A 254,235-nucleotide genomic window follows, 5' to 3' on the forward strand; every position below is an offset into this window, starting at 1 on the left:
CAGTGGTGAAGTGTATACAAAATCCCCCCCCCCCCCACGTCCACGCCTACAGCAGACCCGAAGCCCCAACCAAAACATATACCAGTTTCCCTGCCCACAAAAAGAGTGTGGAGCTCACCAAGACTAAACCAGATTGAGCGGGGCACATGGCCCTCACCATCGGCCATGGTGGAGGGTCTGAAGGTCTCACTCCAGGACAGAGGGATGGCTGGGTGCCACAAGAAAATAGTTCAACGTAGTCGCCTGCCCATTGCATCCAGCAAGCACACGGAGGGGGGACAATGATGGCAAGAGTGTCCAAGTTTCCACTGAGAAGGGTCAAGGAGTAAACAGGCCCCAAACCTGCACAGTAGTAAATAAAAAATAGTGCTCCCGCACAAATGGACGCTCTCTGGCCAATGCTTAAAACCTTGGTCACGGAAGAGGTCGAAAGTTCGCTGTCGATACACGGTATAATAATAATAATAATTTTTATTTAGGTAAGGTACATACATAAAGAGATTTTACAAAGTTTGTTGGGTTAATAGATAGAGCTAGTACATACAATGCCTAAAGCCACTATTACGCAAAGCGTTTCGGGCAGTATCAAGTACACCACAGAGACTCAAAAGACATAAAGAGATTTTACAAAGTTTGTTGGGTTAATAGATAGAGCTAGTACATACAATGCCTAAAGCCACTATTACGCAAAGCGTTTCGGGCAGTATCAAGTACACCACAGAGACTCAAAAGACAATTGAGCACAAGTTCAAGAAATGTGGAAAAAAACAATATCCTCACCTTCAAGAATGAAGGGCAGAAGACACTCTCCCAAAAACCAGGTAAAATCCAGTACTCTTGACAGCGAACTTGATGAGTCAATTTCAAGTACGCCAAGATCCTCAACTCCAGTTTCAACTTCCATGGCGTGTTCATCAGACTCCATGGATTCCTCTGTAATATCAGCAAGTTCCAACAACCTAGAGGACTAAAGATCCTGCAATGAAAAGCGCAAGGGCTGCGCACAAAATTGTAACACTTGCAATGAATAGCAGCAACCAAAGGCATAGACATCATCCTGATACTACAGGAGAACTTGCTTCGAGCCGGATTAGAACCTAAAATCTCAGGCTATCGAGGCTTCTTCCTTCCATGGATCAATGGACAAACCAGGGGATATGCCATCTATGTAAAATGTGACCTGATCTCCAAGTCCATAACCAGCCCACCCGATTGTGGAGCAGGGACACGGGTAATGGGAGTATCCATTGAGCAAAGACACGATAAACTTGAAGTGTTTAACGTTTACAGGTCTCCACATGCTGAAATGGATCTCTCAGTGTTCATTGGATACGCTACTACATCAAACACAATAATTTGTGGTGATTTAATGCCCATCATTGATTAGCACTGGGTTCGAACACAACAAATGAGGCCAGCTGTTATAAATTTACAAGCTGTTATTGGGGTCTTGAGTATTATGGAAAAGGGCCAGCAGCTGGAATTAAGATGTATCAGGGTAGTGGCACAATTAGGCCCGGCCCCCAAGGAACATAGGTTCCTGTTTATGCTTTAAGGTTTTAGAACAGATCTGTCATCTGGGATACAATCAACTACGCCACTACAACAGGAGTAATGAATACACCTCAAAAACTAACTTATTTATTAAACCCTCTTAACAACCCCCCTCATATACATTAAATAACAATAACAATAATTACTTTACAACACTATCTTACTTTAAAAGCCTTGGTCCACATAGGCAGGATACAAGGTTTTACAATGAGGACAAGCTAGGGTAAAGTCTACTAGTGAAGAATTTGAAAGTTTGAGGCAGCTTAGGGTAGTGAGCCCACGTGGTACCCTAACACAACAACCTGTCCTCTTAAAAAGAACGTCGCTTTTGGCCGTTTGCCCGTATGGCCGAATTTGGACGTAATTTGAAAATAAAAAAAAAATGAAAATAAATTTGGGATTTTTTTTTCAACAACAGTAAGTTAAGGGTCCTCTGAGAGGTTAGGTGGGCAGGAAATTCTTATAAAGTTTCAAAACGGTATGAAAAACGTTAATTTAAAGTGTCCTCTTATAACCTCTGCGCGTTCGCCGGATGACTCAAATAGAAAACGGAACAGAACGTCACTTTTGTGAGTCGATTTCATTTCAAATTACGTCCAAATTTGGCCATAGCGCGCATACCAGCCAAAAGTGACGTTCTTTTTAAGAGGACGGGTTGAATACAACACAACACTCAGGGATACCCAAAACACTGGCTTATACTACACAATATCTACACAAGTCTTACAATTCCTGCAGTTAGCATGGTTACACATAAAGGTACTTAACTTTGTAGTTACAGTAACATAAGGTAAGGGAAAGGGAGAAGGAGGAGAATCAAGGCAGAGTCCCACAGGGAGATCTTTACACCACACAGTCTGAACAGAGAAGAAGGAATCAGCGTCCAGCCGCCGAGCTCCCGAGTTGTTGTGGTTGCCGGGAAGAGCCTAACTGATCGTGCAGCTTACACACATTACAAATTTTCACCGACGTACAATATTGTTTACTTTACTCGTTCTAAGGATACTTAATAATTACTTCACTGTTATACTTAATCCACAACAAGCTCAAGAGTCTGAATGCTCTGTGCGAACAAGATTCCTCTTACAAGCTGTTATTGTTATTGGGGCAAGGAAGATAGGAACGCACATCGACAAGTGCACCAAATAATGAAATGTAAATTATTTATAGCTCAATTTGACCTCTGGTTTCCACTGAGGAACCCAGGGTCGTAACACCAGCACTCACATTGCACATCTACTAGACCAGCTTCCAGAAATCCAAACCCTGAACAAGAATGAACCCACCCACATCCAAGGTGGTAGATTAGATCTTACCTTCGTTTCAGCCTCCTTAAAAGATGCAGCAACATGGGCAGTTGAGCCCACACTCACAAGCGACCACTATGGGGGGGCCAAATTAACTTTAAGTCAGATCTACTCACCCCACCTCCGCCTCCATCTGGAGCCTGGAACTTTGCTTTAGCAAACTGGAACCGATTTCAAAACTTCATTTTAGAATAGCATAGAAACTATTATGTTCTCGAAGACATTAATGAGGCAGAACAAGATTTTGTCAAAGCAACTCAAAATTCAGCCAACCACTCCATCCCACTGAAAAATCTGTCCACCAGACACCACAAAGATCACTGGTACTATTGCACACGTGCCAAAGAACTCTGCCATTGACTCAACAGCACAAGGAAGCTATACAAAAGGCAGCCAAATGAGCGCAACAGGACCTTACTTTGTGAGGTCAAGGAATATGTGCATCGAGAGACTAGGCTAATAAATGAACAAAAGTGGCAGAGAGGTGTGTTCATCTGAATGAACACACCTCTCTCGGAGAGATGTGGCAGCAAATCCACCGGGCCAAAGGAAATAAAACACCTAAAGCTCCACACCCTAAGGATCCGCTTCAGGAAGCCGAAGTATTGGCAACCAAGTTGGCAGAAAGGGCAGCCAGCAATCAGCTTCCACCAGATGTATTAACAGTGTAGACAGGACTAGAGGAAGAAAGGCGGCACAGAATCCTTACAGCATGTGCAGAAGTCTCTGACATTAATGCCCCTTTCACACGTGATGAGCTCAATCAGGCTAAGAAAAACTCCAAGGTTACATCCCCCAGAGACGACAAAATAACCTATAAAAATTATTAGAAACCTCGGCGCAGAGGGAGACGCTGCATACCTATGGTTAATTAATTTAGCCTGGACTTCTCAAACTAGGCCTTCTGCTTGGAATAGAGCAGACATAGTGCCGATCCCAAAACCCAAACATCCAGCTAATCCCAGGCCCATCTCTCTCCAAAGCTGTGTAGCCAAGATGGCTGACAGAATGGCACTCAAAAGACTTGAGTGGAAAATGCCTAAACGGCACCATGATATGTATGCCTACAGAAGAGGGGTTGGCACAGTTAAATTTATTACAACTCTGTTAGCCCACTTTAATGACAGTCCAGGAATGCTGATATTCTTGGACCTCGAGAAAGCCTTTGAATTGGCTAAGGCAACCTGCTCTACTGGACCAAAAACTGTCTCAAACAGAGAAGCAAGAGTAAAACTTCATGGCAGAGTCTCTGAATATAAAAGATTTGAAAATGGTACAACGCATGAAGGTATTCTCAGCCCCCTTCTCTTCAACTGTTTAATGGAAAGAATAATGAGGTTGAAACTCCCACATCACTGCAGACTGCTAAACTACGCGGACGAATTTATCATCATCATAAAAGGAAGGGATGAGGCACGCCTTGCACCCAAATGCTTAGACTGCATCAGTAAAGAGGCAAAACAGATTGGTATCAAACTCAACCCCACAAAGACAAAAGCCATGCCCATAAAAATAGCGAACCTCAATATCCAACTCACAGTACAGGGTCAACCAATTGAATGGGTGGACACTTATCAGTATCTAGGAATAATCCTGGACCCTCACATGAATTTTAATGCTGAGGTCACTTACTTAAGAGAGAGAACTGCGGCCCAGACGGCAATCCTCAGATCGCTAACCTCGCTCTCTGGAGGAGTCAATCTGCAAATCCTTCACACATAATATGTACAGGCAGTCAGATCAGTGATCGACTATGCCGCACCTGCACTCACAAGTCTATCACACCAACAGTGGAAAAAGCTTGAAGTTGCCCAAAACAATGCTATGAGAGATACCCTGGGAGCCCCGATTTGGACCAGGCTTGAATCTCTAAGAGTGGAAACGGGTTTGGCCTCTCTCCAAGAAAGAATATCACAAAGAACAGCTACAATTATCAGTAAGATAATTATTATTTCCCCCTGATCCAGTCCCAGGACAGCAGGCCTTGGTGGTTGAACTTAGTTAAAACAACGGAAACTCTTGGGCTGCCTGAGCGGGAAATGTTCTAAACAGACATGATCTGTTAAAAAAGCATGATCCTTGATAGAGGGAGTGATCAAGAACTCCCAGACAACACTTCTTCCCCACCGTGAGAGGAGTCTACCTTCAAAACAGTAATAGAAAGTCTTTTGATGAAAAAGGCTGCCTATGATCCAACAATCCAAATTCACATCATAGAGAAGCAAATGTGCAACATTGCAGTAGCAGGAGCCACACACACACATCTTCTCAGACAGATCGGTTGACACAGAATATGAGAGTGCTCGCGCTGCTCTTTGCACGGCCATCGTACAGACATATTGGAGACTGGGAGGACTAGTATCATCAACCCAAACTGAGCTGCTTGCATACAACAGGCATTCGCATATGAGATTGCACAAAACACTTAAAATGCAATCACACACAAAGACTCAAAAGCTGCACTTCAAATATTAGGAAAAAAAGCAATGGAAAGACAACGTGGATATAATTAACACCATTTTGTATCTTAGAGCAGTTGCTAAAGGCAAAACACTTAACACCACCCTAAACTGGATCCCATCTGTTACGATATCAACACCATCGCCGGAATGGGGGCGTAGCGATTTCGGCGGCATCTATGGATCTGCACTCCTACTCCCAAGTATTAGGCGAGACACAAACAACGCCATCTGTTGGCGGTGGTGTGGCGTTGGTGAAAGGCTGCTGTTTCATACCTCAGTTAGGAGGCGAGGTCGATGATGATGACCTCTGGTGGGTGGCGTAAAGATATCAATGTCATCTAGGTTGTGAAAGCAATTACAGTTTCAATTCTCCAGGTGAAGGGTGTTATCCAAAGGTCACCCAGTATATTGTCTGTCTAGCTAATAACGTTTTATGTTGACACAGGTGACGAAAGGAGGTGAATGTACTGAGGAGGGCAGTTCACCTTGGGCAGTCCAGAACTTTTGACTTCGTCCTGTGAGAGGACAAAGTGGTCACCGTCAGTAGTAGCAGTGTGTTAGCAGCTGGATTTATGCACTGTTGTATGTGTCGCGAGCCTGTCTAATAATGCTCGAGAATAGCACAGAACCCAGTCAGTTTCCCGACTCCAAGCAGGAGGCCTAGATAGTGATGGTTAATGAAAGATGGGACCGCCTACCTGCAGTATATTTACAGATCGCGCACACAATAAAAAGAAGTAATCAACAGACAAGTTAGTACACCACGTGGCTCGCTCTGAAGGAACAGAGGCACGGGTAAGAATTAACTAAGAATTAAAATACGAGTTCCACACACTGGAACGGACAATGAAATAGGCTTACACACATACACTAAAATATACACAATAATAAAAGCTTATCCTGCTTTCACAAACAGAAAAACACTTAACCTAATAGCCACATGGCTTCCATAGAGGTTCAATTCACCATCCTCGACCTTGCACTGCACGCAAATGAGAGAGAAGCATTGATTGATTGATGAAGATTAAGCCACCCAAAAGGTGGCTCGGGCATGAATAGCCCGAAAGTGGTAGCCCTTTTGAGCCATTACCAGTATCGAGAGCTGATACTGGAGATCTGTGGAGGTGCGACTGCACCCTGCGTGACGGGAGATGTCTCCCGTGAGAGAAGCATGATGATGATGAAGATTAAACCACCCAAGAGGTGGCACGGGCATGAATAGCCCGTAAGTGGTACAATTTTTTTTCTCAGTATTCTGAGTTTGCATTTAACCATCAAGCTGTTATCGCGGGGAAGGATACTGCTTCACAGTCTTTATGAGGGTGTCCAGCTGCTGAACACCTTTGTTGACCAGGAGAGTGGCTGTGTTGATGGCTTCAGGGTGGCCACTGCATGATTCAGGAACTCTTAAAGCTCTTCTAAGGTCACTGGTTGCTTCACATTCCAGAAGATAGTGAAGTAATGGCTTTTCTGTGACAGTTTGGCAGAAAATGCACTCTCTCTGCCGGGGTTCACCAATCTCCCAGTTGCATCTGTAACCTAGACGCAGTCTATATAACCTAACTGCTATTTCCCTGTGGATTCCTTTTGGGATATTTAACCTTTCTAATTTGGTTGCCTGAAGATACCATGTTGCAGATGGCGAACCTTCAGCTATTCTCTGGTGCAGGTAGGCTTTGTTGAGATGTGAGAGTTTTTTGGTGATGATGTTTTTTATGTTCTCTAGGCTGGGTTGAATTGTTTTATGTATCACTGGATGACGAGTTGCCAATTTAGCAATTTCATCAGCTTTTTCATTTAATGGGATTCCAATATGGGATGGGATCCAGTTTAAAGTTATGTTGAGTCCTTTGCCTTTAGCGACTGCTCCAAGATACAAAATGGTGGTAATTATTTCCACATTATCTTTCCACTGTTTTTGTCCTAGTATTTGAAGTGCAGCTTTTGAGTCTGTGTGTATGATTGCATTTTGAGTGTTTTGTGAAATCACATATGCGAATGCCTGTTGTATGGCAAACAGCTCAGTTTGGGTTGATGATACTAGTCCTCCCAGTCTCCAATATGCCTGTACGCTGGCCGTGCAAAGAGCAGCGCCAGCACTCTCATATTCTGTGTCCACCGATCCGTCTGTGAAGATGTGGGTGGCTCCTGCTACTGCTATGCTATACATTTGCTCTTCTATTATGCGCCTTAGGATTGTCGGATCATAGGCAGCCTTTTTCATTGGGAGACTTTCTATTACTATTTTGAAAGTAGGCTCTTCCCACGGCGCGGAAGGAGTGTAATTTGGGTGTGGATGATCACCCTCTCTATCAAGAATCATGTTTTTTAAATGTAGTCTGTTTAGGACTTTTCCTGCTCTTGCAACCCAAGAGTTTCCATTGTTTTGGCCTAGTCCAACCACCAAGGCCTGCCGTACTAGGATTGGATCAGAAGAAATAATTATCTTACTGACAATTGTAGCTTTGTGATATTCTTTCTTGTAGAGAGGGCAAACCCATCTCCAGTCTAAGAGTTTCAAGCCTGGTCCACATGGGGGCTCCCAGTGCTGCTCTCATAGCATTGTTTTGGGCACCTTCAAGCTTTTTCCACTGCTGGTGTGATAGATTTGTGAGTGCAGGTGCGGCATAATCGATCACTGATCTGACTGCCTGTACATAGTATGTGCGAAGGACTTGCAGATTGGCTCCTCCAGAAAGGGAGGTTAGCGACCTGAGAATTGCCGTCCGGGCCGCAGTTCGCTCTCTCAAGTAAGTGACCTCAGCATTAAAATTCATGTGTGTGTCCAGGATGATTCCTAGATACTGATAGGTGTCGACCCATTCAATTGGTTGACCCTGTACTGTGAGTTGGATGTTGGGCTTCGCTATTTTTATGGGTATGGCCTTTGACTTTGAGGGGTAGAGTTTGATCCCAATCTGTTTTGCCTCTTTACTGATGCAGTCTAAGCATTTGGATGCAAGGCGCGCCGCATCCGTTCCTTTTATGATGATGACAAAGTCGTCCGCTTAGTTTAGCAGCCTGCAGTGATGTGGGAGTTTCAACCTCATTATTCTTTCCATTAAACAGTTGAAGAGAAGAGGGCTGAGAATACCTCCTTGCGGTGTACCATTTTCATGTCTTTTGTACTCAGAGACTGTGCCATGAAGTTTTACTCTTGCTTCTCTGTTTATGAGTCAGTTTTTGGTCCAGGAGAGCAGGTTGCCTCTGACCTCTTTGTCAATGAGGCAGCAGAGAATAGCTGGGGCGCTAGCCAGTTCAAAGGCTTTTTCGAGGTCCAGGAATATCAGCATTCCTGGTCTGTCATTCAAGTGGGCTAACAGAGTTGTAATACATTCCACTGTGCCAACCCCTCTTCTATAGGCATACATATCATGGTGCAGTTTAGGCATTTTCCACTCAAGTCTGCTGAGTGCCATTCTGTCAGCCGTCTTGGCTGCACAGCTTTGGAGAGAGATGGGCCTGGGATTAGTTGGATCTTTGGGTTTTGGGATCGGCACTATGTCTGCTCTATTCAAAGCAAACGGTCTAGTTTGAGAAGTCCAGGCTAAATTAATTAACCTTAGGTATGCAGCGTCTCCCTCTGGGCCGAGGTTTCTAATCATTTTATAGGTTATTTTGTCGGCTCCAGGGGATGTATCCTTGGAGTTTTTCTTAGCCCGATTGAGCTCATCCAGTGTGAAAGGGGGCATTAGTGTCAGAGACTTCTTCACATGCTGTAAGGATTCTGTGCCACCTTTCTTCCTCTAGTCCGGTCTGTACTGCTAATACATCTGGTGGAAGTTGATTGCTGGCTGCTCTCTCTGCAAACCTGGTTGCCAGTACTTCGGCTTCCTGTTGAGGATCCTTGGGGTGTGGAGCTTTAGGTGTTTTATTCCCTTTGGCCCGGTGAATTTGCTGCCACATCTCTCCGAGAGAGGTGTGTTCATTCAGGTGTGAACACCATTCCAGCCACTTTTGTTCTTTTATTTGTCTGGTCTCTCGATGTACATGTTCCTTGACCTCACAAAGTAAGATCCTGTTGCGGTCACTTGGCTGCTTTTTGTATAGCTTTCTTGTTCTGTTGCGTCTATGGTTGAGTTCTTTGACACGTTTGCAATAGTACCAATGATCTTTATGGTGTCCGGTGGACTGTTTTTTCAGTGGGATTGAGTGGTTGGCTGCACTTTGAATCGCTTTGACAAATTCTTGTTCTGCCTGATTAATGTCTTCGGGAAGATCATAGTTTCTTTGCCACTCTGAAATAAGGTTTTGAAATCGGTCCCAGTAAAGCTAAAGCAAAGTTCCAGGCTTCAGATGGAGGCGGAGGTGGGGTGGGTAAGTCTAACTGAAGATCAATTTGGACCCCATAGTGGTCGCTTGTGAGTGTGGGCTCAACTGACCATGTTGCTGCATCTCTTAGGGAGGCTGAAACGAAGGTTAGGTCTAATCTGCCTCCTTGGATGTGGGTAGGTTCATTCTTGTTTAGGATTTGTATTTCTGGAAGCTGGTCTAGAAGGTGTGAAATGTGTATGCCGGCTTCATTTGTTCTGTTCGAGCCCAGTGCCAATCGATGATAGGCATTAAAATCTCCACAAATGATTGTGTTTGTTGTTGTCGCGTGTCCAAATAACACAGAGAGATCAATTTCGGCTTGTGGAGACCTGTACACATTAAACACTTCAAGTTTGTCGTGTCTTAGCTCAATGGTAACTCCCATTACCTCTGTCCCTGCTCCACAATTGGGTGGGCTGGTTATGGACTTGGAGATCAGGTCACATTTTACATAGATTGCACATCCCCTGGATTGCCCATTGATCCATGGAAGGAAGAAGCCTCGATAGCCTGAGATTTTAGGTTCTAATCCAGCTCGAAGCAAGCTCTCCTGTAGTATCAGGATGTCTATGCCCTGGGTTGCTGCTATTCATTGCAAGTGTTGCAATTTAGTGCGCAGTCCTTGCGCATTCCATTGCAGGATCTTTAGTCCTCTAGGTTCTTGGAATTTGCTGATAATTCCGTGGTATCCATGGAGTCTGATGAACACGCCATGGAAGTTGCAATTGGTGTATAGGTTCTTAGTGGACCTGAAATTGACTCATCAATGTCGCTTTCTGACGAGCTGAACTCTATCTGTTTTTTATGGGGGTGTCTCCTGCCCTGCTGTCTTGACGGTGTGGATATTACATCTTCGAATTTCTTGAGCTTGTGCTCAATTGTCTTCCGAGTCCCTGTGGTTTGCTTGATTCCATGTGATGACAGCAGACTTTCGATCAACTCAGTGACCAAAGTTTTGAGCATTGGCCAGAGAGCGTCCAGTTCAGTGGGAGCACCATTTAATGCTGTGCAGGTTTGGGGCCTAGTAGCTTTTAGACCCTTCTCGGTGGTAACTTTGACACTAAAATTGCTACTTCTATTGGCCCCAGTGTGCTTGCTGGATGAAATGGGAGGCCGACTGCTTTGAACATGATTCTTGTGTCCTCCATTTTTTTTTGTCCTGTACTGTCTTCTCACCCTTCACCATGGCCGATGGTGAAGGGCCGTGTGCCCCCTCTTCCTGAATGGGTAGATCCCACGCGGGTTTAGTGGGCATGGGAGCTGGTATTCGTTTTGGTGGAGGTTTCGGCTCCGCTGTAGGCGTGGTGGGGTTCGTTTGAAGCCTTTTGAGCCTTTCAAGTTCCAGGCATGATGTGCCTTGGAACAATTTGGGCATTTTGCCTGAACAGGGTGGTTTGCCTTGAATTTATCAATACATGTTTTTGTATCATGGGGCTGGCTGCAGACTCCGCACCTCACTGGGCGTTGGCAGCCATCTTTGTGATGCTCAAATCTCTGACATCTAAAGCATCTTAAGGGTTCTGGGGTGTAAGGCCTGTGTTGGAACACTCCCCAGATTCCAAGGTCAAGTTTCTCCGGGATCCGTCCTCTTACTGTGAGAAGGACTTGTCGAGTTTCCTGTTTTGTGGTTCGTACTTGGCATCTCTCTGCTGACACCACATAGTTCAGCTTTTCGAGATGGCCAAGGGCCATATGCAAGGGATAGTGGAGGACAATGATTTTACTTATTTTATCCTCTGGTTTCAGTTCCTCACATTTTGCGTATTTTTTTAGAATCGTAGCGGCCGACTCGTCTTTAGGCCTCAGAATGTATTCTCCTCTGAGATTAGGTTTTGCTCTGATCTGGAGCTGGGGGTACTCTTTTTCCAGGTCCACTACAGTAGCGTAGGAAGACTTACCTTCCGTGTGCTGCACTTTGAAGATTGAAAGCGTAGATCTAGTCTGAGGCGCTGGGAGAGCTGGAGAAGCTGGAGAGATTAATGGGCGATGGGTCGTCATGGAGTGGCTTGTCCTGTTCGCCTTATTCACGTGATGCCACTCGCAGTCACTTTCGGAACTATCATCCATTATCGATGGTCTTTTCCTACACTGAGCAGCATTGCTGGATCGATTATATTTCAATTGGAATTCCATGATGAAATTCAAATGATCACTTGTGGAGTGGTCTGGTGAAGGTGATGCTCTGTGCTACTGGAGACAAAGTCAGCGTGGAGTTGGAGTAGTGGCTGCTGGCCTAAGCCTTTGTATGTGTGTGGTGTGTGGAGAAGCATGGGTGTTCCATCCTTTATTAATTATAGTCTTATTAGTCATATTAATTAGTCTTATTAATTATACAGTCATAACTGAACTATTTATAGTTAATAATCATTAGCTTAAATTTGCCTATGTTTATTATTCAACTTTTTCTTTGATTTCATTTATTACCTAGGTTGCCTAGCCTCGCCATGCTCCCTTACTCCATTGTACCCCTGTAAGCCCCTTGTAAGCTACCTCATTTTTTTCTTTTGTTGTTCATTTTGTGTTTGTTTTGTACAGTATTGTTTATAAATTTTTCCCCCTTTTATAGCTTAATTCTACTTTGTAATTTGCCATTCCTGCATTGTTTTCCTGCAATCAGCTTTTTTATGCAGACAAGTATAGACCCAGAACCAAACCTCTTATCTACTATCTATGACAATCATCACTTTAATGATCTAAATTGCAGATATTTTGCAGCACATGATGTAAACAATGTATTAACTCATAATCACAATATCTCTGTAATCAACTTGAACGTTAGATCCCTAGGTAAACACTTCGATGATGTTAGTGCCTTGATTGAAACTATTAACAACAATTTCTCTTTTATTATACTTACTGAAACATGGTTGAAAGAGGATACTACTCAACTCTTTAACATGCCTAATTACTCGGCAATTCACAACTGTCGTCAACTTCAGAGAGGTGGTGGCACTGCTCTTTACTACCACCAAGAACTAACATGCTTAAAAGAAATTAGAACTAGAGACTGCTGTGGGGAGTATATCTTCGCCAGCTTCAGAGTCAAGGGTGCCGAGTCTGTCCTGTCTGTGGGTGCAGTCTATAGAATTCCTAACACTGATGTATCCGAATTCAACTCAAACCTTAGAAATCTAATACTCGATAACAGACTGAACAAAAACCATCTAATAATCGCAGGGGACTTTAATATTGACCTCTGTGAGCCTGAACATCCTACTGCTGTTAGCTTCCTCAACTGTATGAATTCCTGCTTCCTCATACCCTTAATCACTAGACCTACTAGAATCACTGATAGCACTGCCACGACTCTAGATCATATCTGGACAAACATAACCTCTCCGCTTACTTCAGGTATAATCACCGATAGCACTACAGACCATTACCCCACATTTCTCTTAACTAACATTAGCAAACCACCACTAGAGTCAAGGGAGTTAAGTTTTAGGCTGCACAATGAAACTGCTATAGACAATTTTGTAACTGCTGCTGATAATGTCAACTGGGAGTCCGAGTTAGGTAACATAGGGGACATTAACCTAGCAGTACAATCTTTTCTTCAAAAAACTCTTAGCCTTTATAACACCCACTGTCCTATGCTTACAAAACAAATCACAACCAAAAGGCTTAACAATCCCTGGCTTACAAAGGGAATACTTAAATCCATTAATAAAAAACATGACCTTGAGAAGAAGTATAGGTAAGGAATTGTCTCCAAAGAATTCTCAAAGAATTACTCATTATTGCTATCTAAGATAATTAGACGAGCCAAAACTAAATACTACGAAGATAAATTTACCCAAATAAAGAGCAACATTAAAAAAACTTGGAGCACAATTTCACAAATATTGGGATCAAAGAAGACTTTAAATAACAAACCAACACTCCTGTCCAATAACGATGGTCAGCTTTCAGCCTCAGATTCTGCTATTGAGTTCAATAGGTTCTTCTCTTCCATTGGGTCATCCCTTGCAAATGATATTCCATCTTCCAGTACTGACGTTAAGGACTATCTCACAGGTAACTATCCACAGTCTCTGTACCTAAAGCCTAATAATTCCACTGACGTCAATGAGATAATCCTTTCTTTTAAAACCAAGTCTAGTGCCCTTGAGGAGATACCAACTTTAATTTACAAAAAAGCCTCCAGATCTTTAGCCCCTGCTATTGTATTGCTCTTCAACAAGTCACTTGAACTCCAAACCTTTCCAGATGTTCTAAAAAAAGCGAGAGTGACGCCTGTCCACAAATGTGGTGATCCCACAGATGTTAACAACTACAGACCTATATCAATCCTCCCAAAAATTTGTCAAAAATTTTTGACAATCCTTGTCAAAAATTTTTGAAAAACTAATCTATAAGCAGCTTTACTCTTATCTAGCCAAACACAATATACTTAGCCCTTGCCAATATGGCTTCAGACCCAAAAAAAGCACTAACGATGCACATATTAGTATGCTTAACTCGATTCATACAGCTCTTGATAAAAATGAGTTCCCTGTTGGGTTATTTGTGGACCTGCGTAAAGCTTTTGACACTGTCAACCACCAAAACCTTCTTCTTAAACTACATCATTATGGAGTCAGAGGACACTCCCTGCAATACCTCAAATCCTACCTTACTGACAGGCTCCAGTATGTTTCTGTGAATAATTCAATTTCTCCCACCCTACCCATCAACATTGGTGTTCCTCAGGGTAGCATACTTGGCCCTCTCCTCTTTCTCATCTACATTAATGACCTTCCAAATGCCTCCCAACACCTAAAACCAATTCTATTTGCTGACGACACAACCTTCATTTACTCCAGTCCTGACCCCCTTGCTCTAAATGCCACAGTAAATACTGAGCTAAATAAAGTCCATCTTTGGCTAACTGCCAACAAACTCACCCTTAACATTGACAAAACTTTCTATATTCTGTTTGGCAATAAATCCTCTAATCAAATAAATCTCAAAATAAACAATACCCAAATTTGTAACAAATTAGATGGCAAATTCCTTGGCATTCTCATTGACCACAAACTGAATTTCCAGGGCCACATTCTAAATATATCAAAATAAGTTTCAAAAACTGTTGACATTCTTTCTAAGATCAGATATTATGTACCCCGCCCTGCCCTGGTGACTCTCTATTACTCCCTCGTCTATCCATATCTCAACTATGGTATTTGTGCTTGGGGTTCTACTACCCAAAATCATTTACGTCCTCTAATTACTCAACACAAAGCTGCTATTAGGACAATATCCAACTCTGGCCCCAGACATCACTCGGTACCCCTACTCAAATCTCTGAATATGTTAGACATTAAGTCACTGCACATTCTCTCATGTGTATTATACATATATAAAACGCTAAACTGTAATGCCAATCCTGACCTCAAAAGCTTCATAGAAGGCTGTAACAGAACTCATGAGCACCACACCAGAAGTATATACAGTTTTGATATTCCTAGAGTACGACTTAATCAAACTAGAAATGCTCTACAAATCAAGGGACCCAGATTGTGGAATGACCTTCCCAACCATGTTAAAGACTGTACCTCTCTCAACCAGTTTAAGATAAAAACGAAGCTATACCTAATAAATTCCCTGTAACCTATCTTACCCCACTAATGTCATCCAATGTCTGTTTTTTTTTTTTTTTTTTTAAGAGCGCTGTTTGTCGACAGAATTGTATTTGTGCTGCTTTTTCAGCTATGTTTTCATTCCATGTTTTCATTTTACTCTTTATGCTCAATTAGTATTAAGCTTTAGTCATTTAAGTTTTTTATGCCCGAAACGCTTTGCGTAATAGTAGCTTTAGGCATTGTATGTACTAGCCCTAACTATTAATCCATCACTCTTTGTAAAATCTCTTTTATGTATGTACCTTACCTAAATAAACATTTTGATTTGATTTTTATGGGCAAGGTCACTGCATTCGAGCATGCAATGTGTTCGGACGTGGTCTAATTAATAATTACCCTACTAGTCCATCTTCTGAATCATTTGCCTAGAACTGTTAAGCAGATCTAAGGTTGTAATTTATTTAGGAATCATTTAACACAATGGCTATTAACAATAGCCTATTTGCACATATAATTTAACACATAAGACATTCCACAGGAACCGTGGTGGCCTGGTACAAACTAGGTTGGCAGATGTATGATAAAGCATCAGTTATATTATCTATGTTAGAAACTACAAACCAACTCGCACAATGATTAGCAAAATTAATTCCTAATTACATACAATGGTTTTCTTCACTGAAGCTACTAGGTAAATCATAAACTTTATAATTAATCTGAAGGGTGACAGCATGGTCGCAACCGCCATGTTAGAAGCTGAGCTATCTACATTATTCGTATTACATCCTATTAGTCAAACTTGCGCTGGGAAGCTCAACCTAGTTGGCCTTAATCCGCCAATAAGTATTAACAATCCAACTGGATTCCTGGTAACATCTCTCAGGTTCCAGTAATTCCATATTACTATTAATTAGTGCTTCCCATGTTCTTAGACTTGGTAAACCCAATTCCAACCTCAGGTCATTGCGCTTAAGCCGCTACAATACATATAACATATAAGTTTACATATAACTACACTACACCTATTCTAATACATGAATGCATTTAGGTTGTTCCTACCCACAAGGAATATAGGATAAGATACTACAATAAGGCAATGCTTAACATCTTATTTCCTCTTAATTCCTACTTCAACTTATAATAGACAGTTACGAGTTCGTTATTCTTTTAACTGAGACAAACGGATTCATAACGGTATAGACCGACGTACCCGGGATTTGGCCAAGAAGAGTTACGAGGCAACAGTAGTGGCCGTCTGCTGAGAAGTGCTGCTAATGTGTTGCTAGAGACTTCTGCCAGGGTATTAGCTACCCCCAGTCAGCGTGTTGCCAAAACCCTCTGCAAGTGTGTTTCTTTAGAGTGGATGTGGGGTATAGGGACATCGTGATGATAAGGTGGGTGAACCAGCCCATGTTGAGGAAGGTGAACTCGCCAGTGATTGCCATTGAGTGTGTGGACGACGTGTACCTGGAAATAGTGGACTTGCCAGGATTTGATGAACAGTACCGATCTATAGAGTATCCTGAGTGAAAGCGACACAGTTAAAATATGTATAGTAATTCTTAGAGATATAATATAAATATATATATATATATATATATATATATATATATATATATATATATATATATATATATATATATATATATATATATATATATATATATGTCGTACCTAGTAGCCAGAACGCACTTCTCAGCCTACTATGCAAGGCCCGATTTGCCTAATAAGCCAAGTTTTCCTGAATTAATATATTATCTCTAATTTTTTTCTTATGAAATGATAAAGCTACCCATTTCATTATGTGTGAGGTCAATTTTTTTTATTGGAGTTAAAATTAACGTAGATATATGACCGAACCTAACCAACCCTACCTAACCTAACCTAACCTATCTTTATAGGTTAGGTTAGGTTAGGTAGCCGAAAAAGTTACGTTAGGTTAGGTTAGGTAGGTTAGGTAGTCGAAAAAACATTAATTCATGAAAACTTGGCTTATTAGGCAAATCGGGCCTTGCATAGTAGGCTGAGAAGTGCGTTCTGGCTACTAGGTACGACATATATATATATATATATATATATATATATATATATATATATATATATATATATATATATATATATATATATATTTATATATATATATATATATATATATATATATATATATATATGTATATATATATATATATATATATATATATATATATATATATATATATATGTATATATATATATATATATATATATATATATATATATATATATATATATATATATATATATATATATATATATATATATATATATATATATTGGTGAAGGTGTAAGTGTGAATAGTTTATCCCAAATTATTCTTTGCAGTACTACTTGCCACAGCTAGTTCTTGAAAACTTACCATCAACTTGGGGTAGGATCAAGAAGAAGAGGTTATCAAACACACCAACAGAAAGCATCTGGATACTGGCCCAAGCCGACCCTAACACCATCCCATGTTGGAATACCATTAAATGAGAATCCCATTATCCGATGAAATTGCTAAATTGGCCTCTCGTCATCCAATGATACATAAAACAATCAAACAAAGCCTCAACAAAGCCCATCTACACCAGAGAGTAGCAAAAGGTTCGCCCTCTGCAGTATGGTATCTTCAGGCCACCAAGTTAGAAAGATTAAATATCCCAAAAAGCATCCACAGGAAAACAGCAGTTCGGTTATATAGACTACGTCTAGGTTTAAAGATGCAACTGGGAGATTGGTGAACCCCGATAGAGAGAATGCATCTTCTGCCAAACAGACACAGAAAAGTCACTACTTCACTGTCTCCTGGAATATGAAGCAACCAACGACCTTAGAAGAGATTTAAAAAGCTCCAAAAAGTATTATAGAATGATTATATTTGAAACTTGTGGTTGTAGGAACTTATTGAAAATGTGCGATATTCACTGAAAAATAATTAAATCTCCCTTTCTATTTAGGCTGCAGGAGTGAAGCTTGGAACAATTGCAGCCCTTTTCATATACAACTAGTCAAAAAAGATTTGTTGACAATGAACAAAGTTTAAAAAACTAACTGATAGCCACTTAATCAATATATAAATAAAAATTTAAATGTTCGTTTGTTCAAAATCCCTAATCTCCGAAAATTCTTCACCGATTGCTTTGAAATTTTCACGCAATGTTCCATTCGCATCCGAGCAGGTTTTTGTGTACATACTATATTGATGTCACGTCTGTGACAGAAAAAAAACATGCTTTTTTGAAAAACTGTGTTTTTCATGAGAGAGAAATCTTCGAAACCTCTATACCGATTGCTTTGAAATTTTGACACGACATTGCATTCTAATTGGCGCGTGTTTTTTATATATCTACTATATACATGCCTTACCTGTGACAGGAGAAAACATGTTTTTTTTTAAAACAGCGCCATCTGTTGGACGTAAGAGCAACACTTGCTGTAATCTCCCTAATTTCTTACCAGATTGCTTTGAAATTTTGACACAACGTTCCATTCAAATAGGCACGTCTTTTATATACCTACTACATAGATGCCACCTCTGTGACAGGTAACATGCGTTTTTTAAAAACAGCGCCATCTAGTGCACATAATAGCAACATACACTGTATACTAAATATGTCACAAATTCCACTTCAATGTTTCCGATTGCAATTATAAATTATATTTTCATACATTTTGATTTATTGAATTATTTTGTGTGAATTGTGTTGGAATTGAGATGTGTTGTTTACCATACTATTCATTTCGTGAGTATAGGTTATTTTTATATTTTTCATATATTCATTTCATTTTTTAACTGATTTTCTTATATTTCAGTGATGGGAACATTAGATCACTTGATGTTCCCAATTTTCTGATGGGAACATCAGACCACTTGGGAAGGCATCGGACGAGGGAGTGGGGAATGGTGGGGATGACGAGGGGACATGGGAGGGAGTAATGGTGGGGAAGGACGAAGGATGGGGGAGTTTAGGATGGTGGGGACGAGGGGATGGGGGAATGGAGAATGATGGGGAGGACAAAGGGACAGGGGAGTGGGGGCATAGTGGGAAGGAAGAGGGGATGGTGGAGTTAGGGAATAAATGGGAGGCCGAGGAGACAGGTGAGGGAGGAATAGTGGGTAGTACTGGGGGACAGGGAAAGTTGCTGTGGCTCAGCAACGCATGAGCCACAGCAACGCGTGGCCGGGTACTGCTAGTCATTAATATATTGCTGTAAAATGTAATTGTGTGTGAACTTGAAGGCTGAAAGTTAAGGTAGTTGTGAGCAGAGAGCGCTAAGCCACTACGGCTATATAGAACTTGGAAGCGATATGGGGACAATGTGTTGGGATATCAGGACTGTATGTTGGGATAAATGGACTGTATGTTGGGATATCAGGACTGTATGTTGGGATAAATGGATTGAATGTTGGGATATCAGTACTGTATGTTGGCATAACTGGACTGTATGCTGGGATATAAGGAGGAATTTGGATGTGAGAACACGTTGCTGGGATATTAGGACAGGGTTAATGGACATGAGGACAATGAGCTGGGATATGACTGATGGAACGAAGAGTGTTCAACCACTTGCACCTTCCCTTACCGTCAAGGATGAAAGTTAATTAAACAACAATAACTTCAAAATTAGCTCCTTGGACGAGGAATAACACTACTAAGTTTTAAAATAAACTTATTAAATAACTACGACGATAAATTTCACGGAAATGTGAAAATACAAAAAATATAAACATTCACACAGCTTCACAGACACTCTTGTCAGGTTTTTTTTGACCAATGATTTTACGTATTGTGTCTGAGCCTCCAAAATATGACCACAGGGAGGGGAGGACCTATCATATCTTAGCCTCCAAAATAGGACCACAGGGAGGGTGGGACCTGTTAGATTTTAGCCTTCAGAATAGGACCACATGGAGGGGGGACCTATCATATCTTAGCCTCCAAAATAGGACCACAGGGAGGGGGGACCTGTCATATCTTAGCCTCCAAAATAGGACCACAGGGAGGGGGGACCTATCATGTCTTAGCCTCCAAAATAGGACCACAGGGAGGGGGGACCTGTCATATCTTAGCCTTCAAAATAGGACCACAGGAGGGGAGAACTGTCATATCTTAGCCTTCAAAATAGGACCACAGGGAGGGGAGGACCTATCATATCTTAGCCTCCAAAATAGAACCACAGGGAAGAGGGGGGATCTATTATACCTTAGCCTCCAAAATAGGACCACAGGGAGGGGGGACCTATCATATCTTAGCCTCCAAAATAGGACCACAGGAAGGTGGGACCTATCATATCTTAGCCTTCAAAATAGGACCACAGGAGGGGAGAACTGTCATATCTTAGCCTTCAAAATAGGACCACAGGGAGGGGAGGACCTATCATATCTTAGCCTCCAAAATAGAACCACAGGGAGGGGGGACCTATCATATCTTAGCCTCCAAAAAAGGATCACAGGAAGGAGGGGACCCATCATACCTTAGCCTCTAAAATAGAACCACGGGGGCGTGGGACCTATCATATCTTAACCTCCAAAATAGGACCACAGGGAGGGGGGACCTATCATATCTTAGCCTCCAAAATAAGACCACAGGGAGGGGGGGGACCTATCATATCTTAGCCTCCAAAATAGGACCACAGGGAGGGGGGGGGGACCACTCATATCTTAGCCTCCACGGTCAGGTTAACACAGCCAGCATAACTACTGGGACTCTGGACGTCCATGTTATGGATCATGGACAAGACCCCCCACTTAAGTGTTAAGAGGGATCTTAACCTTCAGCATCACTGGAGCACATAGCCTGGCCAAATATCAATAAATGTTTTAGGGGAGTGAAAGGCTAGCAAAAAATATTCCAGTTTACTGGGCATAAATCCACATAACATTAAAAAAATAACCATCTACTAACTCACACAAAAATACTTTTTTCAGCTTCTCAACAACTGGGCATGATCAACCAAAAAGGTCTGGAAACTGCATACAATCAGCACTAGCTGACACCAGGCTGTATCCTGGCACAGTTGGACACTATTGCCTATATGCTACTAATACCAATAGAGGGTGGAGGTGTCACAACCAGTGACAAATGAGGTATGAGGAAACAATATCATATACAGCAACAATAACATTACTTAATTTCCTGAGAATAAATCACCTCACTAAGACTCAAGCTCATATTCAGACATAACTCGATCAAGAACTTCTAAGTCAATATTATTAACTAATACAGATCATAATACATTACCTCCCAGCAAACATTTTCACGTTTTCAAAACGTGCAAAAAACGACATTCCACTGTTTTCAGCACGTTTGTAATTACCTTTAAAAAACGTATTTTGAGAATTGTAAAAACGACCTAAGAACGTGAATTGGAAACGTTAAAAATTTTTTTTTATAATCTTTCAATTACCCAGATTAAAACGTTTTGAGCAAAAGTTTTTAATACTTTAATCAGCATTAATTAATTCATTGTTGGAATATATATTAGGGTATAATCTTAATTTTTTCATTCAGATCTGAAATAGAAAGGGACAGACATCTTACAAATAAATTACAAATATGGTACAAAATGAGAGAATTAAAATATTATATTTATTCACTTAAAAATGCAGTAATACAACAAAAATATGTAATAGCTCAAAAATAAGTATAAATATAAGTAAAAATCTATATATGGAATGTGAACAAAATTGAATGTAGCACCAATTATCTATCTGTTATCTTTATCTATCGAAAGAAAGAAGGAGAAAGAAAGAAAAAAAGGAAGAAAACAAAAGAAAACAAAGAGAGAAAGAAAGAGAAAAAAGTAAGAAAATGAAAGAAAGAGAAAAAAGTAGGGAAAAGAAAGAGAGAGAAAGAGAAAAGTAAGAAATAAAGATAGAAAGAAGGAAAGATAAATAAAAATAAAGAGAGAAAGAAAAAGACAAAGAGAGAAAGAAAGAGAGATAAAGAAAAAGAAAAAAAGGAAGATAGAAAGAGAAAGAAACAGAAAGACAAAGAGAGAAAGAGAAAGGAGAAAAGAAAGACAAAGAAGGAGAAAGATTATGGTTATAAATAAGAGCTGCCTCATATGGACCAATAGGCCTTCTGCAGTTACCTTTGTTCTTATGAACGAAAGAGAAAGTGAGAAAAAATCAAGAAAAAGAAAGAGAAAGAAAGAAAGATAAAGAAAGAGAAAGAAAGAAAGAGAAAAAGTAAGAGAAATACAAAGAGAGAGAGAAAGAGAAAAAGGAAGAAATAAAGGGAACGAGAGAAAGAAAACAAGAAAGAAATAAAGAAAAAGAGAGAAATAAAGAAAAAAAAGAAAGAAAAAGATTGAGAAAGAAACAAAAACAAGGAGAAAGAAAAAAGAAAGACAAAGAAAGAGAGAGAAAGATTATGGTTATAAATAGGAGCTGCCTCGTATGGGCCAATAGGTCTTCTGCAGTTACCTTTGTTCTTATGTTCTTATGAAAGAAAAAGAGAAAGAAAGAAAGAGAAAAAGAAAGAAAGAAAGAAAAGGAGGAAAAGAAAGAAATAAAGAGAAAGAGAAAGAAAAAGAAGAAGGAAAGAGAAAGAATGAAAGAAAGAGAAAGACAAAGAGAGAGAAAGAAAAAAGAAAGATAAAGAGAAAGACAAAGACAAAGAGAGAGAAAGAAAAAGGAAAGATAAAGAGAAAGAGAACGAGAGAAAGAACTAAATTAAGGCAGGGGGAGAAGACAGAACAGAAACAACAGAGAAGAGAAAAGGGAGGAGAGAGAGATGATAGAAGAGAGAAGATTGAAGAGAAGGGGAAGAGAAATACAAGAAAAGAGAAGAAAAAGATACAAGAAAAATATACAAGAGAAAAATGAAGTGAATACTACAAAAGTAAAAAGTGAAGGAAGAGAGAGAAGCTAGAAGAGACAAGAAAGGAGAGGTGTTGGAAGAGAGGAGGAAAGAAGAGAGATAAGAAGAGACCGGAAAATAGGAGAGGAATGAAACGGAAGAAATTAGAAAAAAGGGACAGAGGAGAAAATAATGAGGCCAGAGAAGACCATATAACAAGAGAGTGTGAGGATAAAGAAACGCAGATCATTTTACTTCTAATAGACTTCCAGGGCATCATCTTGCCCATCTCATCTGCAGTAACTTGAAAGGGAGTTTCGGCAATTGCAAGTTTTCCCTGAAAAGATATTAACATATAAATTAATATTTAATTATTTGTTTATAAAAATTACACACACCAGTTTATATAAATTACAAATAAATTACACACGATCCCTGCTAAGGTACCAGGGATTAATCCCCGATGATAATGGATATATAATATATGTATACGAATATATATATAAAGTATATGTATGTCGTACCTAGTAGCCAAAACGCACTTCTCAGCCTACTATGCAAGGCCCGATTTGCCTAATAAGCCAAGTTTTCCTAAATTAATATATTTTCTCTAACTTTTTTCTTATGAAATGATAAAGCTACCCATTTCATTATGTATGAGGTCAATTTTTTTTATTGGAGTTCAAATTAACGTAGATATATGACCGAACCTAACCTATCTTAATAGGTTAGGTTAAGTAGCCGAAAAAGTTAGGTTAGGTTAAGTTAGGTAGGTTAGGTAGTCGAAAAAAAACATTAATTCATGAAAACTTGGCTTATTAGGCAAATCGGGCCTTGCATAGTAGGCTGAGAAGTGCGTTCTGGCTACTAGGTACGACACACACACACACATATATATATATATATATATATATATATATATATATATATATATATATATATATATATATGTATATATATATACATATATATATATATATATATATATATATATATATATATATATATATATATATATATATATATATATATATATATGTCGTACCTAGTAGCCAGAACGCACTTCTCAGCCTATGATGCAAGGCCCAATTTGCCTAATAAGCCAAGTTTTCATGAATTAATTGTTTTTCGACTACCTAACCTACCTAACCTAACCTAACTTAACTTTTTAGGCTACCTAACCCAACCTAACCTATAGAGATAGGTTAGGTTAGGTTAGGTGGGGTTGGTTAGGTTCGGTCATATATCTACGTTAATTTTAACTCCAATAAAAAAAATTGACATCATACATAATGAAATGGGTAGGTTTATCATTCCATACTAAAAAAATTAGAGAAAATATATTATTTCAGGAAAACTGTGCTTATTAGGCAAATCGGGCTTTGCATAGTAGGCCGAGAAGTGCATTCTGGCTATTAGGTACGACATATATATATATATATATATATACATATATATATATATGTCGTACCTAGTAGCCAGAACTCACTTCTCAGCCTACTATTCAAGGCCCGATTTGCCTAATAAGCCAAGTTTTCCTGAATTAATATATTTACTATAATTTTTTTCTTATGAAATGATAAAGCAACCCTTTTCTCTATGTATGAGGTCAATTTTTTTTTATTGGAGTTAAAATTAACGTAGATATATGACCGAACCTAACCAACCCTACCTAACCTAACCTAACCTATATTTATAGGTAAGGTTAGGTTAGGTAGCCAAAAAAAGCTAGGTTAGGTTAGGTTAGGTAGGTTAGGTAGACGAAAAAACATTAATTCATGAAAACTTGGCTTATTAGGCAAATCGGGCCTTGAATAGTAGGCTGAGAAGTGCGTTCTGGCTATTAGGTACGACATATATATATATATATATATATATATATATATATATATATATATGTATATATATATATATATATGTATATATATATATATATATATATATATATATATATATATGAATGAAAACTCACACCCCAGAAGTGACTCGAACCCTCATTGACTCGGGGTGTGAGTTTTCATTCGCATATAGTCCTGGGGACCATTCAGGCTTGTTCGCATATATATATATATATATATATATATATATATATATGTATATATATATATATATATATATATATATATATATATATATATATATATATATATATATATATATATATATGTCGTACCTAATAGCCAGAACGCACTCCTCAGCCTAGTATGCAAGTCCCAATTTGCCTAATAAGCCAAGTTTTCCTGAATTAATATATTTTTTTTAATTTTTTTCTTATGGAATGATAAAGCTACCCATTTCATTACGTATGAAGTCAATTTTTTTTATTGGAGTTAAAATTAACGTAGATATATGACCGAACCTAACCAACCCTACCTAACCTAACCTAACCTATCTTTATAGGTTAGGTTAGGTTAGGTTGCCGAAAAAGTTAGGTTAGGTTAGGTTAGGTAGGTTAGGTAGTCGAAAAATAATTAATTCATGAAAACTTGGCTAATTAGGCAAATCGGGCCTTGCAAAGTAGGCAGAGAAGTGCGTTCTGGCTACTAGGTACGACATATATATATATATATATATATATATATATATATATATATATATATATATATATATATATATATATATATATATATATATATATATATATACATATATATATATATATATATATATATATATATATATATATATATATATATATACTCTATATATATAGAGTATATATATATATATATATATACAATATAATATATATATATATATATATATATATATATATATATATATATATATATATATATATATTAGTATATTTTGGTAGCAGTCTTTCCTGTAGACATATATTATTAAATATGACCGAAAAAGTAAGATTAATAATTCTAACACGAATTTTCTCAATCTTTCGTACATTACGCTTCACTGTTGGAGGTAAATCAAAAATCAATTCTCCAAAATTCATTTTTATTTCTAGTCTGACGCGACACGGGCGCGTTTCGTAAAACTTATTACATTTTCAAAGACTTTAGTTCACAAATACACAACTGATTAGAACTTACGTATCTCCAATTTTATATCTACATTTGAGTGAGGTGGGAGGGGTGATGTGGCATTAACACAAGAGGGGATATTAATAGGGTATTAAAAGTATCAACACAAGACAGAACACAAACAATGGGTATTGAATAGAAGTGTTTGTAGAAAGCCTATTGGTCCATATTTCTTGATGCTTCTATATTGGAGCGGAGTCTTGAGGTGGGTAGAATATAGTTGTGCAATAATTGGCTGTTGATTGCTGGTGTTGACTTCTTGATGTGTAGTGCCTCGCAAACGTCAAGCCGCCTGCTATCGCTGTATCTATCGATGATTTCTGTGTTGTTTACTAGGATTTCTCTGGCGATGGTTTGGTTGTGGGAAGAGATTATATGTTCCTTAATGGAGCCCTGTTGCTTATGCATCGTTAAACGCCTAGAAAGAGATGTTGTTGTCTTGCCTATATACTGGGTTTTTTGGAGCTTACAGTCCCCAAGTGGGCATTTGAAGGCATAGACGACGTTAGTCTCTTTTAAAGCGTTCTGTTTTGTGCTATGGAAAGTAGAGTTGGAAATTCTGTTGGACGACATATTCGACCTCGAGACACAAAAGAAGGTCACTACCAAAGATACCGTACAAGCAGAACTTATTGCAGAAGGAGGAAAGAATCGAGGCAACTACAGAAGCACCATACTGTCCCCCGAGCTTAAAGCGGCAGCTAAAAGCCTTCGTGAGAACAAGGAGATAGTTGTCAGGAGAGGTGACAAGTCGCCAATATATGTCATTCTTAAAAAAGACGAATATCTGGCGAAAATGAACATCATACTCTCTGACCAAACTAAGTTCCAAAGGGTAACGAAGGACACTACAGCCGAATTAAAAGCAAAGGTCAACAAACTGATCGAAACTGTAAACGCCAAGAAATCCGGACTCCACCTGCCAAAGATCATTGGGGAATATAAACCTGGATATGCGTATGGAAATGTCAAGACGCACAAGCCTGGAAACCCACTTCGGCCAATCATTAGCCAGATACCCACACCCACGTACAGACTGGCGAAGCGACTCAACGGCCTGCTGACTCCTTATGTTCCTTGCGCCTTCAGCCTGAAGTCTCCAAAGGAATTTGTTGACTTACTGCGGGGCACACGGGCCACAGGGATAAGAGCCTCGTTGGACGTAGAATCGCTGTTTACCAACGTACCTGTGGACGAGACAATCGGAATGATAGCCGACAGAGTGTATCGTGATCCAGCCTGTACTCCTCTTGACATTCCAGAAAATATTCTGAGGAAACTACTCCAAGCTTGTACTAAAGAGGCACCCTTCTTGAGCCCGGATGGGCACATGTATAAGCAAGTAGATGGGGTCGCCATGGGTTCTCCCCTAGGTGTCCTGTTTGCAAACTTCTACATGGGTACCATCGAGCAAAAAGTCTTAGTCGACATGAACTTGAAACCGGCCATATACTGCAGGTATGTTGACGACATTTTTACACAGGTACCTGATGTCAGACATCTGCAGGAGCTGAAGGAGGCATTTGAGCAGAGTTCCGTGCTGCGTTTCACTTACGAGATGGAAAAGGATGGGAAGCTGCCCTTTCTAGATGTAACAGTCATGGAAAAGGGCGGAGGTTTCCACACTGCAGTCTACACTAAGGAAACAAACATAGGAATGTGCCTAAATGCCAACAGCGACTGCCCTGACAGGTACAAGAGGAGTGTTGTTAACGCATATGTCGACCGTGTTCTCAGCCACAGCTCAGAATGGAAGCAAGTCGACGAAGAACTCTGTAGGGTAAGGCAGGTCCTAGTCAATAACGGCTTCTCCATGGTTTCATCGAAGACATCATAAGAAGGAAAGTGAAAAGCCATGCAACCTCTGAAGAGACAACTAACACAACACCTATACCCCCTATTAGACTATTTTACAGGAACTTCTTTTCCACAGCTCATAAAACGGAGGAAAGGGTCCTGAAAGATATTGTTAATAGAAACGTTATCCCTACAGACAAAAATCAGAGGATACAACTGACGATTTACTATAAAACCAGAAAAACGGCCAGCCTTCTCATGAGAAACTCTCCAGACACAAAACAGAACGCTTTAAAAGAGACTAACGTCGTCTATGCCTTCAAATGCCCACTTGGGGACTGTAAGCTCCAAAAAACCCAGTATATAGGCAAGACAACAACATCTCTTTCTAGGCGTTTAACGATGCATAAGCAACAGGGCTCCATTAAGGAACATATAATCTCTTCCCACAACCAAACCATCGCCAGAGAAATCCTAGTAAACAACACAGAAATCATCGATAGATACAGCGATAGCAGGCGGCTTGACGTTTGCGAGGCACTACACATCAAGAAGTCAACACCAGCAATCAACAGCCAATTATTGCACAACTATATTCTACCCACCTCAAGACTCCGCTCCAATATAGAAGCATCAAGAAATATGGACCAATAGGCTTTCTACAAACACTTCTATTCAATACCCATTGTTTGTGTTCTGTCTTGTGTTGATACTTTTAATACCCTATTAATATCCCCTCTTGTTCTGTCTTGTGTTAATGCCACATCACCCCTCCCACCTCACTCAAATGTAGATATAAAATCGAAGATACGTAAGTTCTAATCAGTTGTGTATTTGTGAACTAAAGTCTTTGAAAATGTAATAAGTTTTACGAAACGCGCCCGTGTCGCGTCAGACTAGAAATAAAAATGAATTTTGGAGAATTGATTTTTGATTTACCTCCAACAGTGAAGCGTAATGTACGAAAGATTGAGAAAATTCGTGTTAGAATTATTAATCTTACTTTTTCGGTCATATTTAATAATATATATATATATATATATATATATATATATATATATATATATATATATATATATATATATATATATATATATATATAACTGAAAACTCACACCCCAGAAGTGACTCGAACCCATACTCCCACAACTGGTATGTACAGGGACGCCTTAATCCGCTTGACCATCACGACCGGACAATAAGGAAGTGATAGCCGAGGCTATTTGAACCACTTCCCCGCCGGCACTCGGATGGTAATCTTGGGCATAGCATTTTTATCAAATCACCTCATTCTTTGGGGCACACGTGAGGAACACAAATGCAAACAAGCCTGAATGGTCCCCAGGACTATATACAACTGAAAACTCACACCCCAGAAGTGACTCGAACCCATACTCCCACAACTGGTATGTACAGGGACGCCTTAATCCGCTTGACCATCACGACCGGACTTATTGTCCGGTCGTGATGGTCAAGCGGATTAAGGCGTCCCTGTACATACCAGTTGTGGGAGTATGGGTTCGAGTCACTTCTGGGGTGTGAGTTTTCAGTTGTATATAGTCCTGGGGACCATTCAGGCTTGTTTGCATATATATATATATATATATATATATATATATATCGTACCTAGTAGCCAGAACGCACTTCTGTGTGTACTGTGTGTACGGAGGGCTGTAGTAGTGGTGCAGGTACTGTCTGTATGAAGGATGTTGTAGTGGGGCTGATACTGTATGTCTGTACTGAGGGCTGTTGTAACGGGGAAGGTACTCTCTGTACGGAGTGCTGTTGTTGCGAGGCTGGTACTGTCTGTACGGAGGGCTGTTGTAGTTAGGATGGTACTGTCTATCTGTACGGAGGGCTGTTGTAACGGGGAAGGTACTCTCTGTACGGAGGGCGGTTGTAGCTGTGCTGGTACTGTCTGTCTGTACGGAGGGCTGTTGTAGCGGGGCTCTTACTGTCTGTATAGAGGGCTGTAGAAGCGTAGCTGGTACTGTCTGTCTGTACGGAGGGCTGTTATTGTAAGTTTTTACAGAGGGCTGTTGTAGCGGGACTGGTACTGTCTGTACGCAGGGCTGGTACTTATTGTACAGAGAGCTGTTGTAGCGGGGCTGGTAAAGTCAGTCTGTACAGAGGGCTGTTGTAGCGAGGGTGGTACTGTCCGTCTGTATGGAGAACTGTTGCAGCTGGGCTTGTATTGTCTGTTTATACGTAGGGCTGTTGTAGCTGGGCTGGTACTGTCTGTTTGTACGGAGGGCTGTTGTAGCGGGGCTGGTACTGTCTGTCTGTACTTAAAGCTGTTGTAGCGGGGCAGGTACTGTCTGTCTGTACGAAGGGCTGTTATAGCGCAGTTGGTACTGTCTGTCTGTCTGTCTGTCTGTCTGTCTGTCTGTACGGAGAACTGTTGGAGAAAGCCTGGTACTGTCCGTCTGTACGGAATGCTGTTGTAGCGGAGCTGGTACTGTCTGTACGGAGGGTTGCTGTAGCAGGATTGGTACTGTCTGTCAGTATGGAGGGCTGTAGTAGCGAGGCTAGTACTGTCTGTCTGTATGGAGGACTGTTGTAGCTGGGCTAGTACTGTCTGTCTGTACGGAAGGAAGTTGTAGCTGGGCTGGTACTGTCTGTCTGTCTGTATGGAGGACTGTTGTAGCTGGGTTGGTATTGTCTGGCTGTACAGAGAGCTGATGTAGCAAAGCTGGTACAGTTTGTCTGTTCAGAGGGCTGTTATAGCGGGGTTGGTACTTTCTGTTTGTAAGGAAGGCTATTGTAGCTGGGCTGGTACTGTCTGTATGGAGGTCTGTTATAGCGAGGCTGGTACTGTCTGTCTGTACGGAGTACTGTCGGTGTGAGCCTGGAACTGTCCGTCTGTACGGACGGCTCTTGTAGCGTGGTTGGTACTGTTTGTCAGTAGCAGGGCTGGTACTGTCTGTATGGAGGGCTGTTGTAGCTGGGCTGATACTGTCTGTATGGAGGGCTGTTGTAGCTGGGCTGATACTGAATGTCTGTACGGAAGGCTGTTGTAGCTGAGTTGGTACTTATGTCTGTACGGAGGACTGATGTACTAACACAGGACTGTTGTAGTAACGAAGGACTACTGTAATAATGCAGGACTGCTGAAATGACACAGGACTGCAGTAGTGATCCAGGACTGTTCTAGTGACGCAAAACTGTTGTAGTGACGCAAAATTGCTGTAGTGACACAAGACTGTTGTAGTGACGCAAAACTGCTGTAGTGACGCAGGACTTGTAGTGACGCAGAACTTTTGTAGTGACGCAGGACTGCTGTAGTGATGCAGGACTGCTGTAGTGACCCAGGACTGCTGTAGTAATGCAGGACTCCTGTAGTGACAAAGGACTGATGTAGTGACCCAGGACTGCTGTAGTGACCCAGGACTGCTGTAGTGACGCAAGACTGCTGTAGAGATGCAGGACTGCTGTAGTGACGCAAGACTGCTGTAGTGACGCAGGACTGTATTAGTGACGCAAAACAGCTGTAGTGACGATGGACTGATGTAGTGACGCAGGACTGATGTAGTGACGCAAGACTGCTGTAGTGACACAGGACTGCTGTAGTGACACAGGACTGCTGTAGTGATGTAGGACTGCTATAGTGACGCAGGACTGCTGTAGTGATGTAGGACTGCTATAGTGACGCAGGACTGTTGTAGTGACGCAGGACTGATGTAGTGATGCAAACCTGCTGTAGTGGCACAGGAGTACTGTAGTGATGCAGGAATGCTGTAGTGATGCAGGACTGCTGTAGTGATGCAGGACTGTTGTAGTGACGCAGCACTGCTGTAGTGATGTAGGACTGCTGTAGTGACGAAGGACTGCTTTAGTGACGCAGGATTGCTATAGTGACGCGGAACTGTTGCAGTGACGCAACACTGCTGTAGTGACGCAGGAATGCTGTAGTGACGCAGGACTGCTGTAGTGATGCAGGACTGTCGTAGTGACGCAGGACTGCTCAAGTGACGCAGGACTGCTCAAGTGACGCAGGACTGATGTAATAACGTAGGACTGCTGTAGTGATGCAGGACTGCTGTAGTGACGCAGGACTGCTGTAGTGATGCAGGACTGCTGTAGTGACGCAGGGCTGCTGTAGTGATGCAGGACTGCTGTAGTGATGCAGGACTGCTGTAGTGATGCAGGACTGCTGTAGTGATGCAGGACTGATGTAATAACGTAGGACTGCTGTAGTGATGCAGGACTGCTGTAGTGATGCAGGACTGCTGTAGTGATGCAGGACTGCTGTAGTGACGCAGGACTGCTGTAGTGATGCAGGACTGCTGTAGTGATGCAGGACTGTTGTAGTGACGCAGGACTGCTGTAGTGACGCAGGACTGCTGTAGTGATGCAGGACTGCTGTAGTGATGCAGGACTGCTGTAGTGATGCAGGACTGCTGTAATGACACAGGACTGCTGTAGTGATGCAGGACTGCTGTAGTGATGCAGGACTGCTGTAGTGATGCAGGACTGCTGTAGTGATGCAGGACTGCTGTAGTGATGCAGGACTGCTGTAGTGATGCAGGACTGCTGTAGTGATGCAGGACTGCTGTAGTGATGCAGGACTGCTGTAGTGATGCAGGACTGCTGTAGTGATGCAGGACTGCTGTAGTGATGCAGGACTGCTGTAGTGATGCAGGACTGCTGTAGTGATGCAGGACTGCTGTAGTGATGCAGGACTGCTGTAGTGATGCAGGACTGCTGTAGTGACGCAGGACTGCTGTAGTGATGCAGGACTGCTGTAGTGATGCAGCACGGCTGTAGTGATGCAGGACTGCTGTAGTGATGCAGGACTGCTGTAGTGATGCAGGACTGCTGTAATGACACAGTACTGTTATAATGACACAGGACTGAATAGTGTTGCCGGACTGCTGTAGTGAAGCAAGACTGTTTTACGACTAAGGACTGCTGTAGGGACGCAGGACTGCTGTGGTGACGCAGGACTTCTGTAGTGACGCAGGACTGCTGTGGTGACGCAAAACTGCTGTAGTGACGCAGGAATGCTGAAGTGATGCAGGACTGCAGTAGTGACGCAGGCTGCTGTAGTGGCGAAGGACTGCTGTATTAACACAGGACTGCTGTTGTGACGCAGGACACCTGTAGTGACGCGGGAATGCTGTAGTGACCCAGGACTGCTGTAGTGACCCAGGACTGCTGTAGTGACCCAGGACTGCTGTAGTGACCCAGGACTGCTGTAGTGACCCAGGACTGCTGTAGTGACACAGGACTGCTGTAGTGACCCAGGACTGCTGTAGTGACCCAGGACTGCTGTAGTGACCCAGGACTGCTGTAGTGACCCAGGACTGCTGTAGTGACCCAGGACTGCTGTAGTGACACAGGACTGCTGTAGTGACCCAGGACTGCTGTAGTGACCCAGGACTGCTGTAGTGACCCAGGACTGCTGTAGTGACCCAGGACTGCTGTAGTGACACAGGACTGCTGTAGTGACCCAGGACTGCTGTAGTGACCCAGGACTGCTGTAGTGACCCAGGACTGCTGTAGTGACCCAGGACTGCTGTAGTGACCCAGGACTGCTGTAGTGACCCAGGACTGCTGTAGTGACCCAGGACTGCTGTAGTGACCCAGGACTGCTGTAGTGACCCAGGACTGCTGTAGTGACCCAGGACTGCTGTAGTGACACAGGACTGCTGTAGTGACCCAGGACTGCTGTAGTGACCCAGGACTGCTGTAGTGACCCAGGACTGCTGTAGTGACCCAGGACTGCTGTAGTGACCCAGGACTGCTGTAGTGATGCAGCACGGCTGTAGTGACCCAGGACTGCTGTAGTGACACAGGACTGCTGTAGTGACCCAGGACTGCTGTAGTGACACAGGACTGCTGTAGTGATGCAGCACGGCTGTAGTGACGCAGGACGCAGGTGTTGACCACCTGCTGGTCCCCACAGGAGTGTTGACCACCAGCTGGTCCCCACGGGAATGTTGACCACCAGCTGGGCCCCACGAGTGTGTTGGCCACCAGCTGGGACCCCAGGGGAGTGTTGCCCTCCAGCTGGACCTCCACAAAAGTGTTGACCACCAGCTGGGCCCCGCGGAAGTGTTGACCAAGAACTGGGCCCCCACGGGAGAGTTGATCAATAGCTTGGCCCCCACGGAAGTGTTGACCACCAGATTGGTCCCAAAGGAGTGTTGACCACCTGTTGGTCCCCCACGGGACTTTTGATCACCACCTGGGCCACACGGTAGTATTAACCACCAGCTGGGCCTCACGGTAGTGTTAACCACTAGCTGGGCCCGACGGAAGTGTTGACCACGAGCTGGGGCCCCCACAGTTGTGTTGACCACCAGCTGGGACCCCCACCGGGAGTGTTGACCACCTGCTGGCCCCACGGGAGTATTGACCACCAGCTGGGCTGGTGGTCCGTGATAACACTTCCGGGCCGACACCAGAGTGTTGACCACCAGCTGGACTCCACGGAACTGTTGACCACCAGCTGGACTCCACGGAAGTGTTGACCACAAGCTGGGCCCACGGGAGTGTTGACCACAAGCTGGGCCCACGGGAGTGTTGACCACCAGCTGGACCCCACGGAAGTGTTGACCACAAGCTGGACCCCACGGAAGTGATGACCACAAGCTGGGCCCACGGGAGTGTTGACCACGAGCTGAGCCCCCACGGGTGTGTTGACCACCAGCTGGGCCCCACAAGAATGTTGGCCACCAGCTGGGCCCCACGGGAATGTTGACCACCAGCTGGGCCCCACGGGAATGTTGGCCACCAGCTGGGCCCCACGAGAGTGTTGACCACCAGCTGGGCCCCACGGGAGTGTTAACCACCAGCAGGGCCCCCACGGAAGTGTTGACCACCAGCTGGGCCCCACAAGAATGTTGGCCACCAGCTGGGCCCCACGGGAATGTTGACCACCAGCTGGGCCCCACGGGAATGTTGGCCACCAGCTGGGCCCCACGAGAGTGTTGACCACCAGCTGGGCCCCACGGGAGTGTTAACCACCAGCAGGGCCCCCACGGAAGTTTTGGCCACCAGCTGGGCCCCCACGGAAGTGTTGACCACCAGCTGGGGCCCACAAGAGTGTTGACCACCAGCTGGGCCCCACAAGAGTGTTGACCACCAGCTGGGCCCCACGAGAGTGTTGACCACCAACTGGGCCCAACAGCAGTGTTGACCACCAACTGGGTCCCACGGGAGTGTTGACCACCAGCTGGGCCCCCACGGAAGTGTTGGCCACCAGCTGGGCCCCCACGGAAGTGTTGACCACCAGCTGGGCCTCACAAGAGTGTTGACCACCAGCTGGGCCCCACAAGAGTGTTGACCACCAGCTGGGCCCCACAAGAGTGTTGACCACCAGCTGGGCCCCACAAGAATGTTGGCCACCAGCTGGGCCCCACGGAAGTGTTGGCCACCAGCTGGGCCCCACGAGAATGTTGACCACCAGCTGGGCCCCACGAGAGTGTTGACCACCAGCTGGGCCCCACGGGAATGTTGGCCACCAGCTGGGCCCCACGAGAGTGTTGACCACCAGCTGGGCCTCACGGGAGTGTTAACCACCAGCTGGGCCCCCACGGAAATGTTGACCACCAGCTGGGCCCCGACGGAAGTGTTGACCACCAGCTGGGCCCCCACGGAAGTGTTGACCACCAGCTGGGCCCCACGGGAGTGTTGACCACTAGCTGGGCCCCACGAGAGTGTTGACCACCAGCTGGGCCCCACAAGAGTGTTGACCACCAGCTGGACCCCCACGGAAGTGTTGACCACCAGCTGGGCCCCACGGGAGTGTTGACCACCAGCTGGGCCCCACGAGAGTGTTGACCACCAGCTGGGCCCCACGAGAGTGTTGACCACCAGCTGGGCCCCACGGAAAGTGTTAACCACCAGCTGGGCCCCACGGGAGTGTTGACCACCAGCTGGGCCCCCACGGAAGTGTTGACCACCAGCTGGGCCCCACGGAAAGTGTTAACCACCAGCTGGGCCCCACGGAAAGTGTTAACCACCAGCTGGGCCCCACGGGAGTGTTGACCACCAGCTGGGCCCCCACGGAAGTGTTGACCACCAGCTGGGCCCCACAAGAGTGTTGACCACCAGCTGGGTCCCACGAGAGTGTTGACCATCAACTGGGCCCAACAGGAGTGTTGACCACCAACTGGGTCCCACGGGAGTGTTGACCACCAGCTGGGCCCCACGGAGAGTGTTAACCACCAGCTGGGCCCCACAGGAGTGTTGACCACCAGCTGGGCCCCACGAAAAGTGTTGACCACCAGCTGGGCCCCACGAAAAGTGTTGACCACCAGCTGGGCCCCACGGCAGTGTTGACCACCAGCTGGGCCCCACGAAAAGTGTTAACCACCAGCTGGGCCCCACGAGAGTGTTGACCACCAGCTGGGCCCCACGAGAGTGTTAGCCACCAGCTGGGCCCCACGGGAGTGTTAACCACCAGCTGGGCCCCACGGGAGTGTTAACCACCAGCTGGGCCCCACGGAAAGTGTTGACCACCAGCTGGGCCCCCACTGGAGTGTTGACCACCAGCTGGGCCCCACGGGAGTGTTAACCACCAGCTGGGCCCCACGGGAGTGTTGACCACCAGCTGGGCCCCACGGGAGTGTTGGCCACCAGCTGGGCCCCACGGGAGTGTTGACCACCAGCTGGGCCCCACGGGAGTGTTAACCACCAGCTGGGCCCCACGGAAAGTGTTGACCACCAGCTGGGCCCCCACTGGAGTGTTGACCACCAGCTGGGCCCCACGGGAGTGTTAACCACCTGCTCGGCCCCTACGGGAGTGTTAACCACCAGCTGGGCCCCCACTGGAGTGTTGACCACCAGCTGGGCCCCACGGAAGTGTTAACCACCTGCTGGGCCCCTACGGGAGTGTTAACCACCAGCTGGGCCCCCACTGGAGTGTTGACCACCAGCTGGGCCCCACGGGAGTGTTAACCACCAGCTGGGCCCTCACGGAAGTGTTAACCATCAGTTGGGGACCAAGGGAGTGCTGACCACCAGCTGGGCCCCCACGGTAAAGTTAACCACCAGCTGGGCCCCCACGGAAGTGTTAACCATCAGCTGAGCCCCACGGGAGTGTTGACCACCAGCTGGGCCCCACGGGAGTGTTGACCACCAGCTGGGCCCCCACTGGAGTGTTAACCACCAGCTGGGCCCCCACTGGAGTGTTAACCACCAGCTGGGCCCCACGGAAAGTGTTGACCACCAGCTGGGCCCCCACTGGAGTGTTGACCACCAGCTGGGCCCCACGGAAAGTGTTGACCACCAGCTGGGCTCCCTCGGGAATGTTAACCACCACCTGGGCCCCACGGGAGTGTTGACCACCACCTGGGCCCCACAGGAGTGTTGACCACCAGCTGGGCCCCACGGGAGTGTTGACCACCAGCTGGGCCCCACGAAAAGTGTCAACCACCAGCTGGGCCCCACGAGAGTGTTGACCACCAGCTGGGCCCCACGAGAGGGTTAACCACCAGCTGGGCCCCACGGGAGTGTTGACCACCAGCTGGGCCCCACGGGAGTGTTAACCACCAGCTGGGCCCCCACGGAAGTGTTAACCATCAGCTGAGCCCCACGGGAGTGTTGACCACCAGCTGGGCCCCACGGGAGTGTTGACCACCAGCTGGGCCCCCACTGGAGTGTTAACCACCAGCTGGGCCCCCACTGGAGTGTTAACCACCAGCTGGGCCCCACGGAAAGTGTTGACCACCAGCTGGGCCCCCACTGGAGTGTTGACCACCAGCTGGGCCCCACGGAAAGTGTTGACCACCAGCTGGGCTCCCTCGGGAATGTTAACCACCACCTGGGCCCCACGGGAGTGTTGACCACCACCTGGGCCCCACAGGAGTGTTGACTACCAGCTGGGCCCCACGGGAGTGTTGACCACCAGCTGGGCCCCACGAAAAGTGTTAACCACCAGCTGGGCCCCACGAGAGTGTTGACCACCAGCTGGGCCCCACGGGAGTGTTAACCACCAGCTGGGCCCCACGGGAGTGTTGACCACCAGCTGGGCCCCACGGGAGTGTTAACCACCAGCTGGGCCCCACGGGAGTGTTAATTACCAGCTGGGCCCCACGGAAAGTGTTGACCACCAGCTGGGCCCCCACTGGAGTGTTGACCACCAGCTGGGCCCCACGGGAGTGTTAACCACCAGCTGGGCCCCACGGGAGTGTTGACCACCAGCTGGGCCCCACGGGAGTGTTGGCCACCAGCTGGGCCCCACGGGAGTGTTGACCACCAGCTGGGCCCCACGGGAGTGTTAACCACCAGCTGGGCCCCACGGAAAGTGTTGACCACCAGCTGGGCCCCCACTGGAGTGTTGACCACCAGCTGGGCCCCACGGGAGTGTTAACCACCTGCTGGGCCCCTACGGGAGTGTTAACCACCAGCTGGGCCCCCACTGGAGTGTTGACCACCAGCTGGGCCCCACGGAAGTGTTAACCACCTACTGGGCCCCTACGGGAGTGTTAACCACCAGCTGGGCCCCCACTGGAGTGTTGACCACCAGCTGAGCCCCACGGGAGTGTTAACCACCTGCTGGGCCCCTACGGGAGTGTTAACCACCAGCTGGGCCCTCACGGAAGTGTTAAATATCAGTTGGGCCCCAAGGGAGTGTTGACCACCAGCTGGGCCCCCACGGTAGTGTTAACCACCAGCTGGGCCCCCACGGAAGTGTTAACCATCAGCTGAGCCCCACGGGAGTGTTGACCACCAGCTGGGCCCCACGGGAGTGTTGACCACCAGCTGGGCCCCCACTGAAGTGTTAACCACCAGCTGGGCCCCCACTGGAGTGTTAACCACCAGCTGGGCCCCACGGAAAGTGTTGACCACCAGCTGGGCCCCCACTGGAGTGTTGACCACCAGCTGGGCCCCACGGAAAGTGTTGACCACCAGCTGGGCTCCCTCGGGAATGTTAACCACCACCTGGGCCCCACGGGAGTGTTGACCACCACCTGGGCCCCACAGGAGTGTTGACCACCAGCTGGGCCCCACGGGAGTGTTGACCACCAGCTGGGCCCCACGAAAAGTGTTAACCACCAGCTGGGCCCCACGAGAGTGTTGACCACCAGCTGGGCCCCACGAGAGTGTTAACCACCAGCTGGGCCCCACGGGAGTGTTGACCACCAGCTGGGCCCCACGGGAGTGTTAACCACCAGCTGGGCCCCCACGGAAGTGTTAACCATCAGCTGAGCCCCACGGGAGTGTTGACCACCAGCTGGGCCCCACGGGAGTGTTGACCACCAGCTGGGCCCCCACTGGAGTGTTAACCACCAGCTGGGCCCCCACTGGAGTGTTGACTACCAGCTGGGCCCCACGGAAAGTGTTGACCACCAGCTGGGCTCCCTCGGGAATGTTAACCACCACCTGGGCCCCACGGGAGTGTTGACCACCACCTGGGCCCCACAGGAGTGTTGACCACCAGCTGGGCCCCACGGGAGTGTTGACCACCAGCTGGGCCCCACGAAAAGTGTTAACCACCAGCTGGGCCCCACGAGAGTGTTGACCACCAGCTGGGCCCCACGGGAGTGTTAACCACCAGCTGGGCCCCACGGGAGTGTTGACCACCAGCTGGGCCCCACGGGAGTGTTAACCACCAGCTGGGCCCCACGGGAGTGTTAACCACCAGCTGGGCCCTACGGAAAGTGTTGACCACCAGCTGGGCCCCCACTGGAGTGTTGACCACCAGCTGGGCCTCACGGGAGTGTTAACCACCAGCTGGGCCCCACGGGAGTGTTGACCACCAGCTGGGCCCCACGGGAGTGTTGACCACCAGCTGGGCCCCACGGGAGTGTTAACCACCAGCTGGGCCCCACGGAAAGTGTTGACCACCAGCTGGGTCCCCACTGGAGTGTTGACCACCAGCTGGGCCCCACGGGAGTGTTAACCACCAGCTGGGCCCCACAGGAGTGTTAACCACCAGCTGGGCCCCACGGAAAGTGTTGACCACCAGCTGGGTCCCCACTGGAGTGTTGACCACCAGCTGGGCCCCACGGGAGTGTTAACCACCTGCTGGGCCCCTACGGGAGTGTTAACCACCAGCTGGGCCCCCACTGGAGTGTTGACCACCAGCTGGGCCCCACGGAAGTGTTAACCACCTGCTGGGCCCCTACGGGAGTGTTAACCACCAGCTGGGCCCCCACTGGAGTGTTGACCACCAGCTGGGCCCCACGGGAGTGTTAACCACCTGCTGGGCCCCTACGGGAGTGTTAACCACCAGCTGGGCCCTCACGGAAGTGTTAACCATCAGTTGGGCCCCAAGGAAGTGTTGACCACCAGCTGGGCCCCCACGGTAGTGTTAACCACCAGCTGGGCCCCCACGGAAGTGTTAACCATCAGCTGAGCCCCACGGGAGTGTTGACCACCAGCTGGGCCCCACGGGAGTGTTGACCACCAGCTGGGCCCCCACTGGAGTGTTAACCACCAGCTGGGCCCCCACTGGAGTGTTAACCACCAGCTGGGCCCCACGGAAAGTGTTGACCACCAGCTGGGCCCCCACTGGAGTGTTGACCACCAGCTGGGCCCCACGGAAAGTGTTGACCACCAGCTGGGCTCCCTCGGGAATGTTAACCACCACCTGGGCCCCACGGGAGTGTTGACCACCACCTGGGCCCCACAGGAGTGTTGACCACGCCCTGGGCCCCACAGGAGTGTTGACCACGCCCTGGGCCCCACAGGAGTGTTGACCACCTAACTCTTGTAAACATTCTTAAATACAAATATATTCCGAGCTCATGGACCACTAAATTTAAACAAATAATAAATAAATTATCCTAAATGGTACCGGCTAATAAGCCTACAAGTATTTTATTTGTACAAATTCACTAGCAGCTCCAGTCTCTCCTCTAATTATCAGTTAATGAACGCCGTAAGTTGTTACAAGGACAGAGCTAACATAAGAATTCTATACTTTAGTATAGAAGCAACACGTATTCCCATGACGTTCTAGCAGGCACTTAAGTCAAGCCATTGTGTCAGCGCAGAGGCCGTAGCTATTCTGGGTTTCCAACCCTATATGTGATTCAGGGCTGCCAATCCTACATATGATTCAGGACCGCCAACCCTACATGTAATTCACCCAAAACAATCATATACATATAACTGGCCATTCAAGCCACTTATTAATAAATAAATAATAATAAATATGTTTATTCAGGTAAGGTACATACTTACATACAAGTGATGTTACATTAATGGATTGATATATAGATAGAGCTAGTACATACAATGCCTAAAGCCACTATTACGCAATGCGTTTCGGGCAAGAAAAACTATTAATAACTATTATTAACTAATACATCAATTAAGATACACAGTGAAACACAATAATTGTTGACAATGACTTTCTATACTAAACAAAAATAGAAACAAGCAATGGTAAAGGGAGTATATATATATACAAATCTTCAATGGACAAGAAAATTAAGATTAAATAGCTTTATCAGATGATAACATTTGATACAAGCATCATAAAAAGATATGTACATGTTGACACTACAAAATGACAAACCAACATAATGAGCAATGTACATGACAGCCTTAAAATAACAGTTCACAAGCTGTACAAGCTATAAAATAACAGGACAAGCTAGTTGAACATAAAGCTGAGAGTGGCAGAGAAGCGGTACGAGAATGACATTGTATGCGAGGCTATGTCCGAGCTAAACCTGTTTTTGCTCATAATTTACACAACGTTTCGAACCTACAAGGTTCATTCTCAATTGAAGAGTGACGAAGCATGAGGAAACATCTGCTTTATAACACATGAGCGAGACATATGTGTCGGCGCGGTCCGTGATTTTACCACCAGTATCCCTGGATATTTAAGGTGCAGAGACCTAAACATAGTTTTGAACCCAGGCAGTGTACAGCAACGCTTGATCAGCAATTCCTAGTGAGTTATTATTGCGTTAGATAAGATAAATAAAAAGATCGATGCCTTGTGGCAACATCAGTGCCACCAGTGGGGGAAATCACCCCACCTGCCCCCGAACCCCTGGTAACGACTTCATAATGGTCCATGATGGACCGAAACATCGTTGTTTCTTAATTTTCTGATGTACGTAAACTATTGGTAAAACCTTGTTGTGGCACCAAGTGGGCCTCCAGACTCCCAGTGGACTTGGTAGAGATCTGATTGAATAGCTTGTCATATCATGGCCGAGTGGGCTAAGGCTAGCGTCTGGGAGTCGCTAGGATACTGGTTCAAATACCTGCATTGCTCCAAATGATTTTCTTAGTACTAAACATTATGTATATTCAGCCCATCTCCCCTAAGGTTTCAAAAAGTCAAGAAAACGGTTAACTTAAAGTGTTCTCTCCTAACCTAACAGACCAAAGGTAACAAAATAGAAAACGGGACAGTATGTCACTTTCGCGAGCCACTTCCATTTTCTAGTACAACAATTTTAGGCCTTAGTAACCCATACGAGCGAAAAGGGACGTTCTTTTTAAGAGGACAGGTTGGTATATTATGCTATATACATTACAACATGATACAGTGGTTAATTAATAAGTGCACAAGCTATATACTGTATTAAACACTAAAGGTGTGAAGCTTAACCCAGAATTAAATTTATAGGAATTTTCATGTATCTGTAATATAACTCATGGTCACCACACGAGAAACAAATATATCTTTGATATTCCTAGAGTGAGACTCAACTAAAGCAGAAATGCTAAGCATATCAAGGGTCCCAAAATGTGGAATGACCTCTTAAACGTTGTTAATTAAATGACACAAAAATATTTACTTAATATCATGTAATTATTATCATATAATCAATTCATCTAACTAATTTCACTGACATTTTTCCTCATAATAAGTTATTTGTGATAATCTTATCTTAAATTATTTTATTAATAATTATTTCCTTTTCTTCATTGTCATCTATTTTTTTAATTTCATTTATAAAGTGTTTACTCGTGTCCTTAATTATCGTTGTTTAGTTTGTGGACTTTTCTGGACTTGCTTAAATTTAGATTTTGAGTGAGAAGTAAATGTTGCCTTTCAATGTTCGATGTGTTTAAGTACATATTAATGAGAAATATTGTTAAAATGTACTAATAATATATATAATAAAAAAATAAATTTTCATATTTATTTATTTTTTTTAATTAAAAAATTATATAATAAAAAATAAAAAAATAATAAAAAAAATGTAATTAACATTTCTCAACTAATAGAATATGAAGCACAAGAATAATCCTCTGTGTTGAACACATGGTAAGTGTTCATGTGAACTCATGAGTGGACTCATGTCTTTAATGACCCTTGTTTAGTTGTAAGTGTTTACTCATGTACTTAATGACCCTTTTTTAGTTGTAAGTGTTTCATGTCTGAAACATGAAACATCACACCCCGGCAGTCGCCCCTCAAGTCCCCTCACGACGACAACGGGCCAGAAAGGGAAGAGGAATGGACAGGGTTAGAGGTCTGTTAAACATATAGTTCAGTGGTTTATTGAACATCAACCACAGAAAGTGATTCATTGATTGAAACCGCAGAAAGAAAGCCTAGGAGTGTTCCAGAGGTGCCTTGTCATGAAGCAGTGTTCATAGGACGATTTGCTTTTGATGAATCACAGTATAACTGCCAAGAATGCAAAGTTGCTGAAGAACTTGCATAAGTGCTTCAGGAGACCTGGCTTAGCTCTCTGGGGTATTTTCTCAATACTTGTGGCAGACGAGGCTAGGATTCAACAAGCATTTATGCAACTACTTAGGAACTTTTAAATCTTTTCTCAATCTTAGGCAGCTTTCTTACATTTGCTAAACTGTTAATGAGCTCCGAAACACTAAGAGGTATATAATTAATATAATATGGTTGAATATATAATAGGCAGACATCAGAAAACGAAGAAACTACGACGTTTCGGTCCGTCCTGGACCATTATCAAGTCGTGTAATCATTTTCTGATGTGTGGTTTGGATATCAAAGATGTATAGGCTCGTAAGTGGTTGCATAAATGCTGGTTAAATCCTGGCCGTTTTCGTGAGGCAAATTAAACACGCGTGGCAGGCCGCTTTTATGGAACAATTCTTAACACTTCCTGTGGAGAAGCTTCATGATGGTTATGGCATCATCTCTACATTTGAGAGCCGAGCTGGTACTCTCATTGGATTTCAAGATATACTTCTTCAGAAAGCCCAGAGAGTTGCGGAGGTGGCGGCCTCTTGGGTGAGGGTACATTACAGCGGTGTCTACAACAAGGTCATGAATCAGTTTCAATCGTAGAAGGTCGTGGTTTAGGGAGTGGCCCACGAGAATGGTTTTGCTCCCGAACAAAGACAACAGCTTGGATTGTACATCTTGAAGGTTCGTCGTAACACCTTGGAATTGTGTGGCAGTGAGTCCAGAGTGCTCCGTGTTGTAGTCTACGATGTTCTCAGGTTTCACAAGCGTCTCATAAACCACTTGGTAGTCAGCGTTGACCACAGAGATTGCCCCCACTTCCGTTCCCTCTGTGGTGTAGATCATCTCACAGTCCAAGGCATAAATGGATTTTTCATCACTATCACTTTGCTGAGTGTGGCAAAATCCAGTAAGATTATCAAGATCTATATCTGCTGTTACGTGCTGGGATGCTATCTTGCAGGGGGCGGCATTACTCTTTTGGTGACAACAGCGATAGAGCTTAACGGGGCCAAAATGTCTGCCAAAATGGTATCGACACACACTGGCGATCAGTGGACGTCCTTCATCATCAACACGGTACACTGTATTGCACCGAATACATTTGCGTGTGTCAGCTGTCGGGATGAGAGGGTATAGGGAAACCACATTGCTTATCCGAGCCTTACCGCTTCCCTGGGGATGAGGCCGTGGATAGCTGTATCTAGAAAGGCCCGCTTCAGACAGCTTCAGTCGTAATGCGCGGTCATATAGTGTTCTATCTTGTGCCGCCATATCTCTCTTCACTCCCTCGGATGTTCTTCACCTGAAATAAAGTTAATTACATTGATTTAATGTTTATGATAATGTAACAGTGCAAGTGTTTTGCACTCTTTCAGGTATAATTGTGGGTTGTAATTGTGGGTGTGTATGTGTGTGTTGCGTGTTAGTCGAGAGTGTGGTGGTAGTGGGTTAGGCAGAGGAATTGACTAGCTACAATCTGCTGACATGGTAGTACTTTGGTTGGTAAGGATCAGTTTTGTCTGTCTCAGTCCTTATTTGGGACATGAGGAATAGTACAACGCCCCCCCCCCCCCCAATTGGGGCGTGGCAAGGAGCGGATGTATTTGCCTTGTCTGGCAGTTTAGAGAGAGAGTCAGAGGGAAGCTCTTTCATAAGGCAGCTCTCTCATCAGCCAGCCTCTCCTGCAATCTTCACCCTAGGCGGGTGCCAGTCACTCACTAGGGTGCATCCATCTGAGTTGTGAGGTAAGAGCGTCAGTATTGCTTGTTTTGACCAGGAGTGTCTTAATGGTGACGAGTGTAGTCTAAACCAAGAAGCCAATGTATGGTTGAGGATGGGTGGATTGGTGGATTTCTTGGGTTGATTAATTCAATGTTAAATAGTAACTTGACTATTAAAGACTAGAGATCAATCAAATAATTCAATCAAATAAAGATGGTAAAGTGAGGGTCGTGAGGGAGGAGGGAGAGAGTGCGTGAACGTGTGGCCAGAGTCAGTGTGGCGCGTGCCAGCACCTCTCCAGCCTGTGGATTATTTAAGAATTTATTCAGTAACTAACTGTACCCGCCACGCATTGCTGTGGCTCAGTCTGGTTAAATGGAAAGGAAAGAAAAGAGAAAGCGCACGTTTCAAATATGTTTAATTTCACAATGCTTGTGGGTATACAATATGTTTTGTTGTTCCATTGTCTGTGGAGATATAGAGATTGTCTGGTTTGCTGACTCTAGAACACGCAACATATAATTGTCCTTATGAGAAGCATTCCGTGTCTAGATCTAAACTGCACAATTCAAAAGATTGGCCCTGAGCTTTGTTGATGGTGATTTCAAATGCCAATCGAATTGGAAATTACAATATCTTAAATTTAAATAGCATATCTGTTGGAATCATAGGAATGCAAGGAATGAGGACATCTTCACCTTTGAAAGGTCCTGTCAAGATTGTGGCTTCTACGACGTTGCTGATTAATTTTTTTACTGCAAGGAACATGGTGTTGCAAAGCTTAAGCTGATTGATATTTCGCAACATGATAATTGGCACGCATATTTTCAATTGCCACACGTGTGATGATCCCTGGCAGATCGAGTGAATTAAAAAATTCTGTTGGATAACTAACCACTTCATCTGCTTTCTCAACAGTGTCGACGGACTTTTATCGAGGAATTACAGGTAATGTTTGCCTGAAATCTCCTGCAAGCAATATTAATGCGTTCTCAAATGGTCTGATGTTTCCACGCAAATCTTGCAATGATCTATCAGGAGCCTCAAGCGATTTTTTTGTGGGCCATTGTGCATTCATCCCAAATGATAAGTTTACATTTCTGCAATACATTTCCCATGCCGGATGCTTTGGAAATGTTGCACCTGGGAGTTTCAATGAATCAATGGCAACTTCAATGCCGAAGTAGCAGTTCTTCCACCTGGTAACAATGTCGCAGCTATTCTGGAAGATGCAAGAGCTAAGGTTATGCCATTTTGGGATCGAAATGCTGCCAGAATCAATCTAATTAGGAAGGATTTACAGTTCCTCCTGGCGCATCTAAGAAGATTTCTCTAAACCTGCTATTGACAGTTTAAATTATTTGACTGTAAATGCCTTTTCGCTCAAGCGTTAGCTTAGGAATATTTGATTGCACATATGACAACAGATTACTCATGTTGTAATTTTGTTCACGACACAATTCTACATCAAATGAAGCAGCAGTAGATCGATTCGGTGATGGCATTTCCAATTGATTTAGAACTTTGTTCACGAATTCTAAGCACAAATCTTCATTCATTACCAATGCTTTGTTTGTAGATTTCTGCTGTGAAATCCATGTTCATATTTGATTTTTCCTTCATATTCGACGGATAATATCTTCAGCCATGTGTGATTTATATTTCTCCCATAACTCTGTTAGAGATGAAGGAGAGCAGGCGGTCAATATGATTGCAAACAGTGCATAAATTTGATTTGGATGTGACGTGATGGACGCATCATTAATGCATACATCCCAGTGTCGGTCGTTCTCCAATAAATTCCGAACTTGACATGCACTACGGAAAGTGGTATGTGTTACGCCGTTGACAAATCTCAGTGGCCAGAAAGACGTTGGACCGGGCACATTTACCAACAGCATGTGAAGAAAGAAGCATTCATCTTGACTGGGATGCACGGTGTACAGTCTGCCTATCGTAATTTATTTGAGTATGCCAAGTTGTCCGTCGACTTGGTCTCCTCGCTTGCGTCATTCAAATGATTTTCTACTGGCAATCAATGTGTAATACATATGCACTTCTGAATACAGCAGTGTTTTCGCAAACGCGTCATTTTGACATAAAGTGAAGAAAGCAGTTAACATTGTAGCCGGTGAATTCATAGCTGTTTGTTGTACATTTGCAGCTGTGAAATAAACGTGTTGTTCATTTTCTTGTTTTCAAAACCAAACCAAAAAAACTAACGAAATATTTCAATACAAACGGAGATCAATCGACACAGCTCAATTTCACCACCAATTGCACTAAAAATAAAAAGAACAGTTAAAAAAACTAAATGAAAAAATGAAAAAAAAAAAATAAGTTATACCCACGATGTAACGGGAGCCCAAACCTTTAACCTCACTACTGATTAAAAGCTGGTCGTTATTGAAAAAAGTTAAAGAAAATATATACAGAAACCGGAGTTCTGCAGAGTAACCTAGAGTACAATCACTCGAGATCCAAACGTTTGACCATTCTGATATCACGAACTCAAGAGATATTGTCTCCTCCAGATTAAACTGCAACTCTGAATATTTGCCGCCACCACCTGCTAAGCCTGAGTAAATCTCTCAATTGATGGAAAGCAGGATACCATCAATTAAGCGTCCCGTGAAATTCTATCCCCAATGAAATGAAAAGGAGGGCTAAGCTTTACGTTAATGTAGAGAGTAGAGCAAAGGGATTATCTTTATTAATTAAGTAAATATTTATTGGTTTGCATGAGAAGACTAGGTGTGGACATTTGTCTTGCATTCAAAAATAATGTGAAAATAAAACAGAAAGGAGAATACCACTAAACCAAAATAAATTCTATAATTATTTATTAAATCAAAATTTGGCATCCAATTAATATTTAACAAATTCCCTGACTATAGCCCTATTTAATGGAGGCACTGAAAATCCTATAGCAATAGCAAAGTGGATTCCTACCATATACCAAACTCAAGAAAAACAGATACCTTAATACCACGGCCTGGCCTGATGTTCGCCGGCTTTGGGAGGGGTCTTGTCTCCACTGGAAGTTCAGATTACACTGAATAATCCTCGTTCTACCAATTGTTGTTACAGATTCAGCTACTCGGAACAAGTTCCAAGTAGCACGGGCTATGGTGAGCCCGTAACTTACCTCGCACAGGAGCGGGGCAAGTAGCACAGGTTATGGTGAGCCCGTAGTGGACCTACCTGGCACAAGAACGGTGCATGTAACACTAAACATGTTGTTGTTGTTTCAGATTTAGCTACTCAGGACGAAGTGTCCATGTAGCACGGGCTATGGCGAGCCCGTAGTTGACTTTGGTTATACATGCTAACCTTTTTCCTGTGATATTTGGGTCTAAGTTTAAAATGGAGGAAGGGGATTTCTCCTTTTTCCCTGCTTATTTATCGCTTTTGTTTTAGTGCACTGGTTTTAATCTTATTAATATTATCTTGGTGGCGGATGTAGATGCAGAATGCTCACTAATGAGTCCCATTCCTCAACGGCTTTTCTAATCATTGTAGTCGCGGTGGAATGTGCATCTAATGCAGCTGCTGTCGTTGGATCAATGTTGAGTTTGATGCGCAGGGCTTCAGTAGCTTCACATTCCAGTAAGTAGTGCAATAGTGGCGCTCTGCTTCTGTTTCACAGATGAGACACTCTTTAACTATTGGGTTCATTACCTCCCAGCAGCACTTGTAACCAAGTCTGAGTCTGTGTATGGCTACTGTAATGTGTGGATATCTTTTTGCCAGGCTTGAAAGAGGAGTAACCAGTGGCTTGTTCGTACCATATCGCAGTGGATCTTCTTACCGCTACTTTGGCTCTGTGGCGACTTTTGATAGTTGAGAATATTTTCTTCTTGATTTGCTCCTTTATCTGTGAGAAACTTGGAGGTATTTGAACCTGTACAACAGGTAGAGCAGTGGCAGTTTTTGCTAGTGAGTCTGCCGATTCATTACTATCTATGCCAAACACTAAACATGTTGTTGTTATAGATTCAGCTACTCGGAATAAGTTCCAAGTAGCACGGGCTATGGTGAGCCCGTAACTTACCTGGCACAGGAGCGGTGCTGACACTAAACAGTTTATCCGTCTTACTTATATTCGCATTTGAGTGAGGTGATATGGTGCAACAGTTCTGGATGAAGTGAAATACAAGACAGAACACGAAACTATGGGTATTAGTTGGATATGAGAGCATAAGAATAGAAGTAACTGCAGAGGGCCTATTGGTCCATACTTCCCTCTTGATGCTTCTATATTGGTTCGGAGTCTTGAAGTGGGTAGAATATAGTTGTGCATTAATTGGCTGTTGATTGCTGGTGTTTGACATATATATATATATATATATATATATATATATATATATATATATATATATATATATATATATATATATATATATATATATATATATATATATATATATATATATATATATATATATATATATATATGTCGTACCTAGTAGCCAGAACGCACTTCTCAGCCTACTATGCAAGGCCCGATTTGCCTAATAAGCCAAGTTTTCATGAATTAATATATTTTCTCTAATTTATTTTCTTATGAAATGATAAAGCTACCCATTTCATTGTGTATGAGGTCAATTTTTTTTTATTGGAGTTAAAATTAACGTAGATATATGACCGAACCTAACCAACCCTACCTAACCTAACCTATCTTAATAGGTTAGGTTAGGTTAGGTGGCCGAAAAAGTTAGGTTAGGTTAGGTTAGGTAGGTTAGGTAGTCGAAAAACAATTAATTCATGAAAACTTGGCTTATTAGGCAAATCGGGCCTTGCATAGTAGGCTGAGAAGTGCGTTCTGGCTACTAGGTACGACGTATATATATATATATATATATATATATGCGAACAAGCCTGAATGGTCCCCAGGACATATGCAACTGAAAACTCACACCCCAGAAGTGACTCGAACCCATACTCCCAGAAGCATCGCAACTGGTATGTACAAGACGCCTTAATCCACTTGACCATCACGACCGGACATAATGAGGTGATAGCCGAGGCTATATGAACCACCCCACCGCCGGCACTCGGATAGTTATCTTGGGCATAGCATTTTACCAAATCACCTCATTCTTTGGGGCACACGTGAGGAACACAAATGCGAACAAGCCAGAATGGTCCCCAGGACATATGCAACTGAAAACTCACACCCCAGAAGTGACTCGAACCCATACTCCCAGAAGCATCGCAACTGGTATGTACAAGACGCCTTAATCCACTTGACCATCACGACCGGACATAATGAGGTGATAGCCGAGGCTATATGAACCACCCCACCGCCGGCACTCGGATAGTTATCTTGGGCATAGCATTTTACCAAATCACCTCATTCTTTGGGGCACACGTGAGGAACACAAATGCGAACAAGCCAGAATGGTCCCCAGGACATATGCAACTGAAAACTCACACCCCAGAAGTGACTCGAACCCATACTCCCAGAAGCATCGCAACTGGTATGTACAAGACGCCTTAATCCACTTGACCATCACGACCGGACATAATGAGGTGATAGCCGAGGCTATATGAACCACCCCACCGCCGGCACTCGGATAGTTATCTTGGGCATAGCATTTTACCAAATCACCTCATTCTTTGGGGCACACGTGAGGAACACAAATGCGAACAAGCCTGAATGGTCCCCAGGACATATGCAACTGAAAACTCACACCCCAGAAGTGACTCGAACCCATACTCCCAGAAGCATCGCAACTGGTATGTACAAGACGCCTTAATCCACTTGACCATCACGACCGGACATAATGAGGTGATAGCCGAGGCTATATGAACCACCCCACCGCCGGCACTCGGATAGTTATCTTGGGCATAGCATTTTACCAAATCACCTCATTCTTTGGGGCACACGTGAGGAACACAAATGCGAACAAGCCTGAATGGTCCCCAGGACATATGCAACTGAAAACTCACACCCCAGAAGTGACTCGAACCCATACTCCCAGAAGCATCGCAACTGGTATGTACAAGACGCCTTAATCCACTTGACCATCACGACCGGACATAATGAGGTGATAGCCGAGGCTATATGAACCACCCCACCGCCGGCACTCGGATAGTTATCTTGGGCATAGCATTTTACCAAATCACCTCATTCTTTGGGGCACACGTGAGGAACACAAATGCGAACAAGCCTGAATGGTCCCCAGGACATATGCAACTGAAAACTCACACCCCAGAAGTGACTCGAACCCATACTCCCAGAAGCATCGCAACTGGTATGTACAAGACGCCTTAATCCACTTGACCATCACGACCGGACATAATGAGGTGATAGCCGAGGCTATATGAACCACCCCACCGCCGGCACTCGGATAGTTATCTTGGGCATAGCATTTTACCAAATCACCTCATTCTTTGGGGCACACGTGAGGAACACAAATGCGAACAAGCCTGAATGGTCCCCAGGACATATGCAACTGAAAACTCACACCCCAGAAGTGACTCGAACCCATACTCCCAGAAGCATCGCAACTGGTATGTACAAGACGCCTTAATCCACTTGACCATCACGACCGGACATAATGAGGTGATAGCCGAGGCTATATGAACCACCCCACCGCCGGCACTCGGATAGTTATCTTGGGCATAGCATTTTACCAAATCACCTCATTCTTTGGGGCACACGTGAGGAACACAAATGCGAACAAGCCTGAATGGTCCCCAGGACATATGCAACTGAAAACTCACACCCCAGAAGTGACTCGACTTTTTGTGTGACTTTTTCAGTTGCATATGTCCTGGGGACCATTCAGGCTTGTTCGCATTTGTGTTCCTCACGTGTGCCCCAAAGAATGAGGTGATTTGGTAAAATGCTATGCCCAAGATAACTATCCGAGTGCCGGCGGTGGGGTGGTTCATATAGCCTCGGCTATCACCTCATTATGTCCGGTCGTGATGGTCAAGTGGATTAAGGCGTCTTGTACATACCAGTTGCGATGCTTCTGGGAGTATGGGTTCGAGTCACTTCTGGGGTGTGAGTTTTCAGTTGCATATGTCCTGGGGACCATTCAGGCTTGTTCGCATTTGTGTTCCTCACGTGTGCCCCAAAGAATGAGGTGATTTGGTAAAATGCTATGCCCAAGATAACTATCCGAGTGCCGGCGGTGGGGTGGTTCATATAGCCTCGGCTATCACCTCATTATGTCCGGTCGTGATGGTCAAGTGGATTAAGGCGTCTTGTACATACCAGTTGCGATGCTTCTGGGAGTATGGGTTCGAGTCACTTCTGGGGTGTGAGTTTTCAGTTGCATATGTCCTGGGGACCATTCAGGCTTGTTCGCATTTGTGTTCCTCACGTGTGCCCCAAAGAATGAGGTGATTTGGTAAAATGCTATGCCCAAGATAACTATCCGAGTGCCGGCGGTGGGGTGGTTCATATAGCCTCGGCTATCACCTCATTATGTCCGGTCGTGATGGTCAAGTGGATTAAGGCGTCTTGTACATACCAGTTGCGATGCTTCTGGGAGTATGGGTTCGAGTCACTTCTGGGGTGTGAGTTTTCAGTTGCATATGTCCTGGGGACCATTCAGGCTTGTTCGCATTTGTGTTCCTCACGTGTGCCCCAAAGAATGAGGTGATTTGGTAAAATGCTATGCCCAAGATAACTATCCGAGTGCCGGCGGTGGGGTGGTTCATATAGCCTCGGCTATCACCTCATTATGTCCGGTCGTGATGGTCAAGTGGATTAAGGCGTCTTGTACATACCAGTTGCGATGCTTCTGGGAGTATGGGTTCGAGTCACTTCTGGGGTGTGAGTTTTCAGTTGCATATGTCCTGGGGACCATTCAGGCTTGTTCGCATTTGTGTTCCTCACGTGTGCCCCAAAGAATGAGGTGATTTGGTAAAATGCTATGCCCAAGATAACTATCCGAGTGCCGGCGGTGGGGTGGTTCATATAGCCTCGGCTATCACCTCATTATGTCCGGTCGTGATGGTCAAGTGGATTAAGGCGTCTTGTACATACCAGTTGCGATGCTTCTGGGAGTATGGGTTCGAGTCACTTCTGGGGTGTGAGTTTTCAGTTGCATATGTCCTGGGGACCATTCAGGCTTGTTCGCATTTGTGTTCCTCACGTGTGCCCCAAAGAATGAGGTGATTTGGTAAAATGCTATGCCCAAGATAACTATCCGAGTGCCGGCGGTGGGGTGGTTCATATAGCCTCGGCTATCACCTCATTATGTCCGGTCGTGATGGTCAAGTGGATTAAGGCGTCTTGTACATACCAGTTGCGATGCTTCTGGGAGTATGGGTTCGAGTCACTTCTGGGGTGTGAGTTTTCAGTTGCATATGTCCTGGGGACCATTCAGGCTTGTTCGCATTTGTGTTCCTCACGTGTGCCCCAAAGAATGAGGTGATTTGGTAAAATGCTATGCCCAAGATAACTATCCGAGTGCCGGCGGTGGGGTGGTTCATATAGCCTCGGCTATCACCTCATTATGTCCGGTCGTGATGGTCAAGTGGATTAAGGCGTCTTGTACATACCAGTTGCGATGCTTCTGGGAGTATGGGTTCGAGTCACTTCTGGGGTGTTAGTTTTCAGTTATATATATATATATATATATATATATATATATATATATATATATATATATATATATATATATATATATATATATATACATATATATATATATATACATATATATATATATATATATATATATATATATATATATATATATATATATATATATATATATATATATATATATGTCGTACCTAGTAGCCAGAACGCACTTCTCAGCCTACTATGCAAGGCCCGATTTGCCTAATAAGCCAAGTTTTCATGAATTAATTGTTTTTCGACTACCTAACCTACCTAACCTAACCTAACCTAACTTTTTCGGCTACCTAACCTATAAAGATAGGTTAGGTTAGGTTAGTTAGGGTTGGTTAGGTTCGGTCATATATCTACGTTAATTTTAACTCCAATAAAACAAAATTGACCTCATACATAATGAAATAAGTAGCTTTATCATTTCATAAGAAAAAAAGTAGAGAAAATATATTAATTCAGGAAAACTTGGCTTATTAGGCAAATCGGGCCTTGCATAGTAGGCTGAGAAGTGCGTTCTGGCTACTAGGTACGACATATATATATATATATATATATATATATATATATATATATATATATATATATATATATATATATATATATATATATATATATATATATATATATATGTCGTACCTAGTAGCCAGAACGCACTTCTCAGCTTACTATGCAAGGCCAAATTTGCCTAATAAGCCAAGTTCTCCTGAATTATTATATTTTCTCTAATTTTTTTCTTATGAAATGATAAAGCTACCCATTTCATTATGTATGAGGTCATTTTTTTTTATTGGAGTTAAAATTAACGTAGATATATGACCAAACCTAACCAACCCTACCTAACCTAACCTAACCTATCTTTATAGGTTAGGTTAAGTTAGGTACCCGAAAAAGTTAGGTTAGGTTAGGTTAGGTAGGTTAGGTAGTCGAAAAACAATTAATTCATGAAAACTTGGCTTATTAGGCAAATCGGGCCTTGCATATTAGGCTGAGAAGTGCGTTCTGGCTACTAGGTACGACATATATATATATATATATATATATATATATATATATATATATATATATGTATATATATATATATATATATATATATATATATATATATATATACATATATATATATATATATATATATATATATATATATATATATATATATATACATATATATATATATATATATATATATATATATATATATATTATATATATATATATATATATATATGTCGTACCTAGTAGCCAGAACGCACTTCTCAGCCTACTATGCAAGGCCCAATTTGCCTAATAAGCCAAGTTTTCATGAATTAATTGTTTTTCGACTACCTAACCTACCTAACCTAACCTAACCTAACTTTTTCGGCTACCTAACCTAACCTAATCCATAAAGATAGGTTAGGTTAGGTTAGGTAGGGTTGGTTAGGTTCGGTCATATATCTACGTTAATTTTTAATACAATAAAAAAAAATTGACGTCATACATAATGAAATGGGTAGCTTTATCATTTCATAAGAAAAAAATTAGAGAAAATATATTAATTCAGGAAAACTTGGCTTATTAGGCAAATCGGGCCTTGCATAGTAGGCCAAAAAGTGCGTTCTGGCTACTAGGTACGACATACATATATATATTTATATATATTATATATATATATATATATATATATATTATATATATATATATATATATATATATATATATATATATATATTATATATATATATATATTATATATATATATATATATATATATATATATATATATATATATTATATATATATATATATATATATATATATATATATATATATATATTGAAATAATTGATTGAAAATAAAGAAAATCACTCGGCCTATTAGGCAAATCGGGTCTTGCATAGTAGGCCGAGAAGTGCATTCTGGCTACTAGGTACGACATATATATATATGTCGTACCTAGTAGCCAGAACGCACTTCTCAGCCTACTATGCAGGGCCCGATTTGCCTAATAAGCCAAGTTTTCCTGAATTAATATATTTTCTCAAATTTTTTTCTTATCAAATGATAAAGCTACCCATTTCATTATGTATGAGGTCAATTTTTGTTTAATGGAGTTAAAATTAACGTAGATATATGACCGAACCTAACCAACCCTACCTAACCTAACTTAACCTATCTTTATAGGTTAGGTTAGGTTAGGTTAGGTAGCCGAAAAAGTTAGGTTAGGTTAGGTTAGGTAGTCGAAAAACAATTAATTCATGAAAACTTGGCTTATTAGGCAAATTGGGCCTTGCATAGTAGGCTGAGAAGTGCGTTCTGGCTAGGTACGACATATATATATATATATATATATATATATATATATATATATATATATATATATATATATATATATATATATATATATATATATATATGTCGTACCTAGTAGCCAGAACTCACTTCTCAGCCTACTATTCAAGGCCCGATTTGCCTAATAAGCCAAGTTTTCCTGAATTAATATATTTACTATAATTTTTTTCTTATGAAATGATAAAGCAACCCTTTTCTCTATGTATGATGTCAATTTCTTTTTATTGGAGTTAAAATTAACGTAGATATATGACCGAACCTAACCAACCCTACCTAACCTAACCTAACCTATATTTATAGGTAAGGTTAGGTTAGGTAGCCAAAAAAAGCTAGGTTAGGTTAGGTTAGGTAGGTTAGGTAGACGAAAAAACATTAATTCATGAAAACTTGGCTTATTAGGCAAATCGGGCCTTGAATAGTAGGCTGAGAAGTGCGTTCTGGCTATTAGGTACGACATATATATATATATATATATATATATATATATATATATATATATATATATATATATATATATATATATATATATATATATATATATGTCGTACCTAGTAGCCAGAACGCACTTCTCAGTCTACTATGCAAGGCCCGATTTGCCTAATAAGCCAAGTTTTCATGAATTAATTGTTTTTCGACTACCTAACCTACCTAACCTAACCTATCCTAACTTTTTAGGCTACCTAACATAACCTAACCTTTTAAAGATAGGTTAGGTTAGGTAAGGTAGGGTTGGTTAGGTTCGGTCATATATCTACATTAATTTTAACTCGAATAGAAAAAAATTGACCTCATACATAATGAAATGGGTTGCTTAATCATTTCATAAGAAAAAAATTAGAGAAAATATATTTATTCAGGAAAACTTGGCTTGTTAGGCAAATCGGGCCATGCATAGTAGGCTGAGAAGTGCATTCTGGCTACTAGGTACGACATATATATATATATATATATATATATATATATATATATATATATATATATATATATATATATATATATATATATATATATATATATATATATATATATATGTCGTACCTAGTAGCCAGAACGCACTTCTCAGCCTACTATGCAAGGCCCGATTTGCCTAATAAGCCAAGTTTTCCTGAATTAATATATTTTCTCTAATTTTTTTCTTATGAAATGATAAAGCTACCCATTTCATTATGTATGAGGTCAATTTTTTTAATGGAGTTAAAATTAACGTAGAAATATGACCGAACCTAACCAACCCTACCTAACCTAACCTAACCTATCTTTATAGGTTAGGTTCGGTTAGGTAGCAGAAAAAGTTAGGTTAGGTTAGGTTAGGTTGGTTAGGTAGTCGAAAAAACATTAATTCATGAAAACTTGGCTTATTAGGCAAATCGGGCCTTGCATAGTAGGCTGATAATTAAGTGCGTTCTGGCTACTAGGTACGACATATATATATATATATATATATATATATATATATATATATATATATATATATATATATATATATATATATATATATATATATATATATATATATGTCGTACCTAGTAGCCAGAACGCACTTCTCAGCCTACTATGCAAGGCCCGATTTGCTTAATAAGCCAAGTTTTCATGAATTAATGTTTTTTCGACTACCTAACCTACCTAACCTAACTTTTTCGGCTACCTAACCTAACCTTTAACCTAAAGATAGGTTAGGTTAGGTTAGGTAGGGTTGGTTAGGTTCGGTCATATATCTATTTTTATTTTATTTATTTATTTATTTATTTATTTATTTATTTATTTATATACAAGAAGGTACATTGGGTTTGTGAGAATACATAGCATAGTACAGTAATTGCACTCTTGTAAAGCCACTAGTACGCGCAGCGTTTCGGGCAGGTCCTTAATCTAACAGATAATTTTAAGTAGGTAAATTCTATCACAATTAATAAAATGATAACATATACATTGCAAGAAAAAAAATGAGATGAGAGAGATTAGTAACTATATTAAAGCACATTGGTATATTAAAGCTCTGATTGATTACATTGACAGCTTGATTGGTAATTTAAACAAGATTAATAGACACCATACAACAGATTGACAGTACATATAAGAAGACAGCAATGATCGCAATGATAAAGATGTTCAGATTGGGTACATAAAGATTGGAAGATTTGGTAGCAATAGATACAGTGCAGTTTTAAAGCAAAAGGTAAAAAACTATGAAGATGAAATTAGGTACTTTTTAGTATTGTTTTTGAATGATGCAAAAGTTGGACAGCTTTTCAATTCAATAGGGAGTGAGTTCCATAGACTGGGCCCCTTTATTTGCATAGAGTGTTTGCACAAATTAAGTTTGACTCTGGGGATATCAAAGAGATATTTATTTCTGGTGTGGTGATAATGGGTCCTATTACATCTGTCCAGGGAGAGTTTCAGAGCAGGATTTGCATTTAAGAACAGGGTTTTGTAAATGTAGTTGACACAAGAGAATTTGTGGAGTGAGATTATATTTAGCATGTTTAGGGAGTTAAACAAGGAGGCTGAGTGTTGTCTGAAAGCAGAATTTGTTATTATTCTGATAGCAGATTTTTGCTGGGTAATGATGGACTTGAGGTGGTTTGCAGTGGTTGAACCCCATGCACAGATACCATAATTAAGATAGGGATAGATTAGTGCATAATATAGAGAGATGAGAGCAGAGCTAGGTACATAATATCTGATTTTGGAGAGTATACCAACTGTTTTAGAGACTTTCTTAGTTATGTGTTGTATGTGGGTACTGAAGTTAAGTCTCTTGTCTAGGAATAGGCCAAGAAACTTTCCATCATTTTTATTGCTAATGTTTACATTGTCTATCTGAAGCTGAATTGCATTTGTAGATTTGCTTCCAAATAAGATGTAGTAGGTCTTTTCTATGTTAAGTGTTAGTTTGTTGGTTGACATCCATAAGTGGACTTTCTTTAGTTCATTATTAACAACATTATTTAGTGTATGTGGGTTGGGGTTAGAGTAGATGAGGGTAGTATCATCAGCAAACAAAATAGGTTTCAGAATGTTAGAGACGTTAGGCAGATCATTGATGTAAATAAGAAATAAGAGAGGTCCCAAAATGCTGCCATGTGGCACTCCAACAGTTATTGGTAGAGTGGGAGAGGTTATATTATTGATGGCTACACATTGGTGTCTATCACTAAGATAGGATTGGATACAGTCCAGTGTATGCAGGCCTCGAATTCCATAATGAAGGAGTTTACGTAAGAGGTAATTGTGATTAACAGTATCAAAGGCCTTTCTCAGGTCAATGAAGAGTCCAATCGGAAACTCATTTTTGTCAAGGGCTGAGTAAATTATATCAAGGAGACTAATAATTGCATCGTTGGTACTCTTTTGGGAGCGGAAGCCAAACTGACAGAGGCTAAGAATGTCGAATTTTACGAGGTAGGAGTAAAGCTGTTTGTAGAAAATTTTTTCAAATATTTTTGATAGTATGGGTAGGTTTGATATTGGTCTATAATTGTTTATGTCTGCCGGATTACCTCCTTTATGAACTGGTGTTACTCTTGCTTTTTTAAGGATATCAGGGAAGGTATGACACTCAAGGGATTTGTAGAACAGCAGAGCTATAGGTGGGGCAATTATCTACGTTAATTTTAACTCCAATAAAAAAAATTGACCTCATACATAATGAAATAGGTAGCTTTATCATTTCATAAGAAAAAAATTGAGAAAATATATTAATTCATGAAAACTTGGCTTATTAGGCAAATCGGGCCTTGCATAGTAGGCCGAGAAGTGCGTTCTGGCTACTAGGTACGACATATATATATTTATATATATATATATATATATATATATATATATATATATATATATATATATATATATATATATATATATATATATATATATATACACACACACACACACACACACACACACACACACACGCGCGCGCACACAAGAGTTCTCAAATCCTTGAACATCCACCTGCACGCATAGCGTTTCGGGCAAGTCCTTAATCATAATTTTCCCCTGAATACGACCCGCTAAATCGTGTAACAACCAGGTACCCATTCACTGCTGGATGAGCAGCTGCTACAGTTAAGGATTGGCGCCCAGTCAATCCTCCCCGGCCAGAATACGAACCCAGGCCAAAGGGCTCGCAAAGCGCCAAGCGAGTGTTTTACCACTACGCCACGGGGACTGCTGTTAAGGAATCCATCCTTAACCGTTGGAACTATCTACAACCATGAGGACCATCCACAACCATGAGGACCATCCACAACCATGAGGACCATCCACAACCATGAGGACCATCCACAACTATGAGGACCATCCACAACCATGAGGACCATCCACAACTATGAGGACCATCCACAACCATGAGGACCATCCACAACCATGAGGACCATCCACAACCATGAGGACCATCCATAACTATGAGGGACCATTAATAACTATGAGAACACTATAACCTGGGAACCATCCACAATTATTGGGAACCATCCACAATTATTGGGAATCATCCACAATTATTGGGAACCATCCACAATTATTGGGAATCATCCACAATTATTGGGAACCATCCACAATTATTGGGAAGCATCCACAATTATTGGGAACCATCCACAATTATTGGGAAGCATCAACAATTATTGGGACCATCCACAGTCTTAGTGACCATCGATAACCAAAGGAACCATATATAACTGGGACCATCCATAACCATGTATGGTTTTGGAAGGGAAGCGCCCTTCGCCATTGCGACTAACCATACCAAAGGTTATCTATAACCATGGGGGACCATCCATAGTCATGAGTAACACCTATAACCATAGGGGCAATACACAGCCATAGGAGACCTTCCAACACAATGGGGACCAACAATAACCAAGGGAAAATACATTAGCACTGAAATCTCCCATAATCATTGGGGGGGGGGGGGGGGGTTCCCATACATAACCATGGATACCACCCATCCTATTGATACGATAAATACCATTTGAATTATCCATAAACATGGGACCATCCATAACCATATGAGTTCTATACCATATAGGGACCATCCATAAACGAACATGTGAGTTCTATAACCATGGGGACCATCCATAAACAAGTGTTTTATAACCATGGGGACCATCCCTAACCATGTGAGTTTATTACAATGGTAACCATCCATAAACATGTGAGTTCTATAACCATGGGAACCATTCATAAACATGTGAGTTCTATAACCTTGGTAACCATCCATAAACATGTGAGTTCTATAACCATGGGGACCATCCATAAACATGTGAGTTCTATAACCATAGTAACCATCCATAAACATACGAGTTCTATAACCATGGGGGACAATCCATAACTATGTGAGTTCTATAATCATGGGAACCATCCATAAACATGTGAGTTCTATAATCATGGGAACCATCCATAAACATGTGAGTTCTATAACCATGGGAACCATCGATCATATATAACCAGATTTCCATATCCATTGGAAACCTATAACCTAAGCGACCATCCACAAATATTGAACACTAACCAACAACCTTGAGGGACCATCATGATCTTGAGGACCATCAATAACCATGGAAACCAACCATAGGTATTGGTACCATCAATGAGGACCATCCATAACCATGGGGACCATCCATAACCATGAGAACCATCCATAACCATGAGAACCATCCATAACCATGAGGACCATCCATAACCATGAGGACCATCCATAACCATGAGGACCATCCATAACCATGAGGACCATCCATAACCATGAGGACCATCCATAACCATGAGAACCATCCATAACCATGAGGACCATCCATAACCATGAGAACCATCCATAACCATGAGAACCATCCATAACCATGAGGACCATCCATAACCATGAGGACCATCCATAACCATGAGGACCATCCATAACCATGAGGAGCATCCATAACCATGAGGACCATCCATAACCATGAGGACCATCCATAACCAAGAAAACCATACATAACTATGAGGACAATGCGTAATCATGGGGACCATGCATCCATAATCATGGGGACTATTATATCCACGGGAACCATCCATAATCATAGAAAACCAACTATGATCATGGGAAACCAGCTATAACCACGGGGAACCATCCATAACATTGGGTAACCATCCATAAGCATGGGGAACCATCCATAATCATGGGGAACCATCCATAACCATAGGTATCATTCATAACCAAGGGAACAATTCATAATTATAATAATTAACCATAATTACTATAAATACTTACCATAATTATCAAAAGCAGGCACCAAAGCGAGCAATATCAAACTTATTATTTTTATTTATATACAGGACCATTCATAACCATGGGGCACCATCCATAATCACGGTTACCATCCAACGTCACGTAACTGTTAATAGTGACCGTTACGTCAATTTCAGCCATGTAAAGACGACACTCATTTGTGATATTTAAGAAAATGTTAAAACTTACTGTAGTCTGGCAGCTGTAGTGACAAATGACGCAGGACTCCTGTAGTGACGCAGGATTTCTGTAGTGACGCAGGATTGCTGTAGTGACGCAGGATTGCTGTAGTGACGCAGGACTACTATAGTTACGTAGCGCTGCTATAGTGAAGGAGTACAGTGTACAGAGAGGACCAGACTGGTACTGACGAACAGCTAGAGCGCGGAGAGGCAAGACAGCGTACGCGTCCACCACCCGTACCTCTACGGTACACTGACGTGTACACCTTTCAGGTTTCCTGCCTGAACGTATTGCTGCATTTATGTTCCGCCCCTATGGGAGTTGGGGGCCAGATGGGCCCCGCCACTATGAATATGTTATCCACCAGTTCTTGGGCCCCACCACTATAGGACTACCCCATCCATGGGGGGAGGGCAACCCATCCATAGGTAAGAGGGAGGGACCTCCCATTCATAAAGGGCAAAGGACACCCCATTCACAGAGGGGGGAGGACACCCCATTCATAAAGGGGGGAGGACACCCCATTCATAAAGGGGGGGGGACACCTCATCCATACATATCAACTAATCTGATACGTCATTTTTTTTAGAGTCAATCTGTAAAATATGCAACGTATTAGTAAAAATTAAAGCACCATAATTAATTATCAAAAGTTGGCACCAAAGCGAGCAATATCAAAGGTATTTTATTTATTTATTTAAACATGAAGGTACATTTGAGGTTAAGAGAGTTAGTTTAGTTCATTTATTAGGCACCCCATACCTATCTTGTGGGCGGTAGTGGAAAGGGTTACAGAGGCACATAATGGGCTCAGGGACTGAACCCAACAATTCATTTAGCTAAGCAAGTTACAATCTTGATGAGCTAGTTACAAAATTCAATATGAGTCATCACATCAACAATGGGTTCGAGATCGAAAACAATCAAATAGTCGATTGGGAATTAACTTTGTCATCCTACGCTGGACATGTTCAAGTGAATTTATATCCATTCTAAAGTACGGCGACCAAAACTGAACTGCATAATCTAAATGGGGCCTAACCTTATAGCAAGACATAGCTGAAGAACACCACCAGGTTTCTTGTTACTAACGTTTCGATTAATAAATCCCAGTGTCCTATTTGCCTTATTACGAACATTCATGCATTGATCTTTTGGTTTTAAATTCTTACTAATCATAACTCCCAGATCCCTTTCGCAATTCGACTTCGCAATCTCAACACCATCTAGCTCGTATCTTGTAATTCTATCATCTTTACCTAGCCTCAAAACTTTACATTTATCAGCATTAAGAGAGTACATAGTAATGATGATGATTTTACATTCTTGTAAAACCACTAGCACGCATAGCGTCTCGGGCAAAACAGGATCATTTTATCTATATAAAAGAGTTCACACATTCTTGTGAAGCCACTAGCACGCATAGCGTTTCGTTCAAGTTCTAAATCATAATTTTCCCCTGAATACGACCCGCCAAATCGTGTAACAACTAGGTACCCATTCACTGCTGGATGAGCAGCTGCTACAGTTAAGGATTGGCGCCCAGTCAATCCTCCCCGGCCAGGATACGAACCCAGGCCAAAGGGCTCGCAAAGCGCCAATTAAGCGAGTGTTTTACCACTACGCCACGGGGACTGCTGTTAAGGAATCCATCCTTAATCATTGGAACTATCTATAACCATGAGGACCATCCACAACTATGAGGACCATCCACAACCATGAGGACCACCCAGAACCATGAGGACCATCCACAACCATGAGGACCATCCACAACCATGAGGACTATCCACAACCATGAGGACCACCCAGAACCATGAGGACCATCCACAACCATGAGGACCATCCACAACTATGAGGACCATCCACAACCATGAGGACCACCCACAACCACGAGGACCATCCACAACTATGAGGACCATCCACAACCATGAGGACCATCCACAACTATGAGGACCATCCACAACTATGAGGACCATCCACAACCATGAGGACCATCCACAACTATGAGGACCATCCACAACCATGAGGACCATCCACAACTATGAGGACCATCCACAACCATGAGGACCATCCACAACCATGAGGACCATCCACAACCATAAGGACCATCCACAACCATGAGGACCATCCATAACTATGAGGGACCATTAATAACTATGAGAACACTATAACCTGGGAACCATCCACAATTATTGGGAACCATCCACAATTATTGGGAACCATCAACAATTATTGGGACCATGCACAGCCTTAGTGACCATCGATAACCAAAGGAACCATATATAACTGGGAGCATCCATAACCATGTATGGTTATGGAAGGGAAGCGCCCTTCGCCATTGCGACTAACCATACCAAAGGTTATCTATAACCATGGGGGACCATCCATAGTCATGAGTAACACTTATAACCATAGGGGCAATACACAGCCATAGGAGACCTTCCAACACAATGGGGACCAACAATAACCAAGGGAAAACACATTAGCACTGAAATCTCCCATAATCATTGGGGGGGGGGGGGGGGGGGGGGTTCCATACATAACCATGGATACCACCCATCCTATTGATACCATAAATACCATTTGAATTATCCATAAACATGGGACCATCCAAAACCATGTGAGTTCTATACCATATCTTGAGGTTATCTTGAGATGATTTCGGGGCTTTTTAGTGTCCCCGCGGCCCGGTCCTCGACCAGGCCTCCACCCCCAGGAAGCAGCCAGTGACAGCTGACTAACACCCAGGTACCTATTTTACTGCTAGGTAACAGAGGCATAGGGTGAAAGAAACTCTGCCCATTGTTTCTCGCCGGCGCCCGGGATCGAACCCAGGACCACAGGATCACAAGTCCCGCGTGCTGTCCGCTCGGCCGACCGGCTCCCGCAACCATAGGGACCATCCATAAACATATGAGTTTTATAACCATGGGGACCATCCATAAACATATGAGTTTTATAACCATGGGGACCATCCATAAACATGTGAGTTTTATGACCATGGTAACCAGTTCTATAACCATGGTAACCATCCATAAACATGTGAGTTCTATAACCATGGGAACCATTCATAAACATGTGAGTTCTATAACCATGGGGACCATCCATAAACATATGAGTTTTATAACCATGGGGACCATCCATAAACATGTGAGTTCTATAACCATGGTAACCAGTTCTATAACCATGGTAACCATCCATAAACATGTGAGTTCTATAACCATGGGAACCATTCATAAACATGTGAGTTCTATAACCATGGGGGACCATCCATAAACATGTGAGTTCTATAACCATGGTAACCATCCATAAACATGTGAGTTCTATAACCATGAGGACCATCCATAAACATGTGAGTTCTATAACCATGGTAACCATCCATAAACATGTGAGTTCTATAACCATGGTAACCATCCATAAACATGTGAGTTCTATAACCATGGGGACCATTCATAAACATGTGAGTTCCATAACCCATGGTAACCATCCATAAACATGTGAGTTCTATAACCATGGTAACCATCCATAAACATGAGTTCTATAACCATGGTAACCATCCATAAACATGTGAGTTCTATAACCATGGGGGACCATCCATAAACATGTGAGTTCCATAACCCATGGTAACCATCCATAAACATGTGAGTTCTATAACCATGGTAACCATCCATAAACATGAGTTCTATAACCATGGTAACCATCCATAAACATGTGAGTTCTATAACCATGGGGGACCATCCATAAACATGAGTTCTATAACCATGGGAACCATCCATAAACAAACATGTGAGTTCTATAACCATGGTAACCATCCATAAACATGTGAGTTCTATAACCATGGGACCATCCATAAACATGTGAGTTCTATAACCATGGTAACTATCCATAAACATGTGAGTTCTATAACCATGGGGGACCATCCATAACCATGTGAGTTCTATAACCATGGGGACCATCCATAACCATGTGAGTTCTATAACCATGGTAACCATCCATAAACATGTGAGTTCTATAACCATGGGGACCATCCATAAACATGTGAGTTCTATAACCATGGGGACCATCCATAAACATGTGAGTTCTATAACCATGGGGGACCATCCATAACCATGTGAGTTCTATAACCATGGGGACCATCCATAACCATGTGAGTTCTATAACCATGGTAACCATCCATAAACATGTGAGTTCTATAACCATGGGGACCATCCATAAACATGTGAGTTCTATAACCATGGGGACCATCCATAAACATGTGAGTTCTATAACCACAGGGAACCATCCATAATCATAGAAAACCAACTATGATCATGGGGAAACCACCTATAACCATAGAGAAACATCCAGAACCATGGCTATCATCCATAACCACTTGGAACTATCCAAAACCATGGGCAACCATTCATAAGCATGGGGAACCATCAATAACCATGGGGAACCATCCATACCCATGGGTACCATTCATAACCAAGGGAACAATTCATAATTATAATAATTAACCATAATTACTATAAATACTTACCATAATTATCAAAAGCAGGCACCAAAGCGAGCAATATCAAAGGAATTATATATTTATATACAGGGCCATTCATAACCATGGGGCACCATCCATAATCACGGTTACCATCCAACACGTAACTGTTAATAGTGACCGTTACGTCAATTTCAGCCATGTAAAGACAACACTCATTTGTAATATTTAAGAAAATGTTAAAACTTACTGTAGTCTGGCAGCTGTAGTGACAAATAATGCAGGACTCCTGTAGTGATGCAGGATTGCTGTAGTGACGCAGGACAACTATAGTGATGTAGGGCTGCTATAGTGAAGGAGTACAGTGTATAGAAAGGACAGACTAGTACTGACGGACAGCCAGAGCCCAGACAGGCAAGACAGCGTACACGTCCACTACCTGTACCACTACTGTACACTGAGGTGGACACCTTTCAGGTTTCCTTCCATATCGCTGTAGTTATGTCCCGCCCCTACGGGAGTTGGGGGCCAGATGGACCCCGCCACTTTGAATATGTTACCCACCAGTTCTTGGGCCTCTCATTACCGGAATACCCCATTCATGGGGAAGGACACCCTATCCTTAGGGAGGACAACCCATCCTATGGGTGGAGGGAGGACCCCCCCATTCATATAGGGGGAAGGACATCTCATCCATACATATTAACTAATCTGGTACGTTAATTTTTTTTTTAGTCAATCTGTAAAATATGCAACGTATTAGTAAAAATTAAAGCACCATAATTAATTATCAAAAGTAGGCACCAAAGCGTGCAATATCAAAGGTATTTTATTTATTTATATACAAGAGTTCATACATTCTTTTGTAGCCACCAGCACGTACTGTATAGCGTTTCGGGCAAGTCCTTAATACTAATTTTTCCTTGGAATACGACCCGCCAAATTGTTTAACAACCAGGTGATAGTCGTCCACTGCTCGGTGAACAGAGGCTACAGTTAAGGATTGGCACCTAGTTAATCCTCCTTGCCAGAAGGGATTCGCCAAGGATTCGATCGAGTAACATTAGGAAAACAAGACACGATCATCCTGAAAATCTGGACATTCCATAAGGAGGTTCAGGACTAAGCGAGACAATACAGTTTGGACAGAAAGGTGGATGGCGGCGCTCCATTATGCACGTCCAAGAGTTAAACGTGTTTAGCCAACACGTAACCTAGCCAAAGCCATTTCACTATTTCAGTGGTAGGAGTAAGGCCAATGGTATGTTACCTTTGAGAGTGCTCAGTTTCTTAGCCCTAAACACGACAGGAGCGCTGGCGACACAAAAGCAACTGAGGAAGGACATCTTAGGAAAGTATCCAAAATTTGCAGGTGCAGGGCAGCGCTCCCTGCATCTATCCAAAATTTGCTTACTGATACAGATTGTAACACCGTAAAGGTGTTTTGTTTAGTGTGTGTTTAATATATACACAGAATACATGAGTACATGACAAGTTCTGAAAGGCGCCAGGCTGGCGGCCCCTAGGAATTAAGAAACTTGACACCTCAAGTCGACCTGAGGTCAGCTCGTGCAAATTTCACCTTTCCTCTGCTAATCTGATAATTGTAGCCTGATAGCCGGGTAGGTCCGTCAAACAAGCCGACGTTTAAGGAGTGGCTTGGTAGAGGGCCTAAGGCTATCTACTTGTGGGCGGAGTTAGCTAGTTGGTCCCCAAATACTCGGGGAGCTGTAGATTCGACAGGAATAAGCGAGAGGACAACAGAGACAGCACAGCAGAGCAGGGCAGAAGACAGCCGCCGAGATAGGCTGTCGGGGGGAGGGGGTGACTCTGCCTGTGAACTGCAGACCATCCCCCCCTCTATATTCAACTTAGGTTCAGTCCTCAGTGAGTGAACGTTATGGTGACTTAGTCGTGTTTACTAGTGTTGTGTGATTTCTAGGGGCAGACAGCTGTAGTGACTCTCAAAGTTCTGTGTGGTGGCTCACATTGTTTATCTGAACGTAATGAACCTTCAGTTCGATTACTTGAATTCTGATATTTATCAATGCTAAATAAATACTTGATTCAGTTACTTTTAATTTGATTTTAATTGTGTTCCCGAGATCTTGGAATTTCTGATATTTGGCAAACTAGAATGTAGAGTACTCTTGAGTTATGGACTAAAAGAATCTTGCCTGGAACATGATTCCAGTTGACACATGCTAATAACATCTTTTGATACAGACAGGTTCCATTCCTTGTCTTGTATGTACTGTCTAGAATGGATGGTGGCAGCACTTTACTTTTCTATTTCTACTTATCTACCCTTCTACCTCCTACTCCCTCTGCCTCTCCCTCTTCTTTCTGAGGTTGGAAGAAAACGTGCTCAGATTGGGGACTTGTTTATTTTATAATGGTAAATAATATATAATAAATTAATAAATTAATAAATAATAACTTAATTATTATATAATAAATAATAATAATAACAAATAGTATAATGATAAGCAATTATTTTTAATGAATCAAATAGCTAATTAGGGTGAATGATAAATAATTATTGCCTAGTGCATAACAATAAAGTATTAAAGAATAATTATAATGAATAATCCTTATAATGATAAAGTATTAAATCAATTACAATTAATAACTACATCTATAGGTAGTAAATGTAAGTTGCTTTAATTTAATTACACTAATTACAATTCATGGGAATATTTCTTAGCTATCTGCAGGCTTATCACTTTGGGGGTTCCGGCGGAGCACCCCCAATCCCGCGAGGGCCAGCGGCGCGGAACCCCCAACCCCGAAGGGCGAATGCAGCGGCTGGCCGCTGTAACTAGGAACGTGACTACTCGTGCAGTGGCTGTAACCTTGCCTGTGACAGGTTTCCCTGACTGAAAAAGTTACCAAACCGGGTCTACTAGACAGATGCTACAAGTGAAACTGCTTCTTTGCTGAAGCCAACGTGAGGTGCCATATGGGCATAGAGGCATGAGCCCACCAACTAGACCTTGCAAGGCAAGTGTGCCTCGCCAACCTTTAACTAGGGATATGATCACTTGTTCCTGTGACAGCAACCGTGCCCGCATCCCAGGAGAGGGCAATGAAAACCACCAGGTTCCTCCCGACTGACAAAGGGACCAAACCCGATCTACTAGGCAGTTAAACTGTTTACAGTTAAAGTTAAACTAGCTGTTCTACTAGGCAGTTAACATACTACAAGTTAAACAGCGTCCTTGGTGAGGCCAACGGGCATCATCGCGACGATCCAGAGCGTAGAGGGCAAGGGGTCCCCCCCTCCCCCGTGCAATGTCCTTGTGAGGTGATCGTACAGCAGGGGAAAGTACACCCAAGTAGGGGCGCTGTGCACGATGTCGTAAAACTGTTCATTGCTGGAGCCTGCCCTCACAGGGACCAAGCCTGAAAGGCTGGCCCCAGGGCGGGTGTGGGAAGCAGGAAGCCGCCTTCACCGAGGCCGACTCCCCAGGGTCGACCCTGTGTCCGTTGTTGTCGCTGCGGCCTGCCCCCCAGCAGTGAGGGTGGTGTCGACCTCATGGGTGCAGTAGTCTGCCCTCGGCTCCATTCCTTTTCCTTGCTCATCAGTGGTGTACCTTGTGCGCCTTCCGTAGTCGGTTCTGGAAGTATTAAGGCAGTAAGGGTGGGCAGAAACGGGCATGCAGTATGAACGTGACGCAGAAGTTAATCCAGGGGGAGGGATCTAGCAAGTAATAATTCATTTCAAAATAATCCAATAGAGTAATATAAAACAATAGAACATCCCAACATAATCAATATTTATATGACCAATATGTATATAATATCAAATCAACATATAAATCAAATCATAAATCAAATATAAGAAACAGGTCTTAAGGCATAACTGCAACATCCTTGCGTCCAGAGTGACACGAACACAAATTATAAGGATGGTAACCGAGTCCGTTACAGTGATCTCCATTGTATGTTGGCCCTTCGAAAGCATGTTAGAGCTGGATAGTTATCCTAAGAAACTGCCTTAAGAGGCGTAAATGAGTTCAGTCTTGGAGTGTCAATGAGCATTCTGCGAGCAGCAGTACCCCAAGAACTTCAAGATCTGGAGATCTGAGGCAAAGTGAAATGGACACCAGGAAGGCTAGGGATCCATAAATGTGAAATAATTAATGTAATTAATATAGTAATATAACAGAAATAAGGACAAAAATAGTAAACCCACTCCCAGACCCATAATAAATTAATACGGACGAGATGGGAATAATAAAATGACTGAGTACTATAAATTAGTATAGCAACTAATGAATATATACATATATATATATTTATAAGCAATAAATAGTACCTTACAAATATAACGAAGTTTTCACTAAGAAAATGTAAAAGAGAGACATAAGCACTAGAAGGATAGGGAAAAGCACAAAATACTCCTTCCAAAGTACTAGGTTGCAGGACCATTAGCCCGCTAACAGGGCGGGCCCGCCCAGCTAAGGGCTCCACAGGGGTCCCGGCTAAGGGCGTAATGGACTGGCCCAGCTAATGGGCCTAGTACGGGGCCGACCAAGGGCATGGCGAAAAAATGCCAGAGAAAACGATAACAAGTAAAGCAGAGGGAGGGTAGAAGGCAGGCGACTAGAACCCGGACCTAATAATAAAGAACTTAAATAAGTAATAGTATGATACAGTAGGAACAACATTCATGGCGTTAGGCGAGGCCAGAAGCCAAAAGGAGAATTGGCACGAGATCATTAACACTAAAAGTGACTATAACTAACATCAATAGCAAATAGTAACGAGTGGAGGATAACCCAGCCAACTCCACCGATGCAACCAAAGACCATACGCCAAGTAGGCTTAAAACAATAATATAGTAGCAGAAAGAACCCAGAATAACTCAAAATACAAATAAAAGCAGGTTAACCGTAATAATATGAGCAGTATTAATAATACCTTTTTTTTTTTTTTTTCCCCCACCGAGGGCTGTCATTGATAAATCCAATACGTGAACATTAAATTTGTTAAATAATAAATTTAAAGCATCACCTAACAGGTGCAAACTGGAAATGACAAGAGTAAGGTCAAGAACAACATAGAAATCACTGTATAAATAGATAAATAAGTAAATGTCCCACACTGGGGAGGAGGAAGTAAGCAGGGAAGCCCTAACCTTAACAAACCAACAATAACGTAGCATGCACAACACGAACACTAGTGGTCAACAAGGGCAAAATAAGGGCTTAACAAACAACAGTTGCCAAATGTAAACTGTAAAATCCTGCCTCTGAACATCAGCAGCTGGAACACCTGCAGCTGGACATTGGCAACTGGTGCATCAACATCTGCCAAAGATAAATAAATAGTGGCAACTGGCCACCAGGGAAAACTTCAGTTATAAGTAGAAGTCCAACTGCAAGACAATTAGGGACCATACAGAACCTGGGAGCCAACAGGGGAGTGGAGAGTATCTTCGGCCGCTGCCGAAGATACAAAATTAGCGGCAACGAGCCAAGGGGAAAACTGCAGCAGTAAGGGAAGTGCGACTGCAAAACAGATCGTGCTCAAAATAATGCTGGAATATAACTCTTAGAGAAAACGGGATTAATGCATGAAGCTGAAATAAATTACAATCAAATACAATAAACTGAAAGGAGTGCTAATAGGCACAACGTCGGCTGGAACGATTCAGCTGGAACGATTCAGCTGGAACTTCGGGGGCTGGCACGTCGGTAGCTGGAGCCTTGGGAGCTGGAACGCAGTAGGATGGGCATTATCAGTTGGGACCGCTTCAACTGGAACATCAGGAACAACTTCAGCCGTAGCATGGGAGCTGGTCCAACAACCGCTGGAACGCCAGCAGCTGGACCATGTTCCACCTGAACAGCAGCAAGCTGGGACAGCAACAGCTGTACCCACAGCAGCTAGAATACCGACTGCCGGGAATGTCGGCAGCCAGAACACCAACAGCTGCAGCAGCTGGACACCAAAATTGAGCAACAACGTAGGAAGAGAGTGGCGGCTCGGACACTAGGGCACACGGCTGGACCAGCTGCAACAGACCCAACCGAGCACGGTCGCTAGAACACAGTGACACGTCGCGGGAAGAACGTTGGCCGGACATCAACCCCTGAACGAAGGCAGCTAAGACGTCAGTGGCTGTGAAAACCTTCCGGGCTACACCGGGCAGACAAAACGTCTGGGGAAACCAGCGGCCTGGGAGGCCGCAGTATCTTCCGGGCTACACCGGGCAGACAACACGTCTGGATATACCAGCGACCTGGAAGGCCGCATATTTATATGACCAATATAAATATGATACCTGAATAACATCGCCGGCTTAACTCATCACAGGAAGAACGTCGGCTGGACATCGACCCCAGAACGCAGACAGCGAAGACGGCAGCGGCTCTGACAACCTTTCTGGCTACATTGGGCAGACAAAACGTCTGGATAAACCAGCGACCTGGGAAGCCGCGGTATCTTTCGGGCTAGACCGGGCAGACAACATGTCTGGATTACCAGCAGCCTGGGAGGCCACAGTGACATCCGTGCTACACCGGGCAGACAACATGTCTGGAGAAACCAGCAGCCGGGAGGCTGCAGATTTTTTCGGGCTACACCGGGCAGACAAAACGACTGGAAACGTTTACTGGTACTGGTAAACGAAATTGGTACTGTCTAGCTGTCAGAACTTAATAACTTAATGACAAAGTCAAGAAAACAAGTATAAAGGTAAAACGGTAAGTAAAATAACATGCACTTAGGCAATGCATAACTAGCAATAAATTGCTGATGGAACTAATCATAATACGAGTCCAAGATAAACTTAAAGGGAGAGGCATGAGGCCCGAACACAGCGTCTAGTACATCCTAGCTGACTCTACTTAACTTAAAGGTGAAGCATAAGTTAAACAAACATAATTGTAAACCAGTAAAGTAAAAACATGCAGCAAGAGCGATGAAAATGCGGGAAATTTGCTGAGGAAACTAAACGTAAATGCAGGGCCAGAATAAACTTAAAGCAAGAGGCAAGGGGCCCGGTCCCTGCAACTATCACATCCTAGCTGACTTTACATAATAACTTAAAGGCAATAAGCAAAAGTTAAACAAACATAAATATAAAACCAGCAAAAGAAAACATGCAGCTTGACACTGCATAAAATTCATTAATAAATTAAGGAAACTTATGGAAAATACAAGTCCATGAAAACTTAAAGCTAGGGGCCAGAGGCCTGTGACACAGCAGCTAGCATAACCTAGCTGACTTTACCTAATAACTTAAAAGCAATAAGCAAAAGTTAAACAAACATAATTGTAAACCAGTAATAAATAAATACACATGCAGCAAGACGCTGCATAATTTGCGGGAATAATTAGCTGATGTAACTAAACGTAAATGCAGGGCCAGTAACCTTAAAGCAAGAGGCAAGGGGGGTGGGGGCCATACTCTGCGCCTATCACAGCCTAGCCGAGTTACTTAATAACTTAATGGCAAACAATAGTTAAACAATCACAATTGCAAAACCAGTAAGCGTAAATAACATGCAGCTTGACCTGCATAAATTGCAGTAAAAAATTAAGGTAAATTAATGGTACGCAATACCAAGATAATCTTAAAGTCAAAGGCATGAGGCTTGTAACTCAGGAACTAGCACAACCTAGGTTACTTTACTTAATAAATAACTCAATACAAGAAGCAAGAGTTTTAATAAGTTAATAAAACATGCACGAGGGCAATGCATAAATTGTAATAATAAATTGCAGAGAGAAACAAAAGGTAGTTGCAAGCCCAAGAAAGGTAACAGCAAGAGGCTTGGACCCGCATCACGGGTCGAAGATAAATAAATTGCGGATAAATAAATTGCGAGGCATAACACATTGTAACTGAAGGACAATAATATAAAAATTTATATAGCCAGCGTTTAGAGTAGAGTAAAACAACAGCACTAAATAGGAGCTGGCTTGAGCATTAAATGTCCTGAAACAACAATAACAGCACTACCCAATATATAAACATAGGCATGGGGCAAAAGCAAAGGTAAAATTACAGTAAATATTGTAGCGTGACGAAGCACGCCATGTCTAACAGTCAGACTGTAAAGAAGCCCTTATATAAAGAACATAAATAATAATTAACGGCACAACAGAAGTCGCCCAAGCAGCAGACCTCACGTCGACTGGGTGAGGGAGCTTAAGGTACAGGGCTGAGCAGATGGGGGAGGTGGGGGGGGGGTGGACAGGCCTCCTCCCAATTGTGCTTCAAATAACAGCCACCTACTGGAGAAAAACCAGTGCCCCATAACACCGAGGGTCACCTCCCCCTCTAGGTCCACTGCACCTGCATTTGGTCGCCAAGGCTGAACCAACAGGCGTGCTTCAGGGGTGCGCCAGGTGCGCCACGGAGGGACCATGGCGCGCCAACACAGACACAAACACTGTACCTTAAATGTTGAGAAGGGCAGGACGCCCCTGACGGGTCGCTCTGAGTCGTTGTCGATAGGAACTGGTGTAGGGTCCATGCTGGGGGAACAGTTGAGCAGGCTAAACTTCTGTGTTTACGACTCACTGAGCAGCAGTGAGCAGCGTTTTGTAAGTGAGCAGCTGCTTGCTTGACGGGAAAAGGGCCACACAGTCTGCACGCCGAGCTTTATAACCTCGGGCCGTTGCGCGCGCAGCTTGGGCGGTTAAAGTCACTTCCAGACATACGTTTTCTCTTCCCTCAGAAAACCCACCGTTTTTGGGAAAAACAGTGTTCTTTTCCTTTCACCTGACGTCCCTCCTTACTCCTCCCTCACTAATTACTTCATTATCCATTTCTTCCCTTTCGGTTCTCTTATACGTTTGTGGCAGTGAAATGTTCTAGAGTTTCTCTCTAGAGTTGCGGGTAGCTGGTCAAGTTACAATGCCTTGTGGATGTAGCACCTAGGTAATCAAATACCTAGGTTACAAGGTGCTGACCTAGAGAGGTTGCAGCAAGAACTCTGGGGGAATTCTAGAATAGTTAACTGGGGGCGGGATAATGGACTAAAGAGCGCTATCCCCCCCCGTTACAACATGACTAAGCTGCCGCCCAGTTGGGTGGGTGTGGAGCAAGACTAGTAACCGTGTGACTCACCATAGATGTAATGTGTCTTGCATAGTGACCGTTTTGAGCCTCTTGTTGAATCCCTTGATACAAAAGATTATCAATGTGTATATGTGTTCGTGTAAATGATTGTATATATAACATCAAGAACCGAGTAACTAGCTTCAAAAGATTGTTACTTGCTTAGCTAAATGAATTTGGGTTGTACCTGAACCGATTATGTGCCTTTATAACCCTTTCCACCACCACCTACAGGATGGGTACGGGGTGCATAAGAGAAATTGAATTGGATAGCAAAATTGAAATACAAGATAGTGCACAGTTCAGCTGTGAAGATGCTAGCCTCCAGAGGTAGCCGGTAATTATCAAAAGAAGGCACCAAGCCGGGAAGAATATGTAGACAGAATATCACGCACCATCAAATGTGCGGGATATTCATAGGGCATTAAATATCACTAAGGACGCCAATTTGAGAACAAAAACTCATAAGCTGAACGATATCAAAAGTATCATTCACCAAGAATACTATCGATGGACAAGTGACCACGAGGGACGGTACTTCTAGGACATGCAAGACATGCATGTCCTAGAAGTACCGACATTCAACAAAAATATGCACAACTGTAAGAGGGACAGTGCAGTTTGGACAAAAAAGGGCAGGGGTGGCGCTCCATTAAGTGCCCAAGAGTTAAAAGTGTATTTCCAATACATAACCTCGCAAGAGTAGTTCCCACCGCCCGTTACAGTGTAAATGCAAAAAAAAAAAAAAAAAAACTGAGCCTATATTCTTAGGACTAGTCAAGTACATGTGTACTATATTAGGCTCAAGATTGCATATTTAGCCCTAGGTAGAGTTATGAAAGTTCTAGCCAATCCATACAAAATGCAAACTATTGTAGAACACAGGGCTCATTTCATACATGCTGTGCTAGACACTGTAACGTTCATATTGGTTGTAGATTCCACAAGTGTATACTGTAGTTGCAGGACAATACACATTTCATGCAGTTTACTTTAGTCCCAGATTATTTCTGACTTAAGCTGTAGTGGCCTTAACCCTCTGGAGATTGGTAGACCCATATACTTTTGCAACCTTTCTAAGTTACCCTAAATTATAGTTTGCTCAGATACTCAAATGTTTTTTTCAGAAAATTGCTTACTAATTGTTTAAATTTTTTTTTAACTTTTTTTAATCATATCTAAGCAACTAGTTACTTCACTAGCACAAAAAATACCTTAAAATTGTTTTAAATGAAATTACATGAATTCTTACAACAATGATTTGAAAAGGGGGCAATACAGCCAGTCACTTCCAACTGAAGTCTTTGATACAGCAAGTGCAATTTCAGCGAGGTTAAACAAGCAAAGACTAGTACCTTCCAATGGAAATAATTATTCAAAGATGGTGCCAAGCCAGAGACTACGTAGTTGTTCCAATTTTAAGTTTCCTTAGACATATCAGAAGCCATGTCACTCCTTGACAGGCAGGATATGGAGATTATATTCTATAAATGCATGTTCGTCAGGTTTAGGTCTACTTAACACTTTATGCGGATCAGGACATTACCTGGAGTCCTGTTTGCCTAACCGCTTCCGCAATGTGGACATAAAATGTCCTCAAAAAAATATTTGTATAAAATTCAATTTTAATCCGATTTACTTTGGGTTTGTTTCAAACTGTGCGCCATGAGGTTCTCTTTCTCACCACTAGGCTGCATGGTACAATAAGTTCATGAAACGTGTGGACCACTTCGATCAAATGGTATTACCATTTTACCAGGAAAACTCACAAGTGGATCAAAAAGATAACGTTTTATTTCCTGCAAATGGCATTGCATAATGCCTTTGTTTTGTACAAAATACAACACAACTGATCAAAAAAAGCTAACATTGCTACAGTTCCACGAAGTGGCAATTTGGGCCCTATTGCGCTGGGACCCGGAAGATTGGCCTCAAACAGCAACAGTATCTCAACACTTGCGGCACGCTCCAGACATAAATGATGACACAGGTTCTGCCTATGCTGACACCATGCAAACTCCCGGACCATCTGGTGTGAGGCAGCCTTTGTTCACTTCAACACCTCAAGCTGAAGCAGCAACCGAATCGGAACCCGAGATGTCTGGCACACTGCCATTTGACGAGACGGTTTTGTCAGATGACTGACTCTGACTCAAATGTTGAACCTCCAGCGATTCAGTTGATTCTGAAAATCGCATGAACTACAAACTGAAACAAGTATTTTGATACCAGAATGAACACGGTATCACATAAACTGCCGTAAGTAGACTCGAACCTTCATAGATTTTTTTTGGGTGTAGCGTGTGTCTGCATGAGTGTCCCAAACGGGTTGCAGGTGGGTGACTTTAGCCGTTTATACTGGTAATGCTTCCCCCATATCATGTATTATATGCATATGTCTGTTTAGGGAATTTTATTCCGATCAATGTACAACCAAAAATAACTGTGTGCAACAAGTATAAACTTGACAAACATAACAACAGTAAACACATTTTGTGTGTGTTTGACGCTCACTGATATGTTCCAGCGTTGTTTTATATTTGGCGCTATTCTATCTTACGCTTTGTTGATCTTTTTTACCTACGGGCTCATAGAACATTCTATTGCGAACACATTGGCACAAAAATGAATGACGTACATAGAATAATAATGTCAGCACAGTGAAATAAGTATAAACTTTCAAAGCGCCGTATCACACATGTGTCGTCGCGTCACCGATACCGGGTAACAGTTCCGCCACTTCCCACACTCTTGCAGGTGGGCGGCGACCATTATTCTACGTTTATATTCATATCACCGTGTTGGGAATTTCATTGAGAGTCCATTGATACCAAAATTAACGCTGTAGGACAAGTGTGGAGGTGATAACAATCCCAAGAGTAAAAACATTTTGTTGCTGTTGGGCGCTCACGGCGAGTCATCTACGTAGTTATTTGGTGCTGGTATCCCTATACCTTTCGTGACCTTTTTTACTGATGTTCTTGTAGAGAATTTTATTGCGAACACGTTGGTACCAAGATGAAATACGTAGCTCGAGAACTAAGGTCAGGAGAGTAAAAAGAGTATACACATTTTTTTTTTGTCGCTTAAGAGACAAAAACGCCGCGCGCATATACCAATTTTTTTTTTAACCTTAGCCGGGCGAGTGAAAGTGTTAATTAGCGTTCAACTTACTTTTTGCTGGAAAATGCGAACATTGTAAACTATCCTGCAACCAAATTAATCAGCCTGAAAACATTCAGGCCTGATAACCTCACGTTCAGCCTACCACAAGGTTGATCGTATCAATTGCACCAGAGCATATGCTCAAGGAGTATACACATTCTGTACACACATTCAACATGTTCAGAGGGTTCAGAAAATATTACAATGTTTTCAATGTAAAAAATTACAAAGAATTTAATTTCTCAATTCGAGGAATCTAAGTTTCATACTATAACATGAAACCCAGAAACAAAATTTAGTCAATTGAGGAATATAAAAATAAGAATGCTTACATCTTTTATTGCAGTATTTCAACATTTGTTGAATATTGACATTCTATCACTTTGGAAAAGGCTGCATGATATCTTATCACACTAGAACAGCTTACCTGGAAAGAGAGACCTGTTTTAACATTACAAGTTACTCAAAAATTAGTTTTGAACAAGAATGCTTATCAGATGGCCATTCTTGCTTTCTCCAAAACAATTACAGGAAAGGACTGAACAATCATCACTTTTTAAGTTTTATACAGGCAATGTTGGATCCTTCCATACTGCTTGCTTCTTATCCACTTGCAAAACCAATATTTAAATCAATATTATGTCTTCCTAGACTATGCAGCTTCAGGGGGCTGGTGAGCATAACCATAGAAATTGCTTCAGTTCTTGCATTTATGCCAGATTTCAAGGCTCATTTCTCTGCACTAAATACCAGCATGATTATGAAAGGGAGTGCAATAAAATATCAAGCTACATATTCACAAGGTGCTGAAATATCCACCCAGCCTCCTAGAACTCTCAGTAACTATTTGGTAGTAAATACCAACATAAAGTTGACTTATTATCAAACTAAGAAAGTGGAAACTTTTGAATTGCTACAATGCAAGACCCAACCCTAACTCTCCCAGCAATCCTAATATTTATGTTATCTTAGGCCATATATAATACACAGGTTGTTATATTAGGAATATTTAAGTGCAGTTTTTAAGCCTTTTTTTCTGGTCAATAAATGTACATAAGGTAGTTTAGTCTATGTACCAATAGACCAACGAGGTCTACATATTACTATTTTTGACCAAACGGTTCTTTTCAAGTACAATTATATTAGAATGGGATGAAATTAGCAAAGAGGTAAAATTTTAATACAACCAACCCTAGGTAATTATTGTCTGTTGTATTATTTTACAAGAAATTGCATTAACCATAATTAACCAACCTGAATTTTTTTTATTATTGGGCTGCACAATTAGCTTCAACTTTAAAATAACTGAATTTGGCTAAATTTGATTTTGGAATTTTGGTTTAGGCAACAGTTTGGGGGACAAGAGGTGTATTAGTCAAAAAGTTGCCACCCCCCCTTCTACCATAAATTAATTGGGAAAAATTGTTGTAAATGATGTTGACACAATCTTAAAATTTGTACCCATGGCCATATGTATAAACTAACTATACACCACAGCCCCTGAGCATTTTAAATTTAACATATTAACAGCCTACCAATTAGGAGGTCAGTTGAGCTGGGAGTAAGAAACTCGTGAAGTTTGACTCCAGACACTTCGGACAGTCACGCCAACACCACAACAGCTGCCTATCTGGAAAAAACATACCTGTTAACATAACACTACACTAAAATTTATTTGATAAAAGAATCATCAGATGGCCGTTCTTATTTTCTTCAAAAGGTATACAGAACAGGTCTGTGAACAATCATCACTTGTGTAATCAATACCAATGGCTCCCAATCAGTGAGTTGCAAATCCCTCAAGAGGGAAAGTGGGAAGTGTGGACTGTAGAGCATTAGAAAACAGGATCATACCACAGATTTATGACATCTATTTACAAATTAGTCTCAACACAGTTCCACTGCAATGCAATAGTTTAGACACGTTCAACCCTATTGCAGTACACAATGTTCCTGAACTATTTAGGCATCTAGTGCTATTGCATTTAAATATTTCAACAAGTCTTCAAAGATTGCACATTTACTACACAATACTGAACAAATTGGGACCACTTACCTCGAGCCCTAAACTAGTGTAGTTCCAGTTGGGGACTTGCAGCATCTAACAGCTCATTCCTGGAAAACGTGATTATATAAGACACTGTATAAAGTAAAGACATTTTACTCAAATGTTATAACCATTCAGAATATATTGAACATCACACTCTCAGACATATGCCTGCCTATATTCATCAAAAACAAAAGGGAAAAAAAATTTTTTTTACATCTATAAAACCATATAGATTACCCGCCACCATACAGTTCAGCACAACAATATAATCCAGATACATTAAGCACTTGTCAGGTGCATAAGTCCAAATTGGCACAAACAATGCTATACTTTTAACCTAGTCTAGTTCACTTTGCAAAATGTGCTCATACTAAATAGCAAGTGTAAAAACCTTAGAACATTCTTCGACATTTAACATTTAGTTCAAAATTTAGCATTTAAATTTTTTTACTTTAACTACGGGCTCTTATCAGAATAATGTTAACAAGTTATCACCTTCACGGAAGTGATGCTGTCACCATAAACTGCAACACTCTTTTACCACGACCTGCAAAAGACGTGTGAAAACGCTAGGTGCCAGACGCAGGTCGAATGGAAGGCAACGAAAATGGGTACCTTGATGCCCCATAACAAAACTGAGCCAGTCCCTGAACCCTGAAGAAAGCAGGACATGCCAATACCTGCTTGATACCTGCTTCATGGGGTTCTGGGAGTTCTTCTACTTCCCCAAGCCCAGCCCGTGGCCAGGCTTGACTTGTGAGAGTTTGGTCCACTAGGCTGTTGCTTACAGCGGCCTGCAGGCCCACATATCTACCACAGCCCACTTGGTCCGGCACTCCTTGGAGGAAACTATCTAGTTTCCTCTTGAAGATATCCACGGTTGTTCCAGTAATATTTCTTATGCTCGCTGGGAGGATGTTGAATAACCGTGGACCTCTGATGTTTATACAGTTCTCTCTAATTGTGCCTATGGTACCCCTGCTCTTCACTGGTTCTATTCTGCATTTTCTTCCATATCGTTCACTCCAGTATCTTGTTATTTTACGGTGTAGATTTGGGACCTGGCCCTCCAGTATTTTCCACGTGTATATTATTTAGATGCTGTATTGTGTCTATGTATGCCGTATATGTTCTCTGTACTCCCTCTATTTCAGCAATCTCTCCTGCTCTGAATGGGGAAGTGAGAACTGAGCAGTACTCAAGACAATAGCACAAGTGATTTGAATAGTACAACCATTGTAATGGGATCCCAGGATTTGAAAGTTCTCGTAATAAATCCTATCATTTTCTGGCTGCAGCAATTTCTGCTTGGTTATGCTCCCTAAGCATTAGGTCGCCAGACATCATTATTCCCAAATCCTTTACATGTTGCTTTCCTACTATGGGCAAATTTGACTGTTTTGCACCCTGTATTATGTTTAACCCCTTAACTGCGCGGACTCCAAATATGACACCACCCCCCCAGTGCGCAGGCAATAAATTCTCTGGATTTTTTTTTTTTTAAAGTGTCAAAAACCCTTCCCTTAGTATGTTTATATTAACAGAAGGTCGGAATTGTAAGTACTTCGGCTGCTATGGGGTCCATAAGTTCGCGCGTGACGACATCATTCCCTGGTCGTCCGTGGCGTACGCCCCCGGGGCCGGTAGGGTGCCTGCTGCAGGATGCACGAGTTGCTGCGAATATATTTTTGTTCATTTTCTGCGCACAGTTTCAAATACATTTTATTTGCTTTTACGTGCCAATCCTATGTATAATGAACACGTACACTATATTATGGCAGTAGAACATCCATACTGTTCGAAGACACTGTGTTATGTGCATGACATGTGTACACATATCTGGCACATATTTCCATTTTATCATGCTAATTTATGTATATATATAGTCTATTTACACATTATACACTATCACACACTATATACATTCACCAGCAACACACTCAGAACTCTGAGTGTCAGCTGCCACACCCTCACTCCTCCAACATCCAGTCTCTCCCCCTCACTCCTCCATCATCTTATTTGCCAACATTTCTCCTCCTACCATACTGTTAGTGTTAGTATTACACTATTTACACATGTTATGTATACCTATCTACATGTTTTATTCGCCAGAACTATGCAAGTAAGCCGGTATTGTGTCCAAACTTTACAGTGGCCACCATACACTACATGAGAAATCCAACCCGTTCTCACACAAGCCAGCACATATATGACTTAATGCTTAAAGTCAATATGTTGAATGTGATTTAGTACATATGTGATATATTCCCAGTTACCTTTTTACCAAGGCCCAAACTCTTCCTCACGTTCGAATTTACGTCTCACAGTACCCGTCCATCAACGTAGATAGCAGAATAGTCGTGATTGGTTCAATTATAATGAAAATTGTAGTTTTCAGGTCCCACATGGGTTGTGAAATTTACCTTTTATTGTCCATGCTCTTATAATATTACAGATCAGCTATATCCTATTGAAGGCTCGTAGTTTTGTTTTGGGAAATATTAGTTGTTCTTAGTCAATTATAATAAGCACTATAAATTATTACATAGAATAACAGTGCTTCACCAATCAATATTTTATACCATAGTTTGTGCTTTAAAAATCTTTAACGAATGTTTTGTAGGAACGCTAACAGAAAACGATGTTACGTTGGAATGTTTATGGGGTAAACTACTTCAAACAGCATGGTATGGTGTCTACTATACCAAATATTGAATGGGTATAGGGTCCAATACCACCTGTTAGGTGGGTAAGGGGTCCAATACCACCCGCAGGATGGGTATGGGGGTCACATCCACCCACAGGATGGGTATGGGGTTTAATACCATCCACAGGATGAGTATGGCGTCCACTATCACCCACAGGATGGGTATGGGGCTCCAACCACCCACAGAATAAGTATGGGATCCAATAACACCCACTGGATGTGTATGGCGTCCATTGCCGCCCACAGGATTAGTATATAGGCTCCACTACTGCCCACAGGGTCGGTAGAGGGTCCACTACCGCCCACAGGGTTGGTAGGGGGTCAACTGCCGCCCACAGGGTCGGTAGGGGGTTCACTACCGCCCACAGGGTCGGTATGGGGTCCACTGCCACCCACAGGGTCGGTATGGGGTCCACTGCCACCCACAGGGTCGGCATGGGGTCCACGACCGCCCACAGGGTCGGTAGGGCGTCCACTACCGTCCAAGGGTCGGTAGGGGTCCACTACCGCCCACAGGGTTGGTAGGGGGTCCACTGCCGCCCACAGGGTTGGTAGGGGGGGTCCACTGCCGCCCACAGGGTCGATATGGGGTCCACAGGGTCGGTAGGGGGTCCACTACCGCCCACAGGGTCGGAAGGGCGTCCACAAGAAACTTTCTAAGCCAGCACATCAAAGAACCGACAAGAATGAGAGGAGAAGATGAACCAGCAATGCTTGATTTGATATTTACCCTAAATGAGTGGGATATAAGGGAAGTTAAGATGGAAGCGCCCTTGGGAATGAGTGACCACAGTGTATTGAACTTTGAGTACCTGGTAGAGCTAGGACTTATCTCCCCCCAAAAAGAACTAGGAATCAAAAGGCTGGCATACCGAAAGGGGAATTATGAACAGATGAGAAGTTTCCTAAGTGAAATACCTTGGGACACAGACCTCAGAGATAAGTCTGTACAGGGTATGATGGACTATGTTACCCAAAAGTGTCAGGAGGCAGTAAACAGGTTCATCCCGGCCCAAAGGGAAAAATCCGAGAAGCAACAGAAGAATCCATGGTATAATAGGGCATGTATGGAAGTGAAGAAACTGAACAAAAGGGCGTGGAGGAACTTCCGGAATAACAGAACACCAGAAAGCAGAGAGAGATACCAGAGAACCAGGAATGAGTATGTCAGGGTGAGAAGAGAAGCAGAGAAAAGTTTTGAAAATGATATAGCAAACAAAGCCAAGACCGAACCAAAGCTACTCCACAGTCACATCAGAAGGAAAACAACAGTGAAAGAACAGGTATTGAAACTTCGAACAGGCGAGGACAGGTATACAGAGAATGACAGAGAGGTGTGTGAAGAACTCAACAAGAGGTTCCAGGAGGTCTTCACAATAGAACAAGGTGAGGTCACTGTGCTAGGAGAAAGGGAGGTAAACCAGGAGGCCTTGGAAGAGTTCGAAATTACGAGAGAGGAGGTCAAGAGACACCTGCTGGATCTGGATGTTAGAAAGGCTGTTGGTCCAGATGGGATCTCACCATGGGTACTGAGTGTGCAGAGGCACTTTGCTTGCCACTCTCCATAGTGTATAGTAAGTCACTGGAGACGGGAGACCTACCAGAAATATGGAAGACGGCGAATGTGGTCCCAATATACAAAAAGGGCGACAGGCAAGAGGCACTGAACTACAGGCCAGTGTCCTTGACTTGTATACCATGCAAGGTGACGGAGAAGATCGTGAGAAAAAACCTGGTAACACATCTGGAGAGAAGGGACTTCGTGACAAATCGCCAACATGGGTTCAGGGAGGGTAAATCTTGCCTTACAGGCTTGATAGAATTCTACGATCAGGTGACAAAGATTAAGCAAGAAAGAAAGGGCTGGGCGGACTGCATTTTCTTGGATTGTCGGAAAGCCTTTGACACAGTACCGCATAAGAGGCTGGTACATAAGCTGGAGAGACAGGCAGATGTAGCTGGTAAGGTGCTCCAGTGGATAAGGGAGTATCTAAGCAATAGGAAGCAGAGAGTTACGGTGAGGGGTGAGACCTCCGATTGGTGTGAAGTCACCAGTGGAGTCCCACAGGGCTCTGTACTCGGTCCTATCTTGTTTCTGATATATGTAAATGATCTCCCGGAGGGTATCGATTCATTTCTCTCAATGTTTGCGGACGATACTAAAATTATGAGAAGGATTAAAACAGAAGAGGACTGTTTGAGGCTTCAAGAAGACCTAGACAAGCTGAAGGAATGGTCGAACAAATGGTTGTTAAGAGTTTAACCCAACCAAATGTAATGTAATGAAGATAGGTGTAGGGAGCAGGAGGCCAGATACAAGGTATCATCTGGGAGAGGGAATTCTTCAGGAGTCAGAGAAGGAAAAAGACTTGGGGGTTGATATCATGCCAGACCTGTCTCCTGCAGCACATATCAAGCGGATAACATCAGCGGCATATGCCAAGCTGGCCAACATACGAACAGCATTCAGAAACTTGTGTAAAGAATCATTCAGAACTTTGTATACCACATATGTCAGGCCAATCCTGGAGTATGCAGCCCCAGCATGGAGTCCATATCTAGACAAGGATAAGACTAATCTGGAAAAGGTTCAAAAATTTGCCACCAGACTAGTACCCGAGCTGAGAGGTATGAGCTACGAGGAGAGACTACGGGAATTAAACCTCACTTTGCTGGAGGACAGAAGAGTTAGGGGGGACATGATCACCACATTCAAGATTCTGAAGGGAATTGATAGGGTAGATAAAGACAGTCTATTTAACACAAGGGGAACACACACAAGGGGACACAGGTGGAAACTGAGTGCCCAAATGAGCCACAGAGATATTAGAAAGAACTTTTTTAGTGTCAGAGTGGTTGACAAATGGAATGCATTAGGAAGCAATGTGGTGGAGGCCGACTCCATACACAGTTTCAAGTGTAGATATGATAGAGCCCGATAGGCTCAGGAATCTGTACACCTGTTGATTGACGGTTGAGAGGCGGGACCAAAGAGCCAGAGCTCAACCCCCGCAAACACAACTAGGTGAGTACAACTAGGTGAGTACAGGGTCGGTAGGGGTCCACTACCGCCCACAGGGTTGGAATGGAAGGGAGTCCACTGCCGCCCACAGGGTCGGCAGGGGGTCCACTACCGCCCACAGGGTTGCTATGAAGTCAACTACCGCCCATAGTGTTTGCATAGTGTCCACTACCGCCCATAGTGTTTGTATAGTGTCCACTACCGCTCATAGTGTTATTATGGGGTCCACTACCCCTCATACTGTCGGTATGGGGGTCCATTACTACCCACAGGGTGTGTCTAGGGTCTATTTTTTTCTGTATAGCGGAGGTGGCAATACTGCTTTTCCAATCCCATTTGTTGTTCAGTGTAAAATATTTGTTGCTCGACTTGCAACAATTTATATAATATATATATATATATATATATATATATATATATATATATATATATATATATATATATATATATATATATATGTCGTACCTAGTAGCCAGGACGCACTTCTCGGCCTACTATGCAAGGCCCGATTTGCCTAATAAGCCAAGTTTTCCAGAATTAATATATTTTCTCAATTTTTTTTCTGTTGAAATGATAAAGCTACCCATTTCATTATGTATGAGGTCAATTTTTTTTTATTGGAGTTAAAATTAACGTAGATATATGACCGAACCTAACCAACCCTACCTAACCTAACCTAACCTATCTTTATAGGTTAGGTTAGGTTAGGTAGCCGAAAAAGTTAGGTTAGGTTAAGTTAGGTAGGTTAGGTAGTCGAAAAACAATTAATTCATGAAAACTTGGCTTATTAGGCAAATCGGGCCTTGCATAGTAGGCTGAGAAGTGCGTTCTGGCTACTAGGTACGACATATATATATATATATATATATATATATATATATATATATGTCGTACCTAGTAGCCAGAACGCACTTCTCAGCCTACTATGCAAGGCCCAATTTGCCTAATAAGCCAAGTTTTCATGAATTAATTGTTTTTCGACTACCTAACCTACCTAACCTAACTTTTTCGGCTACCTAACCTAACCTAACCTATTAAGATAGGTTAGGTTAGGTTAGGTAGGGTTTGTTAGGTTCGGTCATATTTCTACGTTAATTTTAACTCCAATAAAAAAAAATTACGTCATACATAATGAAATGGGCAGCTTTATCATTTCATAAGAAAAAAATTAGAGAAAATATATTAATTCAGGAAAACTTGGCTTATTAGGCAAATCGGGCCTTGCATTGTAGGCTGAGAAGTGCGTTCTGGCTACTAGGTACGACATATATATATATATATTTATATATATATATATATATATATATATATATATATATATATATATATATATATATTATATATATATATATATAGTATTATACCTTTGCAATAATGTACCAATGTGTGTATTTTCATAACCCATTTTAAATACTTGAAAAATATATAACTACATAGTGAATGCAAGTCAATGTATATTTATATATTTATTTATTTATATACAAGAAGGTACATTGGGTTAGAGAGATTACATAGCATAGTATTTGCAATCTTGTAAAGCCACTAGTACGCGCAGGGTTTTGGGCAGGTCCTTAATCAAACAGATAATTTTAAGTAGGTAAATTCTAGCAGAATTAATAAAATGATAACAGATACATTGCAAGAAAAAAAAATGAGATGAGAGAATAGTAAGTATATTAAAGCTCATTCGTTTATTAAAGCTCTGGTTGATTACATTGACAACTTGATTGGTAATTTAAACAAGATTAACAGACACCGTACAGCTGATTGATAGCACATATAAGAAGACAGCAATGATCACGATGGTAAAGATGTTCGGATTGGGTACATAAAGATAGGGAGATTGGGTAGCAATAGATACAGTGCAATTTTAAAGCAACAAGCTAAAAAAAACTATGCAGATGAGATAAGGTACTTTTTAGTTTTGTTTTTGAATGACGCAAAAGTTGGACAGCTTTTCAATTCATTAGGGAGCGAGTTCCATAGACTGGGTCCGTTTATTTGCATAGAGTGTTTACACAGATTATGTTTGACTTTGGGGATATCAAAGAGATATTTATTTCTGGTGTGGTGATAATGGGTCCTATTACATCTGTCCAAGGTAAGTTTCAGAGCAGGATTTGCTTTTAAGAACAGGGTTTTGTAAATGTAATTGACACAAGAAAATTTGTGGAGTGAGATTATGTATAGCATGTTAAGGGAGTTAAACAAGGGGGCTGAGTGTTGTCTGAAAGTAGAATTTGTTATTATTTTGATAGCAGATTTTTGCTCGATGATGATGGACTTGAGGTGGTTTGCAGTGGTTGAACCCCCATGCACAGATACCATAATTAAGATAGGGATAGATTAGTGCACAATATAGAGAGATGAGAGCAGAGGTAGGTACATAATATCTGATTTTGGAGAGTATCCCAACTCTTTTAGAGACTTTCTTAGTTATGTGTTGTATGTGGGTGCTGAAGTTGAGTCTCTTGTCTAGGAATAGGCCAAGAAACTTTCCATCATTTTTATTGCTAATGTTTACATTATCTATCTGAAGCTGAATTGCATTTGTAGATTTGCTTCCAAATAAAATGTAGTAGATCTTTACTATGTTAAGTGTTAGTTTATTGGTTGACATCCATAAGTGGACTTTTTTTAGTTCATTATTAACAACATCATTTAGTGTATGTGGGTTGGGGTTAGAGTAGATGAGGGTAGTGTTGTTCCGAACCATAATGGAAACTGGCCCAACTATGGGATGGGTTAACCCAAGTATCGCGTTTTCAAAAGGGTCGCCCATGTTGGAAAAGACGAACGCCGAAAGAATATTGTTGAAAACATCTTGATGACTTATTAAACCAAAATTATTTATTAGTCAGAAGAAAGACAAAAATGCGATCTATATGTAAAACTTCTACCAGACAAATATTTTAAGTAAAACTGATGATATTTGTAGTTTTATAAAAGGGGCAGTTTTCATTGCTCGTCGAGCTCGAAAACCGCAGAATTTATTTATTTACTTATTTATTTATTTATGCATATACAAGAAGGTACATTGGGAATGTGAGGATACATAATATGGTAATTACAGTCTTGTAAAGTCACTAGTACGCGAAGCGTTTCGGGCAGGAAATCTCAGAACCATGCCTATTTCACGCAGATTCCTTAACCCTTAACATGCTCGGGGTCTAATATCCTGCTATCCACACAGGCGCATGTCATTTTGAAAAAAAAAAATTTTTTTTTTTTTTTGCTAATCTGTTAAGTTCTGTTCACTGATCACGGGAAAAATAAAAAAAAAACTCTATTGTACTTACTTTTGTTGCAATAGAGCCGAGAAGCTCGGTGATGACGTCACAATCTGCATGTTCGCTCATGCAGTACACGCCCGGGAGATGTTGCGCGCGGTCCTCAAACAGCCAGAGTTGCCACAAATATATTTTCGCGCTATTTATTTACAATGTCTAAGCGCATTTTATCTAATTTTTTTTCACTAATTGTGTTTCAAATACTGTTTGAACATATTTTGTATCAATAATTGTTGCATATTTGAGTATACACAGGCGCACACAAATGTTTTCAATTACGGCAATATAATATGTCATTACAGTCTATTATATTGTATGTTCTGCTTATATTTGTATATATTTACACACACGCACACGCTATCTGCTTATATGTTTACATATTTACACACTCGCACACGCTATACACACTTTGAAGCACACTTAGAAGATTTCTAGACTGTGGTAGTCATTGAAGCAGTCGACAGCACATAATGGGATACCACACGTTTCACACCATGTTTGCACAAGCTTCCGTTTCTTGTCTCTACGTGTCGTTGTTTTACACACCAAGCAATCACGTTGGGCTATTGCACGCTTCACACCAGGTGGCAAATACTTAAGTTTGTGTGCTAGGAAGCCTTCAGTGTGAGCGAGGCGTGGAGTACCAGCATGCTGCAACAGTGGGTTTATGATGGGCCGCTGAATACCTGGGACATCTTTTGCAAACTTTCCTAATAACTGTATTGCAGCATCAAATACAAAGTCACGGAAAGTGGGTTTACGTCCAGTTCTCACAAGGTACATGTTGAAACAGTTCAGCATGCTCATGTCCACAAGATGGAAGAACACTTTTTTCGTCCACCTACATGTCTTCCGCACACACTCTGCAGTGCCAATCATCATGTCTGATTTATCAATCAACCGCATGTTGATATTATAGTCTAAAACACAGTCTGGCTTATATAGTGGTGCGTTTGTTTTATGGCTCACTTTCCCACTGTTCACCATTGTTCCATCATGAATTGTTGTCAACAAGTTCACCTCTCTTTTGTCTTTCCACCGAACTGACAGAATGTTATCACTTTTCCTTCTCTGACACTCACCAACTGCAATGTCGTTGTCAAACACAGGCATTTCCCTTCGTTGTGGCTTTACTGTACCAACCAATCCGGTTCAATTTTCTAGCAAGAACCGAGCTAGCAAGGGACTTGTATAGTAATTATCTGTGTATAAAATGTGTCCCTTGTTCATCCACGGAGCCATGATGGTCTTCACTACACTCCCCGAGAATCCATGTTCGTCGTTACCGGGAATGTCTACATCACTAGCCGAGTACAGAATCATGTGTAACACGTATCCTGTCTCACAATCACAAAGAACAAAAAATTTCAGGCCAAATCGGTTTCGTTTTGAGGGAATGTACTGTTTGAATGGAACACGTCCCTTGAAAAGTATGAGATTCATCAACCACCAGCTTCTGTGCTGGTACGTAAAAATCTCTGAATTTTCCAATAACATCGTTCATGTAGTGCCTCACTCGCCACAGTCTATCATCAGGTGTTCGGTCCTGAACACTTCCAAAATGTAGACACCTGAGGAGTATCTGAAACCTGTCTCGTGACATATATTTCCCGAATAAAGGTGTTGGTATTGTCTTGTCCTTGCTCCAATAGTCATTTATTGCATGTTTGTGACAGTGCTTCATCAACAAACAGAGTGCCAAAAACACATACATTTCCGCCACTGTGGTATTTTTCCAACGCTGCAGTCGTGAAAATTCTGTGATTTCCCTCTCAATCAGGTAAGCAGCATGCAGGTTCGTTTGGTGTACAATGTATTCCATGAGTGGTTCATCATAGAATGCTGTAAAATATTCCATCTCAGCCATGTCCTCACCTTGATTAGGGAAAAGGTTTGTAATCCCTACATCTTTATCGTCAAAGTGAGGAATATTAGGAATAAAATCGTCACCATCACTCCACTCAAGTACACCAGGCGTCCTGCGAGATGCAGAGGAAAGACGGCGAGGAAGCGATGCATACCGGCGACCAGGAGCTGAATACCGTCTGCGAGAAGCACGGCGGCTACGTGCACGTGAGGTGGGTGCACGTGAACACGAGGGTCTTGGTCCCTCATGTGGTGCCATGCGGTGGCGCTTGGCCGGGCGAGATGCTGCTGACGTGACAATTTCTCGCCCAGTTACACCACTGGTACCAGCCAGAGGCTCAATAAAACTTTGATCTGAGTCACTAAACCCAGAAAAGGAGTCACCTCCCTCTGACTCGTCACCCTCAAACAGAAAATATCCACAGGAACTGTGAGGTCGTGGTAGAATTGGGGTAGAAAATGGGCGAGGAGGCATGGGAGAGCGTATAGGCCTCGCCATGGCATGGCGGTCATTCTCACTTTCACTGCTGCTGCTGCTATCACCCGACAACTGTGTATAATCCTCATCGTTGTCTGAATCGTCAAACACACTTTCTTCACCTTCAGAGAATAATTCGTGGGCTATTTGCTCTGGGGTGAGGGACTGAGTGGTGCGTGCCCGTGAGGCGTTTGACCGTGCGCTCGCCATGGTGACTCTCGCTAAACTGAGGCCTCCCATGCCATCGAATCGTGAGCTGGATTTTTTTTCAAAATGGCCGCTGTTTACTAGAGCCCCTGGGCAGCGTATGGGACCCCCAGCTACACCGCGGGCCATTCAAATCGTGCGCGGTACCCATACACTTCATATGAAGTGAAGCGCAGTTGACTGGTAAAACGATTTACACTTCATATGAAGTGATGCGCACTTTAAGGGTTAATAAATGTAAGAGTTTTATATGTCACAAGATACTGTAGATATAATTATAAGCTTCATTCTAAATACCTTACCATGGGCATATTTAGATTTAAAGCAAAGATACGTGTACTTTTATAATAGCCGAGCTCCGACCCCGGACAGATTGATCGACCGAGCAACTCTCTCTCAGAACCATGTTTATTTCACATGAATTCGTTAATAAACATATATGTTTTATATGTCTCAAGAAAGGCAGACATATAAGTTTCACTTTAAACACTTTACCATAGACATATTTAAAGTTCTAATGAAGGTACATGTATTTTAAAAATTATGGAGCTCCCACCCCGTACAGACTGAACGTCAGAGCAACTCTCTCTCAGATCAATGTTTATTTCACGTAAATTCGTTAATAAACACAAATGTTTTATATGTCTTAAGCAAGATAGAAATAAGAGCTTCATTTTAAATACATTACAATTGACATATTTATAGCTCAAGTGAAGATACATATGTTTTTATAGTAGCGCTCAGTAGCTTATCGGGCATGGAGTGCAGACGCCTACGCACTTGCCGATATATTGTATAATTAACAAAGATACGCTAATAAAGCCTAAAATCTTATATGCCTCCTGAAAGACCGAGATATGAACATTATTATGATTGCACCAAATGAAATATATCATGTTCGATAACAAAGATATATCAATTTTAAATTACGTTACGACTCTTGCTCGGGCGAGAGAGATGGGGCGACTCTCGCCCCATCTATTGGAGATTCTGTCCACTAAAGACCCAAAGCTACTCAAACCCTCCTAGCATTATTTAAGTAATGAAGTAATATGGTATATTTACTCACTATAATGTGGGTGCTGAATGCATAACATGAGAAAACATATATTTACTCCAAACTAATATAATTTCATTATGAAATAAGTAAATAAGTAGCATCAAAGGAAGTCGACGGTCCAAGCGTCAATGTTGTGGAACGACTTATCCAAGATATATAGTTGTTTGGAAAGTGTTTGTTGCCGCACTTCTCTGCAAAAATTATCACAAATAACATAACTAGCCAGAAAATATTTAACATTTATTAAAAAATATATGTTTGGAAGTTAAATCGACTTCATAGGACAATAGTTTTGCTATATATACTCGTTATTCATTGACATGCGTTCGCTACTTGAACTACTATGTACTGTACTTATGTAAAATCTCCCATGTCTCTTCGCTCATCTCACCGAACCATACAGGCTCTGTGATATATTGTTAAATTAATTGAGATTCACAAATAAAGCTTATAATTGTATATGTTATCAAAAAGGCAGAGCTTAGTTTAGTTCATTTATTATGCACCCCATACCCATCCTATGAGCGATAGTGGAGTGTTACAGAGGCACACAATGGGCTCAGGGACTGAGCCCCACAATTCAAATAGCCAAGCAGGTTATAATCTTGATAAGGTAGTTACAAAAGTCAATGCACATTGTCACATCAACAATGGGCTCGAGACCGACCACAAGTACAGTTTATAATTTAAGCAACTGACATATATGGAGGGCTAGTGTCACAATTGATATGTTTATCCTACACATAACTCCCTCTTCCCCATCCAATGGGCAGCGGTGAATAGGTTACAATCAAGTCGTTTTTTGCGTTTTATTCAGAGATTAGATCTTATTGGGTGAGGAAAGATATTCATATTTTAAAGAAGGCTTCTTGGCTGATGCTCTCCATTGAAGGAAAATATACAACCTTCTGAAAATCAATGTTAGTTTGATCTAGATATTGTAATTAACGAAATTATTTGTCATCAGAAAGGTACAAATATAGGCTACATTTAAAATCCTTCGTCATAAATATAACTGAAATGAAAACGAAGATATATGCGTTTTGATAGTTACTTGATGGCTAGCTCTGAGAGACTGAAGCCCTGCACACCAACCAATTATATAATTAGTTTCCATATATTTTAATTAATCTTAAAAATCTATATGTCAGAAGAAAGGAAGATGTAGTCGTTAATGTGACAACATTTAAAAATATATATCTCTTAAGTTAAATAAATAATACCACCTTATCGCCGGTGTCTGGACACATGAAAACTACCTAGGTATCAGTATCCAGCCAGGCGGGGATCACAGGCTGCACAATACTGATAAATTATGTAATGCACTACTTGTGGTCGATCTCGAACCCATTTATGATGTGACGACTTATAGTGAATTTTGTAACTAGCTCATCAAGATTGTTACTTGCTTAGTTAAATGAATTGTGGGGTTCGGTCCATTCATTTTCTTTCTTTATTATGCACCCCATAATACCCATCCCGTGGGCGGTGGTGTAAAGGATTACAGAGGCACATAATCGGTTCAGGAACTGAACCCTCTAGTTCGTCTAGCTAAGCTGCCCCAGACATCACTCGGTACTCCTACTCAAATCTCTGAATATGTTAGACATTAAGTCACTGCACATTCTCTCATGTTTATTATACATATATAAAACGCTAAACTGTAATGCCAATCCCGACCTCAAAAGCTTCATAGAAGGTTGTAACAGAACCCATGAGCACCACACCAGAAATAAATACAGTTTTGATATTCCTAGAGTACGACTTAATCAAACTGGAAATGCTCTACAAATCAAGGAACCCAGAATGTGGAATGACCTTCCCAACCATGTTAACCCTTAAAGTGCGCATCACGTCATATGACGTGCTGGACGTTGTTCCAGTCAACTGCGCATCACGTCATATGATGTGTTGGAGTACTACGCAAGATTTAAGCAGCCCGCGGATACACGGGGTTCACCACACCTTCATCAGGGATCTTGTAAACAGACGCCATTTTAAAAAAAAATCGTGGGCCAAACTCCCGGGTGTTATTGGCCTCAGTATTGAGTGAGCAACCAAGCCTGACGCACGCAGCATGAGCTAACAGCACTGCTGTTCAGCTTGTGACCACAGCATCGCCTAAAAATGCCAAATTATACTTGTTCATGCTATTATGTAGCGATGATATTATTACAGAAGACCCCTGACTGTGATAAAACTGACCAGGGTTCTGATAATAGCAGGATTGTGGTGATATTTAGCGCTGTGCGCCATGGAGGGAGGAGTAATGCTGTGGGAGGGAGGGTGGTGGCGATGTCTTCTGACTGTGTGTGGCCACCTTTTATTGACTGCACTCAGCATACCAGCTTAGTTTTTTTTTTTTATTTTTTTTTTAATTTTTACATGCAAACATGCTTATAAGTACAATAAAAGGAAACAGTTACATCATAAAACCGAACAAAAAGACAAAGCACAAATGGGCAAAACTAAGGAACAAAAGTACTAAACACAATAACGCCGGCCGGAAGGGCCGATCACAAAACAACAATACACTGTAATTACAAACAGAATACAATAATTAAGTGAAACACAGCAGAATACAAAACAGAAATAACACACCAAAACCTGAAACATACAGAACAAGGCTACCAGCACCGCAAACACACACAGAGGGGCACCAACATAAAAACAAATAAGTAAATAATAAATAACTAACAATACAACAACATAATTATACAATAAACAAAAGGAAAAGCTCAACGGCAAAACTCGACAAAAAGCATAAACCCAGACCAGGTCACGTCAACAGCCTAAAGGGCACTCAACACCACACAAACAAGCGCACAAACAGCATCATACAGCCATAGAACCACAAAGCATAACATAAGCACATGACACCCACAACCAGACACACACAAACCAAACCCCGGACCGCACAGGAACCGGACACAAACACACAAGCCACACAAAAAAACCCACAACCACAAACCGGAGCACGCAGGAACCGGGAAACAAACCCGCCCCACCCACTCACACACACCCGACCCGCACCCCACACCCATGCACACTAATGGAAACAACCCACAACACACAAAGGAATCACGAGTGAGGAACACATCCCTCAGAGACAAGACCATACGTCTCCGCAGCCCAGGGATACCGTCGCTTGTAGGCCTCCCAAATCATATATTCCCTGTCGGTAGGGGGACAATCCCCCTGCCGCCGCGGGCCCTTCATAAACTCGGGAACCACCAGATCAGGTGGAAACGGCCACTCCTTAAGCTCACTGACGCAAGTCGCATAACGAGGCTGGGGAGCGCAACCCATGTCCTTCGAGGTAGCAGACGACACCGCTGAAGCGTACGAGGGCTGCCGAGACGGCCGCGTCGCCGTACACACAGGAGCAGGGGACAATTGACGAGATGGCAACTCCACCGAGACCGCAGGAGACACTGAAGAGACGGCCGGAGACGGAAGAGGCGTCGAGACCGCAGCCGATGTAATGGGGACCGAGGAAGGGGTTACAGAACCCCCAGAACGAGCAGTCTTTTTCAACACCATCACCAGGCCACCGTGCTCACCACGAATCTCGGCAGGGGGAACCACCCCCCATGAAGAACCGGAGCCATCCGATGCAGGCGACGCACCCGAAGCAGGAACCTCAGTCACCATATCTGCAGTGGAGTCCGAAACACTGGCACGGGCATCCTCAGGCAAATGCACCTCCGCCGTCACCGTAGTACGCAACATAACCGGAGCCACCCCTCTGTCGCCAGCAGATTCACAAGCGACGAAGTCGCCAACATCAGTCCATGCTGAAGACGAACGCCGAGAACGCTTAGGCTCGGGCCGCACATCATCCGATCCGGAGGCAGACTCTGAGACACGCGCAACACAAGCAGGGTGAACCGATGCACGTTGCAGAACGGCAGCATCCTCAACCACATGGGGCACCAGGCCAGGCACAGGAGGAAGCGCCGGATCCACCCCAACACCCAGCACAGTCGGAACAGACGGCGAGGGTGCAGGGACAGGGTCAGACGCAGCAGAGGACAAACTGGAAGACGGGGGAATCGAGCAGCAGGCAGTCTGAAGAACCCCAGGGACACAAGTCGGCGCAGGACTATCACCCTGCGACGCCACCACCTCTTCAGGAGAGGCGACAACAACAGGGGGCGCACCAGGCGGCGCAATAGGCGACACAGGGGGCACATCTGGGGCTGAAGAGACGGCCACATCCACTGAATCCTCCTCCACAGGAAGCGGCGGAAAATCCACCTCACTGAAGAGGTTCACGGGTGCAACGGCAGGCGCAGAACAGTCAGCAGCCTGATGGTCCAAGAGGCCACAACGATAACACGTCCGAGGCTGGCGGGCATAAAATACCCGAACGTTGTAGCCCATAAGCCGCACAGAGGACGGAATATCTTCCCGGAGCCTCATGCCCAGGGTGCGAATGTTGGTCCTCACACCCTTAAGTGGACTGGAAGACACCACGTTCACCCGCACACTAATCACTGCGCCATACCGGCCGAAGTACCGCCGTAGCAGACTTTCTGGAAACTCCAACGGAGCCCCATGCACACTGACGTACGTGAGGGCACCACTCCGATCAGATAGGGACACAGTGCCCGCACCATCCGGCAGGGGAAACGTTCGCCCCTCGTAACGACGGAGAAACTCGCGATATACCAATTCCTCGGAAAATTTCAATATCGCTCGACGAGCCGTCACCAGCTCGACACCATAAATGTCGATCACAGGGACATGAAGCACCTCACACACCAGCGCTATCTCTGGGTACCCAGCCCGGCCGGAAAATTCGAGGCCCACAGACTGAGCTCGCAGGACAGGGGGGAGGGGGACCCCCATCGTTAACTCCACGTCAGCACAGGTAGGCAGAGACACACCCACCCTCAACCGGCCAAATTGGTAAACACCACCAACAGCCGGAGCGCCGATTCACCACGTCCTTCCCCTACCGAAGCTAGGGCTAGACTCTTCGCCATGGAGGGAGGAGTAATGCTGTGGGAGGGAGGGTGATGGCGATGTCTTCTGACTGTGTGTGGCCACCTTTTATTGACTGCACTCAGCATACCAGCTCAGTGGTTCACTATGGTGAACACAAATGTAGATACTTATATATAACGTGTGTATAGAGGGTATAAACAGCAAGAAAAGGTTTGGAGCCGCCATTTTGGTGAGGGCGGTGGCGTCGTCTGCACGACGCCATCGTGCAGACGACGGTGTTGTTTACTGGTTACCACGATGGTCTTTGGGCACCATACCAGTTTATTTGTACAAGTATGGTGAATAAAACAGGTAGATATTTATATATAATGTGTATATAGCGTAATAACACCACACAGTATTGTTGGAGGAGAAATATTAGTGCGTCTGGCCTTGAGGGCGGCCGCCAATCAGCTGACTGTGTGAGTAGCCACATCTTTGTGTCTTTACTCACCATACAAGCTTAGATGTACAGTTATGGTGAACAAAACATGTAGATACTTATATATAACGTCTGTATATAGTGAATTATAGCAAAAACATTATTGTGGGAGGAGAATGTGGGTGAGTCAGATGACTGGAGAGAGGGCGGGAGTGGCTGGCTGGTAAACGGCGGTCACTCCTCGTTACTTTTTGACTCATAATAGCTACTTAGTGGTTTGTTATAGTGAACAAAACATGCAGATACTTATATATAACCTGTGTTTATAATGTAATAACCGACAAAGTATTTGTTCACTGATTGATGAACATAATTGAATCAACAATATGCACACCATATTTTTGAGTAGAGCAATGATTCACTCATTTTATTATATAAATATATCAAACTACACACTATTGAATAATATTACAGCAAAAAAAGTATGAAAAATCAATCAGAGACATTGAAATAATTCGGTAATTATCTCTCTGTGGCAACTCTGGCCTGACAGCTTGCGAGCAACAGACAGCCTGGGACGCACGCTGAGTCAGCGCCTATAATTTGCCAGACTTCCCCGCCCTATAGCGGGCAATATATGCCACTTACGATTTTTTTATTATTTTTCCCGTGATCAGTGAACACAAATTAACAGGTTAGGAAAAAAAAATAATTTTTTTTTTTTTCAAAATGACATGCGCCTGTGGGGATGACAGGATATTAAACCCCGAGCATGTTAAGGGTTAACATGCTCGGGGTTTAATATCCTGTCATCCCCACAGGCGCATGTCATTTTGAAAAAAAAATAAATTATTTTTTTTTGCTAATCTGTTAAGTTCTGTTCACTGATCACGGGAAAAAAAAAAAAAAAAATTCTATTGTACTTTTGTTGCAATAAAGCCGAGAAGCTCTGTGATGACGTCACAATCTGCATGTTCGCTCATGCAGTACACGCCCGGGAGGTGTTGCGCGCGGTCCTCAAACAGCCAGAGTTGCCACAAATATATTTTCGCGCTATTTATTTACAATGTCTAAGCGCATTTTATCTAATTTTTTTTCACTAATTGTGTTTCAAATACTGTTTGAACATATTTTGTATCAATAATTGTTGCATATTTGAGTATACACAGGCGCACACAAATGTTTTCAATTACGGCAATATGTCATTACAGTCTATTATATTGTATGTTCTGCTTATATTTGTATACATTTACACACACGCACACGCTATCTGCTTATATGTTTACATATTTACACACTCGCACACGCTATACACACTTTGAAGCACACTTAGAAGATTTCTAGACTGTGGTAGTCATTGAAGCAGTCGACAGCACATAATGGAATACCACACGTTTCACACCATGTTTGCACAAGCTTCCGTTTCTTGTCTCTACGTGTCGTTGTTTTACACACCAAGCAATCACGTTGGGCTATTGCACGCTTCACACCAGGTGGCAAATACTTAAGTTTGTGTGCTAGGAAGCCTTCAGTGTGAGCGAGGCGTGGAGTACCAGCATGCTGCAACAGTGGGTTTATGATGGGCCGCTGAATACCTGGGACATCTTTTGCAAACTTTCCTAATAACTGTATTGCAGCATCAAATACAAAGTCACGGAAAGTGGGCTTACGTCCAGTTCTCACAAGGTACATGTTGAAACAGTTCAGCATGCTCATGTCCACAAGATGGAAGAACACTTTTTTCGTCCACCTACATGTCTTCCGCACACACTCTGCAGTGCCAATCATCATGTCTGATTTATCAATCAACCGCATGTTGATATTATACAGTATCCACTCAATTTAACGGCCTCTTTTATACCGATCTGCCGGTATTAACGACCGGTTTGGGAGCCCAGTATCTAGAGCCTGCTATACCGGTCTGCGGTCGATATTACCGACAGTCGGTATTGGGTTTGTTGTGGCATCAGCGTCCCCTCACATGGCGACCAGGCCGCCACCGACCTGGATCGTCCAGAGTCATATATTACATCTTAATTTTCTTTTAAAATGATTCACTTTAATGAAGAAAATTGTAAATTATTATTAATAAAATATTTTGAAACAGTTTTTATTAAGCAAAAGTCTTTGTTTTCTTATTAAATACCTTTTATAGTATGTATAGGCACTAGGTATTTTTTTTCCCACGGACCTAGTATGTACTCCGCCGGGCCATGTGTTCCCATTGTTTACCGTGAACTCGCGCGGCTAGCTTCAATTGTGAAGGATATTACTGTACTGTAATTGTGATCTTTTTAATTTACAAAATGCCAAAAGTTACCCAAAGGAAGCGCCTGACGGTTGCACAGAAGCTGGAGTTAATTAAGAAACTTGATAAAGGATATTCTCATGCACGAGCAGCAGCAGAGTTTAACATCGGGAAAAGTACAGTAAGTGACATCAAGAAACAGGATACTCTATTAAAATATGTGAGCACAACAGAGTAATTACCTAAGTGTAATTACCTAAGTGTAGTTACAGGATGAGAGCTACGCTCGTGGTGTCCCGTCTTCCCAGCACTCTTTGTCATATAACGCTTTGAAACTACCGACGGTCTTGGCCTCCACCACCTTCTCACTTAACTTGTTCCAACCGTCTACCACTCTATTTGCGAAGGTGAATTTTCTTATATTTCTTCGGCATCTGTGTTTAGCTAGTTTAAATCTATGACCTCTTGTTCTTGAAGTGCCAGGTCTCAGGAATCCTTCCCTGTCGATTTTATCAATTCCTGTTACTATTTTGTACGTAGTGATCATATCACCTCTTTTTCTTCTGTCTTCTAGTTTTGGCATGTTTAATGCTTCCAACCTCTCCTCGTAGCTCTTGCCCTTCAGTTCTGGGAGCCACTTCGTAGCATGTCTTTGCACCTTTTCCAGCTTGTTGATGTGCTTCTTAAGATATGGGCACCACACAACAACTGCATATTCTAGCTTTGGCCTAACAAAAGTCATGAACAATTTCTTTAGTATATCGCCATCCATGTATTTAAATGCAATTCTGAAGTTAGAAAGCATCGCATAGGCTCCTTGCACAATATTCTTTATGTGGTCCTCAGGTGATAGTTTTCTATCTAGAACCACCCCTAGATCTTTTTCTTTATCAGAATTCTTTAAAGATTTCTCACATAATATATAGGTTGTATGGGGTCTATGTTCTCCTATTCCACATTCCATAACATGACATTTATTAACATTAAATTCCATTTGCCAGGTGGTGCTCCATATACTTATTTTGTCCAGGTCTTCTTGAAGGGCATGACAATCATCTAAATTTCTTATCCTTCCTATTATCTTAGCATCATCAGCAAACATGTTCATATAATTCTGTATACCAACTGGTAGATCATTTATGTACACAATAAACATCACTGGTGCAAGAACTGAACCCTGTGGTACTCCACTTGTGACATTTCTCCATTCCGATACATTGCCTCTGATTACTGCCCTCATTTTTCTATCAGTCAGAAAATTTTTCATCCATGATAGAAGCTTACCTGTCACCCCTCCAATATTTTCCAGTTTCCAGAACAACCTCTTATGTGGAACTCTGTCGAAAGCCTTTTTTAGGTCCAGATAGATGCAGTCAACCCAGCCATCTCTTTCCTGTAATATCTCTGTGGCCCGATCATAGAAACTGAGTAAATTCGATACACAGGATCTTCCTGATCGAAAACCATACTGTCTGTCTGATATTATATCATTTCTCTCCAGGTGTTCTACCCATTTAGTTTTGATTAGCTTTTCCAATACTTTCACTATTACACTTGTCAATGATACAGGTCTATAATTGAGGGGGTCTTCCCTGCTGCCACTTTTGTAGATTGGAACTATGTTAGCCTGTTTCCACACGTCTGCTACGATTCCTGTACACAGGGATGCCTGAAAGATCAGGTGAAGTGGAATGCTGAGCTCAGATGCACATTCTCTCAGAACCCATGGTGAAACGCCATCTGGGCCAGCTGCTTTGTTCCTCCCGAGCTCCTTTAGCATATTTTCCACTTCATCTCTAGACACCTCTATCCGCTCTATGTTGTTCTCTGGAATTCTTATTGTGTCTGGTTCTCTGAAGATTTCATTTTGTACAAACACACTTTGGAACTTTTCATTTAATGTTTCACACATTTCCTTTTCATTTTCCGTGAATCTGTTTCCCATTTTCAACCTCTGGATATTATCCTTTACCTGCAATTTGTTGTTTATGAATTTGTAGAATAGGCCCGGTTCTGTTTTACTTTTATCTGCTATCCCTTTTTCAAAATTTCTTTCTGCCTCTCTCCTTACTGCTGTATAGTTGTTTCTCGCATCTTTGTATCGCTGGTATGTTTGGGAGTTTGGCCTCTTCCTATACTGATTCCATTTTTGTGTCTTTTGGTCTCTTGCCCTCTCACAATTTCTGTCGAACCAATCCTGTTTTCTGGTCCTGCATCTCTGTTTTGGTATGAATGTTTGTGTGCCTTCCTCGTATAGTTTTAAAAATTTGGCATACATTTCATTTACTTCCCTGCCTAGCAACAATTCTGTCCAATTACACTCATTAAAAAAATTTCGAAGTTCCCCATAGTTGCCTCTCTTTAAATCGAGTTTATCAACTGTTTCAATGTCCCCATTTTCTTCTAGATGATATCTTAAAGCATATTTAATGTCTAACAGGACGTGATCACTCTTTCCCAAGGGAGGAAGGTACTGGATGTCAAAAATCTCTTCTTCTTTCCTGGTGAATACTAGATCCAGTACTGACGGTACATCTCCTTCCCTCATTCTTGTGGCTTGCTTTATGTGTTGATACAAGAATGTCTCCAGAATGAGGTTCACAAATCTGCATGTCCAAAAGTCCTCCGTTCTTGCTTCATAGGCCTCCCAGTCTATTGCTCTAAAGTTGAAGTCCCCCAGTATCAACAGTCGTGATTTATCTTTATCTGCTTGTACAATAATATCTCTCATGACCATTATGAGGCCCTCTCGTTTGTCATCCAGTTCTTCCTTTGTCCACGTGTTGCTTGCTGGTGGGCTGTAGGTATTTACAATTATCAGGTTATCATCCTGATTCCAGACCTGCAATGCCATTATGTCAATATCTCGAGGGTTTTCAAATATTAACTCTTTTACCTTCAGGTGTTTTTTCACCAGTACAGCCACTCCTCCTCCCTTCCTAGTTTTCCTGTCACGTCTCCAAACTGAGTAGCCTCTTGGGAATATGACTTCATTTATTATATTTCCTTCAAGTTTCGTTTCTGATAATGCAACAATATCTGGGACCCTAAGCTGGATTATATCTTGCAACTCCAAAGTTTTTGACCTCACTCCATCTATGTTGGTATATACAATTTTCAGGAACATGTTCCCTTTTCCTTTGCTTTTTACTCCCCCTTCCACTACTGATCTTGTTGCTTTGTTTTTATGTACCATTTCACAAGCTTTCCAGTCCCTGTCACTTTGTAAAAAAAAAAGAATTTCTGTCTTCTTCATTTCTATCCCCATTTAGACGTTTTGCCTCAATTAAGTTCATTTTCAGCTTTTCTCTGTCTTCCTTGGAGAGGTCTTGTCTTATTGACCAAAATTTGCCAACCTCATCACTCTGCAGTTTCCTGGCATTTCTTAGCACTTCCATCATGTTTTTCACACCATTAAACGTCACCCGTAAGGGGCGGTTCTTTTCTTTCTCATATTTTCCTATTCTTCTAAAATCACTGAGTGTGCTACTTCTGGTGCTGCATGTGCGAGAAAAACAGTAAAGTCTGGTCAGTATCCACAATTGGATGCTGCAGTGTATAAGTGGTTTATTCAGCACCGCACAATTGGCATGGCAATAAGATTTGAAGAGCTTAAAGTTGCAGCAAGTAAACTTGCCATTCAATTAGGTATAAAAGATTTCAGTGCAAGTGACGGGTGGGTTGGAAGATTTAAGGCTCGGCATAACATTTCAAACACCAAAAAAATTTCTGGTGAGGCGTCAAGTGCTGATCCCACTAATGTTGATTCATTCAAGGCTAAATTAAACGAGTACATTGTCAGTAATAATTTAAGCAAATATCAAGTATATAATGCTGACGAGACTGGGTTTATGTGGCGAGCTGTACCAAGTACATCCTTAACCAGTAGGATGCAGGAAAATATTCCTGGACGAAAGATAAGCAAGGAACGGCTCTCAGTCTTGCTCTGTGCTAATGCTGATGCCTCTCACAGGACAAAATGTGCCGTGGTAGGCAAGTCTAAAAATCCTCGAGCCTTAAAAAATATAATGCAGGCATTACCTGTAATATATTACAATTCTAAGAAATCATGGTTTAATCAAATAATATTTACGGACTGGTTTGAAAACCACTTTTGCAAAGAAGTCAGAGAATTCCAGATCAACAAATGTGGAATAAAGGCCAGTGAGGTTAAGGCATTGTTGCTGCTAGATAATGCCCCTGCTCATCCCATTAGCAAGTTAATTTCAAGGGATGGCAGAATAAAATGCATGGCACTTCCACCAAACACAACATCCTTGATCCAGCCCATGGACCAAGGTGTTATCCTTGCTGCTAAACGTATGTACCAAACAGCAATGCTTGAAGATGTTTTAGTTGTTTTACCTAGCGAGGAAGATGAATTGACAGGAAAGGATACAAGGGCTCAAAGAACACTAGAAAATCTAAAAAAGTACACAATCAGGGAAGCAATATTCCACTGGGCTAGGCTTTGGAATAAAGTGAAAGAAACCACACTAACAAATTCATGGAAGAAACTGTTAACAGAGAGGCCTAGATGTGAAGCAGCAGTATCTGATAGTGAATTCGAAGGTTTTGAAAATGAAGCCAATGATTTTGAAGGGTTTGAAGAAACGATCCGAACAATGTTGCTCCAAGCTGGTCAGGGTGTACAAGTGAATGATATCAATGAATGGTTAGAAAATGATTACGATCCTGGTTATGAATTGTTAACTGAAGAACAGATTGCGCAAAGTGTTCTCGGAAATGACTCTGATGACTCTGATGATGACTCAGACGATGTTGGTGAGGCTCTGCCTAGAGGTGTCGGATATCAGAAAAGATTGGAACAAGTTGAGGAACTCATTGAATATTCAATAAAAAGTAAACATGAGGTTATTGGAAATTTTTATTACACCTTACAGCCTTAAAGCAATGTCTCAAAACGTTAGCCAGAGAAAATCAGATTCAGACAAAAATAGATAAATTCATGATTTCAACGGTTCGTGAAAAATCTTCGTCGACAAGCGATGCTGCACCCGTCGATGCTGAATTACCATCGACAAGTCGTGGAGCATCCGCCAGCAATGAATGCTCTACAAGCCATGCTGCACCCGCCGATGCTGAATTCCCATCGACAAGTCGTGGAACATCCGCCAGCAATGAATGCTCTACAAGCCATGTTGCACCCGCCGATGCTGAATTCCCACCAAGTCGTGACAAGTCATCCACTAACGATATAAAATATGATTGAAAGGCATATAAATTAGTGTAAAAAGTGTTGATAGAGTACAGTATTGTAAGTGTTAATGATTAATTAAGCCTAGACAAAAAGATACTGTACAGTGTAAATATACAGTAGAAATAATTGTCAATAGTGAAGTAGAATTAGAACTCATGTGAATTAGTAATAAGGCTAGCTGTTGTGTGAAGTGAGTGCCTGAAAATAATTGTACATATAAAACAAGCGCTGCAGAGGATGACGTAATCATCACAGCTTCGTAATCTTCAGCTTCATTAAAAGTAAGTCAATTTACAAATTTTATTATAGTATTACAAGATATTAATTGTTTTTTTTCAACAAAAGCTACATATTAGTCTCTGCAAATGTATATTCTATCGTCAGCAGAGAAAAGGTGAGCTCAAAATATTTCGTCTTGGCTAGCTCTCAGTGACAAGGCTCGATCGCCATTGTTATGGCATGGCCGCCACAGCCTGTGTTGTAACATTAAAAGTAAGTCAATTTACCAATTTTATTATAGTATTACAAGATATTAGTTTTTTTTTTTCAACAAAAGCTACATATTAGTCTCTGCAAATGTATATTCTATCGTCAGCAGAGAAAAGGTGAGCTCAAAATATTTCGTCTTGGCTAGCTCTCAGTGACAAGGCTCGATCGCCATTGTTATGGCATGGCCGCCACAGCCTGTGTCGTAACATTAAAAATACATTACCTGCACTGTTCAGGGTAAATCAAAACACATCTCTAAAATTTTATTAAGACAATATTAACTCACTGATTGATACATGAAATATTTTTCAATACAAAGGAATGAATCAATTTTTTCCCACCCATCTGGACTTGATCAGAGTGTGTTCACACATCATCCATGCAGCAGCCAGCAACTGGCTTAATCGTCGGCCGTGCACTAAATTGGAATGCAATTACACAATGAACTTTATTTAATTTTAGTTATACAGCATAAAATATATCCTACCTGAATGTTACTTGAAAAATTACCCGACCCGACTTAACGTCGGAAATAACGGAGCTCCGTAAATAACGACTTGGGCTCAGCCCCATATAGGCTGTTAAATTGAGTGGATACTGTAGTCTAAAACACAGTCTGGCTTATATAGTGGTGCGTTTGTTTTATGGCTCACTTTCCCACTGTTCACCATTGTTCCATCATGAATTGTTGTCAACAAGTTCACCTCTCTTTTGTCTTTCCACCGAACTGACAGAATGTTATCACTTTTCCTTCTCTGACACTCACCAACTGCAATGTCGTTGTCAAACACAGGCATTTCCCTTCGTTGTGGCTTTACTGTACCAACCAATCCGGTTCTATTTTCTAGCAAGAACCGAGCTAGCAAGGGACTTGTATAGTAATTATCTGTGTATAAAATGTGTCCCTTGTTCATCCACGGAGCCATGATGGTCTTCACTACACTCCCCGAGAATCCATGTTCGTCGTTACCGGGAATGTCTACATCACTAGCCGAGTACAGAATCATGTGTAACACGTATCCTGTCTCACAATCACAAAGAACAAAAAATTTCAGGCCAAATCGGTTTCGTTTTGAGGGAATGTACTGTTTGAATGGAACACGTCCCTTGAAAAGTATGAGAGATTCATCAACCACCAGCTTCTGTGCTGGTACGTAAAAATCTCTGAATTTTCCAATAACATCGTTCATGTAGTGCCTCACTCGCCACAGTCTATCATCAGGTGTTCGGTCCTGAACACTTCCAAAATGTAGACACCTGAGGAGTATCTGAAACCTGTCTCGTGACATATATTTCCCGAATAAAGGTGTTGGTATTGTCTTGTCCTTGCTCCAATAGTCATTTATTGCATGTTTGTGACAGTGCTTCATCAACAAACAGAGTGCCAAAAACACATACATTTCCGCCACTGTGGTATTTTTCCAACGCTGCAGTCGTGAAAATTCTGTGATTTCCCTCTCAATCAGGTAAGCAGCATGCAGGTTCGTTTGGTGTACAATGTATTCCATGAGTGGTTCATCATAGAATGCTGTAAAATATTCCATCTCAGCCATGTCCTCACCTTGATTAGGGAAAAGGTTTGTAATCCCTACATCTTTATCGTCAAAGTGAGGAATATTAGGAATAAAATCGTCACCATCACTCCACTCAAGTATACCAGGCGTCCTGCGAGATGCAGAGGAAAGACGGCGAGGAAGCGATGCATACCGGCGACCAGGAGCTGAATACCGTCTGCGAGAAGCACGGCGGCTACGTGCACGTGAGGTGGGTGCACGTGAGGTGGATGCACGTGAACACGAGGGTCTTGGTCCCTCATGTGGTGCCATGCGGTGGCGCTTGGCCGGGCGAGATGCTGCTGACGCGACAATTTCTCGCCCAGTTACACCACTGGTACCAGCCACAGGCTCAATAAAACTTTGATCTGAGTCACTAAACCCAGAAAAGGAGTCACCTCCCTCTGACTCGTCACCCTCAAACAGAAAATATCCACAGGAACTGTGAGGTCGTGGTAGAATTGGGGTAGAAACTGGGCGAGGAGGCATCGGTGAGCGTATAGGCCTCGCCATGGCATGGCGGTCATTCTCACTTTCACTGCTGCTGCTACTATCACCCGACAACTGTGTATAATCCTCATCGTTGTCTGAATCGTCAAACACACTTTCTTCACCTTCAGAGAATAATTCGTGGGCTATTTGCTCTGGGGTGAGGGACTGAGTGGTGCGTGCCCGTGAGGCGTTTGACCGTGCGCTCGGCATGGTGACTCTCGCTAAACTTAGGCCTCCCATGCCTTCGGATCGTGAGCGGGAATTTTTTTCAAAATGGCCGCTGTTTACTAGAGCCCCTGGGCAGCGTATGGGACCCCCAGCTACATCGCGGGCCATTCAAATCGTGCGCGGTACCCATACACTTCATATGAAGTGAAGCGCAGTTGACTGGTAAAACGATTTACACTTCATATGAAGTGATGCGCACTTTAAGGGTTAAGGGTTAAAGACTGTACCTCTCTCAACCAGCTTAAGATAAAAACGAAGCTATACCTAATAAATTCCCTGTAACCTACCTTACCCCTTAGTTTAGTCTGTAACCCCCTTACCTTGTCTTAGTTTACTGTGCCCCCCATATTCATCACGTCACTCAAGGGGTCCGTGTAATTACCCAAAGCTAATTACCCCCGAGGACCAGGCCTCCTCTGGTTTGTAGTTTGGTCCACCAGGCTGTTTGACGCAGCTGTCATTTACACATGTTACATTTATATGTGGATAACTAATCAATCATTGACTTTAACATTAGTAGCCCAACGTCTATAAGGATGATGAGTTGATTTATGAGTGCAGTCAAAACTAACTAGCCTAATTTGCTACTTTTTTATTTATTTATTTTATTTATATATACAAGAGTTCTTACATTATTGTAAAGTCACTACCACACATAGCGTTTCGGGCATGTCTTTAATCCTAATTTTGACCCTGGAATACAACCTTCCAAACCGTGTACCCATTCACTGCTGGGTGAACAGAGCTAGGCTACTGTTAGGATTGGCACCTGGTCAATTCTCCCCGGTAGATACTGTACAAACGAGTGCTTTACCACTATGCCACGGGGACTGCTTTTTTAACCCAATCTGGCAGCAGGACTCGAGAGAGACAGACCATCCAGATGTGCTGCTTCTAAACAGCACATACATAATCACTAAAAAACTTCTCTAAATATCTTTCCGGCAGAATAATTCAAATAAAAATCGTTTAATAACTTGAATTTTTTTTATTAAGCTCTTGGTGGTAAAGCGTTTGAACCTAAGAATTGTCTCAGTCATTCTCTGTTTTATTGTTAATAAACATATATTAAACTCAAACCAAACAAATCACCAGATGAAGTATTTGCCAGATGTGCTTAAGAATGTTAGTAATAAAACACTTGGTGTTATTCTTCACCTATATCTTTTTCTGGTTAATCCCTATTTACATTATGCAGTTCAGGTTTCGTCGCCATACTATAGTTTTTAGTTAAGTTAATTTATCACATAATGGGTTCAGGGACTGAACACACAATTTATTGATCTAAGCAAGTTACAATCTTGAGGAGCTAGCCACAAAATTCATAACACATTGTCACATCAACAACATTGGTTCGAGATCGACCACAAGTACAGTTTCTAAATTAAGTAAATGCCATATGTGGAGAGCTAGTGTCACAATTGATATGTTTGTCCTGCACATTTCCACAGTAGTTTGCTTGGGTTCTTTTAATTATCTTAGATATCAACTTGCTATATCATTGAAGAGAACCTCCTAGGTACTATACTGTATATATGCTGGTAAGAAGTATAATAATCCTGAGAAATTGTGTAAATTATGTTGTACGAGTGCTTCCAGTTAAGTAACATAGTTCATTTGTGTGAACTATGCACCCCCCCTCCCCCATTGTAAATATTTTTGGGTTTCAGACCATACGGCCGCGGTTTACCCTCGCCACGGTCAAGGGTAAGAACACCGGATGTATACCCCCAGTATTACAAGTAAACATTAACAATAACAATTATGGAAAGTTCCTTCACCTATACATAGACAAGAGACTGAACTTCAGCACCCACATACAACACATAAGGGGATGCTCTGAGAGAGAGGGAGAGTAAAAATATCCACTGAGGTCTGATTAAGTCCTTTTGGGGACCTTAATCATTAGGACGTCCAATGATTAACGCAAAGTGAAGCGTATTCAGATGGTATATTGACAACATTCAGCATATCTCATAATGACCTAGTAGTACTTGGTGCACAAATACCTTTTCCAAAGGAATCGCAAAACATAATTAAACACAACTGTACCGTACAGTGTTACATATTTATTTCAGTTTGAAAAATTTTTAACATTAAAGGATAAATCCTTTAATTGGATGGACACAGCCAGCCTCTTCCGCTTGAACATTCCGCCACGGAGGATAGAGCTTCCAACGCTTACAGTGGCAAATATGGGCAGATGATCAGACGCTATATCTGGCACTATTGACGAGGCACACACAGTGTGGGAGACGTTGACACCGAGACATAGATCAAGAATACCTCCGTAGCTATGCGTCGGTTCAAGGTCACCCACAATCTGTGCATCATCGTGACTACCTAATAGTGACAACAGTTGGTTGCCGTTACGATTACTGAACTGCGAATTACCAATATTCCTATGCCTAGCGTTATAATCACCTATAATGATGGTAGGCACAGTCTGAATACAGATAGGAAGGTCAGCATAATTAAAGTTACAAGGAGTTGATTATTTAGTACATAGTTGTTTTTCTCTTAAATTGGATGATAGAGGGGGAGTCTTTAACGTGATTGGGAATACATACATATACATACATGCATGCGTACATACATGCATGCGTACATACATACATACATGCATACATGCATACATACAGACATGCATGCATATATACATGCATACATACATACACGTCCAGTCAGCATACAGCTATTTCGGGACAAAATCCAATACAGTTTATATTGGTGAGACGCCACTGTGATGAGGAGTTTAAATATCACTGGAACTGTAGGTTAATGTGTGACATAGGTGAGGTTAGATGAAGCATCTACAAGCATCAGCTGATGGAGTGTTGTGGAGGCTGGTGGTACTATGCCCAGATGTTGGAGGGTGGATTTGACCCCTCCCACCCTCCCTTCCCCCCACATTGACCGCAGAACGTCTAAGGTTACTTTCCACTCTCGCTTACCAAGGGTATAACCCCCCCCCCAACACACACACATGCATCAGATTCTTAATTTACAATATTTATGATTTACCAATTTGTTACTTCACTGACTCTCAATTTCACAATATTGTATAAACTTTGATGAATCGCTCGTCTATGGGTCATCCAATAATGTTAGCAGACTTCTAGATGTTACCACTGCTAGGTTTAGGCTCAGCTACAAGTACCTCTGGGAATTTGTAACATCTGATGACTATTTAGATTTGACTAAATGTAAACTCTGTCAGCACAAGGAAATGAAGCGGTGGAAACCGACCACGCCCCCCAACATAGCAAGTGCAGGCAAAACCGACCAAAGGAGATGCCAGGAAAACGACTGGGGAGAGGCAGGATGAAAGAGCAGAAGCACAAAACCCCAGGAAAACAACCAGGCAGGGACAGAAAAACCCCACGCACATGAGAGGGGCCAACCAGGGACCCGAAGACCACAAAAAACAACAAGCAAACCCCCATACGCAAATCTTAGGCACAAAACAGCAGCAAAGTGCCACACCACAACCGGACACAGGAACAAGGACACGCTACCGCAAAACACGGTATCAATGCACACGTGCAGTAGCAGCAACAGGCACCACCGCAACATGCAACCTGTAAATAGCAACTCGCTTCTGCAAAGGCAGAGAACGAAGCAGGCAGACCCCAAACAGGGCCAACGTAGACACGACAGAACCCAGCAGGCCCAGAAACCTGTACAACAGGCGACCCAAAAAGCTCATTTACACCCCAAGCCCGGCGCGAGGCCGGGCTAGACTGGCCAGAGGGTGGCCCACCAGGCAGCTGCTTGGAACGGCCCGCAGGCCCACATACCCCCCACAACCAGGATGGGCCGGAACTTCTAGTCGAAAACAGGCTAGTGTGCCCCGGAAGTCCACGGATGTACCAGCAATAAGGCTTATGCTTGCAAGTAGGTCGTGTAACAACTGCAGACCTCTGATGCTTATACAGTGTTCCCCAATTGTGCCTATAGCACCACTGCACTCCACTGGTACTATCCCGCAAGTTCTACCAGATAGGCGGGACCCAAGACCAAGAGCTCAAACCCTGCAAGCACAGCCAGGAGCCTTACCAGGTGAGTACAGAACCAACACCACAACCCCCATGTTGGAAATTTCCAACACTAATAAACTACTATTGTATTATAATAAATCATTATTATTATATACTAACTACAGTAGTTACTAAATTTACTAACGGTAGTGTCAACATAAACTAACCATAGCATCTGCGTATTAATGCTAGAATTCTCATGAAATAGAGCAGCAACATTGCGTCAGATGTCTAGTTAGACATTTATTACCAATGGGTTAGAGAATTGAATGTGGTTCTCTAAAATCATCAATATTCTGTGTAATAATTAACTCACGGATAATATAACTCCCAATAATCTAAAATCGAGAGTTATTAACTAAATTGTTCTGTAGTAACATTTCCTTCTGTCACGCACGAATGTCATGGAGAGAGATAAAATCTTCTCCATTTCTCGTTTAACACCATAAAACGAGAATACGATAATATTTAAATCCCTATAATTGCAACCCAGTCCTCATTAACGTATTTCATCCATAATCGCGCGGAAAAGAATTATTCGTGATTAATAATTTCTGTGGTGAATGCGAGAGACAGCTGGTGTGAGAGGAGGGTCCTGGCGTGAAGAGTGGCGAGACACGTGGTGATTGGGAGTTATCGGCAAGAATTACTCTGATACCCAACTAATAGTTGATAATTATTCTTCCACGTGCGCTATAGTGCCCAGCCAGCCAATAACGCGTCTACAATTAAAGCCAAAACCCACAAATTCATGTACACAGCAGTGAACGTCTGGGACTGGCAGACGCGATACCGGCAGACTTCAGTATTCAACACGCTCACGTTAAGTATAGGTTTCTTTCTTGATGCATCATCTAAGATTGTATATTTGTGAGTAGTCTGTCGTTATATAGTGAGAAGACCCAATATCCAATGTTAGTACCAATTCAGCATTTCTTCTGTTTCATGAATATTGAGATTAAACGTAGCCTATTCAAATGCTACTTAATCTTCTTTAATTTTCAGTGTGTATGTGAGGAGACATCGAGTTGTTACTCTTCATTCGCGTTATTCACCTCTAGTTCCTTCCATGTGGAGATCCTGTGAACATGAGGACGAATGACGAAAACGATGTTATAGAAATCGTCTTAAAGCTAAGACCTTTTTTCGTACAAATTTAATTCATCTGATTTGATTCTTATATAATTTTGTAGGATCATTATATTGAATAGATTATTACCAGAAATGATGATTGGTAATTCATGTGTTTACTTTGACTGTTGCTCAGTAATTTAAAAATCATTAATATTCACAATTTGAGTTCACATATTTGAATCTATAGTAGTTTAGATTTATAATATAATTTACTCAGTAATGAACTGGTGGCGAACCACACTAGTTCCTAGACGTATATGAAGTTCTAGCAATACCCCCCCAATGTAGGTGTTTGAGGCTCTGACTTTAATTAATTAATCATACAGTCCATTCATTATTTCAAGTGATTATCCTTTTAACAATTATCCATAGACACTGGTTCTCTAGTGTTATTCTAATGATCACTTTTATTAGTTTTCCCTCTTTTCTCAAAAGTGGGTGGTCCTTCGTTTATTAAATCTAATAAGTAAATAATTGAATAATTGAGTCAAGCCCCAGATATCCCACACTCCACACCTCATAACACGAAAAAAGGTGGGTCCTCTGAATGACTCTAGCATGGGTTGGACATGCACATGAGTGGGACAGGAAGGGTTGAAAAAGGGACAGTCACTGGTGTGCAAACGGTCTCAGTCGTACAAAAATATACCTAAATAAAGACAGGTATATAAACAACACCGCATTCAGCACCCGGCCATAAGATGCCAGACCGCAGAAACTCACCTGGCGAATGGTAAAACGAATGTGACACGACTCAACCGTGCCCAGAAGAGCGAGAGGCGAAGCACTTGAGCAAAAAAGGCGCAAAACACCAGCACTGAAACACACCGCCCAGACCAAAACAAACTCCACGGCGCATGTGCATGACACGCTAGCCGAACCGCACAACCCTCTCTGCGGGAAGGCGCCAACCAGGACTACTGCACTAGAAAAGTAGCTAAAAGAGGAAGCAGGAACAATAAAACCGGCCAATGAAGCAAAGACAGAGCCCAAAAAGGTACCCAACCGGGCCACAAGCAGCCCAGCAAGGCTACAAGTAGCACAACAGGGCTACAAGTAGCACAACAGGGCTACAAGTAGCTCAACAGGGCTACAAGTAGCTCAACAGGGCTACAAGTAGCTCAACAGGGCTACAAGTAGCCCAACCAGCCCACAAGTAGCCCAACCAGCCCACAAGTAGCCCAACCAGCCCACAAGTAGCCCAACCGGGCCAAAAGTAGCCCAAACTGGGCCACTGGCCACAAGCAGCCCAACCGGGCTACAAGTAACCCAAAACGGCGACAAGGACGAGGAGCCGACAGACATTCCAATAACGCGGGAAGTAGCGAAAACCGTCCCGAACCCTCGAGAACACAGAAGCCAACACTAGTCCCGAAGGCACACAAAGGCGCAGGCGTACCCAAGACCAGAAGTCACGTAGAACCCCAAGAACAGGGAAACATGACGAAAACACCGTCCCCAAAAAAGGGTGGGAGGAAACATCCACCCACAGGACGGAACCAAATGACTCAAAGGCCAAGGAACCGAGCCCGGGGAGGGGCCGACCCCCAACAGCACGTACGGCGAGTGGCGAGGAAAGACCCCACTCCGCGTAACCACAAGCCCCGCCTAGAGGGGAATAAAAACCCCCACGGGGTCCTACGGGGCCAAGGCCCCCCAAGTTAGCCCCTACCCAGCCCCGGGAACCTACACAACAGGCCCCAGGGCCGAGCCGTCCCCCCAAAGCCCCGGTCGTACCAGAAAACCGGGACAGCTGTAACAAACTAGGCTGTTGTAAGAATTATCCAGAGTGGTTTATCGACAAAAGAGAATGGGTAGCTGAGCCGCATGGTGACCTGACCCCCAGGGGAATTCGCGGTGGAAATAACCAACGCTTTGTTCATAGCTGCGTATAATGAATCATCCTATAGTATTCAGTAATTTAGAGAAAATTAGCCTTTATTCATTTTGCATTAAAATTGTATTGTATAATAGTACTGGAAACAATATCAAGAGTATTCTAATTATTGAGTTTAAGTCACCATCAGTGACGTCACGAATCAGATCTAACTTTTAAGGCGGAGTGACCGGCGGTCATAGGTCAGCAGGGTTGACATGTCTAATATTTCTCAAAGTTTTAATACCATTTTTGTGATCGGGAACAGCTTTGCCGTTAGATGTTTGTGTAATCTAATTAAAGTAAAATAATTCAACCAGTCTGGATCAATTCAGTATAAACAGAGTTTAATTGTTATAACTTAACCTTGCTAAAGTAACTGGGTAAGCGATGCGGAACAATACAATGTTCAAGTCTGGGGTAGACCAGACAAGAGAGAGATCAGTGTGGAAACGGGAGCAGCTGGGATAAGAGGTCAAACATCTTACCTCTCCCCAAGACCAGCCAAAACATCTAGCTGGTCGCCCAAGGTATAGTTGCTATTGTTAATTATAGAAATAGTCTTCTCATTTGCCACTCAGGTCAAGTAGGGAGTGTTAAAGTGATAGGGAGTGAACATATTTAGATTTTGTTTTAGTTTTCTTTTAATAAATTAAATTTGTTATTAATTTGCATTTTATTGTTTCCATGTGTTTTATGTGTATACTTGTCCTGGTCACGTGGTCCACACGAGGCAGAGTTGCATTGGGCGCCGATTCTAACACCGAATCGGAATTATCATTACCGTGTAATTTATTCCACACTCAAGGTCATCGTTTATAGTGGGGATCAAGCCCCTAGGTTGATTAATTAGCGTGATCGATCCAGACCTCGATCATTGCTCTTGTATTACTGGTCTGGTGGTGGCAGCAGAGGTGACTCTAGGGTTTTGTTCAGAGCTTAGGTCACGTCATACGGGGTGTAGAATCCTAAGTCGGTCAATCGTCTTAGGACCACGTGGCGTGGAGTTGGCTTTGGTAAAAGTTTTGGAGTCCCTTGGTAGAGAATAATAAGTAAGAATACGGGTAGAGGGAGTAGAAAGAAGGAAGAAAAGAGAGAGGAACCCAAACCCGTGTTACAATGGTGCACAGCGGTGGTTTCAACAATTTTGTTTGAAATTGTTGAAAGGCTCACGCATCTAGCCGTTCGAACACGTGCGCGGATGCTAAGGAGACAGCCGCGGGCCAGGATTAACAGTGCGCCCCACAACAGTGCGGTTGAGTGGGGATTGGCGAATCTTGGGTCATGCGGGATGATATGATTAAGGTTAGTTAGTAAGATTAGGCTGTTAAAATTAGTTTTATTGAAAAGGAGACCGCTCCGAGTTGATTGGACTGGGTACCATACTCGACCCATTGCAATTAATTCAGAGGTGTTGGGAGCCGCCATACTCTCAACAGCAGTTCCTTGAGGGCTGTCGGGGGCGGATATATCTGTGGGACGCCAGTAGATAGTCCGAGGGCGTTATTAGACGACCCAAAACGCTAGGAAAAACGTAATCCGTGAAGGGCGTTGCGGCCTCCGAGGGACGGACTAGTAACCTACCTAGCAGCGATTCAACAACTAAGTGATCGCACACTTAGTGGAGGTTGAGTCGTCCCTAGTCATAATTGTTGCTGAAAGCTGCGTGTCGCTCTGTTGGAACCTAGAGGGTGTGGCCCCTAGGCTAGGTGTGGTACGGCGAGCCGGTAGGAACAATTATAAGATTAAGTCGAGTGCATTTTTTAATTAAGTATACTTAAATTTATAAAGTAATTTCCGTTTATTTGCGTTGTTCTAGATTAATTTTTTTCCCTTACATTCAATCCCCGGTTAAAATTTTTCCCAAGTGTTTAGCGTTTTCTTGCATATTGGGCTAAGTGCGTACGTTAAGTTTTGTTATTCCCTGTCCTATTAGTCTAAGTCAGAGGCGTTGTTAATCCTCTGGACTTAGGGCTATATGTCGGTCACGATAGATAAGTGAAGGAGTTTAAGGGATAATAAGTTGCGTGTAAATGCTTAATAGAGTCCGTGGTATATTTCTAAGTATTTTGGGATAAGTTTTCGGCTAAGTCAATGTCGGAAAGTCGTTAACAGTAATTAATTTGTATTCGTGGGTCACGTGTATGTTCTGGGTGTCATTAGGATTCCCCAGTCGATGCGTGTGATATTTTCTAGTTGTTACCAGTAAGACGGTAAAATTGTGTTTGTAGACTTAGAATTCTGTTTTCAGTAGAAACGTAGGTGGAAAATTTTCTAAGTCCAGCTTGGGCTAGAATCTGACTTTTTGGCGGAAATTCTAATTTTCAGGTTCGTGTATATCCTAGGGTCAGTATTACTCTCTAGTGCGCGCAAGGGACGTAATTCTGTTCGTAAGGCATTAAACAGTGATAATTACATTTTTGCCGAATTAAAGTATTTTTTTCGAGAAAATCGTGTTGTAATTTTGTCAGAGTCCATGGGAGGTGAAAATCTCGGATTTTGACGAAAAATCGAATTAGTGAGTGTTGAAACCGCCCGATGTGTCAGTATTGTTCTGTATACAACGTCAGTATTAAATAATAACGTATTTATATCTGGGAACGAGAAACCCAAATTTTTGTGAATTAAAGGAGTTTTGTGATATTTGGGGTGATAGAAATTTTTTTCCCTCAGAGTCAGAAAAATTGGCAGAGTCCAGCAATTGAGTAAAAACGCAGTTTTTGATAAAAATTCAATTTTTGGTAAGCATATATAGGTCCTGGGTGTCTATATTAATCGCTAGAGCGGTTTATTAACGTAAAACTAGTTATTTTTCCTTCAGAACAAAAATTTTGATTTTTCAGCGTTTAAGCGGAAAAGCGCGGGACTTAGTTTTTTTCAGCGCGGCTGGTCCCGCTCCATCAGTCATCAGGGGCCACGCTGCTCACTTCAAGCTCGTTTAGTATTCAAGTACAGTAAATATTCTTTATTAATCCATCACGAGTGCTGCGCGTTAGTTGCGTTATCATTTAATTTGTTTTATATAAATTAGATTCTTTAATTTTTTTTAACGTAAAGGACTTAGGTTTCAGCAATAGAACTGCGGGATATTTCACGGTCAGACACGAGTGCGGGGCAGACACTCATTCATTGGATTCACTTCAGCGATTCTCTCGATAAATCGTTGTATTTCCTATTTTGGGAATTTAGTAGTTTTCTCTTAGAAAAGAGTTGTGATTTTTTTTTTGTGTGAGATCACGGTTGTAGTGAGTCCGGGTCGAGGGTGTACTAAAGGGTAGTTTAGAAGAGACGTGGCACACCAGGAATCACAGAAAATGTTTAACCCAGATAATGACCAGTCAGTAGGGACCAGTGGGAATGGGAGTGTAGAGGATAGAACCTCTTCCGACACCACTGGGGATCGCTCAGGTAGCTCAACTGGCACCACAGGTGGGGTCAGTGGGACTGAAGCGACGAGTTCACGGGTTCTGCATGGGACTGGGCAGTCGAGGGTATCTTTCCATCCCAGTAGCGATACTATTATTGACATGAGTGGGGAGTCTTGCGAGGAGTCGTCCCATGAGTGGGGAGAGCCGTCTTGGGTTCCCCCACAAAGAACATCGACGCCATGCCAGCAGGGCAGACAGGGGGCCTCAGTTAGTATGGCAGGACGTCCCACTTCGCTCGGTAGAGAACAGCAACCCGTTCAACGGGAACATGAACAACCACACCAACAGCAGGAACTACCCAACATAACACCAATACCACAGCACCCACAACACCTAGGTACACCTCATCCGTCACTACAACAACCCCAACCCCACCTCCCATACCTACCCCATCCTCAATTCCCATACCAACCCCATCCTCAGTTCCCATACCAACCCTTCCCCCAACCCCAGGCCACTCCATACCCATTCCAACCCCAGGCCACCCCATACCCATACCCATTCCAACCCCAGGCCACCCCATACCCATTCCAACCCCAGGCCACCCCATACCCATACCCATACCCATTCCAACCCCAGGCCACCCCATACCCATTCCAACCCCAGGCCACCCCATACCCACCCCAACCTCAATCCACACCCCAACCCGAGGCCACCCACACCATACCTCAGCCTCAACCCCAACCTCAATCCACACCCCAACCCGAGGCCACCCACACCATACCTCAGCCTCAACCCCAACCTCAATCCACACCCCAACCCGAGGCCACCCACACCATACACCAGCCTCAACCCCAACCTCAATCCACACCCCAACCCGAGGCCACCCACACCACACCTCAGCCTCAACCCCAACCTCAATCCACACCCCAACCCGAGGCCACCCACACCATACCTCAGGCCAAACCCCAACCTCAACCCAGTCCCCAACCCCGGGACCCACCCACTGCCAGTAGCTCCGCGTCACATACAGAGGGACTTGTGAGTCTGATTCCCAAGTTGACTCTGCCGACACTCAGAGGTAGGGAGTTGTCGCTCATTAAGGTGGAACGCAACCGCCAGGTGGAAGACTGGCTTTGTGAAATTGGTTCGATGCTGGAAGCTGTCCCGGGGGATAGATCGAAAATTGCTCTCGCTATGGGGGCTTGCGTGCACGTAGCCGGTCCACTGGCGGGATTTACAGAGTTTCAGCACCTGACATCTTGGCCTCAGTTTGTCCAAGCGATTAGGGACAGATTCAAAGACAGGGTTTCGGAGGATGAGGCTTACTTTTATCTCGAGTCACTTAAGAGGGATGACCGAAGCACTGTCAAGGATTTCGGGTCAATATTAAAGAGAAGGGTTGACGACCTCACTAAGGAACTGGGGTTCGATTCGAGTCAGGCAGAGCAATTCGCTAAAGAGTTGTTCTGCAAAACGTTACCTTCCGATATGGGGCCATTGTTCCTTGCGGGGAGAGCGGGTGTGAGTTATGAAGACCTAGTCCAACAGGCCGCCACAGCCCTAGACAGGCAGACGCGCGCAGGGACATCGGGCACTCAGTTGTCGCCATACGTAGAGGCGGTAAGTAAAGGCGAGGGAGCCAAGCCGAGTCACTGTGGCGCGGGTTCATCAAGCAGGAGGCAGCCCTCAGCGGCAAGTTCGAGCCACCCTGCGCGGGGTAACAACAGGGATCCGCGTAGGTGTTACTCCTGCGGGATGCGTGGGCACATACAGAGGGACTGTAAAGTCACTATTACGAGAGCATGAAAGCAGTCTCCTAGTGATGGTAGGCCTACTTTTGAGGTGAAAGTGGAAGGTGTGAGATTGACAGCTTTTGTTGATACAGGAAGCCAGGCAACGGTAATTAAAAAGTCAGCCTTCAGCAATTTTAAGTATGCACGTCTTCAACGTTGCGCAAAGACATTAACAGCAGTCAATGGGGAAAAGATTGAGATCGTAGGTCAAGGTACTGTTAATTTTGAGATTGATGGGGAATTGCAGCCTCACACATGTACGATCGTAGAGAACCTTGATTTTCCTGGTCACATCTTAATGGGAACTGATTTTCTGTCGCGATTTAATTATTCCTTGTCTGCTCAAAAAGGGGCTAGGAACTGCAGGTTGCAGTTGGGACAGACTTCCTACCCAGTGGAGATGATCGACCATCCCCCAGTTGTAGCTTCAATTAAGAGGAAGCTGAAATATAATGCGCACTATCCAAAATTGATTTTTAAGTCTCTTCCAGACACAGTTAAGAGGTCATGCGCATTGCATGCATTGACCAAACAGAGTTGCCCACCACATTCTGTTAAATTTATTAAAGTAGCCGTGGGACGTCACATACAACCAGGTACCACCCTTCAGGTGGCTGGGAGATGTGATAGTTTATTAATTCCTCATCACTTAGTTGTAGTGCTCGATAAAGGTGCACTCATTCCAGTTGTCAATCTTTCACATAAGACTTTTCGCTTCAGGGCAGGTGATAGGGTATCTCAGGGAACCATGGTGGAGGACACAGAAATCTTTCACCATGAGTCAGCTGAGACGCCAGCCGTCACTGCACAATGTAGTGCACTGAATATGTTGAATACTAAAACACCATCCAAAGTACAATACGAGACGAGAAATGTTGCACAGAATGTAGAGGAAGTGGAAAAATTAATTTCAGCACTTGATTTGCAACATGTTGCACAGGCGGATAGGAAGGCACTGAGAGGAGTTTTACGAAAATTCCCGAAATTGTTTGCGACAGAGGATGACCAGATTGGTCTCCTTGATAAGATCGAGCACACCATTCCAACTGGTGACCATTTGCCTGTGTACACAAGACAGTGGAGGTTGCCGGAACAGGCAAAGAACATTATCAGGGAGGAGTGCCAGAAAATGTTGAGACAGGGCGTGATAGAGCCTAGTACGTCACCGTGGCTCTCTCCTGTTGTGCTAGTTCGGAAACCGGACGGTAGTTATCGTTTCTGTGTTGACTACCGGAAGGTGAACGAACTAACTAAGGGTGATGTGTATCCGTTGCCCCGAATACAGGAGATAATAGATCAATTTGGTGCTGCTAAGTATTTCTCAACTCTTGACGCAAAATCGGCGTATTGGGCGATTCCGGTGGCAGAACAAGATAGGGAAAAAACAGCATTCTCGGATGGTAGGCACACTTATCAATTCCGTAGGATGCCGTTTGGTTTGAAGACAGCGCCTTCGTCGTTTCAGAGGGCCATCAACTTTATCCTTAGTCCGGTACTGGATAGGCATTCTTTAGCGTACCTGGATGATGTTGTGATATATTCCAGGACGTTTGAGGAACACCTACAGGACTTGACTGAGACTTTGAAGTTGTTAGATCAGGCAGGTTTCAGGCTGAATGTTCAGAAGTGCACCCTGGCGGCTCAGAAATTCAAATTTCTGGGGTTCCAGGTGTGCCCAGACGGTATCCGACCTGACCCAGATTCTTGCCGCGCCATTGCTGACATGCCTACTCCAAGGACAGCAAAGGACGTGCGTAGGTTTCTGGGGGCGGCCGGATATTTTCGTCGTCACATTGAAGGTTTCGCTGGCATTTCAGCACCCCTGACTGATCTGACAAAGAAAAATGCGAAGTTTGTGTGGAAATCAGAACATGACGAGGCCTATCGCAAACTGAAAGACCAACTAATCACGACACCGGTATTGGCTATTCCTGATTTTGAGAAAGAGTGGGAAGTGCACACTGACGCCAGCGGTATTGCTATTGGCGGGTGCTTAATTCAGCGAGACGCAGATAATTTACCCCATCCAGTAGCCTATTTCAGTAGGAAGGTCAAAGGACCTGAAGTTCGTTATTCAGCTACGGATCGGGAGGCACTGGCAGTAGTAGAATCAGTTAGGTATTTCGAGCCTTACCTATTTCAGCGGCATTTTGTAATCTACACAGACCATCGAGCGTTAACACACATATTTAAAAAGCGAACAAAATGCCCACGAATGTCACGCTGGTCTCACGAACTTTCGGCCCACTCATTCCAGATCTTGTACAAGCCTGGTCCAGCACATGTTGTGCCAGATACGCTAAGTAGAAATATAGCGGCAATGCAGATTAATGAAAATATTGAAACCATTCCATCAGATAAAATGAGAGAATACCAGATGAACGAGCCTAGATGGAAAGAGATTATTGAGTATTTAGAGGGAGGAAAATACCCGAAAAAGAAAAAGAATTTACCTATTCATGATTTTGAAATGAAACAGGGCGTCCTGTATTATGTTAATAGCCAGAATGATAGGGCAGTATTTCAGCTAGTTATTCCGGACGCGTTGCGGTCATCAGCGTTAAAGCTTGCGCATGCTTCAAAAATTGCAGGGCATCCGGGGATCTTTAAAACGCACTTAAAAGCAAAGTCTCTATTTTATTTTCCAGGATTACTTTCTGAGGTAATCAATTTCGTGAAGTCGTGCCCTCGTTGCCAGAGGAGAAAAGGTACCCTTAAGGTACAAGCCCCACTTCAGGAATTTCCTGAAATTCGTGAACCGTTAGATCGTGTGGGGGCCGATCTGATTGATTTACACCACAGTCATGCAGGTAACAGATACGTGTTGGTGCTAGTTGACCATCTGTCTAGATACACTACACTAGTTGCATTACCTCAGAAGGATTCTCGTACGGTTGCAGATGCGTTCTTGCGTAGGTTCGTTACTGTATTCGGACCTCCTAAAGTTTTAGTCTCTGACCGGGGTCAAGAATTCAATGGGAATATATTTAGAGAAGTTTGTAAGATTTTAGAGACAACTTCGGCTTTTACAACGGCCTACCACCCACAAGCAAACGGAATGACGGAACGGACTAATCGTTCAGTCAAGGATATGCTTGCAATCCTTGCTGAACATGATGCAAACACCTGGGATGAACACCTACCCTATGTTCAGTTCGCCTTGAATACTGCCATCCACCAATCAATTAACACCCAACCACTTCATTTGTTTACTGGTAATTCATGCAATTTCCCGTCAGGTCTGCTTAACAGACATAATGTTGCATACGGGGAGGACTACCCTTCAGAGGTCCTTGGAAAAATGAGAAATGCATGGAATATTGCAGCTGAAGCGTCCAAGAAGGCACGGACTCGGTATGCTCATTTTTATGACAAGAAAGTGCGCCCTCTTGAGTTGAAGGAAGGAAGCCTCGTATTGAGAGTGAATGAGGCTGCGCCCGCCAATCAGAGCAGGAAACTAGCTCCGAGGTGGCGAGGACCATATAGAGTAATTAAAAGGGCGGGGCCGGTTAATCTTGTTATAAAAGGAGTGTTCGAGGACCAGGTGGAAAGGACAATTCACGTGAATAAATTGAAACATTATCATGCTAGAGAGGAATTAGAACTGCCTTCAGCGGGTCTAGTTCCTGACTCAGCAGTGCTGACTCATGGCTTCACAGACGAGTCAGAAGATGAGGATGACCCTCTGTCATCGCTCATCAGTAGTCAGGTGCAGTCTCGCCACCCTATGGTGACGAGATCTCGCGCTATACAGTAAAGTAACTTCCTTGGTTAGTATAATTTAGTATTCATTAGATTTTTCCTGTAAAGGCAATGAGATGTACTATGTCTATACTTGACTCAGGTAGCAACTTTTACCGTGCTCTGGGGTTCCACCTCCACCAAACCCAGAGTATATCTATGCTTCCGCTGTGTTGTGTCTGTCTGTTCCCAGGTCTGATTGGTACACCGACCCAGTTGTTCCAGCCATACGTGAACCCTTGTCTGTAAAGACCGAGGGGGGAGGCACGTTACACAAAGCCCTCCCCCCACCAGACCCAGTAACCCATACATCAGTTACTTTGGGGATGAGTGACTGTCCAAGAGTCACCCGGCCGACGCCTCACGTCACTAACGAGGTTGTCAGGGCCAGCGAGCTGTCCACATTATAGCAGTCACCGGAGGTGCCATACAACGCCGGGGTAGCTGTCTCGAGATCACCACTACCCACCTGCTGCGTCATCAAGACTGCAGCCATTCCAGCAGTGTTGGAGGAGAGGTCAAGAAATGGAAAGCACGTAGCAGTACTCAAGAATTTCGCCGGAAGATTAATGATTACGTCATCTGAAGTAACAAGAAAGCAGAACTAAGGCGGTCACAGGTGGAAGGCACGGTTTCCCTACAGAGTACCGGGACTCGCCAATAGAAGGTCGCAAAATTGTCTCCTTTGGCCTAAAGTCGGCGGTACGAGGGTATACACAGTTGGTGTTTACGGCGTAGTAACCTGGTGACATCAAGAAACGCCTGAGATGACGTGAGCAATGATGGAAGACGAGATTCACCTGTTCTGCAAACAAGCAACCCGCCTCTACGACCTTCTGACACCACTCCTGCTAAGAGACACCGTTGGTACATCCAGTCCTGCTCTGCTGTGGTCATCTGCGACAAGTTTAACATCAAGACTACCGTGTGAACTGTGATTAATACGAAGGCGTGTGGACTGTCGAGAGCAAGATTAATGGCCGAAGTAACAGTATTCTACAGCTGTCACTTGGCACTCCGCTCTACTACACTCTGTCGTCATTCAAGAGTACCGGATGGGAGTACAAGAGGACCAGGTATTGATGTCTACACATGAGAAGAAGCAAGATCGACACCGTCATCGTCAGCGACTACATTCAGCATCCAGCAGCATCGATTTTTTTTTTTCTCGTTTACTCAATATGAACAATTGATACAAAACAACAAAGTTGGCTCTGAACATCTGTGTAAAGAACATCTGGACACTTTTGTTTAAATGTTGAAAAACAGAGTTAGAATCACAATACTTTATAAATGTTGAAAAACAGATTTAAAATAATAATTCTAGTATAATATATGAATTTTACTCTATAAATTGGTCAGTAATCAAAATCGAAGCCCCTGTGTAATTGTCTCAGCCCAGAACAAACGGTTATGGAAAATTATGTTGTGTGCTATTTTTTTCAGAATGTTTGAACACAGGAGAGGCGGACCAATATAAACATTGACACTTCTAGTGAGTGAGAACACTTGGCTGTACAGTCAGCTGAAACCTGTGATATAGTATAGGAATTTTTTTTATATTTTTAGATACTTGTAATAAACGTTAGGTGTGTTCCTTAACATGTCAAGGTTGACATTGATGGGGAGTGGGTAGTACACGGATGTGAACTTGATAGTTCCGTAGTACGCTCCCGGATGACAAAGTTCAGTCTGAACTTATAACTTTAATGTTTGTTTGAGCACGGTGTGGCCGGCTCTAGAGGACACATGGACTTGGCTAGTGAAGAGCCAAGAGAGTTTAATAGCTAGTCTTTGATGATAGAGTAGGGCCATGTTATTTAGCTATGTCAGTAAGGATAGGATGTATGTTTCTTGATGTTAGAGGATTGCTGTCAGTTGACAGCTGAGAAATTTATGAAATATGAACATGTTCATTATGATGTTGGACTATTATTTGTCAAATTTTATTAGTTAGGTTAGCTTTTGTTTGTGGCATGAGTTGAATTGTGGGTTTGGATACTAAACCTCGTGAATTTTAACAAATTAACAAGGTTTACTAAGTGCTTGTGCGGGGGGGTTGTAACAAACTAGGCTGTTGTAAGAATTATCCAGAGTGGTTTATCGACAAAAGAGAATGGGTAGCTGAGCCGCATGGTGACCTGACCCCCAGGGGAATTCGCGGTGGAAATAACCAACGCTTTGTTCATAGCTGCGTATAATGAATCATCCTATAGTATTCAGTAATTTAGAGAAAATTAGCCTTTATTCATTTTGCATTAAAATTGTATTGTATAATAGTACTGGAAACAATATCAAGAGTATTCTAATTATTGAGTTTAAGTCACCATCAGTGACGTCACGAATCAGATCTAACTTTTAAGGCGGAGTGACCGGCGGTCATAGGTCAGCAGGGTTGACATGTCTAATATTTCTCAAAGTTTTAATAACCATTTTTGTGATCGGGAACAGCTTTGCCGTTAGATGTTTGTGTAATCTAATTAAAGTAAAATAATTCAACCAGTCTGGATCAATTCAGTATAAACAGAGTTTAATTGTTATAACTTAACCTTGCTAAAGTAACTGGGTAAGCGATGCGGAACAATACAATGTTCAAGTCTGGGGTAGACCAGACAAGAGAGAGATCAGTGTGGAAACGGGAGCAGCTGGGATAAGAGGTCAAACATCTTACCTCTCCCCAAGACCAGCCAAAACATCTAGCTGGTCGCCCAAGGTATAGTTGCTATTGTTAATTATAGAAATAGTCTTCTCATTTGCCACTCAGGTCAAGTAGGGAGTGTTAAAGTGATAGGGAGTGAACATATTTAGATTTTGTTTTAGTTTTCTTTTAATAAATTAAATTTGTTATTAATTTGCATTTTATTGTTTCCATGTGTTTTATGTGTATACTTGTCCTGGTCACGTGGTCCACACGAGGCAGAGTTGCATTGGGCGCCGATTCTAACACCGAATCGGAATTATCATTACCGTGTAATTTATTCCACACTCAAGGTCATCGTTTATAGTGGGGATCAAGCCCCTAGGTTGATTAATTAGCGTGATCGATCCAGACCTCGATCATTGCTCTTGTATTACTGGTCTGGTGGTGGCAGCAGAGGTGACTCTAGGGTTTTGTTCAGAGCTTAGGTCACGTCATACGGGGTGTAGAATCCTAAGTCGGTCAATCGTCTTAGGACCACGTGGCGTGGAGTTGGCTTTGTTAAAAGTCTTGGAGTCCCTTGGTTTAGAAATAAAAGTAAGAATACGGGTAGAGGGCAAAGAAAGAAGGAAGTAGAGAGAGGAACCCTAACCCGTGTTACAATGGTGCACAGCGGTGGTTTCAACAATTTTGTTTGACATTGTTGAAAGGCTCACGCGTCTAGCCGTTCGAACACGTGCGCGGATGCTAAGGAGACAGCCGCGGGCCAGGATTAGCAGTGCGCCCCACAAGTGCGTTTGAGTGGGGATTGGCGAATCTTGGGTCATGCGGGCTGATATGATTAAGGTTTAGTTAGTAAGATTAGGCTGTTAAACTAGATTTATTGAAAAGGAGACCGCTCCGAGTTGATTGGACTGGGTACCATACTCGACCCATTGCAATTAATTCAGAGGTGTTGGGAGCCACCATACTCTCAACAGCAGTTCCTTGAGGGCTGTCGGGGGCGGATATATCTGTGGGACGCCAGTAGATAGTCCGAGGGCGTTATTAGACGACCCAAAACGCTAGGAAAAACGTAATCCGTGAAGGGCGTTGCGGCCTCCGAGGGACGGACTAGTAACCTACCTAGCAGCGATTCAACAACTAAGTGATCGCACACTTAGTGGAGGTTGAGTCGTCCCTAGTCATAATTGTTGCTGAAAGCTGCGTGTCGCTCTGTTGGAACCTAGAGGGTGTGGCCCCTAGGCTAGGTGTGGTACGGCGAGCCGGTAGGAACAATTATAAGATTAAGTCGAGTGCATTTTTGAATTAAGTATACTTAAATTTATAAAGTAATTTCCGTTATTTGCGTTGTTCTAGATTAATTTTTTTCCCCTAAATTCAATCCCCGGTTAAAAAAATTTTCCAAGTGTTTAGCGTTTTCTTGCATATTAGGCTAAGTGCGTACGTTAAGTTTTGCTATTCCCTGTTGTATTAGTCTAAGTCAGAGGCGTTGTTAATCCTCTGGACTTAGGGCTATATGTCGGTCACTATAGTAAGTGAAGGGTTTAAGGGATAATAAGTTGCGTGTAAATGCTTAATAGAGTCCGTGGTATATTTCTAAGTATTTTGGGATAAGTTTTCGGCTAAGTCAATGTCGGAAACTCGTTAACTGTAATTAATTTGTATTCGTGGGTCACGTGTATGATCTGGGTATCATTAGGATTCTCCAGTCGATGCGTGTGATATTTTCTAGTTTTTACCAGTAAGACGGTAGAATTGTGTTTTAGACTTAGAATTCTGTTTTCAGTAGCAACGTAGGTGGAAAATTTTCTAAGTCCAGCTTGGGCTAGAATCTGACTTTTTGGCGGAAATTCTAATTTTCATGTTTCGTGTATATTCTAGGGTCAGTATTACTCTCTAGTGCGCGCAAGGGACGTAATTCTGTTCGTAAAGCATTAAACAGTGATAATTACATTTTTGCCGAATTTAGTTATTTTTCGAGAAAATCGTGTTGTAATTTTGTCAGAGTCCATTTGAGGTGAAAATCTCTGATTTTGACGAAAATTCGAATTAATGAGTGTTGAAACCGCTCGAAGTGTCAGTATTGTTCTGTATACAACGTCAGTAGTAAATAATAACGTATTTATATCTGGAAACGAGAAACCCAAATTTTTGTGAATTACAGGAGTTTTGTGATATTTGGGGTGATAGAATTTTTTTTCCCTCGGAGTCAGGAAAATTGGCAGAGTCCAGCAATTGAGTAAAAACGCAGTTTTTGATTAAAATTCAATTTTTAGTAAGCATTTATAGGTCCTGGGTGTCTATATTAATCGCTAGAGCGGTTTATTAACGTAAAACTAGTTATTTTCCTTCAGAACAAAAATTTTGATTTTTCAGCGTTTAAGCGAAAAAGCGCGGGACTTTGTTTTTTTCAGCGCAGCTGGTCCCGCTCCACCAGTCATCAGTGGCCACGCTGCTCACTTCAAGCGCGTTTAGTATTCAAGTACAGTAAATATTCTTTATTAATCCATCACGAGTGCTGCGCGTTAGTTGCGTTATCATTTAAATTGTTTTATATAAATTAGATTCCTTAATTTTTTTAACGTAAAGGACTTAGGTTTCAGCAATAGAACTGCGGGATATTTCACGGTCAGACACGAGTGCGGGGCAGACACTCATTCATTGGATTCACTTCAGCGATTCTCTCGATAAATCGGTGTATTTCCTATTTTGGGAATTTAGTAGTTTTCTCTTAGAAAAGAGTTGCGATTTTTTTTATTTTTATTTGTGTAAGATCACGGTTGTAGTGAGTCCGGGTCGAGGGTGTACTAAAGGGTAGTTTAGAAGAGACGTGGCACACCAGGAATCACAGAAAATGTTTAACCTAGATAATGACCAGTCAGTAGGGACCAGTGGGAATGGGAGTGTAGAGGACAGTACCTCTTCCGACACCACTGGGGACCGCTCAGGTAGCTCAACTGGCACCACAGGTGGGGTCAGTGGAACTGAAGCGACGAGTTCACGGGTTCTGCATGGGACTGGGCAGTCGAGGGTATCTTTCCATCCCTGGAGAGATACTATTATTGACATGAGTGGGGAGTCTTGCGAGGAGTCGTCCCATGAGTGGGGAGAGCCGTCTTGGGTTCCCCCACAAATAACATCGACGCCATGCCAGCAGGGCAGACATGGGGCCTCAGTTAGTATGGCAGGACGTCCCACTTCGCTCGGTAGAGAACAGCAACCTGTTCAACGGGAACATGAACAACCACACCAACAGCAGGAACTACCCAACATAACACCAATACCACAGCACCCACAACACCTCATCCGTCACTACAACAACCCCAACCCCATCCTCAGTTCCCATACCAACCCTTCCCCCAACCCCAGGCCACTCCATACCCATTCCAACCCCAGGCCACCCCATACCCATACCCATTCCAACCCCAGGCCACCCCATACCCATTCCAACCCCAGGCCACCCCATACCCATACCCATTCCAACCCCAGGCCACCCCATACCCATACCCATACCCATTCCAGCCCCAGGCCACCCCATACCCACCCCAACCTCAATCCACACCCCAGCCTGAGGTCACCCACACCATACCTCAACCCCAACCTCCACCCACACCCCAACCCGAGGCCACCCACACCATACCTCAACCCCAACCCCAGGCCGCCACAGCCTTAGACAGGCAGATGCGCACGGAGACGCCGGGCACTCAGTTGTCGCCATACGTAGAGGCGTTAAGTAAAGGCGAGGGAGCCAAGCCGAGGAACTGTGGCGCGGGTTCATCAGGCGGGAAGCAGCCCTCAGCTGCAAGTTCGAGCCACCCTGCGCGGGGTACCAACAGAGATCCGCGGAGGTGTTACTCCTGCTGGAAGCGCGGGCATATACAGAGGGATTGCGAAGTCACTCCTACGAAAGCATGAAAGCAGGCTCCTAGTGATGGTAGGCCTACTTTTGAGGTGAAAGTGGAAGGTGTGAGATTGACAGCTTTTGTTGATACAGGAAGCCAGGCGACGGTAATTAAAAAGTCAGCCTTCAGCAATTTTAAGTATGCACGTCTTCAACGTTGCGCAAAGACATTAACAGCAGTCAATGGGGAAAAGATTGAGATCGTAGGTCAAGGTACAGTTAATTTTGAGATTGATGGGGCATTGCAGCCTCACACATGTACGATCGTAGAGAACCTTGATTTTCCTGGTCACATCTTAATGGGAACTGATTTTCTGTCGCGATTTGATTATTCCTTGTCTGCTCAAAAAGGGGCTAGGAACTGCAGGTTGCAGTTGGGACAGACTTCCTACCCAGTGGAGATGATCGACCATCCCCCAGTTGTAGCTTCAATTAAGAGGAAGCTGAAATATAATGCGCACTATCCAAAATTGATTTTTAAGTCTCTTCCAGACACAGTTAAGAGGTCATGTGCCTTGCATGCATTGACCAAACAGAGTTGCCCACCACATTCTGTTAAATTTATTAAAGTAGCCGTGGGACGTCACATACAACCAGGTACCACCCTTCAGGTGGCTGGGAGATGTGATAGTTTATTAATTCCTCATCACTTAGTTGTAGTGCTCGATAAAGGTGCACTCATTCCAGTTGTCAATCTTTCACATAAGACTTTTCGCTTCAGGGCAGGTGATAGGGTATCTCAGGGAACCATGGTGGAGGACACAGAAATCTTTCACCATGAGTCAGCTGAGACGCCAGCCGTCACTGCACAATGTAGTGCACTGAATATGTTGAATACTAAAACACCATCCAAAGTACCATCCAGTGGTTGAACCCCCATGCACAGATACCATAATTAAGATAGGGATAGATTAGTGCACAATATAGAGAGATGAGAGCAGAGGTAGGTACATAATATCTGATTTTGGAGAGTATCCCAACTCTTTTAGAGACTTTCTTAGTTATGTGTTGTATGTGGGTGCTGAAGTTGAGTCTCTTGTCTAGGAATAGGCCAAGAAACTTTCCATCATTTTTATTGCTAATGTTTACATTATCTATCTGAAGCTGAATTGCATTTGTAGATTTGCTTCCAAATAAAATGTAGTAGATCTTTACTATGTTAAGTGTTAGTTTATTGGTTGACATCCATAAGTGGACTTTTTTTAGTTCATTATTAACAACATCATTTAGTGTATGTGGGTTGGGGTTAGAGTAGATGAGGGTAGTGTTGTTCCGAACCATAATGGAAACTGGCCCAACTATGGGATGGGTTAACCCAAGTATCGCGTTTTCAAAAGGGTCGCCCATGTTGGAAAAGACGAACGCCGAAAGAATATTGTTGAAAACATCTTGATGACTTATTAAACCAAAATTATTTATTAGTCAGAAGAAAGACAAAAATGCGATCTATATGTAAAACTTCTACCAGACAAATATTTTAAGTAAAACTGATGATATTTGTAGTTTTATAAAAGGGGCAGTTTTCATTGCTCGTCGAGCTCGAAAACCGCAGAATTTATTTATTTACTTATTTATTTATTTATGCATATACAAGAAGGTACATTGGGAATGTGAGGATACATAATATGGTAATTACAGTCTTGTAAAGCCACTAGTACGCGAAGCGTTTCGGGCAGGAAATCTCAGAACCATGCCTATTTCACGCAGATTCCTTAACCCTTAACATGCTCGGGGTCTAATATCCTGCTATCCACACAGGCGCATGTCATTTTGAAAAAAAAAAAAATTTTTTTTTTTTTGCTAATCTGTTAAGTTCTGTTCACTGATCACGGGAAAAATAAAAAAAAAATTCTATTGTACTTACTTTTGTTGCAATAGAGCCGAGAAGCTCGGTGATGACGTCACAATCTGCATGTTCGCTCATGCAGTACACGCCCGGGAGATGTTGCGCGCGGTCCTCAAACAGCCAGAGTTGCCACAAATATATTTTCGCGCTATTTATTTACAATGTCTAAGCGCATTTTATCTAATTTTTTTTCACTAATTGTGTTTCAAATACTGTTTGAACATATTTTGTATCAATAATTGTTGCATATTTGAGTATACACAGGCGCACACAAATGTTTTCAATTACGGCAATATAATATGTCATTACAGTCTATTATATTGTATGTTCTGCTTATATTTGTATATATTTACACACACGCACACGCTATCTGCTTATATGTTTACATATTTACACACTCGCACACGCTATACACACTTTGAAGCACACTTAGAAGATTTCTAGACTGTGGTAGTCATTGAAGCAGTCGACAGCACATAATGGGATACCACACGTTTCACACCATGTTTGCACAAGCTTCCGTTTCTTGTCTCTACGTGTCGTTGTTTTACACACCAAGCAATCACGTTGGGCTATTGCACGCTTCACACCAGGTGGCAAATACTTAAGTTTGTGTGCTAGGAAGCCTTCAGTGTGAGCGAGGCGTGGAGTACCAGCATGCTGCAACAGTGGGTTTATGATGGGCCGCTGAATACCTGGGACATCTTTTGCAAACTTTCCTAATAACTGTATTGCAGCATCAAATACAAAGTCACGGAAAGTGGGTTTACGTCCAGTTCTCACAAGGTACATGTTGAAACAGTTCAGCATGCTCATGTCCACAAGATGGAAGAACACTTTTTTCGTCCACCTACATGTCTTCCGCACACACTCTGCAGTGCCAATCATCATGTCTGATTTATCAATCAACCGCATGTTGATATTATAGTCTAAAACACAGTCTGGCTTATATAGTGGTGCGTTTGTTTTATGGCTCACTTTCCCACTGTTCACCATTGTTCCATCATGAATTGTTGTCAACAAGTTCACCTCTCTTTTGTCTTTCCACCGAACTGACAGAATGTTATCACTTTTCCTTCTCTGACACTCACCAACTGCAATGTCGTTGTCAAACACAGGCATTTCCCTTCGTTGTGGCTTTACTGTACCAACCAATCCGGTTCTATTTTCTAGCAAGAACCGAGCTAGCAAGGGACTTGTATAGTAATTATCTGTGTATAAAATGTGTCCCTTGTTCATCCACGGAGCCATGATGGTCTTCACTACACTCCCCGAGAATCCATGTTCGTCGTTACCGGGAATGTCTACATCACTAGCCGAGTACAGAATCATGTGTAACACGTATCCTGTCTCACAATCACAAAGAACAAAAAATTTCAGGCCAAATCGGTTTCGTTTTGAGGGAATGTACTGTTTGAATGGAACACGTCCCTTGAAAAGTATGAGATTCATCAACCACCAGCTTCTGTGCTGGTACGTAAAAATCTCTGAATTTTCCAATAACATCGTTCATGTAGTGCCTCACTCGCCACAGTCTATCATCAGGTGTTCGGTCCTGAACACTTCCAAAATGTAGACACCTGAGGAGTATCTGAAACCTGTCTCGTGACATATATTTCCCGAATAAAGGTGTTGGTATTGTCTTGTCCTTGCTCCAATAGTCATTTATTGCATGTTTGTGACAGTGCTTCATCAACAAACAGAGTGCCAAAAACACATACATTTCCGCCACTGTGGTATTTTTCCAACGCTGCAGTCGTGAAAATTCTGTGATTTCCCTCTCAATCAGGTAAGCAGCATGCAGGTTCGTTTGGTGTACAATGTATTCCATGAGTGGTTCATCATAGAATGCTGTAAAATATTCCATCTCAGCCATGTCCTCACCTTGATTAGGGAAAAGGTTTGTAATCCCTACATCTTTATCGTCAAAGTGAGGAATATTAGGAATAAAATCGTCACCATCACTCCACTCAAGTACACCAGGCGTCCTGCGAGATGCAGAGGAAAGACGGCGAGGAAGCGATGCATACCGGCGACCAGGAGCTGAATACCGTCTGCGAGAAGCACGGCGGCTACGTGCACGTGAGGTGGGTGCACGTGAACACGAGGGTCTTGGTCCCTCATGTGGTGCCATGCGGTGGCGCTTGGCCGGGCGAGATGCTGCTGACGCGACAATTTCTCGCCCAGTTACACCACTGGTACCAGCCAGAGGCTCAATAAAACTTTGATCTGAGTCACTAAACCCAGAAAAGGAGTCACCTCCCTCTGACTCGTCACCCTCAAACAGAAAATATCCACAGGAACTGTGAGGTCGTGGTAGAATTGGGGTAGAAAATGGGCGAGGAGGCATGGGAGAGCGTATAGGCCTCGCCATGGCATGGCGGTCATTCTCACTTTCACTGCTGCTGCTGCTATCACCCGACAACTGTGTATAATCCTCATCGTTGTCTGAATCGTCAAACACACTTTCTTCACCTTCAGAGAATAATTCGTGGGCTATTTGCTCTGGGGTGAGGGACTGAGTGGTGCGTGCCCGTGAGGCGTTTGACCGTGCGCTCGCCATGGTGACTCTCGCTAAACTGAGGCCTCCCATGCCATCGAATCGTGAGCTGGATTTTTTTTCAAAATGGCCGCTGTTTACTAGAGCCCCTGGGCAGCGTATGGGACCCCCAGCTACACCGCGGGCCATTCAAATCGTGCGCGGTACCCATACACTTCATATGAAGTGAAGCGCAGTTGACTGGTAAAACGATTTACACTTCATATGAAGTGATGCGCACTTTAAGGGTTAATAAATGTAAGAGTTTTATATGTCACAAGATACTGTAGATATAATTATAAGCTTCATTCTAAATACCTTACCATGGGCATATTTAGATTTAAAGCAAAGATACGTGTACTTTTATAATAGCCGAGCTCCGACCCCGGACAGATTGATCGACCGAGCAACTCTCTCTCAGAACCATGTTTATTTCACATGAATTCGTTAATAAACATATATGTTTTATATGTCTCAAGAAAGGCAGACATATAAGTTTCACTTTAAACACTTTACCATAGACATATTTAAAGTTCTAATGAAGGTACATGTATTTTAAAAATTATGGAGCTCCCACCCCTTACAGACTGAACGTCAGAGCAACTCTCTCTCAGATCAATGTTTATTTCACGTAAATTCGTTAATAAACACAAATGTTTTATATGTCTTAAGCAAGATAGAAATAAGAGCTTCATTTTAAATACATTACAATTGACATATTTATAGCTCAAGTGAAGATACATATGTTTTTATAGTAGCGCTCAGTAGCTTATCGGGCATGGAGTGCAGACGCCTACGCACTTGCCGATATATTGTATAATTAACAAAGATACGCTAATAAAGCCTAAAATCTTATATGCCTCCTGAAAGACCGAGATATGAACATTATTATGATTGCACCAAATGAAATATATCATGTTCGATAACAAAGATATATCAATTTTAAATTACGTTACGACTCTTGCTCGGGCGAGAGAGATGGGGCGACTCTCGCCCCATCTATTGGAGATTCTGTCCACTAAAGACCCAAAGCTACTCAAACCCTCCTAGCATTATTTAAGTAATGAAGTAATATGGTATATTTACTCACTATAATGTGGGTGCTGAATGCATAACATGAGAAAACATATATTTACTCCAAACTAATATAATTTCATTATGAAATAAGTAAATAAGTAGCATCAAAGGAAGTCGACGGTCCAAGCGTCAATGTTGTGGAACGACTTATCCAAGATATATAGTTGTTTGGAAAGTGTTTGTTGCCGCACTTCTCTGCAAAAATTATCACAAATAACATAACTAGCCAGAAAATATTTAACATTTATTAAAAAATATATGTTTGGAAGTTAAATCGACTTCATAGGACAATAGTTTTGCTATATATACTCGTTATTCATTGACATGCGTTCGCTACTTGAACTACTATGTACTGTACTTATGTAAAATCTCCCATGTCTCTTCGCTCATCTCACCGAACCATACAGGCTCTGTGATATATTGTTAAATTAATTGAGATTCACAAATAAAGCTTATAATTGTATATGTTATCAAAAAGGCAGAGCTTAGTTTAGTTCATTTATTATGCACCCCATACCCATCCTATGAGCGATAGTGGAGTGTTACAGAGGCACACAATGGGCTCAGGGACTGAGCCCCACAATTCAAATAGCCAAGCAGGTTATAATCTTGATAAGGTAGTTACAAAAGTCAATGCACATTGTCACATCAACAATGGGCTCGAGACCGACCACAAGTACAGTTTATAATTTAAGCAACTGACATATATGGAGGGCTAGTGTCACAATTGATATGTTTATCCTACACATAACTCCCTCTTCCCCATCCAATGGGCAGCGGTGAATAGGTTACAATCAAGTCGTTTTTTGCGTTTTATTCAGAGATTAGATCTTATTGGGTGAGGAAAGATATTCATATTTTAAAGAAGGCTTCTTGGCTGATGCTCTCCATTGAAGGAAAATATACAACCTTCTGAAAATCAATGTTAGTTTGATCTAGATATTGTAATTAACGAAATTATTTGTCATCAGAAAGGTACAAATATAGGCTACATTTAAAATCCTTCGTCATAAATATAACTGAAATGAAAACGAAGATATATGCGTTTTGATAGTTACTTGATGGCTAGCTCTGAGAGACTGAAGCCCTGCACACCAACCAATTATATAATTAGTTTCCATATATTTTAATTAATCTTAAAAATCTATATGTCAGAAGAAAGGAAGATGTAGTCGTTAATGTGACAACATTTAAAAATATATATCTCTTAAGTTAAATAAATAATACCACCTTATCGCCGGTGTCTGGACACATGAAAACTACCTAGGTATCAGTATCCAGCCAGGCGGGGATCACAGGCTGCACAATACTGATAAATTATGTAATGCACTACTTGTGGTCGATCTCGAACCCATTTATGATGTGACGACTTATAGTGAATTTTGTAACTAGCTCATCAAGATTGTTACTTGCTTAGTTAAATGAATTGTGGGGTTCGGTCCATTCATTTTCTTTCTTTATTATGCACCCCATAATACCCATCCCGTGGGCGGTGGTGTAAAGGATTACAGAGGCACATAATCGGTTCAGGAACTGAACCCTCTAGTTCGTCTAGCTAAGCTGCCCCAGACATCACTCGGTACTCCTACTCAAATCTCTGAATATGTTAGACATTAAGTCACTGCACATTCTCTCATGTTTATTATACATATATAAAACGCTAAACTGTAATGCCAATCCCGACCTCAAAAGCTTCATAGAAGGTTGTAACAGAACCCATGAGCACCACACCAGAAATAAATACAGTTTTGATATTCCTAGAGTACGACTTAATCAAACTGGAAATGCTCTACAAATCAAGGAACCCAGAATGTGGAATGACCTTCCCAACCATGTTAACCCTTAAAGTGCGCATCACGTCATATGACGTGCTGGACGTTGTTCCAGTCAACTGCGCATCACGTCATATGATGTGTTGGAGTACTACGCAAGATTTAAGCAGCCCGCGGATACACGGGGTTCACCACACCTTCATCAGGGATCTTGTAAACAGACGCCATTTTAAAAAAAAATCGTGGGCCAAACTCCCGGGTGTTATTGGCCTCAGTATTGAGTGAGCAACCAAGCCTGACGCACGCAGCATGAGCTAACAGCACTGCTGTTCAGCTTGTGACCACAGCATCGCCTAAAAATGCCAAATTATACTTGTTCATGCTATTATGTAGCGATGATATTATTACAGAAGACCCCTGACTGTGATAAAACTGACCAGGGTTCTGATAATAGCAGGATTGTGGTGATATTTAGCGCTGTGCGCCATGGAGGGAGGAGTAATGCTGTGGGAGGGAGGGTGGTGGCGATGTCTTCTGACTGTGTGTGGCCACCTTTTATTGACTGCACTCAGCATACCAGCTTAGTTTTTTTTTTTTATTTTTTTTTTTAATTTTTACATGCAAACATGCTTATAAGTACAATAAAAGGAAACAGTTACATCATAAAACCGAACAAAAAGACAAAGCACAAATGGGCAAAACTAAGGAACAAAAGTACTAAACACAATAACGCCGGCCGGAAGGGCCGATCACAAAACAACAATACACTGTAATTACAAACAGAATACAATAATTAAGTGAAACACAGCAGAATACAAAACAGAAATAACACACCAAAACCTGAAACATACAGAACAAGGCTACCAGCACCGCAAACACACACAGAGGGGCACCAACATAAAAACAAATAAGTAAATAATAAATAACTAACAATACAACAACATAATTATACAATAAACAAAAGGAAAAGCTCAACGGCAAAACTCGACAAAAAGCATAAACCCAGACCAGGTCACGTCAACAGCCTAAAGGGCACTCAACACCACACAAACAAGCGCACAAACAGCATCATACAGCCATAGAACCACAAAGCATAACATAAGCACATGACACCCACAACCAGACACACACAAACCAAACCCCGGACCGCACAGGAACCGGACACAAACACACAAGCCACACAAAAAAACCCACAACCACAAACCGGAGCACGCAGGAACCGGGAAACAAACCCGCCCCACCCACTCACACACACCCGACCCGCACCCCACACCCATGCACACTAATGGAAACAACCCACAACACACAAAGGAATCACGAGTGAGGAACACATCCCTCAGAGACAAGACCATACGTCTCCGCAGCCCAGGGATACCGTCGCTTGTAGGCCTCCCAAATCATATATTCCCTGTCGGTAGGGGGACAATCCCCCTGCCGCCGCGGGCCCTTCATAAACTCGGGAACCACCAGATCAGGTGGAAACGGCCACTCCTTAAGCTCACTGACGCAAGTCGCATAACGAGGCTGGGGAGCGCAACCCATGTCCTTCGAGGTAGCAGACGACACCGCTGAAGCGTACGAGGGCTGCCGAGACGGCCGCGTCGCCGTACACACAGGAGCAGGGGACAATTGACGAGATGGCAACTCCACCGAGACCGCAGGAGACACTGAAGAGACGGCCGGAGACGGAAGAGGCGTCGAGACCGCAGCCGATGTAATGGGGACCGAGGAAGGGGTTACAGAACCCCCAGAACGAGCAGTCTTTTTCAACACCATCACCAGGCCACCGTGCTCACCACGAATCTCGGCAGGGGGAACCACCCCCCATGAAGAACCGGAGCCATCCGATGCAGGCGACGCACCCGAAGCAGGAACCTCAGTCACCATATCTGCAGTGGAGTCCGAAACACTGGCACGGGCATCCTCAGGCAAATGCACCTCCGCCGTCACCGTAGTACGCAACATAACCGGAGCCACCCCTCTGTCGCCAGCAGATTCACAAGCGACGAAGTCGCCAACATCAGTCCATGCTGAAGACGAACGCCGAGAACGCTTAGGCTCGGGCCGCACATCATCCGATCCGGAGGCAGACTCTGAGACACGCGCAACACAAGCAGGGTGAACCGATGCACGTTGCAGAACGGCAGCATCCTCAACCACATGGGGCACCAGGCCAGGCACAGGAGGAAGCGCCGGATCCACCCCAACACCCAGCACAGTCGGAACAGACGGCGAGGGTGCAGGGACAGGGTCAGACGCAGCAGAGGACAAACTGGAAGACGGGGGAATCGAGCAGCAGGCAGTCTGAAGAACCCCAGGGACACAAGTCGGCGCAGGACTATCACCCTGCGACGCCACCACCTCTTCAGGAGAGGCGACAACAACAGGGGGCGCACCAGGCGGCGCAATAGGCGACACAGGGGGCACATCTGGGGCTGAAGAGACGGCCACATCCACTGAATCCTCCTCCACAGGAAGCGGCGGAAAATCCACCTCACTGAAGAGGTTCACGGGTGCAACGGCAGGCGCAGAACAGTCAGCAGCCTGATGGTCCAAGAGGCCACAACGATAACACGTCCGAGGCTGGCGGGCATAAAATACCCGAACGTTGTAGCCCATAAGCCGCACAGAGGACGGAATATCTTCCCGGAGCCTCATGCCCAGGGTGCGAATGTTGGTCCTCACACCCTTAAGTGGACTGGAAGACACCACGTTCACCCGCACACTAATCACTGCGCCATACCGGCCGAAGTACCGCCGTAGCAGACTTTCTGGAAACTCCAACGGAGCCCCATGCACACTGACGTACGTGAGGGCACCACTCCGATCAGATAGGGACACAGTGCCCGCACCATCCGGCAGGGGAAACGTTCGCCCCTCGTAACGACGGAGAAACTCGCGATATACCAATTCCTCGGAAAATTTCAATATCGCTCGACGAGCCGTCACCAGCTCGACACCATAAATGTCGATCACAGGGACATGAAGCACCTCACACACCAGCGCTATCTCTGGGTACCCAGCCCGGCCGGAAAATTCGAGGCCCACAGACTGAGCTCGCAGGACAGGGGGGAGGGGGACCCCCATCGTTAACTCCACGTCAGCACAGGTAGGCAGAGACACACCCACCCTCAACCGGCCAAATTGGTAAACACCACCAACAGCCGGAGCGCCGATTCACCACGTCCTTCCCCTACCGAAGCTAGGGCTAGACTCTTCGCCATGGAGGGAGGAGTAATGCTGTGGGAGGGAGGGTGATGGCGATGTCTTCTGACTGTGTGTGGCCACCTTTTATTGACTGCACTCAGCATACCAGCTCAGTGGTTCACTATGGTGAACACAAATGTAGATACTTATATATAACGTGTGTATAGAGGGTATAAACAGCAAGAAAAGGTTTGGAGCCGCCATTTTGGTGAGGGCGGTGGCGTCGTCTGCACGACGCCATCGTGCAGACGACGGTGTTGTTTACTGGTTACCACGATGGTCTTTGGGCACCATACCAGTTTATTTGTACAAGTATGGTGAATAAAACAGGTAGATATTTATATATAATGTGTATATAGCGTAATAACACCACACAGTATTGTTGGAGGAGAAATATTAGTGCGTCTGGCCTTGAGGGCGGCCGCCAATCAGCTGACTGTGTGAGTAGCCACATCTTTGTGTCTTTACTCACCATACAAGCTTAGATGTACAGTTATGGTGAACAAAACATGTAGATACTTATATATAACGTCTGTATATAGTGAATTATAGCAAAAACATTATTGTGGGAGGAGAATGTGGGTGAGTCAGATGACTGGAGAGAGGGCGGGAGTGGCTGGCTGGTAAACGGCGGTCACTCCTCGTTACTTTTTGACTCATAATAGCTACTTAGTGGTTTGTTATAGTGAACAAAACATGCAGATACTTATATATAACCTGTGTTTATAATGTAATAACCGACAAAGTATTTGTTCACTGATTGATGAACATAATTGAATCAACAATATGCACACCATATTTTTGAGTAGAGCAATGATTCACTCATTTTATTATATAAATATATCAAACTACACACTATTGAATAATATTACAGCAAAAAAAGTATGAAAAATCAATCAGAGACATTGAAATAATTCGGTAATTATCTCTCTGTGGCAACTCTGGCCTGACAGCTTGCGAGCAACAGACAGCCTGGGACGCACGCTGAGTCAGCGCCTATAATTTGCCAGACTTCCCCGCCCTATAGCGGGCAATATATGCCACTTACGATTTTTTTATTATTTTTCCCGTGATCAGTGAACACAAATTAACAGGTTAGGAAAAAAAAATAATTTTTTTTTTTTTCAAAATGACATGCGCCTGTGGGGATGACAGGATATTAAACCCCGAGCATGTTAAGGGTTAACATGCTCGGGGTTTAATATCCTGTCATCCCCACAGGCGCATGTCATTTTGAAAAAAAAATAAATTATTTTTTTTTGCTAATCTGTTAAGTTCTGTTCACTGATCACGGGAAAAAAAAAAAAAAAAATTCTATTGTACTTTTGTTGCAATAAAGCCGAGAAGCTCTGTGATGACGTCACAATCTGCATGTTCGCTCATGCAGTACACGCCCGGGAGGTGTTGCGCGCGGTCCTCAAACAGCCAGAGTTGCCACAAATATATTTTCGCGCTATTTATTTACAATGTCTAAGCGCATTTTATCTAATTTTTTTTCACTAATTGTGTTTCAAATACTGTTTGAACATATTTTGTATCAATAATTGTTGCATATTTGAGTATACACAGGCGCACACAAATGTTTTCAATTACGGCAATATGTCATTACAGTCTATTATATTGTATGTTCTGCTTATATTTGTATACATTTACACACACGCACACGCTATCTGCTTATATGTTTACATATTTACACACTCGCACACGCTATACACACTTTGAAGCACACTTAGAAGATTTCTAGACTGTGGTAGTCATTGAAGCAGTCGACAGCACATAATGGAATACCACACGTTTCACACCATGTTTGCACAAGCTTCCGTTTCTTGTCTCTACGTGTCGTTGTTTTACACACCAAGCAATCACGTTGGGCTATTGCACGCTTCACACCAGGTGGCAAATACTTAAGTTTGTGTGCTAGGAAGCCTTCAGTGTGAGCGAGGCGTGGAGTACCAGCATGCTGCAACAGTGGGTTTATGATGGGCCGCTGAATACCTGGGACATCTTTTGCAAACTTTCCTAATAACTGTATTGCAGCATCAAATACAAAGTCACGGAAAGTGGGCTTACGTCCAGTTCTCACAAGGTACATGTTGAAACAGTTCAGCATGCTCATGTCCACAAGATGGAAGAACACTTTTTTCGTCCACCTACATGTCTTCCGCACACACTCTGCAGTGCCAATCATCATGTCTGATTTATCAATCAACCGCATGTTGATATTATACAGTATCCACTCAATTTAACGGCCTCTTTTATACCGATCTGCCGGTATTAACGACCGGTTTGGGAGCCCAGTATCTAGAGCCTGCTATACCGGTCTGCGGTCGATATTACCGACAGTCGGTATTGGGTTTGTTGTGGCATCAGCGTCCCCTCACATGGCGACCAGGCCGCCACCGACCTGGATCGTCCAGAGTCATATATTACATCTTAATTTTCTTTTAAAATGATTCACTTTAATGAAGAAAATTGTAAATTATTATTAATAAAATATTTTGAAACAGTTTTTATTAAGCAAAAGTCTTTGTTTTCTTATTAAATACCTTTTATAGTATGTATAGGCACTAGGTATTTTTTTTCCCACGGACCTAGTATGTACTCCGCCGGGCCATGTGTTCCCATTGTTTACCGTGAACTCGCGCGGCTAGCTTCAATTGTGAAGGATATTACTGTACTGTAATTGTGATCTTTTTAATTTACAAAATGCCAAAAGTTACCCAAAGGAAGCGCCTGACGGTTGCACAGAAGCTGGAGTTAATTAAGAAACTTGATAAAGGATATTCTCATGCACGAGCAGCAGCAGAGTTTAACATCGGGAAAAGTACAGTAAGTGACATCAAGAAACAGGATACTCTATTAAAATATGTGAGCACAACAGAGTAATTACCTAAGTGTAATTACCTAAGTGTAGTTACAGGATGAGAGCTACGCTCGTGGTGTCCCGTCTTCCCAGCACTCTTTGTCATATAACGCTTTGAAACTACTGACGGTCTTGGCCTCCACCACCTTCTCACTTAACTTGTTCCAACCGTCTACCACTCTATTTGCGAAGGTGAATTTTCTTATATTTCTTCGGCATCTGTGTTTAGCTAGTTTAAATCTATGACCTCTTGTTCTTGAAGTGCCAGGTCTCAGGAATCCTTCCCTGTCGATTTTATCAATTCCTGTTACTATTTTGTACGTAGTGATCATATCACCTCTTTTTCTTCTGTCTTCTAGTTTTGGCATGTTTAATGCTTCCAACCTCTCCTCGTAGCTCTTGCCCTTCAGTTCTGGGAGCCACTTCGTAGCATGTCTTTGCACCTTTTCCAGCTTGTTGATGTGCTTCTTAAGATATGGGCACCACACAACAACTGCATATTCTAGCTTTGGCCTAACAAAAGTCATGAACAATTTCTTTAGTATATCGCCATCCATGTATTTAAATGCAATTCTGAAGTTAGAAAGCATCGCATAGGCTCCTTGCACAATATTCTTTATGTGGTCCTCAGGTGATAGTTTTCTATCTAGAACCACCCCTAGATCTTTTTCTTTATCAGAATTCTTTAAAGATTTCTCACATAATATATAGGTTGTATGGGGTCTATGTTCTCCTATTCCACATTCCATAACATGACATTTATTAACATTAAATTCCATTTGCCAGGTGGTGCTCCATATACTTATTTTGTCCAGGTCTTCTTGAAGGGCATGACAATCATCTAAATTTCTTATCCTTCCTATTATCTTAGCATCATCAGCAAACATGTTCATATAATTCTGTATACCAACTGGTAGATCATTTATGTACACAATAAACATCACTGGTGCAAGAACTGAACCCTGTGGTACTCCACTTGTGACATTTCTCCATTCCGATACATTGCCTCTGATTACTGCCCTCATTTTTCTATCAGTCAGAAAATTTTTCATCCATGATAGAAGCTTACCTGTCACCCCTCCAATATTTTCCAGTTTCCAGAACAACCTCTTATGTGGAACTCTGTCGAAAGCCTTTTTTAGGTCCAGATAGATGCAGTCAACCCAGCCATCTCTTTCCTGTAATATCTCTGTGGCCCGATCATAGAAACTGAGTAAATTCGATACACAGGATCTTCCTGATCGAAAACCATACTGTCTGTCTGATATTATATCATTTCTCTCCAGGTGTTCTACCCATTTAGTTTTGATTAGCTTTTCCAATACTTTCACTATTACACTTGTCAATGATACAGGTCTATAATTGAGGGGGTCTTCCCTGCTGCCACTTTTGTAGATTGGAACTATGTTAGCCTGTTTCCACACGTCTGCTACGATTCCTGTACACAGGGATGCCTGAAAGATCAGGTGAAGTGGAATGCTGAGCTCAGATGCACATTCTCTCAGAACCCATGGTGAAACGCCATCTGGGCCAGCTGCTTTGTTCCTCCCGAGCTCCTTTAGCATATTTTCCACTTCATCTCTAGACACCTCTATCCGCTCTATGTTGTTCTCTGGAATTCTTATTGTGTCTGGTTCTCTGAAGATTTCATTTTGTACAAACACACTTTGGAACTTTTCATTTAATGTTTCACACATTTCCTTTTCATTTTCCGTGAATCTGTTTCCCATTTTCAACCTCTGGATATTATCCTTTACCTGCAATTTGTTGTTTATGAATTTGTAGAATAGGCCCGGTTCTGTTTTACTTTTATCTGCTATCCCTTTTTCAAAATTTCTTTCTGCCTCTCTCCTTACTGCTGTATAGTTGTTTCTCGCATCTTTGTATCGCTGGTATGTTTGGGAGTTTGGCCTCTTCCTATACTGATTCCATTTTTGTGTCTTTTGGTCTCTTGCCCTCTCACAATTTCTGTCGAACCAATCCTGTTTTCTGGTCCTGCATCTCTGTTTTGGTATGAATGTTTGTGTGCCTTCCTCGTATAGTTTTAAAAATTTGGCATACATTTCATTTACTTCCCTGCCTAGCAACAATTCTGTCCAATTACACTCATTAAAAAAATTTCGAAGTTCCCCATAGTTGCCTCTCTTTAAATCGAGTTTATCAACTGTTTCAATGTCCCCATTTTCTTCTAGATGATATCTTAAAGCATATTTAATGTCTAACAGGACGTGATCACTCTTTCCCAAGGGAGGAAGGTACTGGATGTCAAAAATCTCTTCTTCTTTCCTGGTGAATACTAGATCCAGTACTGACGGTACATCTCCTTCCCTCATTCTTGTGGCTTGCTTTATGTGTTGATACAAGAATGTCTCCAGAATGAGGTTCACAAATCTGCATGTCCAAAAGTCCTCCGTTCTTGCTTCATAGGCCTCCCAGTCTATTGCTCTAAAGTTGAAGTCCCCCAGTATCAACAGTCGTGATTTATCTTTATCTGCTTGTACAATAATATCTCTCATGACCATTATGAGGCCCTCTCGTTTGTCATCCAGTTCTTCCTTTGTCCACGTGTTGCTTGCTGGTGGGCTGTAGGTATTTACAATTATCAGGTTATCATCCTGATTCCAGACCTGCAATGCCATTATGTCAATATCTCGAGGGTTTTCAAATATTAACTCTTTTACCTTCAGGTGTTTTTTCACCAGTACAGCCACTCCTCCTCCCTTCCTAGTTTTCCTGTCACGTCTCCAAACTGAGTAGCCTCTTGGGAATATGACTTCATTTATTATATTTCCTTCAAGTTTCGTTTCTGATAATGCAACAATATCTGGGACCCTAAGCTGGATTATATCTTGCAACTCCAAAGTTTTTGACCTCACTCCATCTATGTTGGTATATACAATTTTCAGGAACATGTTCCCTTTTCCTTTGCTTTTTACTCCCCCTTCCACTACTGATCTTGTTGCTTTGTTTTTATGTACCATTTCACAAGCTTTCCAGTCCCTGTCACTTTGTAAAAAAAAAAGAATTTCTGTCTTCTTCATTTCTATCCCCATTTAGACGTTTTGCCTCAATTAAGTTCATTTTCAGCTTTTCTCTGTCTTCCTTGGAGAGGTCTTGTCTTATTGACCAAAATTTGCCAACCTCATCACTCTGCAGTTTCCTGGCATTTCTTAGCACTTCCATCATGTTTTTCACACCATTAAACGTCACCCGTAAGGGGCGGTTCTTTTCTTTCTCATATTTTCCTATTCTTCTAAAATCACTGAGTGTGCTACTTCTGGTGCTGCATGTGCGAGAAAAACAGTAAAGTCTGGTCAGTATCCACAATTGGATGCTGCAGTGTATAAGTGGTTTATTCAGCACCGCACAATTGGCATGGCAATAAGATTTGAAGAGCTTAAAGTTGCAGCAAGTAAACTTGCCATTCAATTAGGTATAAAAGATTTCAGTGCAAGTGACGGGTGGGTTGGAAGATTTAAGGCTCGGCATAACATTTCAAACACCAAAAAAATTTCTGGTGAGGCGTCAAGTGCTGATCCCACTAATGTTGATTCATTCAAGGCTAAATTAAACGAGTACATTGTCAGTAATAATTTAAGCAAATATCAAGTATATAATGCTGACGAGACTGGGTTTATGTGGCGAGCTGTACCAAGTACATCCTTAACCAGTAGGATGCAGGAAAATATTCCTGGACGAAAGATAAGCAAGGAACGGCTCTCAGTCTTGCTCTGTGCTAATGCTGATGCCTCTCACAGGACAAAATGTGCCGTGGTAGGCAAGTCTAAAAATCCTCGAGCCTTAAAAAATATAATGCAGGCATTACCTGTAATATATTACAATTCTAAGAAATCATGGTTTAATCAAATAATATTTACGGACTGGTTTGAAAACCACTTTTGCAAAGAAGTCAGAGAATTCCAGATCAACAAATGTGGAATAAAGGCCAGTGAGGTTAAGGCATTGTTGCTGCTAGATAATGCCCCTGCTCATCCCATTAGCAAGTTAATTTCAAGGGATGGCAGAATAAAATGCATGGCACTTCCACCAAACACAACATCCTTGATCCAGCCCATGGACCAAGGTGTTATCCTTGCTGCTAAACGTATGTACCAAACAGCAATGCTTGAAGATGTTTTAGTTGTTTTACCTAGCGAGGAAGATGAATTGACAGGAAAGGATACAAGGGCTCAAAGAACACTAGAAAATCTAAAAAAGTACACAATCAGGGAAGCAATATTCCACTGGGCTAGGCTTTGGAATAAAGTGAAAGAAACCACACTAACAAATTCATGGAAGAAACTGTTAACAGAGAGGCCTAGATGTGAAGCAGCAGTATCTGATAGTGAATTCGAAGGTTTTGAAAATGAAGCCAATGATTTTGAAGGGTTTGAAGAAACGATCCGAACAATGTTGCTCCAAGCTGGTCAGGGTGTACAAGTGAATGATATCAATGAATGGTTAGAAAATGATTACGATCCTGGTTATGAATTGTTAACTGAAGAACAGATTGCGCAAAGTGTTCTCGGAAATGACTCTGATGACTCTGATGATGACTCAGACGATGTTGGTGAGGCTCTGCCTAGAGGTGTCGGATATCAGAAAAGATTGGAACAAGTTGAGGAACTCATTGAATATTCAATAAAAAGTAAACATGAGGTTATTGGAAATTTTTATTACACCTTACAGCCTTAAAGCAATGTCTCAAAACGTTAGCCAGAGAAAATCAGATTCAGACAAAAATAGATAAATTCATGATTTCAACGGTTCGTGAAAAATCTTCGTCGACAAGCGATGCTGCACCCGTCGATGCTGAATTACCATCGACAAGTCGTGGAGCATCCGCCAGCAATGAATGCTCTACAAGCCATGCTGCACCCGCCGATGCTGAATTCCCATCGACAAGTCGTGGAACATCCGCCAGCAATGAATGCTCTACAAGCCATGTTGCACCCGCCGATGCTGAATTCCCACCAAGTCGTGACAAGTCATCCACTAACGATATAAAATATGATTGAAAGGCATATAAATTAGTGTAAAAAGTGTTGATAGAGTACAGTATTGTAAGTGTTAATGATTAATTAAGCCTAGACAAAAAGATACTGTACAGTGTAAATATACAGTAGAAATAATTGTCAATAGTGAAGTAGAATTAGAACTCATGTGAATTAGTAATAAGGCTAGCTGTTGTGTGAAGTGAGTGCCTGAAAATAATTGTACATATAAAACAAGCGCTGCAGAGGATGACGTAATCATCACAGCTTCGTAATCTTCAGCTTCATTAAAAGTAAGTCAATTTACAAATTTTATTATAGTATTACAAGATATTAATTGTTTTTTTTCAACAAAAGCTACATATTAGTCTCTGCAAATGTATATTCTATCGTCAGCAGAGAAAAGGTGAGCTCAAAATATTTCGTCTTGGCTAGCTCTCAGTGACAAGGCTCGATCGCCATTGTTATGGCATGGCCGCCACAGCCTGTGTTGTAACATTAAAAGTAAGTCAATTTACCAATTTTATTATAGTATTACAAGATATTAGTTTTTTTTTTTCAACAAAAGCTACATATTAGTCTCTGCAAATGTATATTCTATCGTCAGCAGAGAAAAGGTGAGCTCAAAATATTTCGTCTTGGCTAGCTCTCAGTGACAAGGCTCGATCGCCATTGTTATGGCATGGCCGCCACAGCCTGTGTCGTAACATTAAAAATACATTACCTGCACTGTTCAGGGTAAATCAAAACACATCTCTAAAATTTTATTAAGACAATATTAACTCACTGATTGATACATGAAATATTTTTCAATACAAAGGAATGAATCAATTTTTTCCCACCCATCTGGACTTGATCAGAGTGTGTTCACACATCATCCATGCAGCAGCCAGCAACTGGCTTAATCGTCGGCCGTGCACTAAATTGGAATGCAATTACACAATGAACTTTATTTAATTTTAGTTATACAGCATAAAATATATCCTACCTGAATGTTACTTGAAAAATTACCCGACCCGACTTAACGTCGGAAATAACGGAGCTCCGTAAATAACGACTTGGGCTCAGCCCCATATAGGCTGTTAAATTGAGTGGATACTGTAGTCTAAAACACAGTCTGGCTTATATAGTGGTGCGTTTGTTTTATGGCTCACTTTCCCACTGTTCACCATTGTTCCATCATGAATTGTTGTCAACAAGTTCACCTCTCTTTTGTCTTTCCACCGAACTGACAGAATGTTATCACTTTTCCTTCTCTGACACTCACCAACTGCAATGTCGTTGTCAAACACAGGCATTTCCCTTCGTTGTGGCTTTACTGTACCAACCAATCCGGTTCTATTTTCTAGCAAGAACCGAGCTAGCAAGGGACTTGTATAGTAATTATCTGTGTATAAAATGTGTCCCTTGTTCATCCACGGAGCCATGATGGTCTTCACTACACTCCCCGAGAATCCATGTTCGTCGTTACCGGGAATGTCTACATCACTAGCCGAGTACAGAATCATGTGTAACACGTATCCTGTCTCACAATCACAAAGAACAAAAAATTTCAGGCCAAATCGGTTTCGTTTTGAGGGAATGTACTGTTTGAATGGAACACGTCCCTTGAAAAGTATGAGAGATTCATCAACCACCAGCTTCTGTGCTGGTACGTAAAAATCTCTGAATTTTCCAATAACATCGTTCATGTAGTGCCTCACTCGCCACAGTCTATCATCAGGTGTTCGGTCCTGAACACTTCCAAAATGTAGACACCTGAGGAGTATCTGAAACCTGTCTCGTGACATATATTTCCCGAATAAAGGTGTTGGTATTGTCTTGTCCTTGCTCCAATAGTCATTTATTGCATGTTTGTGACAGTGCTTCATCAACAAACAGAGTGCCAAAAACACATACATTTCCGCCACTGTGGTATTTTTCCAACGCTGCAGTCGTGAAAATTCTGTGATTTCCCTCTCAATCAGGTAAGCAGCATGCAGGTTCGTTTGGTGTACAATGTATTCCATGAGTGGTTCATCATAGAATGCTGTAAAATATTCCATCTCAGCCATGTCCTCACCTTGATTAGGGAAAAGGTTTGTAATCCCTACATCTTTATCGTCAAAGTGAGGAATATTAGGAATAAAATCGTCACCATCACTCCACTCAAGTATACCAGGCGTCCTGCGAGATGCAGAGGAAAGACGGCGAGGAAGCGATGCATACCGGCGACCAGGAGCTGAATACCGTCTGCGAGAAGCACGGCGGCTACGTGCACGTGAGGTGGGTGCACGTGAGGTGGATGCACGTGAACACGAGGGTCTTGGTCCCTCATGTGGTGCCATGCGGTGGCGCTTGGCCGGGCGAGATGCTGCTGACGCGACAATTTCTCGCCCAGTTACACCACTGGTACCAGCCACAGGCTCAATAAAACTTTGATCTGAGTCACTAAACCCAGAAAAGGAGTCACCTCCCTCTGACTCGTCACCCTCAAACAGAAAATATCCACAGGAACTGTGAGGTCGTGGTAGAATTGGGGTAGAAACTGGGCGAGGAGGCATCGGTGAGCGTATAGGCCTCGCCATGGCATGGCGGTCATTCTCACTTTCACTGCTGCTGCTACTATCACCCGACAACTGTGTATAATCCTCATCGTTGTCTGAATCGTCAAACACACTTTCTTCACCTTCAGAGAATAATTCGTGGGCTATTTGCTCTGGGGTGAGGGACTGAGTGGTGCGTGCCCGTGAGGTGTTTGACCGTGCGCTCGGCATGGTGACTCTCGCTAAACTTAGGCCTCCCATGCCTTCGGATCGTGAGCGGGAATTTTTTTCAAAATGGCCGCTGTTTACTAGAGCCCCTGGGCAGCGTATGGGACCCCCAGCTACACCGCGGGCCATTCAAATCGTGCGCGGTACCCATACACTTTATATGAAGTGAAGCGCAGTTGACTGGTAAAACGATTTACACTTCATATGAAGTGATGCGCACTTTAAGGGTTAAGGGTTAAAGACTGTACCTCTCTCAACCAGCTTAAGATAAAAACGAAGCTATACCTAATAAATTCCCTGTAACCTACCTTACCCCTTAGTTTAGTCTGTAACCCCCTTACCTAGTCTTAGTTTACTGTGCCCCCCATATTCATCACGTCACTCAAGGGGTCCGTGTAATTACCCAAAGCTAATTACCCCCGAGGACCAGGCCTCCTCTGGTTTGTAGTTTGGTCCACCAGGCTGTTTGACGCAGCTGTCATTTACACATGTTACATTTATATGTGGATAACTAATCAATCATTGACTTTAACATTAGTAGCCCAACGTCTATAAGGATGATGAGTTGATTTATGAGTGCAGTCAAAACTAACTAGCCTAATTTGCTACTTTTTTATTTATTTATTTTATTTATATATACAAGAGTTCTTACATTATTGTAAAGTCACTACCACACATAGCGTTTCGGGCATGTCTTTAATCCTAATTTTGACCCTGGAATACAACCTTCCAAACCGTGTACCCATTCACTGCTGGGTGAACAGAGCTAGGCTACTGTTAGGATTGGCACCTGGTCAATTCTCCCCGGTAGATACTGTACAAACGAGTGCTTTACCACTATGCCACGGGGACTGCTTTTTTAACCCAATCTGGCAGCAGGACTCGAGAGAGACAGACCATCCAGATGTGCTGCTTCTAAACAGCACATACATAATCACTAAAAAACTTCTCTAAATATCTTTCCGGCAGAATAATTCAAATAAAAATCGTTTAATAACTTGAATTTTTTTTATTAAGCTCTTGGTGGTAAAGCGTTTGAACCTAAGAATTGTCTCAGTCATTCTCTGTTTTATTGTTAATAAACATATATTAAACTCAAACCAAACAAATCACCAGATGAAGTATTTGCCAGATGTGCTTAAGAATGTTAGTAATAAAACACTTGGTGTTATTCTTCACCTATATCTTTTTCTGGTTAATCCCTATTTACATTATGCAGTTCAGGTTTCGTCGCCATACTATAGTTTTTAGTTAAGTTAATTTATCACATAATGGGTTCAGGGACTGAACACACAATTTATTGATCTAAGCAAGTTACAATCTTGAGGAGCTAGCCACAAAATTCATAACACATTGTCACATCAACAACATTGGTTCGAGATCGACCACAAGTACAGTTTCTAAATTAAGTAAATGCCATATGTGGAGAGCTAGTGTCACAATTGATATGTTTGTCCTGCACATTTCCACAGTAGTTTGCTTGGGTTCTTTTAATTATCTTAGATATCAACTTGCTATATCATTGAAGAGAACCTCCTAGGTACTATACTGTATATATGCTGGTAAGAAGTATAATAATCCTGAGAAATTGTGTAAATTATGTTGTACGAGTGCTTCCAGTTAAGTAACATAGTTCATTTGTGTGAACTATGCACCCCCCCTCCCCCATTGTAAATATTTTTGGGTTTCAGACCATACGGCCGCGGTTTACCCTCGCCACGGTCGAGGGTAAGAACACCGGATGTATACCCCCAGTATTACAAGTAAACATTAACAATAACAATTATGGAAAGTTCCTTCACCTATACATAGACAAGAGACTGAACTTCAGCACCCACATACAACACATAAGGGGATGCTCTGAGAGAGAGGGAGAGTAAAAATATCCACTGAGGTCTGATTAAGTCCTTTTGGGGACCTTAATCATTAGGACGTCCAATGATTAACGCAAAGTGAAGCGTATTCAGATGGTATATTGACAACATTCAGCATATCTCATAATGACCTAGTAGTACTTGGTGCACAAATACCTTTTCCAAAGGAATCGCAAAACATAATTAAACACAACTGTACCGTACAGTGTTACATATTTATTTCAGATTGAAAAATTTTTAACATTAAAGGATAAATCCTTTAATTGGATGGACACAGCCAGCCTCTTCCGCTTGAACATTCCGCCACGGAGGATAGAGCTTCCAACGCTTACAGTGGCAAATATGGGCAGATGATCAGACGCTATATCTGGCACTATTGACGAGGCACACACAGTGTGGGAGACGTTGACACCGAGACATAGATCAAGAATACCTCCGTAGCTATGCGTCGGTTCAAGGTCACCCACAATCTGTGCATCATCGTGACTACCTAATAGTGACAACAGTTGGTTGCCGTTACGATTACTGAACTGCGAATTACCAATATTCCTATGCCTTGCGTTATAATCACCTATAATGATGGTAGGCACAGTCTGAATACAGATAGGAAGGTCAGCATAATTAAAGTTACAAGGAGTTGATTATTTAGTACATAGTTGTTTTTCTCTTAAATTGGATGATAGAGGGGGAGTCTTTAACGTGATTGGGAATACATACATATACATACATGCATGCGTACATACATGCATGCGTACATACATACATACATGCATACATGCATACATACAGACATGCATGCATATATACATGCATACATACATACACGTCCAGTCAGCATACAGCTATTTCGGGACAAAATCCAATACAGTTTATATTGGTGAGACGCCACTGTGATGAGGAGTTTAAATATCACTGGAACTGTAGGTTAATGTGTGACATAGGTGAGGTTAGATGAAGCATCTACAAGCATCAGCTGATGGAGTGTTGTGGAGGCTGGTGGTACTATGCCCAGATGTTGGAGGGTGGATTTGACCCCTCCCACCCTCCCTTCCCCCCACATTGACCGCAGAACGTCTAAGGTTACTTTCCACTCTCGCTTACCAAGGGTATAACCCCCCTCCCCCCCCCAACACACACACATGCATCAGATTCTTAATTTACAATATTTATGATTTACCAATTTGTTACTTCACTGACTCTCAATTTCACAATATTGTATAAACTTTGATGAATCGCTCGTCTATGGGTCATCCAATAATGTTAGCAGACTTCTAGATGTTACCACTGCTAGGTTTAGGCTCAGCTACAAGTACCTCTGGGAATTTGTAACATCTGATGACTATTTAGATTTGACTAAATGTAAACTCTGTCAGCACAAGGAAATGAAGCGGTGGAAACCGACCACGCCCCCCAACATAGCAAGTGCAGGCAAAACCGACCAAAGGAGATGCCAGGAAAACGACTGGGGAGAGGCAGGATGAAAGAGCAGAAGCACAAAACCCCAGGAAAACAACCAGGGGTGGACAATCAGGCAGGGACAGAAAAACCCCACGCACATGAGAGGGGCCAACCAGGGACCCGAAGACCACAAAAAACAACAAGCAAACCCCCATACGCAAATCTTAGGCACAAAACAGCAGCAAAGTGCCACACCACAACCGGACACAGGAACAAGGACACGCTACCGCAAAACACGGTATCAATGCACACGTGCAGTAGCAGCAACAGGCACCACCGCAACATGCAACCTGTAAATAGCAACTCGCTTCTGCAAAGGCAGAGAACGAAGCAGGCAGACCCCAAACAGGGCCAACGAAGACACGACAGAACCCAGCAGGCCCAGAAACCTGTACAACAGGCGACCCAAAAAGCTCATTTACACCCCAAGCCCGGCGCGAGGCCGGGCTAGACTGGCCAGAGGGTGGCCCACCAGGCAGCTGCTTGGAACGGCCCGCAGGCCCACATACCCCCCACAACCAGGATGGGCCGGAACTTCTAGTCGAAAACAGGCTAGTGTGCCCCGGAAGTCCACGGATGTACCAGCAATAAGGCTTATGCTTGCAAGTAGGTCGTGTAACAACTGCAGACCTCTGATGCTTATACAGTGTTCCCCAATTGTGCCTATAGCACCACTGCACTCCACTGGTACTATCCCGCAAGTTCTACCAGATAGGCGGGACCCAAGACCAAGAGCTCAAACCCTGCAAGCACAGCCAGGAGCCTTACCAGGTGAGTACAGAACCAACACCACAACCCCCATGTTGGAAATTTCCAACACTAATAAACTACTATTGTATTATAATAAATCATTATTATTATATACTAACTACAGTAGTTACTAAATTTACTAACGGTAGTGTCAACATAAACTAACCATAGCATCTGCGTATTAATGCTAGAATTCTCATGAAATAGAGCAGCAACATTGCGTCAGATGTCTAGTTAGACATTTATTACCAATGGGTTAGAGAATTGAATGTGGTTCTCTAAAATCATCAATATTCTGTGTAATAATTAACTCACGGATAATATAACTCCCAATAATCTAAAATCGAGAGTTATTAACTAAATTGTTCTGTAGTAACATTTCCTTCTGTCACGCACGAATGTCATGGAGAGAGATAAAATCTTCTCCATTTCTCGTTTAACACCATAAAACGAGAATACGATAATATTTAAATCCCTATAATTGCAACCCAGTCCTCATTAACGTATTTCATCCATAATCGCGCGGAAAAGAATTATTCGTGATTAATAATTTCTGTGGTGAATGCGAGAGACAGCTGGTGTGAGAGGAGGGTCCTGGCGTGAAGAGTGGCGAGACACGTGGTGATTGGGAGTTATCGGCAAGAATTACTCTGATACCCAACTAATAGTTGATAATTATTCTTCCACGTGCGCTATAGTGCCCAGCCAGCCAATAACGCGTCTACAATTAAAGCCAAAACCCACAAATTCATGTACACAGCAGTGAACGTCTGGGACTGGCAGACGCGATACCGGCAGACTTCAGTATTCAACACGCTCACGTTAAGTATAGGTTTCTTTCTTGATGCATCATCTAAGATTGTATATTTGTGAGTAGTCTGTCGTTATATAGTGAGAAGACCCAATATCCAATGTTAGTACCAATTCAGCATTTCTTCTGTTTCATGAATATTGAGATTAAACGTAGCCTATTCAAATGCTACTTAATCTTCTTTAATTTTCAGTGTGTATGTGAGGAGACATCGAGTTGTTACTCTTCATTCGCGTTATTCACCTCTAGTTCCTTCCATGTGGAGATCCTGTGAACATGAGGACGAATGACGAAAACGATGTTATAGAAATCGTCTTAAAGCTAAGACCTTTTTTCGTACAAATTTAATTCATCTGATTTGATTCTTATATAATTTTGTAGGATCATTATATTGAATAGATTATTACCAGAAATGATGATTGGTAATTCATGTGTTTACTTTGACTGTTGCTCAGTAATTTAAAAATCATTAATATTCACAATTTGAGTTCACATATTTGAATCTATAGTAGTTTAGATTTATAATATAATTTACTCAGTAATGAACTGGTGGCGAACCACACTAGTTCCTAGACGTATATGAAGTTCTAGCAATACCCCCCCAATGTAGGTGTTTGAGGCTCTGACTTTAATTAATTAATCATACAGTCCATTCATTATTTCAAGTGATTATCCTTTTAACAATTATCCATAGACACTGGTTCTCTAGTGTTATTCTAATGATCACTTTTATTAGTTTTCCCTCTTTTCTCAAAAGTGGGTGGTCCTTCGTTTATTAAATCTAATAAGTAAATAATTGAATAATTGAGTCAAGCCCCAGATATCCCACACTCCACACCTCATAACACGAAAAAAGGTGGGTCCTCTGAATGACTCTAGCATGGGTTGGACATGCACATGAGTGGGACAGGAAGGGTTGAAAAAGGGACAGTCACTGGTGTGCAAACGGTCTCAGTCGTACAAAAATATACCTAAATAAAGACAGGTATATAAACAACACCGCATTCAGCACCCGGCCATAAGATGCCAGACTGCAGAAACTCACCTGGCGAATGGTAAAACGAATGTGACACGACTCAACCGTGCCCAGAAGAGCGAGAGGCGAAGCACTTGAGCAAAAAAGGCGCAAAACACCAGCACTGAAACACACCGCCCAGACCAAAACAAACTCCACGGCGCATGTGCATGACACGCTAGCCGAACCGCACAACCCTCTCTGCGGGAAGGCGCCAACCAGGACTACTGCACTAGAAAAGTAGCTAAAAGAGGAAGCAGGAACAATAAAACCGGCCAATGAAGCAAAGACAGAGCCCAAAAAGGTACCCAACCGGGCCACAAGCAGCCCAGCAAGGCTACAAGTAGCACAACAGGGCTACAAGTAGCACAACAGGGCTACAAGTAGCTCAACAGGGCTACAAGTAGCTCAACAGGGCTACAAGTAGCTCAACAGGGCTACAAGTAGCCCAACCAGCCCACAAGTAGCCCAACCAGCCCACAAGTAGCCCAACCAGCCCACAAGTAGCCCAACCGGGCCAAAAGTAGCCCAAACTGGGCCACTGGCCACAAGCAGCCCAACCGGGCTACAAGTAACCCAAAACGGCGACAAGGACGAGGAGCCGACAGACATTCCAATAACGCGGGAAGTAGCGAAAACCGTCCCGAACCCTCGAGAACACAGAAGCCAACACTAGTCCCGAAGGCACACAAAGGCGCAGGCGTACCCAAGACCAGAAGTCACGTAGAACCCCAAGAACAGGGAAACATGACGAAAACACCGTCCCCAAAAAAGGGTGGGAGGAAACATCCACCCACAGGACGGAACCAAATGACTCAAAGGCCAAGGAACCGAGCCCGGGGAGGGGCCGACCCCCAACAGCACGTACGGCGAGTGGCGAGGAAAGACCCCACTCCGCGTAACCACAAGCCCCGCCTAGAGGGGAATAAAAACCCCCACGGGGTCCTACGGGGCCAAGGCCCCCCAAGTTAGCCCCTACCCAGCCCCGGGAACCTACACAACAGGCCCCAGGGCCGAGCCGTCCCCCCAAAGCCCCGGTCGTACCAGAAAACCGGGACAGCCGCGAAAGCACTAAGGAAGGGAGCCCACTGGCAGACTCTTACAACACGGCTGGAGGAACAGGCTCAAATGTCCCCCGTCACTACACCGGAAGGGGAATTCCTCGAGACTCCCCGAGTCTCAACACCATCAAACCCCGCCCCGAACCTACAGACGGTAAGGAACCGGATGCAGGCAGGATGGGGGGTCCAGGGGAAAGACAAGGGGGCATGGAAGGAACCGAAGCAACCAACACCCCCAAGTCCCAACACAAACCAAACAGGGGCAGCCCCGGGCTCCCGGGGAGTAAACCACGAGAGCGTTGCCACCACCAAGGCTCAAAGTGCAATGCCCCTGCTGCCCGCACCCGCTTAGTCAGCACAACTGGGTAACCGAGCCGCAACGAGCAACCAAACTCGCAGGACTCCGGGTCAAAGGTGTCACCGACCCCACAGGCAGCAGACGGAGGCAAAACAGAGTCACCCAGAGACAAAGGGTGAGAGCAACCCTCAAACTCGCTGGAAGCGAGGGGGGACTCTGGGTCCGATGGATGTGACCCCACGCGCCCCCAGAGGTTTCCCAGGGTCCCGAGCGTTTACTATAGGAGGACTCGCGCCCAGGTAATCCCAGGCAAGGTACTGCTAACCGGCACCCAAAGCTACCAAACAACTTTCTAAGAGCTGAACCCCCGGGACGTGTACACTCACGGGGACCTAGCAGGTGGTACCACCAGAAAATACTCAGAACACAAGGGACACAAGGGGCAAGAACGAAGGCAGACCCCCCACCAGGTAGATAAACAAAAAGAAAAAGAAAACCCCGCAAGAGAACAGCGTACCCAAGCGGAACAGAGCCGGCTGCCATGATTGGTAAAGACAAGTAGCACAGTACCCTGCGCCCCACCAGTGCAAAACTGCCCCTTACTCTAAGGCGAACAAGGGAGACAGAACACCCGAGCACACAAAGAGCGGCCGAAAACCAAGCAGTAAATGGCCTAGCAGGGGCAGGACCCAAGGAACTTGTGGAAGGTGGCCCCAAGCCCCAAGGGCAGTACTTACAGGGCACCTAGGGAAGGGAACCCTAGGCGCATGCAGCCCGAGTACTGGAGAACCACTCCCAGCTCATGCACCACCTAGAAAACAGACACCACACTCTAGGTACAGTGCTGAAACAACTACTGGAACCGGAGCACATAACCGGTGCCTATAGCATCAGCCAAAGAACTGATGGGTGGATAGCCCTGCGTGGGAGGTCTGGGGCTCCCCCTTCCCCCTCCCGGGGAGGGGGGAGCTGCGCAGACAGCGGCGCGGTGACGTGTGACGTCATACTGTACTAGTTTGCTTGTTTTCTGTTGAGGCGTTCTATCCACTAGTTCGGCTTTAGGTAGCAATTTTCACCAGAATAGGGGTTTGTTTTGGAATGCTTACCTTTCTGGATGCTTGACCCGGTCGATGGCAGACACAGAATGCTTCCAACCACACGGGGGTTTCTGTAGGCCATTGCTCCCCTTGCCTCTCTGAGGGAGCCAGGTTCTGGCCGTGGTCCCCGGTAGGCCTTAGAACTCCATACACAGGACTGATGCCAAAGTCTGACATTAGCATATCAGCCTGGTAAAGCTCCAGGGAGCCGACGGGGCTCCCCCCAGAAAATAATATGGCATTTGAAGTATGTGCCAAATTTAGACAAAATTTATAACACACAAAAAAAAAACCAGTGTTGAATGTATTGAAACGCCATCTTCTGGGTGAACCCCGGAGGCTCCCTGGAGCTTATCGAGCTCCAGGGAGTATGTTATATTAGACCGGGACATTAGCCAAGGAGTTCAGACCTACCAGGGACTAGCGCCAGAACCTGGCTCCTTCAGAGAGGTTTCAGGGAGCAATGACCCTGGAAAACCCCCTTGTGGTTGGGGTTTTCCTTATCTGCCATCGACCGGGGTTAGGCACCCAGAAAGGTAGGCATAACAAAACAAACCCGACATGGTAAAGAACTAAAAGAAAAAAACGAACAGAGAGGCAGAAGCTCCCTACAATCCCAAGGAAACAAGCAAACATCACACTTTACTGCCGCGGCGATCATTCGCACAGCCCTCCCCCACCTGAGAGGGGGAGGGGAGAGCCCCAGACCTACTGCGCTGGCTGCCTAGCATCAGTTCAGAAGCTAAGCCTCAACCAACGTGAAAAAAACGCCGACCAGTGGGAGGGAGGGTTGCCAGGGAGCCTCCAGGGGTCACCCAGAAAATGGCGTTTCATTACATTCAACGCTGGTTTTCTGTGGGAGCCCCTACGACTCCCTGGAGCTTCATACCCAAAGAGAAGGAAAAGAAGGGCCGACCCAGGAGACAGCCGCCACAAACTCCGCAACGAGAAGCCGAGACAACAGGCTGCAACCTACGACCCAAGGCAACAAGAGCGCACAGGAGCAGACGCGCATAAAGAATGGGCGGCCAAGAACCTGTGTGACCCTCAAATCCCTGCGCCCGAAATCAGCCCTAGACATCACCAACAAAGCAGCAAAAGCTCCAAACGTCCGAACAGCACGGGCGCAAGGACAGACCGCAGGCTGGAAGACTTAAAAAACTCTGCGGATGACCTGGGAGACCCAAGCCCTGAAACAGGGAACGAGGGGAATCGGATCAACCCAAAGCGCATCCCCAGACACGGTACGCAGGTAACGGCAAAAAATCGCAACCGGACAACACAGGACGCACCCCCGGCCGAACCAATGAAGCATCAATAACCCAAGAACCCCTCCGGAAAGCAGCCGTCTCGACCGTCACCAAAAGGACGGAGAAAGGCTGCAAACATACAAACCTACCACCAGTACCAAAGAGCAGAAACCTAAACTGAAGGGGCCACCACAAACTGAGGAGCAGATAAGAAGGGACCCTGATCAAGGACCAGGCGAAGCATGAGCAGGCCGGAGGTGAAACAAAACACGAGAAAGCGTACAAAACGGGGCAGATGTGACGTCCACCCCGAACGCAAGCGGCTCCGCCAGCGGCTCACAAAACGAGGCGACAGTAAGAAACATAAAAAAAAAAAGTAGTCCTGATAACCCAAGAAAGAAGAAGACAACCCGATGCGAAAGGGAAGACAACCTACGAAGAGCAAGAAAAAAAGTGCATAGAAACACCAGGAACGTCATACTATCGACGAGACAAAGCTCGCAGGTGGGACACCGTCAACAAAGCCACCTGATCACCACAGAGATGGTGATCAGGTGGTGATCAGATTTTGACCCGTGTCAAAATATAAGATGCGAAGAGCCGAGGAGAAGGCCGAACCAGTCACGTACAGGACCGATCCGACCTGCCGAAAGAGGCGGAGCCCCGGGAAAACGCCCTGGGTTCAAACACCTATCAAGCAGCGTCTGAAAATAAAGCTTGGCCGGCCACCAAGGGACCATAAGGACTACTCTCGTGAGAATGGGCTCCAACCGAGCCAGAACCCGAAGCAACAGCTGTACTGGGAGAAGAGGAACAGGTACCCCCACCTCGACCAGTCCTGCTGAAAGGCATCCACCATGAACGCTTCGCAGGCGGGTAAGGGCGCCACATAGAATGGGCGACTCCTAGACCACGCCGACTCGAAGACGTCCATGGCTAGGAGTCCATACGTCCGGCAGAGCCAACGAAACGAGTCGGCGACAACTGGCCAATCCGCGAACGGAGGAATGAACCGAGACAGCTGTCCGCCAAGACGCTGGACACACCCCGGACATGAACCTCATGGTTAGTCAAACCCCGAGAATCCAGCAAACGAGCCACTGTAAGGGACCAACCCCAAAGGTCAACACCTAAGAGAAACCCTGTGGTTCCAGCAAAGAACCGCCAGAGAACAGTCCGAATGGAGCTGAATGGTAGAGCACCGAATGACCCAAACCCTCCGAAGCGCACACCAGACAGCCACGAACTCCCGAACTGTGCTGCGAGTCCGACGGACGGACAGACCCCACCATCCCCGGCCGACCTGGTGAGCACTGGTCACAATGCCCCAGCCAAGAGATAACCCGTCCGTGAACACATCGAGCGAAGGCTCGGGGAGGTGCCAAGGCACAGAACCCCGAAAACCCCAAAGAGGAAGTTGGTGACGCAGCACCAACACAAGATTCCCGGAGAAACGAGCACAACGATTGCAAGAGGGGCGGAAGGGGAGTCTCCGAAGGAACCAAACAGACGCCGAAGCCAAACCCGACCCCGCGGGCAGACCAGCACGTCGAAGTTCAGACTCCCGCACAACTGCTCGAGCAACCACCGAGCAACCTGGGACCCCCTCATGAACAGCCGAAGGCGGGACCACAGCCGCAGCAACACTTCTGGAGGGAAAGACAAGGAGCGGCCCAAGAGCCCTAAACAAGACCCAGCCAGGTCCAAACCCGGGACGGAAACAGATGGAACGGCCTCCAGATCACCAGGAAACCAAACCCGGCGATCTGGAAAGAACCATACCCCTGGCGAGCAGACAATCGGACCAACTAGGAGCCCACACCAGCCAGTCGTCGAGGGAGGCCAGACACCGAATCCCAAGCAGACTCAGACAGGGCACCAAGATTCGGTAAAGATGCATAAATACACCAAGTGCCAATTACAAAATAGGGAAGGCAACAAAAGCGGCAAGCCTGAAGCCCCACCACCAACTGTGCCAGTCCCGGAAAACTGGAGAGGAACGTGCCAAGAATTGACCTGGAGGTCCAGGGCCACCATCCAGGCACCCGGCCCAACAGCAACCAGACAGGAGAAAACAGTCCTCCGATGAGGGCATAGAATCCAGGGCGCAGACTGAAGAAATCCAGAAGAACCACAGATTCGACAGGCCCATGTCTGCATAGAGCAGACGAGAACCCCAGAAGGATGGGGCAGATCGACCACGTCTAACGCACCAACTAAGATGACATGACGAAGCGCAGGGGAAGAAGCCCACTCCGCCAGCCCTGAACCCCGCAAAGGGGCAGAAGCCATCCACCAGAGGCCGGAAAACAACCAAAAGCGCCTACTAACTGCGGGACCATGCGAGAGTCAACAGAGCAAGCTGCTCCCCCAGCGCCCCATCAACAGAGAAGGGAACAGAGCCCCTTCTGAAAGAAAAAGTATACATACCCATATACACATATATACATATATATTATGTATATACACACACACACATACATATACACATATAAGAAGAAGAGGGGGAACAAGTTCCTCAAGATTGCATACACCAACATAGATGGAGTAAGATCAAAGATACTGGAGTTAAGTGATATAATACAGCTGCAGACACCAGACATTGTTGCACTCACGGAGACAAAACTTGAAGATGCTATTTTAAATGAGGTCATATTCCCAAGGGGCTACTCAATTTGGAGATTGGACAGAAAATTCAGGAAAGGCGGTGGCGTTGCTGTGCTGGTGAAAGAACACCTAAAGGTGAACGAAATAGTGACTGCCAATCCACAAGAAGTTGACATAATAGCACTAGAAATCTGCCATGAGGATGATAAACTAATGATCATAAATGCATATAGTCCACCGCTAAGCAGCACATGGTCAAAGGAGGAGCTAGATAGTAAACGAGAAGGTCTTATAACAATAATGAGAGATCATAGTGAGAGCGGATAACGATAGTTCACGATTGTTGATAGTCGGCGACTTCAACTTGAAATCCATAGACTGGGAAGCATGTGAAGCTAAAACAGAAGATTTCTGGACCTGTAAATTTGTAGACCTCATCCTGGAAACATTCTTGTATCAACATGTTAAACAAGCTACGAGGATGAGGGAAGGGGACGTTCCCTCCATGCTAGATTTGATATTTACCAGGAAGGAGGAAGAAATATTTGACATTCAGTACCTTTCTCCCTTGGGTAAAAGTGACCATGTCTTTTTGGAAATAAAGTATGCAATGCGTTATAATCTGGACGAAAATATGACGGTTGATGCAAATGACAAACCTGACTTTAGGAGAGGACATTATGGCAACCTTAAAAAAATTTTTAGTGAGTATAATTGGACAGACTTGTTGCTAGGCAAGGAAGTGAATGAGATGTATGTCAGGTTTTGTGAAATATATGATAAAGGCACAAAAAAAATTTATACCAAAACAGAGAAGCAGAACTAGGAAACAGGATTGGTTCAACAGAAAGTGCGAGAGGGCCAGAGACCAAAAGACACAAAAATGGAATCAATACAGGAAGAGGCCGAACCCCCAAACATACCAGCAATACAAAGATGCGAGAAACAACTACATGGCAGTGAGGAGAGAGGCAGAAAGAAATTTTGAAAAGGAATTGCAGACAAATGTAAAACAGAACCAGGTCTATTCTATAAATTCATAAACAACAAATTGCAGGTAAAGGATAATATTCAGAGGTTGAAAATAGGAAATAGATTCACGGAAAATGAAAAGGAAATGTGTGAAACATTAAATGAAAAGTTCCAAAGTGTGTTTGTACAAAATGAAATCTTCAGGGAACCAGATACATTAAGAATTCCAGAGAACATAGAGCACATAGAGGTGTCTAGAGACGAAGTGGAAAAAATGCTCAAGGAGCTAAATAAGAACAAAGCAGTTGGTCCAGATGGAGTTTCACCATGGGTTCTGAGAGAATGTGCACCTGAGCTCAGCATTCCTCTTCAACTGATTTTTCAGGCATCCCTGTTTACAGGAGTTGTAGCTGATGTGTGGAAAAAGGCTAACATAGTTCCAATCTACAAAAGTGGAAGCAGGGAAGACCCCCTTAATTATAGACCGGTATCATTGACAAGTGTAATAGTCAAAATATTGGAAAAAATAATTAAATCTAAATGGGTAGAACACCTGGAGAGAAATGATATAATATCAGACAGACAGTATGGTTTTCGATCTGAAAGATCCTGTGTATCGAATTTACTCAGTTTCTATGATCGCGCAACAGAGATATTACAGGAAAGAGATGGTTGGGTTGACTGCATCTATTTGGACCTAAAAAAGGCTTTCAACAGAGTTCCACATAAGGGGTTGTTCTGGAAACTGGAAAATATTGGAGGAGTGACAGGTACGCTTCTAACATGGATGAAAAATTTTCTGACTGATAGAAAAATGAGGGCTGTGATCAGAGGCAATGTATCGGACTGGAGAAATGTCACAAGTGGAGTACCACAGGGTTCAGTTCTTGCACCAGTGATGTTTATTGTCTACATAAATGATCCACCAGTTGGTATACAGAATTATATGAACATGTTGCTGATGATGCTAAGATAATAGGAAGGATAAGAAACTTAGATGATTGTCATGCCCTTCAAGAAGACCTAGACATGGAGTGCCACTTGGCAAATGGAATTTAATGTTAATAAATGCCATGTTATGGAATGTGGAATAGGAGAACATAGACCCCACACAACCTATATATTATGTGAGAAATCTTTAAAGAATTCTGATAAAGAAAGAGATCTAGGGGTGGTTCTAGATAGAAAACTATCACCTGAGGACCACATAAAGAATATTGTGCAAGGAGCCTATGCGATGCTTTCTAACTTCAGAATTGCATTTAAATACATGGATGGCAATATACTAAAGAAATTGTTCATGACTTTTGTTAGGCCAAAGCTAGAATATGCAGTTGTTGTGTGGTGCCCATATCTTAAGAAGCACATCAACAAGCTGGAAAAGGTGCAAAGACATGCTACGAAGTGGCTCCCAGAACTGAAGGGCAAGAGCTACGAGGAGAGGTTGGAAGCATTAAACATGCCAAAACTAGAAGACAGAAGAAAAAGAGGTGATATGATCACTACGTACAAAATAGTAACAGGAATTGATAAAATCGACAGGGAAGGATTCCTGAGACCTGGCACTTCAAGAACAAGAGGTCATAGATTTAAACTAGCTAAACACAGATGCCGAAGAAATATAAGAAAATTCACCTTCGCAAATAGAGTGGTAGACGGTTGGAACAAGTTAAGTGAGAAGGTGGTGGAGGCCAAGACCGTCAGTAGTTTCAAAGCGTTATATGACAAAGAGTGCTGGGAAGACGGGACACCACGAGCGTAGCTCTCATCCTGTAACTACACTTAGGTAATTACACTTAGGTAATTACATACACGTGAAAAGAAAATTACAAGCCGCAAACCAGTGGGCAGAGAGCACCACGCCGGCCAGGTGAAGAAGGCACAAAACTGCATCAAAAGGCCCACCTCAACAACAAAACTTCAAAGTCCCAGCATGACCACAACATGTGCCACAACCCAAAAAGATCAGTCTGCAAGCCAGGAAGACTCCGGAACTCCAGAAGGCAGAACCGGGTCATACACGAGGAAACAAAGCCCCCTGAACCCACAAAGGGGGGCCCAAGAGGAAGAAACCTCCGGAACGAAACCCAAGAACCCAAAGGAACCCGGAATCGAACCAGGGGGGAGCCCAAACCACCACATTTGCCGGCGGAGAACACCACAGAAAGGCAAAGCACAGCCCCCAGACAGAACCCCCAGGGAAACGGTCATAACAGACCAAAAACCGAGGGACAAGGTGTGGGAGCAAGCATAACAGCCAGGGACACTGAGCTGAAACCCAAGGGCCCAGACCCAAAACAGACAAAAAGGGAAACCCGGTGTGCGTTCCGACCTCTGAGATTTATATTTAATTTAATTTATATGAATTTTTATAGAATTTATATTTACATAAATTTATATATTATATATTTCGATAGCAATTGGTAGGATATTAAGTGACTGTATTTCTGCAATAATCTCACAAATCGATCCACTACACATTAGGGGGGGGTTTATATTGAATTTATATATATGCAGCCAATCAAACTACAGTAAACTACATATTTGTATACATTGAGGAGGTTCCTTATCTTATTACACAGCAGGCTTGGTTCATCAGGTATAACTAGGATGTAGACACCAAATTATCCTCTTTGAGGCAGCTTCCATCACCCAGTAACTGATTCACAAGTTTGCTTCCTCTTCTTGACCTGTCAAAAGGTCGCTAGCTAAAAGCCAGAATCCTAATATATGACAGCTATATCAGAGAAAACACTGTATAATGAATCAGAAAGACCAAGGTTTAATTACCTTTTTTTAAGAGGCTGTTCGCATTCTAACCGGTACGCCCTATCTACTGACATTAATGGCCAAAAATGATTAGATAAATGGGTTTTGGCAGAACACTTTCCTTGTATTTGTTGACAGCGTGTTGATAATGGTAGACCTTTGGTTTCCATAACACTTCGTCCAAGAGAAATTAACAGGAGCCGAATTTGCTCCCGTGCGCCTCTGGTCTAAGAACAATAACAATGGCTGACCACTCCATCCTCACTGACGCTACTGGCCTACATTGTCCAGATGACAATAAGTAATAGAAAGGTCACATTTACTCTATTTTAATATTGATAATTAAGTTAATTTATATGAGATTTTTTTATGGTAAAGTCCAAAGACTAATGTATTTAAGAATAATTCCCACCATAATAGGTGGTGAATTTATAATAGTATGTGGCAATGATATCCCATTTTCTATAGACAGAAAATTCCACTACAAGTTACATTTTCTATGGGTAACTTGTGTATACAATGGCAGCAATATTACCTGCCTGTATGTAATACTATTAAATGGTGTCGGATTTTTCGACACCCGGTGTAAAATCAAGACCCAAACGTTCCCAGAGGAACAGGAAACGAGCAGAAAACACCAGAAAAGCAAAGAAACGACAATAGGAGAATAAAACCCCTGAAAAAGGGTGAAAACTCACCAAAGAAGCTCACTCACACACCCAGACGCCTGTAAACGAACCGCAACGCCGCCCTGGTGGCCACGCCGGGAAACCGGCAGACAAAAATGGCCGCCAGAGGGCTGTGACCGACGCTAAAGATACGAAAACACGCCAGCAAAAGTGGGAAGCAAGCAGACTGAATGGGCAAAAAACTCCGCCCAAAAGCAGAAAACCCAGGCAGGGGCAAACCGCCCCAAAACTGCTAGCAGGTATCCCCCACAGCCCCGGGAACCAGCAACAGAGGCCCCGGGGCAGAGCCATCCTCCAAGCCCTCTGCCTTTAAAGAAAAGCAAGAGTCCATGGGAAAGGCAACAAGAAAGGGCAGCTGGTTCCAAAATTCCATTTATTCTTCTATTATTATGGGACTAGTTTTAAAATACGCGCATATATTTTGCGAACAATTTGATACCAAAATGAAACACGTAACACGAAAATTTATGTTACCAAATTGAACGAGTATATACATTAGTCTGCAGGTGTGCCAATTGGTGCTCTTTCACGGGATAACTTGGCCGACTTTAGGCTTTGCTGTGGGGAGTCACACCAAGCTTTTAGACCATATATGCATATACTCTTGTAGAGAATTCTATTGTGAACACAGTGATACCAAAACGAACGATGTAGAACGAGAAATAAGGTGAGAAAACTGAAAAGAGTACACACATTTTACTGATTTTGCGCGCTCATGGGTAATTTTGCCGACTTTAGGCATTGCTGTGGGGAGTCGTGGCAGGCTTTTGGACCTTATATGCATATTTCCCTGTAGGGAATTCTATTGCAAACACAATGCTACCAAAACAAACGACATAGCACAAGAATTAAGGTGGGAAAACTGAAACGAGTATACACATTTCGGCGTTGCCGTATGCTCGTCCGCACCTTCGGGAGCAGAAGTAATAGTCTGCCGCGTGCCCGCACTGTCGGAAGCAGAAGTAATAGTCTGCCACGCGCCCGCACCGCGCGCGATGCGGGTATGCGACACACTTAAGCATGCTGGTATGACAGAAAGCACTCCAAGCATCCAACGTCAACAACTGACAGAAAGCACTCCAAGCATCCAACGTCAACAACTGACAGAAAGCACTCCAAGCATCCAACGTCAACAACTGGCAGTCTGCTAGCCAGGACGACTCTGGAACCTCATAACAAACCCAGTATGGAGATGAAGACCGAAACCTAAAGGAAGACTGATCCATTATAGAGGCATAATCCAGATCACACAGGAGGTAAACCACAATGGCCGCCCGCACCTCAGTAGGCGAGATGTGGGAAGCCAAACGTGGGAAGCCAAAAACCTCTGGAAAGACGGAACCAAAGGATCCGAAGGGACACGGACTCGAACCAGGAGAGGAGCCGCACCCAAATCCAACTCGTACACAGAGGCGAGAAAGGAAAACCCCCACTCCTTGTAACAGTAAGCCCTGCTCAGAGGATTGGAAGAGCCAGGCGGGGTCCAACGGGGCCCCAAGGACCCCAAGTCAGCTCCTCCCCAACCCCGGGAACCTCCACATCAAGCCCCGGGGGCGAGTCATCCCCCAAAGCCCTGGCCTCAAGAAAAGCCGGAGCGGCCAACAAAACAGGAGAAGGGGCCCACTGGTCAGACCCCAGAGCTACGGCTGAAGGAAAGAACTCGAATGCCTCTGTCGCCACCCTGGAAGTGACAACCCCCAAAACTGCCCGAGTCTCGGAAACCTGCAAACCCTGCCCTGACCCCGAAGCCCTCAGACGCTTAGGACCCGGAAGCAGAGGGAAGGAACAGAATGAACCACAGTAGGGGGGAAGAATGAGAGAGTGCGGACTGAACCAAGGCCAAAGCGACCAACACCCCCTCAAGTCTGGATCCCTATAAGCAAAATGGGGCAGCCTTGGAGCTTCCGAGGAAGCAACCAACCTAGAACGTTGCAACAACCTAAACCTAGCCTGCAACGCCTGAGCCGCCTGCACCCGAATATCATCATCTTCAGGTTGGGTAAATTGAATCAAACAAGCAACAACGATCACAAGACTCAGGGTCGAAGGTGTCACGGACCCAACAGGCAGCATGACTGAGGCAAAAACAATGAGCGCCACCGACAAGAGGACAGAGCAATGCCTCAAACTCTCACAAAGCGAAAGGTGACCCACGGGTCACATCCATCGAACTCAATGCACCCCCGCGGGGTTTTCCAGGGCCCCGAGACTGGTAATGTTAAGGGTATCCCCCAGGCAGGGCACTGCTAACCGGTGCCCAAGTCTACCAAACAAACTTCTGAAGATGAACCCCTGGGACATGCCCACTCACGGGGGCCAAGCAGGGGGTACCACCGAACACAAAAAGTCAGCCATAATATAACTGGGGGAAGGAAAAGATAGTAGACCCACCCCCCCTAAGCCAAAAGAAAAGAAAAACCCCACAAGAGGACAATGCACCCATGAGGAACAGAGCAAGGCGCTGTTATAGGTGAAAACAAGCTGCACAGTACCCTGCGCCCCTAACAGGGGATAATTACCACTTACCCCAAGGTAAACACAACACAGAGGAAACCCCCATCATGTTCGGGGCGGTCAATTATCGAGCGGCAAAGGACCAACAGAGGTACCTGGTTACCTGGTTGATACCTGGTTGATGGGGCTCTGGGAGTTCTTCTATTCCCCAAGCCTGGTCCGAGGCCAGGCTTGACTTGTGAGAGTTTGGTCCACTAGGCTGTTTCTAGGAGCGGCCCGCAGGCCCACATACCCACCACAGCCCAGTTGGTCCAGCACTCCTTGGAGGAATAAATCTAGTTTCCTCTTGAAGATGTCTACGGTTGTTCCGGCAATATTTCTTATGCTTGCTGGGAGGGTGTTGAACAACGGTGGACCTCTGATGTTTATACAGTGTTCTCTGATTGTGCCTATAGCACCCTTGCTCTTCACTGGTTCTATTCTGCATTTTCTTCCATATCGTTCACTCCAGTACGTACTTATTTTACTGTGTAGATTTGGTACTTGGCCCTCCAGTATCTTCCAGGTGTATATTATTTGATATCTCTCTCGTCTTCTTTCTAGTGAGTACATTTGGAGGGCTTTGAGACGATCCTAATAATTTAGGTGCTTTATCGCGTCTATGCGTGCCGTATATGTTCTCTGTATTCCCTCTATTTCAGCAATCTCTCCTGCTCTGAAGTGGGGAGTGAGTACTGAGCAGTACTCAAGACGGGACAACACAAGTGACTTGAAGAGTACAACCATTGTGATGGGATCCCTGGATTTGAAAGTTCTCGAAATCCATCCTATTATTTTTCTGGCTGTTGCAATATTTGCTTGATTATGCTCCCTAAACGTTAGGTCGTCAGACATCATTATTCCCAAATCCTTTACATGCTGTTTTCCTACTATGGGCACATTTGATTGTGTTTTATACCCTGTATTTTGTTTAACCCTTTAACTGCGCGGCCTATAAATATGACACTCCCCCAGTGCGCAGGAAATAAATTATCTTGAAAAAATTATTTTGTTTTTTTTAAAGTGTCAAAAACCCTTCCCCCAGTATGGGTATGTCAAAAAACCAGCGTTGAATGTAATGAAACGCCATTTTCTGGGTGAGTCCCGGAGGCTCCCCGGAGCTATCCCAGGCTGATATGCTAATGTCAGACTTTGGCATCAGTCATGTGTATGGAGTTCTTAGGCCTACCGGGGACCACGGCCAGAACCGGGCCCCCTCAGAGAGGCAAGGGGAGCAATGGCCTATAGAAGCCCCCGTGTGGTTGGAAGCATTCTATGTCTGCCATCGACCGGAACAGGCACCCAGAAAGGTAAGCGCCTCAAAACAAACCCCTATTCTGGTTAAAATTGCTACCAAAAACCGAACTAATGGATAGAACTCCCCAACCGAAAACAAGCAAACTAGTGTGACGTCACACACCGCCGCGCCGCTGTCTGCGCAGCTCCCCCCTCCCCGGGAGGGGGAAGGGAGAGCCCCAGACCCCCCGCGCCGGCTACCCACACCTCAGTTCTTGAGGCTAGATGTCAAAAACGCAAAAAAACGCCGACCGGAGGGAGGGAGGGATGCCGGGGAGCCTCCGGGACTCACCCAGAAAATGGCGTTTCATTACATTCAACGCTGGTTTTCTGGGGGGAGCCCCGTCGGCTCCCCGGAGCTAACTACCCACAGACAGAAAAAAGAGGGACTTACCCGGGAGGCGGTTGTCGCTCACTCCTCAACTCGAAGCCTAGAAAACTGGCTGCAATCGCCGACCCAAAGCAACACAGGCCCGACGAGGCCCAGGGACATTCACAAGGTAACGAGCAGCCAGGACCCTGTTCGACCGCCAAAATCCCCGCGCCCGAATATCAGACCAAGACATATTCCCAAAGACGGCAGCAAGAGCCGCGAACTTACGAACGTCATGGGCACGGGGATAGACCGCAGGCTGGCTGGACTTAATAACCCTGCGAACGACCTGAGAGACCCGAACCCGCAAACAGGGAAGAAGGGAAACCGGATCAACCCACAGCGCGTCCCCGGACACAGAAGCTGTGGCGCGCAAATATTGGCGAAGCGCCGCAACCAGACATAAAACATGATGCACCCCCGGCCTGACCAACCAAGCATCAACCACCCATTGACCCCTCCGGAACGCAGCAGTCTCATTCTTTGCCAGAAAAGAAGGAGACGGCTGCAAACGAACAAAACAATCACCACGACCAAAAGAGCAGAAACCCCTGCGCCGGAGGAGAGCATGAAGCTTCCCCACCCGACCCCCAGAGGCCAAAGCCAACAAGAAAAGTGCCTTGGAAAAACAATCCTGGACCGAAGGGGCCACAACGAAACGAGGAGATGAAAGGAAAGCGAGCACTCTGTCCAAAGACCAGGACGGCTCAGGTGACGCATGAGCAGGCCGGAGGTGAAACAATGCACGAGACAGCTTGCGAAACGACGCAGACGTAACATCAATACCGAAAGCAAGCTGAAGCGGCTCCGCCAGCGCCGCACGATACGAAGCGACAGTGTTAGGCATAAGATGACAGTCCTGAAACAACCACGAGAGGAAGGACAAGACCACCCGAACAGACAAGGAACTAACACGACGAAGACGCAAAAAGAAACGGAAGGACCGCCAGGAAACTTCATACTGCCGCCGAGAAGATGCCCTCAGGTGGGACACCAACAAGGAGGCCACCTGATCACCACAGAGATGATGATAGACTCGAGTAAAAAAAAACCATACGCGAAGACTCGAGGAGAAGATCGAACCAGCCACGTGAGGTACCGGCCCGATCTGCTGAAAGAGGCGGAGCCGCGGGAAAACCTTCGGGTTCGGACACCGAGCAACCAGCGCCTGAAACCAAGGCTGGGCCGGCCACCAAGGGGCCAGAAGGACAACTCTCCCCTGGTAAGTCTCTAAGCGAGTCAGGACCTGGAGCAACAGCCGAACCGGGGGAAAGAGGTACAGGAACCCCCACCTCGACCAGTCTAGCCGAAAGGCATCGACCCCGACGGCCTCGTGATCGGGGAAGGGCGCCCGCATAAACGGGAAGACGCCGCGACCACGCCGACGCGAAGAGGTCCACTTCGGGGCGCCCGAACGTCTGGCAAAGCCAACGGAAGGACTCGTCGTCGACCGTCCACTCCGTGGAGAGGGGAATGAAGCGAGACAGGGCGTCGGCCAAGACGTTGGACACGCCCCGTACGTGAACCGCCAGGAGAGCCAAACCCCGAGAACTCAGCAGACGAGTCACCCGAAGCGACCAACCCTAAAGAGACAAGGACCGCATTGAATCCCTGCGGTTCAGGCAATGAACCACCGGAGAGCAGTCCGAATGGAGCCGAATCGTCGATCCGCGGGCCACCCGAATCTTCTCCAGAGCAAACCACACTGCCGCGAACTCCCGCACCGTGCTGTGAGCTCGACGGAAGGACGGATCCCAACGCCCCTGGCCGGCCTGGTGAGCACTGGTCACAAAACCCCAGCCGAGAGACGACGCATCCGTGTACACATCGAGTGAGGGCTCGGGTAGGCGCCAAGGCACTGAACCCCGAAAAACCCGAAGAGGAAGCCGGTGACTCAGCAACTGACGCAAGGCCCCCAGGGGTCGAACTCTGCGATCGCGAGAGAGGCGGAAGGAGGAACCCCGAAGGAACCAGAACAGCCGTCGAAGCCAAACCCGACCCAGCGGGTAGACCACCATCGCGAAGTTCAGGCTCCCGCACAGCCCCTCGAGCAACCGCCGGGTGACCCGAGGGCCCTCCAGAAACAGACAAAGGCGGGACCGCAGCCGCAGGAGAGACTCCGGAGGGAGAGACAAGGAGGCGGTTCGAGAGTCCCAAACGAGACCCAGCCAAGTCCGAACCTGAGAGGGAACCAGATGGGACTTCCTCCAGTTCACCAAGAACCCGAACTCAGCGAGCTGGGAAAGAACCAAATCCCTGGCTAGTAAGCAAGCTGACTGGCTGGGAGCCCAAACCAGCCAGTCGTCGAGGTAGGCCAACACCCGAACACCTAGGAGACGCAAACGAGCCACCACAACCCGTGTAAGGCGCGTGAACTCGCGAGGTGCCAGGTTCAACCCGAACGGGACACAACGAAAGCGGTAACTCAGACGCCTCACAACAAAACCGAGCCAGTCCCTGAACCGCAGATGAATCGGGACATGCCAATAAGCGTCCCGGAGGTCCAGGGACACCATCCAAGCTCCCGGCTCCAAGAGGAGCCGAACCTGAGACAGCGTAGTCATCCGAAAGGAGGGGCAATGAACCCAGGGGTTCAGACTGGACAAGTCCAGAATGAACTGCAAGTCCGCGCAGTCCCGTTTCGGAACCGGAAACAGACGGGAAACCCATCTGAGGGATGACTTCGTTTCGACGACGCCCAAGTGTACCCACTCCAAGACGACTCGACAGAGCGCAGGGGAAGAAACCTGCCCTGCCAGCCCCGACCCCCAAAGGGAGGAGGGGCCACGCAACGCCACCGCAGGCCGCGAGACACGACCCGAAAGGCCCACGAATCGTGGGACCAGGCGCGGGCGAACAGTGCAAGCCGCCCCCCCATCGCCCCGTCAAGGGGGCAAACAGCGAAAGGGCCGGCAACCCTTACGAGCCCCAGGCCTACCACGACGAGAGGAACCCCGAGCCCTGGCACGACCTTTCCGGGAAGACCCACCCCGGGACCCCCGGAAAACCAACAAGTCCGACATCGGACGACAAGCCGCCGACGTAGCCTGAATAAACTGCGCCACGGCCGACTCCTCAAACAGAAGAGGACAAAAAGGTGAAGAACACCTAAGAGCCAGAGCCCAAGCAGATTCCACGGAGGAACCCAGCACCGCCCGCCAACACGCGAGACGGGAAGCATAAAACAGGGAAACTGCATCCCGCAAAATCGGCGTGAACAGCTTCAACAAGGCAGCCGACGAACGCGCAGCCGAGGACAAGGTGCCAGACCCCGGGACGGACCCAAGCGTCCCCACATCCTCCACGAGCCAATCCAAAGACAGCTCTAGGAGGGAAAAGAACCGCAAGGCCGAAGCCAAAAGGCCCCGGGCGCGCAAGTCCTCTGCAACAAGCGCCGCCAAACGGGAGGGAACCTGCACATGGAGCTGAATAATGCCCACATCGCGGGGAAGGACAGGGAAAAACAAGCACTCATTCAGGTACTCAAGTTCGCCCCCCAGGAAAACCTGAAGCACCGTGGAAGCTTTCCGCCACTCCAGCGTGCGGGAACGACAGAAGGAATGCCAGGAATCCAGGCCAAACAAGGGGCAGTCTGCTAGCCAGGACGACTCCGGAACCTCGTAACGGAGCCAGAAAGGGAACGAAGTCCCAAACCTGAACGTGAATGGATCCATTTCCGAGGCATAATCCGGGTCACGCAGGAGGTAAGCTGCAAAGGCCGCTATGTCGGGAAATACAAGCTGAGCAGCACCCTGCTCCCCTACCAGTGCAAACTGCCTCTTACCTGCCGGTAACAAGGGAGAACAGAACACCCAAGTGCCCAACAGGCGCCCGAAAAACCGAAAGGTAAAACGGAACAGCAGAGGCAGACCCCGAGGAGCCTGTGGAAGGTGGCCCCAAGCCCCAAGGGCAGTACTTACAGGGCACCTAGGGAAGGCAGCCCTAGGCGCATGCAGCCCGAATACTGAAGATAACTCCTGGCTCTCGCACCCACAAAACCAACACCACACGCAAAGCACAGTGCAGTAGCGACACCGGAGCCAGAGCACACGACCATCGCCTATAGCATCAGCCTCAAGAACTGAGGTGTGGGTAGCCGGCGCGGGGGGTCTGGAGCTCCCCCTTCCCCCTCCCGGGGAGGGGGGAGCTGCGCAGACAGCGGCGCGGCGGTGTGTGACGTCACACTAGTTTGCTTGTTTTCGGTTGGGGAGTTCTATCCACTAGTTCGGTTTTTGGTAGCAATTTTAACCAGAATAGGGGTTTGTTTTGAGGCGCTTACCTTTCTGGGTGCCTGTTCCGGTCGATGGCAGACATAGAATGCTTCCAACCACACGGGGGCTTCTATAGGCCATTGCTCCCCTTGCCTCTCTGAGGGGGCCCGGTTCTAGCCGTGGTCCCCGGTAGGCCTTAGAACTCCATACACATGACTGATGCCAAAGTCTGACATTAACATATCAGCCTGGGATAGCTCCAGGGAGCCAACGGGGCTCCCCCCAGAAAAAGTTCGAACTTGTACTTACTTTGGCTGCTATGGGGTCCGTACGTTGGCGCGTAACGTCACCATTCCCTGTTCGCCCGTGCAGTAAGCTCCCAGGGCCGGTGGGGCGCCCGGGGCGGGGCGTGCGAGTTGCCGGGAGTATATTTTTGTTCATTTTTTGCGCACAGTTCCAAAATTTTTTTATTTGTTTTTACGTGCTAATCCTATGTATAATGAACACGTACACTATATTATGGTAGTAAAACATCCGTACTGTCCATGGACACTGTGTTACGTGCATGACACTTGTGTACACATATGTTGCACATATTTACCATATATCATGCTAATTTATGTATATATACAATCTATTTACAGACTATACACTGTCACACACTATATACATTCCCCATCAACACACTCAGAACACCGCGAGTGTGAGCAGCCACACTCAGCCAGCCCTCCCTCACTCCTCCAACATCTTACTCGCCAACATTGCTCCTCCAAATCATAGTTATTCACACCAATGTTTCATGTTCATTTATGTATATTTACAACATATGTACACACTATACACTGTCACACACTATATACATTCACCATCAGCACACTCAGAACACCGCGAGTGTGAGCAGCCACACCCAGCCAGCCCTCCCTCACTCCCTCAAATAGAAAAAATAGAAATAGAAACAATTGAACGGAAGCTACAAGAATCATACAGAACCCAGGAGAGGCAAAGAGAGCAAAAGGCCATCAGTGAAATAGAAAGAAATCCAAAATATTTTTTCTCCTATGCAAAATCAAGATCAAAACCACATCTAGTATCGGGCCCCTGCGAAAGGGAGATGGAACTTTCACCGATGACAACAAAGAAATGAGCGAGCTACTGAGGACGCAGTACGACTCTGTTTTCAGCGAGCCATTAAACACACTAAAGATTGATAACCCAAATGAATTTTTCATGGATACGATACCAACATCAAATCATATATCAGACGTCACCCTATCCCCACTGGATTTTGAAGAAGCCATAAACAGTATGCCTATGCACTCTGCACCAGGCCCGGATTCTTGGAACTCCATATTCATAAAGAACTGTAAAAAACCACTATCACAGGCCCTCCACATTCTGTGGAGACAAAGCCTAGATACTGGCGTTATTCCTGATATACTAAAAACAGCAGAGATAGCACCACTTCATAAAGGAGGAAATAAGGCAGAGGCAAAAAATTACAGACCGATAGCGCTGACATCGCACATCATAAAAAATTTTGAGAGAGTGCTAAGAAGTAAAATCACAAAATACATGGAATCACAGCAACTCCATAACCCCGGACAACATGGTTTCAGAACAGGGCGCTCTTGCCTGTCGCAGTTGCTGGACCACTATGATATGGCATTAGATGCTATGGAAGACAAACATAACGCGGATGTAATTTACACAGATTTCGCAAAAGCTTTTGATAAATGTGACCATGGTGTTATTGCACATAAAATGCGTTCAAAAGGAATTACCGGAAAAATAGGCAGATGGATCTACAATTTCCTGACCAACAGAACCCAATGTGTAATAGTTAACAAAATAAAATCCAGCCCATCAACCGTGAAGAGCTCAGTCCCCCAGGGTACTGTGCTTGCTCCAGTACTTTTTCTCATCCTCATTTCGGACATAGACAAGAACACAACCTATAGCACTGTATCATCCTTTGCAGATGACACTAGGATCTTCATGAGAGTAGGCAACATAGAGGACACGGCGAACCTCCAGTCAGATGTAGATCAGGTCTTTCTATGGGCTACAAAAAATAATATGGTGTTTAACGAAGATAAGTTCCAGCTCATGCGCTATGGAAAAAATGAAAATATAAAAACGGAAACCACGTACAAAACTCAGGCAAATCATAACATAGAACGAAAAGGCAATGTAAAGGATCTGGGTGTACTCATGTCGGAAGACCTTACCTTTAAAGAACACAATAAAGTAGCCGTCACAACTGCAAGAAAAATGACAGGTTGGATAACAAGAACTTTTCACACTAGAGATGCTATACCGATGATGATACTTTTCAAAACGCTTGTGCTCTCTAGAGTGGAGTACTGCTGCACAATGACAGCCCCTTTCAAAGCTGGAGAAATTGCTGACCTGGAGAGCGTGCAGAGATCCTTTACTGCTAGAATCCACTCAGTAAAACACCTAAACTATTGGGACCGACTAAAGAGCCTAAATCTGTACTCCCTTGAGCGCAGGCGGGAGAGATACATAATAATTTACACGTGGAAAATATTAGAGGGGCTGGTCCCAAACCTGCACACAGAAATAACATCACATGAGACCAGAAGACATGGCAGGATGTGCAGAATACCCCCGTTGAAAAACGGAGGTGCAACTGGTACTCTGAGAGAGAACTCTATCAACATCAGAGGTCCGAGACTGTTCAACACGCTTCCACTACACATAAGGGGCATAACTGGCCGACCCCTCACAGTGTTCAAGAGAGAACTGGATAAGCACCTCCAAAGGATACCTGATCAACCAGGCTGTGACTCGTACGTCAGGCTGCGAGCAGCCGCGTCCAACAGCCTGGTTGATCAGTCCGGCAACCAGGAGGCCTGGTCGACGAACGGGCCGCGGGGACGCTAAGCCCCGGAAGCACCTCAAGGTAACCTCAAGGTAACCTCACTCCAACACCTTACTCACCAACATTGTTCCTCCCACCATACTGTTATTGTATTTATTACACGATTTACACATGTTATATATACCTATCTACATGTTTTATTCACCAGAACTATGCAAGTAAGCCGGTATTGTGTCCAAACAGTAAAGTGGCCACCATACACTGCATGACAAATCACACAGCAGACGACGCCACGATTACGACGTCACCTCCCTCACCAAAATAGCTCCTCCCAACATACTCCTGGTGCTGTTATTACACTATTCACACACACTGTATATACCCATGTACATGTGTGTTCCCCATAGCGAACCACGAAGCTAGTATGGTGAGCAACCCAAGAGTTACGGCCACAGTGAGGCTACCTCAATTCTCTCCCTCACCAAAATTCCTCCTTCCTACGCACAACGCTCATTATGACCACAATCCTGGTCAATAATACCTGTAAATGAATAATTGACCACAAGTTTATTTTGAAAAGGAACCTAAAAAGTCGTTTGAAGATTCTTAGATGGACGAAATAATGCTGTGGTGCTGTGGCTAGCGCTGTGAACATCATGAACAGCATTGAATCACTGATATTTGAACATTGTACCCAGTCATTATTACACTCAGGCTTTTCTATAATACTATTATGGCTAAATAAAGCAGATTATATATATATTTTGACAATATTAGGCGATGCTGTGGTCACACGCTGAACAGCAGTGCTGTGCGCTCATGCTGCGAGCACCAGCCTTGGTTGCTCACTCACTACTGAGGCTCTGACACCCAGCAATGTGGACCATGAATTTTTTTTAAGATGGCGTCTGTTTACAAGAGCCCTGAGGAAGCTGATGTGAACCCCATGTAGCCGCGGGAGTTTTGAATGGAACGTGAAAAATAAAAACACCCGGAGGCGCGTTGCGCACCCGAAGCCTGGGCCTGCAGGCACGTTGCACAGTTAAAGGGTTAAGGTCCTCATTTTTACCGTACCTGAGTACCTGGAAAATATCAGAGATATTTTATAAATTTAATTTAGGTAGACCCAGGTGACTTGTGGAAGATAACCCCAAGCCCCTAGGGCAGTACTTACAGGGCATTCCGGGAAGGGAAACCCCCTTCCCTGAATGCAGCCTGAGTACCTGTGAATATTACTCCCAGCTTGCATGCCACCGTAAAAGCAGTACTGGACCAAGGCACAGCACAAAGAGTCTGGAGCGGGAGCCACACAACCATGCACGATCACATCAGCCAAAGAACTGAAGGGTGGATCGCCGGTGCGGGGGTCTGGGGCTCCCCCTTCCCCCTCCTGGAAGGGGGGGAGGAGCTGCACAGACATGTGGCACGGCTTGTGTGACATCATGCTCGTTTGCTCTTTTTCATTTGGGGAGTTATATCAACTCGTTTGTCTATTTTTGTCGTTTTAACCAGAATAGGGGTTTGTTTTGTGGCACTTACCTTTCTAGGTGCCTGTTCTGGTTGATGGCAGACATAAATGCTTCAAATCACATGTGCATTTCTATAGGCCATTGCTCCTCATGCCTCTGAGAGGGCCAGGTTCTGGCTTGTGGTCCCTGGTGCTAGAACTCCACTCACACTGACTGATGCCAAAGTCTAAAGATAATCATATCAGCCTGGATAGCTCCGGGGAGCTGCAGGGGCTCCCCCCGGAAATTACAAAAATCTATAAACGAACTAGAGAGCAATTTAAACCTATTTTTCAAGCATTTACTCAATTTATCCATTAATTTTAATTATTTTAAATTCAACAATTTTAAATTATATTAAATCCACAATGCAATTACATTGCATTGTGGATCATCAGTCAATATTACAATAAAACCACACTAAATGACTTGCCTTATTGCATTCCACCAATTTGATACCATTCTTCAATTACCAATATTATGCAGCTCATCTCTGGAAGATTAAAAAACAAAGTTAATCAACCCATGTACAATGAGAAATGCTAAACAATGTGACAATAGTCAGAAAATATTAAACATCACAGTTTCAGATATATACTTGTCTATATGTTCATCACAATATTCACACAATGTTAAGTGCCCTCCTATCACTTAAAATGCCACAAAGCAATATACCAAATATTGGATTTAAAACTAATCATAATCAATTAAGATTAATCTAAAATTCCTTCAGCCATTTATTCAGCAGTTAGTGTGCACCTTAACTTTCATATAGTTCTTTAACAGTGCATTGCAAATCAATTTGGATATCAGTCCAACATTAACCCTAGCATTAAAAGTACAAAGACCCATATTAATTTCCCCACAGCAATACTTCGCAAGACACCAAATTTCAGTTTACATTAATATGTAATCACTCCCACCCAGGCTTGTTCCATACCATGTCTTACGTTCACCCTGTCTAACCCACTCACCTTACAGGTCGTGCCCCATCTGAAAACGTGCAATTCATACATACAGGAATCAGAACCACCACCCAACTTTACTTACAGGCATAGCACGCCGAATCATTCAATGCTGAGTTGCACACCCTGTATACTTACAAAAGTTACTCAAATGCCATTAACTTGTAGAAAGAAATCACTATTATTATAATTGTTAGTTCAAATACATTTACAACTAATTAAGCAGTTTCTCGGTTTTCCAAATTAATCAACATGTATCATTAAACGATCAGGTTATCACAGGTATCTGTACATACCTGATAAGGTAGTTGTGCCCGTATGAGTTCTCCCCAAGAATGACAATCCAAACAGGAATTTTTGCCAAACATAAAGCAGTTTGCTTGTAAAGGGGAAAAACCAGCGTTGAATGTAATGAAACGCCATTTTCTGGGTGTGTCCCGGAGGCTCCCCGGAGCTATCTAGGCTGAATGGATATGTATAACTTTCTGTCATCAGTCAAAGTGCTAGGAGTTCTTGCCTACCAGGGACCACGAGCCAGAACCTGGCCCCCTCAGAGAGGCACGAGGAGCAATGGCCTATAGAAACCCCCTTGTGATTGGGAGCATTCTATGTCTCATCGACCGGGACAGGTACCCAGAAAGGTAGGCGCCCCAAAACAAACCCCCTATTCTGGTGAAATTATTGCTACCGAAAGCCGAACGAGTGGACAGAACTCCCCAAACAAAATTATCAAACTAGCACGACGTCATCACGTCGCCGCGCAACCCCCCCCCCCTCCTCGAGAGGGGGAAGGGGGAGCCCCAGACCCTCCACGCCGGCGATCCAACTGGCAGTTCTTAGGCTGCATGTCAAAATACGCGAAAAACGCCGCCGACCGGAGGGAGGTAGGGATGCCGGGGAGCCTCCGGGACACACCCAGAAAATGGCGTTTCATTACATTTAACGCTGGTTTTCTGGTGGGAGCCCCATTGGCTCCCCGGAGCTACCTCACCACACAAAGTAAATCAGGGAAGGAACCGGGAAGCGGATACCACACGTCCTAACTGAATAACCAAAACCAGAGACAAAACAAAGACCAAAACGAGAAGAAAAAGACCACCCAGGCCAACGACCAGGACAGCACCAAAACTCAAGAGCAGGCCAGAGGGGAACAACGCCCAGGACAGCAAGTGGAATGGAGCAGAAGGAACCGCAACACAGAACGCAAGCAGGAGCGGCTCTGCCAGCACCACCCAACATGAGGTGACAGGACAATCCCAGAACAACCCCCAAGGGAAGACAAGCCAACACTATCAAAGACCGAAGGACCCTTCGCAGTGATAGGAAAACCACACACCGCCCCCGAGATGAAACACGCAGGTGGGAGACCAATAACGAACCCACCTGTGCCGACACAAACGACGAGAAACGAACACCACGATCGAAAGCGCAAAACGCGAATCTAAAAACAGCGACCCTACAACCCAAAGGAGCAACATAACCAGCTCCAGCAGGGAAGAATGATGCACGCATCCCCGAGGCATCCAAGAGGAGAACTACCCAGGATGAGAACCGCAGGAAAGCAAACACACCCGGTCCGGAAAAGGAACAAAGAAAAACCGAAACCAGGACCGGAACCCAGCAAACCCGGTTCCAAGAAAAGGAACCAGGAAGGCAGGAGCGGCAAACCGAAAAGTCCGCACCCCCCACAGACAGAGCAACCCGAAGCCTGCAGAAAACCACACAGAAATCACAGGAACTCGGTACCAAAACGGAACACCAGAGAAGTCCAAAAACAGAACACGGAACATGGACAGAGGCCTACTGGAGCACCAAATAGGATAATCAAGAAGCACTGACCCAGATACACAAAAACGTGTAGCATGGGGGGAGGAAAAATGGACACAGGTAAGGAAAACCACGAATACGACCCAAGGAGCGGCAGGGAAGTAACGCACACGACCAACCACAAAATGTGTAGAGGAGCGCGTCCATACCCGAGGGACCTTACGGACAGCAGGGTGCAGTCAGGCACTGAAGATAGGCAAGGAAAGTGTCCAGACAGGGAAAAGACCCAGGGGTTGACAACGAAAACAAAAGCACCGAAATGCGGAGCAGAGCCCCACAGGACAACAAAGAACAAAAGATGGACAAAAAAGGCACTAAAGACACATGCAAGGTGACCAAACACCACACCAAACACCCCAGTCAGGAGCCATCGACGCAATTCCACCAAGCGGGGAAGAGTAAACAAGGATGGAAAAGTGAACAATGGTGGCGGAGTGAGTAGAGTAGCCCAAGAAGATACTCGCTCCAAATGCATGAGCCTAACTAGAGAAGCAAAGCTCTACGAAGTACCAACGATGGAACTCAAAACCGTTCTGTACTTCCAAGGAAAATTCCTGCCAACCTTTGGAGAACTGTGAGGCGTCGCCCAAGCATATAACCAGCAGTGTAGCGAATAATAACTAGTCTACCTGCAAGTGTGGTCTACAACAGACATGCGAGACACCATACCACCCACACCATTGCCCGCCAAAATATCACCCGCAACTACTGTATACGCAACAAAAGATTAGTTCCTTAGTGTTTGTGTTTATTGACACGAAACAATAGAAACTGGGAGAGTGGCACACGCCACCCTTGCGGCACATTGTGGTCACGAAACAATGGGCATAAAAGGGATAAGCGCAGAATCAGGAAAGACCGGAGGAATGACCGGCACGGTGATGCGCGGAACCAATTACCACGTAACGTGGTGGTGGGGCCCCACGATTGGTGCAAGGGCAGGTTGGACATGCATGTGAGTGGGAATGGATGGTAAGAAACAGTAGCTGCCTCGCACAGGCCAATAGGACCTCCGCAGGTCCACTGTACTTATGTCCGTATGTTTGTACGCACAAGGGGACACAGAAGGAAGTGAGCACCCAAAGGAGCCACAGACACTAAAAAAGAACCTGATCAATGTCAGAGGGAAAAGGAAGTGAAAAGCACCAAAAAGCCATGTGGAGGAGGCAGACGCCACCCACAGGAGCAAACGTAAAGAAGACAGAGCCCAGGAGGCTCAGGAAACTGCACAACCGTCAACTGACAGGAGAGGCAGGGCCCAAGAGCCAGAGCTCAACCCCCGCAAGCACCTTACCAAAAGTGAGAACCAGCACTAGGCCGACAGAAGCGCTAGACAAGACAACCTCACCTGCAGAGCAGACACACGACCGTGCCACAACACAGGCGAGCCAAGTAACATACTAGGAGCAGCGCTAAAGGGGTGCCCGAAAGCCATGCATACTTGAGGCAGGAGGCATAGTATGGACCGTTACCTGAATAAAATGCGAAGTCGAATGAGAAATACGGCCAGAGGCGCGCGCCCTGCAGAAGACGAAGCAGTACAGAGGGGGGAGGAGGCGGCACCACGCCAAACCATCCCACACCAAGAAGCAGAGGAAGAACAAAATGACACCCCCAGATATAAATCCAAAACACCCTCAGCATCCAGAGGGCCACGACTGGAGGGAGAAACGAGCAAGAAGCCGTAGAAAACCCCGAGAAACGGCGTGAAAACACGAGCATACCGCCCATAAACAAAACGCACACCGCGGCCCCAGAGAGGTTAGAAGCATTAAATATGCCAAAACTAGAAGACAGAAGAAAAAGAGGTGATATGATCACTACGTACAAAATAGTAACAGGAATTGATAAAATCGACAGGGAAGACTTCCTGAGACCTGGAACTTCAAGAACAAGAGGCCATAGATTTAAACTAGCTAAACACAGATGCCGAAGAAATATAAGAAAATTCACCTTCGCAAATAGAGTGGTAGACGGTTGGAACAAGTTAAGTGAGAAGGTGGTGGAGGCCAAGACCGTCAGTAGTTTCAAAGCGTTATATGACAAAGAGTGCTGGGAAGACGGGACACCACGAGCGTAGCTCTCATCCTGTAACTACACTTAGGTAATTACACTTAGGTAATTACACGAGGTACGAAACGCACCACCCGTCCACCGGGAGGCGTGGCTCGTACACCAGGCAGACACACAAATCGTACACACAACATACAGACATCGTACAAACACCAGGAAGGCGTGCAGAACGAAGACAAAGAACACCGAAACTGGAAGTAGAGACGACGCGAAATCAAAACAAGGCGAAAACGAAGCAAAAGAAAACAGATGATGGAAGGGAACCACCAAGGCCGACAAAAGACCCGAGGGGAAACCACATCGAAAATCAACAGACGTTCCAATAATATTGGAAGGTACGAAGAGATTCGTGAACCAACGAGAACCACAAGCACCCCTGACCAAGGAACATGCAGGGACAATGATACGAAGCGGTTTAGGCACTATGGACTAGGTCAATATAAAAATCTATCAATGTTTGTTTCACACCTTGTATGGATGTACCTTACCTGAACACTTTTTGTTTTTTTTTGAACAGCATCGCGACGTAAGAGCGAAAAGGGTAAGGAAAAGGGGGTGAAATACACCCCCAGGACCGACGGGACCGACGAACCCAAAGGAACACAGAACCGAACCCAGGGAGGGGTATACCCGAAAACAACAGGAACACAGAGGGAAGGAACAACCCCACTGAGGAACTGCCAGCTCCACACCAAAGGTACAAAGACCCAAGAGGGGCAAACGGGGCCGAGACCCCCCAGGCAACCCCTCCCTAACCCCGGGAACCTCGACGGCATGACCCAGGGCCGAGCCGCACCCCCAAAGCCTCAGCTTAACAAGGAAAAGCTGGGGCAGCCGTGCAAACACTAATGAAGGGAACCCACTGGTCAGACCCATACGGCACGGCTGGAGGAACCGACTTGAATGCCTCCGCTACCACCCCAGAAGAGGAAAACCCCCGAGACCGCCCGAGTTTCAACCCAACCAGACCCCGCCCCAACCCCGAAACCCGCCTATGGTTCAGAGCAGGAAGCAAGGGAGGAAGTGAGTAGAACAGAAGGGGAAGAACAAGAAGCAGAAGGAGCCAGAGTCGAAGCGACCCCCACCCCCAAGTCCAGACCCCAACCACCAAAACGGGGCAGCCTCGGGGCATCCAGGGCCGCAAACAACCAAGAGCGTTGCAGCAACCTACACCCAGCAAGCAACGCCGCAGCCACCTGCACTCGATTATCAAGACCAGTAGCCTGGGTGAAGGAGAGCGCGTACCGACAACAATCATCGGATGACTCCGGGTCACAAGAATAAGGACCCAACAGGCAGCATGGCAGAGGCACAACCGGTGAGTGTCACCCTGAGACAAGGGGACAGATCAACCGTCAAACTCGCAGGACGCGAGCGGGACTCCGAGGACACACCTAGAGGACCACGGAGCCCCCGTAGGGTTTCCAAGGGCCCTTAGCCTTTTGTACACGCTAAGGCAAGCCCAGGCAGGGTACAGCGAACCGGCGCCCAAATCTACCAACAAACTGCTAAAGCTGAACCCCCGGGACATGTCCACTCACGGGGGCCAAGCGAGGAGTACCGCCAACAGAAGAATTCAAAAGAAAATCACCGAGAACAGGAAAGGGGGACCATAGTAAAGGCAGACCCCCCCATCAGGCAAAAACAAAAGTAAAACCCCACAAGAGGACAACGTACCCAGGCGGAACAGAGCCAGCCGCTGTTAATGGTGAAAACTAGCTGTGCAGTACCCCGCGCCCCTACCAGTGACGAAAACTACCACCTACCCAGAGACAAACCAGGACAACAAAACCCCAGCCGACTCCAAGGGCGGCCCAGTACCGAGCAGTAAAGGACACAGCGGAGGTAGAACCCAAGGCAACTTGTGGAAGGTGGCCCCAAGCCCCAAGGGCAGTACTTACAGGGCACCTAGGGAAGATAGCCCTAGGCACATGCAGCCCAAGTACCGTGGAATCTTACTCTTGGCTCACACCCCACCGGTAGAGACAGTCCACACCACAAGGCACAGAACTGAAACAAAAACCGGAGCCAGAGGCCCTCGACCAGCCAGTAATACCATCAGCCAAGAACTGCCAGTTGGATCGCCGGCATGGAGAGTCTGGGGCTCCCCCCTCCCCTCTCGGGGAGGGGGGGGGTTGAGCAGACGATGGCACGGCGACGTGATGAAGTCGTGCTAGTTTGATAATTTTGTTTGGGGAGTTCTGTCCACTCGTTCGGCTTTCGGTAGCAATAATTTCACCAGAACAGGGGTTTGCTTTGGGGCGCCTACCTTTCTGGGTGCCTGTCCCGGTCGATGGCAGACATAGAATGCTCCCAATCACAAGGGGGTTTCTATAGGCCATTGCTCCTCGTGCCTCTCTTAGGGGGCCAGGTTCTGGCTTGTGGTCCCCAGTAGGCAAGAACTCCTAGCACTTTGACTGATGCCAGAAAGTTATACATATCCATTCAGCCTGGATAGCTCCGGGGAGCCGACGGGGCTCCCCCCAGAAAACAATGTTAACTACTAGAGACAATCACCACATGCAGGATCCAAGTTATACCAGTCTCAGAACACAGTTGTCTTCACTCCTGTTTCAGACATCTAAGGAAGGATTAATTATCATCATACTTGGGTTACATAGTTTAGCGATAACAGAAACTTGATTATTTTGCAGCATTAAGTCTAATCTGATGGAACATTACTTACTAGCGACGTGGCATGGCGTATCATAGCATTGCATAAGGACGTGGAGAAGGCCAAGTGCCTAGACTATCCATCTGTGGAACAAAAAACACACACATTACACTTGTTCCAGGTTTGGGACAGTTGAGTCTACTGTAAGTAATTCAGAAATGAGAAATTCCCTAGTCAACATTATTATTATTATGTTAGAATATTCATCACTTTAATTAGATCAAAAGTTAATATGGTTGTGCACAAGCTCATCTTGAGTGTTAATGTGTCATACATCACTTCACCAGGAAAGTTAAGGTTTTGTTAATATATTTAAAGAAAATTATAAATACTTCTGGGACTCTAGTTTAACTCTAGAATTCAGAATCCTTTTGACTCTCTCACAGAGATCAAGTATAAAAATTTGTCCTTGTATAAAATTATCCACACATTTTACAAAAAAATTAATCATGTGATTGGACTGTTTATAATACAAACCAATAAACAAAAAAATACAACATAATAAACAAATTTAAACATTTACTTCCCGATAAACAAATTTCTGCACCTTAATCTGTACACTTTGGCAAATCCCAAACCTGAGGAAAGATCTAAACTTTACCTTCATCAACATTAAAGACACAAGGCTTGTGAATATAGTGGTCAGACCTGCTGAGCTTGAACCTTCAGGTTTCAGGATACCATTACAATTTCACCATTAACAGCAATGAGAACTAAAACGAGTTTGAGACTAACCAGAGACTGCTACGTAACCGCTATCCCAGCTGACAAACTTACTCAAATGTGCTTTAGTCAGTGATGCATCAATGTTGCTTGCTTAGGGAATGGCAGCTTGTTTCACCTGAAGGGGAGAAATGTTTTTTATGACATTTATGTTAAGGTCCATTACTTAATGTACCCTAAACTGCATTTCATCAGACAGCCTTGCAGCCAATTTGACACACCTCCTATAGTCCACAGCAGTGGGTTCCACCATTGCTGGCACTGCTGTGTAGCTACTACTGGATTAGTATAAGTGTTTAGTCATCATATAAACTGTATGTGAAAGTTACAAGAATTTTAAGCCAAATTGTTAAATATATTATAATACCTCATGTTGCTACAAATAAGGCACAAAATATGGATTATGGCATTCTTAAATTAATATTGCAAGAAAGGCCAAGAGAAAACCTAAATTGCTAGGCCATAAATGGTACATATTTACTAAATTTGACCCCAAGACTGCTTTTGTTATACCTGGGCAATTTAGGCCTACAACAGGTTAATGCTTACTCTGTTCCACTATTATTTCAACAGCACAAACAAGCTTTCCTGGCACAATATTTTGCAAGTTCAATCCACAGTGGCTCAAGATTCAAAAATTCGTGGAGGATTGTGCTTTTAAGCACATACTCAGCATATAGTACTCACCACTCACAAACATCTTCAATGCCACCATCTGGAAAAGCAAAGAGCGCTTGTCAAGTCACATTCTACAAATAAAAAATTACATAACTGGTGCAACATTCACCGTATGAATAATTGTTACTCATAAAGATCTTAGTAGAGGTGTCAATTTTTCATCAAATGAAGTAATTCACAAAATTTTAAAATTATTTCCAGATTCATTGAGCAGAAATCAACTATGCACAATTAAAGAAAACATTCAGTTTCAATATTATATGAAATGTCAACCACTAAAACTCTGCAAAAGTTTTCAACCATAAAATTACCTGATAGTTTTGGACCAATCACAATTTTAGCATTCCACAACTGATGCACACTTGAACTTTCTCAACCTAGCCACACGTTCTAAAAAACCAGCGTTGAATGTAATGAAACGCCATTTTCTGGGTGAGACCCAGAGGCTCCCCGGAGCTTTACCGGCTGATATGCTAATGTCAGACTTTGGCATCAGTCATGTGTATGGAGTTCTAGGGCCTACCGGGGACCACGAGCCAGAACCTGGCCCCCTCAGAGAGGCAAGGGGAGCAATGGCCTATAGAAACCCCCGTGTGGTTGGAAGCATTCTATGTCTGCCATCGACCGGGTCAAGCATCCAGAAGGTAAGCATTCCAAAACAAACCCCTATTCTGGTGAAAATTGCTACTTAAGCCGAACTAGTGGATAGAACTCTTCAACAGAAAACAAGGAAACTAGTATGACGTCATACGTCACCACGCCGCTGTCTGCGCAGCTCCCCCCTCCCCGGGAGGGGGAAGGGGGAGCCCCAGACCTCCCACGCCGGCTATCCACCCATCAGTTCTGAGGCTGGATGTCAAAACACACGAAAAACGCCGACCGGAGGGAGGGAGGGTTGCTGGGGAGCCTCCGGGTCTCACCCAGAAAATGGCGTTTCATTACATTCAACGCTGGTTTTCTGGGGGGAGCCCCGTCGGCTCCCCGGAGCTAACTACCCACAGAGGAAGGTCTAAAGGGACAAAACCGGGAGGCGGACACCACGCACCCCCCAAGGAGGCGAGACAACCGGCAGCAAACGCCAACCCAAGGCGCCACAGCCCCGAAAATCCCGGGAACAACACTAGAACCATGAGCAGCAAGGCCCCTGCACGAACACCAAAAATCCATGCCCGAAAGACTGTAAGGCCACGTCGCCCAGACGGCAGCGAGAGCAGCGAAGCCACGAACGCCACAGGCATGAGGGAAGAACACAGGCAGCTTAGCCGCAAGAACACGGCTGACCACCCGGGACACTATCACCCGCGAACCGGGAAGAACAGAACCGGATCAACGCAAAACGCGCTCCGGACCCAAACGCCGTGGCAAGCAAACAACAGCGGAGGGCCGCCACTGAACACAAAAACGACACACCCCCGGCCCGACCAACGAAGCACCAACAAACCCTGGACCCCTCCAGAATGCAGCAGCCCCACCCCACGCCAGAAAAGATGGAGACTGCTGCCATCAAACAACCAAAACGCTAAAAACGAAGGAGCAAGAAAACTCAGCGACTCGACCCCCAGAGGCAAAGGCCCAAAGGAAAGAGCCGACGAAAAAACACACCGGAACCAAAGGGGCACTACCAACCGAGGAGAAGACAGAGCACGCTGACCAGAGACCAGGATGGTGCAAGCGGCGCACGAACAGGCCGGAGGTGAAACGACGCACAAGACAGCTGACTAACGGTGCAGAAGCCACACCAAGACCGAAAGCAAGCTGAAGCGGCTCCGCCTGCGCCGCACGAAAAGAGGCGACAGTATGTGGCAAGACGACGGCCCCCAACCCCCACTAGAAAACCAAGCCGAAAGTAAACCACGCGAACAAGAGTAACCACCTAAGAAGGGACAGGAAAAGGAAGGACCGCCAAAATACCCCATACTGCCGTCAAGAGAAGCACGCAGGTGTGACACCTACCACGAAGCCACCCAACCACCAACCGGAGGCGAGACCACGAGGTAGAACATAAGCAGCCCCGACAAGGCCCCCCCCCCCCCCGAGCCCAGGAAAAGGCGGAGCCGCGAGAAGATCTCAGGCGTGACCACCGAAACCCAGGCGGCACAAGGAGATGGAACGTCTGCCGAACAGAAAAACTCCCCAAAGCATGCAAACCCGCCAGGAGTTCAGAAACGACGGGTCCGACGCGAGACATCGCAAGACCCCCCCCCCCCCAAAAAAAAAAAACAACCGGCAGGGCAAGCTAGGAAAACCAAAGAAGGCGGAAGGGTCGCCGCCAGAACAGGACCCGAACCAAGGGGCACGAACAACTGCAATAGACCGAGACAAAGAAGCACATCACAGGACACAGGCTGACCAACGCCTAAGAACACACAAAGGGCAAGAGCTACGAGGAGAGGTTAGAAGCATTAAATATGCCAAAACTAGAAGACAGAAGAAAAAGAGGTGATATGATCACTACATACAAAATAGTAACAGGAATTGATAAAATCGACAGGGAAGACTTCCTGAGACCTGGAATTTCAAGAACAAGAGGTCATAGATTTAAACTAGCTAAACACAGATGCCGAAGAAATATAAGAAAATTCACCTTCGCAAATAGAGTGGTAGACGGTTGGAACAAGTTAAGTGAGAAGGTGGTGGAGGCAAAGACCGTCAGTAGTTTCAAAGCGTTATATGACAAAGAGTGCTGGGAAGACGGGACACCACAAGCGTAGCTCTCATCCTGTAACTACACTTAGGTAATTACAGAACATCCCTGCTGCAGAGGAGGCAGGAAGAGAGAGCAGAAGCACAAAAAAACCCAGGAGAACAACCAGGGGTGGACAATCAGGCAGGGACAAAAACCCCACGCAATCCCCAGGCACAAAACGGCAGCAAAGTGCCACTCCACAACCGGACACAGGAACAAGGACACGCCACCGTGAAACACGGTACCAATGCACACGTGCAGCAGCCGCAAAAGGCACCACTGCAACATGTAAATAGCAACTCCCCTCTGCAAAGGTAGAGAACGGAGCAGGCCGACCCCAGACAGGGCCAACGGAGACACGACAAAACCCTGCAGGCCCAGAAACCTGCACCAGGCGACTGACGGCGGAGAAACCCCGCTCGATACCCGCTGGATGAGGTACTGGGAGCTCTTTTACACCTGAAGCCCGGCCCAAGGTCAGGCCAGACCGGCCAGAGGATGGCCCACCAGGCAGCTGCGAGGAGCAGTCTACCGGCCCACATACCCCCACAACCAGGACGGGCCGGAACTGCCATACGAAAACAGGCCAGTGCGCCCTGGAAGTCCACGGACGAACCAGCAAGAAGGCTTATGCTCGCAAGTAGGTCGTGTAACAAGCACAGACCACTGATGGTAATACAGTGTTCCCCAAGAGTGCCAACAGCACCACTGCACTCCACTGGTACTATCCCGCAAGTTCTACCAGATAGGCGGGACCCAAGAGCCAGAGCTCAAATCCTGCAAGCACAGCCAGGAGCCTTACCAGGTGAGTACAGAACCAACCCTACAACCCCCACACCTCAACATTAAAAAGGGAGGGTCCCCTGAATGACTCCAGCATGGGTTGGACATGCACATGAGGGGGACAGGAAGGGGTGATAAAGGGACAGTCACTGGTGTGCGAACGTTCTCGGTCGTACAAAATATACCTAAATAAAGACAGGTATATAAACACCGCCACATCCAGCGCCCGGCCAAAAGACGCCAGACCGCATAAACTCACCTGGCAAATGGTGGCACGAACTTGACACGACTCAACCGTGCCCAGAAGAACTTGGGAGCACCGCCAGGTGAAGACGCCAGAGCCGGACCCGCAGGAGAACGGAGAGGCGAAGGAGGCGGTCCACACCCATGACACAGGGAAAACCGCGGTGTCCTCCCCACAACTGGGAACCAGGGCACCCCCGGCGCAAAGGGGCACATACCGCAGCCAGGGAGAAGAACGAGAGGCGAAGCACTGTAGCAAAAAAGGGCGCAAAACCCCAGCACTGAAACACCGCCCAGACCAAAACAAACTCCACGGAGCATGCGCATAACACGCTGGCCGAACCGCACACCCTCCCTGCGGGAAGGCGCCAGCCAGGACTACTGCACGAGAAAAGGAGCCAAAAGAGGAAGCAGGAACAAGAAAACCGGCCAAAGAAGCAAAGAGCCCAAAAAGGAACCCAACCGGGCAACAAGTAGCCCAACCGGGTGACAAGTAGCCCAACAGGGCGACAAGTACGAGGAGCCGACAGACGTTCCAATAATGCGGGAAGTAGCGAAAAACCTTCCCGTACCCTCGAGAACACAGAAGCCAACACTAGTCCCGAAGGCACACGAAGGCGCAGGCGCACCCGAGATCAGAAGTCACGCAGAACCCCATCGAACGGGGAAACATGACAAAAACACCGTCCCAAAAAGGGGGGGAGGAAACATCCACCCACAGGACGGAACCAACCAACTCAAAGGCCAAGGAACCGAGCCCGGGGAGGGGCCGACGTCCAACAGCACGTACGGCGAGTGGGGAGGAAAGACCCCACTCCGCGAAACCACAAGCCCCGCCTAGAGGGGGATAAAAACCCCCATGGGGTCTAACAGCGCCAAGGCCCCCCCAAGTCAGCCCCTCCCCAGCCCCGGGAACCTACACGACAGGCCCCGGGGCCGAGCCGTTCCGCCAAAGCCCCGGCCATACCAGAAAACCGGGGCAGCCGTGAAAACACTAAGGAAGGGAGCCCACTGGCAGACTCATACAACACGGCTGGAGGAACAGGCCCAAATGCCCCCGTCACTACCCCGGAAGGGGAATTCCCCGAGACTGCCCGAGTCTCAACACCACCAAAAACCCCGCCCCGAACCTACAGACGGTAAGGAACCGGATGCAGGCAGGAAGGGTGAACCAGGGGAAAGACAAGGGGGCGTGGATGGAACCGAAGCAACCAACACCCCCAAGTCCCAAAACGAACTACAACGGGGCAGCCCCGGGGCTCCCGGGGAGGAAACCACGAGAACGTTGCCACCACCAAGGCTCAAGTGCAACGCCCCTGCTGCCCGCACCCGCTTTGTTAGCACAACTGGGTAACCGAGCCACAACGAGCAACCAAACTCGCAGGACTCCGGGTCGAAGGTGTCACCGACCCCACAGGCAGCAGACGGAGGCAAAACAGAGAGTCACCTAGAGACAAAAGGTGAGAGCAACCCTCAAACTCGCTGGAAGCGAGGGGGGGACTCTGGGGTCACATCCATCGGACCCGCGCGCCCCCAGGGGTTTCCCAGGGTCCCGAGCGTTTACTTTGAGAAGACTCGCGCTCAGGTAATCCCAGGCAGGGTACTGCTAACCGGCACCCAAAGCTACCAAACAACTTTCTAAGAGCTGAACCCCCGGGACGTGTACACTCACGGGGACCTAGCAGGGGTACCACCAGAAAATACTCAGAACACAAGGGACACAAGGGGCAAGACGAAGGCAGACCCCCCACCAGGTAGATAAACAAAAAGAAAAAGAAAACCCCGCAAGAGGACAGCGTACCCAAGCGGAACAGAGCCGGCCGCTATGATTGGTAAAGACAAGCTGCACAGTACCCCGCGCCCCACCAGTGCAAACACTGCCCCTTACTCTAAGGCGAACAAGGGAGACAGAACACCCGAGCACACAAAGAGCGGCCGAAAACCAAGCAGTAAACGGCCAAGCAGGGGCAGGACCCAAGGAACTTGTGGAAGGTGGCCCCAAGCCCCAAGGGCAGTACTTACAGGTCACCTAGGGAAGGGATCCCTAGGCGCATGCAGCCCGAGTACTGAAGAATCACTCCCGGCTCACGCACCACCTAGAAAACAGACACCACACTCTAGGTACAGTGCTGAAACAACCACTGGAGCCGGAGCACATAACCATTGCCTATAGCATCAGCCGAAGAACTGATGGGTGGATAGCCGGCGTGGGAGGTCTGGGGCTCCCCCTTCCCCCTCCCGGGGAGGGGGGAGCTGCGCAGACAGCGGCGCGGTGACGTATGACGTCATACTAGTTTCCTTGTTTTCTGTTGAAGAGTTCTATCCACTAGTTCGGCTTAGGTAGCAATTTTCACCAGAATAGGGGTTTGTTTTGGAATGCTTAACTTTCTGGATGCTTGACCCGGTTGATGGCAGACATAGAATGCTTCCAACCACACGGGGGTTTCTATAGGCCATTGCTCCCCTTGCCTCTCTGAGGGGGCCAGGTTCTGGCTCGTGGTCCCCGGTAGGCCCTAGAACTCTGTGGTGTTTGTGTGTTTCTGAGGAAGTCTTGGCTGTAGGGTTGATGTAAAGTCATGACTTTACATCAACCCTACAACCAAGACTTCCTCAGTAACACACAAACACCACATTGGCGACGAGGATGAACTGTGAACGCAGGTATTTGTTCAGTTTCAAACAGAAGGGAGAAGCATGCTGCCTGGAGGAGGAAGAGAAGCTGTGAGCGCCATACCCGATGCTGTATGCTAACCGATGCTGTGTGCTAACCTATGCTGTGTGCTACCCAAGCTGTGTGCTACCCAAGCTGTGTGCTACCCAAGCTGTGCTGAAGAAACTGTGTACTGAGGAATCTGCCGACGTTGTGTACGAAACGACGCTTTGATGTGTACAAAACCTGATGTTTTGGTTACGAAACGACGCTTCGTGCTACAAAATTCATCACATTGAACTGACTGCTGTACCAACTGCTGCACCAACTGCTGTACCAACTGCTGTACCAACTGCTGTACCAACTGCTGCTGTGCTGCTGCTGTGAGTAGGAGCAACACATGTACACAAGGGCTAGGTAAGAAGTTAGTTGCTGCTATATTGTGCTATATAATAATAATGTTATTGTGAACTTTTGCATTAAAATGCTTGTGTGCTTTGCAAAATTAAAGTAATTACAGTGAATTCTTGACTAACATATACAGTGCAGTAAGTGTTTAATATTCTGAGGAACATTTAAGTGATAAGTTACATTTATTCAGTAAAAATGGCAAATATACCTCAGTTTCCTGCATTTGATCCTGACTGTGATCAGACAAACCTGTCACAGAGGTGGGTCAAATGGCTTAAAAGGTTTGAAAATTTGTTGATAGTTTCTGACATCAAAAGTGCTGAAAGAAAGCGTGCTTTTCTACTTCATTATGCAGGTGATAGAGTTTGTGACATCTTTGACACACTGAAAGACACTGGTGGTGCCAAAGATTATGACATTGCCAAAGCCAAACTAACAGAACATTTCAAACCAAGGCAAAATACTGCAATGGAAATTATGCATTTCAGGAGAGCAAAACAACTCTCTAATGAAACTGTGGATCAATACCACACACGTCTGCAGGGTTTAGCAGCCCATTGTGAGTTTGCTGATGTTGACAAAGAAATCAAACAGCAAATAATTGAAACATGCACATCTACACGTCTCCGTCGAAGAGCTCTAGAACTTGTTGATGATGAAAGTTCTCTTACCAAGATACTGGATATTGCTCGTCGAATGGAAGATGCTGCACGTGATGCTCGTGTCATGGAGTGCAGTGCTAATAACGGTTCTGCCACTGTTACTAACAGTGATGAGGTACGTAAGGTTCAGGGAGGACACCGTGATCAAAGAAGATATCATGGCAAACCTAACAGTAAATTTAGCCGAGAACCACGTCACAACTGGGGTCAAGGAACAAGGCTCAAGCAGTCACAACGACCCACATCAGAGGGTGTCAACAATAAATGTTACAATTGTGGAGGAGACTACCCACACCAAGATAATGTTTGTCCTGCTCAAGGTAAGAAGTGCTATGAGTGTGGAAAACTAGGTCATTTTGGTGCTATGTGTCGTTCCGCACTAAAGAAACCACAGTCAATGAATAAAAGCACTGTACGAGGATCAGGTCATAGGGGTCGAGGTGGTAAACACAATATTGCACCTCATATCCAGAATGTTAATAATATACAAGACAACATTTCATTACAACCAGTCTCAGATGACAGTGAATGTGATTATACTTGTGGAGTACAAGCAATCACAGAATGGAATGATCTTCCAAACAACCCAGAGACATGTGTATACATTGCTGGTATTTGTCTCAAAGTTCTCATTGACACTGGATCAAACATTGACACCATTGCTGAGTGCCACTATGAAAAATTTAAAAAACAGTTCCCAAAGCTTGAGAACTATAATGGCAAAGCCACTGCCTATGCTTCAAAGGTAGCCTTGCCAGTGATTGGAACTTTCACTGCAGAGATTAAGTCAAAGAATGCAATGCTCATTACTACATTCCATGTTGTTAGGAATGCAAAGGAGTCTTTACTCAGTTACAAGACTTCAACCAAATTGGGGCTACTTCAGCTTTCTAATGCTGTAGCAGTGGAATCTGCAAACAATGTTGATGGTATTGTTGCTGAATTTTCTGATCGATTTAAATCCATAGGTTGTTATACTGATAGCAAAGTACATCTGCATATCAACCCAGATGTAATTCCAGTTGCCCAACCACATCGCCGACAACCATTCCATACTCGCAAGAAAGTCGATGCCGAACTGGATAGGCTGATAGAACTAGATATCATTGAACCAGTAACAGGCCCAACACCATGGGTAAGCCCAATTGTCACTCCACCAAAGCCGAAGAATCCAGATGAGATACGCATTTGTGTGGACATGCGTGTTCCCAACAAGGCAATAATGCGTGAACGCCATCCTACACCCACTGTAGATGATATGATCTACCGCTTGAATGGTGCAACTATATTCAGCAAGTTAGATTTAAACAAGGGCTATCATCAGCTTGAACTTGATGATGAGTCGCTTCATCACAACGTTTACGACACATCGAGGTCTGTATAGGTACAAGCGCCTGAGTTTTGGTATCAACAGTGCTGCCGAGGTATTCCAGCACATCATCAGCCAGGTATTGCAAGACATACCTAATGCTGACAACATGTCTGATGACATCATTGTTTATGGCCGTACCCAAGCTGAACACGACAAAGCTCTTCGTGCAACATTGCAACGCTTACGAGAAAAGAATTTGACGCTAAGCCGAGCAAAGTGTGAGTTCAATCAACATAAAATTGAATTCTTTGGACATGTACTTAGTGACAAAGGTCTGTCTCCAGATCCTAAGAAAGTTGCAGATATCAAGAATGCTGCACCTCCTTCAACGTCCACTGAAGTACATAGTTTTCTGGGAATGGCAAACTACTGTTCTCGCTTCATTCCAGATTTTGCTACCATTACAAAGCCTCTACGTGAGCTCCTGAAGAAAAATGCATCATGGTACTGGAGCGATATCGAGCAAAATGCATTTGATGCTGTGAAAGATGCACTAGTAGAGAATGCGACTGCTGCATACTTTGATCCATCAACGGACACTGAGTTAACGGTGGATGCTAGTCCTGTTGGTTTAGGTGCTGTGTTGCCCAACACAAACCTGGTCAACCAGATTCCAGAGTAGTAATTGCCTACGCCAGTCGTTCTCTCACAGATGTTGAGCAACGATACAGTCAGACAGAGAAGGAAGCTCTTGCTCTTGTATGGGGCTGTGAACACTTCAATGTGTATCTGCTTGGTGCACCCTTCACCACGATGGTCACTGACCACAAACCGTTGGAGACCATCTTCAATAATCCAAAGTCCAAACCACCAGCTCGCATTGAGAGATGGGCTCTTCGTCTGCAACCATACAACTTTACGGTGAAATACAAGCCGGGTGCAGGCAATCCCGCTGATTACATCAGTCGACATCCTGCCAACAGTTTCACCATCACCAAGCATCAGCAAGTTGCCGAGGAATATGTACACTCTGTAACCTGTGATGCAGTCCCTAAGGCTCTTACTCTTGATGAAATCCGTACTGCAACCCTAGAGGACCCAACTCTGCAAGCAACAGTGGATGCATTGACTAAGAAAAAGTTTCCACGCATCCCACCCTCAGGAGTTGACCAAGATGCATTCAAAGCACTTGAACGCATCCAGACAGAGTTAAGTGTTACGCAACAACGCGACACTGTGCTGCGAGGTACTCGTATCGTTATTCCAGCTGTTCTCCAGCAACGTGCTCTGAAGCTTGCACATCAAGGACACCAAGGTCTTGTTAGGACCAAACAGCTGCTACGAGAAAAGGTGTGGTTTCCTGGCATTGATCGTCAAGCAAAGGATATGCATGATGCCTGTGTCCCTTGCCAAGCTGCAGTGGATACTTCAAGACCAACACCTCTACAACCTTCACCACTACCTGCTGCACCATGGACGGAAGTATCGATGGACTTCTGCGGACCACTACCAACTGGAGAGTACTTGATGGTAGTCATTGATGATCACTCACGTTATCCAGAAGTAGAAATCATCAATTCCACATCTGCAAAGGCCGTCATCCCGAAACTCGACAAGATCTTTTCAAACTTTGGCATTCCTGAAGTTGTCAAGACGGACAATGGACCGCCATTCAATGGACAAGACTTTGTCAACTTTGCTGAGCATATTGGATTCAAACACCGCCGTGTGATGCCACTACATCCTCAAGCAAATGGAGAAGTTGAGAGATTCATGCAACCTCTCATGAAAGCGGTACACTGTGCTCATGCCGAAGGACGATCCTGGAAACAAGCTATGTATGCTTTTCTCAGGAACTACCGTGCAACACCGCATGGAACACTGGGCAAGTCACCTGGTGAACTTTTATTTGGACGTCCTATGAGAATCGCACTACCCGTCATGCCAGCCGAGGTAACAGATAAACGTCTCGCTCAGAAGGATGCACTAGCCAAGGGCAAAATGAAAATGGCTCATGATCAACATGCAAAGGAACAATTCATAAAAGTTGGAGATACTGTTCTCGTTAAAAAGAAAAAAGAGGGAAAGTTAGATATGCCGTATGATACAAAACCATATATAGTGATTAGTGTAAAAGGAACTATGGTAACAGCTAGTAATAGAGATCATAGTATAACACGTAATATGGCTTATTTCAAAGTGATTCCAACTAGTGTAGAAAATGATGAAGTGTAAAGTCATGCAAAAGAAAAAGAAAAAATGAGTTATAACTCAATAAACAATTCATCAAGGGATGTTATTGTATTTGGGGACTCACGTCCTAAACGTCATGTTAAACGCCCTACACGATTTGATAATTAATTGTGTTCCTATGTAATGCAAAATATTTACTTGTCATGCTGAACTAAATTTAATATTGTTTGAATAATGCAGATCTCTCATTCAATATTTTGTAACTTTGTATTACAGTTTCTTTCATATTTAACATTGCATATGTATTTTTAACATTGAAATCCTTTGTGGAAAAGATTAAGTTGTTTAAATTCTTTGTGTGCTTAATTAATGTTAAATGTATGCAGTATCTCTTGATATGGTAATAACTTACTTTGTGTCAATAACTTTGCTTTGTGCTACAAGCATGGTAGACATCCTGTATTCATTCTTTTTAAAGAAAGGAGGGATGTCATGTTCACAGAAAATGGTACCATCCGTTTTCTATGTGCGGCGGCTGAGACGCCAGAGAGAGAAGGTAAACAAGAGAGCGTACAGGACGCCCGCCAAGCTTGGTGGCTACTAGTCATGTAATCATATTAAGTATTAAAGTCAGTAACCAAGTCATGACTTTACATCAACCCTACAACCAAGACTTCCTCAGTAACACACAAACACCACAAACTCCATACACATGGCTGATGCCAAAGTCTGACATTAGCATATCAGCCGGTAAAGCTCCGGGGAGCCGACGGGGCTCCCCCCAGAAAAAATACTATAATCAACAAAACTGACAAAAACCAACAAATATTCATCATATATATGTTACTATCAGACATCACAAGGCATCACTGACCGAAGCAAGACACTAATCATCACGATATATCCAGGTCACCACCCGCCTATGTTTCTGGATAGTTTATGCTAAAACATGACGGCAAAGCCCTAGTCCTAATTAATTTTTTCAACTGCAGCAACCTCGTGGCATCTTTGCACAATATGAAACATTGAAAAATCTTGGCAAAATCTTCTCCAATGCGAAAATTTGCTCCACTGCAATCTTACAGCGACAAAGTAAAACACAAACTTTGGCATTACGCGTACCTCTTAAATTAGGCCCATTTACTGCCACCCAAGATATTCCAGTCCATACAGTACAACCCCGATTCGCCGCAACTTCGGTTAGGTCGCACACTTTTCAGGCCGGATTTACTCACCCATTTCGACAAACAATGGTTCGCCGAAGTGGGAGATGTGTGGATTTGCTTACTATGTTGGGACAAAATTCACAGACTGGTGGAAAACTTTCCTATTCTATCACAGGTTACAATTAATAATTCTTCATATGACAAGTTGGATCACACAAGTGGACCACACAACAAGTGAACCATATTAACCAAACACCAGCCAGAGTGGTCCACACAAGTGAACGACTGTGTTTCCATGATTTTTGTTCACTGCTTTGTGGCACATGTATCTTAGTAGATTAATTTAAAGATTGAAGCCTGAATAGCTAGCTACTGTGTTGAAATCTTATACATTTTCTGTGATGAAAGAAGATGAGTAAGGGTGGACAGATAAGGGAATACTGTACTGTTAACTTCACTTGGTTTTCCTTCGTCTTGTGTCGTCATAGTTCAGTGACCCCATGACTTTTAAGGTTCAGAATAATACATCCTTTCTAAAACCGGTGTTTTAATAGCTCTTTATTATCCTAATTAAACTAACCTAAATACTGTAAAGTAAAACCCAAAATATACTGTAAGATGATAGACATCTGGTATTTGAGAAATTATTTGTTATTGACAAAACTCCAGCGCAAGTGGACGGGTCTAATCCGTGTACACACAACACCTTGAGTTTCGTTCGATTTCGTCACCACAGTTCAGTGACCTACAGCCACGAATAATAAAATTAATAAATCAGTTCTAAAATAAGTATTTTTTATAGCTCTTTATCCTAATAATGTTGCTAAACTAAATATATAACCCAAAAATATGTAACTTGAAGTAAATCCAATATTTGAGAGAAATTTGTTACTGGATCTGGCTTAAACACGAGCCTACTGTAAGATGTATAGACCTAGTCTGCGTTCATACAGTAGGCACCCAGTGCCGTTAGCTTTGTCTGCGAGTCACGTGTTTGTCTGCTGATGGAAGAATAATCATGGAATTTACCATTTTTTGACTAAAGCTGTATTATTATACAACAAGATGTCCCAGGGGCTTGCTAATCATGCTGTATCTACCAAGGGAAAGAGGAGTTTTTTTATCCATTGAGCAGAAATTAGAATTAATAGAAACATGAACGTGGCGACTTTATTACGAGGCTGGCAACAGAATTTAATGTCGGGAAAAGTACAGTACAGTATGTGATATCAAGAGACAAAGATGATATTAGGAAGTTCCTTGCTGCAAATGAAAGGGGGTGCATTAAATAAAAGGAAAACGATAAAAGGTTCTACAAATACAAAATTAGTCAAAGCTGTGTATAATTGGTTTAACCAAGAGCACTATGTGGGTATGCCACGACACTATTAAGACTGCTACAGATAAATTTGCAGAAAAGATGAATATTCCAGATTTTCAAGCAAGTGAAGGATGGTTGCAAAGGTTTAAGAATAGGCATAATATTAAGAACAGGAAAGTTTGTGGAGAAAGTTTCATGGCCTATTCCTAGACAAGAGACTCAACTTCAGTACCCACATACAACACATAACTAAGAAAATCTCAAAACAGTTGGTATACTCTCCAAAATCAGATATTATGTACCTAACTCTGCTCTCATCTCTCTATATTATGCACTAATCTATCCCTATCTTAATTATGGTATCTGTGCAATATAACCACTGCAAACCACCTGAAGTCCATCATTACCCAGCAAAAATCTGCTATCAGAATAACAAATTCTGCTTTCAGACAACACTCAGCCCCCTTGTTTAACTCCCTAAACATGCTAAACATAATCTCACTCCACAAATTCTCTTGTGTCAACTACATTTACAAAACCCTGTTCTTAAATGCAAATCCTGCTCTGAAACTCTCCCTGGACAGATGTAATAGGACCCATTATCACCACACCAGAAATAAATATCTCTTTGATATCCCCAGAGTCAAACTTAATTTGTGTAAACACTATGCAAATAAAGGGACCCAGTCTATGGAACTCACTCCCTATTGAATTGAAAAGCTGTCCAACTTTTGCATCATTCAAAAACAATACTAAAAAGTACCTAATTTCATCTTCATAGTTTTTTACCTTTTGCTTTAAAACTGCACTGTATTTATTGCTACCCAATCTCCCAATCCTTATGTACCCAATCTGAACATCTTTATCATTGCGATCATTGCTGTCTTCTTATATGTACTGTCAATCTGCTGTATGGTGTCTATTAATCTTGTTTAAATTACCAATCAAGCTGTCAATGTAATCAATCAGAGCTTTAATATACCAATGTGCTTTAATATACTTACTAATCTCTCTCATCTCATTTTTTTTTTCTTGCAATGTATTTGTTATTATTTTATTAATTCTGATAGAATTTACCTACTTAAAATTATCTGTTAGATTAAGGACCTGCCCGAAACGCTGAGCGTACTAGTGGCTTTACAAGAGTGCAATTACTGTACTATGCTATGTATTCTCACAAACCCAATGTACCTTCTTGTATATAAATAAATAAATAAATAAATAAATAAATTAACACTTTGCTGCTCCTGGCACACACGCCCCAGCCTACCTTAAGTGGGGGCCTGGTGTTTCGCGTAAGTGTGCGGTCATACTAAAATGTGTATATTCTTTTCAATTTTCTCACCTTAATTTCAGTGTTAAGTTGTTCATTTTGGTATCATAGTGTTCACAATAGAATTCCCTACAGGAGTATATGCATATAAGGTCCAAAAGCCCTGCACACCCGACCAGCAGCACAGACAAAAGACTGCCAAGTGTTACCTAAAAAGTGTTACCAACGCCTAAAAATGTCAAAATATGTAACTGCTATTATTTAGCAATGACAGTATTATAGAAGACACCTGACTGATAAAAATGACCAGGATTGTGATAATAGCAGAATTGTTGTAATAATTAGCTCTGTATGTGGGAGGAGTAATGCTGAGGGTGTAACAGCTGAAGCCGTTTTTAACCCTTCAATTGCGCATCGCATCATATGATGCTTTGACCGACTTGCAGTAAATTGCGCATCGCATCATATGATGCTTTGGAGTACTACGCAAGATTTAAACGGCCCGCGGATACACGGGGTTCACCACACCTTCATCAGGGCTCTTGTAAACAGACGCCATTTTTAAAAAAAATCGTGGGCCAAACCCCAGGGTGTTAGGGGCCTCAGTATTGAGTGAGCTACCAAGCCTGATGCACGCAGCATGAGCTCACAGCACTGCTGTTCAGCTTGTGACCACAGCATCGCCTACAAATGCCATAATATACTTGTTCATGCTATTATGTAGCGATGATATTATTACAGAAGACCCCTGACTGTGATAAAACTGACCAGGGTTCTGATAATAGCAGGATTGTGGTGATATTTAGCGCTGTGCGCCATGGAGGGAGGCGTAATGTTGTGGGAGGGAGGGTGGGTGGCGATGTCTTCTGACTGTGTGTGGCCACCTTTTATTGACTGCACTCACCATACCAGCTTAGTGGTTCGCTATGGTGAACACAAATATAGATACTTATATATAACGTGTGTATAGTGTGAGATAACAGCGAGAGTAGGAGGTTGGGAGCCGCCATTTTGGTGAGGGCGGTGGCGTCGTCTGCACGACTTATCATGTTGTTTACTGATGACCACGATGGTCTTTGGGCACCATACCAGTTTACTTGTACAAGTATAGTGAATAAAACAGGTAGATATTTATATATAATGTGTGTATATAGCATAATAACACCACAAACAGTATTGTTGTAGGAGAAATATTAGTGCGTCTGGCCTTGAGGGCGGCCGCCACCAGCTGACTGTGTGAGTAGCTACGTCTCTCTGCCTTTACTCACCATACAAGCTTAGATGTACAGTTATGGTGAACAAAACATGTAAATACTTATATATAACGTCTGTAAATCGAAGCAAAAACAGTATGGTGGGTGGAGAATGGTGGCAAGGCAGGTGAGGTGAGGTGAGGGAGGGAGTGGCAGCCAGTCACTGCCTGCCACTGCCACTCAGCATACCAACTTAGTAGTTTGTCATGGTGAACAAAACATCCAGATACTTATATATAACCTGTGTATATAGTGTAATAACCGACAAAGTATTTGTTCACTGTTTGATGAACATAATTGAATCAACAATACGCACACCATATTTTGGAGTACAGCGATGATTCACTCATTTTATTATATAAATATATCACACTACACACTATTGAATAATATTACAGCAAAAAAATTACGAAAAATCAATCAGAGACATTGAAATAATTAGGTAATTATCTCTTTGTGGTAACTCCGGCCTGACAGCTGGCGAGTTACAGACTGCCTGGGGACGCACGCTGAGTCAGCGCCTGATTTCTGTCACACTTCCCCGCCCTCTAGTGGGCAATATATGCCACTTACGATTTTTTTATTATTTTTCCCATGATCAGTGAACACAAATTAACAGGTTAGGAAGAAAAAATATTTTTTTTTTTTTTTTTTTTTTTTTTTTTTTTTTTTTTGTATGCGCTTGTGGGTGTCAAATGGTATATAGCTATGCGCCATTTAAGGGTTAATAAGTAATTGTATGAGAGGAAGTGGCATACGCCCTTGTACAAAATATGGAGTGACAAGGTAGTTGACCTGACTTGGAAGCATGGGTTATCTCTCCTGGGATCAACACGTTAGAATACAAGATGGCTGTCGCCTTTGTTTTAAAGCAACATGTAATGAATTATTTAACAATCACAGTAATTACAGTAACAACTAATTTGATTATGTAGGCTAGGCCAACATGAAGGTACAGCTTGAGATCAGGGTGCATACACCGTCATTATAAAGTGACGTCATGAGTAGGAGGTACTAGGTCAGTGGGCCGCTGATGATGTAGCTGAGGCAAGGGGGTCACGTGGTTGACGTGGCCACAATCTCCTTATTTACCAATTCACAACGTTCAAATTCAGATCACTAGCTAATACTATAATTGGAAATAGCCTTCCCTAAGATGCCTGTACAATTACCATCAGTTTATAGGAGTTCAACCATCTGGGTTGTTCAGTGTAACAGAGATTAGTTCTTCGATTTAAACCCTGCTTAGTAAACTTAGTAAACCTGGAGGAGGAATACCCTCCAGCCTCCATGGTGAGGAGAGCTAAGGAGTCAGAGTGTGGGTTCAGTCAGCAACTGGAGAGGTCGATCCACTCTCACCACTCCCGAGATCAGTATTCCATCAGCTGGTTTCATGGACAAGGTAAAGTTGCTGAGAGTTGTTATAGGTAAATTGTTCATTTCCTGCCTCAATAGGGAATGTTAGAAGTTTTAGAAAGTCGTGTTAGGGAGTGTTCAGTCAGGGAGTGATTTCTATTAGTTGTTGTTTAGATTTGCACAAATAAATGACTAGATTGTTCTCAGTAATTTATTATTTCCATTAATGTTTTTGCATGTCCTTGTCACACGGTCTCCACGAGTCTGAGTTTATTTGGGTCGCAAGCCTAGCAAAGTTAAGAGCTAATGTATCCCCTTGTTTTCTGTAATTCCCACACTTAACGTGGATTCATCCCTCCCCTTTTCCAAGTAATTTGGGGATTAAGCCCAAAGATTAATGTTTTAACAATTGATTAACTGGTCCAGACCCCGATTAACTGACGTTTTTGGTTAATGGTCTGGTGGTGGCAGCAGAAAGAGATCCTTAAGTTTGCTAGAAGTCTGGTACGACGTCACGGGAGCTGTAGAATCTTAGCCGATCGAGCGGCTTAGACCACATGGCGTGGGACTCGACTAGAGTTAGCTCTGGGGTCCCTTGGAATTAAGTTTAAGTAAATATAACTACTGGTGGGTAAAGGACTAAGTAGAGCTAATACGCATCCCGTGTTACAAGGGAGGTAGCATTGTCTCCTGAACCTGTGTGGCCACCTGTTGTCTGCACTCACCATACCAATTCACTATGGTGAACACAAATGTAGATACTTATATATAACATGTGTATTAGTGCAATACCAGCAAAATGAGTATGTTTTGAGGACCCATTTGGGTAACTGAGGTGGCGTCGTCTGCATGACTTGTCATGCTGTGTAGAGGGTGGCCACTATGCTCTTTGGGCACCATACCAGCTTAGTTGTACAGTTATGTTGAATAAAACATGGAGATACTTATATATAGTGTAATAACACCACAAACATTATTGTTGGGGGAGAATCGTGTGTCTGGATTTGAACCAGTGAAGGAGGGAGCTGCCAGCTGTGTGTGGTGATGTGTGTCTAATATTGCCTGAACCCACCATACCAGCTTAGTTGTAAAGTTATGGTGAACAAAACATGCATATACTTATATATAACTTGTGTATACCTGTATAGTGTAATAACAAAAAACTATTCGTTTATTGTTTTATGAACATAATTGAATCACTAATATGCACACCATAGTTTTGAGTATAGCGATGACTCACCCCTTTTATTATGTAAATATACCACACTATACACTACTGACTTATATAACTGCAAAAAAATCAATCAGACATTGAAATAATTAGGTAATATCATCTTTGTGGCAACTCCCCCTGACAGCTGTGGCTGTGCTAACCGTCTCTGACGCTTGCTCTGTGAAAGACTACATTTTGCCAGACTTCCTCGGCTTATTGCAACCAAAATAAAGTATGTCACCTACGATTTTTTTTTCCCTGGTGCTCAAGGAACACAAATGAACATATTAAGATGAAAAAAAACAGCATTGAATGTAATGAAGCGCCATTTTCTAGGCGAGACCCAGAGGCTTCCCGGAGCTTATGCCGGCTGTTATGCTAATGTCAGACTTTGGCATCAGTCATGTGTATGGAGTTCTACGGGCCTACCGGGGACCACGCGCCAGAAACTGGTCCCCTCAGAGAGGCAAGGGGAGCCAATAGAAACTCCCGTGTAATTGGTAGCATTCTATGTCTGCCATCGACCAGGTCAGGCACCCAGAAAGGTAAGCATCCCAAAACAAATCCCTATTCCAGTGAAAATTGCTACCACAAGCCGAACAAGTGGATAGAACTCCCCTAAAAGAAACGAGCAAATGATCATGATGTTACACGTTCACGCGCCGTTGTCTGCGCAGCTCTCCCCCCTCCCTGGAAGGGGAAGCCCCAGACCTAGCACGTCGGCTATCCACCACCAGTTCTGAGGCTGGATGTCAAAAACGCGAAAAACAGCCGACCAGAGGGAGGGAGGGAGGGATGCCGGTGAGCCTCCGGGTCTCGCCCAGAAAATGGCATTTCATTACATTCAATGCTGGTTTTCTGGGGTGGAGCCCGTTTGGCTCCCCGGAGCTAACTACCCACAGAGGAAAAAAAAGAGGGATGTTCCCGGGAGGCGATCGCCACACACTCCCCAACTCAAAGTCAAGACAACTGGCTGCAACCGCCAACCCAAGGCGACACAGGCCCGAATGGGCCCGGAAACGACACGAGACATCGAGCAGCCAGGCCCCTGTACGACCGCCAAAAGACCTGTGCCTGAATGTTAGCAAGGACATGCCGCCAAGATGGCAGCAAGAGCAGCGAATCCACGAACGCCAGGGGTACGGGAAAGGAACACAGGCTGGCTAGCCGCAATAACACGGTGAACTACCCGGGAGACTTTCACCCACTAACAGGGAAGAACGGAACCGGATCAACCCAAAGCGCATCCCAGACACAGAAGCCGTGGCGCACAAATAACAGAGGAGGGCCGCAACTGAACACAAAACACGATGCACCCCCAGTCTGACCAACCAAGCACCAACAAACCAAGGACCCTTCCGGAAAGCAGCAGCCTCATCCCGTGCCAGAAAAGAGGGAGACGGCTGCAACCGAACAAACCAATCGCCATGACCGAAGAAGCAGAAACCCCTGCGCTGAAGGAGAGCAAGAAGCTCAGCGACCCAACCCCAAGAGGAAAATGCCAACAGGAAAAGAGCCTCTGAGAAACAAACCCGAACCGAAGGGTCACAACCAATTGAGGAGAAGAAAGAGCACGCTGTTCAGAGACCAGGACGGCTCAAGCGGCGCATGAGTAGGCCGGAGGTGAAACAATGCACGAGACAGCTTACGAACGGCACAGATGTAACACCAAGACCGAAAGCAAGCCGAAGCGACTCCGCCAGTGCCGCACAAAATGAGGCGACAGTATGCAGCAAGATGACGACCCGGAAATCCCCACCAGAAAAGCCATGCTGATGCCAACAAGGCAGCTACCCAAGAAGGGACAGAAGGAAAAGGAAGGACCGCCAAAATACCCCATACCGCCGCCAAGAAGAAGCATGCAGGTGGGACACCAATAACGAAGCCACCTGACCACCAACCAAAGGTGAGAGACTCGAGACAGAACTTAACCGGTACCGTCAAGGTTCATCTGAGCCTAGGAAGAGGAGGAGCCGCGGGAAGGTCTCGGGTGTGACCACCGAGGAAGCAGAGCCAAAAACCCAAGCTGGCAAGGAAGGATATGGAACGTCTGCCAAACAGGAAAACACCCTAACGCGAACGAGCTCGCCAGGAGATAAAAAACTACAGGTCCCCCGCGAAAGTCCAGAGAAGGAACACCGTGAGACCCTGAAAATGCCAACAGGCAGGGCAAGCAAGGAAAACAGGAACCCAAACCTGGCAACAGGAAGGCCAAAAGGCACAAACAAAACACACAACAGTGTGTAGGAGAAAATGAGAAAAATACCAGAAGAACAGTTCCTGCACCAGCAGCCAGGGACAAGATTGAAGCAAGAAGATGAGGAACGAAGAAGGCATGCAGCAAAACAGGAACGAAAGGGACAAGACCAACCCACAAAGTCGCAGGCCCTGTCCCAACAAACCAACCGAAGAAGGTGCAAAGGGTAGCCACCAGACCAGTACCCGAACCAAGGGGTATGAGCAACGAAGACAGATCAATGCACACAAATGTACACGCACCATGCGACACAGGCAGAAGGAGCGCTCAAAGAAGTCAAAGGAACGAAAGAAGGAAACATTCCAGCGGCAGAGCAGTAAACAATTGGGATGCACAAGGAAGGGAAGTGGGGGAGCTGACCCCACCCAGCTGCAAGTGCAGACATGACAACGCCCAGGAGATGTCAGGAAACGACAGGGGAGAGGCAGGACGAAAGAGCCTAAGCTCAACCCCAGGAAGCACAACCAGGGGCGGACAACCAGGTGAGAACAGAGAAACCAATGTACGTGGAAGGGCCAAGCCAGGCACTAAGATGGGGAAAGGAAAGAGGGACCCCAGAGAAGACCACGAAAAATGCCACAAGCAATCCACTAACACGCAACCCCAGGCACAAAACTGCAGCAAAATGTCACCCCACAACATCCTGCCACAGTAACAAGTACCACATGTTACCGTGGTACACGTTACCAATGCACACGTGCACCAGCAACATGCAACATGTAGCAACTTCTTTCGGCAAAGGCAGAGAAATGGTAGAGGCTGATTCCAGACAGGGTCAAACGTAAATACGATAGAGCCCAGCAGGCCCAGGAACCCGCACACCATGTTACTGACGGCGAAGAGGCGGGACCAAAGAGCCAGAGTTCAATCCCCGCAAGTACAACCAGGTGAGCACATAACCTGCACCTCAACCATCGTACCCTGTAGCATAGATGAGGTGGGTCCCCTCATCGACTCGAGCATGAGTTGGACATGCATATGAGTGGGACTGGACAGGCCAAAATAGGGACAGTCAACAGTGTGCTGACGGTCTTGTATCCGTATCCAAAAATATATATCATATATATTTCATATAAATACACGTAAATATATTTATATAAATATAATCGCATCCAGCAACCGGCCGAAAGAGATGCCAGACAGCAGAAACTCACCTGTCGAACGTAGGCATGAACGTGTCACGACACAACGATGCCGAGAAGATCCCGGGAGCACCGCCAGGGAAAGAAGGCCAGAACTGCACACGCAGGATAGAAGGGTAGAGGCGAAAGAGGCGCCCCACACCCATTACACAGGGAAAATCGGGGCGTCCTCCCTATAGCTGCAATCCAGATCACCCCAGGAGGCAAAGCATCCGAGAAAAAACCCAGCGTTGAATGTAATGAAACGCCATTTTCTGGGTGAGACCCGGAGGCTCCCCGGAGCTTTACCGGCTGATATGCTAATGTCAGACTTTGGCATCAGTCATGTGTATGGAGTTCTAGGGCCTACCGGGGACCACGAGCCAGAACCTGGCCCCCTCAGAGAGGCAAGGGGAGCAATGGCCTATAGAAACCCCCGTGTGGTTGGAAGCATTCTTTGTCTGCCATCGACCGGGTCAAGCATCCAGAAAGGTAAGCATTCCAAAACAAACCCCTATTCTGGTGAAAATTGCTACCTAAAGCCGAACTAGTGGATAGAACTCTTCAACAGAAAACAAGGAAACTAGTATGACGTCATACGTCACCAGCCGCTGTCTGCGCAGCTCCCCCCTCCCGGGGAGGGGGAAGGGGGAGCCCCAGACCTCCCACGCCGGCTATCCACCCATCAGTTCTGAGGCTGGATGTCAAAACACGCGAAAAACGCCGACCGGAGGGAGGGAGGGTTGCCGGGGAGCCTCCGGGTCTCGCCCAGAAAATGGCGTTTCATTACATTCAACGCTGGTTTTCTGGGGGGAGCCTCGTCAGCTCCCCGGAGCTAACTACCCACAGAGGAAGGTCAAAGGGACAGAACCGGGAGGCGGACAACACGCACCCCCCAAGGAGGCGAGACAACCAGCAGCAAACGCCAACCCAAGGCGCCACAGCCCCGAAAATCCCGGGAACAACACGAGAACCACGAGCAGCAAGGCCCCTGCACGAACACCAATAATCCATGCCCGAAAGACCACAAGGCCACGTCGCCCAGACGGCAGCAAGAGCAGCGAAGCCACGAACGCCACAGGCATGAGGAAAGAACACAGGCAGCTTAGCCGCAAGAACATGGCTGACCACCTGGGACACTATCACCCGTGAACTGGGAAGAACAGAACCGGAGCAACGCAAAACGCGCTCCGGACCCAAACGCCATGGCACGCAAACAACAGCGGAGGGCCGCCACTGAACACAAACGACACACCCCCGGCCCAACCAACGAAGCACCAACAAACCCTGGACCCCACCAGAATGCAGCAGCCCCACCCCGCGCCAGAAAAGATGGAGACTGCTGCCACCAAACGACCAAAACGCTAAAACCGAAGGAGCAAGAAAACTCAGCGACTCGACCCCCAGAGGCAAAGGCCCAAAGGAAAGAGCCGACGAAAAAACACACTGGAACCAAAGGGGCACTACCAACCGAGGAGAAGACAGAGCACGCTGACCAGAGACCAGGATGGTGCAAGCGGCGCACGAACAGGCCGGAGGTGAAACGACGCACAAGACAGCTGACTAACGGTGCAGAAGCAACACCAAGACCGAAAGCAAGCTGAAGCGGCTCCGCCCGAGCCGCACGAAAAGAGGCGACAGTATGTGGCAAGACGACGGCCCCCAACCCCCACCAGAAAACCAAGCCGAGAGTAAACCAAGCTAACAAGAGTAACCACCTAAGAAGGGACAGGAAAAGGAAGGACCGCCAAAATACCCCATACTGCCGCCAAGAGAAGCACGCAGGTGTGACACCTACCATGAAGCCACCCAACCACCAACCGGAGGCGAGACCGCGAGGCAGAACATAAGCAGCCCCGACAAGGCCCCTCCGAGCCCAGGAAAAAGGCGGAGCCGCGGGAAGATCTTGGGCGCGACCACCGAAACCCAGGCGGCACAAGGAGATGGAACGTCTGCCGAACAGAAAACTCCCCAAAGCATGCAAGCCCGCCAGGAGTTCAGAAACGACGGGTCTGACGCGAGACATCGCAAGACCCCCAAAAAAAAACCAACCGGCAGGGCAAGCTAGGAAACCAAAGAAGGCGGAAGGGTCGCCGCCAGAACAGTACCCGAACCAAGGGGTACGAACAACTGCAATAGACCGAGACAAAGAAGCACATCACAGGACACAGGCTGACCAATGCCTAAGAACACACGCAGATGTAACACATCTGCAGAACATCCCTGCTGCAGAGGAGGCAGGAAGAAAGAGCAGAAGCACAAAAACCCCAGGAGAACAACCAGGGGTGGACAATCAGGCAGGGACAGAAAACCCCCACGCAATCCCTAGGCACAAAATGGCAGCAAAGTGCCACTCCACAACCGGACACAGGAACAAGGACACGCCACCGTGAAACACGGTACCAATGCACACGTGCAGAAGCTGCAACAGGCACCACTGCAACATGCAACATGTAAATAGCAACTCCCTTCTGCAAAGGCAGAGAACGGAGCAGGCAGACCCCAGACAGGACCAACGGAGACACGACAAAACCCTGCAGGCCCAGAAACCTGCACCAGGCGACCGACGGCGGAGAAACCCCGCTCGATACCCGCTGGATGAGGTACTGGGAGCTCTTTTACACCTGAAGCCCGGCCCAAGGCCAGGCTAGACCGGCCAGAGGGTGGCCCACCAGGCAGCTGCTAGGACCAGTCCACCGGCCCACATACCCCCACAACCAGGACGGGCCAGAACTGCCATACAAAAACAGGCTAGTGCGCCCTGGAAGTCCACGGACGAACCAGCAAGAAGGCTTATGCTCGCAAGTAGGGCGTGTAACAAGCACAGACCTCTGATGGTAATACAGTGTTCCCCAAATGTGCCAATAGCACCACTGCACTCCACTGGTACTATCCCGCAAGTTCTGCCAGATAGGCGGGACCCAAGAGCCAGAGCTCAAAACCTGCAAGCACAGCCAGGAGCCTTACCAGGTGAGTACAGAACCAACCCTGCAACTCCCACATCTCACAACATTAAAAAGGAGGGTCCCCTGAATGACTCCAGCATGGGTTGGACATGCACATGAGGGGGACAGGAAGGGTTGAAAAAAGGGACAGTCACTGGTGTGCGAACGGTCTCAGTCGTACAAAAATATACCTAAATAGAGACAGGTATATAAACAACACCGCATCCAGCGCCCAGCCAAAAGACGCCAGACCGCAGAAACTCACCTGGCGAATGGTGGCACGAACTTGACACGACTCAACCGTGCCCAGAAGAACCTGGGAGCACCGCCAGGTGAAGACGCCAGAGCCGGACCCTGCCGGACCCGCAGGAGAGCAGGGAGAGGCGAAGGAGGCGGTCCACACCCATGACACAGGGAAAACCGCGGTGTCCTCCCCACAACTGGGAACCAGGACACCCCCAGCGCGAAAGGGGCACATACCGCAGCCACGGAGAAGAACGAGAGGCGAAGCACTGTAGCAAAAAGGGCACAAAACACCAGCACTGAAACACCGCCCAGACCAAAACAAACTCCACGGCGCATGCGCATAACACGCTGGCCAAACCGCACACCCTCCCTGCGGGAAGGCGCCAGCCAGGACTACTGCACGAGAAAAGTAGCCAAAAGAGGAAGCAGGAACAATAAAACCGGCCAAAGAAGCAAAGAGCCCAAAAAGGAATCCAACCGGGCGACAAGCAGCCCAACCGGGCGACAAGCAGCCCAACCGGGCGACAAGCAGCCCAACCGGGCGACAAGCAGCCCAACCGGGCGACAAGCAGCCCAACCGGGCGACAAGCAGCCCAACCGGGCGACAAGCAGCCCAACAGGGCGACAAGCAGCCCAACAGGGCGACAAGCAGCCCAACAGGGCGACAAGCAGCCCAACAGGGCGACAAGCAGCCCAACAGGGCGACAAGCAGCCCAACAGGGCGACAAGCAGCCCAACAGGGCGACAAGCAGCCCAACAGGGCGACAAGCAGCCCAACAGGGCGACAAGCAGCCCAACAGGGCGACAAGCAGCCCAACAGGGCGACAAGCAGCCCAACAGGGCGACAAGCAGCCCAACAGGGCGACAAGTAGCCCAACAGGGCGACAAGTAGCCCAACAGGGCGACAAGGACGAGGAGCCGACAGACGTTCCAATAATGCGGGAAGTAGCGTAAAACCTTCCGTACCCTCGAGAACACAGAAGCCAACACTAGTCCCGAAGGCACACGAAGGCGCAGGCGCACCCGAGATCAGAAGTCACGCAGAACCCCATCGAACGGGGAAACATGACGAAAACACCGTCCCAAAAAGGGGTGGGAGGAAACATCCACCCACAGGAGGGAACCAACCGACTCAAAGGCCAAGGAACCGAGCCCGGGGAGAGGCCGACGCCCAACAGCACGTACGGCGAGTGGGGAAGAAAAACCCCACTCCGCGTAACCACAAGCCCCGCCTAGAGGGGGATAAAAAACCCCCACGGGGTCCAACGGGGCCAAGGCCCCCCAAGTCAGCCCCTTCCCAGCCCCGGGAACCTACACGACAGGCCCCGGGGCCAAGCCGTTCCCCCAAAGCCCCGGCCGTACCAGAAAACCGGGGCAGCCGTGAAAACACTAGTGAAGGGAGCCCACTGGCAGACTCGTACAACACGGCTGGAGAACAGGCTCAAATGCCCCCGTCACTACCCCGGAAGGGGAATTCCCTGAGACTGCCCGAGTCTCAACACCATCAAAAACCCCGCCCCGAACCTACAGACGGTAAGGAACCAGATGCAGGCAGGAAGGGTGATCCAGGGGAAAGACAAGGGGGCGTGGATGGAACCGAAGCAACCAACACCCCCAAGTCCCAAAACGAACTACAACGGGGCAGCCCCGGGGCTCCCGGGGAGGAAACCACGAGAACGTTGCCACCACCAAGGCTCAAGTGCAACACCCCTGCTGCCCGCACCCGCTTTGTTAGTACAACTGGGTAACCGAGCCACAACAAGCAACCAAACTCGCAGGACTCCGGGTCGAAGGTGTCACCGACCCCACAGGCAGCAGACGGAGGCAAAACAGAGAGTCACCCAGAGACAAAGGGTGAGAGCAACCCTCAAAACTCGCTGGAAGCGAGGGGGGGACTCTGGGGTCACATCCATCGGACCCGCGCGCCCCCAGGGGTTTCCCAGGGTCCCGAGCGTTTACTATAAGAGGACTCGCGCTCAGGTAATCCCAGGCAGGGTACCGCTAACCGGCACCCGAAGCTACCAAACAACTGTCTATGAGCTGAACCCCCAGGACGTGTACACTCACGGGGACCTAGCAGGGGTACCACCAGAAAATACTCAGAACACAAGGGGCAAGAACGAAGGTAGACCCCCCACCAGGTAGATAAACAAAAGAAAAAGAAAACCCCGCAAGAGGACAGCGTACCCAAGCGGAACAGAGCCGGCCGCTATGATTGGTAAAGACAAGCTGCACAGTACCCTGCGCCCCACCAGTGCAAACACTGCCCCTTACTCTAAGGCGAACAAGGGAGACAGAACACCCGAGCACACAAAGAGCGGCCGAAAACCAAGCAGTAAACGGCCAAGCAGGGGCAGGACCCAAGGAACTTGTGGAAGGTGGCCCCAAGCCCCAAGGGCAGTACTTACAGGGCACCTAGGGAAGGGAACCCTAGGCGCATGCAGCCCGAGTACTGAAGAATCACTCCCGGCTCACGCACCACCTAGAAAACAGACACCACACTCTAGGTACAGTGCTGAAACAACCACTGGAGCCGGAGCACATAACCATTGCCTATAGCATCAGCCGAAGAACTGATGGGTGGATAGCCGGTGTGGGAGGTCTGGGGCTCCCCCTTCCCCTCCCGGGGAGGGGGGAGCTGCGCAGACAGCGGCTCGGTGACGTATGATGTCATACTAGTTTCCTTGTTTTCTGTTGAAGAGTTCTATCCACTAGTTCGGCTTTAGGTAGCAATTTTCACCAGAATAGGGGTTTGTTTTGGAATGCTTACCTTTCTGGATGCTTGACCCGGTCGATGGCAGACATAGAATGCTTCCAACCACACTGGGGTTTCTATAGGCCATTGCTCCCCTTGCCTCTCTGATGGGGCCAGGTTCTGGCTCGTGGTCCCCGGTAGGCCCTAGAACTCCATACACATGACTGATGCCAAAGTCTGACATTAGCATATCAGCCGGTAAAGCTCCGGGGAGCCAACGGGGCTCCCCCCAGAAAAGGATGCAAAATACCAGCACTGGTGCACACCGCACAAACCAAAAACTCCATGGTACATGCGCAGGACACGCTGTCTGAACCGCCCAACCCGCTCTGCGGGAAGGCGCCAACTAGGACTACTTTACAAGAAAAGTAGCCAAACAGTACACGACCCGAGTGAACTGCTAAATACTGTAAAAGAAACAGCCCATCACATGGGACAGGAGCCAAAAGAGGAGTAAGCAGCGACAACATAGCCGGCTTACGAAAGGAAGACAAGGAAACTCAATCGGGCTACAAGTAGCCCAATCCGGTGTCCCGGACTAAGAGTATGCAAAGAAAACGAGCAGCACCGCTGCACAAAAGAAGGAGACAGGGTAAAAAACCAAGAATAAGCACAGAAAAGGACCAACAAACCCTAGAAAGGACCGGAGGGAAGCCACATCGAAAGACAACAGACGTTCCAAAAAGACAGGAAGAAGCTAAAACCTTCCCGAACCCTCGAGAACACAGAAGCAAGCACAAGGCATGAAAGCACATAAAGGCACAGTTGCACCCGAGACCAAAAGTCATGTAGAACCCTAAGAAGAAGGGAACATGACAGAGACATCCCGTCCCAAGAAAAAAAGGGGGGGGGGGGGATAATGGAGGAGAGCACCCACCTATAGGACGGAACCAACCGACTCGAGGAACAAGGAACCGAGCCCGGGGAGGGCCGACACCCAAAAACTCGTACTGCGAGGGGGGAGGAAAAACCCCACTCAGCGTAACCACAAACCCCGCCTAGAGGGTAGAAAACCCCCCGCGGGGTCCAACGGGGCCCTAGGTCCCCAAGTCAGCCCACTCCCCAGCCCCGGGAACCCACACGGAAGGCCCTGGGGCCGAGCCGTCCCCCCAAAGCCCCGGCCTCACAAGAAAAAAACGGGGCAGCCTCAAAAAAACTAAGGAAGGGAGCCCACTGGCAGACTCTTAGAACACGGCTGGAGGAACAGGCTCGAATGTCCCTGTCGCTACCCCAGAAGGGGAATTCCCCAAGATCGCCAGAGTCTCAAAACCAACAATCCCGCTCCGACCCCGAACCCACAGACAGTAAGGAGCTAGATGCAGGTAGGAAGGGGGGAGGAACAGAACAGATCACAGTAGTGGAAAGACAAGGGGGTGTGGAAGGAACCGAAGCAACCAACACTCCTAAGCCCCAACACCAACAAAAACGGGGCAGGGTTGCGGCTTCCGGGGAGCAAACAACCGAGAGCGGTGCCACCATCAAAGCTCAATGTGCAACGCCCCTGCTGCCTGCACCTGCATAGTCAGCATAAGACTAGGTAACCGAGTCACAACAAGCAACAAAACTCGCAGGACTCCAGGCCGAAGGTGTCACCGACCCCACAGGCAGCAGACGGAGGCAAAGACAGAGAGAGTCACCCTGAGACAAGGAGTGAGAGCAACCCTCAAACTCACTGGAAGTGAGGGGGGGACTCCAGGGTCACATCCATCGGACCCGCTCGCCCCCCAGGGGTTTCCCAGGGCCCAGAGCATTTACTATAAGAGGACTCGCGCCCAGGTAATCCCAGGCAGGGTACTGCTAACCGGGTCCAAAGCTACCAAACAACCTTCTAAGAGCTGAACCCCTTGGGACGTGTACACTCACGGGGACCTAGCTTGGGGAACCACCTGAAGAAGGAAGAATACTCAGTACACAGGGGGCAAGAACGAAGGCAGACCCCCCCCCCACCAGGCTGATAAACAAAAAGAAAAAGAAAACCCTGCAAGAGGACAGCGTACCCGGGCGGAACAGAGCCGGCCACCATGATTGGTGGAAACAAACTGTGCAGCCCTCTGCGCCCCACCAGTGCAAAACTGCTCTTTACCCTAAGACGAACAAGGGAGACAGAACACCCGAGTACAAAAAAGGGCAGCCGAAAACCAAGCAGTAAACGGCCTAGCAGAGGCAGAACCCAAGGAACTTGTGGAAGGTGGCTCCAAGCCCCAAGGCCAGTACTTACAGGGCACCTAGGGAAGGAAACCCTAGGCACATGCAGCCCGAGTACTGGAGAATCACTCCAGGCTCACACACAACCTAGAAGACAGTCACCACACTCTAGGTACAGTGCTAAAACAACCACCGGAGCCGGAGCACATGACCTCAGCAGTTAGCATCAGCCAAAGAACTGATGGTGGATAGTCGGCGCGGTAGCTCTGGGACTCCACCTTCCCTCGCCCAGGGAGGGGGGGAGCTGCATAGACAGCGGCACGATGACGTGCGACGTCATGATCACTTGCTCTCTTTTTTTTTTTTTTTAGGGGAGTTCTATTCACCTGTTTGGCTTGTGGTAGCAATTTTCACCAGAATTGGGGTTTGTTTTGGGATGCTTACCTTTCTGGGTGCCTGACCTGGTCGATGGCAGACATAGAATGCTTCCAACCACACGGGGGTTTCTATAGTCCATTGCTCCCCTTGCCTCTCTGAGGGGGCCAGGTTCTGGCTCGTGGTCCCCGGTAGGCCCATAGAACTCCATACACATGACTGATGCCAAAGTCTGATATTAGCATATCAGCCTGGATAAGCTCCGGGGAGCCGAAAAGGCTCCCCCCCCCCCCCCCCCCTAGAAAAATTCTAAATTAAAAAAAAAAATTTAAGCAAGCAAAAATTGGGTGTACTTTTTACTATCAGACATCACATTGGCCGAAGCCATCTGTTGGAAACCAAGAATGTGAACAGGACGATCATCATAATCAAAATATTGAAATTTACATAAATTTTACAGCACAAACTGTACACTGCATCAAGAAAACTCAAGCAATGCACATGGGACCCTGTTTTCAGGTAACAATGACAGGCTAAGAGACAATTTACCACAGTTAATTTATGCATTATATAATTGCCACTGATTATTGCTATGTGCACTCTATGATTATGGAGAATCAAAATTGAATTTTTTCGATATCGCACCAAGGTATGTCATTTTCAGTCCTCTGGCTGAACTAGGAATTCAGATCCCAACCTAAATAAAAGTTAACTCTTGTACAGAAAAATCTGCTCTATTCAATGGTGTCATTCAAAACCAAATTGGGAATGACGCATATTGATATATTTAGCCTTGAAAGTTGGCTAGTTTTGCACATAAATTTTTTTGGCCAACTTCCAAGTGGGCCACCTCAGGACATATGGATACAACACAGTTGCTATTGCATCACTACGAAATATTGTGCGTGTTATACATCGTTGCAAAAGATCATGGCGTTTAGACCTTTTGCTGATGAGTAAGTGGTCTCCAAATTGGGGTCCAAATTTCTTGAGACAAAATTTGGCAGTGATTTTAGCATGGATGGATAGCTGAATGGCCACCCATACTGCTTTTTCGATTACACTACGTTATTCTACACCAAAAGTTGTCCTGGTATGTCAAATTTCACACTCCTACAGGCAATATAAGTGATTTAACCCTTAAATGGCGCATGGCTATATACCATTTGACACCCACAGGCGCATAAAAAAACACTTTTTTCTTCCTAACCTGTTAATTTGTGTTCTCTGATCATGGGAAAAATAATAAAAAAAATCGTAAGTGGCATATATTGCCCGCTATAGGGCGGGGAAGTCTGGCAAAAAAACATGCGCTGACTAAGCGTGCGTCCCAGGCAGTCTGTAACTCGCCAGCTGTCAGGCCGGAGTTACCACAAAGAGATAATTACCTAATTATTTCAATGTCTCTGATTGATTTTTCGTAGTTTTTTTGCTGTAATATTATTCAATAGTGTGTAGTGTGATATATTTATATAATAAAATGAGTGAATCATCGCTGTACTCAAAAATATGGTGTGCATATTGTTGATTCAATTATGTTCATCAAACAGTGAACAAATACTTTGTCGGTTATTACACTATATACACAGGTTATATATAAGTACCTGGATGTTTTGTTGACCATAACAAACCACTAATTTGACATGCTGAGTGGCAGTGCCTGTGGCAGCCCGTCACTGGCTGCTACTTCCTCTCTCCCTCAAGTCACTTGACTCACCCACATTCTCCTCCCACAATACTGTTTTTGCTTTTAGTCACTACATACAGACGCTATATGTAAGTATCTACATTCGTGTTCACCATAACGAACCACTAAGTTGGCATGCAGAGTGGCAGTGCCAGTGGCAGCCTGCCACTGGCTGCTACTTCCTCCCTCCCTCAAGTCACCTGACTCACCCACATTCTCCTCCCACAATACTGTTTTTGCTTTTATCCACTATATACAGATGCTATATTTAAGTACAGTATCTACGTTCGTGTTCACCATAACGAACCACTAAGTTGGTATGCTGAGTGGTAGTGACAGTGGCAGCCCGCCACTGACTGCCACTCCCTCCCTCCCTCCCTCACCTCACCTGACTTGCCACCATTCTCTTCCCACCATACTGTTTTTGCTTTTATATACAGATGTTATATATGTTATAACATGTATATTTACATGTTTTGTTCACCATAACTGTACATCTAAGCTTGTATGGTGAGTAAAGGAACAAAGACGTAGCTACTAGCACAGTCAATTAAATTAAATCTAAATGGGTAGAACACCTGGAGACAAATGATATAATATCAGACAGTATGGTTTTCGATCTGGAAGATCCTGTGTATCGAATTTACTAAGTTTTCTATGATCGAGCAAAAGAGATATTACAGGAAAGAGATGGTTGGGTTGACTGCATCTATCTGGACCTAAAAAAGGCTTTCGACAGAGTTCCACATAGAGAGGTTGTTCTGGAAACTGGAAAATATTGGAGGAGTGACAGGTACGCTTCTAACATGGATGAAAAATTTTCCGACTGATAGAAAAATGAGGGCTGTGATCAGAGGCAATGTATCGGACTGGAGAAATGTCACAAGTGGAGTACCACAGGGTTCAGTTCTTGCACCAGTGATGTTTATTGTCTACATAAATGATCCACCAGTTGGTATACAGAATTATATGAACATGTTTGCTGATGATGCTAAGATAATAAAAAGGATAAGAAACTTAGATGATTGTCATGCCCTTCAAGAAGACCTGGACAAAATACATGGAGTGACCTGGACATGGAGTGCCACTTGGCAAATAGAATTTAATGTTAATAAATGCCATGTTATGGAATGTGGAATAGGAGAACATAGACCCCACACAACCTATATACTATGTGAGAAATCTTTAAAGAATTCTGATAAAGAAAGAGATCTAGGGGTGGTTCTAGATAGAAAACTATCACCTGAGGACCACATAAAGAATATTGTGCGAGGAGCCTATGCCACGCTTTCTAACTTCAGAATTGCTTTTAAATACATGGATGGCGATATACTAAAGAAATTGTTCACGACTTTTGTTAGGCTAAAGCTAGAATATGCAGCAGTTGTGTGGTGCCCATATCTTAAGAAGGACATCAACAAACTGGAAAAGGTGCAAAGACATGCTACTAAGTGGCTCCCAGAACTGAAGGGCAAGAGCTACGAGGAGAGGTTAGAGGCATTAAATATGCCGAAACTAGAAGACAGAAGAAAAAGAGGTGATATGATTACTACATACAAAATAGTAACAGGAATTGATAAAATTGATAGGGAAGATTTCCTGAGACCTGGAACTTTAAGAACAAGAGGTCATAGATATAAACTAGCTAAACACAGATGCCGAAGAAATATAAGAAAAATTCACTTTCGCAAACAAAGTGGTAGACGGTTGGAACAAGTTAGGGAGGTGGTGGTGGAGGCCAAGACCGTCAGTAGTTTCAAAGCGTTATATGATAAAGAGTGCTGGGAAGACGGGACACCACGAGCGTTGCTCTCATCCTGTAAGTACACTTAGGTAATTACACTTAGGTAATTACAGTCAGCTGATGGCTGCCGCTCTCAAGGCCAGACGCACTAATATTTCTCCTACAACAATACTGTTTGTGGTGTTATTACGCTATATACACACATTATATATAAATATCTACCTGTTTTATTCACCATACTTGTACAAGTAAACTGGTATGGTGCCCAAAGACCATCGTGGTCACCAGTAAACAACATGGTAAGTCGTGCAGACGACGCCACCGTCCTCACCAAAATGGCGGCTCCCAACCTACTCCTCTTGCTGTTTATACCCTCTATACACACGTTATATATAAGTATCTACATTTGTGTTCACCATAGCGAACCACTAAGCTGGTATGGTGAGTGCAGTCAATAAAAGATGGCCACACACAGTCAGAAGACAACACCACTACCCGCCCCCTCCCACAGCATTACTCCTCCCTCCATGGAGCACAGCGCTAAATATCACCACAATCCTGCTATTATCAGAACCCTGGTCTGTTTTATCACAGTCAGGGGTCTTCTGTAATAATATCATCGCTACATAATAGCATGAACAAGTATATTACGGCATTTTTAGGCGATGCTGTGGTCACAAGCTGAACAGCAGTGCTGTGAGCTCATGCTGCGTGTGTCAGGCTTGGTAGCTCACTCAATACTGAGGCCCCTAACACTCGGGAATTTGGCCCATGATTTAAAAAAAAAAAATGGCGTCTGTTTACAAGAGCCCTGATGAAGGTGTGGTGAACCCCGTGTATCCGTGGGCCGTTCAAATCTTGCGTAGTACTCATGCGCAATTTACTGCAAGTCGGTCAAAGCATCATATGATGCGATGCGCAATTTAAGGGTTAACAAATGGTCAAAGTTGGTCATTTTTGTGGTACCTAAGCATTAACGGGACAAGAGCCCATTGAATATGGACCTGTTATTTAAGAACCAAAGCAGATTGAGCTCTAATATTTTGCAAAGTGTCATTTGGGCTCTAGGGCTATCTTACTACAAAATTTCATGGCATTTGAAGAGGGTCGAATGGGAGCCATAGGTGACTGGTGATTTGAGATGGAATGACCCAATAGGGAAAAATTAAGTATAGTTTTAAGAAGGGATTTATGGGAAAATGAAGGAACACAGATACATATAACTTTTCAACCCATATATTGAAACTTGTTAGCAAGTGCATGCAGATGATGTATACACAGACTTTGCAAAGGTATTTGACAAATGTGACCATGGAGTGATAGCACACACAATGAGGTCAATATGAATAACTGGTAATGTAGGACAGTGGATACTCCATTTCCTGTCAAATAGAACACACGAGTATCAGTCAACCAAATAAAAGAGTAAGTACAGTTAAAAGCACTGTACCTCAGGGTACAGTCCTTGCACCACTGCCTTTTTTCCCTTATTCTCATATCAGATAGAAAAAAATACATATCACAGCTTCATATCATCTTTTGCAGAGGACACAAAAATCAGCAGGAAAATTACCTCTGCTGAAGACATTGAAAAACTTTTATGTCTTTCTTTAAAAAAATAAAGTTTTTGACGGGGCAGCAGAAAATAACACGTTTAACTGTGATGAATTCCAAGTACTCATGTACGGTAAAAAAGAGATTCTTAAACATAAAACTGGGTACAAAACACAATCAAATCTGCCCATAGTACAGAAAGCAACATGTAAAGCATTTGGGAATAATAATGATGTCTGATGACCAAATGTTTAAGGAGCATAACAAAGCAAATAATGCCAGCCAGAAAAATGATAGGATGGAGTACGAGAACTTTCAAATCCAGGGATCCCATCACAATGGTTGTACTATTCAAATCATTTGTGCTGTCCTGTCTTGAGTACTGCTCAGTACTCACTTCCTCTTTCAGAGCAGGAGAGATTGCTGAAATTTAGAGAGTACAGAAAACATACAAGGCATACATAGACGCGACTAGAACCACATCGATCCATAGACAATAATTGGGATAATCTCAAAGGTCTCCAAATGCACTCACTAGAAATGACACTAGAGATAAATAATATATATGTGGAAAATAGTGGAGGGCCTGATGCCAAATCCACATAGTAAAATAACATACTTGAGTGAACGATATGGAAGAAAATGAAGAAAAGAACCAGTGAGGAGCAGGGGTGCCATAGGCACCATCAGAGAACACTGTATAAACATCAGAGGTCCACGGTTGTTCATCATCATCCCAGCGAATACAAGAAATATTGCCGGAACTACCGTACACATCTTCAAGAGAAAACTAGTTTGTTTTCTTAAAGTGCCAGACCAATCAACCTGTGGTGGGTATGTGAGCCTGAGGGCCACTCCAGGCAACAGCCTGTTGGAACAAATGATTTCGTGTAGAGCTTGGCGCCAGGCCAGGCTTTGCGAGTAGAACTCCCAGAACCAACATCTAAATATTTTTAAAATACACTCCCATTGGATTACCCAGCATCTACCTACACCCTTTGACAGATCCATAACCACCACTAAACCTATTATGTACAAGTAAGATTTCAGAGATCTGCTTTAAAATATAGTATCATCTATATCTTTACAAATGGATACCAATAAAAAGAACAGTAAAAAAAACAGTGTTGATTCTAATGAAACGCCAGATTCTTGGGTGAGACCCAGAGGCTCCCCGGAAATATCCAGGCTGATATGGATATATTAGACTTTGACATCATTCAAGTGAATGGAGTTCTAGGCTTACCGAGGATCACGAGCCAGAATCTGCTCCTCATGTCTCTCTGAGAGGGCCAATGGCCTATAGAATTGCGCATGTGGTTTGGAGCATTCTATGTCTGCCATCGACCGGGTCAGGCACACAGAGAGGTAAGCGCCCCAAAACAAACCCCTGTACTGGTTAAAACTACTAGTGAAAATCAAACGAGTGGACAGAACTCCCAAATGAAAATGAGCAAATGAGCATGATATCACTACGTGCCATGCTACTGCCTGTGCAGCTCCCCCCCTCCTCCCTGGGAGGTGGAAGGGAAAGCTCCAAACCCTTACACTGGCTACCCACACACCAGTTCTGAGACTGGATATCAAAACACTCAAAAAACCGCCAAACGAAGGGATGCCGGGAAGCCTCCGGGTCTCACCCAGAAACTGGCATGTCATTAGATTCAACGCTGGTTTTCTGGGGAGTTCCCTATCGACTCCCCGGAGCTACTTACCCAAAGACAAAACCAAGATGGATTTGCCCAGGAGGCAGTTGGCACTTGCTCCTCAATGCGAAGTTGAGACAATTGGCTGCAACCGCCGACCCAATGCAACACAGGTCCGACTAGGCCCCGCAACACTCGCAAGGCAGCAAGCGGCCAGGACCCTGTTCGACCTCTAAAAACCTCGTGCTCGAAGGTCAGTACAAGACGGCAGCCAGCGCAGCAAACTTATGAATGTCATGGGCACGAGGATAGGCCGCAGGCTGGCTGGACTGAAGAACCCTGAGGACGACCTGGGAGACCCGAACCCTGGATCAGGGAACAAGGGAAACCGGGTCAACCCAAAGAGTGTCCCTGGTCACGGAGGCCATGCAGCACAGGAAATGGCAGAGAGCTGCGACCAGACAACACATGATACACCCCTAGCTTAATCAACCAAGAATCAGCACCCCAAGAATCCCTCCAGAAAGCAGCAGTCTCGTTCTTTGCCAGAAAAGAGGAGACGGCTGCAAACGAACAAACCAATAACCAGGACCAAAGGAGCAGAAAACTCTGTGCCAGAGGAGAGCATGAAGTTCTCCGACCTGACCCTCAGAGGCCAATGCCAACAAGAAAAAGAGCCTTGGAGAAACAATCCCGAACCAAAGGGGCCACTACAAACCGAGGGGCAAAAAGATAAGAGAGCACCCGATCCAAAGACCAGGACAGCCCATGCGGCGCATGAGCAGGCAGGTGGTGACAACGCACAAGACAATTTGCGAAACAGTGCAGAAGTAACATCAATGCTAAATGCCAGCTGCAGTGGCTCCGCCAGCACCGCACAATAAGAGGCGACAGTATTCGGCATAAGATGACGGTCCTGAAACAACCACGAGAGAAAGGACAAGACAACCCTATCGGAAAGCGAAGTAAACCTACGAAGGGACAAGAAGAGCCTGAAGGACAACCAGGAAACTTCATACTGTCACCGAGATGAGGCACAAAAGTGGGACAATTAACAAAGCCACCATACAAGTAGTGATACTCTAGTAAAAAAGACCAGACGCAAAGACTCAAGGAGACGATCGAACCAGCCATGTAACGGATCTGCTAAAAGAGGCAGAGCCACGGGAAAACCCCTAGGTTCGGACACCGAGCAAGCAGCGCCTGAAACCAAGGCTGGGCCGGCCACCAAGGAGCCAAGAGGACTACTCTTCCCTGGTAAGTTTCCAAGCGAGCTAGGACCTAGAGCAACAGATGAACTAAGGGAAAGTGGTACAGGAAACCCCACCTCGATTAGTCCTGCCGAAAGGCATCGACCCCGACTGACGGCCCCGCAGTCGTGGGAAGGGCACCACATATATCGGGAAATGCCTCGACCACGCCGACGTGAAGAGGTCCACCTTCAGGAGCCCATACGTCCGGCAGAGCCAACTGAACAAGTCTGCTTCAACTGTCCATTCCATGGACAGGGGAATGAACCAAGACAGGCTGTCCACCAGGACGTTGGACACCCCTCAAACGTGAACCGCCAGGAGAACCAAACCCCGATAACTCAGCAGACAAGTCACTCAAAGCGACCAGCCCCAAAGAGCCAAGGACCGCATTGAACCCCCACAGTTCAAGCAATGAACCACCGGGGAGCAGTTCAAATGGAGCCTGATCGTCGATTCGAACCCTCCGAAGAGACATCCACATCACTGCAAACTCCCGCACCATGCTGTGGGCCTGACGGTAGAACAAATCCCACCTCCCCTGGCCAGCCTAGTGAATACTGGTCACAAAGCCCCAGCCGAGAGACAAAGTGCCTGTGAACACATCGAGTGAGAGGCGCGGGTAGGCGCCAAGGCACTGAACCACAAAAAACCTGAAGAGGAAGCCAATGATGCAGCAACCGACGCAAGGCCCTCGGAGGCCGAACCCAGTGATCGCGAGAGGCATGGAAGGGATCCCTCACAAACCCTCGAGCAGCCACCAAGTAACCCAGGAGCCCTCCAGAAACAGGCGAAGGCAGGACTGCAGCCAAAGCAGAGCCTCCGGAGGGACACACAGGGAAGGGGTCCAAGAGTCCCACACAAGGCACAACCAAGTCCGAACCTGACAGAGAACCAGATGGGACTTCCTCCAGTTTACCAGAAACACAAACCCGGCTAGCCGGAAAAGAACCAAATCCCTGGTGAGCAGACACGCAAACTGGCTGGGAGCCCACACCAGCCAGTCGTCAAGGTAGACCAGCACCCGAACCCCTAACAGATGCAGAAGGCCCACTATGACCCGGGTAAGGCATGTCAACACACAAGGTGCCAGCTTCAAAACGAATAGAAGGCAATGAAAGTGGTAACAGATGCCACACAAATCCAAGCCAGTCCCTGAGCCCAGGATGAATCGGAACGTGCCAATACGCGTCCCAAAGGTCCAGGGACACCATCCAAGCGCCCAGCTCCATGAGAAACAGGACCAGCAACAGTAGTCATCTGACAGGAGTGGCAATAGACCCAGGGGCTCAGACGGGACCAGTCCAGAATGAACCTCAGGTCTGCTCGGTCCCATTTCGGGACTGAGCAAACAGCATGAGCCTTCCCCCATCGCCCCATCAATGGGAAGAACTGAGAAAGTGTAGAGGCCCCTTGCAAGAACCCGACTTACACACAGAGCAATCACCGCGCCAACCAGACGAAGACGGGGTCAAAAGGTGGCGCCGGCTCCAAAACTGGCACCGCCGGCCTACCATGATGGGAGAAACCACAAGCCCTGGCACAACCTCTCCAGGAAGAACTCCCATACCCCGCCCCCCCCATCCCTCCCTTGGAGGAGCAACAAGTCCGACATAGGACGGCAACTCGAAGAAGCTGCCTGCATATACTGCCCAACCGCAGATTCTGCAAACAGCAAGGGGACAAAAAGGTGAAGAAAACCTAAGAGCCAGGGCCCAAACAGATTCCAAAGAGGAAGTGACCACTACCTGCTGACACGCGAGATGCAAAGCAAAAAAAGAAAGACTCTGCATCCCGCAGGATCCCACAAGGGGCCTCGTAGCCTGGTGGATAGCGCGCAGGACTCGTAATTCTGTGGCGCGGGTTCGATTCCCGCACGAGGCAGAAACAAATGGGCAAAGTTTCTTTCACCCTAAATGCCCCTGTTACCTAGCAGTAAATAGGTACCTGGGAGTTAGTCAGCTGTCACGGGCTGCTTCCTGGGGGTGGAGGCCTGGTCGAGGACCGGGCCGCGGGGACACTAGAAAAAGACCCGAAATCATCTCAAGATAACCTCAAGGATCGGTGCGAACAGCTTAAACAGAGCAGACGACGCACATGCTGCCGAAACCATGGCACCGGACCCCAGGAACAGCTCTAAGCACTTCCACATCCTTCTTAAGTCAATCAGAGAACAGCTTCATGAAGGAAAAGAACCACAAGACCGAAGCCAACAGGCCATGAGCGCGCAAGTCCTCCGCAATCAGTGCAGCCGAAAGGGAGAAAACCTGTATGTGAAGCTGCACCATGCCAATATCCTGAGGAAGGACAGGGGCGAGCAAGCACGCACTGAGGTGCTCAAACTTGCCCCCCCTAGATGAACCTGGACCAATGTCAGCACCTCACGCCACTCAAGCTTGCAGGAACAACAAAGTACTGTATGCCAAGCCTCCAACAAAAAGAGCAGTCCGCTAGCCAGTATGACTCCGGAATCTCATAATGAACCCAGTAGGAAGACGAAGACCCAAACCTGAATGAAGACCGAGTCCTGATGGAGGCATAATCTGGGTCGTGCAGGAGGTAAGCAGCAATGGCTTCCTGAACCTCATGAGGAAGGATGCGGGAAGCCGAAAATCCCCGGATGGACGGGACCGATGGACCCGAAGGGATATGGAACTGAATCTGGGAAGAGGCCGACACCAAATCCAACTCGTACACGGAGGGGAGGAAAGAAAACCCTACTCCTTGTATCAGCAAGCCCTGCTCCGAGGGTAGAAAAACCCAAGCGGGGCCCACAGCCTCCAAATCAACCCCTCCCCAGCCCCGAGAACCTCCACATCGGGACTCAGGACCTAGGGGCAGAGTTGTCCTCCAAAGCCCGGCCTCAAAGAAAAAGCCAGAAAGGCAGTAAGGAGGGGGTCCCACTGGTCAGACCCAGACGCCATGGCTGGAGGAACCAACTCTAATGCTTCCGTCGCCAGCCCGGCAGGGGCATCCCGAGACTGCTTGAGTCTCAAAACCAGCTAAACCCTGCTGCGACCCCCGAAACCCTTAGACACTTTGGAGCCAGAAGCAGAGGGGAAGGATCAGAATGAAGAGGGTGGCAGATGGAACCAGAGTTGAGGCGACTATCACTCCCAAGTCCGAGTCCCTATAACCAGAACGAGGCGGTCTCAGGGTTTCTGGGACAGCAATCAACCTAGCGCATTGCAGCAACCTAAACCTAGCATGCAATGCCTTAGCTGCTTGCACCCGAATAGAATCATCAGTAGACTGGGTGAACCAAGTCACTAACAGGCTACAAAACTCGCAGGACTACGGGTCAAAGGCGTCACTGACCCAACAGGCAGCATAACGGAGGCAAAAACGGCGAGTCACCCGAAACAAGGGGATAGAGCAACCCTCAAACTCACATGTGAGAGGAGACCCAAGGGTTGTATCCATCTCATGCCTGGTCTCATGCACCGCTGCGGGGATTCCCAGGACCCTTAGACTGGTACTGCTAAGGGAAGCCCCAGGCAGGATACTGCAAACCCACAGCCAAATCCACCAAGAAAACCCACTAAAAACTGTGCCCCTGGTATGTGTCCACTCACAGGGACCTAGTGGAGGTCCCACCAAAAGACAATGGTAATAACCTAACACAAGGGGCAGCCCCCTACCAGGCAGGAAACAAAAACAAAAGAAAACCCTGCAAGAGGACAATGTACCCAGGTGGAACAGAGCCGGCCGTGATAACTAGCTTGGCTTACATAACTAGGAAAGAGGTGATAACTAGCTGTGCAATACCCCACACCCCAACTAGTGCAAACTACCCCCCTTTCCAATAGCACCAAGGGTGCAGAAAACACCCCCACACATTAAGGGCAGCCAATCACCAAGCAGCAAAAGACCTAGCAGAGTTAGATCCCAAGGTGACTTGTGGAAGGAGGCCCCAAGCCCCAAGGGCAGTATGTACAGGGTTCCTAGGGAAGATAACCCTAGATACATGCAGCCCAAGTATTTGTGAGATTACTCCTGGCACACGCACCAGAGGACAGCACCACACCACAAGGAACAGAGCTTGAAGACAGAATCTGGAGCCAGAGTCACCAGACCATTGCCAATCACACCAGTCGAAGAACTGAGATTTAGGTAGCCCGTGTGAGGGGTCTGCTCCCCTTCCCAGGGAGGGGGAAGCTGCGCAGACAGTGGCATGACACGTGATGACGTCATGCTCGTTTTCATTTGGAGAGTTCTGTCCAATCATTTGAATATCAGTAGTAGTTTTAACGAGAATAGGGGTTTGTTTTGGGGCGCTTACCTTTCTGGGTGCCTAACCCAGTCAACGGCAGACATAGACACAGAATGGCAGACTCCAAACCACATGTGCAATTCTATAGGCCATTGCTCCTCGTGCCTCTCTGAGGGGGGCCAGGTTCTGACTCGTGGTCCCTGGTAGGCCTAGAACTTCATTCACTTGACTGATCCCAAAGTCTAATATATCCATATCAGCCTGGATAGCTCCGGGGAGCTGGAGGGGCTTCCCTCCAGAAAGATAAATATGTTCTTTTTATTTATAGAAAAAGTGCAAATAAAAAGTAGCTGCAATCAAGGTAGTTAAAAATTACTAGTTTAAACATTTTAAAATGGTTCAAGGACAGTCTCAAACTGCAATTATTTGGATTACTATACCACCAGTTTAGGAACCCGTATTAAAGAGTATACAACCTTAAGAAACCACCTAAAATGGCATGACCAAACTAGTCTTACAGCATAAACAGGACATCCACTCACCTATTCCATATGCTATCCAATCCGTAGTTGTAGTTACTGTACTTGTTTGGATGTGACATTTTTTAGACTGGGACTTTCCTACCCACTCGACACCTTGTGATTGAAGATCTGGTCAGCAATCCCACTGCAAGAGGAAATACTGTATACAGTATTAAATACTCCTAGCAATAATGGCATTTTCATATAGGACATTTATCAGATAAAAATTCTTACTACAGTACAACCTCGATTCAATGTACTATATGGGACCAACCCCAGTTCGTTGGATCGTTGGATTAGTTGCAAGAGGTGACCTTCAGGAGGCGTTTGTGTCAGTGTCTTTTTTTTCTGTGCACAATAAAAATGCATTATCATATTAAATACTGTACCTATATATTACTTCTCTACTAAAAAATACTGGAATTCATAAATTTACCTTACTGTTGGAGTTATGTCCATCTTGAAGTTTCGTGAAATTGTGAATGCTCTACAGTAAATACGTGCTGTAGTGCATTATGCCGTTAGCACTGTGTTGATTAAAAGTAGTTCTGCTTTATGTTGAGTACTACAATACAGTTTATAAAAACTATTGTACACTAAAATTCATGCAACTTTAATTTTAACACTGTGTACACACTTAAATTTAACACTTGTTCTAACTGTTCACGCCGCACACGATGTTTTTAGATGTTTGCATCAGCTTTGCTGGTGCTCGCTGCTGCTGTGGGTTCAGCTGCTTCTGAGCTGGTGCTGGCTGCTGTACCAGTGCTGGGTACAACTGTGCTCGTGCTGGGTACGGCTGTTCTCGTGCTGGGAACGGCTGTTCTTGTGCTGGGTACGGCTGTTCTCGTGCTGGGTACGGCTGTTCTCGTGCTGGGTACGGCTGTTCTCATGCTGGGTTCGACTGTTCTCGTGCTTGGTATGGCTGTTTCTCTTGACTGGGTACGGCTGTTCTCTTGCTGGGTACGGCTGTTCTCGTGCTGGGTATGGCTGTTCTCGTACTTAATATGGCTGTTCTCTTGCTGGGTACGGCTGTTCTCATGCTGGGTATGGCTGTTCTCGTGCTGGGTACGGCTGTTCTCATGCTTGGTACGGCTGTTCTCATGCTGGTTGCTTCGTACCACTCTGGGTACAGCTGGGTACCACTCTGGGTACGGCTGTGCTCATGCTGGTTGATTTTCTGCTACTAGTTCTTGCAAAATATTGCTTCATTTTTGGCATTAATAAGGCACTATTAGTAAGCCCCTGAGACATTTTGTTTTATAACCAAAGAGCTGTAGTAAAAAAATGGTCAATTCCACAATTATTCTTCCACCGGCGGATAAATACTGTACGTCAATCGCAGATAAAGCTAAGGGCACTGGGTGCATACTGTACAAACGCAGACTAAGTCTATATGTACACCCTTTAGTCGGCTGGTGTTTAAGCCAGATCCAGTAACATAAATCTCTCTTAAATATTCAATTTACATCAAATTATATATTTTGGGATTATATATTTAGTTTAGCAACATTATTACGGTAATAAGAGCTATACAAAATACTTATTTTGGAAGTGATTTATTAATTTTATTATTTCGAAGTCGTAGGTCACTGAACTGTGGCGACGAAATCGAACAAAACACGCCTGGTGTTGTGTTTGATTTCCAGTAATATAAATTTCTCTCAAATATTCGATTTACATCAAATTATATATTTTTGGGTTACATGTTTAGTTTAGCAACATTATTACGGTAATAAGAGCTATAAAAAATACTTACTTTGGAACCGATTTATTAATTTTATTATTTCGAAGCTGGAGATCACTGAACTGTTGCGACGAAATCGAACAAAACAAGCATGGTGTTGTGGACAGGGATTAGACCCGTCCACTCGTGCTGGAGTTGTGCTGCCAATAACGTGAATAATTTCTTAAATACCAGATATCAATCATATTACAGTATATTTTTGGTTTAATTTAGTTTAGTTTAATTAGGATGATAAAGAGTTATAAAAACATTAGTTTTAGAAATGATTTATTAATCTGAAACGTTTAAAGTCATGGGTCACTGAACTATGACAACACAGACTATAGTGAGTGAAACCTCACTGTAAAGTGACGTTTACTGTACAGTATTCCCTTATCTGTCCACCCTCACTTGTCTTGTTTCATCACAGAAAATGTATATAAGAAGATTTCACAACATTAGCTAGCTATTCACGATTCAGCCTTTAAATTAATTTACAAAGATACGTGTGCCACAAATCGGTGAACGAAAATCATTGAAACTCAGTCGTTCACTTGTGTGGACCACTCTGGCTGGTGTTTGGTTAATATGCGTCACTTCTTGTATGGAACATTTTGGCTGGTGTTTGGTTCATATGATTCACTTGTTGTGTGGTCCACTTGTGTGATCCAACTTGTCTTATGAAGGAATTATTAATAGTAATCTGTGATAGAATGAGACATTTTCCACCACTCTGTGAACTCTGTCCCATCATCATAAGCTTGTGGACCGTTTGTGGTCACCTTGTGTGGTCCACTTGTGTGATCCAACTTGTCATATGAAGGAATTAATAATTGTAATCTGTGATAGAATGGGAAAGTTTTCCACCAGTTTGTGAACTCTTGTCTCGATGTCGTAAGCAAATCCGAACATCCCCCGCTTCGGCGAACCATTGTTCGTCGAACTGGGCGAGTAAATCCGGCCTGAAAAGTGTGCGAACTAGCTGGAGATTCGTTGAATCGGGGTACGTTGAATCGAGGTTGTACTGTATATTGCCCCTTGGCAATCATTAGGTGTCCTAAGGTCTAGGATTAGATCACAAAACATATTATAGAGGGTGTACACCATTTAAAGGAATATCTAATATTACTCTTCAATTTCCACTATTCAATACACAATCAACTAATAGTTTCAATTTTACATGACTAATCAACAGACCACTACAAATTTTCCAATCCTGCCAGAATTGTTGACCCATTCAGTAATTTATTTGCAAAGGAAATTTTGCATTAAACTACTTATATCCTTAAGTTTATGTACATTTCTTATATAATCATCAGTTACAAGTTTCTAAACATGCCTACTGGCAATCTTTAGGTGTCCTAAGAGTTATATTATATCACCACAATGTTCTTTGCCTATAGGAAAGTACCCCAAGCATTTGACAACTAATATGATCTTAACACTTTCGCGCTCCCTGGGATGGTTAAAAAAAAAGCAGTATGTGCGCGGTGCGGTTTTGCTGCGTAAGCGTAAAAACAAAAATGTGTATACTCTTTTTACTCTCCTTACCTTAGTTCTTGAGCTACGTATTTAATTTTGGTACCAACGTGTTCGCAATAAAATTCTCTAGAAGAACATCAGTAAAAAAAAGTCACGAAACGTATAGGGATACCAGCACCAAATAAATAACTACAAAGATGACTCGCCGTGAGCGCCCAACAGCAACAAAAAGTTTTTACTCTTGGGATTGTTATCACCTCCACACTTGTCCTACAGCGTTAATTTTGGTATCAATGGACTCGCAATGAAATTCCCAACACGGTGATATGAATATAAGCGTAGAATAATGATTGCGGCCCGCCCGCAAGAGTGTGGGAAGTGGTGAAATTGTTACCCGGTATCGGTGACGGGACGACGCATGGCGCTTTGAAAGTTTATACTTATTTCACTCTCATGACATTAATTTTCTATGTACGTCATTCATTTTTGTGTCAATGTGTTTGCAATAGAATGTTCTATGAGCCCGTAGGTAAAAAAGATCAACAAAGCGTAAGATAGAATAGCGCCAAATATAAAACAACGCTGGAACATATCAGTGAGCGTCAAACACACACGAAATGTTTTTACTTTTGTTATGTTTGTCAAGTTTATACTTGTTGCACACAGTTATTTTTGGTTGTACATTGATCGGAATAAAATTCCCTAATCAGACATATGCATATAATACATGATATGGTGGAAGCATTACCAGTATAAACGGCTAAAGTCACCCACCTGCAACCCGTTTGGGACATAATACCATTTGATCGAAGTGTTTCATACCTTTCATGAACTTATTGTACCATGCAGCCTAGTGGTGAGAAAGAGAGCCTCATGGCGCGCAGTTTGAAACAAACCCAAAGTAAATCGGATAAAAATTGAATTTTATACAAATATTTTAAAAGAGGACATAACTTTATGTCCACCATGCGGGAGCGGTTGGCGAAACAGGACTCCTCAGTGAGTCCTGATCCCGCGAAAGTGTTAAGTCTTTGTCAGTTTGGCTTCCACTCCCAAAAACAGAGTACCAACAATGCAATTATTAGCCCTCAAACTGCGCATATCATATATAAATGATATCAGTGACAAAACCGAAACCGCGCACATCATTTATATATGATTTCGTGTCTAGCGCTATAATTTAAACGCCCCGCCTGGGATAGGGGCAGCTATAGTACAGCCACGACCGATAGTTGCCAGATGCCACCTAGAAAAAAATCCAGGCCAACATTCTTGGGTGTTAGAGCGTCAGTATTGAGGAAGCCACCAAGGCTGGCACACGCAGCACAAGCTCACAGCACCGCTGTTCAGCTTGTGACCACAGCATCGCCTACAAATGCCAAAATATATTTGATACTGCTATTATTTAGCAGTGATAGTATTAGTGAAGCCCACTGACTGTGATAAAACTGACCAGGATTCTGATAATAGCAGGATTGTGGTGATATTTAGCGCTGTGCTCCATGGAGGGAGGGTTGTGGCGTCGTCTTCTGACTGTGTGTAGCCACCATTTATTGATTGCACTCACCATACCAGCTTAGTAGTTCGCTATGGTGAACACAAATGTAGATACTTATATATAACGTGTGTATAGTGTGAGATCACAGCGTGAGGAGTAGGTTGGGAGCCGCCATTTTGGTGAAGGAGGAGCATCGTCTGCACGACTTGGCATGTTGTTTACTGATGGCCACTATGGTCTTTGGGCACCATACCAGCTTATTTGTACAGGTATGGTGAATAAAACAGGTAGATACATATATATAACGTCTGTGTACAGTGAATAAATGCAAAAACAGTACTGTGGGAGGAGAATGAGGGCGAGTGAGGTGGTGTTGAGGGAGGGAGTGGCAGTGAGTGGCTCGCTGGTGTTTGGCGGTCACTCCTCGTTGCTTTTTGACTCACAAGACCAACTTAGTAGTTCGTTATGGTGAACAAAACATGCAGATACTTATATATAACCTGTGTATATAGTGTAACAACAGCAAAACTATTTGTTTATTGTTTTATGAACATAATAATTGAATCACTAATATGCACACCATAATTTTGAGTACAGCGATGGTTCACAAGTTTTATTATATAAATATATCACAATTCACTGTATGGAATAATATTACTGCAAAAAACTAAGAAAAAACCAATCAGAGACATTGAAATAAATACGTAATAATATATTTGTGGCAACTGCCGTCTGACAGCTCGGGCGGAGTAGACCTCGTCTGGCGAAGGTTCTGCCAACGCCCCTTTTTTGCCACACTTCCCTACCCTATTGCGGCTAAAATATGCCCCCTACAATTTTTTTGTTATTTTTTCCGTGATCAGGAACAAAAATTAACACTTCTATAAGGCGAAAGAATTTTTTGGATTTTTTTTTTGTTGCATCTGTGGGCGTAAATTCCATTGGGGCCCCCTAGCGGTTTGAGGGTTAGTATGCTTGATATAATCAACTCAGTTCTAGACAAAAATGAATTTCAGATTGGACTCTTCATTGACCTGAGAAAGGCCTTTGATACTGTTAACCATACCCACCTCTTACTTAATCTCCACCATTATGGAATCCAAGGCCTTGCCCTTAACTATATTCAATCCTATCTTAGAGACAGACACCAATAATTAGCCATCAATGATATAACCTCTCCCACTCTACTATTAACTGTAGGAGCGCCACAGGGCAGCATCCTAGGACCTTTCCTATTTCTTATATACATCAATGATCTGCCTAATGTCTTTAACATCCTTAACCCTTAAATGGCGCATGGCTATATACCATTTGACACCCACAGGCGCATACAAAAAAAAAAAAAAAGTGTTGAATGTAACGAAACGCCATTTTCTGGGCGAGTCCCGGAGGCTCCCCGAAGCTTTCTCAGGCTGATATGCTAATGTCAGACTTTGACATCAGTCATGTGTATGGAGTTCTGAGGCCTACCGGGGACCATGGCCAGAACCGGGCCCCCCTCAGAGAGGCAAGGGAAGCAATGGCCTATAGAAACCCCCGTGTGGTTGGAAGCATTCTATGTCTGCCATCGATCGGAACAGGCACCCAGAAAGGTAAGCACCTCAAAACAAACCCGTATTCTGGTTAAAATTGCTACCAAAAGCCGAACTAGTGGATAGAATTCCCCAACAGAAAAACAAGCAAACTAGTGTGACGTCACACGTCACCGCTGTCTGCGCAGCACCCCCCTCCCCGGGAGGGGGAAGGGGGAGCCCCAGACCCTCCACGCCGGCTACCCACACCTCAGTTCTTGAGGCTGGATGTCAAAAATGCAAAAAAAACGCCAACCGGAGGGAGGGAGGGATGCCGGGGAGCCTCCGGGACTCGCCCAGAAAATGGCGTTTCATTACATTCAATGCTGGTTTTCTGGGGGAAGCCCCATCTGCTCCCCGGAGCTAACTACCCACAGATGGAAAAAGAGGGACTTACCCGGGAGGTGGTCGTCGCTCACTCCTCAACTCGAAGCCGAGACAACTGGCTGCAACCGCCGACCCAGAGCAACACAGGCCCGACGGGGCCCAGGGACATTCACAAGGTAACGAGCAGCCAGGACCCTGTTCGACCGCCAAAATCCCCGCACCTGAATATCAGACCAAGACATATTCCCAAAGACGGCAGCAAAAGCCGCGAACTTACGAACGTCATGGGCACGGGTATAGACCACAGGCTGGCTGGACTTAATAACCCTGCAGACGACCTGAGAGACCCAAACCCGCGAACAGGGAAGAAGGGAAACCGGATCAACCCAAAGCGCGTCCCCGGACACAGAAGCCGTGGTGCGCAAATAACGGCGAAGCACCGCAACCAAACACAAAACATGATGCACCCCCGGCCTGACCAACCTAGCATCAACCACCCACGGACCCCTCCGGAACCCAGCAGTCTCATTCTTCGCCAGAAAGAAGGAGACGGCTGCAAACGAACAAAATAATCACCACGACCAAAAGAGCAGAAAAACCTGTGCCGAAGGAGAGCATGAAGCTCCCCTACCCGACCCCCAGAGGCCAATGCCAACAAGAAAAGAGCCTTGGAAAAAAAATCCTGGACCGAAGGAGCCACAACGAAACAAGGAGACGAAGGGAAAGCGAGCATTCGATCCAAAGACCAGGACGGCTCAGGCGGCGCATGAGTAGGCCGGAGGCGAAACAATTCACGAGACAGCTTGCGAAACGGCGCAGACGTAACATCGATACCGAAGGCAAGCTGAAGCGGCTCCGCCAGCGCCGCACGACACGAGGCGACAGTGTTAGGCATAAGATGACGGTCCTGAAACAACCAAGAGAGGAAGGACAAGACCACCCGAACAGACAAGGAAGTAACACGACGAAGATGCAAAAAGAAATAGAAGGACCGCCAGGAAACTTCATACTGCCGCGAGAAGAAGCCCGCAGGTGGGACACCAACAAGGAGGCCACCTGATCACCATAGAGATGATCATAAACTCGAGTAAAAAAAACCATACGCGAAGACTCGAGGAGAAGATCGAACCAGCCACGTGACGTACCGGCCCGATCTGCTGAAAGAGGCGGAGCCGCGGGAAAACCCTCGGGTTCGGACACCGAGCAAGCAGCGCATGACACCATGGCTGGGCCGGCCACCAAGGGGCCAGAAGGACTACTCTCCCCTGGTAAGTCTCTAAGCGAATCAGGGCCTGGAGCAACAGCCGAACTGGGGGAAAGAGGTACAGGACCCCCCCCCCCTAGACCAGTCTAGCCGAAAGGCATCGACCCTGATGGCCTCGCGATCGGGGAAGGGCGCCACATACACGGGAAGACACCACGACCATGCCAACGCGAAGAGGTCCACCTCGGGACGCCCGAACGTCTGGCAAAGCCAATGGAAGGACTCGTCGTCGACCGCCCATTCCATGGAGAGGGGAACGAAGCGAGACAGGACGTCGGCCAAGACGTTGGACACTCCCTGTACATGAACCACCAGGAGAGCCAAACCCCGAGAACTCAGCAGACGAGTCACCCAAAGCGACCAAACCCCAAAGAGACAAGGACCGCATCGAACCCCCGCGGTTCAGGCAATGAACCACCAGAGAGCAGTCCGAATGGAGCCGAATCGTCGATCCGCGGGCCACCCGAATCCTCCCAAGAGCAAACCACACTGCCGCGAACTCCCGCACCGTGCTGTGAGCTCGACGGAAAGACGGATCCCAACGCCCCTGGCCGGCCTGGTGAGCACTGGTCACAAAGCCCCAGCCGAGAGACGACGCATCCGTGTACACATCGAGCGAGGGCTCGGGTAGACGCCAAGGCACTGAACCCCGAAAAACCCGAAGAGGAAGCCGGTGACACAGCAACCGACGCAAGGCCCCCGGGGGTCGAACCCTGCGATCGCGAGAGGCGCGGAAGGGGTGACCCTGAAGGAACCAGAGCAGCCGACGAAGCCAAACCCGACCCAGCGGGTAGACCACTATCGCGAAGTTCAGGCTCCCACACAGCCCCTCGAGCAACCGCCGGGTGACCCGAAGGCCCACCAGAAACAGACGAAGGCGGGACTGCAGCTGCAGGAGAGACTCTGGAGGGAGAGACAAGGAGGCGGTTCGAGAGTCCCAAACGAGACCCAGCCAAGTCAGAACCTGAGAGGTGACCAGATGGGACTTCCTCCAGTTCACCAAGAACCCGAACCCGGCGAGCTGGGAAAGAACCAAATCCCTGGGTAGCAAGCAAGCTGGGAGCTTGCTTGCTGGGAGCCCAAACCAGCCAGTCGTCGAGGTAGGCCAACACCCGAACACCTAGGAGACGCAAACGGGCCACTACAACCCGTGTAAGGCGTGTGAACACGCGCCTTACCTGGCGCGTGTTCACGTTGATTGGCACCTCGCACCACCTGAACCTGGCACCTCGCCTGGTTGAACCTGGCGAGGTGCCAGGTTCAACTCGAATGGGAGACAACGAAAGCGGTAACTCAGACGCCCCACAACAAAACCGAGCCAGTCCCTGAACCGTGGATGAATTGGGACATGCCAATAAGCGTCCCGGAGGTCCAGGGACACCATCTAAGCGCCCGGCTCCAAGAGGAGCCGAACCTGAGACAGCGTAGTCATCCGAAAGGAGGAGCAATGAACCCAGGGGTTCAGACGGGACAAGTCCAGAATGAACCGCAGGTCCGCGCAGTCCCGTTTCGGAACCGGAGACAGACGGGAAACCCATCTGAGGGACGACATCGTTTCGACGACGCCCAAGTATACCCAATCCAAGACGACTCGACAGAGCGCAGGGAAAGAAACCTGCCAGCCCCGACCCCCCCAAGGGGGGGAGGGGCCACCCAACGCCACCGCAGGCTGACAGACATGACCCGAAAGGCCCACGAATCGTGGGACCAGGAGTGGGCGAACAGCGCAAGCCGCCCCTCCCCCCCTTCCATCGGAACCACGAAAGGGCCGGCGACTCTTACAAGACCCAGAACCCCGCACAGAGTGAACACCGCGCCGACCAGACGAGGGAGGGTCTGGGGAGTAGGAGCCGAACCTGAACCTGACACCAGTGGCCTACCACGACGAGAGGAACCCCGCGCTCTGGCACGACCCTTCCGGGAAGACCCACCCCGGGACCCCTGGAAAACCAACAAGTCCGACATCGGACGACAAGCCGACGACGCAGCCTGAATAAACTGCGCCACAGTCGACTCATCAAACAGAAAAGGACAAAAAGGCAAAGAACGCCTAAGAGCCAGAGCCCAAGCAGATTCCACGGAGGAACCCAGCACCATCTGCCGACACGTGAGACGGGAAGCATAAAACAGGGAAACCGCATCCCGCAAAATCGGCGTGAACAGTTTCAACAAGGCAGCTGACGAACGCGCTGCCGAGGACAAGGCGCCGGACCCAGGGACGGACCCAAGCGTCCTCATATCCTCCACGAGCCAATCCGAGGACAGCTCCAGGAGGGAAAAGAACCGCAAGGCCGAAGCCAAAAGGCCCCGGGCGCGCAAGTCCTCCGCAATGAGCGCCGCCGAAAGGGTGGGAACCTGCACATGGAGCTGAATAACGCCCACATCGCGGGGAAGGGCAGGGGCAAACAAGCACTCATTCAGGTACTCAAGATCGCCCCCCAGGAAAACCTGAAGCACCGTGGAAGCTTCCCGCCACCCAGCGTGCGGGAATGACAGAAGGAATGCCAGGAATCTAGAATAAACAAAAGGCAGTCTGCTAGCCAGGAAGACTCCGGAACCTCATAACGGAGCCAGAAACGGAACGAAGTCCCAAACCTGAACTCGGACGGATCCATTTCTGAGGCATAATCCGGGTCACGCAGGAGGTAAGCTGCAAAGGCCACCAGGTTGGATGCGATAAGCTGAAAACTTCCGAAAAGACGGAACCGACGTACCTTGGGGAACACGGAACCGAACCTGGAGGAGGAGCCGACACCAAATCCAACTCATACGCAGAGGGGGGGAAAAGAAAACCCCACTTCTTGTAACAATAAGCCACGCTCAGAGGGAAGAAAAACCCAGGCGGGGTCCAAGGCCCCCAAGTCAGCCCCTCCCCAGCCTCGAGGTCCTTCAACACAGGACCCGGGGCTGAGTCCTCTCCCCAAGCCCCTACCCCACAAGACAAGGACGGAGCAGCCATAGAAGCTGGAGGAAGGGGGGCCCACTGGTCAGACCCAGAAGCTTCGGCCGGGAGACAAGACTCAAATGCCTCTGCCGCCCCCACTGGAAGGGGCACCCCCCGAAGCTGCCCAAGTCTCGAGATCAAGTAACCCCTGCTCCGACCCCGAAACCCTCGGACGCTTTGAAGCCGGAAGCGTGGGGGGGGGGGGGACCAGAATGAACATTAGGGGGAAGGACGAGGAGGTGCGGACTGAACCAGGATCGAAGCGACCCCCACACCCCCAAGTCCGGGTCTCGAAAAGCAAAGCGGGGCAGCCCTGAGGCATCCGGGTGAGCAACCAACCGAGCTCGTTGCAACAGACGAAACCTAGACTGCAACGCATGCGCCGCCTGTACCCGAATAGAATCAGAAGATTGGGTAAATTGAGTCACAAGCAAGCAGCAACACTCACAGGACTCAGGGTCGAAAGTATCACCGACCCAACAGGCAGCGTGGCAGAGGCAAAAACAATGAGGGTCACCCTGAGACAAGGGGACCGAGCAACCCTCAAACTCACACACAGCAAGCGGGGACTCCGGGGTCACATCCATCGGACCCACGCGCCCCCTAGGGGATTCCCAGGGTCCTGAGCGTTTACTTTAACCCTTAAACTGCGCAACGCGCCTGCAGGCTCACGTCTGGTTTGCGCAACACGCCTCCGGGTATTTGTGTTTTTCACGTTCCATTCATAACTCCCGCGGCTACATGGGGTTCACATCAGCTTCCTCAGGGCTCTTGTAAACAGACGCCATCTTTAAAAAAAATCATGGTCCACATTCCCGGGTGTGGGAGCCTCAATAGTGTGTGCGCAACCGAGGCTGGCGCTCGCAGCATGAGCACACAGCACTGCTGTTCAGCATGTGACCACAGCATCGCCTAATAATGTCAAAATATATATATAACTTGTATTATTTAGCTATGATAGTGATATATATAAGCGCCTGAGTGTGATAATGACTGGGTACAATGTTCAAATATCAGTGATTCAATGCTGTTCACGATGTTCGCAGTGCTAGTCACAGCACCACAGCATTATTTCGTTCAACTAGGAATCTTCAAATGATTTCTTAGGTTTCTTTTCAAAATAAACGTGTGGTCAATTATTCATTTACAGGAATTAGTGACCAGGATTGTGATAATAGCAGGAATGTGGTTATAATTAGCGTTGTGCGTAGTATTGTGGAAGGAGGAATTTTGATGAGGGAAGGAGGGCGAGAACTGAGGTAGCCTCATTGTGTGTGTGGCTGCCACTCTTGTTTTGCTCACCATACTAGCTTAGTGGTTCGCTATGGGCAACACATATGTACATGGGTATATATAGTGTGTGTATATAGTGTAAGAACAGCAACAGGAGAATGTTGAGAGGAGCTATTTTGGTGAGGGAGGTGACCGTAATCGTAGCGTCGTCTGCTGTGTGATTTTTCATGCAGTGTATGGTGGCCACTGTACTGTTTGGACACAATACCGGCTTACTTGCATAGTTCTGGTAAATAAAACATGTAGATAGGTATATAGAACATGTGTAATAAGAACTATAACAATATGGTGGGAGGAGCAATGTTGGTGAGTAAGATGTTGGAGTGAGAGAGACAGGCTGGCTGTGGCTGCTCTCACTCGAGGTGTTCTGAATGTGTTCATGGCCAAATGCTCCTATTGGCCCATACGAGGCAGCTGCTATTGGCCCATATGAGGCAGCTGCTATTGGCCCATACGAGGCAGCTGCTATTGGCCCATACGAGGCAGCTGCTATTGGCCCATACGAGGCAGCTGCTATTGGCCCATACGAGGCAGCTGCTATTGGCCCATACGAGGCAGCTGCTGTTGGCCCATACGAGGCAGCTGCTGTTGGCCCATACGAGGCAGCTGCTGTTGGCCCATACGAGGCAGCTGCTGTTGGCCCATACGAGGCAGCTGCTGTTGGCCCATACGAGGCAGCTGCTGTTGGCCCATACGAGGCAGCTGCTGTTGGCCCATACGAGGCAGCTGCTGTTGGCCCATACGAGGCAGCTGCTGTTGGCCCATACGAGGCAGCTGCTGTTGGCCCATACGGGGCAGCTGCTATTGGCCCATACGGGGCAGCTGCTATTGGCCCATACGGGGCAGCTGCTATTGGCCCATACGGGGCAGCTGCTATTGGCCCATACGGGGCAGCTGCTATTGGCCCATACGGGGCAGCTGCTATTGGCCCATACGGGGCAGCTGCTATTGGCCCATACGGGGCAGCTGCTATTGGCCCATACGGGGCAGCTGCTATTGGCCCATATGGGGCAGCTGCTATTGGCCCATATGGGGCAGCTGCTATTGGCCCATACGAGGCAGCTGCTGTTGGCCCATACGAGGCAGCTGCTGTTGGCCCATACGAGGCAGCTGCTGTTGGCCCATACGAGGCAGCTGCTATTGGCCCATACGAGGCAGCTGCTATTGGCCCATACAAGGCAGCTGATATTGGCCCATACGAGGCAGCTGATATTGGCCCATACGAGGCAGCTGATATTGGCCCATACGAGGCAGCTGCTATTGGCCCATACGAAGCAGCTGCTACGCGGTGTTCTGAATGTGTTGATGGTGAATGTATAGTGTGTGACAGTGTATAGTGTGTAAATAGATTGCTATATATACACAAATTAGCATGATACATAGTAAATATGTGCTGCATATGTGTACACAAGTTTCATGCACGTAACACAGTGTCTACGGACAGTACGGATGTTGTACTGCGATATTATAGTGTACGTGTTCATTATACATTGGATTGGCACATAAAAACAATGAAAATGTATTTGGAAAGGTGCGCAAAAAATGAACGAAAATATATTCGCGGCAACTCGCGCGCCCCGCCCCGAGCGCTTACGGCACGGGCGCACGGGGAATGATGACGTCACGCCCCAACTTCCGGACCCCATAGCAGCCAAAATAAGTTTCGACTTTTTTTTACATACCCATACTGAGGGAAGGGTTTTTGACACTTTAAAAAGAAAAAGAATTTTTTCCAGAGAATTTATTTCCTGCGCACTGCGGGGGTGTCACATTTGGAGGCAACGCAGTTAAGGGGTTAAGAGGACTTGCGCTCAGGTAGTCCCAGGCAGGGGGCTGCTAACCGGCGCCCAAAACTACCAAGCGAACTTCTATAGCTGTACCCCAGGGACATGTACACTCACGGGGACCTAGCAGGGGGTGCCACTGAGGAGAACCGTGAAAGGTCAAAACTAGTGGAACAAGAGGGCAGAACCCCCTACCAGGCAAAAACAAAAGGAAAAACAAAACCCCGCAGGAGGACAGCGAACCCCAAGGAACAGAGCCAGCCGCTATGTCGGGAATACAAGCTGTGCAGCACCCTGCGCCCCTACCAGTGCAAGCTGCCTCTTATCTGCCAGTAACAAGGGAGAACAGAACACCCAAGAGCACAACAGGCGGCCGAAAAAAACAAAAAAGGTAAAACAGACCAGCAGAGGCAGACCCCAAGGAGGCTGTGGAAGGTGGCCCCAAGCCCCAAGGGCAGTACTTACAGGGCACCTAGAGAAGGAAGCCCTAGGCACATGCAGCCCGAGTACTGAAGATAACTCCTGACTCTCACACCCACAAAAACAAACACCACACACAAAGCACAGTGCTGTAGCGACACCGGTAGTCAGAGCACACGACCTTCGCCTAAAGCATCAGCCTCAAGAACTGAGGTGTGGAGGGTCTGGGGCTCCCCCCTTCCCCTTCCCGGGGAGGGGGGAGCTGCGCAGACAGCAGCGCGGTGACGTGTGACGTCACACTAGTTTCTTTGTTTTTCTGTTGGGGAGTTCTATCCAATAGTTCGGATTTTGGTAGCAATTTTAACAAGAATACGGGTTTGTTTTGAGGCGCTTACCTTTCTGGGTGCCTGTTCCGGTCGATGGCAGACATAGAATGCTTCCAACCACACTGGGGTTTCTATAGGCCATTGCTCCCCTGCCTCTCTGAGGGGGCCCGGTTTTTGGCCGTGGTCCCCGGTAGGCCTAAGAACTCCATACACATGACTGATGACTGCTATAGGGCGGGGAAGTCTGGCAAAAAACAGGCGCTGACTCAGCGTGTGTCCCAGGTGGTCTGTTGCTCGCCAGCTGTCAGGCTGGAGTTGCCACAAAGAGATAATTACCTAATTATTTCAATATGTCTCCGATTGATTTTTCGTAGTTTTTTTGCTGTAATATTATTCAATAGTGTGTAGTGTGATATATTATATAATAAAATGACTGAATCATCGCTGTACTAAAAAATATGGTGTGCATATTGTTTGATTCAATTATGTTCATCAAACAGTGAACAATTATGTTCATCACTCACCCACATTCTCCTCCCACCATACTGTTTTTGCTTTTATTCACTATATACAGACGCTATATATAAGTATCTACATTTGTGTTCACCATAACGAACCACTAAGTTGATATGCTGAGTGGCAGTGGCAGCCTGCCACTGGCTGCCACTCTCTCCCTCCCTCACCTCACCTGACTTGCCACCATTCTCCTCCACCATACTGTTTTTGCTTTTATATACAGACATTATTATATAAGTATTTACATGTTTTGTTCACCATAACTGTACATCTAAGCTTGTATGGTGAGTAAAGGCACAAAGACGTAGCTACTCATACAGTCAGCTGATGGCTGCCGCCCTCAAGGCCAGACGCACTAATATTTCTCCTCCAACAATACTGTTTGTGGTGTTACTGTCTCCACTCGATCATCCGGACTATATGGGAAGGACCCCCCAGCCGGATTATCACATTTTTCGGATAATGGTACTTTTTCACCTACGAGTCCAAAAGTGACCATTTCCAACTATTTTTATACTACAAACAACATAATTTGAATTGCCTTGCCACATATAATTATTAAATATTCAACTAGAAACCTCAACTTACCTTGTTGATGTTCGTTTTCTTGATTGATGCCACACATCTTGAAGGTAAGAATTCTTAACAATTTACGTAACCTATACTAACACAACACTAAAATTAACACTTAAAATTACTGTACAAGTTCATTAAGCAAAGTGAGTTTTGACTGCCAGCTGCTGAAGCCTCACTGGTTGAAAGTATTTGGCTTGCCTGTGAGGCCTCACTTGTTGAAGGCGCTTGGCTTGCCTGTGATGCCTCACTTGTTTAAAAGTGCAAGGCTTGCCTGTGACGCCTCACTTGTTAAAGGCGCTTGCTTGCGCCTTTAACAAGTGAGATGTTGCATGCAAATGTTGAAGGCATTTGGCTGCCTGTGACGCCTCACTGGTTGAACAACACGTAACTTGTCTTTAATTGCAAGGACAACCTTCTTCCTCTTAACACCTCCAGAACGATTGATGCTGCTACCAGATCATAGTCTTGGCCAAAAATATTCAAAGTTACTATGAAAATAAAAAAGTTATTTAAAAAAATATTTCACTAATGGCGCAGCACTGTGTATAACACGAGGGACAGACGCACAATTTTCCCCACACAGACGGGGAATTTCTCAATAAACTCCGCGCAGCACGGTGGTTAAACCTATATTGTTTGCTGATGATACTACCCTCATCTACTCAGACCCCAACCCACACACATTAACCCTTGTCCTGCTCAGGGCTAATTAGCATTTGCCACCCACAGGCACATACCAAAAAAAAAAAGTTTTTTTTCTTCTAAACCTATTAATTTGTGTCCTCTGATCATGGGAGAAATAGTAAAAAATCGTAAGTGCATATATTGCCTGCTATAGGGCGGGAAGTCTGGCAAAAAAACAGGCGCTGACTCAGCGTGCGTCCAGGCGATCTGCTCCTCCCCAGCTGTCAGGCAGGAGTGGTCACAAAAAGATAATTACCTAATTATGGTATTTCAATGTCTCTGATTTTTTGCAGTTTTTTTGCTGTAATATTATTCAGTAGTGTGTAGTGTGATATATTTATATAATAAAATGTGTGAATCATCACTGTACTCAAAATTATGGTGTGCATATTGTTGATTCAATTATTATGTTCATCAAACAGTGAACAAATACTTTGTCATTTATTACACTATATACACAGGTTATATATAAGTATCTGCATGTTTTTTTCACCATAACAAACCACTAAGTTGGTATTATGAGTCAAGAATCAACAAGGAGAGACCGCCACACGCCAGTCCAGCCACTCGCTGCCACTCACTCCCTCAACACCTCACTTGCCCACATTCTCCTCCCACCATACTGTTTTTTGCCTTTATTCACTATATACAGACGTTATATGTAAGTATCTACATGTTTTGTTCACCACAACAGTACAACTAAGCTGATATAGTTAGTTCAGGCACTAGGAGACGTTGCTACACAGACAACTTGGCAGCTTCTTCCCTCGCACATTCAAGGTCAGACGCACTAAAATATCTCCCCCAACAATACCGTTTGTGGTGTTATTAAACTATATACACATTATATATAGTATCTACATTCGTGTTCACCATAACGAACTATTAAGTTGGTATGCTGAGTGGCAGTGGCAGCCAGTGGCAGGCTGCCACTGGCTGCCTCTTTCTCCCTCCCTCACTGCCTCACTTTCTCCCTCCCCTGATTCGCCATCATTCTCCTCCCACAATACTATTTTTGCTTTTTATTCACTATATACAGACGTTATATATAAGTATCTGCATGGTTTTGTTCACCATAGCGAACAACTAAGCTGGTATAGTGGAGTCCAGACAGTAAAAGGTGGTCACACAGAGACAGCAGACAATGCTACCTCCCTCCCCACCAAGATTACTCCTCCCACTACAGCGCTAATTATCACAATAATCCTGTTATTATCAGAATCTTGGTTATTTTTATCACAGTCAGGGGTCTTCTGTAAGACTATCATCACTAAATAATAGCATGAACATATATATTATGGCATTTTTAGGCGATGCTGTGGTCACAAGCTGAACAGTAGTGCTGTGAGTTCATGATGCATGCATCAGGCTTGGTGGCCACTCAATACTGATTCATTCATGAATCAACTGATTCAATATAAATTCACACCCGGGAATTTGGCCTACAATTTTAAAAAACCAGCGTTGAATGTAATGAAACGCTATTTTCTGGGTGAGTCCCGGAGGCTCCCCGGAGCTATCCATGGCTGATATGGATACCCTAACTATTTTGCATCAGTCGATGTGGGTGGAGTTCTAGGCCTACTGGGGACCACGAGCCAGAACCTGGCCCCCTCACCAGAGGCACGGGGAGCAATGGCCATAGAATTGCACATGTGATTTGGAGCATTCTATATCTGCCATCGACCGGGACAGGCACCCAGAAAGGTAAGCGCCACAAAACAAACCCCTATTCTGGTTAACAACAAAAATCGGCAAACTAGTGGACAGAACTCCCCCAAGAAAAACGAACTAACAAGCATGACATCACACAAGCCACGCCGCATGTCTACGCAGCTCCCCCCTCCCCGGGAGGGGGAAGGGGGAGCCCCAGACCCCCGCGCAAGCGATCCCCGCCCCAGTTTTGAGGCTGGATATCAAAATCGCGAAAAAACGCCGACCGGAAGGTGCCGGGGAGCCTCCGGGACTCGCCCAGAAAATGGCGTTTCATTACATTCAACGCTGGTTTTCTGGAGGGAGCCCTACGGCTCCCCAGAGCTACTTCACCAAAGACTACCTAAGAAACAAGGGGACATACCCGGGAGGCGGTCGGTGCTCCACTCCTCAACACAAAGTCAAGACAACACCAGGTGAACCCCTGGCCTGATAACCCAAGCAACAACCACCCAAGGACCCCACCGGAAAGCAGCAGTCACATCCTTCACCAGAAAAAGGGAGATGGCTGCAGACGAACAAACCTATGACCACGACCATAGGAGCAAATAACCACTGCGCCTGAGAAGAGCATGAAGCTCCGCCACATGAACCCCAGAGGCCAATGCCAACAGAAAAAGAGCCGTAGCAAAGTAATCCTGAACTGAAGGAGCCACAACAAACCAAGGAGAAGAAAGACAGGAGAGCACCCTGTCCAAAGACCAGGACCGCAGGACCGAAACCAAAAAGCCACAAGCTCGCTATTCTACCACCACAAGTGTAGCCGACAGGGAAGGAGCCCGCACAAAGGCCCCCCACATTAGCCCCACCCCAGCCCCGGGAACCCACCTTGCAGGCCCCGGAACCGAGCTGTCCCCCCAAGCCCCAGTGTCAAGAAAAACCCCGGGGCAGCCGTGAAAAGCACTAAGGAAGGGAGCCGACTGGGCTCAGGAACTTGAACCAAAAGCGAATAATAGGCGAGGGGCGAGACGAAGATCCCAAGCTCATCCCCAGCCAGCACAATGAGGTTAGGACAGAGAATCCCAGGAACATGAAAAAACCAGGCCTGGCACAGCAAGACCAGCAAGGAAGGAGGGCCCCAGAGGGAACACGGAAGGACCGAACAAAACGCCACAACCATACCCCTACATGCAGCTGCAGTACCAAAACCGCAGCGAAACGTCACCACACTCCCCGAGGAAGTGACAGAGAAGATAAAGATAAACTAGAACACGAGTGGCACACAACAAGGGGACACAGGCGGAAACCGAGTACCCAACCGAGCCACAGGGACGGTAGAAGAAACGTGTGCAGTGTAACAGGCAAGAGATGGAACACATTAGGCAGCCATACCTGGGCTGACCCCATACACAGCCCCAAGAGCAGAGACGAGAGTGCCCAGGAAGCAAAGAATCTGCACGTCAGGCGAACGACAGGTGAGAGGCGGAACGAAAGAGCCAGAACCCAACCCCTCAAGCACAAGGAGGCGAGCACATAACACCCTCGACACAGGAAAATGTACCACTGAACAGGCACCTCCACCGTTGCACCATGGAACAAGGTGGAGGCGGGGCCTCGAACTCAAGCATGGTTAGACAAGCATAGGAGAGGGGGGCAGGATGAGTACAGGCAGGAGCCGCCTCGTAAGAGCCAAGAGGCCACCTGCAGTCACCCGTGAACCGAGGAAGGAATTGGGTGGTGTGAACAAGAGCTGCCACAT

General features: G+C 45.1%; 1 protein-coding gene and 1 long non-coding RNA gene across 3 annotated transcripts; both read right to left on the minus strand.

The window, feature by feature from the left end:
• Nucleotides 1-42,956: 42,956 nt before the first annotated feature.
• LOC138354637 (exonuclease GOR-like) lies at nt 42,957-62,791 on the minus strand. Its single transcript, XM_069308995.1, has 2 exons — nt 62,570-62,791; nt 42,957-44,772 (listed from the first exon to the last, which is right to left on the minus strand). The coding sequence occupies exon 2, from the start codon at nt 44,739-44,741 to the stop codon at nt 43,875-43,877; it is 867 nt and encodes a 288-aa protein (XP_069165096.1). The 5' UTR covers nt 44,742-44,772; nt 62,570-62,791; the 3' UTR covers nt 42,957-43,874.
• A 6,644-nt stretch (nt 62,792-69,435) lies between these two features.
• Nucleotides 69,436-234,593, minus strand: LOC123769023 (uncharacterized). 2 transcript variants are annotated; one of them, XR_011223681.1, is made up of 9 exons: nt 234,434-234,593; nt 191,441-191,468; nt 190,808-190,871; nt 190,043-190,113; nt 182,925-182,984; nt 81,338-81,396; nt 80,817-80,911; nt 79,614-79,708; nt 69,436-70,657 (listed from the first exon to the last, which is right to left on the minus strand). It is a non-coding gene; the product is annotated as an uncharacterized lncRNA (long non-coding RNA). The 2 variants fall into 2 exon arrangements; XR_006774190.2 differs by lacking the exon at nt 79,614-79,708 and having other exon boundaries at nt 69,437-70,657.
• Nucleotides 234,594-254,235: the final 19,642 nt, after the last annotated feature.

Source organism: Procambarus clarkii, chromosome 64, assembly GCF_040958095.1.
Source record: "Procambarus clarkii isolate CNS0578487 chromosome 64, FALCON_Pclarkii_2.0, whole genome shotgun sequence".
Taxonomy (NCBI): Eukaryota; Metazoa; Arthropoda; class Malacostraca; order Decapoda; family Cambaridae; genus Procambarus; species Procambarus clarkii.

Excerpts from the sequence above, each read along its gene's own strand:
- LOC138354637 (XM_069308995.1), bottom strand. The coding sequence starts at position 44,741 with ATGGCGGCACAAGATAGAACACTATATGACCGCGCATTACGACTGAAG.